Source organism: Panthera tigris, chromosome B1, assembly GCF_018350195.1.
Source record: "Panthera tigris isolate Pti1 chromosome B1, P.tigris_Pti1_mat1.1, whole genome shotgun sequence".
Classification (NCBI taxonomy): Eukaryota; Metazoa; Chordata; class Mammalia; order Carnivora; family Felidae; genus Panthera; species Panthera tigris.
The window spans coordinates 7,772,146-8,060,503 of record NC_056663.1 but is presented as its reverse complement, the minus strand read 5'-3'; the positions used below and the strand labels follow the sequence as shown (position 1 = coordinate 8,060,503).

The window sequence follows — 288,358 nt, the reverse complement described above, 5'->3', positions numbered from 1 at the left end:
CCATCACTTCATTTCCAGCTCAGACCCGCCTAGAAAATAGACGTCCAAAAAACTCAAATGAGAGGCACCTGGGTGGCTCAGTCGGTTAAGCGACCAACTGCAGCTCAGGTCATGATCTCACAGTTGGTGAGTTTGAGCCCCACAAGGGGCTCTGTGCCGACAGCTCAGAGCCTGGAGCCTGCTTCAGATTCTGTGTCTCCCTCTCTCTCTGCCCCTTCCCTGCTCACGCACGCTTGCTGGCTCTCTCTCTCTCTCTGCCCCTCCCCTACTCGCAGTCACTCTCTCTCTCTCAAAAATAAACATTTAAAAAAATTAAAAAATATGTATCAAATGAAATACAACGTATTAATAGAATACACTACATTTAGGAGACATAGGCACCAAGTTTAATCGATATTCTTCTTTCTGTGATACATGATGGAAGTTGCTTTCTTGATTAAACTAGAACATGCCTTTATATTTCCTTCTCAAATGAATGCAGGAAATATGAAAAATAAAATCATAGTGAAGTGAACATATAAAAACTCCTATTCTATGGTTTCCAGATGAGTGAGATTTATTTCATTACATTTTATTTTCAATCAAGTAAGGGTTATATGTTCTAATTTCTCCAAATCTTCATTAAGAGTTTCTCAATGTATAAAGGCTAGTTAAACATACTATTAATGATTGGGTGACGTCTTACCCACCATATTCAGTGAGTTTTAGGAATATTCCCCAAACAAAACATACAGCAATTCATAGTCCAACATGTACAGTTTTTACCAAATCACTTTTGGGTGCAATTTAAAGGCCTGATTTCCATACATATTCCTGCCATGAGGCTGTTTTTCCTGATCCCCCAGCATGAAAAATAAGAAGTGCTACTTTATTCACTTCCTAAACTCAAATGACATGTCGTGGATTATCTCTCCGTCCAGTGTCAGCACCTGATGTCTCTACTGATTTTAGTAGCTGAGCTGTTTGAGTTTTCTCAACATATGCTTTAGAGAGAATTTATCTGTTTATCAATGAGGACAGTAAGAAACAGAAGGAAGCATAAATTCTAGTAAGAACGATAATTTTATGTTTGACCCCACAGGGAATAGCATTTTTCCTTCTTATCCATATCATCAGAAGACATATATCTACCTTTACATTTAAATTATTTAAAACATTTGGAATTTACTAAATTAAGTAAAGCTTCCTAACTGTTGCTATAAATGTGACAATATCATAAACATAAATAAGTAAATAAAATATGAATGAACGAATGAATGAATGAACGAATGAATGAATGCAAGCCATTAGTTCTCACCGATTGCCTACCTGCATGAATGCATTTTGGTCACATTTTGCAGCCCTCAGGAATTCACTGTAAAGCAGCCTTACCAAAACATGACAGATGCCTGGTTAATACACTTGAAAGTGGACTCCAAAATGTTAGAAATACAATAGGCAAGAAGAATGCCATGCATGACCTCAAAGCCAAAGATGATCGCGATGTGGGCCAGAAGTAGTAAAAATTGCATCTACACTGCCTGATCCAGCGTATGGTTACTGGCAATCATCCCAGGTTAAAATTCTTTACCATGACCAGAGTCAAAACATCAAGTAAATCGAAACCTGAAGCATTTGTTAATAAAGAAGAAAGAAATATGGTTTCACCAAACGTGGCAACAGCACTGATGAATGATTTACACTCAAGCATCTTGCCATCCGAATTATCACGCTGTGTACCAATCACAGGGAGGGGGAAAGAGCACTAACTACTCAGGGGTCATCCTTGCAAGGTGCTCACTTTTTTTTTTTTTTTAACGTTTATTCATTTTTGAGAGACAGAGTGTGAGTGGGGGAGGGGCAGAGACAGAGAGGGACATAGAATCCAAAGCAGGCTCCAGTCTCTGAGCTGTCAGCACAGCGCCCAATGCGGGGCTCGAACCCACAGACTGTGAGACCGTGACCCGAGCCGAAGTCAGACACCCAACCAACTGAGCCACCAGGGGCCCCAACAAGGTGCTCACTTTTGAATGACAAGTCTGCTACACAGCTTCGCTGACACAAAGTTTTAAAACTCTCTATTGAAAGTATAGTTATTCTTAAATGCCCTCTAAAAATAGTCATTAATTAATAACACTGCCACATATCTTATCTACTTAAAGGTTATATGAAATACCATACAGCTGGTATGCTTTGTATATCATCAGAATTCTCTGGTCTTCCATTTAATATGCTTGGGCAGAATCACCTAGTTAAACATATGTTCACAAGGTAGCACAAACCACAGAATTATCCACAAACCAGGAGGATAATGTTCTTAAAGCATTCAGAAGGGGGTAATGACCAAGAGTAAAGTTCTGGAACCAGATTTGCTGGTTTCAACTGGCTCTGATCTTTCTTGGCTGTGCTATCTTTAAGAGAGTTATGTGTTTGGCTTTTTCAACTGAAAAACAGCACTAATCTAATAAGGCTATTGAGAAAAAATACCACAGCAATGAAATTAACAAATGTTTAATTGAAAGCCTATTAAAATTGTTTAAACAGAAAAATCATGAATATGCCATTAAATTTTTAAAAATTGGGGACTTAGATTATTTTTACTTATAAGAAGTCCTATATATAGGGTAATTTCCAATAAATAACCATGATTTTTTAAAAATATCTTTAAAAAAATTTTAAGATTTTATTTTTTATTTTTATTTTTTTTAACATTTATTCATTTTTTGAGAGACAGAGATAGAGCGTGAGTGGGGGAAAGGCAGAGAGAGAGGGAGACACAGAATCCGAAGCAGGCTCCAGGCTCTGAGCTGTCAGCACAGAGCCCAACAACACGGGGCTCAAACTCACAAACCATGAGATCATGACCCGAGCCGAGGTTGGACACTTAACCGACTGAGCCACCCAGGCACCCCAATATTTATTTATTTTTGACAGAGAGAAAGAGTGCGAGCAGGGGAGGGGCAGAGAGAGAGAAGGACACAAAATCCAAAGCAGGCTCTGGGCTCTGAGCTGATAGCTGTCTCCTATGGAGACACAGGACTCCAACCACGAATGGTGAGATCATGACCTGAGCCGAAGTCAGACACTTAACTGACTGAGCCACCCAGGCACCCCTACAAAAATCTTAATTGGTTATGTGTTAAATAAAATTTTGTCACCAAATAATCTCATAAGCAAATTTAAAAACTATTCCCAAAGCAAAAAATACTGTTTTTAATGCAGGATGTGGGAGTATTTTAACATGGCTGAATATCATGAGGATTATAGGCCCTAAAATCAAGCATGCCTAGAGTTTATGAAAGTTTAAAAGGCTCAGGAAATTTGTTAGAAAATCATGCAGGAATCCAGGCGAGAATATTTGGTCCAGAGAGATGGACAATGTACGTAATTCTTCATCCAGTTACTTCATTGTTCACCCCCAGTATACACGGATAGCGGTATCTGAATTGTTACGCACCCCCCCCCCCACCATGGGAACCAACTTTATCAACTATGCCTTTATGTGCAGCTGAGTTTGCCTAAATATAGTCTTACAGACTCTATTCAATTCCAGAGTTACTTAGGTCGGCACCCTTCTCCCCGTCCCTTCGGTGAAACTACTTAATACATTTGTAATATAGTTAAATTATCTCAAGACATTCTGTATTTTATTCTGAGATCCTCCAACTTCCAAAATGATTTTGTAAAATTTGCATACACTAAGGCTCCCTTTCTGTGCTGTTAAGTTCTGAGTTTTGCCAAATGCACAGTGTCCTATACATACCACAATTAAAGTATCCTACAGAATAGTTACCATTCTAAAAACAAACCGAAACCAAACCTTAGGCTCCATTTACCGAAACCCTCACACTGTGACCCTGTGGCAACCACGGACTTTTTTTTTCCTATCTCTATAGTTCTTCCTTTCACAAAACATATAATGAGAATTATTCAACATGTGTAGCCTTTTCAGACTGGCTTTTTTCACGGAGCAATACGCATTTAAGGTTTACTCATGTCGCCATGGCTTAATAGCTCATTTCTTTTTATTGTTGAATAATATTCATTGCATGGGCGTACCACAATTTGCTTATCCACTCACTTGAGGTATATCTTGGCCTCCAGGTTTTGCAGGAAGATTTTTGTGAGAACTGACGTTTTCAAATCAGCTGGACAAATACTTAGAGGAGTATGACTGCTGGATCTTAAGGTAAGACCGTTTACTTTGTATAAAACTGCCAAACTGTCTTTCTTCTAGGGTGTCTGTACCACTCTGCATTCCTCCCAGCAATGGATAATGCTGCTGCTTCAAACCTCGCCTGTAATTGTTAGGGTCAGTGTCCTGGATTGCGGCCATGCTAAAGAAGCATGTGGTGGCATCTTGTTGTTATGTTCTTTTGTAATTCTCCAATGAAAAGCAATTTTTAGCATCTTTTCACATGCCTAATTTCCATTCGTCTGTTTTCTTTGGTGAGATGTCTTTGCAGACCATTCGCTCGTTTTTTGATCAGGTTGTTTGTGTTCTTATTGTTCACTGTTACGAGTTCTTTGTATAGTTTGGATGCAAGCCCTTTAGCAGATCTGTGTTTTGCAAATATTTTCTCCCAATCTCTGGCTTGTCTTCTCATTCTCTTAACAATCTCTCTCACAGAGAAAAAGTTTTTTATTTTAATGAAGTCCAACATAGTAATTGTTTTTCTTTCATGGATCAAGCTTTGGGCATTGTATCTAAAAACCATTGCAAGAGCAAGATGCAAGGTCAGGTAAACTTTCTCCTATGGTCTTCTTATATAAGCTTTAAAGTCTCGCTTTTTAAATTTAGGTCTCTGATATATTTTCAGTTAATTTTGGGGAAATGTTGAGGTCTGTGTCTTGGCTCACTTTTTTTTGTTGGATGTGCAACTTTTCGTTGTAAAATCTGTCCTTCCTCCATTAAGCTACCTTAGCCCCTTGGTCAAAGATCACTTCATTGTGTTTCACTGCTCTGTACTTTTACCAATACTACCCTGTCTTGCTTACTATTGCTTTGTAGTAATTCTTGAAATTACTGTTCTGTTTTCTTCACTATTGTGTCGGTTAGTCTAGGTCTTTTCACTTCCCACATAAACTTTAGAGTAAATTCGACAATACCCGCCAAAGAGTTTGCTGGGATTGGGATTGGGATTGCACCGAATCTCTTCATCAGTTTCACAAGAACTGACATTTTAACAATCTGATTCTGCCAATCCATACACTCTGGATATGTTTCCATTCATTTAGATGTTTTTTTCATTTTTTTCATCAGAGTTTTGTAGTTTTCCATGTATACATATTGTACATACTTTGCTAGATTTACATCTAAGTATTTCATTTTGGGGGGTGCTATTGTAAAGTATATTGTTTTAATTTCAAATTCCAAAATTGTTCACTGCTGGCATATAGGAAAGCAAATTACTTCTGTACGTTAACCTTGTATCCTGTGAACCTACTGCACTTATTTCTTAGTTTGAGGAGATTTTTTAGTCAATTCCTTGGGATTTTCTATATACACAATTGTGCCCTCTGCAGATGAAAACACTTTATTTCTTCCTTTCCAGGCTGTATACATTTTATCTCCTTGTATTTTTGTAGTAGCCAGGATTATCAGTATTATGCTGAATAGAAGTACTGAGAAAGGACATAGTTGCTTTATTCTTAGTATTAGGGGAAAGCATCCAATTTCTCATCATTAAGTGCAGATTTTTTTTTTGGTAGATGTTCTTTATCAAGCTGGTGAAGTTCTTCTCTATTACTAGTTTGCTGAAAAATTTTATAAGGAATGGTGCTGGATTTTTTTCAAATGCTTTTTCTGCTTCAATTGTTATGACCGTATGATTTTTCTTTACCTATTGATGGGATAGATTACATGATTGATTTTGAATTTTGAGCCAGCTTTGCATGCTGGGAATAAATCCCACTTGTGGTATATGCATTGCTGATTTGCTTTGCTAATGTTTTGTTCATTTTACATCTATGTTCATAAGAAATAATTGTCTTTAGTTTCCCTTTCTTGTAATGTCTTTATCTCATTTCGGTATTTAGGAAATGCGAGCTTCAAAGTTGCTCAGGTCAATCACTTTCCAGTATTCCAATTAGACATGTATTATGTTTGTAATTGTCTCAGAGTTCTGTTCCATTTTTTTCTCCCCATCACCAATTTCACCCATGCCTCCATCACCTCCCCGTGGGAACCATCAGTTTGTTCTCTATGCTTAAGAGCCAGTTACTTGGTTTTCCTCTCTCTCTCTCTCTCTCTTTTTCCCTTTGATCATTGTTTTTACTTCTTAAGTTCCACATATGAGTGAAATCTTACGGTATTTGTCTTTCTCTGGCTGACTTTTTTCACTTAGCATAATACTCTCTCACTCCATCCACATTGCAAATGGCAAGATTTCATTCTTTTTTTTTCTTGGCTGAGTGATATTCCACTGTATAAAGTGGATATACCACTTCTTTATCCATTCATCAGTCAATGGACATTTGGGCTGTTTCCATAATTTGGCGATTGTAATAATGCTACTATGAATATCAGCATGCATGTATCCCTTTGAGTTAGTATTTTTCTATTCTTTGGGTAAATACCTAGTAGTACAATTGCTGGATCACAGGGCAGTTCTATTAATAGCTTTTTGAGGAACCTCCATACTGTTTTCCAGTGGCTGTACTAGTCTGCACTCCCACCAAGAGTACCCCTTTCTCCACGTCCTCACCAACATCTGGTTTTTTGTGTTGTTAATTTTAGCTATTTTGACAGATGTGAGGTGATATCTCACCTGATGATGAGTGATGTTGAATATCTTTTCATATGTCTGTTGGCCATCTATATGTCTTTTTTGGAAAAATGTCTATTCATGTCTTCTGCCCATTTTTAATCAGGTTATTGATTTTTTTGAGTGTTGAGTTTTAGAAGTTCTTTATATATTTTGGATACTAACCCTTTATCAGATATGTCATTAGCAAATACATTCTCCCATTCCATAGGCTGCCTTTTAGTTTTGTTGGTTGTTTCCTTTGCTGTGCAGAAGCTTTTTATTTTGAGGAGGTGCCAATAGGCTTTGTTTTGTTTTGTTTTGTTTTTTGCTTTTGTCTTCCTTGCTAAAGAGACAGATCTAGTAAGAAGTCGCTGCACCAATGTCAAAGAGGTTACCGCTTGTGTTCTCCAAGATTTGAATGTTTTCAAGTCTCACATTTAAGCCTTTCATCCATTTTGAGTTTATTTTTGTGTATGGTGTAAGAAAGTGGTCTGGTTTCTTTCTTTTGCATGTTGTTGTCCAGTTTTCTGAACACCATTTGTTGAAGAGATTGTCTTGTTCCCACTGGACGTTCTTTCCTGCTTTGTCAAAGATTAATTGGCAATATTGTTGTGGGTTCATTTCTGGGCTTTCTATTCTGTTCCATTGAACTCTGTGTCTCTTTTTGTGCCATTACTGTACTGCTTCCATCACTACTAATATAAGTAATATAAGTTGAAGTCTGGAATTGTGATGTCTCCAGCTTTGCTTTGCTTTACACAGTTGCTTTGGCTATTCGGGGTCTTTTGTGGTTCTATACAAAGGGAAAGATATTCCACACTCATAGATCAAAAAAACAAATTTTGTTAAAACATCTATACTACTTGAAGCAATCTACACATTTAAGGCAATCCCTATCAAAATATCAATAGCATCTTTTACAGAGCTAGAACAGTCCTAAAATTTCTATTAATTTATCTTCTATCACTCTCACAGATTCTTTCCTCACCTGTGTCTAGTCCACTAATGAACCTATGAAAGATATTCTTCAAGTCAGCCACAGTGTTTTTATTTCTAGCATTTCCTTTCGATTCCTTCTTAGAGTTTCCATCTCTTCTTACATTACCTAGCTGTTCTTGCATGTTGTGTATCTTTTTCCATTAAATCTTTTATTTATTGACTGTAGTTATGTAAAAAAAAACTTGCCTGATAATGCGAACACCCGTGTTCTAGCGGCATCTGGATCCAATGATTACTTTGTGTCTTTGGACTGTGGTTTTTCTCTTGCCTTTTATCATGCCTTATAACATTTTATTGAAGCCCTGACTACATAGAGAAAGAGCCTATCAATTCTCAGAGTTTTATGACTTGAACAAGCTGAGAACTACATGATAGAGAATAATTCCCTTCATTTTTGTGTGTAAAAATACAACTCATGGGGTGCCTGGGCAGCTCAGTTGGTTAAGGGTGAGGCTCTTGATTTTGGCCCAGGTCGTGATCTTGCGATTTGTGGGATCAAGCCCCATGTCAGGCTCTGCGCTGAAGTGTGGAGCCAGCTTGAGATTCTGTCTCTCTGACCCTTCCCCACTTGCATGTGTTTGCATGTGCCCTCTCTCAAAATAAATAAACCTTTTAAAAAATGATTCAATAATAAAAATTTTAAAAAATACAAGGTTCCCAAGGTAGGAGTAATAAGAAAACAAAGTATTATTTGAGTATCTTGAGTAATTAATGTAAATTCTTAATTAAAAGGCATTATCTCCCACATATGTTCAGTTTGTGAAAAGTTACCTTGCTGTAATAATTCATTAAATACTTTTGACAATACAATTTGCAATTTATGAATTCATTCTAACACCAGGCAAAATAATATGTTTTTTTTAAGATACGGTAATTGAAGAGCAGACTTGTCTAGAAGCAGGACTAATTAACACAAGCTTCAGACAAGGCAAAGAAGACACTCGTGATTTTCCTTTAGCTTTTCTAAAACATAAAGACTTAGCTCTATCCACTTATATAACAGAGGAAGCTAATAATTCCAAATCTGACACGGGACACATGTCTCACACTGTATGTTACATGAATAGTATTTGCAATAAAACAGCCATACAAAAGATTACTTTTTAATTTTGTACCACTGTGCAAATCACTGCACTTATTTTCAAGGCTGATTAGATGGCATCGGGGAGAGCAGGTGAAAAGGAGCCTACATGTGAGCATTCAATTAATGTAACTTTTATTAAAAGAACATTATGGTGGCAGAATCAAACCCCCAACTGTTCTCTGTCCTCTCGAGCAGATAAAAAGGAAAAGAAGCCCTACTGTTTAGAGGGAGAAGATCCTGTGGATAGTCCATCACTATTTTGCTTTTGCTCAGTATTTTACATTACCAGCAGACTTCCTAACAGTAGTCTCTGAGAGATGAAAGCAGACTCTCACTGGGAATTCCACACAAATGGATTAATTTGTGTCGCCATTTTTGGCATGTCGCCATGGATACGGCCATCCGATGGCCTCGGTGCAGCTGTGGGTTGATTGACGGTCCATTCACAGCACAAAGCTTTACAAAACCAGTAACATGAAAGAACACTCATTAGTGGACAAAGACCTTACTTACACGTTTGGGTGATGCTTCAAAGACTGAATGTTACCTCTCAGTAAATCTGACCTTCCTATCAACATCACCAATGAAAGTTAAAACTACACCACGAAAGAATATATTCAAATATATTTATTTGATGCCTAGCTTTATTTCGCTTTGCCTCAACTCTGGCTAAATGACAATGGAATTGAAAACAAACCTAAAAGCGTCTGTGTTACAAATCTTATACTTTCTAAAAATTAAAAAAAAAAAAAAATCAAAGAACCGAAAGCCATTTCGCATTATAAACCTAGAAACTGGAATATACTTAGAGCAATAAAAGGTAATAATTCCCATCATTTACTATAAAGTGGAAAATCTGCCTTCTGCATGGATAGCATATTGGGAAATGCTGACATTTTACACTGTCACAAACACAAGAGTTCAAAGATGCTGTTTCTTTCTCTGTAATTAAACTTACCTCATGAGACTCCAAAGCTGCGTTGGGAGGGAAGTACCCCACTCTTATGTACTCAAGGTAATTCTGTCAACTCAGGTTGATCACTCCAGGTATCTACTCTCTCAATTCAGGAAGCTTCCCTCCCCACATGACCAATTCTCTTTTCCCAGGGTGTGATCTGGGATCCCTAGGTGGCTTATCCATTGCCCCATCATCAAAGGGAAGGAGACTCTCTTATGCTCACCATGCCCTCACTGGCCTTCCAGACCCGTCCCCCCGGCCTTGAGCACTGGCCCTGTCTTGCTGCCTCCTCACTGATGTTGACATCCCTACCTGGCATCCAGTCGTTAGGTCCATGTTTCAGCATGCCCCTCAGCCCCTGTGCCAACCCTCTGTCTGTCTGCTCAGCCACTTTGTATACTTGTTGGGGTGCTCAGAAATGTGTACCTGCTTTCTGCATGGTGCCTCATCAGATGGGTAAACTACACGCAAAGTTGATTTTGACACTTTGATGTTCTTTAGCTATGAGTCTCCCTTTATTCCTATCAAAGGGCCAGAAATAACAACTCTTTCAGGACTTTTAGCACTCAAGATCCCTGCTGTTTTCCTTGGAATCCGAATCAAAAGACATCGTTTGGCATGTTACCCATGTATAATGTAAACTAATCCATCAACATGACAGCATAAATGAAAATGAGATCCTACTGTCCTCCCCACTGCTGACAATTTCAGTAGGATTTACTATTCTGTCCTCTTTTTTTTGTTAGTGTTAAATTAGGCAGAAACACCAAATCAAAATCAACATTTTGGAATTTCTCACTTAGAAATATTTCATGTGAATTAAAATTTTAGCACCTGAGTGAGAACACTGATCAACTGAGAAATGTAGGGATATTTGCCCACATTTGTGCAGGTGCACCCTAAATTGAAGTATTCTTTGTTAAAACAGTCTGATGAATCTATCCTAAAGCAGCAAAATTAGGTAAAACTAATGTGAATCACACATGGGACTATGTCATGTAGGTAAAATGTGGATCTGGATGAGATATAAAAGATTTATGTTCTATGTCTTTTTTTCTATGTTGCTATTTATAAGCTATCCAAGTTCATTACTCTGGGGTATACAAGGACACCAGAGAGGAAGGGGGAAGCAGCTGGGGAGTAGAATCCAAGCGATGAAAAGGAAGTAAAATTAATGAGGGGAAAAAAAAAACTCCGAGGTGAAAGAAACCTCATAGCAAAATAAAGAGTATCAGGTACATTTCCAAAAGTGAGTAGGTAGTGGGCAACACAGAGAAATGTAGTTTAATTGTCTGGTTTGCACCTGTTGAAAAAGCTGGTTTCTACCTCCTTTCAGATAATAATGATAATATCAGGTCTATTCCTTTCTCCTATATTTGTGTTTGAAATTCAATGGTAGTTAACTTTGAGATGATACTTTGATCAGGAAAGAAGAAAAGAGCCTTTGTATTCAGTTTTCTGTGAAGCCTCAATCCTAAACCTTTGAAAGTGAACAGTGGCCAGAGAGAGGGCAAAAGTCCCGGGCCTTAAAAATATTAAATAACAATGAATAAAGACAAAATGAACGACAGCCATTTGGGAAAGATTATTTCATTTATGAGAATCATTGTTATAGACGGCGAGGTAGTAGACACAGGGTTTTTCTTGGGCCTGATTTTTTAAATACATGCAGTTAGGGAACAGAAGTGAATGGGGAAATTGGTCTTAAAAGAGAATTAAGCCGAATCTTTAATTTTAATAAACCCAGAGTCTGGGAATCTCTGTGTGTCCTTTAAAAAGTCTTAGTTCACTTTTCTACATCTTAAAGCTCTTGGGTCCTAAACACATTTCAAGCAAAATAAAAATTGAAAAATATAAATCCCCGGGGAGAAAGTTACAAATTAAGTATAGAAATACAGTGATCTATATTAATTTTACTCCTGGAAATTTCTGATTGTTTTCACCTGTAGTAAAGGAGCATTTTAGTTATTTTAAGCTTTTAAATCTATTTGTCCAAATGAACATTATGAAAATTCTTTAAGACCTTGCATGTCATTTATCAAAACAGAACAGATTGATATCTGGCTGAAATATCAATACTGACTCCCTAATGTCATTAATTTATTCACAACGAACATGACCACATTATTGACTGAGTTTGTAATTTTAAAGATAATTGTAAGAAAAATTTTAGAACTGGTTGATGGCAATCCCTTCAGCAGTCAGGAGACAATAAAATATAAAATATAAATATAAATTGAATAATACAATTCCATGGTGACCTATATTCATGAACATTTTTTAAGTTAAAAACAAGGATTTTAAAATGCTTTGCCAATATGGAAGGCTTATGGGGGAAGAAGGCCACTTACAACCTGAGAAAGAGCAAAGGTGAAAAAGAGAAATGTCACTTGCCGTCACAGCCGAGGGCAGGGATGGGAACTGACGATCTCAATTGTCGTCAGAGTGCCTCACCTCCATTAAAATATCAGAGCAACAAACTTCTCAGAAACGCCCAATTTATATTTCAGAGTACAATAATACACATATGATACAATTGAGGGGGAAATTTGACATGGAGTTTTTAAACGTAATCGTCCGTAAGTAATTACAGTTTATGTCTCTGTAGAATTCTACTCTCTGCCCTACAGTTTTCTCTTAATTGAGTACTTGGCCTTTTAACTTTGAACTTCACAGTTTATTTCTTTTTCTCTGCCAGTCACATTTTACTTCCTATTGATTTTTTTTTTTTAAAGCAGCAACTATATTTAGTCCAGATAGAGTAACAGGGACTAACTTTTCTTGAGTAGTTACCACAGACCACACACTCTGCACCAAGCTTCACATACTTGATCTCACTTGAACCTGTACCTGGAGTGTTAGTATCCCTTTACAAATAAGCAAGCTGAGACCCAGAGAGGTTAAGCAATTTGCCCAAAATCTCGAAGTTGATAAATGGCTGAGCCAAGACATGAATCCATTTTGGTTGTACTTAGCACTTTCAGACAAAACTCTTCAATGTTCTAAGAGCCTTGTTGCATGCTCTATTTTACTAATATGAGTCTACGACTTTACTGATAAACAGGTTTTCATACATTGAATTTAGGCTAAACTAAATGTGACTGATTTAGGCTAAAATAAATCTGAAAGTTATTTTTTAATCAATTGAGGTCAAAAGGCAGCAAGGGAGAATTTTCTCAAGAGGCTTTCAAGTATCTGGGAGCTAAAATGTAGAGAAATGTAAGCATACAGCACTCAGGCTCAGAGTGAACCCAACAGCAACAAAGGGAACACACCTGTGCTGACAGCGCGTCCTTCCCTTGGAGCCAGGTGGCGGGGAAGAGGGTGTCATGATCTTACCCTTGCCCTTTTTCAGTTTTCTATTCCTGCTCAAGTCTGGACCACACTCACATCTTGCCTTCTCTATTCTCTTTCACGACACTGACCCAAAGCAGGAACACAATTTTTTCTCTCTACTTCCCCAAGCATTACCCGAGCCCACTGTGTGGGACAGCATTTAACACACAAGACGATCAGAGAGGGTCGGCGGGGTATAGCTGATGTCCTAAAAGCGAGAATGATGGCATCCTCTGATGCAGATCAGCTGCATTTCCAAGCTCTTTTCCATTCCTTACTATCCAGCAGAACTACGAGGGCCCCAATGAGTTTTCTATGCTGAAATCAGCCAGTGAGCTTCCTTTCTGCCTCCAACCTTCTCAGATCACACGTACCTCCCACTTCAAGCTGCTACAGGGCATCATTGTGCTCAGGGCAACCTGCAGAGGGGATTCCAGAACACTTTGCCTGAAGAAAACAGAAACAAGGAGCATAATTTAAATGTCAGCCACATTTTACCAGAATGTGGTCAGATGTGATTTAATCATAATAACAAGAGAGAAGAATGCATTTCAGGAATGGAAAGATAATTCAATATAATAATCACATTTTCTTTTTAAAAATATCAACAGAATTAAAAACCCTCCAGAATAGACTGGAGATTAGTGGTCAACAACAAAATTATATATAAATAAGTAATTCAATGCTGCTTTTTAAAAAAACTGTTTAAAAAATAATAGGAAATAATACCAATAAAAGTAGCAACAAGAGATATGAAATACTTAAGCAACAGTGTGCAGAACTTCAGTAAAGAAAATTAATTTTATAGAGGGACTAAAAAAATGCACCAAGTAAATTAAAAGACCATGCTTATGCATGGAAAGATTCAGAGGTATGAAGATGTTCATTTCCTCACCGTGACTCTAGAATTGGAATGCTCTATCAATCAAATAGCAAACAAAGGGTATTTATTTTTTCTGGTGGTTTTTCTTTTTTATTTACAATGAACATAATTTGATAATTCATATGGAAGACATAAGTGAACATATATTTATGTGAACTCCTCTGCAAGATATTAGAAATAAACAGAATGACAGAATGAACTAATGAACAGAAAAGATAGTTTCGACTCTTATGGAGTTTTTATTTATAGTGTGAGAGATAGAAAGTTAAAAAATACACAGATAGGGGCACCTGGGGGGCTCAGCCAGCTAAGTGTCTCACTTCAGCTCAAGTGCTGATCTCACAGCTCACGGGTTCTAGCCCCATGACAGACTGTGCTGACAGCTCAGAACCTGGAGCCTGCTTCACATTCTGTGTCTCTGTCTCTCTCTGCCCCTCTTCCCTCTCAAAAATAAACATTAAAAAAAAATTTTTTAAAGACACAGATGAAAAAAATTACAGAATGTGATGTATAAACAGGACACTAAAATAATGGATCAGACCTAATTGGACAATAAAAAGCTCCCTGGGAAGTAAACTTTAAGCTGTAACAAAGAACATCTAAAGACAGATATGTACATCTAGAAAGACTGAAAATATAGACCGTAATGTTAAGAGGGGTGAGAGATATTAGTCATGTTTTCTTCTTTACATGTGTTTAAAATTTCTGTGATAAACTTAAAAAGTTCAAAGAAAAAATGATTCATTTTTAAAATAACTTGAAACCAAAGACCATAGCAACTGTTGTGAGTTTTTCTAGAAAACCCTTTATAGAAGCCATTGGCTTAACATCTATTTATTACTCCAGTTTCTTTTATTTTAAAAAATGTATTTAACCACTGAATGGATATAGATACAGATGAATGAAAGCCATTTTCCCAGAATCAGTGTTCACAAACATACTCCGAGTACTTTGAGTACTGAAATACCTACAGTCTTCATTTCAGCAATTTATATAATCATGTTCTATTTTTATTTTTTTTTTAATTTTTTTTAACGTTTATTTATTTTTGAGACAGAGAGAGACAGAGCATGAACGGGGGAGGGGCAGATAGAGAGGGAAACACAGAATAGGAAGCAGGCTCCAGGCTCAAGCCATCAGCCCAGAGCCCCACACGGGGCTCGAACTCATGGACCACGAGATCGTGACCTGAGCTGAAGTCGGACGCTTAACTGACTGAGCCACCCAGGCGCCCCTAATCATGTTCTATTTTTATATAAAATTGGTGAAAATACAGAACATTGATATTTACCTGATTTTTTAAATATTATTTTAAATTTCATGGTTTTTTTTTTTTTTAAGTTTATTTGAGAGAGACAGAGTAAGCGCACGCAGGGGAGAGACACAAAGAGAGCTAAAAGAGAATCCCAAGCAGGCTTGGACTGTCAGCACAGAGCCTGACGTGGGGGCTTACGTCACAGACCATGAGATCATGACCTGAGCCCAACACTCAACTGAGCTGACTCAACTGAGTCAGACACTCAACCAACTGAGCCACCCAGGCACCCTTCATGATGTTATTTTTTTTAAAAATCCATGGGCCAGTTAGACACTAGAAGAAGTTCTATTAGTCTCTTTTAATTTATTACTTAATTTCATTTCTACTGATGTTTTTTTCAAATTATTTATTTTAGAGAGAAAGAGAGAGCACGTGTGTGCACATGTGGAGGAGGGGCAGAGAGAGAGGGAGAGAGAGAATCCCAAGCAGGCTCTGTGCTATCAGCACAGACTCTGGTGTGGGGCTCAATCTCACGAACCGTGAGATCATGACCTGAGTTGAAGTCAAGAATCAGATGCTTAACCGTTAGCTGAGCCACGCAGGTGCCCCAATGTTTTTCATTTTTATAGGTGTTCTGAATTCATTTTTTTTAATTTAAGGAAAGTATGGCAAGAAGAACACCCTTTCACAAGTTAGAATAAACTGGAATTATTGTTGATTTCTAGTATCTTCTATATCTAATATCTAGCCAATGTGAGCCCACTTACCTATTTTTTTCCTTCAAAATATGGAAAGTTTAAAATACTGCCATGTAAGATATAAAGATAATTTTAATAAGCATTTTGATACCTACATAAACTGCTCTGGTTTAAAGCTTTTCATTGGGTAATACTGAAATCAGTATAACTATCAACAGATTTTTTTTTTATAATTTACAATAATTTTTTTTATAATTTCTCAATCTGAAATATACATCTTTTTGCCTTCCAAATGGTGCCTTCCAAATGACTATTTTTAAAGACGGTGAATTATTTAGATTTCACGTTATACTAATATCTCTTCAGTCATAATCTCCCATTAAATAACTGGTGAGCCTTCCAAATAAATTCAATGAGTTAAATCTTAGACACGATAAATAAATTTCAGCATTAGAAATGCATGAACCCATCTAAGGTCTGCTTCAGGGGACTGTTCTAGAGCAGTAATTGGCAAGTGGTATGAAGCAATCAGTTAGATGATCCCAAGGGCAAGTAGGAGGGAAAGCATTGTGGTCCTGGCTCAAGGACACCCCAGATGCTCAATCCATCATGAGCAGAGTCCACTTTTTACACGACACTTGTATACTTCATCAGGCGAAGTGCTAATCAACATCCAATAGCTTTTATTTCAACCTTTAATGCTTATACAGGGTAAGTCACTGGTAGCTCTTCCAAATAGTTTCTAGGACAGGGAAGAGAAGCCAGAATAAGCAATGCAAGCTTGTTGCCCAACCAATGACCTTTATCTTGAGCTAGAGTTACTTTGTGATGTAGATGTTGGAGATGGTTCATTTCGTATGTGACTTCAATCCAAACCAGCTCCCTAAAATGAGGTGAAAATGAACTTGAGATTCCAAAGAACCAAAGGAGGAGCAAGATATAATGTGTGCTACTGCTAAATGCTGTTCAGTAGAGCTATGGCAGGATTTTAGTTTTCTCCTTTGGCATACGTAGGGGCTCACCTTCTAAGAGCAAAGTAGAAAAACAACAAAAGACCATGTGGCATTTATATCCAAATTCAAATATCTTCCATTCACACTTGCAATTAAGACTCTCAACAAGGATCATCTCAACAAGGATCATCAATCCCAAGAGATGAGAGAGTTCTATCATGAGAGACTTAACTGCCAGTGGTTATCCTTTAAGATCTGGAACAAAAATTGTCTTTCAAAATCCTCGTGCCAAATGAGACAAAGGGAAGCAGCTGGCAAAATGAGGTAAAGAGCACAGAAGAGCTTGCCAGAGATGTGCTGTTAAATTTATTGATACTTCAGTTTGAATCTACGATCTACAAACTTGCCCAGTTATCTTAGCTGTTTTCCAAGTCAACAGAACCTCAGATGGTCTTAACTTAGAGCTTGTACCTCCTCTGTCTCAAACTTTCTGGAAAACATCTGGAAAACATCAACATCAAGCCCTCAACCACAAAGCTTCATACAGGGTGTGAACATGACAATCACTTCATAGGTATGTGTTCACTAAATCTGGGTCCCCTGTGACCCCATTTATTTTGTTTGCTTCTTTAAAGATTTGATGGGGAAAAATGGATGAAAATAAGAAAAAATATCCCTAGAGTATTATTTATTTTATTCACCAAAATAGATAACGGAGAAAAGAAGAAAAATTGTAAATGTATCTCAATCTCATTTTTTAGGAAAGGAAAGGTCTATCATACTTGATCTGTGAAGGAAGCATTAGATTTAAAGAAGCAATATTCTAGGAGAATTCACAATTCTCCTTCCCATCATGCCTCATAGCAAACTATCTACAAAGCATACTGAAGGAAAAGAGAGGCTTTATAAATAGGGTGCCTAAGATTTCATCTGCCTGAGAGAAGGCTTACATATAAGAGGTAGGTGCTTTTAAAAAGGAGCGAGTCAATGTACACATTTGGGTCGGGAGGACAGACAAGATGTGGACAAGAGGGTAACCTGGTACTGAGAACTCAAGGCAAACATACAACGGATGAGAAACTCCTTAGTACTACAGAAGGAAGTATTATCAGTGTTTTGAAGCATTTGAGGAACCAATACATTCTCTTAAAAACAACTGAGAAATCAAAGTAGACTAAATGTCAGTCTAATCTGGCACTTTCTAAATGGCAGTTGCTCTGATATCCACCTCTGTCTCCAAGAAGTACGTATTAATTATAAATCCACCTATGGGGTGTGGATTTACTTCGCATAATGTTACCATGACATATGAATCTGTATCCCCGTTTTTTAGTTTATTTTGTTTTAAAGCTTATTCAGAGAGAGAGAGAGAGAGAGAGAGAGAGAGAGAGAGAGAGAGAGAGAGAGAGAGAGAGAGAGAGAGAGAGAGAATCCCAAGCAGGCTCCACACCCTCAGTACAGAGCCCAGTGCAGGATCCACCCCACAAGAGCCACAAGATCGTGACCTGAGCCAAAATCAAGAGCCGGTCACTTAACCGACTGAGCCACCCAGGAGCCCTTCCCCGTTTTGAACGTGGGGAGACCAACATTCAGTGTCAATATCCTGCCAAAAGCCACATGGCTGCCAAAGCCCAGGCTGACAACAATGGCCGTCATGGCCAATTATCAAGTGTGGCTCCTGAAGAAGGGAAGAACAAGAGGAGGTCGCAGCAGGAGGAGTGACAGAAGAATGTGGATTATTACGTGAGGGACCTTGGGTTCATCTCAAGGTACACCAAACTACTTTCCTTCTTAGGAAAACAGTGTGCTCGCTGGCTTCTGCGTTCTTTCTCAGGATTGCGTGCTCTGCCTGGAAAATACCTCCTCTACCTTTCCACTTTCTCTCTTCACCTGATAACTCATGCTCAGCCCCTCCTTATTTATTTTTTTATTTTTTCATCCCTTCCTTTAGAAGGCCTGGACTGGCGCTCTGGGGAGTGTGGTACTCCCATGAGCTCCTGCACCACTGTCCCCATGCTTGTCCTGGTCACACACTCACCAACCACGACTTGGTGTCTGTTCGTACGTTTATGTACCTCTCTTGGCCATGAGCTTCTTAAGAGCAAGAACCGTCTTTTTCACCCCGTTGGCCACAGAGCCTCATTCAGTGCCTGGGACATAGGACGAGTTTTTACACACAGAGTTGTAGAAAAAGACAGTGATAAGATAAATAGGATAAAGATAAATGGGAAGAAGTAGACTCAAATGATACGATATTGTCAAATGATACGAAATGGTACGATGATGCTATCGAGGGCAGGCCAGGTTTAGAAAGAAGGGTAAGGATGCATTCCTCCACGGTTCCGAGACTACAGGATTGGCTTTGCCTTCTGAGGGAGAAAGGGAGAGCACGAAGGACCCGGCAGCAGCTCAGGAGAGCCTTGCTCAGCAGAGTCTTTGGTGACACAGGTGAAGCGGGAGTTCTGGAAGCCTATGCCTTACTCTGAAGAGACTTCCCATTATACTCAGAATGAAATTGGAGTTTCTTACCATCCTCCCATGGCCCGACATGATCTGCCCCTGCCTGTTTCTCCAGCCACATCACCTGTTTTCCATCCTCTCACTCCCTTTGCTCCAAACGCTGTGATCTTCTGGCTATTTCCAGAACATGCCAAGCGTATTCCCGCCTCAGGTCCTACAGGGTTGGCTGGCTCCATTTTTACATTCAAGTCACCCCCTCCCACAGAAGGGCATCTACAAGGACACTGTGAAACGTCTCCTCCCACTCCCTAGTACTGGCATGCTTTTTCCGTGCAGACTCATCTCGAAAGTTCTATTATTTGTTGGCTGGTTTGACGATGTACTTGAATGTTAAGCTCCAGGAGAGCAAGTGCTGACTTTTTCACTTTTGGGTCCCCGATGCCTGGTGCACAGCACGTGCTCAATAAATATCTGTGAATAAATGAGTCATCCACGATCCTGCCCTTCGGTATTACAGCATTATCAGTAAGAACGGATAAATATGAAAATAATAGCTAATAATAGTTAACACATGTTAGGCTACTATATCCTGGGTGCTGTTTTAAGTGTCCTATGTGTATTAATACATTGAGTCTCCAGAAAAGTCTGTCATTGTCCCAATTTTGCACATGGAAACCTAAGGCCCTGAGGGTTTACAGTGTTTAGCATACAGTATAATGTACCTACCAGGTAATGTTGAGATACATAAACTGATAGCATCTGGTTTTCTAACTGATCACGTGACTTAAGACGCAGTTCTTAAAATTCACTGCTTCCACATCTTCGATGCTACCACCTTGGAGGAAACTCTCACTCTGTCTTCGGGATCTAGTGCCTATCTCGCCACCACCGTGAAGGGGTCCCCTGCAGCACCGGATGGGCCACTGTGTCTGCTCCCAACAGAGGCCTCCACATACGTACCTGTGTTAGAGCTCAAGAACATTTACACTGACCCTGCGTGTTTACCTGGCTGTCCCTCTGCTCAGACAGAATTCTCAGAGGGCAGGGATGCTGTCTTTTGGCCCTGCTATCATCCACGCCTGTGACAGCACCCAACACAGAGCAGATTCTCAGACAGTGTTTACTGAATCAATGCCACCAGCGTTCATCAACTGAAAAATTGTTTCAGTGCTTGTTCCTTCAAACGGACTCTCTAAGTGTTCACTAGTTAAATATGTTTTTTAAACAATCTCCAAATGATTGAGTTTTGATAAAGTGGTGACTGTTTGGCTTTTTGTTAGGGAAAAATCAGGTTAATTCAGTCACATATTTCAATTTTAGTCACGGCAGAGACAGGCAGCTTGCAAAACAGATATGCACCTTAGGAATGTACATGAATTTGACTTTTCCTTAGCCGTGCTATTCAAAGCATAACCATGGGTTTGAGAGTCCCTTTATATATAAGTAGTAGCTCATTTGGGTACTTTTCAGCTCACTCCTGTAATACACGATTAGCTCGGTCTACATAAGAAACCCTCTAGCAGTTTCACATTGGGATTTGGTTAAGCAGATAATCTAAAACAGTGGATGTTTTCCTAAGGCTTATCTGAACCATCCAAAGCACTGGAGTTGACTATGCTGGGCTAGAAATCTTAGAAGGAGAGGTGTTCTCATAATATTTTTCAACACAATTTGTTTCTGGCTTTGGCCAAAAACAACGTAAGAGAGATCTGTCGACACATTAAGGTCCAAAGTTAGATTTAAAAAGAGAGAGAGAGAGAAAGACTTGGAGGCGAGGGGGAAAAAAAAAAAAAAAAAAAAAAAAAAAACCTTTGAAATTAAAAAGAGTTCCATCCTGGCTTGCAGTTTAAACAGCAACAATAAAACCACAACACAAGTGGTAAATGCACTGGACGTTCATTCTTTATTTTAACAGATGATGGTGTGGCTTTCTTTCAGCTAGGACCGGGGTCCATTCAGTCTTCCCCTGCCTCTGGCGAAGTCATCTCAACTGAAGGACTGGGAGACGATGAAAAGGTACCCAGTGCAAGGAGGGCAGCTTATAATAAGAAAGTCAATAACAGGAAATAGGAGGTGTTCACACAAGCATTAAAAGGTGCCTTAAGTGTGAACTTGGCGGGGGGGGAGGAGTGAAAACAAAGCAATGGCTGAGGCCAAAAAGCAGACTCTTTGGCCCTGTGGAGGAAAACTCTGCCCGCATATTTGAAATAGGCTCATTTTTCAATGTCAGGCCACTGTAATGGAACCCATGTTCTAGGAGCAACCGAGGAAACATTAGGCACCAGCTGGGCTTGAACGTAGACTCCAGTTTGCACACCTACAGATAATTTCACATTTCCAAAAGCATTGCCGGTTCTTTTATTAATATAGGAGCTATTCTGCTTTCAGCATTCGGCGCAGCGAAACACAATTTAATTACCTAAATTTGATGTATTCGATACTTGCTTGGAGTGGACTAGATTTCCAGGAAGCTCGCGAGACCCAGCTCCGGCTGCATCACGTAGGTACGCGGTTCCGTGCAAACTGGAACATAAATAAAACCAGAGTGCACAGAACCTGTATGACAAGAGGAAAACAACAAACCCGTCTAGAGTCAGCCACGGAAGAGAGGCTCAACCTTAATGAGGCTACCGTGTTATCCCACAGATGCTATAGTGTAAAAATAACCAAATGGAGCAAATCTTTGGCGCTTCCCTTTATTTTCCGAACCAAATTGGTATCGCCCGCCACAACGATCCACCTCCTTCATTGGGCTAGTCCTGTGTTTCGGGCAGTTCCCTACATGACAGCCTGTCTTCAAAGAACGAATTTCTATCACCCCAGGAAACATTCAAAAGACTCTAGGAATGATTTTTTTCAATAGAGCTCAGAATCACCTGACTGGAGCAAACGCGTAATATCTCAAGGCGGAGAGGGAGAGAGGGCGAAGTCGCTTCAGAATGTTTCCAGGGGCGGTGTCTGTACTTGAATTTTTCGTAATCCCCCATATTCACACCATAACTGTAAGGCTGTGCTTGCCCCGAGCTCTCAATAAACCCTTCCTTTTCCACAGTTTGTAAAATATTCCAAAGGAAACCAAATACAGTTACAAAGGTGCATGTGGACACCCAAGTGGCCCATTCGTGATATGTGAAGCTCATTACTGGTAGTGGAACTGGTGGGGAATTTGAAACCCATTTACAAATGTTCAGAATTATCTTAGGAGGAGCGAGAACCTTATTTGGGCTGAAGCTGTCTGAAACGAATAGGAAAAGAGAGGCTCAACGGCTATTTGTGCATCAACACATTCCAGTCCTGGCCCGGTTGGGTGCAGATGTCTCTCTCTCTTCTCACTGAGGGGGACCAGGGGAGTTAACGGAAAACAGTGCAGTAATGTTCTACCACCTGCCTGCCTTTCTTCACCAGGAGCAGCAGAGAAGGTTAAAAAACCTGTTTATGGTTGAAAGATTTCTTTCTAGTCACACCACACTGCACATAAAGCTGTGACTCCCACAGAAAGCTTGCTGCTGTTTTCCTTCCTGTGTTCTTTTGAACCCTAAGAGAGTTGGCAACAAGGGTGAAGGACACAGAACTATTACCTCGAAGACAGCAAGGAGCTCCAGGGGGACGATGCTGCATGGAGCTCCTTTCAGAATGCAGACAATAATAACTGGGGTCTGGGGTTGCCCGAGAGCCCAGACCGCCACCCATCATGCCAAAGCCATGGCAGTGGACACGTTTCTGTAGGGAATTTAATCTGGGCCACACGTAGGAACAGGTCAAGTCCGGTTATGCCGGCAGTCTGTCTGTCCACAGCCACACGGGATATGAGGCATCCGCTGCTCCCTCATTCCAACAGCAGTTTGGGGATTCCCAGAATAAAGAACTATGTCATTATAATCTTGTGGTGTAGACAGAGGTGTAGGATGCCATGACTAATCCAGAGCCATCTGTGGACTTTCTCTCCTCTGCGTCGGAAGCACCTCTGGGAAGCCCCTGTCTGATGGGCACAACGGACAGCAACTGTTCCCTTCTCTGACTTTCTGGATCCCTGATGCTCCCCTGACAAACACTGGTAAACAAAATCAAGCAAGGACTCGGCACGCAGGAGCTGTGAGAGGGAGAATGAAAGAAAATGAGGTGAAGACGAGATGTTACACAAATAATATCCTGATAACTACTTTCATGACAATTGCAATAAGGGCCATGAACAAGTTTGTGAGGCCGGCAAAGCAGAGCTCCCATACTCTCCATCACCCACTCAGCACCCATCATTCGGCACGTGACTGATTTCTAGAGGTCATATATTTCTGTGCCTTTGAGAGCTCTCCCTAATCTTTCTGGGTAGACTGTAAGCTCACGATAGGCAGGGACTTGGCCCACGAGACTACTTATCTAGCAGACAGCCTTGTCGTAGCCATTCAAAAACACATGATGGTTTATTCTGAATGACCTGAATCACGTTCATGAACACACTTCTGTAAGAAAGAAGACAGGGAGATCATTTATAGCCAAGGTCACTGTAGCTGCTGCGTACCTTGAGTGACGCTGCTGAGGAAGGACAAGTGTTTTAGAGGCACAAATCTCTACACCCCCCTAGGCCACTAGGTGAAAAGTGTGGCAAAAGAAAATGGAAAGAATTAATTTCCAAATTCTCCAAATCCTCCACCTTCTATACTTCTAAACGAAGGGACCTGCCGCTGAGAGCCCAGAGTTCAGCAGATATCATTCGGGAGCCTTCAGGGATGCCAGGGTAACAGTGGAACCAAGCAGAGGGTGGAAAGTTGCTTTTTTTCCCACGAAATGAGGAGAGAAGAATGAGGCTGGGGTAAAGGAATGCTGGGGATGTAGAGAAAGGAGACACGGCACACCCAACTCTTTGTGCTAAACGTCTCATACAAGTGATACTGTAAAAGAAAAGCAAGGAAAACAGGATGTGCCTAACATCCAGGGAGTTTTCATAAGACAGAAACACCCAGCTGGCAAGATGGGCTTTTACACTCACTGCTTCAATGGAAGCAGGAACTGAATCAGAGGTAAATCCCTCCTCTCACCCTCCATCCACCCACATCACTACTTCTACTGGGTCTTCCCATCTTTGTCCGCAGCCTCTGCCCATCCTGTTCTCTCAACCCAAACTGACTGCTGTGAGGACCATTCAATCAGGATCCTACTTCCTGCTGATTTATCTGAGGAACTGTTTATTGTAAAGGTGGCAGTGACTAATGTGCCCCTGAGATAACCTATTCTCATTCTAATACGAGCAGGAAAGATCCTACCGCCCAGGAATAACCATAATGTGAAAGTCCTTGGAAAGGTGAAATCTGACCATGAAGGGCTCCCCACACTTTTCACACCCCATCACACAGCCAACACCTGCTTCAACTATAATGCGCAGCTCTGACTACCTCATTCACCAAAACTCCGCACTGACTTTCTCAGGTTCTTGCCAAGCATGTTGGCAAAGCCCCAAATAGTGCCCTAAATCCCCGAGCCACCTTTCAGCTGCTAGAAATAATGCTTCTCTTCTCCTACAGTATAAAGAAGATTCTGTTCAGGAATCACTGTCGGTGAGTATTCAAACTTCATGCAGATCAGTCACGTTTATTCTGCACTTTGCTCTCGGATCAAAAAACCTGACAACAACCACAAGAATTTTCCATAATTCTGGCTACAAAGCTCTCCAGAAATACAGTATCTATTAAGTTGGCTTTTGGAGTGTAATATCAGAAACAGCAAGTCTTTTTAAAACCACAGAGAGAATAAAGTTGCAGAGTTTGGGATTGTCGGGGCAGAGCTCCAGACTCCCCACCGGGTTCAGCCCTGTAGTAACATTTGTTCCCCTTTCCAACTTGGCTCGTAACTACTAAGACCTTTTCTGCACACAGAATGTTTATCGTTTTTCTCCCCCACTGTTATTCATGATTGAACCAGCTCTACAAGGCAGGTGTGGGAAATGAAATATTACTGAAATATAAGGTGATGATAACCATTAGATTCTAGGCTAAATTTTCTAGCCAGGACTTAAATCATTTAAACTTCATATAATTTCAGAGACTACCTTTTTTTCTTAAGATAAAAAGAAAAACACCCGGTGTGTTACTTGGTGTTATTTGTGTGTTATTTTGTGTTATTCAAACAGAAGGAACCAGAGGAAATTACCTTTGGTGGGAAGGATAAGTAGTTATACATTTTATCTGTCAAATCCAACTATTCCTTGTAAATCCTGAATGGCCACTGCTTTTTTCTCCCCCTCCTCTTCTGGTATTGTCTCTTTTGGGTATGTCCAGATGAGCAATTAGAATATATTTCAGTTCTAGCCTAACTTCCCCAGATATCAAGGAGGTGGTAGTGTCTCCTTAACATAACACCATTGCTTATTAATTAAAATGGCAACAAACGTTTCAGAGTTCCCTTGATGATTGTGCAAAATAAAGGCGGATCTTGGGCCATCAACGCCCTCTCTAGTGAGGTAAAAACGAACTTCAGCACCAAGAAGGAAAACTGAGATGAAGAAAGGCAAAGATCTCATTAAGGCAAAAACGTGATCCATTTGCTTATTTCCCCTAGAAAGCAAATAAATGCCAGTTAGGAGAAGATGATTGATCCTGTACACCAAGAACTTGACCATGACAGTCCTGGTACATTTGTGATGACAGCTGTAAGTACTCATTAATGTGTACCCTCTGTTTCTGGAACCACAGATTATTAGAAAGATAAGGGAGATTCTCAGTGATTCGCAAACTGTGTTCTAGCAAAACTAGGATTCAGAGGAGAATGTTCTGGACCACTTCGAGGCTCAGGGGATAGTCCAAGAAGGCAGGTCACCCCTCTTCCACATCATCTCTCCTCTGACCTGCTGTATGTGTCATGCCGTGGCCCCTTGAACAATGCCCGGCACTTAGTCGGTACTCAATAAATATTTGTTGACCAACAGAATAAACAAATATTTGTGAAACGGAGATCCCACTTAGGACTGAAGACTCATAGGACCACGGCTAAAAAAAGAAAGCGAGAAAGAGGAGAAAAAGAAAACATGTGAAACACCGTGCTGAAGTTCAGGGCCCTGAGGGGTGAATATCTTGCCCGCGGTGTATAAGTCACTGTCCACACGCAGTCCCAGCCTCCAGACCTTCAGCTCCTGATGGCACACTGGGCTGTCCGCCTCTTCAGAGACCTAGAGCCCATGTCATGAGCATGCTTCGTCACCTTTGTTCTGCTAAAGAAGCTCCAGACAGGCCTCTATCTACATCTTCCAAACCTTGACTCAAGTAGTTAGTAACAGAATTACAGTCAGTAATGCATGAAGTTAGTAGGCAAAGAAATTATCGAAATATACTGGTTGATGACCATAATCCATAAATCTCTCGGCTTAAGTGAAACAAGAGGCTCTACAAAACCAAAATCGTGGTTCAGCTGCCTTTCTCACACTTCAGCTTCTTTTATCTCCTCGTTCTCTAGTTGTGGGAGCAACGGGCTAACCCTCTTTCTTGGAACAGAGCTTATTCGGGAGATTTCCATTCTGACTCAGAGAGGAAATACCAGGAGGATCATGAGGGAGTTGGCTCTTGAGAGACTTCTACCCAGGTTACATACCGCAGGGAAGGAAATGTGTTGGATAATACTCAGAAGACAAATAATACTAAATTATGGGTGTTTACCAACATAGATCCCGTTCAAAATAATCTGTTAACATTTGACTTTTAGTTAAAAAACTCTTTGCTATAAATTCTGTAATCTTCATCCTTCTGTACCATTTTCCTTCAAATATATCCTTGTCTTAATTAGGAATTAGTTCATATTAAATGATCTGACAGTGATTACCATTATACAAATGCAACATTAGTCATTAATTTAACTAAGTTGCTAAGGGCCCTAATCAGTAATTCATAAACATGCCTTTTTGTTACATCTCAAGCTATCACAATACCAGCATGATTATTAGCAAACAATTAACGTGGATGACTCTTGGAGAATCTTAAGTAAAAAAAAGAAAAAGTTGTCATGACTTTCTTAAAACTGGATATGAAGCATGGTTTTTGGATGCCAGAAGCTTTAAACGCACTCATATTTCCTCACAACCGAATGTAATTTTTTTAAAAAGTTTCATCATGCAAGAAATACTAGTGATGAACAGTAGTTCCTAGATTTCTAAATATTATAAACAAAATAAATTGGCCTACTTTGCCACTTAAATCACGTAAAATAACAGTAAATACAAAAGGAAGTAAGCTTTTGGTATTTTAGAGCGCGGGAACACAAGTTACGACCTAGGTAAACTGCAGGTAGTGTTGTCACCAAATTACTCTTGTTTGTGGATTGTGTATCTTGGCTAGACAACTTCTGAGAAGAGGAAACTCCACTTTACCTCTGGATCCAATTTTCCAGCATAATGTGCTAGTACAAACTACACCAATGTTGACCTCACCCAGTGCCAAGAAGTTCAAATTATGCTATTAAGGTTACAACAGAAACATTTGAAATTGCTTGGGAGAGGATTAACTAGTTTGTCTCTCTCTTTTCTTTTTCCTCAACAGAAATGAGAACGACCTTCTGCTATTTTCTGGGTTTTTATTAGGTATCAATGAAAATGCAACAACATAAGATAGAACTTCACACATAATCGTTGCTGTTAGCTAACATAACACGACCAACCCAGGAGCTAGGCAACAGCTCCTATGCCAAGTCCTCAAGCAATCCTGACACAGAGCGGACTGTGTGAAAATCAGAACACTTACTTCAATGAAAACTCATAGACTTTACCTCTCCAGTCCCCACCCCCCACCCACCTGGCTTGGTTTTCACAGGATTATGTGTATTAAAGGAATTCTAAAACCCATCTGCAATCAGAAGTGTCTAATATTGGCTAATCATTCATCAAACAGGCCTCCCGCCCAATGTCATGGATATAATAGTGCATGAGGCAGAGTCCCACCCTCGGGTAGTCTTACCATGTGGGGACAGTGTGAGCCACAGAGGGGAGCGTGTAAACTTAACAGTAAATGAGCAATTCCAAGAAAAGAAACATGTCACCCAACTTCGGTTCTAAGAAAAGGGACAGGTAAGTGGGAGCAAGGAGTGGGGCATTCCATGGGAAAGTGACAGGGTAAGAGAAAGCCTCAGGTTAAAATGGAGCACAGGATTAAAAATAATTTGATATGGCTCTAGATAGACGTGTGTTTGTGTGTGTGTGTGTGTGTGTGTGTGTGTGTGTGTGTGTTGGGGAGGGCATGATGGAATCACTAGAGTCGAAACGAGGGAGCCACACCACTAAGAGCCTTGGATGAACTTTGTTTTCAAGACAATGAGTTCATTGAAAGAATTTAGGTAGGAAAGAAAGATAGGCACGTCTGCATTTGGAAAGATAATTCTAGAGGCAGGTAATGGGTGATTTGTCTTGCCTGAGAGGCCAATTAGGAAACTGCTAGGAGAGAGAGAATAGTTCAACTAAAGGAAGGTAGTGATAGAGGAGGAAGTGAAGAATGGGCCAACTGAAGGTCAAGATGCATGTCCTTGACAGAGTTTCAGGTTGTCTGCACATCAGGCTAATAGAGAAGGACAATTCAAGGATAGAACTTCATTGTACTTCCTGGGCTTCCATGAATGTCAGAGAAAGAGCAAATCTGTGTGGCAGGAAGTTGATCAAGTCATCAAAAAATCAGTAGAAAGTGAGACTTATTAGAAGGTCAATGACACCTTTAGAAAATATTGATAGAATTTAGAGAAATCACCAACTCCTTATTACTATTAGAAAAGAACATATTAGTAGTGGATTATTATAATAGTTATAACTGGGGCTCCTGGGTGGTTCAGTCGGTTAAGCAGCCGACCTCGGCTCAGGTCATGATCTCACAGTTTGTGAGTTCTAGCCCCACGTCAGGCTCTGTGATGACAGCTCGGAGCCTGGAGCTTGCTTCAGATTCTGTGTCTCATTCTCGCTCTGCCCCTCCCCTGCTTGTGCTCTGTCTCTCTGTCTCTCAAAAAATAAATAAATAAATGTAAAAAAAAAATTAATAGTTATAACCAATATCATAAAAACAAAGTTTTTTTGATAATGTTATTTCCCTCCCCCTCACTTTTTCCTTATCTTTAGTAGTCTCAATACTAATCACTGGCCATATTGATCTTTCCACCACTCCATCAGACCTTTGGAGCCTCAAATCTCCAAGATAATTACCTTTTCAGATACGAAAAAAAATCATACATTTTGCCATCTAAAGTACTCTGAAAGGATTAAATTTATGTAAGTATGAATAATCAGATCAACAAGTATCTTATATCTTTATATCCTGTGGTACACTCTTATCTTGGTAGTTAACACTGGACTCCTGGCCACAGAGGGTCTATTAAATGAGGTTTGAGAAAGAAACCAGGTCCTGTGAATGTCAGTCACTACCAGCATCATGTATAAGCACAGGTTCTGGAGAAAATGAGATGTGAGAAGCAATCCCTGAATAATCAAAGTCCACCACCTTTCTCTGCATCAGCAATATACTAACGTATCAAAAAATAAACAATGCAAGTTAGATGCTTTTTTGAGTACCTACAAGTTACACAGTGGTACGTAACACGTCATAGAATTAGAGCTTTTTCTTTCACCGGGGAGTCTTTTCTACCTGCCACCTACAGCAAGGAATTTTAAAATATATATAAAGAAGGCAATCCGCTTAAGTGGTATACATATACAGAATGTTTGGTATGTAACAAAGATGCCTCCGGGGAGTAAGATAAGGAAGACGTGTGACCCCCATACCCATGAGAAATTCAGTTCAGTGGATAATAACAGATGCCCGACGACAGTTTGTGGGCTCGTGTGAAAGTAGTCCAGAGGTAGGCACGCCAGATCGGGCACAGTGCTCAGCAAAATCATCCATGGCCCTGGCTCCTTCCGTACCCCCTTTTCCATCCCCAAAGTCCCAGGTTATCTGTGGGAGCCAAAGCCATAACGTGGGAGTTCCAAGCAGGAATAAGGAAAAGCACAAGTGAGGGGTGCCTGGGTGGCTCGGTCAGTTAAGTGTTCAATTCTTGATCTCAGCTCAACTCATGATCTCACTGTGAGTTTGAGCCCGCATCGGGCTCTGCGCTGAGGGGGTGGAGCCTGCTTGGGATTCTCTCTCTCCTTCTCTCTGCCCCTCCCCTGCCTGTGCTCTCTCTTTCAGAGTAAATAAATATTTTAAAAACTTTCACAAAAAGAAAAAGCACAAGTGAGAAATACAGCACTCCGTGCCACTGAGTCCTTTTCTTGCAAGTGGTTATGGACTGTAAGGGAGACCCATGCAACTACTCCTGCTGACGTCTCAACCAGCCACTCCTACCGGCAACACCCATGGAGGCTCACAGGTGGGGAAGAACAGTTTTTAAATGCTAAACAAAAAGGAGTGTCCGTGCAGAGTTCCAAAATTCACAAAAAAACATCACCTTTCAGAGTGGAGGCAGAGTGGAGGCAGACTCTCAGATGACAGAAGCTCAGACACCAGCTCCAGCAGAACTGCTCTAGGAGACATCCTTCAGACGGAAGGGAAATGATACCCGTGGGAACCGGGAACTTCAGAAATGAAAAGCAAAGGCCACGGAGGTGGTAAATATCTCCGTCAATGTCATAGACTCTTTTTAAGTTCTTTAAAATATGGATGATGGTTGAAAGCAAAAATCACGTGTGCTTTCTACATGTGTAGATGTAACACACTGCACACAGCAACGTGAAGGGGTGCGGACAGAGAAGCCCACGGGGTAAGATTTCTACTGCTAAAATTCTAAGTGGATGATGCAAAGTAGAGTGTGCATAATCCCTACAACAACCTCTGAAAACTATGCAGGTTACAAAACTCAGTAGATAAAGTCAAATACTAACCAGTATTCGGACGCATTGATGTTCTGTATTGTCTTCTGAATTATTTGGTGAAATTCTTTCTTCCCTAGTGACTGGTCAAACTTGGGTCTTCAAGTGAAGGAAGAAAGCCTAAACTCTACTTAAACATGCTTAAGGTGACTTACGCACACAGCAAAAAAGTCAGCAAGAGGTGCAAAGGGTCATTCCTTGTAGCTAAGGTTTATAAGCTCAGGTACAGAGAATGGGACCTAGGTTTCTGCCTATTTTCAGATATGCCTACAGAAACTAGGACTCATACGTTGGTTGGTTTGATGTCTCATGGCCTAGCTCTAAAACTCTATGTATTTTTGAGACTCTTACATACTAAGCCTATTACTGACAGAATAATCTTAAAGCTCCAGAGAATCATCCAACTAACTTTTCCATCCTCTGCAATGCCTTCACCAAGCCCTACCTGCTTCCAATGGCTGGAACCATCACCTTCAACCTTTAAATCCCGAGTGACTAAAATTTCAAATCCTCAGTGACTCTTTTCTGCCTTTACCCCAATATCATGGCCCCGTGTTGGTGGCATTCATTCTTATTTCTAATTCTAAGTATTGTGTTTACCTTTCTTTCTTTTTTAATTTTAAACTGATTCCAGTACCAGAATACCAGACCCATAACAACAGAAACCCAGTCTGTCTGGTCCCCCCTTATATCCCTGACACCTAGCGCGCAGTGTAGCATTTAGCAACATACACGTTTGTTGAGAAACATTAATCTCATTGGATTTTGACATTAAAACAAACATTTGGTATTCCTTCACATGGAGTCATGATCATTCTATGCTTCCAACTTCTTATAAATTAATTTGATATCCTCATTATTAAGTCAGTTCTATCTTCAACAAAACCACAAACTTGTAATTCCTATGGTTTTTATTCCTTTTTTTTTTTTTTTTTAACTCCAGGATCCACTATGTTGTGAACCGTATTTTGTCTCTGCCTGTAAGTTTGACACAGCATCTGACAGGTAATAGGTATGCTGTACATATTTACTAAAAAGAAGAAAAGAAAGCTAGGAAGATTGTTAGTTATACTCCATTGATTAGGACATATTATTAAAGAAACAGTATTTTTTATTTCAATGGTTTATTGATTACTAAAAAGTTTTCATTAAAAATAACATTTAATAATGACCAAGTAAGCTTTTCACTGTAGTGGTTTTTTTTTAACTGCCAACACATATTTGGAGGTAAAAAAAAAAAAAAGTAAAAAAAGTGTGCACTCAGGGGTTATTAAAAAAAATACTGACATGACCTACAATCAAATAAAAGGATACATCTTAGAAAATCATGTTCTGCTTTCCCTTATTTTATTCTGAAATAAGTATCTAAATGCCTTCCACATATTTCCATGGTGATTTTTAACTGTTTTTACAGTGTTTATCCTCAATCCTTTATCACTTTTTGTGACTAAGCTATTTAAAATCACTTTAGATGTGGCAAGTTAATCTGGCTATCACAGACAAAAGCCCACCATGTCTCGTGTATCTTGAAAGTGAGATGTCAAGTAAGAATATCAGCCCTAAGTATTGTCAAGCCTAGAAAATTGGTGCCTCACTGTCTGTACCTTATGTCAACTCAGGCTGAACATAATGACCTTGATACATGGAGTGAGACGGAGATCCAGGGAAGAAGAAGGAGTTCCTGAGAAACAGAGCCATGTCCTTAATCAAAGCCCTTACAATACTGAAATACAGTAAGAGTCATGAAACCACACAGATATGTCCCTGGCATACCACATGACAGTAAGCCACCTTGGTGATGTTTTAAATTAGGGACTTCAAAGAAATCTACATTTACAATCACAGCCAGTTTACCAAGCATCACACTTTTAAATTGAAAGTTGCTAAGACTCCTTGTATTTTAGTGAAATCATGTGGGTTAAGAGCTTCATAAATTGTAAACGAAAGTATATTTTATAGTTATTTTTAATACTCTCCTTTGAGTTTTAAAGATAAATTTGTATGTACATCTTTATATCTCTGCAGCAGAAATACAGTTTATAGTATACTATAATCCCAAGTGGCATTCTAGAAGGTAATTAGTTGAAGACATGATCTATTTTAACCGTAATGAATAACAGTTCATTACATTTTTTCCTTTAGAAAAAATACATAAATCAACTATGACATTAATGATTGGCTACTTTTACCTGAGAATATATTTCAGTGGCAACTATATTCATATCAATCTAGCTTATTTTAGCTTAAGTTAAAACTAATTAAATTAATTTAGTTGGTGTGAATTAGGCTATGATCAGTTTGTGCTGGTGAAGTGCTGTCTCATGGGTGGAGAAGACTTTCTCTTCCTAAATAATGGTTTGGGTTCAATGTCAACACATCGGAGTGAGTCACAGCATGCTAACCCATGAGAGATATGTCACATAATGTTAGACCATCATTTTACAGACAGCAAACACAAACCTGGAAATTAAACTCTTTCCCCAAAGCCACATCCACTGAAAATAAACTGCCAGAGCTCCATAGGGGGAAACCCGGAGATCGAGATCTTTCTGAGGGCCATCGGAGATTTCATCTAACGCCTCCTGCTAGGGCAGAGCATGCCAACTTTGGCTGGGAGTGACGACCGCATGGGGATTCTGGTCATCATGCAGATTCGAATTCAGTAGGTCCTCGAGGGGGCCAGTTCTTAAATGATGGAGGTGCCCCTGATCTGTGGAACACACTTTTTAAGGGCCAGGCCCAGGGTAAAAGACAAGGTAATTCTCTATCCTCTTTCCCGAATTTTCTGGATTCCCCCAGCTCCCGTACTTCTGAGCAGCAGGTCAGTAAAGGCACAACTTCTACAGCCTGAACACAGAAAACCTTTGAAAAGGAGGAATTGCATTGACTTTAAAGGGGTCGCCAAAAGAAGACTGGACATTTCCAATATTTGTCTTCTCTAAGAAGAGAATGTTTCTATTCTTCGATCTGCCAAGATTAAAAATTTACTCAGGCATGGAAGATGCTATGAGGACACATAGCTACAACTGAACAAATCCTTTCCCGTAGCTGTTTCCAAGTAGGAATGAACACCAGAAATATTTAATTCACACAATTCCATTGGATGGCCTTTTCAGAGTTGCTACTGTAAATACAAAAGTAATACCCATTAGGCTAATTCTTTAAAATGTGTCCCGAAAATCCATTGTTAAACCCTCCTCAAGCCTGTACATGCAGGTGTTGTGTTCCTAGAATCAAAGTGCTTATATAGTGAAGCTACTAAGGTAAATAATTTAATTTTAGATTAATGAAATGTGTGTATTTTCTCAAACAAGATACAAATCTGACGTTATCATGGCAGTAATATGGAAATACTTTAAGTAGTTATAGCAAAAATACCTTGTAACCCATGTAAAAGAAATTTTAACTGTACACATAATTTCACGAAAATTTGTTGCCCCTTTACCTTATCAAGTCTACATGTTCAACAGCAGGAAAGTCACATAAATGTCTCTGAATGTTGGCCTTTTCAATTTACATGAACAGTATTCAAAATTCAGAAGATGGCAGAAGTCCTCACAGATTCAGCATTTGGTGTCTATGAAAGCAGACACGTTTGGCAATCACTCCTATGAGCCTTAATGTCTGAGCAACCATGAGAAGGTGTTCCTTTTTCACTTAAGTCATTAAGAATCTATTACACTAGGGCATTTTAGAAATGGGAAATTAGGAATCATTTTCTTTGCAAGTGGCAATAAAAGGAAAATAGTTGATTGCTGTTGATTAAAGAATCCATAATAAAAAAATGTTTTCCCCTTCTTTCAAAAAGTGGTATCTATCTCAAAGAGATACTGCAGGCAGCACGGGTAAAGGTCACTTGCTAGGCTTTTTTTTTTTTTAATGTTTATTTATTTTTGAGAGAGAGAGAGAGAGAGAGAGAGCGAGTACAAGAGGAGAAGGGACAGAGAGAGAGAGAAGGAGACACAAAATCCAAAGCAGGCTCCAGACTCCGAGCTGTCAGCACGGAGCCCGATGCAGGGCTCGAACTCACAAACAGTGAGATCATGACCTGAGTCAAAGTTGGACAGTTAACTGACTGAGCCACCAGGCGTCCCTATTCTTTCATTTTTTTTTAATGTTTATTTATTTTTGAGAGAGACAGAGGGCACAAGTGGGGAAGAGGCAGAGACAGAGAGGGAGACACAGAGTCCAAAGCATTGCTAGACTTTTACTTGAGACATGAATCCGATACAGTTACAGCCACCAGCTTTAAAAGTCACACACAACTGGGCACCTGGGTGGCTCAGTCGGTTAAGGGTCTGACTTTGGCTCAGGTCATGGTCTCTCAATTCGTGAGTTCAAGCCCCACATCAGGCTCTGCAGAGCCTGGAGCCTGCTTTGGATTCTGTGTCTCCCTCTCTCTCTCTACGCCTCCCCACACTGTGCTCTATCTCTCTCCCTCTCAAAAATAAACATTTAAAAAAAAATTTTTTAAGTCACATGCAATCCCCTAAACATACACTGATTGCATTAACTTCAACCTAACATCAAACTTGGTAAGTACAAATTGAAAAGAAAGGTATACATTTCTACCAAAAAAATAGCATACAAAAGCTAGACAAAATATCTATCAGAAAGTCTCTATTTCTGATACCAGAAAGGCCCAAAAAACTTTGAAGGAGACTAAAAACACCACAGTGCCCACTTTAAGATATTCTTTTGAGGTAGAACAATTTATGGAGGGACGCCTGGATGGCTCCGTCAGTTAGGTGGCCAACTCTTGGTTTTGGCTCAGGTCACGAGCTCGTGGTTCCTGAGTTCGAGCCCCACATTGACCTCCACGCTGACAGTGTGGAGCCTGCTTGGGATTCTCTCTCTCTCCCTGTCTCTTTGCCCCTCCTTCTTTCATTCTCTCTCTCTCTCTCTTTCTCTCTCTCAAGAAATAAACTTATGGGGGGGGGTAGGGGAGAGGGGAAAGTAGGTGATGGGCATTGAGGAGGACAGCTGTAGGGATGAGCACTGGGTGTTGTATGGAAACCAATTTGACAATAAGTTATATTTAATATAAAAAGAGGGAAAAAATAAACTTAAAAAAAACAATTTATGGAGAGAAAATATAAAATAAATATATGGTCTCAATTATCAATGACCGCATAACAAACTACCACAAATTAAGTGGCCTATAGCAACAGCTGTTTTATCTAATCCTCAGAATTATGTGAGTCGGGAATTTGGGTGGACTCAGATGGCAGGGTTTTTTCCCCCAGGTTTACTGAAATATAATTGACATACAGCACTGTGTAGATTTCAGGTGTGCAGTGTACTTCCTTGGGTGATATATAGCATGAAATAATCACCGCGGTAAGTTTACTTAACATTCACCTTCTCATAAAGATACAAAAAAAAAAAAAAAAAAAGATTCCTTGTAATGAGATTCAGGATTTGCCCTCTCCTCTTCTTACGTACCCTGCACACTGTGACCTGTGACCATCATGCTGTGTGTTACACCCCCAGGGCCTACTTACTTTATAGCCCGTGGTTTGTGCCTTTTGGCCACCTTCCTCCTAGACCCCCTTCCCTAACCCACCACATCTAGTAACCACAAATCTGATCTTTTTTACATGAATTGGGGGGGGGGGGGGGAGTTTGTGTGTAGATTTTTCTTCCTTTTGTTTTCTGACATTCCACAAACAGGTGAGGTGTTTCTCTGTCTGACTTCTTTCACTTTGCATAATGTCCTCAAGGTCCATCCAAGTTGTTGAAAATGGCAGGATTTCCTCCTTTTTATGGCTGAATAATATCCCATTGTGTTGTTGTACCACATTTTCTTTATGCATTCATCCATCAGTGGACGTTTAGTCTGTTTCTAGGCCTTGGCTACTGTAAATAATGCTGCCCTGAACGTGCGGGTGTAGACAGCTCTCTGACAGTGTTTTCCCTGGCTTCAGATCTAATCCCAGAAGCAGAATTACTGGATAATACGGTCGTTCTTTTTTTAACTTTTTTGAGGAACCTCCATACTGCTTTCCATAGCAGCTGAAACAATTTACATTCCCACCAACAGAGCATGGAGGTTCCTTTTGTCCACAGCCTCACCAACACTGGTCACCTGTTATCTTCTTGAGAATAGCCATCCTCACAGGTGTGAGGCAGTATATCATTTTGGTTTTGACCTGCATTTCCCTGGTGACCGATGATGTCCAGCATCTTTTCATGTACCTGCTGACTGTTCACATACCTTCTTCAGCTGGCAGGTTCTCTCCTGATCTCAGCCGAGGAGCTCCTGGAGATCTAGCTGCTCACGGGGTCGGAAACGGCCTACCCTACGTATGCGGCGGTGGATGGAGTCTGTGAGCTGGGCCTGTCACTCCACATGGTGTCTCCTCCCTGAGAAAACCATTTGAGGCTTCTTCATACGGCTCTTCTCAGGATTTAAAGAAGTCAGAAGCAGCAGTCAGAGTTCTGCACCCTCAGCTTGAAAGTGACATGATACTTCTGCCTCACTTTTCAGATGAGAGCAAGGCGCAGGGCGAGTGCAGAGCCAAAGGGCAGGAAAACAGGTTCCACCTCTTGACAGAAGGAGGGACAATGTCCTATTGCAAAGGGGCTTGCACCCAGGGATGGGGGCAACGACCACGTTCATCTTTTCAAGCATCTAGTAGTTACATGTTCAAGCAAATACGTCAGAAGAAAGCGTGACACCGGGTCGGACTACAAAGATGGCAAGAAGTCCCTAAAGCAGCCCCAGAAGTAGGCCAAGGAGGTAGATGAGGAAGGTGAGGCATTCCAGCAGAAACAGAAAGAGGAGAAGAAGAAACTGGAGGAATTCAGAGCGAAGCCTCAGGGGAAGGGCCCCTGGCTCTGGGGCGGAATTGAGAAATCTGGCAACTGCTAGCGGGAATGCAAACTGGGACAGCCACTCTGGAAAACAGTATGGAGATTCCTCAAAACACTAAAATAGAACTACCCTATGACCCAGCAACTGCACTACTAGGCATTTATCCAAGGGATACAGGTGTGCTGTTTTGAAGGGACACATGCACCCCCATGTTTATAGCAGCACTATCAACAATAGCCAAAGTATGGAAAGACCCCCAAATGTCCATCGATGGATGAATAAAGAAGATGTGGTATATATATACAATGGAGTATTACTCGGCAATCAAAAAGAATGAAATCTTGCCATTTGCAACTAGGTGGATGGAACTGGAGGGTATTATGCTAAGTGAAATTAGTCAGAGAAAGACAAATATCATAGGACTTCACTCATATGAGGAATTTAAGATACAAAACAGATGAACATAAGAGAAGGTAAGCACAAGTAATATAAAAACTGGGAGGGGGACAAAACATAAGAGACTTTTAAATACAGAGAACAAACAGAGGGTTACAGGAGGGGTTGTGGGAGGGGGGATGGGCTAAATGGGTAAGAGACATTAAGGAATCTACTCCTGAGATCACTGTTGCACCATATGCTAACTTGGATGTAAATTAAAAAATTAAATTAAATTAAGGTGCCTGGGTGGCTCAGTCGTTTAAGCATCGACTTTGGCTCAGGTCATGATCTTATGGTTTGTGGGTCTGAGCCCCACCTTGGGCTTTGTGCTGACAGCTTAGAGCCTGGAGCCTGCTTCGGATTCTGTGTCTCCCTCTCTCTCTGCTTCTCCCCTGCTCACGCTCTGTCTCTCTCTCTCTCAAAAATAAATAAATATTAATTTTTTTTTAAATATAAATTAAATTAAAAAAAGAAATCTGGTAAAAGGTAAGATGTTCCTTGTGCCTGGGGCAATGGTGACCCATAGTTTTTTTTTTTAATGATTCTTTTTTTTTTTTTAATGTTTATTTTTGAAAGACAGAGACAGAGCACAAGCAGGGGAGAGGCAGAGGGAGAGGGAGACACAGAATCTGAAGCAGGCTCCAGGCTTTGAGCTGTCAGCACAGAGCCCAAGGCGGGGCTGGAACCCACAAGCCATGAGATCATTACCTGAGCCAAAGTCTGATGCTTAACCGACTGAGCCACCCAGGCTCCCGGACCCATATTTCAATTCCTGTTTAAATATCTGGATTCCTGCCACCACACCTGTTGCCACCTAGAGCTAGAATGCAGTGCTGTCTTGGATCCTGTTGTACACTTAAGAATAAACTTTTGTAAAAGATAAATACATTTTAAGAGGATAAGAAAAAAAAGAAAGCATGATGCTATGATTTATTATAAGAAATATATATTTGGTCTTACAGATACAGAATTCCTGACACTCTTGGAATGTCTTCAGAGGAGCTTGATAAAGGTGTCTTTTGTTGTGCTAATGAGCTGATGGGGTGGGGGGAGTGCTTTAGGACGGGGGCTGGTTACCAGGGGAACCATCCCAGTGATCAGAAGGCTCGCACTTTCAGCCCTACCCCGGACCTCTGGAAAGGCAGAGGCACTAGAGGTGGAGTTTAATCAGCAAGGAACATTTAATTACTCATGCCTAGGTAAGGAAGCCTCCAGAAAAAGGATGAGGCCCCAAGAGCTTGCCATTACTGAACACGTGGAGATTCAGGGAGAGGAGCCCACTCAAAGAGCAGGGAGCTCCTGACCCCTTCCCACTTAATTCGCCCCATGCATCTCCTCTGGGTGTTCCTGAGTTCTATCCTTTTGTCATAAGCCAGTGACCTAGTACATAAGATGTTTTTCAAGTTCTGCGAGCCACTCAAGTTAACTATTCCCCAAGGAATGGGGAATCTCCCAAGTACAACCAGATGGTCAGAAGTACAGGTAACAACCTGGACTTGGGATTGGCATAGGAAGTCGGGGTAGGAGGCAGACAGAGTTGCCGGACAGAGCCCCTAACCTGTGGCATCTGACATTATCTCTGGGTGGATAGTGTTAAAATTGAGTCAAATGGTAGGACCCCCAGCTAGTGCTGTGGAGAATTCCTTCGTGATGTGGGAAACCACACACACACACACACACACACACACACACACACACGCACGCACTCACTTACTCATGACCCTTGCTGTAACTGGGTCCAGAACCATAATTTACAAAGTATCAATGTTCACCTGTTATGGTATGTCCATGTGTACATATCTCTTATAAACGATATTGTGAGGTATATGGATTGTATGACACAGTAGGAGTAAAAAACATACCTGATAGGAGACTAGCAAAGCAATACAGGACCACTCCAAATTTCTAATTCAGACCATAGTTTTTTGTGTGTGTTAGAGAACCCAAGTGAGAATGGAATTCTATTGTACAATGTATTAGAGCATCATGTATTTCATTGTATTAAGGCAATAAATATCCTGCTACAAAATTATATTATTATATAGTAACACACACACACACACACAGCCTTTGAAAGACTTAAAGAAAAAAGATGCTATTGAATGATTACAGGCTAACCCCTCTTGCCACCATATACCCTCTCCCTTTCCAAACTCAAAGACTATTAATTTTGGGGTGTTTTTTCTCACATATTAAAAGTAGATGTGGAGTGACGGCCACGTAAGAAGAGGAGCAAATCCTTCCTTCAAAAAAGGAACAATACAGCTAGGCAAAACTAACCCAATTAAATATTCATATACTCTGGAAACTGACCAGAGGCATACAATAACCAGAAGCATTTTTGCTTGAAAAATTCCTGAACGTTAGGTCAAAACAGTAAAACTCCATGGCATCAACAACAACAAAACAGAACTTAGACCCATATCTCACGCCATCCGCAAAAATTACCTCTAAATAAACTATAGACTTTAATGTAAGGGTCAAAACTAGAAAAATTTAGGAATAAAACACAGAACACAATCTCCACAATCTTTACTAAAGGAAAGACTTTTTAAACATGTACCAAAAGCACGAAACATTTTTTTTAACTTGTTAAATTGAACTGTATCAAAACTCTTAAAAGATGCTCAAAATAGAGTCCATACGTATGTCACTATTAGGACAGGAAAGGCTCCCGAGTAGGAAAAATATTTGCAAATTATATATCTGATTAAGAGCTAGTTTGAAAAATATATAAAAATACATCTCAATGATAAGAAGAGAAAAACAAACTATTAAAAATGGGCAAAAGGGGGCGCCTGGGTGACTCAGTCGTTAAGCATCCGACTTTGGTTCAGATTATGATCTCACAATCCCTGAGTCTGAGCCCCCTGTTGGGCTCTGTGCTGACAGATTGGAGCCTGGGGCTGCTTCGGATTCCATGTCTCCCTTTCTCTCTGCCCCTCCCCCACCCGCACTGTCTCTGTCTCTCTCTCTCCCTCTCTCTCTCTCAAAATAAAACACTAATAAATTTTTTTTTAAATAGGGGCAAAAGATTTAAATAGGCATTTTAGCAAACAACACATACAAATGGCCAATAAGCACATGAAAAAAACTCAGCAACATTAGTCTTTGGGGAAATGCAAATTAACACCATGAGACATCACTACGCACTCCCTAGAATGGAAACAAAGACAATAACAAGCATTGGCAACGATGCGGAGAATTTGGAACCCTCACACACCGCCAGAGGGGATGTAAAATGCTGCAGCCACCTTGAAGTAACTTGGAAGTTGCTCAAAATGGTAACCCTACGTCCCATCACTCAGAAATTCCACTCCTATCTAGGAAAAGTGCTGACATATGTCCATTCCGTGCATGCGAACGCTGACTGCAGCACTGTACGTAATAGTGAAAACACCTGGAAACTTCCCAAATGTACAAGCAACGAGGGCACAGATGAGCAAATGTGGTCTGCCCGTGTAATGGAAACCGTGCAATGATGGAAAGGAACACACTAGCGGGACATGGTACAAAACGGAAGAACCCCGAAAACCCTGTGCTAAGTGAGAGAATCCAGACACATCGTATGACTGAAGCCTACATAAGATATGATTCCATTTATATGAAGGGTCTGGAAAAGGCAAATTTATAGAGAGAGAGAGGCAAAGCAGCACCAGCCTGGGGCTGGGTGTGGGCCTGAGGAGTCAGAGGTGAGGTTTCTAACAGGAGACTGGAGACTTGACCTGGTGATGGAAGCATAACGGTAACCCCTCTACGTGGGTTCGTTTACGGTAAATCAACTGCATGTCAATAAAGCTCTTTAAGAACTATTTTCAACGGAGGGTACAGTATTCATCTCGAGCACTCCCTCGGTTTTAGGATCTCTCTCTTCTCAGACACACACACGAGCACGCACGTATGTCTCAGACACATACCAGACCACGCACGTATGTCTGGTAAAGCCCAGACATTGAGGGCTTTACCCAGCCTCCCTCTCAGATTTTTTTACATCTCTTCTCATTCACATTATTCTCTACAGAGTTCACACGTAGCAGATTCTTTCCTAACTTCTTTCATTATGCCATTGCCTTTGAAGCAAGATCCTTCTCTTTTCGAGCACCTAAGACTTTCTTCGTGATGTTCTTCTCAAAGAAACCAGCTTTAAATAATCCACTTGACATCAAGCTTTTAAGAACAAAGAAGAATGTTCTGTATGACATTAACTTTATAGAACTGAATTCGTTGTTTCATGTTCCACAGCCTCTTCATGGATATATGTGACATGTTTCAATTAAAGTGACAACAATTCCTTGCGTGCACCTTGGCAGTATGCAAGGGAAGTCTAATTTAAAAGCAGAAGCTAAAGTAATAATTAAATACCGTCTGAGGGACGCGTGGCAGCCTGGCCTGCACGGACTCAATCGTTTCAAAACGACTCTTTATTTTTTTAAGTTGATCAAACTTTTTCGTTAAAAGAGTGTCATTTGTGATCTTAATATGGTACTCGTCCAGAAATTATGTGCCCCCGGTTCACAAGCGGCAGCAAGTTGGTCCTATTCATACAGTAGAGTCTCATAAAGATAGTGACCCAGGGGCGCCTGGGTGGCTCAGTCGGTTGAGCGTCTGACTTCGGCTCAGGTCATGATCTCGCAGTCCGTGAGTTCGAGCCCCGCGTCGGGCTCTGGGCTGATGGCTCAGAGCCTGGAGCCTGCTTCCGATTCTGTGTCTCCCTCTCTCTCTGCCCCTCCCCCATTCATGCTCTGTCTCTCTCTGCCTCAAAAATAAATAAATGTTAAAAAAAAAAAAAAGATAGCGATCCACCTGCTTTTAGCAAACGTGGGCAAATGGGAACTCAAAGTCCTAATTTTTAAAGGAAACATCAGCAGTGGAGGAAATTTTAAAGTATCATTAATGTGTTCCTACAGAGAAAAAATACCGAATAGGAACTACGTGTTTAGGCGTATATCTTCACAAGTTTGTCAGTCAGACAAAGGCAATCACAGTTCTCTGTACTCTATACCTTTCTCAAAAAATTGTAATAGCACTTAAAGTATTGGCGAATTAAGCAATGAGAAATCACACAGTTTCTCACTCTGTCTAGTAAGTATCACCTAACTTCCAAACCAAAAACTTCCCAAGACAGTTACTGATTCTGGGTACACCGTTCTTCCCATTTTATCGTAAAAGGCGCCACGAACTGACGCATGGAAAACTAGTTCTCATCACAGAAACTCACGCAGGGTCAAGGAAACCTTTGTAGACACAACCATCTTCCTCTGCACTTCCGAACAGATGCTTGAACAGGTTTCCACACTTGCCAAAAAGGTCAGATACGTCTCAGGAAATAAACTGGAAATGTTCCATCGTTGCGGTTTATCAAAGCATAATACACCAAGCTGATGGGATCACGGCATATTTTCCAGTGTGTGTAAAATACACTGTTGTTTCATAATCATCGTTTCCATAGCTAGCAACAGAGCACAAAGTATGAACTATGAACCTAGGTCTTAAGGCAAAAGCAGTTAGTTTATCATTAAGAAGACTGTATTCTCTTTGCAATGAATAAGCAGCTGAGTACTGCTGAAAACTTTTCAAACGATCTCAACTTGGGATGTAACATTTGTACACTCCTGGATTCCGGGCGGGTTGGGTCTGTATTTTCTTGGGTAGGAAGTCATTCTCCTCAAGCTACCGTGTTTCACTGCTGTTATGTGCACCATATGCCAGAGGAGCATTTTCAGGTAGTTTTATAATGCATGTAATATAGGTATTCTAATGATATGTCAATTTCCTCATCACTTGCAGATAAATAGGTTACTTAATTTTGAGATTCACAAGTCTAAAAGTCTATGTAACCAGAATTTCTACTTCCTTTTCTTTTTGTTTATGTAGAGTATATAAATATTCTCATTACCTTTCCTTCACTTGCTTAAAGATTTTCTCAGTGTTTTATCTTGTTGCCCACTGATATTTTCTATTTCAAATTAAAAGTAGGTAGTTGTTCGTCACTGCTAAAAAACAAAATTAATAGCAAAGTCACACGGTACTCCTTTGCAACTTGTTTGTTAATTGCAGAGGTGAGAGGTCATTAGGCTGGAAGAAAATATGAAGTACAAGAATGTCTCCGGTCTGCCTCCCATCACAGCACCCTGAATCTTAACTGCACCCGCCAACGGAGTGAGCAAGACTAAGCAGTATGTCTACAACTTTGTGGGGAAAACATGACCACATTTTTGTACCACTCTGACTGACAAAGGCATTCCCACTTTCCCTTTTAGTGTTGTCGGGAGTTTCTATTCCTAAAAATGAAGCTAGTAGGCAGGCATTACACAGAGAACCATCCCCTGGTCCATGGGGAGCCATGGAATGGTGGGACGTGAAGCGAAGCTGACAGATGATAAGGAAAGCGAGACTGATAAGCAGATGAACAGACAGGCAGGGTGTTTTGAGGGTTTGCTAGTGCTTGCGAATAGCAGTCCCACTGTACATATTTAACTTGGGCTGAAAGTAAATGAATCATAAACAGAGGTCATGAGAAATCAGCTTCTTGGTTTATAGTCATGCTTTAAGAATAACAAATCAAAAACAGTGGCAGTGACGTGGCTTTCGAGTATCATAAAATTCCCTCACAGAAGGGGAAATGAAATAAAAAAAAAAAACAGATCTCAAAGGGACAGCATCCTCAATAAAACTAGTAACAAGATGCCACCAAAGCCTCCAAAGGTTGAGTGGCTAGGATGGACCCCAGGCCTGTGTGTGACATATGTCCTATCATATGTGATATATTTATGATAAATACATATGATCATATACTGGGATCAGGAGCTACATGGAAGGAGAAAAAGGAAGAGCATTTCTGTTGATCCCATGAACCACATTTCAGAAACTGCTTTAAGATATTCATCTCTAAAAGAGGAAAACCACAATCTGAATAGAAACATCCACGAGCATTTGTCTGCCGACAAGTTTGAGGACAAAGGGTGAAGACAGTAGAAATTTGCACGGACTCTCACACTTACAGGCTGCAGCCCCGAAGATTCCAGGCAGTCTGCATTCTTAATAACTAGAAACTCACAAGCAAATCATCCTTTTATTAGTTCAGAGTCCACTCTGAGGAAATATTGCTAAAAACAGAGCCCAGATTGACGAGGCAGGAACACTGGTGATACAGAAGAGAGAGAAGGTCCACACACTCCTGAGGAGAGATCCTGAGGAACCAGATCTCAGAAAGCTTTTTTCTTTTGAATGTTTATCTTTGAAAGAGAGACAGACAGAGAGATAGAGAGACGGAGAGACGAGCACAAGCAGGGGAAGGGCAGAGAGAGTGGGGGGACACAGAATCCGAAGCAGGCTCCAGGCTCTGAGCTGTCAGCATAGAGCCTAACATGGGCTTGAACTCTCAAACTATGAGATCATGACCTGAGCCAAAGTCCAATGCTTTACCAACTGAGCCACCCAGGGGCCCCTCAGAAAGCTTTCTTTAGAGCTAACTGCAAAGGCAGCTATTACTTTTCATACCTCACAGCACAAACGATGAGGGAACTCCCAGTCATCGAGGGTAAAATGCCCCATGCTCAACTCACAGCCATCACCTTAAAACCTTTTTTCAAAAATATAGGAAAACCATCTCAATGAAACATGAACAACAGAAAGGGATGTCAATGATCACTATACTCAAAAAGCGAACCAACAGAGAAACCGTATAACTGTGTCTCAAAATTAACTAAAAAGGCATTAAGAAAATGACCGAAGTTATGACTGAGCTGTATAAGTCCTAAAAAGAAAATCCTAAGAATGACACAACTGGACAAGAAGAAGTTAAGGTACAACAGGGAGATCAGGAAAGGAAACAATTCGGAAATAAAAACTAATAAATAGAGTATTAGAAACACACAAAGACAGACTGCAGAGAATATCATAAGAAAAACAGAGGTTAAAAAGAAGGCAATTGTTCTAAAAATCAAAAGTATAAAATACAGAAAGAGGTTTGTGGGAAAAAAGGTAAATATGGAAGATGCCACAGAAGATACATCATCTGCAAGAAAGGAAATTAGAGAACAAAAAGGTTCAGAACACAAGAAAAGGACACTGGGGGGACCTCGGTGGCTCAGTTGGTTAGGCATCCGACTCGATTTTGGCTCAGGTCATGGTCTCATGGTTGGTGAGATTGAGCCCCATGTCAGGTTCTGTGCTGACAGTGTGGAGCCTGCTTGGGATACTGTCTCCCTGTGTCTCTTTCCCTCCCCTGATGGCTCTCTCTCTGTGTCTCTCTCAAAATAAATAAACATTAAAAAAAAAAAAAAAACCAGAAAGGGACATTGCACTGGGGAGATCAACTAAGGACAGCCAACAGCCAAACATACCCACATCAATCAGTTGGGCCTTAGGAAAAGAAAAATTCAGGGGTCCCTGGGAGGCTCTGTTGGTTAAGTATCCGACTTCGGCTCAAGTCATGATCTCACAGCTCGTGAGTTCGAGCCCCATGTTGGGCTCTGTGCTGACAGCTCAGAGCCTGGAGTCTGCTTTGGATTCTGTGTCTCCCTCTCTCTCTGTTCCTCCCCCATGCGTTCTCTCTCTCTCTCTCTCTCTCTCTCTCTCTCTCTCTCTCAAAAATAAATAAACATTAAAGAAAAGAAAAGAAAAACTCTGTAGACATTCCAAACAAAAAGAATATATAATTTGTAAAAGAAAGAAAAATAAAATAGCCTCAGACTGTTTCACGTCAACATTTTGTGCCAAAAGACAATTTTTAAATTCTGAAGGTGGGGTGGGGAGGAAACCATGAGCCTAGGATTTTATACACAGCTAAGTGAACTTCAAATGTAAATGCCAAATAAAAATAGTTATAAACATTCAAGAACTAAGGGGGTATTGTTCTATATGGTCTCCCTGAGAAATCTGTAGAAAAGGAGACTCAGGCAATAAGTAATTATCAAGATTCCTCGTAAAAATAGATAGCCCTGAACATATATAACTGTAGAACACAGTTAATAAGGGCAAAACATTATAAAATTGTACATGCTTTAACCATGTGCATACAAAACTAACAAAAATGAAATTATGGGATTATACATGGAGAGTAGGATACACTTCACAACTGCCTCCTGAGAATTATGTGAATGTCTAAAAATCACGTATAAATCAGACGTTGCAAGAGAAAAAAAATGATGAGATGTCACAAATTTCAATACTGATCATTATAAAGGACAATAAATAGTCACCGGAAGGTGATTCATGAGGTCAGGACTGCAATCAGGAGCTTCTCTGTTCAAGTATTTGGTTTGGTCGGGTGTGACTGCACTGTGACATAGTGCCTCCCTTTTAGGAGACAGTTACTTTTAACGCTTTGTTATTTTAACTTCTGCTGTCTCTTTTGAACATAAATACGGAATGTCCCTCATCTGTACCAAGAAGATCCCATCAATGGCACTGATACCCGATTCTCCAATCAAAATGAAATGTGATTTGGGAAGCTCCTGGAAGAGATTATGGAGTTAGTTATCTTATTCAGCCATGCTGACTTAAAAAAAAAAAAAAAAAAAAAAAGAAGAGTTAGAAAGAAAAAGCATATTTGCATTACTTTTTTTTCCCAATACAAATCCTGAAAGATTTTTTTTAAATTTTTTTTAAACATTTACTCATTTTTGAGAGTGAGACAGAGCATGAGTGGGGGAGGGGCAGGGAGAGAGGGAGACACAGAATCGAAAGCAGGCTCCAGGCTCCGAGCTGTCAGCACAGGGCCCGACGTGGGGCTTGAACTCACAGACTGCGAGATCATGACCTGAGCTGAAGTCAGACGCTCAACCAACTGAGCCACCCAGGTGCCCCAAGATTTTCTTACTTTGGACAATCCTCCTTCCTGGTTCCACCTTCAATTAAATGGTGACAATTTCTACATGATGGACAACTGTTAAAATGCCGCCCCTGAAAAAGTTGACATACTCCAGGACAATGAGCAAGTCATTTTTATCAGTACTTAAATATTTCATTCAGTACCCAAGAGCCTCACAGGATCATTTCAGGACCATATGCAAACTTGAAACGCAGAGTTTGCTTTGAATATTACTTATCTACAGAAAAGAACTATCAATAAACTCTAAGGATACCTAAAGCAACAAATACTTATCAACTGTGATAACTGGACACCCAGTCCTGTTCACGTCACAGGCATTATGAACAGACCATATGCCGCATTCACAGTCTTTCCCCGGAAACTTACTCCACAGCAAAAAAGCACAGGATCTCTTGCACAGAATTTCTAAAACTCCCCAAGGGGCTATCGACAGAAAGGTTCATTAAATTTAGTCATCAACTTGCCTGTCGTTTACTCATGAGACTACTTAAATCTCTTCTTTTTCAGGCTCACTGAAAAATGGCTAATGACTATTCATGTGGTCCCAGAGAAAAATTTCATCTGGGAGAAAGAGAAGGCAGCCTCTACTTGTCATAACTGAACAACACAACCTTCACCGGTAGGTGAAAAACACCAACAGGGCTTCAAACCTTCAAGAATCAGCTCTTGAAATCGAAAATGCAGGAAGAGCTAAGTTTTACATTTGTATTTTTGAGCTTAGATTTCAAGCAACTTCGGGGCCCCTGGGTGGCTCAGTTGGTTTAGCGTCCGACTTCCACTCAGGTCATGATCTCTCGGTCCATGAGTTCGAGCTCCGCGTCGGGCTCTGCACTGACAGCTCAGAGCCTGGAGCCTGCTTCAGATTCTGTGTTTCCCTCTCTCTCTGCCCCTCCCCTGCTCACACTCTGTCTCTTTCTCAAAAATAAATAAAGATTTAAAAAAATTTTTTTAATTTCAAGTTTTTTGGAAAACACTTCTGCCTAGTTAAAAAAATTATTTCTAAGAAAAAAATCTTAAGGTCTTCCAGGGCCAGTCCTTAACAGCGTGTTTATGGTCCTCACACTAAAATACTTTAACTACATCCTCTTCAGGCTGCCAATAATCACAGAACATTCAAATTGCTAGAAAGTCCTTATAAACACGTACATATGCTGGAAAAGATCTCTGGTCTTACTTCTATCCAAATCGATTTCTATCCAAATACCTAATCAAGTAAATTATTTGCCATCTAGTACGTAATTCCTCTTCAAATTTGATTTAATCTGGGTTTTCTTTCACACAAAACCCAAGTAAAATTGTTCTTTTATACAAGGCAGTCTTTATCAAGCTCTTTTTATTGCTAAACCAGGGAACTAACTGCAAAATGAAGCAAGGTTTAAACATGTATTTCTTTGTTTACTCTTAGACATTGTGGTGGATCCCTCTGATAAATAATACTAGGAAAAAAAGAGACTTCGGTCTGAAAAATATTAATCAAAATTAATTAGCTGTCTAATATTAGGTTCAAAACAAACATTAAATAACATAAGACAATGTGAGAGCCATTTCAGGAAAAACAAACAAGCAAACTATCTATAATCTGGAGCCCTGGTAATGAAGTCTGAGTAAAATAAGTCTTAGTAAGTTTTAACATTTTTTGTTCTTTTTACCAACTTATCTAACAGCATTATGGCCACAATGGTGGCCTTATGAACTGAGAATAGCTGATATATCGTACCATAAATGGAAATATAACCAGATAAACAGATTATTTGTACTTACACGTACACACATATATACATACATACCAAATGTACATTTTTAAATTTCTAGAGCTGATTTGGGGTCTCAAGCATTGCTGTCCTTTTGTTTGGACCTACAAATATGTCTGCTGTGGCTCTCTTCAAGCACCAACAGCACGGTGGGTTCACAGGTGTAGGGACTGGCTGCTTTGGGCACACCTAGTAATTTTACATTTTTAAATCTCAAAACTATGAAAGATCTCAAAGATTAATTGTTTACCAGTTCTCTACAAATGCCAGTTACATTCAATTCTAACAATAGGCCACGAGAGAGCAAATGTAGTGTCTGTTAAGCAAGTTGGAAGTAATCAATTTATAGCAAACAAACATGGTCTTCAAACAAAACCAAATAATGTAGTTACCATCACTATACTATTAATAATTTCAATGAGCCAAATCAATTACACTGCTATTCAATGGAGCTCTGGGCAAAAATACCATTTGCATAAAAATGTATTTGTACAAAGGAAAGAATTTTTAAATTAATTTTAAGGTATCACACTTAATTTTTTAAAACATCAGATTGATTCATTTCTTAAAATTATAGCGAAAAGAAATATTTTTTGGCAATGTCAGTTTAGTATCTGATGTCTCCCCTTTCCATGCCTTTGAACTTAAAAACATGTTGGGGTTTTTTTGTTTGTTTGTTGCTTTGTTTCGTTTGCAGGTTAGGCTAGATATATTGAAGCTAAAAATGAGAGTATGGCTGATTTGTGTTGAGTGTGTACATATACACAGACAAAAAGAAAGCAAATGGGAAAGAAATAAAAGAAATATTATACATGAACTCTTAGGTTAAGGATTTGGTTTTAGTTTTCATTCTGATGAAACAGTTTTATCTGTGGAGACTTTGGTCTGAAATAGATTTAATTATTACCAATCTTTTCAAAAGATGGGTGTAAGACTTATGAACATGTGTCATGCTCTCATTTTTTAATGTTTATTTATTTATTTTGAGAGAGAGAGAGAGAGAGAAGGCAGAAGATGGGCAGCAGAGTGGGGGGGTGGAGAGGGGGAGAGAGAGAGAGAATGAGTCCCAAGCAGGCTCTGCCCACTGCCAGTGCAGAGCCCCACGCAGGGCTCGATCTCATGAATTGTGAGATCACAACCTGAGCCGATATCAAGAATCAGATGCTGGGGCGCCTGGGTGGCTCAGTCGGTTAAGCGTCCAACTTCGGCTCAGGTCATGATCTCACAGTTCGTGAGTTCGAGCCCCGCGTCGGGCCCTGTGCTGACAGCTCGGAGCCTGGAGCCTGTTTCGGATTCTGTGTCTCCCTCTCTCTCTGCCCCTCCCCTGCTCATGCTCTGTCTCTGTCTCAAAAATAAATGAACATTAAAAAAAATTAAAAAAAAAAAAAAAAGAATCAGATGCTTAACTGACAGAGCCACCCAGGTGCCTCATCCTCTAGTTAACGGGGGAGTGATGGTGAGTGATCAACAGATACCAAGCGAAGACCGAATGGTGTACTGCAGAGGTTAGCAACCTTTCTCTGCCTAAGGACACATAGTAAATATTTTCTTTCGTGGGCCGTCTGGTCTCTGCCACAACCGCTCAGCTCTGTCACCCAAAAGCAGTGACAGATGAGACATAACCAATGAGCATAGCTGTGTTCCCATAAATTTTGCTTATGGGCACCAAAACTTGAATTCCAAACAATTCTCACATATGATGAAATATTATCCTTTCAATTTCTTTTCTGTAATTTAAAAATGTAACAACTGTTCTTAGCTAACAGCCTATCCAGAAGCAAGCTGCTGGCCTGGGGCAGTGCAAAGAACATTATGTAAACTGAACACCTGAGTCTGAGCTCTCCACTCTGCTACTGAGTGAGATTACCTCTCTGGGCCTTAGCGTCCTTATCTACAAAATGAGAGAGTTGAGGGGCACCGGGTGGCTCAGTCAGGTAAGCATCTGACTTGAGCTCAGGTCAAGATCTCGCGGTTCATCAGCTCAAGCCCCATTTCAGGATCTGTGCTAATAGCTCGGAGCCTGGAGCCTGCTTTGAATTCTGTCTCCCATTCTCTCTCTGTCCCTCCCCCACCCACCCTCTGTCTCTCTCTCAAAAATAAATAAAAACATTAAAAAAAATTTTTTTAAATGAGAGAGATGAAAAGTCCTTTTTCAGTTTTAACATTCTAGTGAAATCATCACCCCATAGTTGATATTTGGTAGCAATGATTGGTAAGATTTGTAATGGTATTTTATAGTTAACAAAGTGTATTTGTGTCCTACCCGATCCCATCCTCAAAATTTCCTGCGATGTACAGTTTTACCAACTTTTCAGAAAAGGAGATGGGTTGCTAAAGAAATGTCCCTAAAGTGGCGCCTGGGTGGCTCAGTCGGTTCAGCGTCCGACTTCGGCTCAGGTCATGATCTCACAGTTCATGAGTTCGAGCCCCGCATCGGACTCTGTGCTAACAGCCCACAGCCTGGAGCCTGCTTCGGATTCTGTGTCTCCCTCTCTCTCTGCTCCTCCCCCGCCCATGCTCTGTCTCTCTCTCTCCTTCAAAAATAAATAAAACCATTAAAAAAAATTTTTTTTTAAACGTCCCTAAAGTCATACAACAGCTGGCAATAACAAACTCCTGTCTTAAACCCAGGCCATATCAAATTCTCATCACATTCTGATACTCTGAGAAAATCATCCTTAAAAGCAACTCTTCAAGTTATTTAACACTCACGTTTTCAAAATTTTTTATCACCTTGGGAAACCAAATGAAAATCTTTCGATCGAAATTACTATACTTCTCTTACCTTTCCCAAGACACAGAATAGGATTCTGAGAAGAAGCTAATGAGGTCTAAAGAAAGAAAGGGGAAATTAGCTGGAATAGTAATAGAACATCTGTGTCTCATCAACATAGCTTGTAAAATTAAGACACTGGTAGCCGACACCCACATTTCAAGGTGTAAGTATTACATTTAATTTTATATCCCCATAAATACAATGCTTATTTTCAATTCACCTACCAACATAATGGTTATATTCTTTATGTAAAGGTGGTATCATCACTAAACAGAAACATCAAATCTCTAAAAATTTTGTACTGGGTTGGATGAAGAAAATCTTTATTTTAGACCTTTCCTCCATGCTTGACTCTTGACTTTCAAAAAGCTACAAATACTCTGTGGGCCTGAGTTTAGCCACCAGATCCTGAGAATAAAAGACTGTATGAAGAAAGGGTTTATAACTACTTGGGGTGAGAATGTAGAGTAAACTGAAAGAAAATAAGCTTGTAATATCTTAACTTTCTGATCTAAACTATGGATAATTTAAGTTTTTGTGAATTATGTACATTCATTCAGAAATTATTTTGAATGACTTGCTTATCAAGTATCATTCTAGGTCTTTGGGATAAAACACAACTTTTTCCCTTGTGAAGCTTATTTTTTGTTCGTGGAGACAGAGAAACAAATAAATGAAACATGATATTCCAGGTGGCAGTAAGGGCTATGGAGAAAAACAAAATAGGTTAAGGAGGAAAGAGCCAATGAAGATGGGGCTGGCCAGACAGGCCAGGCAGAGAGAACAGCACATATAAAGGCCCTGAGGCACCACATGCTTATCAGATCAAGGCACACCCAAAAGGCCTACGTGGCTGGAGTCAACAGTGCAAAGGGGCAAGTGAGAGGAAATGAAGTCAGACAGGGTTCACTCTGCTTGATGGAGATCCTTGAAATCTTTCTTGCAGAATAATATCATCATCTGACTTGGGTTTTGAAAGGATCATTCTGGTAGTATGTGAAGCATACCCTATAAAGAGGCAAGGCCTGTTATAGGGGTAACAAGAAATGACTGCAAAGGTCCAAGTGAAAATTTATGGTGAACTGAGAAAAAGTCACAGCAGAAGTTATACGTGGTGGCTAGGTTGTCCTGGTCATATGTCAAAGGGAGAACTCTCATAATTTACCGAGAGTTTGGTTGTGGGAACTGAGGGGAGTCAAGAATAACTGAGTATTTTGGCCTGAGAAACTCAAAGATAAATATGACTTTCAAACACAATGGGAGAGTGTGAGTTTATCAGACTGGGGGTAGGGAGATGTGTACAAATCAAGAATTCGATTTTGGGGGCGCCTGGGTGGCTCAGTCTTTAAGCATCTGACTTTGGCTCAGGTCATGATCTCACAGTTCGCCCCTGCGTTGGGCTCGAGCCCCACATTGGGCTCTGTGCTGACAGCTCAGAGTCTGGAGCCTGCTTCAGATTCTGTGTCTCCCTCTCTCTCTGCCCCTCCCCCATTCGTTCTCTCTCTTTCTCTCTCAAAAATAAATAAACATTAAAAAAAATTTTTTTAAAGAATTCGAGTTTGGACACACTACATTGGGGAAGCCTATTACACATCCAGATGGAAATGTCAAATAGGCAGTTGGATATGAGAGATCCAAGTTCAGGAGAAGTCCTCGAAAAATGAGTCCACCTAGGAAGAGAAAAGATAGACACGTTAAATCCTGTGGGATGCACAAATATTGAGAAGACAAGAGCAAGAGAGACTGAAGAGAAGCAGCCAATGAGGCAGGAGGAAGAGAGAAAACTGTTCTGGAAGCCAGGTGAAGGACATATTTTAGGAAGGACATGTATCATATCCAACACCACTTAAAGGCTGCATACAATGAAAATTAAAAAACTGACCACCAGGTTGGCAGCACAAAAGTCTCTGGCAACCTCAATACAAGCTGTTTTAATCCAGTACAGAGACAAGAACCTGATTGGAGTTGGTTCAAGAGAGAAGAGTACAGGAAGCGGAGACCCTAAGTATAGGTAACGTTTTGGAGGAGATTTTCTGCAAAGAACAGAGAATTAGGGTGGCAGGTTAAGAGTCTGGGGCATCAAGGGCAGGGGCAGGTTCTTTCAAGGCGGGAGCTATTCTAACATGGTTGCATGGGAAAAACAGTTAATGCAAGAGTGAAGGGGAGATATTTCAAGAGAGTGATGCTAGAGCAGGTAACGGGACGGGGTACAGTGTACAGGAAGGTCTGCCTTAGGAGGACAGAGTACAGTCAGGGTGATAAGAAGGAAGAGAATATAGTAGATGGTAGACACAGAGGAACGGTGGTGGATACAGTCATGGGAGAGCTTTTCTGACGGCTTCAGTTTCCTTAGGAAAATACATAGCAAGATCATCAATTGAGAATAACTGAGGAGGAGGTTTGGGAGTTTGGGGGAAAGCTGTGGAACAATGGCCCAACACAACAGGAGAACAAAGGAACTGGGGAAATGTAGTATGTTTCCTGGCAACACTTAAGAGTCCACTGGGGACCTGTGGTCATTAATACATTTTTTAAGGTGTTGTGATAGTGTGCTTTCCTCCAGGCTCAGTCAAATTCTCAAGTACAAGGGCAGAGCATTCAGAGTAAGATTTAAGGAAGAGCGAGGGTTTCCTGGGATAGCACTATGCACGGGTCAAGGTCAACGCGTTGGAGTTCCCGGGGAGGTCACTGAGTTGCTGGAGTCTTACACATTTAGGGACAATGAATGGGAAAGATAAGAAGTAGTGTTCAGAGGATGAGATCCTTGAAGTTAAGATCATGGAGGGGACAGAGATGTTGGTAATAACAAATTCTAGAGCTTAACCATGGAGGTGGGTGATGGAGGATGGAGAAACAGCTGGCTGGAGAGCAAGGCAATGAGGGTGAGAGGCCATCGCTCTCCAGTTACCCAAACGGCGGCCCTGAGGCTGGCAGACGGGAGAGGACACCAAGAGCAAGGGGAGCCCGTGCGACCCTTTGGCTGTCCTGCCGATTGTGCAAGGACCCACAGAAAATGTTGTATGGGAAACAGGCATAACTCTGTGGGGTTCCTCTTCTGTCATGTCAGTGGCACATTCCCACACATGGAATCCTGTGGACACCTCCTGGCAGCTATGAGAGAGGGAGTAAATCTACAGTAAAGTCAGAAAAATACACTGTATCTAGTTATACGACAATTTTGTCTGAAGTTGGTCCAAAAGATTATCTCCTCTGACTCACTGGGAGGCCTTTGTCAGGGAAGAACCACAGTGAATTCATCATCGTCACCAAGGACATGCAGTAATATCAGGACAGGGTCAGCTTTCTCTTTTGCCTGATCAGTTACCTCCCTTGTCCTTCTTAGAAAGAAAAGAAAAGAAAAGAAAAGAAAAGAAAAGAAAAGAAAAGAAAAGAAAAGAAAAGAAAAGAAAAGAAAAGAAAAGAAAAGAAAAGAAAAGGGGAGGGGAGGGGAGGGGAGGGGAGGGGAGGGGAGGGGAGGGGAGGGGAGGGGAGGGGAGGGGAGGGGAGGGGAGGGGAGGGGAGGGGAGGGGAGGGGAGGGGAGGGGAGGGGGGGAGGGGAGGGGAGGGGAGGGGAGGGGAGGGGAGGGGAGGGGAGGAGAGGAGAGGAGAGGAGAGGAGAGGAGAGGAGAGGAGAGGAAAGGAAAGGAAAGGAAAGGAAAGGAAAGGAAAGGAAAGGAAAGGAAAGGAAAGGAAAGGAAAGGAAAGGAAAGGAAAGGAAAGGAAAGGAAAGGAAAGGAAAGGAAAGGAAAGGAAAGGAAAGGAAAGGAAAGGAAAGGAAAGGAAAGGAAAGGAAGTGGATCTGGGTCTTTTTTTCAGTTCTATCGACCTTCATTTCCAAAACCCTAAACAGAGAGAAGGTGAAATGTGGATGAAAAGTGGTATATGGACTGCTTAGCAAAAACCATGATCTATGCATTAAGGAATAGAGGTTTAAAAAAAAGTTCCTCCTGTGCCAACTAGCTCACAGGATAGAGAACCTAGTTGCAGTTAAAACTGAGATCTTATCTAATGTCTTCCACACCCCTCCATCTTTACTTAACATCACACCATGAATTATTTTGTCAAGACAAAATAACTTGCAAGAATATAATTTTTAATATAGTATGCCATAATTAGGACACACTGCAATGGCACAGCCAATTATCCTACTGCTGAGTGTTAAAGTTATAATTTCATAGTCATAAATGACACTAACGAGAGAAATACTTTTATACAAGTCTGTGTCTGCATTTCTCATAATTTGCTTTAAATAAATTCTGGAAGTGAAGTATATAAAGCATTTTAATGAGCATTCTCATCTCTGACCCTCTCTGTTTCCCTCTCTCTCTCCTTCTGTCTCTCTCTCCATCTTTCTGTCTCTGTCTCTATAGAGAGAGGATGGATGGATATTCAAATTGCTCTCCAGTAAGATCAGAGCTGTAGCGAAATCTCACCAGTAATATATAAGAATATCTTCTCACTATTCTGATACTCCCTCATAGAAACTAAATATTAAATTTAAAAACTGTCTCATTGTTTTAAGAGTACAGAATATTTTTTAAAAATGTGTTGGCTGAGAAGATAGAGGTTGTCAATAATTATGTACCCATTAGAAAGTGGTAAGCTTACGGGAGAAAGAAAATTGTTAGAGCACATGTGGGTAGAGCTAAATGAAGGGAGAAGCAGACAATGAAGCCGAAACGGAATTAATATATAGCAGTGATGGGAAACTTCATCCATTCGGCAACTTGACAATGACTTATTAGCTCAAAGCCGAACACCTATCAAGGTCTGACCTTGATGACATTCTTCATTGATCTGAAGTCAGAAGCAGCATGGAGGAGACTGTCATATCAGAATTAATTCTAATCAACAGGGAGAAATACATTAGCAATGGAAAAATTGCCATGAGACAAAAATAGGTAAGTCATTTCAGAGGAATGGAGAAAGCTTCCTTTGTGTAATTCTATGAAGCAGACCTCACACACAAAGGAGAGGATTTGATTCTTTGGTTGTTTCTTAAGAAAGATGGATTAATAGAGTTTGAAAGCTCTAAAAATGTAATTATCTAGGCATAACTAATTATTCCAATGAGGTACAAAACTGATGGGTAAATGAAAAAATACAGGAGTTCCGCACGCTGTTCTCAGTAAATTAAGGTCATAATAGATGCGTACAACATCAGGAAGATTGAGCACATTGCCAAGGACAAAGCCATCGTACAAGCCATGTAAGATTCTGGCTTGGACAAATCAAGAAGGTAAAATCCCCAAGCTAGCTATGGGCTTATACTACGCGGTGTTAAGAAAAAAACAAGCACAAAAGGGATAAACCCTACTTGAGATTTGTGTTTTGAATGATAATGGATAATGGAAAGAAATAAAACACCTCTTGGATTTTTATTTTATTTGGTTGCTCTCTCACCTTTATAACGACCTTCAAAATGCAGAGAACAAAATATTACTAAGAAATAATCAATAATTTATTCCAGCAATGCCTGCTAAAACCATTAGGTTGCGGGATGTTGGGGAACAGGATATTTGCAAAGTGTTAAGGGCCCTCCACAGATTACTTACATAACCTTTACACTGGAGACAGGCAGAGCTCACACTTTAACAAAAGGGCCAATCTTTGAATTCTGGGACATCCTGATACTACATACCTAGTTTTATGCTTCAATATATGCCAAAAATGCCTAATCTAAATATGAAGAAGGTTTTAGAGATAATTCCCAGTTAACAGAAAATGTTAGAGTTAGAAGACCCAATTGTAAAGTTTAGGATATTTTACAAAAAATAAAAATAAAAAATAAAAAATAACCTGATATCCCTCAAAATCAATGTTATAAAGGAATTTAAAGGTGGGGGGTAAATGATCTCGACCAAAAGAAATAAAAATAAAATACACACACTTGATTGGACACGGGTTCAATTTTGACCACGACAAGGAACTAGAAAAAGAAAAGGAAACTACACCCAAAGTTAGCAGAAGGAAGGAAATAATAAAGATTAGAGCAGAAGTAAATAAATAAAATAGAGACTAGAAAACAATAGAAAAATCAATGAACCTAAAAGGGGCTGAAGGATGGAGGGTGTGTGGAGATGCTGGCCAAAGAGTACAAAGTTCCTATTATGTGGGATGGGAAAGTTCTGGAAACATTTTAAATTTTCTGAAAGAGTAGATCTTAAGTGTTGTTAGGACAAAAAAAAAAAAAGGTAATTATGTGAAATGATGTAGATGTGAATTAGCTTCATCATGGTCACCATTTCACAATTTAGATATCAAAACATCATGCTGAACATCTTAAATACACAGTTTTTAACTTGTCAATTTCATTTCAAAAAAGCTGTAAAAGAGGTTAGGAAAAAAGTAACTGAAATCTAAAACAGGTTAAGATGATACTATTCAATTTAGATGCTATAAATTATCAAGTCTTCTCATTCAAATGAATTAGACCCTAATACGTTCAAGGAACAACTAGTGTACTTTGTGCAATCAAGGAAAATGGCAAGGAAAAATAAAATATATAGTTTCAATTAGCCAAAAGTGAAGGGTGAAGTAGAAGTTCACGTCTGCAAATTATGCATCAGTAAGCTTGACACTCATCTTGGTCACTTCACAAAACCAGTGGTAAAGGGTAAAATACAACTACTCTAAAAAGGAAATCATGATTATCAGGACTTAAGGTTTCACTACACAGAGAGGAGTCAAATCAATCATTTCTGATTTAGCAGATTAAAAGACTTGATCAAATGATCAAGGGGGTTTTGTAGACATATTATATCTGGATTTAAGTAAGACAGTTTATAAATTTATCACTTTGAAAAATGTTTAATTTGTTTAATGTTAACATTCAGCAATCCAACAGAAGAGGAGAAGCCAGCAAAGGAATCTAAGGAGTACTGCATGAACTAAAAGAAAAACTGAAGAAAATGGTGCCATGGGATCCCAAAGAAGAGAAGGATTTCAAGCAGGAAAGAGAGAACAGTTGTGCCAAATGCTTCTCAGAAGGCTGGCAAGATGAAAATCAAGTTAAATCTAGTTTAAGATTGTAGTCACTGGTGACTTTAATACAAACCATTTCATCAAGTGGTAAGGATAACTGGCCAAGGGAGTTGGGTCAAAGTGATTCTAAAAAGAAAGATGGAAAAGTAGAGACAACAAACATAACCCTTTCAAAGCATTTACCTAAAAACACAAAGAGTTGGAGAAGGATTTTTGGAGGGGTACCGGTTTTTTTTTGCAAGACTGACCTTGAAGAATGTTTGAATGTTAACAGAAATTATTGTGAGAGACAGTGAAATCAATGCTGTAACTTAAAAAGGGAATGAATTGAGCAGCAGGTTCCATACATACCAAGAGGAATGCAGATCATGAATGGAGCAGTCAATATAAGTATCAAATGTATGAGAAAGAAGGCAGCGTATGAGGGAAGAGATACATGTATGTTGGTGGATTTGGTAATTTATTTTTTAGATAACCTTGAAGTTAGGTCATTAGTTTAAAATTTGGAAAGAGGCAGAAGTAACTGAATATAAACGGAAAGAGCTGTGAAACAATCATCTGAAAGGATGAGCAAAAGGTAAATTTTAAAAATCTCAAAAACACCCAAAAGTGGGGTTTGGAGCCAAGACATGTTGTAAACAGTGGAAAGACTATCTAAAATATGGCCAACTTCTCATCAGAAGCAATGGTGGACAGAAGACAGTGGTACAACATCACTACCATGTTGAAAACTCAAAACCACCAGCCCCCAAGTCTGGATCAAGCAATAATACCTTCAAATCCAGGGTGAAAAATAAAGCATTTAGAGATAAGCAAAAGTTGAGCACATTTGTTACCAGCCAAACTACACTACAAAATACACTAAAAGTTGTTTTTCAGGCAGAGGGAAGCTGGTACCAGAAGGAAGACTGGAACTAGATGCTGGAGAAAGGAATGAAAACCACAAGAAATGGTAAATCAGTAAGTAAATATCGATTTTTTCCCTTCTCAATCTCTCTAAAAGACAAGTCTGTTTACAACACAAGGCAGCATCTGGAGGGCAAGAAGACAGAGGACGATAAAGATTGATGACATTAACTTCAAAGAATCCTTAGTATGAAAGAGGAAGGACAAAGATGACCAGGAATCGGCAAGAAGGTGAAAGAAAAGTAGCTCCCTCTATTCGTTTTTCCAACAGAAAGCTTTTATTGGTAGGGGCTGTCACTTTCACAATTACGATAAAAACATTACTATATCATGAAGCACCAAGCAAACATAATAGAATCCCCAGTGTAGAACTGTTACAGATTACTCATCATACACAGTTCAATAAAACTAGGAACCTATGTAATATTTAAATAACAGACTCCAACTAAAGATTTTTAAATGATACAGGATCAGGAAAAATGGACATGAAAATAAAACACTTTTAAATTAAATATTACATAGCATACTATGGAAATTTTTTCTTCCTCAGATTCGGAAAGAATTCCACTTAAATACCAACCATAGAGCCATTTTGAGGGCCTTTTCCCCCTAAGTTTTCCAATTTCTTTCATAGCTGTTTATCATTTGACTCACATTTTTTGTCTTGATTCAATGTTTATAATTTATATTTTTGCTCTAAAATTATCTGTTGAATCCAGATTCTCATGTGTATTATATCCAACTTTATGTCACCTTATTTTAAAATTTGTTAGTTCATTTATTTTTGTTCTTTTTAATTTACTATTGAAAACACTTAAGCTGATGGATTTACTTCTTAACAGGCCTATGATAATAATTCATCCAGTTTCCTATATAATACTGAAATCTCTATCTACTGCAAAGATGGATTGATAGGAGGTTGGGAAACAAACAAAAAAAAAGGTTTTCAGGAGTTATTTCTATAAGTGAGACTATGGTCTCCTTTACCCCCAATTCACTTGAATGAAAGATCTACTTGGTCAAAAATATAATCTCATTTACAGCTATACTGCCAGTAGGAGTCTGATAAATATTTGTTGGTAAGTGAATGAAACACAAGAATAAGATAAGATGTATTCACGGAGGTACCAAAACAAATGAGAACCTTGAACTGATTCTTGAAAAAATTCGCCATCTGTTTGGTGGGAGAGGAAATGAATGGGAAAGGGCAAAGAAGTAAAGAGAGCAATATTCCAGGGCAGAGGAAATCAGAAGGTCCAAAGGGAAGAGACAGCTCGGTGCTCTCCCCTGCAGGTACACGTGTACAGCTGATGTGCAGATGGGAAGACAGAGCTCATGGAAGACGAGTCTTCACCAGCAGGCAAGTCCTCATCCTGAGGGGCATTTAGGACACTAATGATTTTGGGTTTTAGGCAGTAAGCAATAAAAATCTAATAAAGGGTTCAAAGGAGCTGTGCGGCATGAGATTCATCCCAATATATGCTCTCTTAGAGGTGTAGTATCCGTGGTGACACAAAGCTCAGACTCTGAAGTGAAACCAACCTATGTGCCAATTCCAGCCCTCGCAACTTATCCTGAGTAAGTCACTTAACTCACAGTAACTAGATTCCTCATCTAAATAATGCGGATAACAACTCTTGAGACGAACAGTGAATTCAAAGAGCTTAGCACAATGCCAGGCATATATACACTGTATGTTTACAGTTTTCATTGGTATGAGATCTCATGTCAACAAAAGCTAAAGTGCACTGGGTTTGTCCAGCAAGATTTCCCCCACCTGAATTTATTCGCAGGTTGATTCTATACACAGACCCTTCCCAATGGTGACAATTGTCCTTCCTCCTTCAGTTCATGTCTCAACTCTTCTTTTTCTCTTACTCCTGGATCTTGAGCCACTCCCCAAACAAGGTTAAGAACTATGCTCTCATCAAAAGCCAATTCAGTTCCTCCTTGAACCCCCTCTACCTGACCCACCTCTACCTTTTAGCCATTTCCACTCTGTTTTCCTTAACTCTATTATACTGACCACAAAGGAAAATCCTTTCATTCTTAAGCTTTTGTTTACTGAAGGACAAACCTTTCTCCAGCTGATTTTTGGGAAACTTCACTTTCCCCTGTAGACTCTCCTTTTGTTTTCAAACTCTCTCAGAAGTCGCAAATTTACCCACATCCTCCAAAGCCTCAGCACTTTTCCTTATACTGTCTGCCATTTTCAGACTCTTGTTTCAGCACACTGAATCAATAACCCTCCTTTGGAGCGAAAGTAGGTTTCTTGGGGGCTAGGACTCCTGGTTTATGGTCTTCCCTTCCTAGGATCCCTCTTGGTGATTTCTGCACCTGTGGGAATGAATCACGCAAACCCTGGTGTGGTACTTCCCAGACATCTTCTATATCAGTTCTCATCACATCTGTGGCCCTCACACATCACGTGGTAAGCCAGGGTCGTCCTTGTCAGAACCTCCACCTACAATGGCATATTCTGGTATTACACCCTGTAAGAATAATCCCAGACGCTAATTCCTGCTCCCACTAAATATACTCTTTAAAAAATTTTTTTAATGCTTATTTATTATTGAGAGATGGAGAGACACAGAGCATGAGCAGGGGAGGGATAAGAGAGAGGGGGAGACACAGAATCCGAAGCAGGCTCCAGGCTCTAAGCTGTCAGCACAGAGCCCAACCCGGGGCTTGAACTCTCAAACCCTGAGATCATGACCTGAGCCACAATCGGTTGCTTAACCAACTGAGCCACCCAGGTGCCCCAGCACTAAATCTACTCTTGAGCTTCCACTCTTGGATGCTTTCCTATCCTCTCAAGAGCTCAATCTCTAGTCTTCCTTCTTTCTTTAGCCTGGAAACCACAGCCCATTATTTCAAATCTACACACAAATAACTTGTGAATGAGCCATCATCTTTTGACCTGACCAAATCACCATTTCATATTATTCATCTGAATGAAATATCTTTCTTCTTCATTTGGCAAGCACCACCTTGAGTTGGTTACAACTCAAGGAAAGTATGATTTGAGTATAAGTATAGGATTTTTAAAGTTTAGTTCTCACTAAATTTTGACAAGGATGTATAAGATGTCAGGAGAAAAGGTTAAAGTAAATTGTGTGTTGCCTTTTTACTTGTCTTTCTATTTAACTTTTTTGAGAACTTTTTAGGGGCAATGTAGTATATTTGACTGTAAATATAGTCTGGCATTCTCCATTCTTTCACTGAAGAGTTGATCAGAAAAATCAGAGAACTAAAAATCAGAGGGATTTTTAAGGCATGATAAGAAATTTAACCCCACGGTTGGGTAAATTAATCTGGAATATTAAATAAAACAACTCCAGGGGCACCTGGGTGGCTCAGCCGGTTAAGTGTCTGACTTCAGCTCAAATCATGATCTCACCATCTGTGAGTTTGAGCCCCGCATCGGGCTCTATGCTGATGGCTCAGAGCCCGGAGCCTGCTTCAGATTCTGTGTCTCCCTCTCTCTCTGCCCCTCCCCCTCTCGCACTCTGTCTGTCTCTCTCTCTCAAAAATAAAATAAAAACATTTAAAATTTTTTTCTAAATAAAAAAATAAAAATAAAACAACTCTAAGTGAATTCTATCTTAAACCAAAGTGTTAGCTTTTATCAGTGTTTACTGAAGATGTCCTTAGGTGAAATAGAACAATTAAATCTTAATCTTGGCATATTTGTAGAGTATATCTTATATTATTCATATAAATTTATGGCATCATATTTGGGGAGGGGAGGACAGTGGGTACCCATCACACTAGATATTAAAATAAAGGACTGCATTTATTTGGGGGTACTGTAAATCAGATCAGTCACACACAGTATTAGGTCACATGAGCAAACCTAATTTAAAGATTACAGAAAACTAATAAGGCTCTTTTTGGTAGATGCACAAAAACGCTGAAACAAATCCTGCTAAAAGGATTTGATAAATTAATTAAAGCCGATTTGAGGATTACAAAATTTCAAGGCCACTGAATTTCACAAAGACCTTAAAACAAAATATAATCTAACCTTTAAAGCCTTAGCAATAACAGTTTTCAGCATGGTTTTGATTAAACCATCCCTTTCCCTTCTTCCATTAAATAATCAAAATTAAGAAGTGACTCACTATAAGTCATGCAATGCCTTTTACGGATGCTTAATGTAATCTGCACTGGATCTTTGGATTTTACATAACGTTACCACATCCAGAGGTGACGATACAGCTAGCTTAATTTGGCTCCGTGGAAATAACACAGAATTAGTTCTCTAGTCATGACTACTCAATTTGCCTTCAGAAGGGCACGTAGGCAACAGAGATGGATACAGAGAAGGATACAGGAGATGAGCATCTTTCATGGTGACCAAGTGGACATCTCAGCCATGTTAACTGACCTCTCTGTGTCTCCATCTCCTCATATCTAAAACCGTTTCCAGATGACAAATTGTTTTGTGGATATAATGAGCTAATATATTATAAAGATCCTACTGGCATATAGAAAGTGCTCTATAAAGGTTAGCTGAAAGAAATGACCTTGGCACAAGGAAAACTACATCAGGTCACAAACCTGAGATTTTAACCTCATTGTTAGGCACAATTGCTCTGCAGTAAAACAGTTGTATGTTCACACTGATTTTGTCATTTACAGGCTGGGTGACCTTGAACATGACATCTAATCCTTCTGGGCCTCTTTTTCTTGTGGAACTTGGAACATAACAAATTCTTGATCCATAATAGTAACAGTAGTAATAACAGCATTAACCCAAAGTCTCAGAAAGAAGCCATCAACATGACCAACTGCATTTAATTTATCAGCCACTGGAAATTTCTAAGCTTTAAAGACGTTAAGTCTGCCCTGGGTTCTAATTAAGTCCCATACCCATAAGACTTAGTCAACTGTCTGAAAACAAGACCCTGCAAAAGTGGTCTTGCTGAAAGAGTAAGAGAATATGATTACTAAGGGGAATATTAAGAAGTTATCTCGAGGCACCTGGGTGACTCAGTCAGTGACTGAGTCAGGTCGGACTTCGGCTCAGGTCAAGATCTCACTGCTCGTGGGTTCGAGCCCTACATCGGGCTCTATGCTGACAGCTCAGAGACTGAAGTCGGCTTCGGATTCTGTGTCTCCCTCTCTCTCTGCCCCTCCCCCATTCGTGCTTGTTCTCTCTCTCGCTCTCTCTCTCAAAAATAAATAAATATTAAAAAATTTAAAAAAAAAAAAAAGAAGTTATCTCATATAACGACCAGATCGGGGATACAGCTAGAGCACTGACAGGAAGAAAGACACAAGTCTGTCTAGCGGAGAGAAAACCGTAAAGTCTAATACAGCACAGTTGTTAGGATGGTTGCAATAGGGCTCCCGTTGTCTCCACTCGGAACGTGAAGTACAAAGATATGCTACCGCTGTGTCTTCACACTAATCAGTCAATGAAATCAATTCTGCCAAAGAATAATGACCTTCATAAGGAAGTTCAATCCAAGTTTTTAACAGGGCAAGTCAGCCAAAATTGCTAAAACAATGTTTCCACTCCACTACTGCTGTAGTCACACGTGTAAATGCATAGTGTACGTGCATATTGCGGCTACTAACTTTAATGTTTAAAGCACATGACTTTGGACTTACACTTTTTAAGTTTATTTATTTATTTCTGAGAGAGAGAGGGAGACACAGAGAATTGGAGGGAGCAGAGAGAGAGAGAGAGAGAGAGAGAGAAAGAATCCCCAAGCAGGCACACTGTCAACGTGGAGCCCGATGCAAAGCTCAAACCCACAACCACAAACCGTGAGATCATGACCGGAGCTGAAGGCAAGAAGAGCCGGCCACTTAACTGACTGAGCCACCCACGTGCCCCAATCTGGACTTTCAATTAGATGCATTTCAGTGAGAAATCCAACATGTAGAAATTTTTTAAAAATCATTCTTCGATATACCAAGATTTCTATACTACAGTATTCTAAAAATCAAAACGCGGACTTTAAAAATAGTAGCACTCTGCTGAGTCTGCCAAAATGTTCATGTTGTGATACATACCCTTAGGGAAACAGTTGGAACAGCCTTACGCCATTACACTAATCTACTGAATCCACTCATAATTGTTAGATAAACAACTTAGCTTTACATTAGATATGGGAGATGGGGCGAGTAATAGATACTTTGAAAGACACGGAAATTATTTTTCAGGATTATTACAACAAGAAAGGGTCTGAGCTAAAGAGAAAATACAGTACGCAGGACCCATTTGAATTATAAAAATCGTGTAATTACATGAAATGGTTATTTAACGTACAGCGTTTTATATTTATATCCCTTTTCCCCTCCATGATACTTAGCACACTAACTGATGTTTACGGTACCCCTCAGAAATATTTGAGGAGGATGTGATATCAAGAAGTGCATTCTTGTGTGCTCAGACCAAGTCCCATAGAAGAATTATATGGAATCTATTTTAATGTATTTCAATACAGAAAAAGATAAAAATCCAAACAGTCATAAACATGGAAGTTCATCCTCAGGATACCATCTGAATTTGGAGGCTTCAATAAAAGAAGCCATGCATGGAGAAGGTCATCCCCAGGCAGCAAAAACGTGGCACACGTTGTTTACAGCCACTGGACCAGTGGAGATCCAGCCTCCATATTGGCTGAAAATCACTTTGTTTTCCTGCCAGTGGAAGCTCGGCTTCCAGACAGAAGCCGCTACTTTCAACTCATGTATTACAATCGACTAAGTATAGTCAATAACAAGAATTCTAATATGACATACTCAGTTCTTACTATGCTTCAGGAAATGCACTTTTCCTTAGAAGGAAGACTCAGGTCATGACTTAAAAGCAGAGGCAATAGAGTTAAACCACGCGGGGGCCAGCCTGGCTCCATCATCTACTAGCCGTGCGACCTCTCCGTGCTTCGGTTTCTTCCTCTGTACACCGCACCTGATCACAGTACCTACCTCGTAAGTTTGTTGTGACGCAGTGCTCAGTTACGTAGGAAGCTGAATGCATAGTAAGGACTATCTGCAGAGCCTGGAGGTGATCAAGGGGCATCAGTTTGTTGCATGGGAAAGGTATGGATGGAGCTTAGAAATGTATCTGGGCTGAAGTATCCACACCTGTGCGTGTGAGGCCTCTCGTGGTGGGGGACAGAGCCGAACACGAGAAAAGAAGTCACAAGCCAGAGGCCGGCTCCAACACCTGCCGTCCCCTTTCCAGCCCAGAACCTGGAGTGGTCCAAGAAGTTTAAACTCAGACCTGCACGGCCAAGTCATAATGAAGGTGACTTGGTTAAGATGGGAGAATAGAACATGTTTGATGTAACAGACCGTTAGCTTGGTTTATAGTTTCTAGATGTTTAGCCAAACATTATGTGGGCCTACCTGTACGCTTCTACTCCAGACCCTGCTAATGTTAGGGGAGGCTAAATAATACAGATATAAAAAAAATAGTAATAAATAACAAATAATAGAGCCACAGCTGAAACTAGAATCATTTCTCTCTTCCTCTCAAAAGAACTAAGGAGCTCAGTACCACAGAGAGAATGCAGTGACACAGTAATAGGAAAACGGCAGGGGAGACCCGCATCCTTCTTGATGGTGGGTTCAACCCAGGCAGACAGGCAGTCTCGCTCCTAAGTCTCTGTGATCACTGTGAGATGATGAACCTGAGAAAGATAATTTTTCAAAACTCTGCTCTCTGGTACGACAGCTACCATATTTACTAGAAAATAGATGTCTCCAATGCTAGGCTTTTTCCTAATGAGACCCATATGCAGAAAGGAGAGAAGGTTGGCCACAGAAAAAAAAGCTCTACTTGTCAAGGCACAGGCCCCCACGCAGAAAGCCTGTTTTCACTTTGCAGCCCAGTGAGATGTTGACTTTATCATCAGTAGAAATGCTTGTGAGCCAGGCTGCGATCTCAGAGATCCGGGGTGGAGGACGCCGGCACACAGAGGGTGTAGCTTCGTCTCCACACCAACAAGGAAATCGCCAGCGTAGACGTGGGCTGCATTGTTTTCCAGCCTGGCAGCTTCTCTTATCAGAAGCCGGCAAGCTAAAAAGCAACGTGGGAGGTCTCCGAAGGCTACCTCTGTTCAGCAAAGCAAATGCCATATCAGTTTGGTTTGTGTTATAGGGATGGGCAGTGTGAATTATAATGAAGCTGAGGGCACTCTTGCTCCTTAGGAAAAGGAAAAGGAACTGGACCTGTGGGGCCTTTGTAGGAAAGGAAACTGCCAGTGAATCCAATCGGCACAGAAATCAATTTCTCACGGCCATAATTCAAGGAAACGGGGCAGTATGTAATGACGTGAACGCTCATTTTGCTTTTTAAGATTTGAACTTTCTTCTTGGCTACCATACTATGTTTCAAAACAGCTGGGATGTTTTCCTCTCTCATCTCCATCTACGAGCACTTTTGCTAACATGGGAATCTGTGAAACCCAGACTCACAGCATGACTCATTACTATTGTCCCCTTGACTTTTCTCACCAACTCATCCTGCATCATTTCCCTTCTCTCAAGAAGCAAAATCAGTAAGGAGAAAAATCAATGTTTTAAAACATACGCTGATCATACAATGAGAAATATACCAAGATACATTCGCTAATTTTGCTTTGACTTCCCACTAGCCCATATTTGGAAATTCATACACAAAGCATGTTCAAGTACAGAACTGTATTATTCATGTAATAAAGCAATTAGTAAATTTCCATTGCTTCCCCCCCACACCGATACAGCTAGAAAAAGAAGTCTATGGATTTTGTTTTCTGATTTATATTTCCACCAAATGTGTGTCCTTGAGCCTTTTTATATATCTGCTATGAAGATAACGGTTTAATGCATTTTAAGGACCAATGGCAATGTTATTAAACATTATTAAGTATTTTTAAAAATATGTTCAGAATTTGAAGAGATGGGAAACTCCATGTAACTGTTTTATTTGACTGGACAAAGTATGACAGCTCTGACTTTGGTCGGATCAGCAGACGAAGAGCAATGCTTAGGTTAACCCTTTAAATACAGATACCAATGTTTTCATGGCACCTTTTCAGAGAAATTCAGGGGCAAAGATGTAGCACTTCATGTCATGTGATGGAAAAGAGGGGAAAACAGCATCATACTCTGGTCATCAGATCAAAATCTCTATGAGAAAGAGGACACCATGACAGGATGTGGAGACACAGAGGGGATACTACAGAGGTAGGACTGAGGACTCTCTTCTAAACCAAACTCAATGCAGCAATGCAGAATAGTATGGAATCTAACCCATGGAATGGACTTAAGAAATCAGTGATGAGACCTTCTCATGTGACAAATGAGCAAACCGAGGACCAAAGGTTTCAGTACCTTCAGCAAAATGGCACGGAGTGGAGGAAGCCTCCAGACTTTGGATTTCAAGGGCAAGAGCCCGTGCCTCCCTGTCCCACTGTCAACAGTGTTAATAACATACCATTAAGTATCCATTTTTTAGGTAACAAAATCTTAGAATGAATAACTTTATCAGCGATGCTTTTTCTTAGGGCAGAGAATTTATAAACACAAATCAGCATGACATCCCATCCATTTATTGCCACTTCTGGGTTTCCAGGACAGAGGCAGCGTCTCGCACAAGAAAAATGCCTGGACCGAGCAAGAAAGACCTCTGTACTGTCAATTAACCAGTCTTTCAGTCATGACAAAATTATTTGAACATTTTTTTTTTTCATTTTAAGTTTCTTTGAGACAGAACACAAGCAGGGAAGGGGCAGAGAGAGAGGAAGAGAGAAGGTCCCAAGCAGGCTCTGCACCATCAGCATGGAGCCCGAGGTGGGGCTCGAACTCACAAACCTGGAGACCGTGAACTGAATTGAAATCAAGAATCCCACACTTAAAGACTGAGCCACCCAGGCACCCATATTTGGACTTTCTGAGGTTCAGTTTTATCATGTATATAATCATGATAAAGATCACATGACCTGCAGACCTTTGTGAAAATTAAATTCGGTGACCAAAATGGAAATACCAAGCCCTGTGCCTGCCACCTAGGAGGCGCCCACATGTAACACAGAAGATGAGGACATCACACCTGACATTTAAGTGGGGATATAATGAACTTTAAAAAAATAAACACCTAGAGGAAAATCCCAAACTGTTAAACAAACACCGGCATTTTAGTAGTGTGGTGATAAAAACGAAGAAAAGAGAGACTGAAGACTTTTTGGACCACGACAACAAAAAGAATGAGTGTGGGGCAAGGCACTGAGTCCGTGGAGAAGACGTCCTCAGCTGGAGATAGAGTATGTCGGCTGAACTTGGCGGGCAAAGCTGTCCCAGGCGTGAGAGAAAGACCAGAGCTCAGAGGGGCAGACGTGGACAAGAGGAGACCGTCGCAGGCCCAGGAGGAACGAGGAGGACAGTAGTGGCAACCTGTGGATCTGCCACAAGAATCTGCAGCCCGGTAAAGGCCTTGAGTGCCAACCTGAGTGGTCTGCACTAGATCGCAGAGCGGAGGAATAACGGAACAAAACCAGCCAGTTAGACACAAGCCGCCTGGCCATCAAGGGTGTGATGGATTATGTTAAGAAAACAATCTTCGGGCGGGTGGAGAGCAGGGACAAAGGCAGTTCAATAATCCCAGAAGGAGCGGATGTCAGCCTAAACTAGGATGATGGTGAAGAAGTCCAGCTTCTGGCCAAAAACCTACATGGGATCTTTCGAGCCTGACCATAAGCAGTTGTAAATAAAGGCTCTACCGGGCTGGCCTCAGGGGGAGAAGCCACCTTCCCTGCCCCAGGCTGGGGGGTGTGGCCAGTCTCGAAAGGGAGGTGCCTTCAAGGACTCAGCCCCCTGGCCAGACTTGCTTTGATGCATATCTGCAGTGTGAGCCCAGGGCCCTCCCTACAGAGGCCTCTTTGTGCAAGGCTTGCCACTGAGGCCTTCCCCTGGCACCTCTGGGGGCAAGGGGTGTGCCTGGAGATACATCGTTCAACGCTGACTCAGTAGCCAGAATTTTCCCCCGGGTACCCCTGCCCTCCCCATGCACCCTCCCATCCCCCCTCTCCTGGGTCCACAAAGTGGCAGGTGTCTTTGTTCGGGAGTTAGGACACAACCCTCCCTCCTGTCTGGGAGGGTACATCTGGTCCTCACCCAGCGCTGTTCCGTGGGGGGGAATTTTCCCAGTGCTTCTCCTACCTCAGAAAGTGATTAAAAGCTCGCCTGGTACTTTCATTTGGCTTGTTGTCTTAATTGACTACTCCAACACCTGGCAGCTCAGCTCTTGACAGGTGGCAAAGGGAATTAAAAAAAAAAAAATGTTCAACCTACAAGAGACCCTAGTTCTAATTGCCATTCTTGTTTTTAAGCAAATCTCCTACATTCTCAGTCACCACAAATGTAAACTATGTTTACAAAACATTAGAGAAGGCTTATTAGAATATGAAAATTAGCTTTAAATTCTTGCAGCAATGATGAGAGCAGTATTTCAAATGAAATATAAATTGCTAATGTATATGCAACGAACTAAAAACCAGTACTTCCGGTGGGGACTAATCTGAACAAAACTTTCACCTCACTAGCATCCGTGATGCAAATTAAGAAGTCCAGAGATCTCTAACCTACCGCATTTCAGAAACGTTACTGAAAAATAATAAACTATGTGGACCTAACGTCTCATACAACTAGGACGATGATGAAGTAGCTGACATCTATTTAAGATCAGAGATGGGGGTAGAGGGTGAGAAGTGGGTTTATTTCCCTGCACTGTGCCCATCGCTGGCATTGAATATTCAAGTGCATGCAGAAATCAGGGCGCAGAGATACCGGGCGCCTGTTGTGGCTTTTTGTGAAAATACTGCCGCAGAGCGATTGCCAGAGAAGCTCACCTTCAGTGTTTCTGCAAGGCTAGCAGCTCGTCTGCACATCTCGCCCCCCCCTCCCCACTGCCCCCGTCCCAAGCACGCCCCTCCCCTCCCCCAACCCCGCACTTTCATCCCGGCCTGGTCCCTCATCACCCTGTCCTCTGCCTGGCCTCGCTCCCCCTCCGGGATGGGCTGCTCGCTTCCCCTCGTGCCTGAGTCCCATGGCTGAGGACGAGATCACTCCTACAGCGACCAGGTGTGAATGAAGGAGGGACAAGGCTCGTGTTCTCTTCCACTTTGTGAATTCCGATTCATGCATTAACAAGTGACATTTAGGATGGAGACTCTGAGGAACAGGTCTTTTTGGTCATGTCGGATGTAAGCTTTTTACAATATAACCGTGTATTTTCCCACTCAAACTATTGAACTGTACCACTTTTCAGAACGTGATCAAATCGTTGCTTCGTATCACACTTTGTTGTTTTCCTAATGTGATTACTCGGGCACCTTTTCTGTCACTGACTGTTTCCTGCTGAATACTTATTTAATATAAAGACCTTAAAACTGGCTTTTTGAATTTTAAAGCTATACTCAAAGCCATACTAAAAGCTATACTCAAATTATACTCAAAGCCAAAGAATCCGGAAGAAGTAAAACGAAGGAAAACTGGGTGAGCTTTGTTTTTCTGGTTGCAAAGGGCCCGTAGCCAGTGAGGATGTAGGTGAAGGGCAGAAGCAGGTTACACTGATCCCCTGGGAAGCTCACTGTACCTCCATCAGGAAGGGTCAACATTTATGAGCAGAGACAGAATAGAGCATTCACAAATCACTAATCCCTATGAAAAGGACAAAGCGGGATTTAAAGCCCAAAGTTTGAGAAACATCTAAGGACACGTCAACTTTTGCATGCAATGTATTTTCTTTTACAGAAGCCATCTTTCACTTAGAAATGGGAGAAAACCTCCCTCATGTAAATTAAGCTTGTTTTACTCTGATTTTGTAAAATCTGCCCTAATCCAACAAGCCCTATGCCGGCACCAAGGGCTGGATATAACGAATGCTTGCTGCTGTTGTAGGGATGATTTCAAAGCACATTGTTAGACACACATCTGCACAAACATACACTGCCAACTGCATGACTTTTTTATTCTAAGCTACAGAATCACACAGTAACCTCGCACTGACATCCAGGAGTGAACTGCCTTTCTCATGCACGTACAAATTATTTTGCCACAAATTTAAATTCCCTGCCTGCCTTCTGTGTTTTCTCATTTATTGCCCAGCTATACATTTTGGAAACTGTGATGGAGATTTTTTTTTTTAATTAAGTGAGAAAATAAAAATTCATCCTTGCTTGAGTACAAAATGCCTCAAGTTCCTTGTAGGCTAATGGGGAGGATTATTATTGTTACAGTTCAACAAACTCGTCACTTTGACACAACTAGAGGTGATTTCTCCTCAGCTGGTCCTAGGCAGGCGAGAGGAAGCCCAGCCCAGCTACAGACAATGACTGACACCTGCTGGATAAGAAGAGCCATGAAAAGCAAAAAGTTCAAGCACGCAAATGCTGACAGTCAACCATTCTAGAATCCATCCATGTCTACGATCTGTAACACAACCAGGCTGGTATAAATCCTCAGGAATAAAAGGGTAACGCGGTGTCAGGGGAGGGAGACAACGCGTGCTTCTGTGGTGTTGCATTAGGGCAGGTCCAATCGAAGGAGACCCAGAGCAGTTAAAAAACCTCTGTAAATACTGTGTTTCTGTTGCCTGCAACTTTCTATATCTTAGTGTTGATTTCTTTAAGCTAATGGGTTCCCATCAGCTCGGTTCTGCCTGGTCTTTGCGAGCAATCAAATGATCTTTGCAAATCTAGGACCAAGAAATTAATCAGAATCAATCACTACAGGGCTCAAAGTACAACGTGGTCCCCAGCTGGAGAAATCCCTGTCACCAGACTTTGTTCGTCCATTGCTTCAACTGGGCTTTCAAGCTTATTTTCCATCTTAAAAACGATTTCTTAATGAAGTGAGGGGATGGCTACTGAAAGCCTACCGTGTCGTTTCATTTAGGCTGCACTACACTCCCAAGAAGTAGCCATTTTTCATTTCTTTTATAGATAAGCCAAGCCAAAGATGTGCGGGAACTTGTCCAAGATGACACAGGTTGTAGGAGGAGTAATTAATGCTTTGGTTCTACCTTACCGCAAGATCGGAACTTTTCACTGTGCAGACTGGTTCGAGGGACATGATATTTTCGTATCTTCTGGTGCCGGTACCATTTCATGCCACCTTTTAACTGTGCAACTTTTATTAACGATAATAAGGATTGTCCATAAACACTAATGGGAGACCCTGATTCTTTATTCACAATCTGGTTCTGCATTTGGACACTGTCTATGAGCAAGTACTTTGTAAAGACCCGCAGACCATTAAGACTGTATTTAACAAGGAAATGAGAGCCTATCTTGGGTACGCCTGGGTGGCTCAGTCGGTTAAGTGTCCACCATCGGCTCAGGGCATGATCTCATGGTTCACGAGTTCGAGACCCACATTGGGTTCTGTGCTGATGGCTCAGAGCCTGAAGCCTGCTTTGGATTCTGTCTCTCTCTCTCCCTCTCTCTCTCTCTCTCTCTTAAAAATAAATTTAAAAAAATTTTTTTTAACGTTTATTTATTTTTGAGACAGAGAGAGACAGCATGAACAGGGGAGGGGCAGAGAGAGAGGGAGACACAGAATCTGAAATGGGCTCTAGGCTCTGAGCTGTCAGCACAGAGCCCGACGCGGGGTTCGAACTCACGGACCGTGAGATCATGACCTGAGCCGAAGTCAGACGCTTAACCGACCAAGCCACCCAGGCGCCCCAAAAATAAATTTTAAAAGAGACACAGAGACAGCCCTCCTTTCCTTCCTCTCCCAAGTACACATTTAACATGTACTCTGGATCTCCAGTTTCTTTGCTTGTACAATGACTGAGATGGATTAGGTAATCTCCTAAGATTTCTTCTGAATGTATATTCACAGCAAAGAAAAACAAGCTGAGCTGTCAGGTTCCTTATTATGCTGGAATAACACACTCAGAGAATCAATAGATACTACACTCCCCATTCAGTAATTGAAAGGAGTACTGTTTATTTTGCAGAATTTTTGTTTTTGTTTTAATGTCTTATGACAGTTGAAGTGAAACTACTCAGAGGTAGTCTATTTTTACATACAAACATAGCCACTCAGGATGTTTTCTCGCCTGGCATAAAATTTGGAAAATGGAGCCCCTAGTCTTTCAGTGGTTTGGAAATGCTTATTCCACCTGTACAGGAAAATAGCTATGATCAAAACTTAACAACACATGTAAAGATGACCCAAGAATTATGTTTTACAATAAAGAGATAATTTCTGTAAGTTACAATAAAAATATCAAATATAATACAAACATCATATCAGCTCTTAAGAAGTCAACTGTGTTTTCAAATTTCCAGGGGCTAAAAATTTTTATCATTTTACCTCCAAAATGGGAAACAGTGGTCTGGACATCGTTTTAAATATTAACGTAGAAGGGAAGAGTAACACAATATAAATGTGTTCTATAATTACTCAAATTCTTGCATTAAATATACAAGGGGTTGAATCTTGAACTCAGATAGTACCATCTAATGGAAATCAACCAAAAATGCTAGCTTTCTTTTGCTATTCCTCCCAGTGGCTAGCTAACTAATGCAGTGGTCAAGGATCGGAGGGGATCTCCATGCCATAGGTAACAAAAATGTTGGCAACGAAAATGTTACTTGCTTAAGAATAACTTAAACTGACTTATGAAATATGCTGAACAGAAAGTTCTAAAAACATAAAAATCTGTGAGCTTATCCTTAACAGTCTCTCATACAAGATGTTGATAAATGTTCTCACAAGAGGTGAAATATTATGTGTGTGAAGTGTGTGCACACAAGTATAAATATGTTTATACACACACACACATATATATGTATGTATATTTCACCCATTCATTGGCAATCATCCTTTAGAGTTGCTTTTATTCTCTATTTCTGCCACTGTACATTTACCCAGAGCAGTCTTGCGCAAACCCCTGTGCTTAGCTCAACCTTCCGTGCACTGACAGCCAACCGAGCCCAGGGTTACAACCACCTTTCTCTTTCTTGCTGCTGATGTTGCTTCCTGAATCATCCAGGACACCCGGTTCACGCTGCATTCACTTCCCTATGGTTCCATTTGTGCTACCGTATTAAAAAGAGGCCCCCTCTGATGCAATGTGGCTCTCTAATTCCCTTCGAAGCTAACTCTGGGCATTGGTAAGACCGTGTTTGGTGAAGATGAAAAATTGGCTTCTTGAGAAAGTGGCACCAGAAAGAACAGCCCCTACAGGAGCGAGCAGACTCGCTCCGTATCCCCGACAGCAGCCATGGTCAAGATTAAAGAGAATATAGGTCTATGGGAGTTTCAGACCTGAAAGTTGGCTGATAACTTCATACTGTTCTGCATATATAGGTTACAAATAATTCTCCGACTCTGATTACAGAACTGAGAGCCTCCTCTACCTCTCAGACTCTCTTGGATTATGAGTAAAAAATAAACTGGGCGTCTGGGTGGCTCAGTCAGTGAAGCGTCAGACTTTGGCTCAGGTCATGATCACACAGTTCATGAGTTCGAGTCCTGCACAGGGTAAGCTCAAGCCTCCCTTCGGGTGAGCCCCATCTCTCTCTGCCCCTCATAAGATTCTCTCTCTCTCTCTCAAGCCTCCCTTTGGGTGAGCCCCACTTCTCTCTCTGTCTCTCCTAAGATTCTCTCTCTCTCTCTCTCTCTCTCTCTCTCTCTCTGCTCCTCACTCACTTGTGCTCTCTCTCTCTCTCTCTCAAAAAAATTTTTTTAATAAATGTATATTGTTATTAAGCAACTGAAATTTGGGGGTAATTTGTATTTTGGCATAATCCAGACAACCCTGATAGAAACAAATAGTTAAATATAAAATAAATAAAGCAACTCCTAAATCTACTTCACTGGGGAAACAAGCATACCTTAACATGATGCAAGCAAGGGAGCGAGGTATTACCCAGTCTCTGTGCATCAGGCAAGCCCAACCTTTCCTGAGGAAGCTGTGTATGCTGAATATGCCTGCGACTTTCGGACACAGTGACTGAACAAGGGCCCCAGAGTCCATGGATATTTAACCTCTCTGACCTCTCATTCCTGCCTTGCTTCATCATGTACCTGCAACATATTTCTGCTTGATAATAAAGATAAATATTCTCAGTCAAGAGAGTAACTTCCTCCCAACATGTGGATCCCAAAAGGGCCAGGTTCCTGTTTCAATGTTCAGTTCAATAGAACCATCTTTGTTTCTTTGGGGGGTGGCGGGGGCTGGTGGATACTTATCTCTGGAGTGTAGGGCCTTTAGAGCAGAGCAGTGATGAGAAGGACAAGAAGCACCCCAGGATCATAAGTGTAAACAGGAAAGATGGCCCCTTCTGCATTCCTAGACTCTGATGATGGCCACGAAACACAGCACCACCTGCTGGTTCTGAGTATGTATTGCACCCTATCAAAAAGTACCACCAGCTTGCAAATGTTGCAGGTCAGGTGACTCTATAAATTAATCTTCATAAAGCCATTCCACCATTATAAATGACCAGCTATTCTGGATATGCTTATTTTATTGCACAAAAATCAGCCTTACTTCTTTTGCCCTAAAACAACTTCCTCATTCAGAAAGTGTGTCATAAATGATACTAATACTGCGAATTAGGTATTCAGAAAATTCACAGCTGGTGTCAAAAAACACCAATCTGTATTCAAAATAAGTTTCCATTCCAGCAACGGCAAATCCCTGCTTTCTTCACCTTAGAAGGGGTCCAATATAACCAAGTGACCCCTAGGCGACAGGACTGCCCCCCATTTTCCTTGGCATAACATGATATTACGGGTCGACCATCCGTTGGTCAGTGGCACTGGGACTCTGAGTAGTAAGCAGGGGTAGTAACCACTTCTCGTGTGGCAAGCACGAGGGATCTTTGTGGTTGAACCCATGAAAACCCGCCATCTTTGCTAACATGGCCACTTTGTCCTGAACCCATTGAACAAGAACCAGAGGAGAGAAAAACAGAACCTAACATCTGTAAGACACTTGGTCATTAAGACCTATGTCTTCAGTGAGAGCCCTTCAGTGAGCATTTACTTGAGTCACTAACGTTTTACGTTCTTGGCACATTCTTGGACGTCCTTCCACACACTGTTCCCTAATCTTACCTGCCACCTATTTTCCAATTTTACTCCTTCCAGGAGCTGATCAAGCATCCAAGCCATGAGCAAGTCCCCAAGAATTGGTGCACATCCATACCTCTTGCACCCTCTCCATCCAGAGGAAGTACATCATGAGAGTCACTGAGATTTCCTCCTCCATCATCCCAAGGCCATCTCTGGGTACCCTAACGCTAAAAGCCTATCACTCCTAACTGATGCCAGAATGTCGTGTAGGACCATCTAGAAGCCAAATTCAAAAAATTGTTCCCTCTGGTAACTCAGTATAGGTCACAGGTGTGGACTGAAAAAGGGATGGATGGCAGGGAGCTTATTGGTTCATCCAGAGCTTGTATGAGCCCATATAATCCCTTCGGTTTAATGTTGGAGAACTGGAATGGCTTAAGGCTTCACGGATCAGAAAAAACGTATTTTATGAGGTGCCCCTCAAGTCTTACAGTTACCTGGTATTTCAAAGCCTGATAGTAAGCCAGGAATTATTCTGAAAAGAGTATTTGCTTTCTGAAGAGAGCAGAGTTTTGCTCCAAAACCCCAAGGGCATTCACCCTAATTCACCTACCAGAGCCAACCACAGGCTCCACACGGCCCCCCGACCAGATGCAGACTCTCACGGCCCCACTGGATCCACCAGGACGTGTGGCGGAATTGCTTGCATAGCAAACTGGGCAAACAGAAGGATCTTCTTTTATTCTGGGCCACATTCAGAGCCATCAGCCCTGGAATTACTGGTTTATTGAGTATTTGGATTGGAGCGGCACCTAACTACGGTATACGTTGTCTCGTAAACCAAAGATGCCCAAGAAGAGAGGGTGCTTTCCCAGCGGCAGTGGATACAAGGGGCTACTATGTGCCTTTCACTTTAGAAGTGATATACTGGGGCACCTGGGTGGCTCACTTCGTTAAGTGACTGAGTTGATCTTGGCTCAGGTCATGATCTCATGGTTCGTGGGATCGAGCCCCGCGTCAGGCTCTGTGTCGACAGTGCAAAGCTTGCTTGGGATTCTCTCTCTCTCCCTCTCTCTCTCTCTCTCTCTCTCTCTCTCAAAATTAAAAACAGAAACAAATGAAAAAACTTTAAAAATGACACATTATCATGACCCAGATTTCTGAACCCATGGACACTTCACCATAGTGGCAGTTCCCAGAAATTTGTGGGGGAAAAGCTCCCACCCTCTGATATGCATGTATACGAATAAGCTGGTTCACAAAATCTTATCAACATAATGTCACCAAAGTTCTAAATGGGTATTATCCATCCTGTAAGACGGTGATGTAAGGAGGCTCCCTGCTGACTAAATCATAGCAGGAAAAAACAGAAAACACCGATGCCCGGAAGCAAGACAGTAAAACTTACTTTAATGTAAAAGCAAACTTCTGGCTTATTGGGCACAAGAGAAAGAGAAAAATGCGCTTACCAGGTCAACAGCTCCATAAAAGTTGCCAAGGACTGTTTTCACTCCAGCAAAGAGATTCCTGCAAACTTGATTTGCCATCGGGTTGAACCACATACCCTAGGAGGCTCTCCTGCCACAGTACAACTAGATCCTACATAAAGTAAATAAATGCACTGTTTGCACTCACTGTTCATGAGTTCGAGCCCCGTGCCGGGCTCTGCGCTGACAGCTCAGAGCCCGGAGCTTGCTTTGGATTCTGGGTCTCCCTCTCTCTGCAGCTCCCCTGTTCACTTCCTCCCTCCCTCCCTACTCTCAAAAATAAGTAAACATTAAAAAAAATTTAAGATTTGGAAAATAAACATTTAAACAAGAAATCTTCTTAAAAATTAAACAAATAGGGGCGCCTGGGTGGCTCAGTCAGTTAAGCGTCCAACTTCGGCTCAGGTCATGATCTCACTGTCCATGGGTTCGAGCCCCACGTCGGGCTCTGTGCTGACAGCTCAAAGCATGGAGCCTGTTTCAGATTCTGTGTCTCCCTCTCTCTGACCCTCCCCCGTTCTGTCTCTCTCTGTCTCAAAATTAAATAAATGTTAAAAAAAAATTTTTTTTAATAAAAATAAAAAAAAATTAAACAAATAAATACATGAATAGATAATGATGGACAGCGGCAGCATGTAGGTCACAAGTAGGTGAACAGCTAGTGTTCGTAGATCGCATACACCTGCCACTCTCCTAGATGCTGGGACTACAGCAGTAGACAAACACCCCCACCTCTCCTGGAGCTTACGTTTTTTAGACCTTATATTCCTAACTATTCATTTATGAATCCTAAGAATTTGTTACATATGCATGGTACTATTTCAAGGTTTACATAATTCTTTTAAAAATCAGTGAATTAGGGGCACCTGGGTGGCTCAGTCGGTTGAGCGTCCGACTTCAGCTCCGGTCACGATCTCGCGGTCCGTGAGTTCGAGTCCCGCGTCGGGCTCTGGGCTGAAGGCTCAGAGCCTGGAGCCTGCTTCCGATTCTGTGTCTCCCTCTCTCTCTGCCCCTCCCCTGTTCATGCTCTGTCTCTCTCTGTCTCAAAAATAAATAAACGTTAAAAAAATCAGTGAATTAAAAAATTAGGATCACCTGGGTGGTTCAGTCGGTTAAGCATCTGACTCTTGATTTTGGCTCAGGTCATGATCCCGTGGTTTGTGAGACTGAGCCCTGAATCACTGGGCTCCACACGAAAGAGCAGAGCCTACTTGGGATTCTCTCTCTCTCCCTCTCTCTCTCTCTCTGTGTTCCTCCCGTGCTCACATGCACACACTCTCTCAAAATAAACTTTAAAAAAAAAATCAATGAATTAAAAATTAAATAAAAATTAAATACAGGAAAAAGGCTCAATCCAAAATAACACAAGAGAAAAAATAAGCAAAGAAATAGATTGTCCTTATGGTACAAAGAGAACAAGTCCAAATACGCTGACATTCATATAATGACCAATGAAAATTGGATTTTAAAACCCATCTTAATCTATTTAGCGCCTGGGTGGCTCAGTTGGTTAAGCGTCTGACTTTGGCTCAGGTCATGATCTCACAGTTTGTGGGTTCGAGCCCCACACCGGGCTCTGTGCTGACAGCTCAGAGCCTGACGCCTGCTTTGGATTCTGTGTCTCATTCTCTACCCTCCCCCAGTTGTGCTCTGTCTCTCTCTGTCTCTCAAAAATAAATAAATGTAAAAATAAAAAATGTTTTGAAGAGATCTCTCTAAAATATCAGGACCCCAAAAGGATGAAAGTAAAATGCTTGCATGCTATTTACTGTAGGGCCACACCATCTACTGTTCTAAGTTTGTTGTTCAGACTGCCCAGAAAATACCGTATTTTGCATACTGTTAGTGGGTCTGTTTTTACTCGGATTTTCAGTGACCTCTTAAAACTTCCTTGTCTTAAAGAAGAATAAACAAAAGAAAATAAACAAAACTTCCTTGTCTTGTTTCAGTGAGAGGGGATTTAGTGGCAAGGTGCACACACATGCGATAAAAACAGATTTATTTCTGTTAGCCCCTCTGAAAGATGGATAATTCTTTTCTTTGACACTGGTTTTTGAGTCTGGGCTCAGTTCATGAGATTAGATACTGCTTTCCCTTACCTCAACACTCTCAAAGGCTTTATCAATTTCCATGTGAGGGAAAACTAAATGCATTGACAAGCGCCCTTTCTACAGGTAATTTTTCTTTACAAACTTGAGCCTTGCGCAACTGTGAACCTGACACAGCGATCCCGTACAGCGCGCTTGCTTTCCCCAACGACACCACCAGAGGGCACCAAAGCTCCAGCAATCAGCAGACCACCAGCCTTTGCGAACAAGACCATCGCCAAGGATTTGATTTTTCCACAGCCTTGCACCTGAACACAGCTGCGCAAGGTGAAGAATTTCCACTTCATGAGGGTCATATGAAATGCCAGGGCATCAAGGCGCAGAGACGGCACCGAGCCCAGGGCCCTGAAGGCTCTTTGCGAAATGATTTGGCCGTACAACATTTTCCTGCAGAGAAGTTAAATTTTAAAACCAAGAAACTCGGAAAAGCGCCTTGGTGAAGATGACTTCCCTCGCTAGTGGTTTTACAGGTTCAAATGAATAAAAACCGTTTCACTTACGTAGAAAATTCTCCGCCTGTGCCGCCTCACTTAAAGAATTCACTGAAGCCGCGAGACAGGGATACGTTGTTTCTTTCTCCCATTAAACTTCGTAGAGCTTGTTGGGCCTGGGTTCCTCCCACTGCCAGTTGTGGAAGATGTTACCAGGAGGCAAACCCGGCCCCAGGGACCGTACAGGGGACCTCGTTGTGCTGGCACCCGGCCCAGTGGACTCAGTCCTCCCCAGTACATGCACACCCGGGGGGGGGGGGGGGGAAGGGTACTTTATACATTACGCACAGTAAGAGACTAAGGACAATAGCTAATGATCACACAGGACAACGAGAACCATCCTGTAAAAGCTATGGGACCGTGACCTCTCTCTCGCACGCTCCAAAGATCTTACTGCGCTCACTCCTGCTGCGGGATAAAACACGCCGGCAAGAAGGGAGGGAGTGACGTCAGCGTTTGACGTAAGACTGACGTCCTGACGCTCGGCGGGAAGGCGGAGCCTCTGCCTCAAGACCAAGGTCCTCTCTCTCCTCCTCCCGCTGCGAAGGGGAGGCTTCCAATTTCCTAATTAGTAAGGGTGAGCACCCCGGGGGGCGCTTTCACAACCTGTTAACAGTGTTGCTGCGGGTATAGGTCATTATCGATCGGAAAGGTCATCGAGGATTTTGAGTAGATACATGGCAGGTGGAGAGAAACACCATGAGGCCCTGACTTAAATAAAAATATTCAGAACCTGATGGAAAGTATGTTAATACTGGTTTCATTGAATTTGTTATTGCTGTGATATAACCCAGGGTGAAGAGCTGGTGGTTTGTGAACTGTCAATCTTTAAGTTACAAACTATAAGTCTGGGGCGCCTGGGTGGCTCAGTCGGTGAAGCGTCCGACTTCGGCTCAGGTCACGATCTCGCGGTTCGTGGGTTCGAGCCCCGCGTCGGGCTCTGTGCTGACAGCTCGGAGCCTGGAGCCTGCTTCGGATTCTGTGTCTCCCTCTCTCTCTGCCCCTCCTCTGCTAACAGTCTGTCTCTCTCTCTCTCTCTCTCTCTCTCAAAAATAAGTAGACGTTAAAGAAATTTTTTTAAGTTACAAACCGTGTGGCATAGAAGTGTTTCATGCTCATAGTCTCCTGATGAGGTTTGCAACGCGTTGCCTTGACGATGACCACTTCCTGGATACCGACCTACAGTGTTGCCAGAGGATTCTGCGGTTCTCGTAGCGGTCCTGGTAGCAAGGACGCTGTTAAAATTTTCTGAGCCCTGTGCTCCCAGAAGGAGGCAGTGGTTGAGACATTTCACTACCTTGGAAGTTCCGGGAAGCAACTCACTTCCAGGGATCACCTCCCCACACACTCCGAGAACCCAAGGCTGCCTCTTGATTGCCTTGTTTACCTCTATAAAATGCCAAGTCTTCTTCCTCTTTGAAACATCCTCTTGCAGAAACGAATGTTCTCCCAATCGCAATGGCCGGGAGAACCTCATCTCCTTCATTGTCTGGCACATTTTATCTTGCACACCTCCTTCCAGCCAAAGGTTTATTTCTTGATTTTTTTTTTTTTTAACCTGGTCCTTCTTATTTTGCATGGTTAAAATGAGGGTAAATGTTTCCATACTTTTCATGACCACTAATAAGCTAATCTGACTGAAGAAACTGGTCTTTTTCCATCTTTACTAGAAAAACACCGAAGCAAGACTCATCGTTTTGCATCAAGTGAAATAACGACATAACTTGTTCTGTAATTATATGTACGAGAGAGAGAAAAAAAACTACGTCTTTGCTGAGAGACTGTAAAGTCTGTGAACTGTTCGATTCTGTCCGCTCAACTCCCCCACATGCCCATTTCAGAGAAATACTAAAATCCTGCTATACGCTCCGAATGCTAGAAGGTTCTTTTCCACACATAGTTATTTCTCACAGCAAGTCTGAAAGAAGGTTTGATCATTCCCATGTTTCTGAGGAAACAGCTCAGCCTTCGTGGAAGATGATTCAAGCTCTCCTGTAGATGCCAGGGTGTGAATATTGGCTCCACCAAAGACCCTCATGGCCTCGGGGAGGCTGCTCGCCTATCTCTCAGTTTCCTTGTCCTTAAACTGGGAACGATAATCCCTCATGGGGTTGTTGTGAGCTCATTTAACAAGAAGTATATGCGAAGCACACATACTAATGCCAGGCACCTACAGCTCGCTCAATACCAAGCATTCTGCGTGGGCAAGTTGCTCTGCTACAAAACTAATTATGACTTGCCCCAGTTCGCAGAGCTAGAAAGTGACAGAACCCGAATCCAAACCCAGATACTTCTGACTTCAAAGCTGGGAACTCTTTGTTACACGGCCCTCTGCCAAAGCTGACAGAATGCTTGGGAAGAGTCTGAAGTAATAAAAGAAACACTCAAAGATCTGACTACATTAAGAATTTGTATTTACCAAGAGACACCATGCAAGGAGTGAGAGGGGAAGCCAGAGTGAAATACATGTGAGTAACAAAAGACTGGGATGGAGAATATCTAAAGAACTCTTTCAAGTCAATGAAGACAGACAAGAAGAGGGGTGAGGTTGGAACACGCACTGTACAAAACGCATCCAAGTGAGCAATAAATACCTGAGAAGAAAGTCAAAATGATTACACTTTCACCATCAGGAAAATGGAAATCAAAACCAAAGTGAGACACCACTGGACATCCATCAGCCCGGCAAGCACCAACATCTGCAAGACCAAATGTAGGCGAAGGGTAAGCAAAGGGGTCTCACGCTCGAAAAAACCATCTGGGGAAAGCCGGGGAAGAGGTAGGAGAGACGAGGATGTGAATCCCCCAAGACTGAGAACATCCCAGTCTTAGGCATATATGTTAGAGCAGTGGTCTTCAATCGGAAGGAACATGAGACTCTGCACAGGACAGACTGCTCCACGCAAATCATCAGCTTTGCACTTTTCTAACCTGACCCGGCTGACAACGGGCCTGACCTTGAGGTCCTCCTTGACCAGCTTCCCTTCGCAGAGGAAACATGGACTTGACCCAGAATCTTACTGTAGTGCATTGCTGCCAGGTGGAAAACCCTGGGGGAAAGAGAGAATTTGACAACTCTTTTAATAAAAGCACCGTCAATCATGACGCCCCCATCTGAGCCGATTTCACTGAGTTATAATTATTTAGTAATGATTTATCAAATTTTCTAATATATCTATATTTTGACTGTGTACTGTTGGTAGATGGAAAAGCTTTTAAACACTTAGGGGGCACCTGGGTGGCTCAGTTGGTTAAGCGTCCAACTTAGGCTCAGGTCACGATCTTGTGGTTCGTGCGTTCGAGCCCCACGTTGGGTTCTGTGCTGACAGCTCAGAGCCTGGAGCCTGCTTCGGATACTGCCTCCCTCACTCTCTGCGCCTTCCCCACTCAGGCTCTCTGTCTCTCAAGGGTGAATAAATGTTATCAGTGAATAAATCAATAAACAAACACACACTTAGAACAATGGGGTTACAGAAAATTTTATGTACATATTTTGACTACGAAGAAGCGTGGTACAGTTACCAAAGAGTTTTGAAAATATTGCTATCTGTACCGATACCCGTTATGATAAATTTTATTGGGGAAAAGGAATGTAAGTATGATTTTAAGCAGAAGAAAAAATAATTAAACATTTTACCATTAAGGAAGAACTTGGTCATTAGAAATAAAATAAATGTGACTATCAATCATATTTCTATTCCATTTGATACATTTAGCTACATGTCTTACAGTAATACACCAGTTTGTACTTTAAAATTTTATTATTTACACGATGCCAAAAATTACAACCTTTATACTATTTTCACAAGACGAAAAATTTTAGATGTTTAATAATATTAGCAATTCTTTTTCACCCCATAAATCTTTGATGTGCAACCAAAAATGTCTGAAGATCTCTTTCCTAGAGAAACACAAACCCACCAGGCTACCTGTGTGAGAATACTCACAACTGTCCATCAATAGAACAGGTGAAGAAATTATGCAGACTATGGATTGCTATGCATTACTATATTACAATTATTATTACACAATGAAAATTCAGCATAAACTATAGCTTCCCACAAAAACATTAATGAATCTCTCAAATTTACTGAGCCAAAGCAGCAAGACAAAAAAAAAAAAAAAAAAATTCCTATGATAACATTCACTTATGTTCATAACCAAGCAAAACTAAATTATATCGCTTAGGGATGTGTGATAAATTATGTCATTACTCCCAAGAATTCCCTCCCCCTTCCTCTTAAGAGGATTACGAAGTGCTTCTTGAGACTTGCATTACTTCCTGATCGATTTTACATTTCCACCCTTTTGACTTTAGGTCGAAGGCTTTGCCATGTGACATGCCTGAGCTGATTAAATGAGCAGACACGAGGCTTGTCACATTCAATCAGAGGCTCCAGGAGGTACTGAGAAGTTCATGCAACGCGAGCCTGCTTGGCAAACCGAAAGATCAAGGTGGTCAATGGTGGCTGTGTGTGTAGATGTGTTATATGCTGCAGTGCTTTCAGTGAAGCAACGTTTGCTTAGGCTCCTTGTATGGAAGCCACGGAGGCCCAGTAGCTTTGATGGGCTCCCAAGTGTTCAAAGTTACCCGCACTTAATAGTCTGACTCCCAGGAATCTCTTCCAAGTCCTAAAGGCATGGAGAACACTAGATCAAAGTTGGGCAAGAGCTGTGAACAGCATTCACTAAGAGATCTTCTGTGTATTCGAGCAGCATTGAGTGATGCAAACAGCAGCAACCAGGGAAGAAGGAAATCAGTAAAAACTGGGTACCCCTTCACCGAAACTTAAAAAATAAAAATCACTCTAAGGAGGGAGTACTGGGTAGAAAGATTACATTTGTCAGGGAATTCTAATGCCCGATAAGTGTTTTCAAACCTAACTCTTAAAACCTAATATGCTCACTTTCAGAAAACTCTGAATGCCTACACAATTTAAACAAAAAAATACAGAAAACGCTAAAACGTTATGTGACGCTTCTGGGCCAAGCTAATTAAGCAGCAAGATTTCTGCAGTTTCCCCCACCCCAGCCAGCCAGGTGGAAGGGCTGTGGGCCTCCCTCCCTCCCCCCACCCCGGGATGGCTGTCATGAGATGGGACACACCTGGGCCCTTCAATCACACCTGGAAAACTGCCTGACCACCTCACCTCCTTCCCACTTTAGCTTCCTTAAGGCAGGAAATGAACTACTCAAATTTTGAGGTTTCTCTGTGACAGCAGTTAGTGGGACCTGAATTAACGCAGAGTATTTGAGCTCTCGAATGCTGAGATGAGAGCAGCGAGCAGGTAGCCATCAGTCTCTCCCAACATCATAGCGTTGGTAACATTACTTAGAGGTGAACGTGATTCCCAGAGGATTTCAGGCCCTCCTGGTCTCGGCAGACAGGGTAATACAACAGCGGGGGTCTTAGCAGCAGGGGCTGCAGCAACCGGACAGGCCCCCAACTTCTCAAACAAACGTGGGGGGGGGGGCTCTGCTAACGGGATGCAGTGCCCTCTACGCCCAAATGCCCTTGTTTTCGGATTCGCATCTCAGAACCCTCCTCCTCTCCACTCCTCCCACTCCCACCCTTCAGATTTGTACTCCCCTCCTCTCCCAGGCAGGTTACAGCCCTTCCGAGCCCGCAAGGGAGCGGGGCAAGGGGCGCAGAAGTGGTGGCCGATAGAAGAAAAGAGCAGAGGCTTTGTCTCACGGATCCCCCGCCAATCAGCACGCTTACTTTTCTCCTCCCAGATGCCTGCTGCCAGCTACACTCAACAGATGCGCCAGCGGGATGTGCGGGAAGCGCCCGCGTTCCAGAAAGGAGATGCCTCGTCGCTACTCTCACGGGGGAGGGGAAGGCCCAGCTGGGAAGCTACTTTCAGCTCCAGGTCTCTTCAGGTAGAACAGGGCACACCTGCCAAAGCTATGCACTCTTCTCTCTGCAGGAAGAACTCAGGAATCAGGCGACGGTTTTCTGAGCCCCGGATTCTTGCTTTAACCTACGACCTGGCGAGTACAACACAGATCTAAGCACTGAAGTTCTGATGCGGGGTGGCCCAGGTTTGAAGAAAACAAAGCCAAAAGCTGGCCTGACCTCTCGTATCCTCCCAAATAACATACGCTTAGGCTTTAAAACACAAGTCCCCACTGAAGTCAGCTGATTTTCTATCCTTGAGGGAGCTGCTTTGGCTGAGTTCCCTGGGAAATGTTGTTTTCTTCGAAACTCCTATCTCTTCTGAGGTAGATAAAGGATAGATAAAAAGTGCAATTTTCCGGAAATGCGTAGGTTCAGTGCAGCCCCGTGAGCCAGACGTGTTGAGGGCTGGGGGCCAAACCGGTGCAGGCTCGGCAAACCAGACCTTGACACGGAGGCACCCGCATTTCCCACCAATTTCTTCAGGAGCTAAGCACGCATCTTGCAGATTTTGAGTCGGGTCTAGGTTGTGGTTTTCTCCTACGAGAGTAAAGCACTTTCCAGATCACTCTCCTCCTTCACTCACTACCCCTTGGCTCGCTCACGATCAAAAGTGAGGGCTGGGAGAACACGGCTCACGGAAGCAGGAGGAGCAGCATCCCGGCCTCCACTCAGCAGCCTAACGGGGCTGCAAGGAAACAAGACTCACCCCACGCCACCGGGAGCTCAAGAACGGAAGCCGGCGGCACTCACCAGGCAGGGAGAGTGTGGGCAACAAAGCAGCCCCCGCGGTTTGGCCACAAAGACAAGGGACTTCATTCATCATCCGTATTTATTAGGCGCCTGTTTCGTGCAAGGCACTGTGCTAGGCGCGGGGAAAGATACAAAGACAAATCCGACAGGACTGCCCTCAAAGAGCTTACAGTCTAGGAAAGGAGCATACAGTGTCTGGAGAAGATATTTTAGATGTAAATAACCTCCCCCCACCACCCACCCCACAAAAAGAAAAAAAAAAAGAAAGAACTTAAGTTTACTCGACTTGGCTTCATTTTCTTCTAGTTCAGCAGCTTGACATAAAAAGCATGTATGTGAAAGTCTTTTCAAATGCACACTTTTACTCGTAAACAAAATTCATCTTCATTAGAAAAAAAGGCTGTTTATTGCAATTACGAAAATCCTCAAACAAATCTTCAGTATTTTCATGAAATTTTTTCTTACGAATCTGTTATTTGTAAAGTAAACAATTTCCTAAATCGCTTCAAAACGTGCAACTTTTGAAAGAGACCTCTTTAAATCCACTGGCAGTCACACAGAACATACACAGGCTCTCTACTAAAAGCAAAGTGTCTGAAACAAATAGGTGTTGTTTTACTACCAAAGTTCACAGCTTACGGTTTTTCTCCCTACACTCATCTCACGTCAATTCACAATATTATAAAATAGCACCTCCAGTAACCTATACCTCAAAGACCCGAAGCTTTCAATCACGAAGCTTTAGATAGAATATTGGGGGAAAAATGTCTGATACAACCTTAAAGACCCATCTTCATGCTATTACTAAGCCGGCCAGACCCACCAAAGAACTGTAAAACAATTCCAAAATAGGAAATTTACAATCACCCACTTTCCCATTACACCCTTAGGAATCTCTGAAGTGTCAGTTTTCTGTTATTTTCCTTTAAGCGTCAAGAAACCAAATGTAATCAACTGGGGAAATAAAAAAGCACTGACAGAGCTTCTCTAGGCTAACCTGCTACAGAAAAGGACGATGTGTGCGAACTGCAAATTACTTGGTTTCTAACCAGAATTCTTTTAGGTACGTTTCTTGCAATCGTTCTCCTTTCCCAAGATCCTCTCTGGGCTCAGACATTTCTAACACTTAGGTTTCTGTTCAATCTGAAGCCTTGGACTTTGTAAGACTTCTTGAAAACACAGACACTAAGGTAGATGATATGCTGATCAAACTGAACACAAGGCCATCTGTTTTCATGAAGAATCACGGTCAACCAACAAAGCCGTGCGACCCAAAAATGAGTTCCTGAGACAGAGGTTTCTTATTCCCACGTTGGAGCATTCTTGTCCTGAGCAGTTGCCCAAAGTTCAGTAGAAACCAAAACCTAACCATTGTGCTACTGGGATCTTTCTGCTCCTCTTCCTCACCAAAGTCCCAAGAAGCGGGCGAACTGGTCAAATAAACTTCAACTCAAGTAAACTTCAACATTTGTCTCCGGCAACCTAGCACATGCGCCATCACAGAGGTGTAGGGAACCACCACACGGGCGCCTGCACCTGGTTGGGCCCGCCTTCACGAACGCACCCTGGGTTCAGCCGAGACCCCTACGGATACTACGCTTCCACGTGTAACATCTGTACAAACTATAGAAAGTTAAATTTTCTGGGTACAAAATCTAACAGAAACAAAGTCAAATCAGGAGGAACAGTTGTTAGTCTTCTGGTCACCTTCTTGTCGTCACATTACTAAAGGGCTTTTCTGTTCAGTCTCTGCTGAACAGATACCACGCATTTCAGACTCCTGTGGTTATAAAAGAACCACTGTTTAAGTTAAGGACTCTCCAACTCCGTCCTACAGATAAAGAAACCGAGACCCTGAACAGCTGAATGAAGAAGCTGGGGGCCACACCCACTCTGGTACTGGTGATCGGACACCTGCAACCTTTGACACAAACCACGGGATCACACACAGTGACCGCTAAAACCAATGTAAGGAAATGGGGAGGTGTTTCATAGGAGGTAAATGGAACAACTGTTAGCTTAAACCTATTCTTAGAAAACATTAGCCCTTTTTGGTTACTGCTGAGAGTGTAACTACAGTGTCTGGTCTTGCTTTTAAGGGTAATTGATTTGTACTTGCTTCCTTGAGGACATTTATTTGTTCACAGTAAGAAAAAATCATGTTAAATATGATCATATATTCAACTGTGTATTATTCTGCATTTAAATTATTTCTATATACATTTGGATTCTTCTACTTTTCACAAAGTAAAATTAATTTATGCAGAGAATGAAACGAGAGATCCTCTCTGTAGAAGTTGTTGGCAGCCTGAAAATTAGTCACTTCCATACAGGATGGGAAACCGCTTTAAGGAGAGGCCGAAAGAGGGTCCAGGGTCACAGAAAACATAATGAAAATTGTAAGTGAATTCTGATTAGCCGGTAATCAGAGCTACAGGAGAAAGGACAGGCTTAGAGATAATCTGAGGGAACTTTTAACTCCCTTCCTTGCTAGGTAACCGCAAAGCAATTCAATAAACTTCCGGGTGTCAGTTTCTTCATCTGCAAAGACCTAACATTCGAACTACTTACCTCATTAGATTATCGAGGAGAACACATAGTAAAACATATGAGAGTGCTTCTAAGTGGAAAAGCACACCAACAAATACTGATTATTACCGCAATAATTATTAAAATGTGGACCTACAAAAAATTTTAAATAATTACCACTCAGTGGCACGAGGCATGCTCACGAAAACAAACTTAACTCAGAAGGTAAACCATGCAAACGTTCTCAACTTTCAATGGCAATGCTAAAAGTTCACACAAAGATATAATACAAAGGAACAATTTTAGAGAAAGCACTGAGACACACATATTTGGTTGACTTAAGAGACTTTAAAGTGAGTTAGAATGATTTCCAGCTTATAAAGAGGTATTTAGTCTTTAAGTGGAGAAGGTTGCTCGTCACCTGTAAGAAAACCAAGCATCATGGGGCATTCCTAAGACAAATGGAACAAAATCCCGTCCCTCTTGGCTGTTTTATAAACCAGGTGTCTCACAAATAACCATCTTAGTGCTTCCAGTAATGAGACACACCCTCAAAGAGAATGTCCGCTTCTGAATCACATCCGATGTGAACCTGCATGAATGCAAGGCATAAAATAGCATTCTCGTAAGTCCACAGGCACCTAAAAGTTTTAACAACTCTTCATGCTCACTTTCTATTCCATAAAGAATCATGGACATACAGGGAATATCTCCAAGATAAATTTGTTACAAATCTTTATTATGTAGTTGTCTTATTTTTATAATACTCCACTCTGGTGGCCTTCTTTTGTGTGTGTTTTGTTTGTAAAATTGAGTCTAAATAGCACATTAACCTTTCAAATATGCCTTTTGATGTTAGTCTTATGCCCCCCCCCAAAAAAAGTAACAACCGAAAAACAAATGAAGATACAAGGGAAGAGAAAAATGAGATATGATTCATTAAGTATAAAAATATGTTGCTTCAAATTCAGAATAATTTAATAACTCTTCGTTATTTCATATGTATCTGGAAATGGGACAGATACATGACCTGATCCTGTCACGAGAGGTAGAATTCCAGCATTTGGTACAACGTTCCAAGACAGGGTTAAAGTGACATTCCTGTTTCCCCTATAAAAAGATATAATAATAAACGGATGTCAGCAGAAACATTTTTAGTTCAAACAAAACATTTTAATTCAAGCACTGAGGCTCAAATACTATAGAACTAGCTATTTGCAACTGGAACCCTCATCTATCAACAGAAGTTTTCTCGTCTTCTGAAATCCCAGGGACCCGCATTCTATTTGCAGGCATCCCATGATGACCTACCTAAATTCACTCAGTTACAGTTATTAGAACCACCAGCCAAAAAGCTTAAATGAGTAAAACACAGAGAATATAAAGAGATTTGAGCTAGATGTCAGCAGGCAATGATTTGCAATCTAATTCTATCCTTGTCTAGATTGTGAACACATCACAATTTCTCACGGCTGGCAATTTTTCGTCTGCAAAACCAGAGCTTTGGTTAAAACAGCTCTCCCCTAAAATCCTTTCCAATGTTTACTCGCAGAGCTTAAGAGCTAAAAATGACCCCAAAAGACCAGCCATTCTAATTCCTTCACTGGGTGTGAAAGGAAACTGAGGTTCAGGGAAGTTCAGAGAAGCACAGCAAGAGCCCTCAGTGTCACCTCCTGGATGGATGCACTATTTCTCCATTAAGGGTCCCCGAGAACTTCCCTCCCCATGTTCCATAAGGAGCCCCCTGCCAACCACAGTCCTACCGCAAGTGGGACAGCCCAGGCCCCCTGTGCACTTGGGGACTAGAAGCATCTGAGGGCTTTCTGAGCGTGACCGGGGTTCACGTACTGCAAGAAACTGTGTGCTTTTCCTAAATCCCAGTTACTATGACAGGATTTCTACCCAATCCTCTGGTTTGGTCCGTATACTTTTCTTCTTTCTCAACTGTCCTCTTTGTACCCTCTAATCTTTTTCTTTAAAATAAAAAATACTCTACATCGTTCTCTCCCCCGCACAATTACAAGTAAAGAAGGACAAAGAATTGCTCACTTGAGGCCATTTCCATCGTCAAAGAAAAAATATTTTGTTTTCATATCTTTCAACAGCAGCTTTGGATTATCACCTCGCAGAACAATCTTGTCCCAAAGGACTACTTGGTTGAGAGCCTACATTAAAATGAAAATGAATTAGACAGCTCATCAGAAATTCACCTCTGTCACTTCAAATTCAAAGCAGTGCTAAGCAAATAGTTTAATTTATATTAATGATACAACTTTTGAGGGAATTGCTAAAATCTTAAAGCACACAAAATAATAACAAGAGGACACACATAAGAAGTTGAGCTTTGCTGGGACAAAAGATGATCTCCCAGGAAATCACTGCTTTTGCTAAGGCAACTGTCATTTAGGGCCCCCACAGCTTATTCCGAGGGTGTAGACCTACTCGCTCTCCAGAGAGAGGCCCTTGGAGACACAGAAGGGATTAGAATCCCTGGAAGGAAAGCATTCTCGTAAATCACCTCTCCTGCCCAGCTCAGTGTGGACTCTGCATAGTGTCAGGGAAACTGAGGCAACTATTCCTGGTCCGTCACACTGTTAACAGGGGTCACTGCAGCCAGATTAGATCATGAATATTTACGTATCTCCAAGGTCTTTAAATTATCGAAGAATCACTAAAGAAATGAAGCCTTCTAAATATTTTTCCCTTAAATTAACCATAGGCACATCATTGTTTCATTTATGGCAACATTCTAGAAGCCAATTCTTTGAAACCGCTATTTTGACATATCAAAAGCAAGTTCTGTTTGGAAAATGAGGGGCATAAAATGAAGACAAAACACATTTGTGATCACTACTAAATCCCAAGACATCTGTTCTTATAAAGCTATTATGCATTATTAGCCTGGGAGGCCAACTGCCAGCATGTGGGGACTGTGCTCACTAAAAAGGAATGTGGAAATAATTTCTAAGAGGTTTCAAATCTTCACCATAAAACCGCGAAGATTAAACAGAAACATCGAGACTGAAGAACATACAAAGATATGCCGAAGTGAAATGACATCTTATATACATTTATTCATTCACCAAAGCAATGATGTGTCAAAGTTCCAAGTTGTATTAACTTACTAGTCACACTGGGGTAAACCAGAATTATGAATATGATTTAGGTACACCTGTCGCCAAGGTGACACATAAATTTGGATAATTTGTTGAGACCTGTAGAATAGTATGTGTGTATACAGTCATTACTCTTACCTTCAGAATAAGTTTTTCTAAATGACCCTTCTAACATTTTGTTGATTCTCAAGGACAAGGACCAAAACTCATCCAACCCAATAATCCGAGTGCCTAACAAATTTTGTGGTATAAAAGGTATGTTCAAAATAAATGTAAAATGAATTGAAATACGAAAAATTGCAGTTAACTAATCAAACCAATCAACAGATAAAGTTGATTAATTTTTCATCCCTTGAAAGAAAATATAGTTCAAATAACATACAGAAGTAGACTCATCTCTAAATATGAATTACCTCCAGACTGTATGGTAACAAACACGAGAGTGACTTAGGTGAAATAACAAAGAAGCACATTTTAATTCCATGGATTTTACTTTTGTATTTTAATTCATTTATCACAATCATTCACTTGACACTTTCAGGGGATTTCTGTTTTAGTGACATTCCATACAAATATCTCAACCCTTACTCTTATCTGCAAAAAAAGCTCTAAATCAAAATGGACCAGTAAGTTTCAATCTACAAATTAACAATTTTAGCAGTGTTTTAACCTAGTAGTTTAGTAGCTTTTCATTACAAAACTTCTGATAAACTCTAGTTTATGATTAGAAAGATTACTTTTAAGTAAATAATTGGTGAATCCCATACAACTCCAAAGCAAAGGAAAATATTTCCCAACAGACCAATGTTAACTGGAGATATACGGCTTGGTAAGACTATCAAAATAGTTCACATGAGAAGAAAAATAGAAATATTTAGATGGATTTTAAACTGATCTGACATGATTCAAATATTTGTCACCTTTACAGTTTTTAATTACATACATGGGTAATGAGAGCCGTAAATACAGCTCAGAGTTTGTTGATTCACATACCTTTCTCCAGTCAAAGCTGTGGAAAGAAAACTGGCCTGACGAGTGTGACACCCGAGCAGCAATGCCTCACCCCCATTTCCTCGTACACCCAGCATTCAGCAACATCCTTCCTGACCTTATCATTGGAAATGGTCTCCAAAGATTTTCGATCACAAATTATTTTGAGCACAAACCCCAAAAGATGCATTTCTATTTACAAATGATGTGCACAGTACACATTACTACTTTCGGATGATATCATCACTGACAGTCAAGGCAAATTTGCATTTCAAATAGTATTCCTGACCAATGTTGAATTTTCTCAGCCAACTTTTTTATTAGATCTCAGCTCTCTCTTTTTTTAATCCACTGTGGCTAAGCAGCTCCCAAGAGAAAGAAACCCACCAGCTCTGCCCCTTTCCTGTTGCTTACATGTGGTTGAACCATTCACATTTTCAACCTGTGATTCCTTTGCAGGAATCTTTTCGACCATTTTTTCCATTTTGTGAGGATTCGTTTATTTAAAAATAGATAACATCAGAGGAACCTTGGCGGCTCAGTGGGTTAAGCAGCCAACTCTTGATCTTGGCTCAGGTCATGATCTCACGGTTCGTGGGCTCAAGCCCCATCCATATCGGGCTCTGTACTGACAGCATGGAGCTTGCTTGGGAGTCTCTCAGTCTCTCTCTCTTTCTCCCTCCCTCCTTCTTTTTGCTCCTCCCCTGCACGCTCTCTCTCAAAATAAAAGTAAACTTAAAAGAAATAGGTAATATCACCCACTTAATTGGATTATACTGCACCTTACAAAATGCTGAAAATGAATGAATGAAGAAATGCAGGCAGTGTGGTCAACCTCCTGCCCGCTGAATTCATCTTCCTCCAGGGACGCTGCATGTTGTAGGAGACACGTAATCACCTGACTTAGGGACTGAGTGTGAATATTACCGTCAGCCCGTATTGCAAGTATTAGTAAAGCTTCTTTCCCTTTTATTTTAAACAGAGAAACATACAGATCAACTTCTTTCCAGTATGGCGCGTGAGGAGCTTGGAAGCGGCCACTCCATCCGAACAGCCAGTAAAAAGCTAATGAACTGAAAAACTGGCAACTCTTCCTAGATCCGTAAGAGAGGAAAAAATGGCTCTGAACGGTTTTCCTTATGGACTGCCCCGTCCGCACCCCAATCAGGGGACCACAATACTAGAGAGCTACAGAAGCAGAAAAAAGACAGAGGCTACCAAAGGAGATGTTTTCTTAGTAGAATCACCTCTCCGCAGGCCTGTGATTTTTACCAAACTCCTCAGGTCAGATACTCTAAATATATACAATTTATATTCTTGGAGCACCTGGGTGGCTCAGTCGGCTGGGCGTCCCACTCTTGATTTCAGCTCAGGTCATGATGTCCCTTTTCGCGGGATTCTAGGGATTCTCTCTCTCCTCTCTGTCCCTCTCCTGTGTGCTCACGAGCACACACACTCTCTCTCTCTCAAAATAAATAAACATTTAAAATAAATTAATAAATAAATAAAATCAGGTTTTAATGATCTATTAACTAATGAGGTTTTAAAGACCTATTAAAACTTAGATATGTGTATATATATACTTACATTATTTTTTGTTGAATATTCTGCTGATAAATAAAGAAACAATTGCTTAACATTCCAATCAAATATGTTCTCTAGATGTAAATAAATTAAGGAATATATAAATCATGAGGCAGCATACCACTTTTAAACCACTCTTGTTCATAATTATCCACAATACTAATACTAAAATAGAAAAAAAGGAGAGGTGGGCCAGAAACATAGTGAGACACTAATTTAGTAAAAATACATGATATGTATATATATATATATATCGTAAAATCTAGCTCATTTCAAAGAAAAATATATCAGCAAGATTATTAGCATTATCACCCCACACCTCTAGGCATTACTAGCTGAGATTCTTTGGTTAACAATAACAGAGCAATACAAAATTTAGCTTTCTGTGACATCGACTAAGCCTAAAAGAAAGAGGATTTAATCCTTCAAGCACTTTCGATTCCATGGATGTTCTAAAGGATAACCAGCCCTCGCCATTTAAATTTACTGATAAGCAAACATGAACTAGCTCATGTTAATTACACGAAGTATAATAAATTGTCCACGTTGCTTTTGGACACATGCCAGCAGAGATCAAAATGTCTCAATCCATGAAGTGCTTTGGTAAGAATATGCAGTTGAATACCAATTTGATTTCATCAGCCTATCAGAGTGAAGAAAAAAAAATTCATGAGGATTCAACACAAGAGCTGTGTCACTGGGAAATGAACGGAGTTAATGTTTGCATTTTTATTAAGTATTATATGTAAATGGTGAAGTCTTTTCATTATGTGCATTTTCATACCGACAGCAACACATCTATTTCATTCCACGTTTAGACATGTGTATCCGCTAAGAATCACACTACTGCAGGAGAATGGAGAAGTCTAGGATAGCGCTTTAGAAGAAAGGGCACAATTTCAAGTGTAGCAGCAGCATTAAGAAAATCTGACTTAACTACAAATGAGACTGAATATGTACAGTTCTTGAGAGATCAGGAAATTTCACTGTAATTCTCCAGGTACACAAGCTACTACTTTCACAAGAGATCCAAGCTCCTTACTAGTTTTAAAATGACGTGAAGACTCAAAAGCAGACATACCAAGTTTACCATGGGACTGTTGTCACGGTGCACTCTATTTCCTGAAAAAGTGTCTAGAGAGCTAATTCTTAGTCTCTTTCTAAACTCAACATTTTATTTCTAAAAAGTCCAGTTAAAGTAATTCCATGGCAGTAAAGAGCCGTATCAGGTAAACTCTCCGGGAATGTTATCTGCTTCGACAGACAGGTGCTTTACCCAAGTTCAGACAGTGCCATCACCAGAGCCAATTTTAATACCCAGGTCTTAAAGAGCCAGGTGACTGCACTGGAAGGGGCAGGGAACAACGCTACCGAGACCCTAGAAGACTGGATTGGCCAAAATGAACAGTTTCCAAAGGTAGAAACTCAAGATAAAGAGAAAATATTAAATCATCCTCATTTTAAATTAACTCCTTTAAATATTAAGATTTTTCTGACTCCTATGATAAAAGTACTTATAAAAAAACGATAATGGCAAAATGCTCATACAGTTTACCAATGACCATTCTGATAATGATCTTCTAAACCTTAAGAGATGCCAATTCACTTTTTTAACCTAGGTTTCTCTCTGCTACTGTACAATATGGATATTGTACTTGGGACTGTACGTAAAATATTCCATCTACGTATATCTGCTATCGTAAAATATGGATCCATACTTGGGATTGTACGTGAAAGATTCCATCTACATAAGCTGAGCACTGGTAACATCTTTCTTTCTGTAATCCAAACAACCTGGTTTTTTCTTTCTGAAATACAGATTCAAACTCTCTTACAGCTTTCAATCTAGTTAATGTTTCTATGAACAATTTAAAGTAGGTTCATAAAATGATAACTGAAGAATCCAAAAATAATTTTTTTCAAAGTGTGAATGAAAAGGTATGAAAACTCTTACTAATAGAAACATAGAAACTCAAGGGTGCAGATGTTTATCTTGAGAAACTTAACAGAAGAAGACCATGGGGGAAGGGAAGGGGGGAAAAAAGAGTTACAGAGAGGGAGGGAGGCAAACCATTAGATAGACTCTTAAATACAGAGAACAAACTGAAGGTTGGTGGGGGGTGACGGAGAGGGGAAAATGGGTGATGGGCATTGAGGAGGGCACTTGTTGGGATGAGCACTGGGTGTTGTATGGGAGCCAGTTTGACAATAAATTATATTTTTAAAAAAAACTAAAGTATGGCTGATTCAGGAGATAGTCAAAAATCACTAAGCAACATGTGTATCATTATACAACTATAAAGAAAGCAATAAAACATTTTCTTAAAGGATATCAGCCGTTATATCAAATGTAATGAATCCCAGATCACTTCTTTCTCTAGGTCCAGTGAAGTCTTCTACATTTTTTCTAAAAATAAAGACAAAAGTATTACCATCCTTCAAATATAACAGCACACACAATTCGCATTAATTCCATAAAGCTGGACGCACAGGTGCAACAGCAACCCCAGAGAGAAACAAGTAAAAATCAGAAAAACCTGTAAGTGTGAAAACAGGATAAAAATGTTAATCTAATACAAAATGCGGTCTTTCGCCATATTCATATACCTTAACAAAGAATCCCTAGCGGGGTGTAAAAACTGCTCAAAATGTAAACACTTGCTGTAAAGCACTTCGATAGCATGGGTAGAAGGTTCCAGATGACTACAGGTGGTGTGGAAGAAGCTAAGATAAAGTGATAACCACTGTTGTTTATTGAGTGCTTATTATGTGTCTGGGCCAGGTGAAGAATATATTTTCTTTACGATCTCAATCCTCGCGCAACAAGCCTACAAGTTGGGTATTATTTCCATTCTAGACAAAAGGAAATTAAGGTCCAGGACGGTACGAAACTTGCTCAAGATTAACACCAGCTAACAGTTCCTGTGTCTATTTGAATCTAAAACACAGTATCTAATAAACTGCAATAGAGAAAAAAAAGGGGGTGGTGGCGGAGGGTGGAGTCGGCGATTAGAGGACTGGCTTGCCTGCGACTCTGACAAAGAAATCAAGGAAACTGACGTTGAAGAACGAGAGTGAACTTGATGCAAGATGGAACAGAGAAGAGGTGAGAACCGGGGGGGGGGGGGGGGGGGGGGGGGGGGGGAAGCAACGTATCCAAGAAAAAAGTGCCAGAGAACCAACATTATGAAGGAAAAAAACCCAAAAGCATTCACGAAACGACAACGTCGTTCTGGAATCCCATTTTTGGCATTTTCGCCGATTTATTCACGCGGCGGACTTAGACCATCTCCACCGCGCCGCATCGGAGAGCTGGGACGGCGACCGCGCTCGGCGCGTCCCGACCCCTCCTGCCAACTTCAAAGCGGCAGCAGGCGTGCGCCGCCGGCTGAGGCAGGAAGGACAAAAGCGGCGGGGGGCCGGCCCCGCGCGCTCACCAGCGGCGGGGCGGACCGCACCGGAGCCCGGGCGAGCGGGCGGCGCACCGGGCGGGCTGCGCGCGGCCGGCGGCGCCGCCGCTCTGCTGGTGTGTTGCGCCCTCATTGGCCAGGCGCGGGCGGGGGGAAGTGAGGAACAGGAAGGAAGCGGAGGCACTGGCCTGAGTAACACTCAAAATTAAAATTTAAGAGCAAGCCCGGGAATTTGCGGCGGAGGGGTGGGAGCTCGAGGGGAAGCCGGGAAGCCCGCGACGTCCACCCGGGCGTCCGCCCTCGGCGGCGACGGCCGCTCGGCAGCGGGGAGGGTGGGGGCGGCCCCGGACGCCCTGCCCCGCGGCACCCCCCCCCCCGCCCCCGGCGCGGCGGCCCGGCCTCGACGCCCACCCCGGCCCGGTCCAGGCGCCCCGCCCCGCCGGCCGGGCCTCGGCCGCACTCACAGCATGATCCGCGAGACGTGCAGCCGCACCGGGACGCTCCGGTCTTTGAAGGCGGTGGTGATGAAGCAGCCGAAGGTGAGCGCCGCCATCACGCTCAGGGAGAAGGCGAACAGCGAGTTCGCCCGCGACAGCACCGTGTTCATCGCGACCGTCTGCCCCGAGCCCCGTTCCACACGCACACGGGGGACCCCGTTCCGGCCGCGGACCGGCTCCCTGCGATCCGCGCCGCCTGCGCCCGCGCGCGTTCCGGGAGCGCGCGCCGCCGCGGCCCCGCCTCCTTTCCGGTCCTCCGACGCGCGCGCGCGCGCCCGCCTCCCGGGACACACCCACCCTCGCGGCCTATCGCCTCCACCAATCAGCGACGAGCAAGCGTTTCGCCACGGAAGACCCGCCCCCTGTCCTGGCTTCCTCTCCTTTGGCCGCTAGGCTCGCCCAGCCTTCTTTCCCGGTCCTTCGGTGTGGTGGTCCGAGTGCTGGTATTTCATTAATTTGCGCTTGAAACCAGCAGCAGAACAAGTTCGTTTGGAGTGTGTTCTGAGGCTGCGCGTTGGAAGCAGCACTTTACAAAACTCTTACCCTTTGTCAAATCGGGTCAAAGTTACAACAGTTTTTGGGAGGGTATGGGACAGAAAGAGTGGCCGCCCGGTTCCCCAAAGCAGTGTGCCTTTACTTTACTTTCCACGTCAAACCTCAGTCCAGTTCCCAGTAATGCTTTGCCTTACAACTGCAGCTAAAGCTATTTCTGACGGCTAAGAGCTGCTGCTACCAATTTTAAATATTTGCATTTTGACGTGACATTTCCCATAACTAAAAGAATAACCTCACGGGGTTCTTAAGATCAAAGGAGATAATTACTGTGGGATTGCCATACAGCACAATGTATAAATATTTTATTTTGCTTTTTAATTTATTTTTGAGAGAGGAGAGAGAGAGACAGACAGAGCACGAGCGGGGGAGGGGCAGAGGAGATAGATACAGAATCTGAAGGAGTCTCCAGGCTCCTAGCTGTCAGCACAGAGCCAGATGTGGGGCCCGAACCCACGAACTGCGGGATCATGACCTGAGCCGAAGTCTGACGCTCAACCGACTGAGCCACCCAGGCGCCCCTTAATGTGTAAATATTTTAAATTAGCAAGCCATCGATATGTCACGGCCCTGAGTCTTGGCTCCGCACTCCGGATCTTCATTCCCAGGCCCTCCTGTCTCACACTTGCTTTTTGAATCTGGCCATTCAGTCCACCGTGTTTGGTCTGCCTGTGTGCACTGGACTATATCCCTGCATGACACGTTAGCTCATTTGTTGACAGCAGCCTGCTCCTCTTGACATATCAGACTAGTTTCTTGAGTATCCTTGAGGGGCTATCAGAAATTATACCAGCGGCGCCTGGGGAGCTCAGACCTTTCAGCGTCTGACTCTTGATTTCAGCTCAGATCATGATCTCATGGTTGGTGAGTTCGAGTCCCTCGTGGGGTTCAGTACTGACAGTCTGAGCCTGTTTGAGATTCTCTCTCCCTTCCTCTCTCTCAGCCCCTCCCATGCACCCTCACATGCACTCTCTCTCTCTCCCCCTCAAAATAAATAAATAAACTTAAAAAAAAAAAAAAGAAATTATACCACAGAACATTGGTTTCTGAGGATCCATACCCCACCCTCCCAAGGAAAATGAAGATCCAAAAGCCCTTCCATGTTCCCTGGCCAATCAAAGACATCCAAATTTGCTGGGTGTCATTGAATAGTCTATGCAATTAATATCCAACTTCTCTGCTCATGTCCCAGAGACACTACACTTTCGGGAAAGTGAGAGGCTGCTAGTGAAGCCTGTGGCATTTTCTTAGTTGAAGAACCTCATCAACTTTTCTCTCTTTCTGGCCCCCTCTGGCTTCACTCAGAAATGCACTGTTGAAACTATGTCTCTTACATGCCAGTGCGTACATCTGGTCACTGGAAAACCCACACACATCCCAGGGGAGCTAGTCCCAGCTGAGCAGTCCACCTCAAGGTCGGCTTTGGGGAATTACCCTGTTATAATATATTCAGACCCTTGAAACTCTAGAGTACGAGCTGAAAATTCAGACCATGCAAGGTGAGGTTCTTTAACTCATTTGAGTCACCTTTATCACAGACAGGTTTCCAGATAACCATTGGCAAACAAAGCCAGCCACATCTGGAATGGAAATAAAAGGGGGGAATGGTTATGGGAAGGGTCAATACAACAGGTCTGAGCCATCTCTCGTTAGAAGTACCGCCTGCGGGCTTGGCCCTGGGCTGGCATCGAGAAAATTGGCTGGCAAATAATTCTCCGCACTGATGTAAAACTTCCCCTAAATTATAAGTGACTCACTGCACCTAAACTGTTGAAACAATGTGGCTGATGCCAAACACCTGCTTTATTTGGGGGACTCTGGAATTTTGGAACATGCCAGGCAGAGGGTGCCTAGATGACCATCCCCACGTGAAAACCCTGGGCACTGAGTCGAATGCTTCCCTAGTTGACAACATTTCACCTGTGCTGTCCCAACCCATTATTGGAGGAGTTAAGCACATCCTCTGTGACTCCTCTGGAGAGGACTTCTCCCCATGCACGTTTTCCCTTTTTTGTCTCTACTGTGTGATCCTTTTACTGCAATATGGTCTTTGGCTGTGAGTATGACTATGTAAGTCCTGTGAGTCCTTATGGCAAATCAGCAAACCTGACGGGGTCGTGGACACCCCCAACACAAAGACTATCTCCTGCTTCATAAATTTCCATATGAAGAATGTTCTTAAGGATTTCTACCAAAATCCAAGAAAACCTAGCCCCATTCTATTCTGTAAGGGAAAGAGTCATAATTTTTTTTTTTTTTTTTATCCTAAGCCTTTCTAACGTGCTCCATCCTTAGTTCCGGGCGCTAAACTGCCTACGTGTTTTGACGGATTGCACCTTGCATTTATTCGGCCTGCCCTTTGGATTCCTTGCCTTCTCCCTTCTGTCCCCTCTGTCCCCAATGCTGGTGGCAGGCCCTGTTCTGTTTACTCATGTGGACACATTTCTCTGAGCTCTTGACCTTGAGTTACCCGCTTAATGTTGATTTTCGCAACCCTCTGCTTTTACACGTGTCCACAGCACCGGATGGGAAGATGTTTTCACTACTTGTTCTTAATCATTGAGCCATTCAGTGTCTTCATCAGCTCATCTGGCCTCCCTGGAAGGGGAACCAATCAGGCAAAAGTCATGATCTCAGTCAAGTATATTCTTTGTGTGGATCTGTTACTTTCGTGCTCCTTATTTATGTATGTAAGCTGAAAAGAATTTTAAATCAATATATAGCAGAGGTTAGAAAACTCTGAGTAATACCTAAAATTACCTTTTTTTCCCTCAGACTTTTAACTACGGAGAATACCTGATAAATTAAACATCCATAAGCAACAATATTATTCCATCTTAGTAACTTACAAAAAAGGAGTAAGAAAATATCTGAATTCTTCATATCCTTACTTTGAAAGGTCTATTCTGAAAGAAAAAAAATTTCAAGAGAATGTACTAGATTTTAGCTCCTGAATGCTGGAATATGTTTAAATTTTTTGCACTCTTACACTTCTGTGAATCTTTCGAGTGGAAGGAAGTAAGAGGTACCATTCAAGCGATGTGAATATACTACTAAAACTGAAATTCTTGAAGCACAAATTCTGCTTCTGTGGCTTAATCATGTGTCACATTGCAGGAGTCAGTCATAAGTGACTGGTATTCGAGAGCAGATGGGGAAGCAAAAGACTTATGACCCAGCCTCAGATCTGTTAACAAATGCTGAGAAAATCATCTTGCCATTTACCTTGATTTTACCGCAGAGGCAGGCAAAACCCAGTGCCCCAAGGGTGTTCCCAGGACAGTGGTGATGCAGAAAACACCAGCATAGGAGATGTGAGTTACACATAAACTCTTAGGGGGTCTTTCTGCATTTAAGTTGCTAATTTGTTTAAGATATGCTTCACTCTAAGTTACCATAATTAACAGTCGGTAATTTTTGTGACAATTTTCCTGGGAAAGATCCCAAGTGATTCCTGACACAAAGATCCTTAGAAGGAAGCAGTGAATAGATCGTGTCTTCCTTCTCTCGAACAAGATAAAGAGCCAAAACTTTAGCCAGTCTACAAGCTGTGTTTCTTCACTTTCTGTCTTCCTTGAGCTTTTTGATACAGATGTGGATACAGAGCCCTCTCTGTACTTGACCTTGCATTTCCCCTTCCTCCTTTCAGCTTAAGGTGAACTTACAATTCTTCTAGAATTATAAGCCTAAAATCAATGTTTTTAAAGTAAGAATTATTATGTGTGTAACATCTTATAACAGTTATTTAACAGTTTGGGGAGAGTTGCTGGAATAAAACATAGATGACAGATATTGGGGGATCTATCTTGACCATTTACCTTAATTCTTTCAGAAATAATTCTTGGTAAATCTTTTCTCTAAAGTTGGGTTTTCTGGCCACGTAATCTTGACATATTACATGTACTCATTAGGCGTGATTCTGATTGTAAGAGAAGAACCCCCTGTTGGGGAACTTATAATAGAGGTAGAACTCAGGCCCTGGGCAGGTAAGTGGTAATTGAACAAGGTGTGTCCGTGCAGGCTATAGAATGTTCGTAGGTATTCAGGGTAAGACTCCCAGGTACGAAATTGGATAGTCAGGCTGAACTCAGAGGTAGAGACCATGGCAGACTGTCAATCCTGTCTAGGATGGGGACGAGAGTGGAAAGGGGATATTGTAATTTGAGGCTACATCTGGCTGAGAAGCCACTAAGGGGGGGGGGGGTGCTAAGGAGCGAAGCTGCCATAGCTGGGTCCCAGATCCCATATGCCCCACTCCAGGGCACAGGGGTATTCATACACTGATAATCTTTCTTACCGCCGTCAGGATTGTCTAAACACCTGCAGAGTTGACCCTGTAGGTTATAGGGAGGTGGGTGGGAGGGGCACGTGTCCCACCCTCAAGGAGCTCGGAAACAGAAAACCAGAGGGAGAAGATGTGGTGAGACAGAGGGCTGACATTAAATGCCTGTTTTTATTTTCTGTTTTAAAACAAAATATCCACGATTCTGTGAGGCAAATGAATCACATCTCAAAAATTTTATAGAAGGATAATTACAAATCTAAAAAATAATCCTACAGGTAAAAAGTGAGTTGTTTTGGGGGCGCCTGGGTGGCTCAGAAGATTAAGTGTCTGACTTCGGCTCAGGTCATGATCTCACAGTTCGTGGGTTCGAGCCCTACGTCAGGCTCTGTGCTGACAGCTGGGAGCCTGGAACCTGCTTAGGATTCTGTCTCCCTCTCTCTCTGCCCCTCCCCCCCTCTCAAAAGTAAGTAAACATTAAAAAGATTTTTTTTTAAATGAGTAGTGTTAGGTGCCTGGGTGATTCAGTCGGATAAGTGTTCGACTACTGCTCAGGTCATGATCTCTCGGTTTATGAGTTCGAGCCCCATGTTAGGCTCTGTGCTGACAGGCTGGAGCCTGCTCAGATTCTGTCTCCCTCTCTCTCTGCCCCTCCCCTGCGCGCGCACTCTCTCTCTCTCTCTCAAAAATAAATAAACATTTAAAAAAATTTTTTTTAAAGAATTGTTTTTAACTCAGCTATTCTGTGGACTTTATCAAATGTTTGAAACTTCAATTCATTTGCATCTGTAATAGTTGAGTTACTCATAATCATATGGTGAGTACTATCTTAATGCAAATGTTAATTCTGAAAATTTTCAAACTCAAATAATTTCCTATTATTGAACGATTCCAACTACTCATTCTGTAGAACATAGAGCAGCCGGTAGCACAAATCTTTTCCATGGATTAAACACATGTTCCTGCTTGCATTGTATAACTACCCGTCGTAACACCTGAATCACGTAGGCACTCAGTAAAAGATAGCTACTCGCATCGGCCCTGCTAAAAGTCAATTTTCATCGAAACGTCGATTTTGAAAGTAAAGACTACTTGCTTTCAGTTGTCGTGGTTACACTTTTTCCCCGAGCTTCGGTGTAATAATCACATTTAACTAGAACAGAGCCTTGAGTTACATATTGTTTAAAAATTAATGCCACGGGTTATATGAAGAAACAAACAGTGAGTGTACGAGACAGAAAGATGTTAGACCTACATTTCCGAGTGGAATGTAAGTGACTTCAGAGATCACCTGTAAATATAAACATATCAAGTTCATTGTTTAATGTATTTGCTATTACCAGAAGTAAAAGAATGACACAAGGTTTGGGGAGGAGGGGAAGAGTAAGCAATAGAAAACTCGGCCAGAAACACGCCCTCAGGGGCAAAGCCCTGGGTCTAAGAGCTACATGTGAATAGCCCTGCCACCTGCAGATAAGACATCCTGCCCTCCGCTGCCTGGGAAGGCATCGCTTCAAGGTTGCAATGTGACAGCATCGAGGTGGTTAGAAGCCCTCTGGTCCCATTTATGCACTGGAGGCTCAATATTCAAATCCGAGGTCACTGCCAACCCTACAAAACAAATGTTGGCTGTAGCTGAAAAACTGGTTTGTGGCAAAAAACCTAAGAATACAGGAAAGGCTGATTCCCCCACGCTGTCCTTCTGCATCACTTCACGTGGCTCTAGCTCTCTCTACCTTTAGAAACTCTCTCTGAATGAGTCTTATTAGTGTCACTTTATGGCACATCTATTTACAAGCCTATTGTGTGCCGAGCATTGTGCTCACCCACTTCATCTCATTTCCTAGAGCAAAACAATTCCAGTCCCATAGCTCCTGGCTTACCGCCCCGTGGAGGAGAGTGACTTTAAACAACAAATAAATGATTGGAAATTCGGGTAAGTGCCGTGAAGGCAAAGAAGAGGTTGAGGAGAGAGATTGTAAAAGAGGCTGGCTGTTTAGGAAGGCCTCTAGGGAATTCTTTCAAGCTGCCTTAACTACAAGAAAGGGACCGCGAACCAGAGTGGTTTCACAGTAAGGACATCTCTCCTCGGACCCATCTAACTCCTTCGAACCCACAAAGAGTTAGAGCTTCATGCTGGGGGATTCGGTGCCCAACCGTGTCCTCAGGAGCTTGGTTCTTCTTTCTGCTCTGCTGCCCAAAGTGTCTGTTTCCTTCTAAACCCGGGTCTTCTTAGGATCATGTCTCAGACAACATAGAAATCTATCTTTCTCTCATTTAGCGATGGTTGCAACTTGAGGATTAGTTGCATTTCCTTCACATGAGAGGGAAAGAAAAATAAGCTTAGAGACTAACTTCTTCCCTTCAGGCTGAGCCACCTTGGTAGAAAGACCGCTAGTTTTCCAGCAACATCCATCATGCTCAGGTTTCGGCAGGGCACTGGGCCACCGGGAATAAAGATTACATTTCTCATGTTCCCTTGTGACTGTGTGTGGCCTTGTGACTAGGGTTTAGCAATGGCAGGTAAATGGGGGTAATTTGTGTAATTTCTGAGATCTACTCTTCCAGGGAGGGAGTACGCCTTTCCTGGTCCCGTCTTCCTTCCTGTGGCTTCAGTGTGAATATGATGGCTGAGCATCTCCAGGCACATGTTGAAAATGACCAGGCAGGGTGCATCCTGAGTGCTTGACACCCGTGGCAGTAGCGGCCGTGACCGTCCCCCCACCCCCTCACTGTTTAGCTTGCTCAAACCACCTCTGAGCATGTTTTGTGCTACCTGCGTGCAGCGCCCAGGGAATGCACTGTCCCTAAGTCACTGGCCAGAGAGAGCAACGCCATGTGCCGATGGGCTCATTCAGTCAGTGCTCTTCCCCGGACTAAGGATGTGGTCGAGAGTTCCCGAGCGCAGGGGTCGCATGAGGTGGGGACAGGATGAAATCAAACAGTGGTTAGGAAGGAGGAAGCGGGGAAGATTGCTGACCAACTGACCAACAGTGACCACTACCGATTAGTGACCCAGGCCAAGAGAGAAGGGCTGGATCACGCGGTGTGAAAGTAGGTGTGGGGTCTCCGAACAAGAATCAGCTTGGATGTGGATGTGTTCACAGAACTGAAAGAAAGTCAGTATGATACATGAACGGGAGAAATGACGTAAGACAAGGCAGGACCCTATTGCAAAGCTGTATCCATGTTTGCCCAGGACTGTCCTGGCTTAACCTGTCGTACTAGAAAAATTGAAATAGTATTTCCTTTCACCTTCCAAAATGTCCTGGTTTGGGTAATAAATCCCAAGAGTATGCTGTAGATACAGCTCATGTGAAAGAACTTGGACTGTATTCTAAATACAGTGGGAGGTGGTCTTTATCCTTGTTCTGTCTTAGTAGAGACATCAGGCTTTCACAGCTGTCCCAAACTTCATCTTCTGGCTCCTCCCCAGGTCAAGCTAGAAAATTTTTCCCGAATTGGCTCCCAAGGTCATCTAGCCTCAGAGAACAGATAAAAGCCCCTCCCTGCCTCTTCTGAGCCACGTGACATTTCCTACAAGATTGCTTCTCTCAGCCTAGATTTCTTTTGTTTTTAATAAATTTTTAAAGTTTATTTATTTATTTTTGAAAGAGAGAGAGAGAGAGCGTGAACAGGGGAGGGGCAGAGAGAGAGGGAGAGAGAGAATCCCAAGAAGGCACCACACTCGGCACAGAGCCCCATTTGGACCCCCGTCTCACGACCCTGGGATCGTGACCTGAGCCGAAACCAAGAGCCAGATGCCCAACCGACTGAGCCACCCATGCGCCCCATCTTAGCCTAGATTTCTAATCCAGCAATACGACTATTACATAAGGAATCTCACTGTGTTGTTGGAAAACCTGTTTCTAGGTTTGAAATATTTTTGCTTATCAGAATGGAACTACCATACAGTCTAGCAATTCCAGCTCTAGGTATGTATCCCAAGAAAACAAAAACACCAGAATGTGCACTCCTATGTTTATTGCAGCATTATTTACAGTAGCCAAGATCTGGAAGCAACCTAAGTGCATTCAGTAAATGAAGGCATAAAGAAGGTGTGGTATGTATATACAATGGAATATTACTCCGCCATAAAAAAGAGTGAGATCTTGCCATTTGTGACAATGAGGATGGACTGGAGGGTAGTATGCTAAGTTACATGAGTCAGACCGAAAAAGATAAATACTGTAAGATTTCACTTATATGTGGAATCTAAACAACATAATGAGGGGCGCCTGGGTGTCTCAGTCAGTTAAGCGTCTGACTTCCGCTCAGGTCACGATCTCGTGGTTTGTGAGTTCGAGCCCCACATCAGGCTCTGTGCTGACAGCTCAGAGCCTGGACCCTGCTTTAGATTCTGTGTGTCCTTCTCTCTCTGCCCCTCCCTCAGTTGCGCTCTCTCTCTCTCTCTCTCTCTCTCTCTCTCTCTCAAAAATAAACATTAAAAAATTAAAAATAAATAACATAATGATAAGCAAACAAAACAGAAAACAGATTCATAGATACAGGAAACTGTTGATTACCAGAGTGGGGAGGGGTTGGGGGGCGTGCAAAAGAGGTGAAAGGGATTGAGAAGCATAAACTTGCTTTTCTGAAATGAGTAAGTCAGGGGGATGTAATGGATAGCACAGGGAATATAGTCAATAATGTTCTAATAACGTGTGGCGACAGATGGTAACTAGATTTGTCGTGGGGATCATTTCATAACATAGAAAAACATCTAATCACTATGATGTACACCTGAAACTAGTAGGATCTTGAATGTCAACTATACTTTAACTTAAAAATAATGATAAATAAGTATTCCTGCCTCTGGCACTTCCTACCTTGAGACTGATCTTGTAGCCATCCAGTCTGCTGAAAATTCTTCTGTCTACTTTTTGACCTTGGACAGGTTATTATACATTCCCTGAGTCTCTTTTCTGTATCTGTTTCTACATTTACTTGTAAAATGGAGCTGTTACCCGATAGGGGCTGTATGAGTCCTATAGGGCTGCCATGACAAAACTGGATTTTCTTATGGCAACTGGGTCTCTCAAACAACCAACTGGGTGGCTCAAACAACACACGTTTATTTTCTCACAGTGCTGACGTCTTTACGCCCAAGATCAATGTGTAGTCAAGGTTAGTTTCTGGGAAGGCCTCTCTTCCTGGCATGTAGATAGCTGCCTTTTTTTTTTTTTTTTTTAATTTCTTTTTTGAGAGTGAGAGAGCACAAGCAGGGGAGGGGCAGACAGACAGGGAGAGAGAGAATCTCAAGCAGGCTCCATGCCCAATGTGGAGCCCAACACAGGGCTTGGTCTTGCAAACCGTGAGATTATGACCTGAGCTGAAATCAAGAGTCAGGCACTCAACCAACAGAGTCATACAGGTGCCCCGAAGGCTGCCTTTTTGCTGTGTCCTCCCACGGCCTTTCCCTGTGTGCCGAGAGAGTGAGAGAGATCATGTCTCTTCCCCTCCTTGTAAGGACACTGTTCTTACCAGATTAAGGCCTCCCCCTTGTGACCTCTATTAATCTTTATTACCTCCTCACAGGCCATATCTCTCCAAATACAGTCTATTGGGGGTTAGGGCTTTGACATATGAATTTTGAGAGAGACATAATTCAGTTCATAACAGGGTTATTATGAGTAACAAATGAGATACTCCATGAAATGAGATACTTGGAATAAGCTTTATATTCTATATTTTGATATATTTTAGGATATAGAGAACTATAGAGATCTCTATGTATCCTAAATTTAAATTACAGTGCTCAATAAATGTTATCGACTACCATTATGGTTATTATTTGGGTTTTTTTCCCCCCAGGACTAAACTTTTTCATTTCATCCCTGCCCATCTCCTCAACTCAATCTTTGTGTCAAGGTTGTGTCCAAGCTCTTAGCCATTAGGATAATCATGTACCAAACGGACTTTGATGAGTCATTCTTCATCCAAATCAATGATTCGGACATGTAAAATTTGGCATTGCAGGTTATGCAGTCTGGGGGAGAACAAAAACTTAGAATACGAATACGAGGTAGTTGCTTTATTGCAACCAAGGTAGAGTACAGCAATATATACAAAATTAACTGGGAAGGAAATGGTGTCTTTGACACAAGTCATACTGAGTTTTACTTGAAATAATAATCCAATACAAGCAGCAATAACACTCAGGATTATTGGCATGATCTGTAGATTCAGAAAAGGAAAAGCCCTAACTTTGTATCTGTGACTTTGGAAGAGCTGACACAATTATGATATATGCAATTTTGCTATTTTATTATAAACTCTATTCATCTTATTCATCATCTCCGGGTTTTAAATAGTAACTTCTCGCAAAGTAGTTAAATACTATTTTAATTCCCATTAAATATATTGCAGATTCATTCCAAATGCTAGAGCAGATAATCTTGTGCCTCCAATGTAAAGTATAAGAGCCAAGATATTCTAGAGCTATGGTTCCCAAATGTTGCTTCATGAATTGGCTATATAAAAGAATCATCCAAGATATGTGTTTAAATATAGTTCTCTGGGCCCCACTGAATCAAATCTCTGAGGATGATATCCCGCAGACCTCTCCCTCAAACCAGGCCTGTTGGAGGGTCCTAGCTTTGTTAACAGCTAAAGCTCATGACCCAATGTGAGGAGTTAGGTGATACCCTACCTAGCATATTGAGTTGTAACTCCTGATTTTCTTGCGTTTTCTAAGTGTTTCATGGAAAATAATTTGAATCCTATCCATAATTGCTGTTTATACTCTTTTTTTAAATATTTATTTTTGAGAGAGAGAGAGAGAGAGAGCGAGAGAGAGAGAGAGAGAGAGAGAGAGAGAGAGAGAGCACGAGTGGGGGAGGGGCAGAGAGAGGGGGAGACACAGAATCTGAAGCAGGCTCCAGGCTCCGAGCAGTCGGCACAGAGCCCGACGTGGGGCTCAAACACATGAACCAAGAGACCATCGCCTAAGCCAAAGACGGACACTTAACCGACTGAGCCACCCAGGCACCCCAATAGTTATACCCCTTAATGAAAGCCAACCCAGTGCCAGAAACACTAAAATTGCTGGAGTTTATACCTACAGCTGGACACACGCACTAAACTTCTCTACAAATTAGGTAGGCACTTACTCAGCGTTGCGGCTCACTGAAAAATAGCCATGATCAAAGCATGTTCAGCAATGTAAAACTATCGAATCTCCACATGGAATATTTATTTGGGATCCAAAGTACTCTGGAATGAGTAAGAGGTAGTGGGGATAGATGCTTATTCTCTAATTTGTTGCACGCTATTATCGGGCTTCTAAGAGAGTTTTTGGCTGCTTCAAATGTTTACCATTTTATGAGTCATTTTCCTGCTCACTTTCATAATGCATTTTCAGATGTGAACTAACCACTACTATTTTCAGTAGAGCTATATTTAGTATAGATCTCAAAATGAGAAATACCTCTTAGTGCCTGTCATAGTTGCCTAAGTAAAATCAAAATATTTAATGATATCAAATGATGGAAGGCAACTTTTTAGATAATGTGGTATAAGAATAGCTAAATTGTCATTTTTATTTGTAGCCTACATTCAGCCTACGTAATGCCTTTGTTCAGTCAATGTGTTATGAGAATTAAATAAGATAATGTGCCTTTAAATTATTTGGAAACTATTATATATGTGTACATAGTTATAACATATAATATATTAATATATAAAATATATAATATCTATATATTCAAATGCAATACATATCTATCTATCTAAATGTAAGCTAACAGAATTATTATTCCTTAAACATAATTGTATATTATTAGAGTGGTCAAAACAAAATAATTTTTCAGTTAAACCAACCATATTAAGAGTAGGAGTCTGTTTTGTCGGCCATGAAACACTAGTTTGATGGTTGCATTGTGTGTTTTTAATATCTGACTATTATGCCGGGGAGATTTTGTCTCTGTAGAAGACTTGCTTTAATGTGTTATTGCTACCTAAAACAATAATGTTTGGTAACAAAGATAGCAGGCAAATTCCCCATTACAATCGAAAGGACTCACATAGAGCCTTCTACCAGAAACTATAGTAGATGGCGTCCCAAAAGCTGCTTTGGAAGATACTAGAATGAGTGACGCCAGTCAGTTTGCATCTGCAAATTCATATGCACAGAGAACTCTAAGAGCAAAGAAAACAGAAATCTCTAATAACAGAGATATGCCAAGCTTTCCTACTAAGGGTGGTGCCCCAACGTCCCATGAAAAATACCTCACTGTTCCTGAATTGACTAGGAATAAATTATTTGAAGACCAGTGGAATTACAAAAGAAGCATTTCACTAAACTATCAGTCATATTTAGAGCTGACACCCTATAAATCTCTTGAGCAGAGACGCTCTCCAGTGAGCTTGAATGATCAATTATACTTTTATTGAGTGAAAGTAACTTTTTAATATATGACTTTGCCAAAAGGCAATTTATCAGCTGGTCCATTACTGAAGATAGGAATGAAGATTCTCAAATAATCATTATTCATAAGGAACATTCTATCACAAGCATCTGCAATTCTTTGGTTCTTTTTTTTTTTATTAGTTTAGTGGTCAGTATTTATTATGCAGTGAAAAATTGAATACGTTGATGATGGAATCGATACAGCTTAATCTTGAATGAAGATTTTGTAGTGTTAATTATGGTGGTTATCTGTCATTGATGTCTACCTAAATTTTTGTCAATGCTCTCTCCAAATGGTGATAGTTGTCCACATTGTGCATTCTGCCTCCCCAGTGCAAAACCTAAGAAACTACATTTCCCGGCACTCCTTGTTGCCAGAGTACTGACATGTGACTTAGATTTCATTAATCAGAAACGTTTTAATGAAGCTCTGATTTGATTGGCTACATAAGAAAACAGGGAACTGACATCCATACTTTCAGGCATGAGTGTCCCTGAGTTTGAGGGTGAGTGAAGCCACTTCTGGAATCACAGCATAGACAGCGTAATTTGGGTCGTCACTGATGGCCGCAGTACCTTCTAGATCACAGTAGAAACAGCATAGGTCTGAGGTTAGGTAAGGTAGCTGCCCCCTTGACAGTTCTTCCTGTGCTATTTAATTTTTACCTTCTTTTATTCTATTCACTCACAAATGCTTACCTCATATAATTCCTATTTAAAGACGTCATTTTGTGGCATCGGGTTTATCAATACCAGTCTTTTTTGCTGGAATGTCAAGCCGTTATTGACTTCTGAGCCTATCCTGGTATATTATAATGAACATGAACCATGTTTTCTTACTTTTTGGTAATTCAGTTTACAGTATTTAAGCTCAGCTTAGTTTCAAAGTGCCAGATGGCAACTAATTGCCAATAATTTATTAAGCAAATTTCATGTAATATACAGAACTAGAATATGGAAATCATAAACAGAACTAGAATGTGGAGATCATAATCTGGGGCCATGTTTTTAAATGTATACTGATTACATATTTCTATGGGGATAATTTTCTAAAATGATGCCCAAATATCTTGCAAGATGCTCAGCACTGGAGTTTTTTCTCAGTACCTTTTTTGTTTGTTTTACACAGTTATATCCAAGCTTCGGGAGGCAGTGTTGAATTCTGGTACCCTGAATTTTCTGGTCCTGCACGTCCAAAATTTTGCTTTGCTATCGCTTTGGTGTTACTTTTGGATGCCTTGTTTTCTTTCCTGACCCAGTTAATCACCAAGTTCTCTCAGTTCTACCCCTAAAAGCCTATGGCGTTCATGGACTTTTCTCAATTTTTCCTTCCACTGCCCTCGCCACGGCCAACCCCATCTCCACCGGACTGCCCTCTGATTCCCCGCCTGCCCTGACTCTATACACACCGGCTGAAATTACCCTCCCTTGCTTTTATTAAAGCCCTTCGATCGCTTTTGTGAGCGTCGGTCATGGGAAACCGCACTAAGACGGACTCGGGAGGTTTCGGCAGGGGGAGCTCTCAGGCCCCATCGCCCTAAGTCCACTGCAGACCCAAGCGGAAGAGATGAACTTCACCTCCCACGGACGTGACCTTGCACGCGGAGGCGACTCCACTCCCTCAGAGGGATCCCCGCAGGACCACAGCTCCGCCGACGAGAAGCCACGGCACCTCGATCCCCCCGTAGTTTCCTGCCACGGACTTGGCGAGGCACCTAACAGCCTTCCCGGTGTACCCCCTTTCTCCCTAAAAAGGCGCGCCTCTCCTTCGTTCCCGCGACTTGCTAGGGTTTGGCTCCAGCGGGTCTGTCCGGGAATGCGATTCTCTTTTATTCCCGAATAAACCCATCTTCTGCTGGTGAGATAAGGGGCGGTTTTACTTTTCAGGTTAGCACTTTTCATCCAGTTCAGAATAAGCTCCGACGCCCTAAGATGTGGCACTTGGGGCTCCTCGAGCAGGAGTCTGGGAGCAGAGGGGTGTAGGAGGGAGCTCCAGGGCAAGTGTCTGTCGGGAGGACTGACAGCTGCAGGTGGTGAGCAGGCCGCGGGGTCGCGGGGAGATCCCCACGGGCAATCGATGGTACGTGGCCGCGCCCACTGTCCGCGGCGCGGAACCAGTGGCCCTCCCACCAACTTGGTGCCAACTCGTGCCGGACTTCCCCTCGGGCTGCAGGCACAGGTCCCAGAAGCCACAATATTCGTTGCCACAGGACCCCGTCCCTTCCCGCCTGTGCCTGGAAGACTCCACGTGGCCGGCTCTCTCCCTGTCCGGGTCTCCGCATCTATCACGCTCTCCAGCAGCTGTCCCCTCCCTTCCCTAATTATGGCTCACCGTTATCACCGTTATTTATTTTTTGGTCGCATTTATGTCCCACATTGCACTCATCGCAGTGTGTGTCTTTTAAATTGTTATTATTCCGCTTCTCCCCAGGAGTATAAGCTCCGTGACAAAAGGGACACCTGTTTTGCTCACACGTGTCTTGCTAATATGTCACATAGTGCTGGCACATAGCAGGCACTTAATACGTTTTTATTGAATGAATGAGTATAAGTCTCCAGCGCGTTTTTGCACTAGGGAAGCTTCCTGATCGCCTAGCGCAGACTGATCAAACTGGCTGGCCGTGTCTCAGTCAGAGGCTAAAAGCTGCGGTAACAATTTTAAAACGTCAGTGACTTAAAACTGCAAAGGATTGTCTCCTGCTCGCGCTGTTGGTCCCTGCCGGGGAGATGGGAGGTCCGTTTCGTATCGTCTTCGTTCGAGTTCACAGGCTACACGAGGCTTATTTCTTTGCTTCTGTATTCACCCAGGCAAGAAAGAGGGAACGTGCTGAATGATGCACGGGCACCACAGGCTTCTTGCTAGAAGGGACACACATGTACTCACATATCACTGATCACTGATCAAAGCAAGTCACACGTTCGTGTTCAGCCCAAAGACGATGGCAAAGGTCAGCTTTGGTCTTACAGGGTAAGAAGACGATGTCAAAAGAAAATGTCTATTCAATCTGCTTGCAGCAATAAACTCAAGTTTTGCCCTTTGTGATGAAATTCTATTTTTATCTCTGGGAGGTCACATTACATATGACACCTCTGGGAACATTACAGAAAATTATTAATGAGATGCCATCATGTGGCAAAAGTGAGCCTGCTTGACATAACCCATCACTGATGCTAAAATCTATGGAAAAAAATAAGGAACTTGAGAAAACCCATTGATATCTGAGAATCACTCCAACAGGAAAAAAGAAAATCTGCTTTGTGAAATACATTTGCAGGGGCGCCTGGGTGGTTCAGTCGGTTAAACATCTGACTCTTGGTTTCGGCTCAAGTCATGATCTCGCAGTTTCGTGAGTTCAAACCCCACGTCAGGCTCTGTGCTGGCAGCACGGAGCCTGCTTGGGATTCTCTCTCTCCCTCTTTCTCTGCCCTTCCCCCACTTGCACTGTCTCTGTCCCTCTCAAAAATAAGTAAACTGAAATACATTTGCCAAATTACTCCAAGAATGCCTAATTTTGTCTCAAAGCTGGATTGTAACAAACAATGATTTTTAGCATTTGGATTGCCAGAAAATGTAGTTTCTGGCATTATTTCTTTTATGCCTCAATTGAGTTTAAGGAGTTTGTGGCAAGATTCTTTTCCAAGTTATCATCCATCGACTCTGTGTGTGTGTGTGTGTGTGTGTGTGTGTGTGTGTGTTTGCATGTCTACTGACAGGGATATGACATGCATTTCAGGGATGCTGTAGTGATGATTAACACTAATAATACATCAAAGCAACTTTAAAGTAATTATTAAAATTACAAGAATTATTACAGTACTGTCTTACTAGAAATGCACAATATTGTTGCCATTAATTATAACAATAAGTATATTAATGATGGAGCTATCCCTATTAATGAGTTGTTCAAGGGCAAGACAGAAACATGAAAGAAACAGATTAAAAACAGAGTTTGATAGGTAGGTGTGCAGTTACCGGAAAGCGTACTTGGCTGAAGGAAATTTAAATGATAATTACAAGGTCACCTCACACAATTATCCAAGGCCTATAACATAAATCTGATTATCACACTTCGCCAGACATTTATTGATGAAACAAATCAACACTCCACTAAAACTAAATGCATCTTGGCCCAGCGAGACATTAACTGATAAAGTCAGCATCATGAGATACAGCTGAAGAAGTAAAAAGCCTCAAGACTTTATATATAAGACAGTTTCTAAAATGGAGTGTTGCGGGGTAATTAATTAATGCTCAGTACAATTAAACTATTGAGTAAAGTTGCTCCCTGTTTGGCAGAGGGACTTGATTATGGTAATTCTTTGCTGTCAATCTATGAGGATGTATTTTTAGATCTACATGCAGATGTGGAAGAGAAAAATGGGTCAGCAACTGACGATGGTCTTTATGACTCATAACCAGTCAATAAATATCTTTTTTTTTGGTTTTACTAATCATAGCAGTTTTAAGAATTCAAAGGCTACTCTTTATCTTCTCGACTTTCTTTAAATAACGCTCATTTTTATGTTTATCCTTAGGAAACTATAAATCAAAATTGGGGCATCATTTCCATTGAGTAGTTTGAGCCTATTGAGTGTGTTTTGTTGTAAGAGAGAGGAACGTAGGTTCCATGAGGGCAAAGACCATCTTATTCAGCACTGTATTCTCAGTGATTATTGGGGGAAAAAAATGCCTCAAGTATTTTTAACTAACTTTGTCAGAGGACTTAGGCATAAATATTTTAATAAGTATTATTGGCTTATTGAGACACATAAGGCTTTTGCTTCATAGTTTCATTCTGTTTGGAGAATGCCCTGAAAAAGTAAAAAGAAAATATTGGGCATAATTTCTCTGCTATCCTGCCAATCCTTTAAGAACTCCTAAATGTTCTTAACATTTCACATTGAATCTTTGGAAGGGAATACTTCTCCTGATGCCTTTTTTCCTAGGTGCAGGGACTCAAGGGATCTCTCTCTCCAAAGCTTTATTGACTTCCCCTCTTTACCATCCCCGCATTGAGTGACAAACCCGATTGTCAGGTGTGGGGAGAAGAATCCGGACATGCTCGTCTCCATTCGATGTTCTTCTACCTCTTAGGAACCAGCCTTCTACCAGAAGGAGGCAGTCTCTGCTATTCTCCCGGGAGCAAGCTCTTCCCTGCCTCGGGAGCAGTCTGCTTCGGTCCAGAACTGCCACCAACTAGGTGGATACATTTTCCGAGTTCTGATTGATAGTAGAGACAAGACTCAAATGGATAGTATTCTGCAACCTAAGCTTTACTGGTAATAAAGGTGATATTTTGACCTCGTCTTTGCTATCATTTGTCGTCTTCCTGTGGGAGGGATAAAGGTGTTAATTATCGAACCCCCTCAGGACTTTATCATTGGTTACATTCGCCAGAATCACGGAGAAGTAAGTGAAAAGGAATAAAACCTAACATGGAGTCATCAGAGTCTGGGCTTGGGGTTTGGACTTGAAAATGTTTTCATTTCTTCTAAAATCTAAAGAAAATAGAGACAATCCACCTTGTCTTTATACCAACGCAGTCGTAAAATCTAATTTTTGGTATTTTAAAATATTTTTTTCTTATTTCGTAGAAGGGGGTCCCAGAAGGCAAAGTGCCCAGGGCACACAAAAGGCATAATCCAGCCCAGCTTGACGGACCAGAGAAGATTTTATTAAGCTGGGCAGACGTCTCCAGTGGTGCCGTCAGCTTTTCCTGCTCTGACCGAAGTCAAGCTGGCTGTGGAGAGGTTACCCCGATTGGCACATGCAGCGTATGGCCTCTCTATTCTGTCCACGGATCGGTGCCCGCCCCTAATAGGGGCAGACTTGCGAGCGTGCCAGGCTCTAAGCCAACAGCCCTCGCACAGCGTCTTTCTGAAGCAACGGCACAGGGCCATCGGCAAAGGTGCCATCTCAGGGTAGAGGTTGCTACAGCTCGCCCTGGAGGTACATTTGCAGGTACATTTGTGGAGCGTGGGGCCTCGGGGGGTTGCTAAGGGGCCAAGAGCTGGAATGAGGGTTCATGATAGAGAAATACATCTCACTGTGTACCGCCCTTTGATTTTATTATTTTTTCTCTTTTTAATGCTCATTTATCGTGAGAGGGAGAGAGAGAACTTGAGAGCATGTGCACAACTGGGGAAGGGGCAGAGACAGAGAGAAAGAATCTCAAGCAGGCTCCGCACTATCAGTACTGAACCCCACGTGGGGCTGTATCTCACCAACCATGAGAGCATGACCTGAGCCAAAATCAAGTCAGACACTTAATCGACTGAGCCACCCAGGTGCCCCTGCGTATAAACCTCTTAGATCTTAGAAGGCAGAATATATCTATTGCATTTTGAATGCAGGGTAGCTGACTGCTTTGCTCCCACAAAACACTAGTAAGCTTCTAGAATTAAAATTGGGATGCCCCTGATTCTTTTTTTTCTTTTTCAGGTTTTTATTTAAATTCCATTAGTTAACATACAATGTAATATTAGTTTCAGGTGAATTTAGTGATTCAACACGTCCATACATCACCTGGTACTCATCACAAGTGCCTCCTTAGTCCCCATCACCTATTTCACCCATCCCCCTTCCCCCCTCCCCTCCCCTCCCCTCTGGTAACCATCAGTTTGTTCTTTCTAGGTAAGAGTTTGTGTCTCAGTTTCCTTTCTGTTCCCCCCATGTTCGTTTATTTTAGTTCTTAAATTCCACATATGAGTGAAATCATATGGTATTTGTCTTTCTCTGACTGACTTATTTTGCTTTGCATCGTACTCTCTAGCTCCATGTGGAGTGACAAAATTTCATTCTTTTTGATGGCTAAGTAATATTCCTCTGTGTGTGTGTGTGTGTGTGTGTGTGTGTGTGTGTATACATACATACATACATACATACCATACCTCCTTTATCCATTCATCAGTCAGTGGACACTTGGCTTGTTTCCATAATTTGGCAATTGTTGATAATGCTGCCATAAATATCGGGGTGCATGTATCCCTTCAAATTAGTATTTTTGTACATTTGGGTAAATACCTAGTAGTGCCATTGCTGGATTCTTGGCTAGTTCATTTTTAACTTTTTGAGGACCCTCCACCCTGTTTTCCAGAGTGGCTGCCCCAGTCTGTATTCTCACCAACAGTGTAAGAGGGCTCCCCTTTTTCCAGGGATGCCCCAAATTCTCCACTTCGGTGCAAGCTGGACTGTGAAACAGTAACCTTGAATTCGTGTGGCTTGTCCACAGGATCAAGTATAAAAATACTCAAAGAATCAATGGATAAACTTCAAAATAATGTGGTAGAAATCAAAGTGGGGGAAAGAGTATCGGGAGAAATTTATATACACCTCCCTAAGCCTCTCCGGGAACAGGCATTAAAAATCCCAAAAGCAGCTTTCGGTTTGGGGATTTATTGATTTTCCAGTCAGAACAAAATGTAGAGAACTTGATTACTACTTTCTTTGAGATACAAGATTCTTAAACTGTGGCAATCCTGCAAGAAAAGACAGTGACAGCAGCCTTTGAGGCGAAAGACTGAAAATACCTGCTTACGATGGAGTGTGGAGGCCCTATTAGCATAGAGAGCTCACACACAGCACTTTAAGGGCCAGAGATGTGACACTGTGAAGGGAAATGCACATTAGTGTTCTACGAGATGGGAAGAAAAGCACCCCAAATAAGACGCGATGACTGGAGCTGTCTCCACTGCAAATTTCAAATCTTACAGAAAAACTTCAGTGTCACAGGTACCCCTCTCCGAGAGAGGAGATAGTATGCATGGGTGGGCTTTTCCCTGCAGATACAGTAAGTTCCTAGGTTCATGGCACCCAAATTGAGCTGCTACTGAGAAACCTCTTTAAGTTCACAGCTGTGGGTGCCGTACAATTGGTATTTTTTGATAGTCAATCTGGTGAAGATAAAACCCAGATTTTTTTTTTTTTCATCTACTCTCCTACGCTCAAATATGATTTTCTGCCATGGCTTTTTGGCAATACTGATACTGGATTCTAGAAACGTAATTTTTCCCCGGGATAATTGCCAGGAGCAGGGAATTGGTTTGTTTTCTGCATTTGTTGGGCATGGGGCTAGAACTGTTGATAATCTTATCCACGCCCTATCTCTTTGAACTTGTTGATCCGTGAAGAATATCAGAGACTTGGCATTGAGCTAATGGGACTTTTGATGCCCTGAAAGTATTCCAAGGGAGGACCCGGGTCAGGGCTGTCGCACGAGTTCCAGCTGTACCCCATTCCCGACAACTGCTCCGACTGGGCTGAGCAGAATGAGAAATTAGTAAAATCATGTTCAGATCTTAATTTATCTTGAGATCTTTCTTTCTCTTCTTTCTTTCTCTTTCTTTCTTTCCTTCTCTTTCTTTCCTTCCTTCCTTCCTTCCTTCCTTTCTTCCTTCCTTCTTTCCTTCCTTCCTTCCTTCCTTCCTTCCTTCCTTTTTTACTTTGAACTGGAAAGTCACAAGAGCTAATGATTTTAATTTTGGACTCCAACTCCTTTACATGGACATGCTAATGGGTCCAGTCCCTTTTTAAAACCTGTAAAGTCCAACAACGTATTGAAAACTGAGCCGAACAAATGTGCATCTTAACAAATTATTATGAAGTGGTAACCCAGATTCAAGAAACAGGACATTGCCCTTCCCATGTACGTTTTTTTGTCAAGCCCCCTGCCCCAAAGCTAACTACTAACCTGGTAAACGCCGCCTGGCCATTCTTCATTACACGCTCACGACCTAAGTGTGTATCCCTAAAAACAATGGTCAATTTTGCCTGTTTGTGAACTTCCCATAAACGAAATTATACAGCGCGTTTTTGGGGGTAGAGGGAATCACTACCTCGACGTGACGTTCGTGGGAGTAATACAGGCACAGACTGCAGTTTATTTTCATAATGTACTAAAGGCCCGGTTCACTGATGATTTGACTGAGCGGAAGCCAGATGGTGTCCATCGGGTGGCTGTAGCTGTTCAGCCTCAGTGTGCCCATCGCAGTCGCCAAAATGGATGTGGTCTCTCCACTCAGTGGGTCAATTCAATCCCACTCTTGTTCCGGCCAACCCTCCCCTGGATGAGCCTCATTAGCTCCTTTATGGATTCTTGGGCCATGGCCAATGGCCTAGCCATGTGTTCTGCCACTTACAGGCCGGCATCCTGGCAAATTTGACGCTCCTCTTTGAGGCCGCAGATAAATGAACCATCTGGGTCACGGATGTAGATGCCTGTCATACAGGCTCATTCCGGTGAGCCCCACTCAGGCTGCCCGTCTCCAAACACTGCTGCCCGGATCCATCATCGCACCCAACGCGGCAACACGTGGACCATAACACAGTGGGTGAGAGTGAAATACTCTTGTCTTTCTGCAGAGGCTGACCCTCCATCGGACTTGTGACTCCTGTCCGAAGTTCACTCATTTGTCCCCCAGGTGGGGAGGCTGCACGGCCTGGGGCGTGCCCCACCCCCTCCTGCCAGACTGACCACATTAGGGCTTTGACCCCCTCCTGGAGCCATCAGGGGTGCTCCACCACTGGTCACATTTTTTTTTTTTCTGTCGATGTTATTTTCTGTTTGTCTGGTCCAATCGGCTAACCACTGTGGCTCTTGAAGCTCCTCCGAGCCACGTGTTGGGCTTTCTGGGCCATTTTCAGTCAGTGTCTCAATGGTGTGCTTTTTATCACAAAAGCTATGCCACAATAGATGCGCAAAGTATTTGATGAAGCTTCCATGCCCTCCCTCCCCCATCTACCCACATCTGATCCTGTTGGAACAGCTTCCTCAGAAATAAACTAATAAAGGGGCACCTGGGTGGCTTTGGTCTTAATATCGGCTCAGGTGGTGAGTTCGAGCCCCATGTCGGGCTCCATGGGGACAGCACAGAGCTGTCCCTCTCTGCCACTCCCCCGCTCCTTCTCTCTCTCTCTCCCTCTGTCTCTCAAAAGAAATAAATAAACATCTAAAAAAGAAATAAATAAACTAAAAAAATTCTGACTTTACCTGTCACACTTCTTCCTGATCCACACACCCGGGTGAGGCAGACTGGTCACACGGCATGTGGCTGTCTCCAGAAAAGGGCCATCCTCTCCCAGCTGCTTCCTGGCTAATAATCAGAATGAAAGGAGTTGGTGGTTACACAGACACATTTCCCCCGATCATTCCTAGGCATAACGCACCTTCCCCTCCACTAACGATCAGCCTGGTGAGTACTCTGAGAGGAGAAGACAGGATTCAGTAGGCAGAGAGGGAAAGATTAGGGCTTGAGGTCCCTGGGTGGGGAAAAACACCTATTTTGAAACAATGCTGGGAGTGTCTGACCACAGCAGGTCCCCTCCGGCATAAGGTTCCTCTTAAGACTGTAACAGACCCCACCTACTCCCCCCGCTCAGGTTCCCCTCTGGAATTTGACAAAAGACCTAAGTACGGCCATAGACCACCCCTCATACAATGGAAACGAGCCTATCAGAATGGGCAACCCAGCACCCAGAGCTATCAAGCCAATAAGGGTAGGACTTGAGCAGGAACAAGGGGGAAGGGAAGCGGGAGGCCCGACCAGAACCTTATAGAACAGGGACCCTTGCCTTAGCCCTCGGGCATGCACCGCATTCACTTTCGAATGCCCCCTCTCTGTAAAGAGAGCGTTCCCACTATTCTTCCTTTCTGATCTTATACTCTAATAAACTTCTGCCTGCTGCTCATTTTGTGCCCACCTCTTCATCCTTTGAAGCAGCGAGACAACGAATCCTGGCTATGGCGGTAAAAAATCCTGCCACAGTACTTCCTTCTGGTGGCAGCCCACCCGGAGTGGGCCCATGGATATTCAAACTTAATTCCAGTTGAGCCACCCGGGTGCACTTCATTTTGTGGAGCGACAGGACCCTAGATCACGAGGACGGGGATGACTGGTTGTGGACAGTGCTTGCCACGTCCCCACTACAAGGCCCACGTAGGCTGCACTTTGAGATGGAACAGGTTACTCTGTGCTTTGCAAAAACTCCCTCATCCCTATTGCATCTGATGCTTCTGGACAGAAGGTCTGAGGGTAAGCAGAGGATAATTGAAAAAAAAAAAGGTGTGAAGTTTCGGCCATTAGAATGGAGTCAGACCATCGTAAGGCAGGGGAGGGGGAACACCTTACACCCTGGGAAGTGCAGGAAGAGAGGGAAGTTGGTAATCTTTGCCCCAGAGCCTTCCTCACGAATAAAAATGGCCTGTTTCAACTTTCCCAAACTGCCGAAGGCACTTTCAGCTTCATGGATGGCTGGTCTGGTGCCTCCAGCCGCGTGTTTCTAAGCACAGTGTGATCACAGTGTGATCACCATCCCCTTAACCGTAAGTCTGCTGGAAACAGTAGGGGATGGCTTCGACTCCTGTACCTCCCTGTCAATACCTCTGATGTCTTTTGTATTCCCACGCCCCGTGGCCATCACTCAGTTTCCCATGGGGTGGGTGATTGCTGGCGGTTGTGGTCCGGACAAACTGGACAGGTTTCATTGATCATTCTCAGACAGTCTCCTCAAAAGTAAGGACCAGACTCAATTATCAAACTAAACTGGGAACCCTAAGACTTAGCAGCCATTGGGAGGCCATGTTCAAGGCGCTGGCTACCTGAGTTCCCCTCCCCTCAAGTAGTGTAGGGATCACTCGGGGGCTGCCCAACAATTAGAAACAATGATTTCTTTCCAAGGGCACCATGGGAATCCTCGGGGTGGTACAATTAGTGTAGAAGCCACGCATTCACCTGGCTCCCTCCTCAAGTCAGAATGGGTCACACTTAAGGAATGAATTGGAAAACACCACCAGTAGATCACATAGCCCTCAAATTGTAAGCAGAATGGGTTAGGGGTCCCCAGAGAAAGCAAGATGAGATGTAGCTTTCTTCATTTAGGAAAAGGCATTTCAGGCCCTGGCCATCTTGTGATCTAAGTCTGACTGGCACTACATGCCCACGCCATGTATCTCACAGAACTTCCTGGGACTTGCATGGAAATTGTGGAGGAATAGATTTCAGTAGTTAATGAGTTTAAGGGAACGAAAGAACATAAGAACAAACAGCCACTATCAGGCCAGGAGATAACCTAATCATACCAGGGGCAATAAATCAGTGGTAAAACTCCGACTGCTGTTTTAAAAGCAAAGATTGACCTTACACACATTCTTGAGTTTTCTTTGAGGGATTTAAATCCCTTTGAGCACTCAAACACCAGACCAGTTGGAGCCAGAGAACTGATATTGACCCTTGCTGACCCTCACGAGTCCCATCAGCTAAGACCTGGACTCTGTCACCATAGGTGATTTTTGCCCTAATTCCATGCTGAAGTCCCCATTATGCAAGCCCCTTCATGAATATGCATGCACTGTTAGCTTAAAATTTCCCCAGTTTCATTGTTTAAGGAAACACTGCTTTGGGAAATATTCCCAGTGTTCTCCTTTACTTATTACAAGTAAAACCCTTCTTTTTCCAACTCTTGGCTTGGTTGTGTCTTTTGCTTTGACAGCTACCAAGAGGCAAACCCAGTTTCGGGTAACAAGATGACTGCAGAGATCTCTCCAAAATGGGGCTACCCTTGATTACCTGGAGATGCTCCCACAAAAATGAGAGACTCCTTATTTATGCATAGTCTGAAGGTAATTTTCCCTACAACTGCTTTGAAAAAAGATGGTTCAAAATTTGTCTCTAACTTTAGCTAAAGCGATCAACAAAACTACCTCCACACAAGAAGTCAGGCATTCATGGCTTACAGGAGTTTTTCAGCTGCTTGGGTCCGGGACTCTAGAGGGAATGGTTGACATCGGTACTGCAATATTTTCCGCATCCCGCTGCTTGGGGTCTTGTAAATAGTAGCCTTATTCACATGTTGTGTGAGAGAAATTGGATGGATTTGGTCCCAGCCTTTGTCAAGGTTTCCGTTGAGTCTTCAGGTCAGTCATAGTGGCCGAAAGAGTGACGTACTCTTGGGAGAACCAGCCAGAAGCCAAGATGGTATAGAAATGAAGGGTGAAGATGTTGGCATACAATTTTCCATGGGTCTCTTGAGTCTGTGTTCTTCTTCCAAGCGGAGGTACTTGCTGCTTTTTCTCTAGACTCTCCTTTAAAGGACGTTTGTATAGTAAATAGCCTTGGGAAATAGAGATCAATGTCTTTTTTTGGAGCAGAGGGCAAGTTTGTGCATAGCATGATATAATGATAATAGTCTCTCTTCAGGGCGAAGTTTAGTCCGGCTTACTGCCCATCACAAAAGATTTGGACTGCTAAAGCCTGGAGTCCCTCAGCTGTGACACAAATCCACTACACGTGCAGCACATACCTGGGCCCCTCTGTGTTGTCCCTGAGGGCCTTGGAGGCAAGAGGAATTGATGCAAATACTCTATTCTTGTCCCCTGACCTGAAATACAGTCTTTGACCCAGGAGGCTCATGTGGCGATGTCAGCAGCCAAGAAACTACGGCGGGCTTATTTATTACATGGCGAGTCGAATAATATCTCAGATCCTTCATAGTTCTGGATGAGGAGGATTTTTTGTTTTTTTCAATTAGCCTGCTTGGGAGTCATCGAGCTTCTGGAACTTGTGGATGGATATCTTTTATTAGTTTTGGGATATTCTCAGCTGTTATCTTTCCAAATTTCGCTTCTGATCATTCTCTCTTTCCTAACACCTTGATTAAATATATGTTAGATTTTCTAATTCCATTCCTCTTGTGTTTTCTTTTGCCCCTTTCATCCTGGATGGTTTGTACTGACTTGTCTTCAGATGTGCTAACTTTCTCTTGGTTATATCTAATCTGCTGGAACACCACCTAGTGAGTTTTTAATTTCAGGTACTGTGTTTTTTAGTTCCAAGACATCTATTTTTTTATATTTTCTTTTTAAATCTGTGATGTCCTTTTTAAAGATCCCAGTTTCTTGCTGAGATGTTGAAGTTTAACTTCTATCTCTATCAGCTTAATATAATACCTGACACATACTACGTTTCTGGAAATTTCACTCTTCGAATACCTATGGGTCTGTTGTTTGTGCTGGTTTCCGTTCATATTAATACATCTTTTCGTGCTCCCTTATTTTTGAGTGAGTGCTAGATACTCACTCATTTTGAGTGAGTGCTAGATGAAGGAAAATCTTATCTTGGCTTCACGGACCTCAGCGTTAGGCATGTTCACGTTTGTTTATCTTTGCGAAATACCTACAGAGCCCCCTACTGCCTTTGGAGACATTACCGTCTAAGGCCAGGTGGGGGAGCTCGCCAAAGCACACTACGTGGAAAGGTCACCAGGCCAAGCTGAGGCAATTTCCAAGGAAAACGAAGTCAAAATGTCAGGAAAAGCTGAGGCCTGAGAATGGTCAAGACAAGGAGGGAATAGAAAACGCTGAATTAATGCTGAGGTTGGTGGTCCAATGAAGGCTTCTCTTGACTTTTTGATGATTTCACATTCTGGGCATCTGACAAAGAAAAGAACAAAACAAGTTGCATAATTTCGAGAAAATCTATTGTTAAAAACTGGATAGCTAATCGGTTCCAAGTCCAGACTGAGTCAGCTAATGTTTCACGCGTGAGAGCAAGGACCTCATCTGCCCTGTTCAGCACTGTGTTCCAGTGCCCAACAGAGGCCGGTGCCCAGTGCACGCCCAGGCGGCAGGGGTTGAACAAAAGAGGCTTTTCTTGCCTTGCAAAACCGAGGAGGCGGCTGTGGATACTTAGCAATGGGAAATTGGAATTCAGTTCTTGACAGAGGGCGAGCTTGTTTATTATCTTAGAAAAGTCAGTGAAATCAGAGGCTCACTAGGTAAGACACCACCTTTCAAAGGAAATCAAAATCCTCATACACCTTGACCGGTCTGGGACGGATCTAGTGTCCTGTGTTACAGGTAAGAGGACAGGCTCGGGGGTCAAGGAACTTGCCCGAACGTGGCGGCTTGCGACTAGAACCGCCGGGCCTTCCCAGACCTCGCCCTGGCACTTTGCACCCACCGCCTTGCCCGGTTTATCCCCGGACGTACATAACGCCAGCTGTTAGACACTCATCACATGACATGGCTTTCAGTTGGCCAGACAGCTTCCACTGTTTTCAAACCCCCACTTGGTCAACTTTAGTTAGTTCGTGGGGCAGGTCCAGGGTCCTAGTAACATATAACAAAATACGTTTTGCCTTTACTATTCTTACTATCATTGCCATCACGTCACATCTTCCGGTAAGATTTTACATTTCTGGTACGTTCATTTCTTCACGCAGGAACCATGGATTCCAATAGGAGATCAGCTTTATTTCTAAGACTCAAAGTACCTGCTCTCTTCCCTGTGTATCCAAAACTTTTTTTTTCTCCAACTTCCTCAGTGTAATATTAATTGTCTTGAGACGTGTTATTTTGTAACTTGAATGTCTACGTTACGCCTTGAAAACTCAAACCAAAAAATAAAATCCCACAGAAAGCCAGAAATGTCATCAGTATGTCAAAACTTCGTCACGAGCCTGGGAAAATATATAAATTATTGCGAAATATTTGTGATGAACAAATTTTTTCGGAAGTTATAGCTATCCTTCATACCTTGAAACAAAAATGTATCCTTTATTTTGTATCTAACATTGGTTATGAATACCAGTTGTAGAAAAGGGCACACTGTCTAACATGGGGGGAATCTGTTAGATTTATTTTGTATAAGGAGACGTCTATTGTTGATAGACAGGATAGTACTACTGGAAGTTGGACATTCAGTTTAAAAAGCACACAGCAAAATTTTAGTGCCTATTAACAGCGGCCACTTCGTCTCCGCTCATCATCTCACGGTTCGTGAGTTCAAGCCCCACATTGGGCTCATTGCTGTCAGCGCAGAGCCCGCTTTCCATCTTCTGTCTCCCTCTCTCTCTGCCCCTCCCCCGCTCATGCGCCTTCCCTCTCTCTCTCTCTCTCTCTCTCTCTCTCACTTTCTCTCTCAAAAACAAAGAGGTAAATAAATGAATAAAAGAAATCATAATAATGTAGTTAATATTTGCTGAGCTCTTCTCATGCAGCATTTAAACCACACATCAAATGAGAGAGATGCTTTTATAATGGGGCTCATAACCGCAGGCAAAAAACAGATTTGAAAAGAGAGCAGATAAGGCAGTACCTATGCGGTCAAAGAAGCTGTAATCTTAGGATCCTAATGGCGTCATCCACAGACTCCAATTTTATTAGCCAAATTGGCCACAGCCCAGAGAAATCGATACACTTTACCTCTTTGAAGAAATGATACTTATTAATTCCCAAAAGCGTATATATAGAAATGCTTGAGGCAACACTGGTACCTCATCGTACTTCTAATGTATCCCATGCTTTGGCTCTTCAAAACGAGGCCACGGTGAAAGGCTTCTTTTTAAGTGGTCTTGAAATAGATGGTTTGTCCAAACGAGACGGGTAGAACAAAATCTTAGTACCAAAGACGTGGGTGAGGCCCATGAGCTTTAACTCGGTGAAATACGCAAGTATTTAGCCAAAGACTATTTATAACCCAAACATGGCACAAATGTGTGCTGTTAATCACAAGATGGGATAGATGGGGGGGGGGGGGGACAGTGAGCCAATGGGACGACATGAACGTTTCAGCTCTAACCTGTGAACAGTGACGCGAGAAGAACCGTAGCAAAAACAAAACAAAACAAAACACGGTTGGAATCCCAACACTTCACTCCAAGAGGTGTAATCTTGTGCCAATTACTTAGGCTCTTCAAGTTTCTGTGTCTTCATTTGTTGCACAAAAGGAATAATGATACCAACGCCTCATCATTCTTTGTGATGCCTCCAGAACATAGAAGTGTATCAGGACTTTTTCTGTAAAAGCGAGGGAAACCTCAATTCAAATTGGTTTAATTAACAACAACCAATTTATTTCATATTACCGTCATATTCAGCAGCTTCCGGTGCAGCTGGATCCAGGTACATATTCAAATGAAGGTGCCAGGATACCACCTCTCCAAATCTGGAGAATGCTCTCCTTTGAACTGGTTTATTTCCTAGATAGGCCACTTCCTTCCCAACAAGGTGCTATCCCCTAACATCTTTAGGTTTAGATCTTACTCTCTTGACTTACCCTGCAGAGTTTGGCTATCTCTCCCCAAGCCCCTGCAGAAGTCCCAGAAATACCCTTCACTGGCTTATTTCAGTCAAGTGTTCTTTTCTGGAACCAGGATATTAAGGCATCAATAAGGGTACAGTACTTTAACGATAGACTCTACTTTTTAAGCCCTCACTATGTAGAGCTACCAGCTTCCGGCCAAGTTTTGCAGGGCCACGGACACACATGCACGACTAGAATCTGTTTGACCTAAGGCAGCCTCTAATCCGAGGTGACCACAATATGTGACCTTTACCATGACTCAATTTTTAGGATAGAGACTGTTCCAATTTTCCCCAACAAACCTGGGTAAAATCTAAGTCAATGATAACTTGATGAATGATATTTGGGGTTTTTTTTTTTGTGGATTATCTTAATGCTAACAAAAATTACTCTTCTGTTCCATTACCCTGGAAGTATGGGTCAGGGCCAAAACCAAGAATGTATTCCTAAGTAGTACAATCAGACAGAATATAATAGGTCTCAACTAAACTGTTCCCAACTAAAAGTATAAATAATAATTAGTACACTAATTATAATCTCTATGACAGTTTACCCTTCATTGATATTTCTTTGCAAAGTGTCTATTTCCCTGAGTACAGCTTTTGGGTAACTGAAGATCAGCTAACTAAACAGAACCTACTGAAGCGAGATAAAGCTAAAAGCAGGTATCAGTTCTCCTTAAGGATTTCAACTTGAAGCGCCTGGATGACTCAGACGGTCGAGCATCTGCCTCTCGATTTCCCCTCAGGTCATGATCCCAAGGGTCGTGGGATCGAGCCCCACGTTGGGTTCTGTGCTGAGCTTGGAGGCTGCTTAAAATTCTCCCTCTCCCTCTCTCTCTCTGTGTCCCTCTGCCCCTCCCTCTCTATGCCTCTCTCTCCCCCCCTCTGCTCCTCTCTCTCTCCCTCTCTCTCTCAAAAAAAAAAAAAAAAAAGATTTCAACTTAAAGTGTAAACATTTCTGGTTTTATTTCAAATTCCCATGTATTCTAAACATGTAAAACTCCAGTGTATTCTAAACATCGAAGAGATTCATTTGTCCTTACTTTTTCTCATGAGATTTCACAAAAATGAAAAAATGAAGGTTATATTTTCAATGGTATTTTAAGCACACCAGGGAGCTTTTATCTCACCAATATCAATTTGCATACTTTGATCCTTTTATCAGCCACCATTGACTGTCACATCTATGGACAAAAGACTTTTCTCAGTTTGCATGTAATGTGTACAGATGCTCCTCAGAAACCCTCTCCTGGGGCTGGGAAGGTGCCTTGCTGTTGGACTGACTATTAGCAAACTCGCTGTTTGAATTTATCCCTGTAGTTCTGTTTTTTGGAATATTAAGAATAAAAAATGTCAATCAGAGCCTTCAGATTTCTACCAGAAAATAAGGGATCCGATTTTTTTTTTACATTAATGATCATTTCAATGGGCTGACTGTATTTCTTCTACATAAAAATATTTATGCTGAAGTTTATCAACTGGAAAGCACTAGGAAGAGGCTTTTTGTGTGTGCGTCCCAATGACATTTTCAATCTAATAACTTGGATCATACTGCAGCTAAGTCAAAAGAGGTTAGTTCCAGAATCTCTGGAAATGAGATCGTTCTATGAGAATTTAAAGGGTAATGTGGTCACATTTGAAAGTCATTATCATATTCAGCATCCAAATGACATGAAATTGAGTCTCTGAAACACACCAAAAAAATATCAATTCACGTAGTTCCCTGAGATGCTAAGGGTTGGAGCAGGAGACATGACAGGAGAGAGGGAGGGGGGGTCCCAGGGGCGGGCCACAGAGATGACTCTCCTTAGACACCTACATGGGGGAGGGGCAGAGAGCCAGGGCCTAGGGTGACAAGAGGGGGAAGCCAAGGAGCCTGCTTTGCTTTGGAAGTTGCTTTAAGGATTACTCCTTAACATGAGGTCCCCATTCCCAGCCCATTACCCTTGTTGAAACACTGAGTTCAAAGTCTCCAGGGAACTTCTTGGCCAGACCTAAGATCCTTTTTTAAGCCTCATTCTTTTCGTTCTTAGTCATTTGACCCTGTTTTGAACACTCAGTATTTCTTTTTTTAAGTTTATTTACTTAGAGAGAAAGAGAGAGAGCGAGCACAGGGGAGGGGCCGAGAGTGACAGAGACAGAGAATCCCAAGCAGGCTCTGCGCTCACAGCGGGGCTCAAACCCAGGAACCGTGAGATCATGACCTAAGCTTAAACCATGAGTTAGACACTTAACCGACTGAGCCACGCAGGGGCCCCGAACACTCGATGTTTCTAATGTACTCACTCTCCACTACCCTACTCCTTGGCCTCTCTCTCTGCTACTTCTCTGTTATTTTTATTGGTTCCTGTAACCAATTCTTCACCTTGAATAATCCCCCCAATATTAGCCCAGTCATGACACATTCTCCCTTTCCTTTATTCACGTTTGTTGAGCTCACACAAGATTCTGTCTCATATAATCATCAGAACATGTATCCCCTGCCCTACTAGCTCAGGTACTAATTTAAGCACCTGATTAAATACAATCACAGACTGATCTCTTCACTGTGTGTGTGAATCCGTGTGACTTTGTCTCAGTCTCTGTGTGCGTAAATCGCATTGGCTCATTTCAGATTGGAAACGCCTAAAAACAGAAAATATGAGTGGTAACTTGAGCACATAGTTTAGGGTCAGATCTATGTTCAAACAGCGCTGTTACTCATAATGAATGTGTACAGGTCACCAAAGCTCTCTGAACCCAAGTTTCTTTATCTTAAAAAACATTTTTTTTTTTTTTTTAAATTTTAGAGAGGTGGGGTGGGACAGAGAGGGAGGGAGACAGAATCTTAAGCAGATTCTGAGCTCAGCAAGGAGCCTGATGTGGTGCTCAAACTCACAACTGTGAGATCATGACCTGAACTAAAATCAAGAGTCAGGCTCTTAATCAACTTAGCCACCCAGGAGCCCTCCAATTTTCTTCATCTTTAAAATGTAAATAACAATAATAATGAGTGTGAGAGAGAATAAAATAGTAAACAAGAAGATTTATATAAAACATGTAGCATATACTGGATTTTCAATAAATCACTTCCGCCTGCATTTTTTTTTAATTTTTTTTTTAATGTTTATTTATTTTTGAGACAGAGAGAGACAGAGCATGAACGAGGGAGGGTCAGAGAGAGAGGGAGACACAGAATCTGAAGCAGGCTCCAGGCTCTGAGCTGTCAGCACAGAGCCCGACGCGGGGCTCCAACTCACAGACTGTGAGATCATGACCTGAGCCGAAGTCGGCCACCTAACCGACTGAGCCACCCAGGCGCTCCCCGACTGCATTTTTATTATCTCTTGTATCATCCATTCTAGAAACACAACTGTTGAGCTCAATTTTGGTTTGATTGATTGATTGACTGAAACTAACAAGATGAAGACAGTCGGGATGTACTGGGCTAATCAACCAAATATCATCTCAATACCACATCATCTCAACATGGTCAATAGCAAAAGTATTTAGACACACAATACGTTTCATGTGTCTTCCAAATATTAATAAAGTTATTCATGGTGTTATATAAAACGGTCTATAATGTGAAAGACACAACATTAGTTTCTATTTGATGAGTTCACTTACTGTGAGTTATTTTTATTTAGCCTTAATTTTTATTTGGTGGTTACTTAGGGATGGTAAACTTTTCCAAAGGAGAGTATATTCCAATGCAAAAATAGAGGTAGAGATCAAGAAACTCATTAAAATAAAACCTGGCATCTTGACAACAAATGCTACATAGTGGTCAGTAATATTTTTCTCCTACTAAAACCATAGGAATCTAAATTCAGTGCCCCAGTGAGGGCAGCCTTATTTAAATAAACGTATTCCTCAACCCAAAAGAATCCAGGCCCCTGATTAGCTGATGTGGAGATAATTATTTATAATAGCACTTACTGGTAAAGAGGAAGGAGTGAAACCTTAGATGCACAGTTGGATGTGGCTTAGGCGGGTTTTACTTCTGATTCTAAAGCACCGCAGTGGAAGTCAGTGCAGTGACTCAGAGCATTGTGATGGCCCAGCTGTCCGTGGGCGCGTCTCTCCCGGTGCGGTCATGCATGAGTCCCCATGCCAGAGGGAAGACTAACTGGAAGGTGATCGTCATGTAATGACTTAACTGACACTGTCTTACTACCAGTGAGAGAGAGGAACGTTTGGTTCCTTTCTCTTCCATACCTCGAAGTGTATTTTTATTGATTCCCAAAGTGCACGTGAAAGGGCACACGGGGTCCAAGGAACGGCCACCCACACGGTCTAGTTCTCTGCCTGTGAAAACAATACCAGCTCATGGAGAGCTCAGTCGTTTCTTTCTAATGTGTTGACCTAATTTATTTTTCTGGGAGCCACTCGGTCACTGGGGAAAGAAGCCTGCTTCATTGGGCACCTTTATTTTACAGCAATGTCTCCTCTGTCTTAGGAATGTTTCATGGTAGTAACTCCAATCAGATAAGATAACCAGCATAAAAAGCATAGACGAAGGCAGATAAGCATGGAACACTTACCAATATGTGCAGGTATCCGTGCGCTCCTTTATCGTATGGATCCACTTCTATTCAGTCTGTATGTTAATACGTGTTATTCTGGAGCTTCTCAGGTTTGGGACGCATACAACACTGAACAATGACCAAACCTGGTCATAAAAATGTATGAATAGGGGCGCCCGTATGGCTCATGCAGGTAAGCATCTGACTCTTGATTTCGGCTCGGGTCACGATCTCACCGTTCATGAGTCGGAGCCCCCAGATGGAGTCCCCAGATGGACTACTGCTGACAGCTCAGAGCGTGCTTAGGATTCTCTCTCCCTCTCTGCCCCTTCCCAGTTGTGCTTGCTCACTCTCTCTCTTTGTCTCTCAGAATAAATAAATAAATTTTTTTAAGTATGAATAAACTCCCTGTGTAATGTGTCATTTTTTATTTTGGTGTTTTCTTTTTGACTTAGGTGCCAAAAGGTTGCCACTCTACATTATTCTTCTTAATAATTTATGCTATTTGTCTTTCAAAAATATAGCTTGCCTAAGAATGCCCTTAGAGCTACTTGCAATTCATTCACAAATTAACTCAAGTTAGGGTTAAAGATTACAGGCCTAAAAAAAGAAAAAAAAAAAAAGAAAAATGACAGGCCTATGTGGTTTTGCTTGTTTTCGGACTATATAAAACGCTTATGTTTATCTGATAGGTCTCTTCATATGCCACCTCCTCCAAGAAGTCTCTTTTGACTCTTCCCTAGGAGGATCAGGCCCTTCCTCTTTGGGCTCCCGTGATGTGATATTTATCCCATACCCCTGTGCTCCTCTAGAGTACTGATCCTTATGGCCCCATCATTACATTCTTTGTCTCCCCAGCGTTCAGCAAAATATCTGACAGCTAAGTAGGTGCTTAAAAAGTGTTCTCAAGACGAATGAACAGTCTAAAATTATGACTCGATGGCCTTCCAATCTGTCCATTTATAAGAAAAAAATTCTTTTCTGATAAAGTGAAAGCGACATGGCTAGCTAATTGATGAGGAGTCCTTGAGATCACGCAGCCACGGCCTGGAATTCACGGACTCAATTTCACCTTCCTATGGTGAAAATCGTCTACGTTAACAGCGGGAACCGCACGCGCGAAGTCTTCGGAGCGTTCGTGACCGTTCGACGCCGAAAAAGGACATCATCTGCAAGCGGGTTTCAGCGCCTGGGTTTTGAAATCGGGAGCAGGGCGGCTGGGGGTCGTTCCACGCGGAGGACGGAAAGTCGGGAGCCGGGCGAGCGGGCGGAGCACGTGGTGCGTGCCCTGGCTTCCACCGAGCAGCGTCAGGCCAATCGCAGTGTGCGGAGAACTTTTACGGACGGTATAAATATTTTGAGCTCGGGGCATCGTGACCAGCTGACGCTTTCCTTCCTCAGGACCAGCTGTTCGGGAGCATCCGGAGGAGAGCCGGGCACGGTTGAGACTCGCAGCGCCGCGGACGGCCCCGCAGGGTTCAGGTGCGGCGATGTCGCTGTTGGAGGAGAGCCGGCCGTTTGCGCAGCAGCTCTCCAATGTCTACTTCACCATACTGTCGCTCTTCTGCTTCAAGCTCTTTGTGAAGATCAGCCTCGCCATCCTCAGCCACTTCTACATCGTCAAAGGCAACCGCAAGGAGGCGGCCAGGATAGCAGCTGAGTTTTATGGAGTCACCCAAGGCCAAGGTATGTTTACGATAACGCTCTGCCGTCTGCAGCGGAGGCTAGTTATGCTCCAGCCGCGGCCCGAGGAAACCTCGCGTGTTTGCTTTACGGGCCGCTTCAAAGCCCACTGTGTCGTTAACGTCCCCCCCGCGCCCCCCAGACCCCTTACGAAAACATTCCTTAACCTCACGGCTCCAGGAAAAAGAAAATCATTTTGCCGTGCAAAGGCCTGGGTTCATAAAATCGGGGCATCCCGGCCAGAGAGATTAGTGGAAACCTACCATGGAGGATATATTTCTCTGTTAAAAAAAAAAGAAAAAAGAAAAAAACCCCAACTCCTGAAAACCTTAAACATTGCATTGGCCGCGCTGTAATTCTAGAGGCTTCCATTACCGATCGTACTTCACTCGTCCTTTAACACGTCCCCGGATTTTTATGATTTTTAAATCAACTCTTTAGTCGATTGTGAAAAAGAGAAAGGTGAAGGTTGTATTTGTTTTTCACAGCGTTTATTTGGCCAAGATTAGAAAATAAAACACGGCCTGTGGAATACTAGGATTTACGGCGTGTGTTTTTCTGGAAGGAGCTGTCATTGCTTTGCCCCAGTGTGTAGAAACTTGATTATAAGGGGATAGGAACATGAATTAACAAATTTTTTTGTGTGTAGCCAAGGACATCTACCCATGTTTCGCAGGAAGAAACTGAAGTATGAGACCAAACGAGAAAGTCATTTTAACCACAGACTTTAAAGGTTGTAAAACCATTTCTATTCTATTGGACTGATATCCTATACAGTAAAACAGTTGTTATGGTGAGCTTCGGGGTGACATTTTAATTTCCTTACAGCCTTTTGATTAATTTCTGGTTTGAACATCATCAGGCAAGTATGCACACTTTAGACCCCAGATATCTCTGAAGTAGCTTAAATTTTCAGAATCCAAATGTACCATCAAGGAACGAGAAAACTTAGTTTTTTAAAAAAGAGCACTTAGAATGCAAAGTCTGCCTTCTTAAAATCTGCTTTTCTACCTTTTCCATTTGTGGAATACTTCATTTTAGAATCTAGGTTACTCTGTAGGTACGTGGAAAGCTGAATAAAGGTAGAAAATCTTTTTTGGCATGTGAGATGGATACGAAGTCTTTTTTTCCCCTGGAAAGAGTGTTCTTATGCAAAGTGAGAAATTTATGTACTCAGTTCAAAGTGTGGAAAATCTAAACGGCAGTATGAAACTCACACAAGAAGATGGGCTCCAGAGGGAACAGGCAGCACGTAATTCCTTGCCCAGCAGCCCAGCTTTGGACCGGCTGTAACTATTTAAATGTGGCGCACGCTGTGTTGGTAAACGGAATATTTTGTTTAGAAAGCAGCAAACATAGGAAACTAGATTTGAAAACACAAACCGCATTTCTAGATATGAGATTAAATCGATCATACACGATCGTAAGGTGATACAAGTTCTTCTCATGGCAGCCTGCAGCCCATTACTTGCTAGTCAAATCTTGTCTACCTCTTACGAGAATTGCTGAACATAAAAACGTGAAATATTGGCTAAACATCCACACTTTTTGTGTAGATGTGTAGAGAAAGCTATGGTAGCTCCTTTTTGTCCATAGTCATAAATAAGTGGAGACAACTGTCTCCTCTTTAACCTCATCTCAGTGTGCTTATGCCAGAAGGTCACAGGAATATAGGACAAGCCTTCCATGTTCCCGTCTAGTTTTATGAGCCTGTGTGAAGATCTGTTAGAACTCTAGGATCATGTCCCTAAAAAAGAAAGAAAGAGGGGCGCCTGGGTGGCTCAGTCAGTGAAGCGTCCAACTCTTGATTTCGGCTCAGGTCACAATCTCACGGTCTGTGAGTTCTGACAGCACAGAGCCTGCTTGGCATTCTCTCTGTCCTTCTTCCTTCTCTCTCTCCCTCTCTCAAAAATGAATAAACTTTTTTTTTAAAAAAAGAAAGAAATCAACACTCATTAATGGAAAATCTTTTCCTGGGAATATTAATTGGAAACATAAGGTTTCGAAAAATTGTGCTTTGTGTTGTTTTAATATTATGCCGATTTAACAAAATTCTTCTTTCTCATATCTTGTATTAATCTATAAATAGAATATATCATTATAATTTTTATTCAGTGCAAGCATAATTCGTCTCCCAATTTTATTGTAATATTAGGAGGATAGGCAGGTACCTAGTGAACTTTTTTTTTTTTTTTAACAAACTCTTGATCTCCTACCTCCAAGAGTTAATTTTTCTTTGCCTAGGAAATTATTTATTTCTCCATCTTAACATAGCTCTTCCTTTTATTTCCTACAATCAGACTATTTTTATTTTGTTTGTATTTTTATAATTAACTAATCAAGCTTAATTATCTTCATTTCATCTAGCAATTTCCTCCTGCCTAGGAAAGATTATCACCTTCATTCCACTTTGAATTAGGCTTCTCATTCCTACTTTCAAGACTTAGCCAGATTGTTCCCCAACATTTCTGACGGAGAGTTGCCAAATTCCATGAAACACGAGATGATGTATGTATTTTCATGTCTTTCACAACCACAGAGGACTCTGTTGACAACATTCTGGATGTCCTCCCCACGAGCCATAGTACTTTGGTATGAAGTAAAAAACTTGTGTCTTACTAGATGCTGTTGCAAATCAGCTCATTGTATTTGAGCAATGCAGGGTAGAGTTTTTTCTTCAAGTACTTTCCAGTCAGGCTTGGGACCAGGGTATGATTACACAACAAGAATGCTGAAGGCTAAATGGCAGATGAAATAGCTTAAGATTCTTTCCTTCTTGATCTCTTTGCCATGCCAATGAAATTTACCAATCTGCCTCTTCATCTTTTGTACTGAAGACTTTTATCAACTCCGCCATCGCATTGAAGGGACCTATTTATTGTACTTTTCTATATAGCCACCCCCCCATCATTGTAGCTGTTAAATGTCCTGGTTGCAATTCCTAAAATACGAGACGACTAGTCTATTTTTAAAGCTAGCCCTATACTTTGAGACTAACAGTGAGGCTAACAGGAGTTGAAAGATGTTTTCAGCTATGGTATGAAACAATACAGACAGCCAATGAGGGTGTGGGGGAGCACAGTGATTTTACGAAATCACTCCAAGGGCCTAGAAGAAGCCATGAACTACTAATGAATGCCCCAAGGACACGTCAAGAGACGGCATCTCTCTTCTGTTAAGGGTAATTCTATCTATTCTATTTCACTTTCTATCTTAGGCTCTGAAGAAAGTTCAAAGGTTTTACCTACTAGCGGATAGGGCCAGTTCTAAGCACGTGTTTTTGAACACCTTTGGTAGGAAGGCACTGAGAAAGCAAGATATAAAAAAGGCAAAATGTGGGGCGCCTGGGTGGCTCAGTCAATTAAGCATCCAACTCTTACTTTTGGCTCAGGTCGTGATCTCACAGTTCGTGGGATCAAGCCCTGTGTGAGGCTCTGTGCTGACAGCATGGAGCCTTCTTGGGATTCTCTCTCCCTCTCTGCCCCTACCCCTACTTGTGTGCACACATTCTCTCTCTCTCTCTCTGTCTCTCAAAATAAGTAAACTTAAAAAAAATGCAAGATGTATTTTCTCCACCTGCTGGTAGTTTATTCTAATTGAGGAGGCTGATGTTGAGTTGACCCCAGGAACAAGCGGAAACATGGATTAGGGGTGCTCATAGAATATTAAGAAACAGTAGATTTAACTAGAGCCAAGGTTCATATAGTAGGAAAGTGATAATAAATTGGGCACAGATATGAAAGAATTTTTTAAAAATTTTTAAAAAATTTATTTATTTGAGAGAGAGAGGATGGGGGGGGGGTCAAGGGGCAGAGAGAAGGGGAGAGAGAGAGAGAGAGAAAGAGAGAGAGAGAGAGACTCCCAAGCAGGCTCCGCACCATCAGCACAGAGCCTGATGTGGGGTTCAGACTTGCAAACCATGAGATCATGACCTGAGCAGAAATCAAGAGTCAGACTCTTAACTGACTGAGCCACCCAGGTGCCCCACAGATACAAAAGAATGTGAATGGCAGGTTAAGCAGTTCAAACTTAACTTTGAAGGCACTAGGACTCACTGGGAGTTTCTGCTATGAGTGAAAGGGGGAAGTGGGAAAACACATGTATAGAACCTTAACCTGAAGTACGTGTGCATGTAGTAGCGATCTTTGGAGTTGGACAATGAGACAGGCTTGAGGGACGTAAGCCAGTTAGGCTCCTGCCTTGGGGAGATGTGGGGCTAGACTTGCCCGGTGGTGGTGGCGTGAACAGAAAAGAAGAATGATGATACAAATAAATAAAAACAAGAAAAAAGAAACGAATCCGATGACACCTTTAAATGGCACTGGCAGAGAGGGCAGAGGTTCCTTTAGGGTAACTGTTTGTCTCCCAGAGTTAGACATGGACGCATCTAAAGGAAACGTCTGTCATTCAGCAGAGGGACGGATGAGCCACGGAGGTGAGCCTGCAGTTCCCAGCCAAAGCCACTGCAGGGGTGGGGGGGTGGACCCCTCACTGCTAGGTGAGTCTTCGGGGTCACTGCTCCCTCCTGTGAGACATCAGGGTAAATCAGGAAGTGGTGGAACTGGAATCTGAATCCTGGCCTTCCATTTGAGTTACGTAAGACTTCTGTTGCATTTTTTCATCACCAAGTGACCTTGCGATTGTGATCTGGCTCTTCCGGGAGGTGTGTCTACAGAAAGAGAATGGGCTGGCTTGCCCCCACGGGTGTTGTGCTCTGACACTCTGCTTCTTGTTGTAAATTAACATATTTGGATCTTGACAGCAGTCTTTAGCGTTTTGTGCTCTTTGAGTTCTAAGCCCGCCTCTGGCGTGTGCATTTCCTCCGGCTTTGCTGATAGATCGGGCTGCTGAGGGTGCAAAGCCACGGACCGGATTTTGCACTGTGGAAAAATTCACCAAAGTAATGTCTCCCTGTGAGGCTGCTTGGAACACAGTCTCATGACACATGCAGACTCTTCAGGGACTGCTTTGTGTTCTTACGATTTCGTGAATTTGGTTTTAGGGTGACCATTAAGCATGCAACCCTTTTTTTTTTTTTTTTGACGTATCTATTGTTGAAAATAGGCTCCAGTGTCCATGTGCCACCAAAGGCCAAATGGCAAAAGTGCCAGGAATCTTGGAGAACAACGTCAGCTGGGTAGGAAAAGCAGCTAGAATTTTATGCAATGTAATGTCATGTTTTCCTCCATCAAAAAGTCCATCCTAGGTTTAAAAACAGCTTTAGGAATTTAACTATACGTCAGATGCCAACAACTCCAGCAGCAGTAATCTTCATCTTACCTGTACTCAAGGAGCAACTTATTCTGTGTAGCTTTCGGTGCTGCCGTGTGGATCGTGTGTGGGGTTAGTTATGTTAGGAACTTCCTCAGAATCTCAGCAGTGAAAAATTTCAAGAGGCAAATCTGTAGGATGACTTCTTTCATGGTGTGCATTATATAAAGGTGTAAAAATACCGTGAAGATGTGACAGTTTTGGGCACATTTTCTATACTTAGATGGAGCTCCAGGTAAGAATAACTTGAATCAATAGAACTGTTATCTGTGACAAAAGACACGACATTATAATCAAAAGTGCTACAAAAAAATTTGAAGCAATTTTCATTTTGCCCAAGCTCTACTATTTTTTGGAAATGTCAGAGCACTTTTCTGGGAAGAGACCATTATAATACTGTGAATTAAAAACGGAATCTGAGAACAAAGTTCCAGGTTCACAAAGACTGTCGTGTTTTTAATGTTAGTATCTTTGCTCTTCCTCTGTATTTGGAGAAATGAATGGAATTTTGGAATTAAAGAACTTGGCCTACTCATAACTTCGCGAGGGGTTGGTTTTCCTAGGAATATTCTTCTCGTACCGTTTGTTTCCCTCTCCCTTCCTTAGGTCATTCGATTACTTGCTCCTTTATTACTTACCATGTTTACTGGGCTAGGCATTAAGGACAAACTGTACGAACACACCACGGTCCCTTTCCTAAAGGTGTGTATAGTCTACTGGGAGACAGATTGATAACCGAGTAGTTTAAAAACGTGGGATGTGCTATTTTACAAGGCTAAAGAAGATCTTGGGGAGCAAAGAGGCAAGAGTGTAGGGATAAGAATAGTTCTGCCTGGGACATGTCAGTTACATAAAGTTATACTAACAACACACATTTTCTCTCCCATAATCGTGCATGTATCCTTATTTTTAATGCTCAAAACCATCCAAATTCCCCAATTTCACTCCCCCATTCACTGTTTCATCTTTCAGTCTATTATTATTATTATTATTATTATTATTATTATTATTATTTCTGACTCACATATCTCTTGCCTAAATTTTTACCTAAAAGCCCAAAGTTTTATTGTTAAAAGAACGTGTTTTTGGGGCGCCTGGGTGGCTTGGTCGGTTAAGCGTCCGACTTCGGCTCAGGTGATGATTTCACGGTCCTTGAGTTCGAGCCCCGAGTCGGGCTCTGTGCTGACAGCTGAGAGCCTGGAGCCTGTTTCAGATTCTGTGTCTCCCTCTCTCTCTGCCCCTCCCCTGTTCATGCTCTCTCTCTGTCTCAAAAATAAATAAACGTTAAAAAAAAAATTTAAAAAAAATAAAAAAAGAATGTGTTTTTAGGCAAGAATAAGTATGTTTATTATTTATCCACTAAGGCTTTTGAAAAATAACAGGTATTTTAGTAAAAAATTTCAAAATGAATTTTGCATATATTGATAGGAGGCATTGTTGTAACCAGTTCTATAGTTTTTATATAATAAGGACAGTTGAAGAATAAAAAGTAGGTCTGGACCTTCTGTATTTGAATTTACTCTGTCTTTTAGAAGATGGTAAGTAAATGAAATAAGTTGTTTCTTGTTAATTGGCATAACTGATAACAGTTGTGAATTTAAATCAGTTCAGTAAGTACTTGGACGCCTATTTCTGGCCCAATGTCCTTGCTACATGCACATAGATGAATACATGTGTCTGTATATTACGTACGTGCACCTACAGAGAGATTTATATATTTACCACATGTGCGGCATGACTTCCCTTATGAGCAAAAGGAGACTCGGTGATGTGGGGCCAAACGGCACATACGTAACAGTCAAACAGCAAGTAAGTAGAAGTCCATACGGTGCTAAGATAAAAACAGTTCAGTTCCGTAATGAGTGTTTTCTAAGGAAGTCCCCTGAGAGTATCAGGCCCTTCATCAAGAAGGTGGGGCTTGAGCGTCAATTTCAGAGGCAGACCGTATCTCGTTATGCACGAGTGGCGATGACACCAAGCTGGAGATAAGCGCAAAGAGGACGTTTAGAATGTGGAACTAAGCTGGCCTGGTTCATCTGGGGCAAAGTTGATGGATAAATGTTAGATAAGGATTCATAGAGGGGCGGTTGGTGCCAGTGTGAACAGTAAAGGCACGTCTTCTCAAATCAGACAGCCACAAGTAAATAGTTCTAGTAAGAGCTTTCTGCTGCCTTGACTAGATTCAGGCTACACAAAAAAGAGCCGTTCCCCAAGGATGGAAATAATTACCACCGGAAGTATTTTACAGAATCCTTGGTGTAATGAGTTAATATGTCCCTATGTGTACTTCACAAACTCCATCTCAGAGAAGACAAGATACCTCCTCCTCGTGGAATCAGCAGGACACGTCTTCGGAGTGGCTCTCTGGCGATTCTGTGGATTCCGGCAACAATTTAGCACATTAAGCTCATTTTCCAACCTAGGGAGAAGACAGGAAGGTTTGTCCCCAGTGATAGATGAACCATGGCATTGAGAGCAGGTGGGGTATTTGGAAAGCCTCTTCATTTGAAACCACCCTCACAAAGTTGTTTTTTTTTTTTTTAAAGAAGAGTTTGCTTATGGAGTCCGTACAACTTTTGGCATTTCTTCTCTACCAGCTGCGTGAAGAACAAATCACTCATTCTTTCCAGCCTTTTCTCAGCAATGCTACAAAGGAGACCGTTGGCTTTTAAGACTGCAGATGCCCACCGGATAGCAGATCAGGGAAGGAGAGTCTCATAAATTATTAAATTGCCAATGCTTCTAGGTGGCCTGTGATTAAACCAGTCCACTCTGTGAAATTTAGGTTTGGGGACAACATCTATTAGAATGATTTTTTTTCTGAATCTTCTAATTCTCCATCAGTTACTGTGGGACAGATTTAAAAAAAAAAAAAAAAAAATCTGCCCTCTAAGTAGATTTAGGAGTTTTCTAGAAGAGCCTGTGGGATGGAGAGGCTGTGTCAGCGTGCAGGGACAGGGTTCCCCGGGGGGGCCCCTTCTTCTAAACGGGACAGCCCTACTTTTATGAAGTTTCAGAAGGTGGACTTTCAGAGGAATTTTTCTTTAAAGAAAGGATAAAATGGTGTTTACAAATAAACGGTGTCCGCTTGTTTAAAATAGGATGTAGGTCACATTCATCTTCAGGGAACCTAACCCCCTCATAAAATGAGTCACAACTGAGCAACCTTTCAGCATTCTTTCCTAAGGATCAGAACAACGGTAAACATTTTGGGCGCGTCAGGAATGTGGGCAAGCATGGGAAGTGGCAGGCAGCCATCCCGTCTCCGTGAGGGCAGCTAAAATTTCCATGCCACCATTACCTACTGAGCAAAATAGAAACATTCAGAAACACAGCCACTCTTTCCAGAAGGCTGAGAGTCTTAAACTATGGGCAGAGGACAAACAAACTGAAACGTGATACCAAAGTGCCATTCATGCTCTTAAATAGAAACGCTGGCTTAGTCTCAGTCATCAAGTGTGCAGCTTGGTTTAAATGAAGACGGACGGTGAGAGCCATGGAAGTTAATAAGGCCCGCGGAGCCTCTGCGCCCTCATACTGCCACGTAATTCCTTGTCAGTTGGTAGAGTCGACTGCTACCAAAGCGTGGGAGGAAGCTATTCTAAAGAGTTCCCAACACACCACAGCGGCAGTCAATAAGGAGCACGTAAGTTGTGAGTCTGGGGGGGACGGAACCCCTTCGTAACAACCAAACACATCTCTGATGATCTACTGAGGAGACTGATGAGCTCCGTCTGTTTTCCACACCACCTCATTCACTAGAGTAATGATGATTCCTATCATCCATCAAGGGCAAGTAATACAGAACGTTCAGCACAGTGTGGAGCACCAAATGAATTTCTGAATTTGGAAGCTTTGGGTCTGACTTCCCTCTCTATCCGGAATGGGGAATTAGGAAAAGGAAAAAGTGCTAGTTCCTTCAGAGTTCAAACCCACAGGATCACACAGCTGTTGAGTCTGGGAAGGAATGAATATTTCTTCATAGTGACTGTCCAAGAAGAAAAAGGACGCTAAACAAAAATGTGAGCTTTGTTCTCTCCATTCCGCCATTATGATGAAATTGCTCATCTGGTAAAATCTAGTCTAGAAGCCAAGTTTTATGGCTCCTTACAGTCATTCAAAGAAAGCAACAAACTAAGAGTGATTTAGGTTGGAGAGACTATCTCCTGTATAGAGAATATTAAGTCCTGAAACAATACTTGCATACCTAATTGGAGTGATGGTCTAGGAATGTGGAGGAAAGGGGAATCTGTCTAAATGTGCTCGATGTTTAGGGCCTGTTGGAAGTAATAATATTTTTTAAAGGAATTTTGATTTATGAAAATTAGATGCAGTATTAGAGATTTTTATAATCATTTAAAGATCTGTTTTAAATAGCATACACAAATGACCACAAACCTGGTTCTACAGCATTGTAACAAAATATTTTGATTATTAAAAAAAAATAAGAGTTCTGAAGGACAAGGGATTTAACTAGAAGGAAAAGAAAAGAAGTTTGTAATTAACCTGAGGCTCAAGAGGCAAACATGATTCTTGCCAAATACTTGGATACTGAATTATAACAAGACTGCAGAGAAATACTGCTGTTATTTTGGAGAAGACAATTATACTTCTTTACTAAGCGAAAAGTCACTTGGTCTTTGAAATAATGGCCAGTGGCACATAAGAAAAACAATGCCTTGGATATTGAAGAAACTCAGCAAAGACTAATGGAATAAAGAAAATACCTTAAATCAGGGGGAAATGGAGTTTCAAATCCCATTACAGATAACAGTGGTTTAGCCATACATAAATTATTCTGTCATGGTTCTAGCACCTTCCAGGTGTGAGATCTTAGGAAAGTTGTTTAAACTTCAGTGTCTTCATTAGTAAAACAGACAGAATGATATTTATTTCAGAGGGTTATTGTACATTTTCTATGAGATATACTTTAATTACTTAAACCATTCGTCACAGTGTTGTGGACTATAGTTACTCTGTAACAGTGAGCTCTTTGTAGGCTACTTTACAGTTCTTCAAAAACGGTACAAAACTGCCCACAGTTTAGTAGCTCAGAGAGGCATCAATAAAAAAAAGATAGTGAAATTATAAATTTTTTTAATGTTTATTTGTTTTTGAGAGAGACAGAGACAGTGTGAACAGGGGAGGGGCAGAGAGAGAGAGAGAGACACAGAATCCGAAGCAGGCTCCAGGCTCCGAGCTGTCGGCACAGAGCCTGACGCTGGCCTGAACTCACGGACTGTGGGTTATGACCTGAGCCGAAGTCAGATGCTTAATAACTGAGTCACCCGGGTGCCCCATGGTGAAATTATAATAAATGGTGTTTGCTGAACAGTTGCTGTAAGCACACAGTAATGCTTGGGCATTCTGCCCACCGTCGCATTAGCTCTTCAGGTAGATGGTCTCAGAAACTTAAGTGGTTGGCTTTATTCACGTGTTTATTTAAGAATAACCAACGGAAGGGCGCCTGGGTGGCTCTGTCTGTTAAGCATCCGGGTCTTGATTTCGGCTCTGGTCATGATCTCACAGTTCATGAGTTTGAGCCCTGTATGGGACTCACTGCTGTCAGCACAGAACCCGCTTTGGATCCTCTGGCCCCAGCCTCTTTCTGCCCCTCCTCCACTCACTCGCTCACTCTCTCTCTCTCAAAAATGAATAAATATGAAAAAAATGAATTACTTGCAGACATTTCGTCTGCCATCTTACTCTGTCAAAGGAACTCTTGTTGACAGAAATCCTTCAGACGGGAATGTTCCTGGGCCAACCTGCTCACGGCTCTGCTGTAGGAAAACCTCACCTTTCCCGCATAGGCATTGCTGTAAAAGCACAATGGCATATCACAAATTTCTCTTTGTTTTTCTGGAGTGAGGGCCATGGAAGGAGCTGAAGCTGCTTCACCTCCAAAGTATCACAGCACCAGCTACTAACTTTCTCTGCCAAACTTTCTTGCCCTTTTATTTTCTTTCCTCTTAATCCCTGGCAGCTGAAAAGGGAAGACAAAAAACAGTAATGACAACACTAGCCGTGAAGGGCTGAGTCAGTTCGTGGAGGGATTCAGCTTTTTTCCTTTATTTTCTGTTTCTCTCTGCCAGCCGGCCTCTCCAGGAAGCAAGCAAAACATAGGTTTTCACTGGACATATCTTATAAAAAGCGTTTGTTTTTCTTTCTCATGAGAAGGGAGAAAAATAACCCTTTTATAAAAAAAAACGAAGCAGATTACATCTGGAAATAAGGACGCAGGATTATTTCATAGACTCACTGAAAAAGCTCAGAGCCTATCAGTATTTTAAATTGTCTGGGGTCCTGTGCACAGGTTTGCAAAATATCCCTCCACGAGCTTCCTGGAACACTTGCTTCTTTATGAGGTTAGTGCAGAGGTTATCTGAAGGTGGCTATGCCTCTGTTGAGAAAATAATAAATCACAAATAATGATTTTGTCTTGCCTCTTAAGTAAGAGACCATTAAACTGTATACGTTATAACCTGGGAACAAAGTAGCGATATAAGCCGTAGGGATATGAAGGCTGTTAGTTGCAAGGTCTGAGGGACCAGTTGCTGTCCTGCAATATACATGGCCTGGCATGGACCTACAGTATACATGGCCCGGTGTGGACCTCAACCTCAAATCAGAAATGAGGCCTTGCTACTGAAATTTGGCAGGAATATGATAATGGACAAAGAACTTTCTCAAAATGGAATGTCTAACAGCGATTTCCCTAACTGGAGAGCAGCGTTTTTGAGTAACAAAGCAGTGTTTGACGACCCCGACATTTTCATGAGGTGTCTTGAGTCTAGCCTGGTTTGCCATAGGCTGTTTAAGGAATAATGACACCGCTACGAAACTGGCCTTCTGTTTCATGAGACGATAGACATCAGTTCCATGTTATAATACAGAATTGTAATATTCTAACACACATGCTATTTTTCCTAATAGCCATATCCTAGGTGCTTTTGAAGCTTTAAAACTTGGTAAAATACCGATCAATATGTATGTGTGTATATGTATATATATATATACATATACACACACACACACACACACACATATATATATATACACATATATATACCAATCAATATATATATATATACTTATGTGTGTGTGTGTGTGTGTGTGTGTGTGTATATATATATATATATATATTTATATATTTATATATGTATATATAAAGAGAGAGGGAGAGAGGGGCACAGTTGTACTTTATAAGTTGGGTACAAAACAGCTCTTAGTAAATCACTGGATTTTGTCTTACCATGTAAACTTGTCACTTAAAGGAGTTCCTTTGGAAAGAAACTATTTATTTTGTAAGCATAGATGTTTCATATACCACATTTTCTTAAATTGAGATGCTTTCCTAGTAGATATTATGTGGTTAATGTTGGAGAAGGAGGAGAAGATGAGAAATGGAAAAAAAGTGAATCTCTTGTTTCTCAAATTCCCTGTAATTGGACCTAATAGGGGTGGTTAGCACGTCTCTTGACCTTTTCTATTCCCAGCTTTGACTCTGCGTGACCTGTCTTACACTTTCTGATGATAATATGGTCTATTTTTCTTGTAATTCACTAAGTCTTTCCATACATTCTATCCCTTGTCATCCTCATAACTGTCCTCTACAAAGTCGATGGCGTTAATGCTTCTTTTGCAAAGAAGGAAACAGTTGAAAATGTAGAAGAACTCACTCAAGGTTCCTGATCTAGTTAGAGGAAAGTGAAAACACGAGCCCTGGCATTTTGATGTTGCTTCTGACATCACTCATCCTGACCATTTTGTGGGATTTTGTTTCTTTGGCTTATAGTATGAAGCAAGTAGTGTCCTTGTTCCGGAACTATCTCTGCTTCTGGTTTCAGCCTCTCTCTCAGGGTCTTTGAGATAATCCCGGTCAGACACAGAATCCCTTAGTGCCCTGTGCTGCTCCCCACCACGCCCCCGCCCTCACCGTCCACGGGATATCCTAAACAGATTCAACATTGACTTTGCCACCAGGTTGGTTCGTTACCAGCCTGTAAGCCTCTTGGAGACACAGATTCGTGTCATCCTCGGAGCCCAGAGAAGTGCCTAGCATGTGGCAGGGACTCAAATAATCAAGGAAGGAAGGAACAAATGAAGGAGGAAAAAAGGAAGGTAGAAAGCAGGAGGATTCACAATCACTCAAGTCCGTGGATTTTATTACCACTTTCCACACAGGCTTTTGCGTATTCTTGTCAGGCCTCTCCCGGTGGTGTGGACCCATAGGGACACTACGTATATGTTCACGGAGAGGCTCTGGGAGTTAATTCTCAAGGAAAAATGAGGACAGAAAATCAATACTGTCCAGAATCGAAATCTATAACAATGCCCTCCACTCCTTGTCCTTCTGAATCAGACTTACTGTCCCTTTTCCCTGGTTCCTTTTTACCTCCTGGATTGCCACTAACTGTCCTCCTTGAACAAAACAAACCCTTTCCCTTGTCTCTTTTTCACTGACTCGTACAGCGTACCTGTCTTCAGGTATCTTATTCATCATCGCCTACGAACCCAGACCGCTTCCCTTCTGGTGAGGGATGCTATCTGTTTACTCTTTGATTTCCCACCTTCAGGGAATGCATTTTTTTTCTTAAAATTTTTAACTTTCTGAGCCAAACTTCAAATATTACTAAATGTTCATCCTTCGTTCATTTTAAACCGGGTGCTCCTTAGGGCACCACGAAGCGTGTGTCACAAACAGAAAACACCCGAAACGCCATACGTCAGAACGATAACTGAGAGGAGATGACTCTCTTGTCTTCTCTGAAGGAGGTCAGAAAATTGTCAAGTGTCAGAAGGTATCACGAGAAGGGGTTTGGCTGATGTAAAACTCAGATCAGTACATGCTGGGAACAATACCTCTGGATGTTAGCTCTTCACCCTTCAGGCCTGGGCCCCAAATTCTGCCGTGTCTGTTTTAGTTTACCAAAGTGGTAGGAATGATACACATAAAACATTTTTTTTTTTTTAATCTTGCTTTTGCCCATCACGCAACTGGCTTCTTTGTACCGGGCCGGCTGAAGGATTGCAGGGGGCAGGGGGATTGGTTTCTGTCGGTGTCAGGATAAGGAAGCACAAGGGCAGAACGGAGCAGTGGCCCTTACAGCCAGGGGTAGACACAGATTGGACAGACACACAAGGACAGAGCGGCCCCTGGGACACCGGAGCTGGCCCGCCCGGGCGTACGTGAGGCTGCCCGCTCACACCGAGCTCGAGTTGAGGCCAGCACACCTGGGACTCCTGACTTTCTGTGCTTCCTGCTCGAAGCCCTGCTCCTCCAAGTGCGTTCAACATGGCAGACACAGACGTCAGCGCGCCTCTCCCTTCAATGTCAACGTAAAACCCGCAGCTGCTGCCGACGCCTGACCCTTCCGTGAACGCACGGTTCGCGGGGGTAAAACCATTTGTGGCTAGAACTATGGGGAGGAGAAGGATTATGTGTAAAATTGTTCCTACGTTAAGTCCTTGTCCGTGGCGCGTATCAGATTTTCTCCCCAGCAGCTGTCGGGCTCAGACTAGAGAACACGGGTTGCCCATTTCATTCCTTGTATGGGTTTGTGGACCTGTGTAAATTTCAGGCTGTCAGTCGGCAGGGACAGAACGTTGTAACCAAGTGGGGAAAGAGAAGGAAGGACGAGGAAAGTGTCGTTTTCTGAGACTCTGAGAGCAAACACCAACTCCGGTCTCCGTCCGACGGCACAGGCTATCTGGAGCCCTTGCGATCATGAGCTCATTTAGCCCTTACAGAAACCTTACGGCATAGGGGCCAGAGGTCGTTAGATCTGTTTTTGCCTTCCTGGTTTTATGCTCACCGGTTTCGTGTGTCTGCCCACAATGTCGAGGGCAGATGGAAAGAACACTGGTGGGGAGCGGACAATCCTGGCTGGTTCCGGTCTTGCTTCGCTGGTAATGTGCTGGATGACCTTGAGGACAGCACCTACCCTCTCTGAACTTCGGTTTCTGTACCTGCAAAATCAAGAAGTTAGACAAAATCAGTGGGTTTTGAAGGCTTTTTTTTTTTTTTTAAGCCACTGACATTTTCTCTGATGCTCCAGAAGCTCAATTTAGCCAATAGAGTGGTCGCTGTGCTGTCTGAAGGCAGAGCCCCAGGCTTTGCCCGCACGCTCCACGGTGGGTCTGCTGGCCTCACGGGGCTCCTTTGAAACCATCCGTCAATCACTGAAGTCCGTGGGATCTGAGTCCTCTCTTCGCTCTGAAACACTATGATTCTTTCATGTTATTTTGCCTGTTGGTGAATCATTTTTGACCAGAGGAGTTTTCAGCACAGAGAACCCGAGTTACCTTTTGTGAATCTATCATACGCGTGACGTCACCTGCCCTATTCCAGAACATGGAGAATGTACTCAAATGAACTGCTCAGAACTATCATGAGTCACCACAGAACACATAATGACAATTATTTTAGAACAGTCCCTGTGGTCTTACAGACAGACATGCTTTCAGTGAGTCACTTCAGGGGTCCCCCAAAGTCCCCTGAAACATATGGTTAGTGACTTTCCTCTGCAGCCACGCTGGGGTAGTGCTCTGTCCCGTGGTCCCCTCCCTCTCCCTGGCTGGCATGCACACTTGCGGTTCGAAGAGAAAGCCCATGGGTCATCTCGGGGACTCTTTCCCGGAGAGGCAAACGGGTAACGTTTCTGCACAAACGGGAGAAGAGCCTTACTGGTCTCATGCACGGAGCAGACGCTCAGCAGATTCAGGCAGGCGGGTGAGCTGGGGGCCCCCTGGGTCCTGCTGCTCGGAGTGATGGGAGCCAAGTGCGACCCTTTCTCTTATTGGACCGTTAGGTTTGCTGCTAGCCCCCTCCTCTACTTAAAATCCTTTTGGCTGGCCTCCTTTTGTTGATTAGTATTTTTGTAATCATAAACTACATCAGGAAAAAAAAGAAACAGAACACAATTATAGACATTTATAAATGACTATAAAGCAGATGGGCACCTGAGTGGTCCAGTCAATTGAGCATTGAACTCTTGATTTCTGCTCAGGTCATGCATGATCTCTGAGTTGTGGGATCGAGCCCCGCATCAGGCTCCACACTGAGCATGGAACATGCTAAGATTCTCTCTTTCTCTCGCTCTCACAAAAATTTTTTTAATAATAAAAAAGTAAAAGATTGTATAGTAGACACCTGTTTAACCACCATCTACATCAAGAAATAGAACATCCTAGAACCTCAGAAGGCATCCAGGTGTCCCCTTTCCATCCCGAACATCCTGTTTTATTCTGACAGGGGGTGGGTGGACAGAGGGTGACTACTTTTCCGGTGATCATCTTCTTGTCTTTCTTTAAGGGCTTCATTGCCCTGAATATACCTCAAGTAGAGACAGTTTGGTTGAGCCTGCTTTTAAATTGTATATAAATTGAACCATTCTCTAAATATATGTTCCTGGTTTACTTTCTTCACCGAACAGCATGAGAGAAACATTTATCTGTGTGTATCTGGAGTTCATTCATTTTCAGCGCTGTAAATTCCAAATTTGGCTTAACTAGGAATCATACGGAGATAAACATTGAGTACACGCAAGTTTGTGCAGCGCTAGGAGGAGAATCGCCAGGTCATACAGCATGTATAACTTTGGCTTTTTAGTTGGTGTTACACTGTTTTCCAACGTGATTTTATCTACAGTGAAACCCGCAGTGTATGAGAATTCACAGTCCCTCCCATTACTGCTAATATGTGGTATTGTCCATATTCTTAATTTTTGCCAATCTAGTGGGCACGCAGATTATGTGGTTTAATACAACCGTGTGGCTTAATTTTCATTTCCCTAATAATGCCATTTTCATATGCTTATTGGCCATCTGTACTTCCACTATTGTGATGTGTGTACCAAATATTTTGCCATCTATTCTGTTAGGTCTTCTGCCCTGTTTTTCTTGGATTTTAGAAGTTATTTATATATTCTAACAATTAAATCAAAAATGAAAAAAACTTAAAGATACTACTTACAAATATCTTTTGTGGCTCAGCTTCCCACTTTTTATGGTTTTTCTTTTGGCGAATAGACGCTCTTTATTTAAAAATACTCAAATTTAGGGGTGCCTGGGTGGCTCAGTCGGCTGAGCGTCCAACTTTGGCTCAGGTCATAATCTCGCGGTCTGTAGGTTCAAACCCTGCGTCGGGCTCCGTGCTGACAGCTCAGAGCCTGGAGCCTGCTTTAGTCTCCCTCTCTCTCTCTGCCCCTCCCCTGCTCATGTTCTGTCTCTCTCTTTCAAAAATAAACATAAAACATTAAAAAAAAATTTAAAATAGTCAAATTTATAAATATTTGCCATTTCGGTTAACACTTTTTATGTAATTTACTTTAAAAATTCCTGCCATACTTCAAGATAATGAAAATATTTTTTTCTTTTAAATTTATTTATTTATTTTTGAGAGAGTGCCCTCACCCATATGCACACAGGCATGGGGGAGGGACAGAGAGAGAGAGGGGAAGAGAGAATCCAAGTAGGCTCCGAACTGTCAGTGCAGAGCCTGACGTGGGCATCCATATGGGGCTCGATCCCATGAACCATGAGATCATGACCCGAGCCGAAATCAAGAGCCCGACACTTAACCGAGCCATCCAGGCGCCCCCGAAAGTATTTTTCTGTATTTTCTTCTTAAAGCTTTCCTTTCAAATTATCCATTTGCAAATGACCTTTTGAGTGGTAAGCCCCTTTTTCCAAGTGGATAGCCAATTATATTCCTCCCAGTTAGTAGGAAGTCAGTCACACATTCTGTCAACCATGGTCACTGCCGCAGCCCTTCTGTGTAAGTAGAGTGTCTGTTCATACAAAGGTCTATTTATGGGCTCTCTTCCTGGGTACATCTCTCCAGACCTAAACCATACTACGTTGGTTTCTACCGCTTTCAAATATCTTGATACCTGGTTGGACAAGCCTTCCTCTCCCCCTGCCATTTTGTTCTGTCTTCTCAGTGGCTTTGGCCATCCTCAGTAATTTGTAATTCCAAATTTTAGAAGCAACTTCTGTGGTTCACAAAACACCTGTCGGGTTTTTTGTTGTGATTCATTTAACCTGTCAATCATTTATTACAAGGATATTCATATCTTTGCAGTATTTGCCCTTCCAATGACTAAACATGATATATTTCCCCATTCATTCAGGTTTTCTTTAATGTCTCTCAGTAAGGTTTTATTATTATCCCCTGAGGAGGTCTTACATATTTTTGTTGAATTCATTCCTGGGTATTAAATTGTTCTATGGTACTGTGAAAAGTGTCTTGTTAAATTGTTTCATTTTCCATCTCTATACTGTAGGCGTAGAGAAATACAATTAATTTTGATATATTAATTTTATACTCAGCGAACTTGCCAAACTTTCATTAATTCTAATAGGAGCCTGTAGGTGCTGTGGGGGTTTTTTAGGTAGAAAATCATATTATTTGTGACTAATGCCGGTTGTGTTTCTTCCTTTCTAATTGTTACGCCATTCTTTCTTTTTCCTCAGTTATTCTGTGGATTAAAACCTTCAGTACAGTGTTTGACGGAGGGGTGATAATTAGTGTCTGTTTTTAAATTTTTCCATTCAGAGGGAAAGTTTTCAACATTTTGCCATTAAGTATAATGTTTCCTGAAGGTTTTTGTTTCTTTGGTTTTGTAGACAACCTTTACCATTTTTAAGGAAGTACCTTATTATTTTTGTGACGTTAGCTGAGTGTTGTTCTGTCTTTATTAACCCAGCAGTTTCTAACTGTGCATACATCTGGGCATCCTGTTTACTTAAGGAGCACTTACTTCTGCAAATGCATTTTTCTTTTTTAGCATTCCTCATATCATCAATGATGGAGTTCACATTTTCGCCTAATTATCAGTACACAGGGCCCAGACTCCCCTCGTAAGTGACACACTGGCATATTCTGTGGTTGTGTCTGAGGCAGTCATACTGGTTAAACTATCTGATCTTTCAAAGAGTCCATCCCTTACTTCCTGGACCCATGGAATGCACCTGCCTGCCAGATGGTCTGGAAAATTATTCTTTTTTAAGATGAGTTTTTTTCAACTTTTAAAAATCTTGTCTCAGAAAAACCCGATTTAGCAGTATCATTCTTCCTTTCTCCTATTACATCCTGGCCCATCAACTGTCTTCAAAGTGCCCATAAAAGGTTTAAATAACCATTATTAATTTTTTTTCCTTTTTCAAGTTTTCATTTAAATCCAAGTTAGTTAACACACCGTGTAATGTTAGTTTCGGGTATAGAATTGAGTGATTCATCACTCACATCCAACACTCAGTGCTCGTCACAAGTGCCCTCCTTATTAAATCTATGCCAAGGTCAACTTTGGGATCTTTCTGTGTTTTATTATGTTTGCATAGTTTTCTGTAATATGCTTTATTGCTTCCAGGTAATGAACTGTGGAGTAATTAAGGTGATCTGGAAACTCCTGACAAGCCAGGTTCAGAGGATAAACTATAAGGAGGGTGGTGGCTGAAGCGAGGCATGGGTCATTTTCACTGAAGTGACTGTTCAGTTTGGCTGTTTTCACTGGGTAGCAAGAGAAGGTTGAGGTGTATTAAAGAGCTAGCCAGTTTTCGGGAAAGACTTTTTCTCTGCACTGGATATGAGGTCTTGTTTCTAAAGAGAGGTTCTAGGTATAAGTCATATATAGTAATGTAGAGTGATAATTGGCAGGTAATGATTAGCAATGTATGTATTTTGTGCTACAGATGTCAGTAGCTATGGACGTACATGTGGTTTACAGCTGGTACCCCAGGGAACAAGGGAATTTGTGCTTTGGGGTGTGAGACATGTGTCCCTCCAAACTTGTACTTGAAATATGTCACTTCTGCAGACAAGATAAGGTCTATAATTTTATTCCAGCTTTCTTTAGTGTTGGAGTTGGAATAAAATAATAGGCCCAGAGTTAAAAAAAATACAGTATATAACTTTCAGAGGAGAGTAGGGGAAAATGGAATTATAAAATTAATCAAACCAAAATAACTAAAGAAAGAGAACAAAGAAACATAGAAAAGGTGGGGAAAAGACAAAGTACAGAACTAACATGGGAAAAATAAATCTAACTATAAGTAACTAAATAGATCAGTAATTTAAATAATAATTTTAAATAAATAAGTTGAGTTCTCTTGTTTAAAGATAACCATTTTCAGATTTGTTAGGTAATAGCCAGCAATATATATTTTTTAATGACTCGTCTAAAAAATAAGGATTCAGAAAAGTTGAATAGACCCAAGAGAAATATTACCTGCAAGTGTATCACCATATTAATATGGGATAAGACTCACAGGCAGGGGCACCTGGGTGGCTCAGTCGGTTAAGCGTCTGACTCTTAATTGTGGCTCAGGTCATGATCTCACGGGATCTTCATGGGATTGAGCCCCACATCAGGCTCCACACAGATAGGCTGGGATTCTCTCTGTCTCTCTACCCCTCCCCTACTTGCATGCTCTCTGTATCTTCCCTCCCCCACTCTTTCTCTCCCTCTCTCTGTCTCTCTCAAAAATAAATAAACTTGGGGCGCCTGGGTGGCTCAGTCAGTTAAGCGTCCGACTTCAGCTCAGGTCACGATCTCGCGGTCCGTGAGTTTGAGCCCCGCGTCGGGCTCTGGGCTGATGGCCCAGAGCCTGGAGCCTGCTTCCGGTTCTGTGTCTCCCTCTCTCTCTGCCCCTCCCCCGTTCATGCTCTGTCTCTCTCTGTCTCAAAAATAAATAAACGTTAAAAAAAATTTAAAAAAAAAATAAACTTAAACAAACAAAAAAAAACTTCCTCCAAAACACATCCAAGAGCAGAGGATATAACCTGGGGTGTCTACCAAGCATTATAGGTAGAAATATTTCTAATAGGTGAACCATGACAGCAGAGAAAGCCAAGGACAAGTCCCCAGCTCCTTTCATGGAGTTAGTAACCATTACATCTAGTGGCTTTGTACCACGTCAGCTTAGTTATGCCAAAACTGCTTCCCAGGATTCCCTTTCTAGTGTTGGTCTGGGTTGGGATTGGGCAGAGGAGAACTTTGTAGAACATCGGATGGCAGAGTAGAGGAGCTGCCGCTTTTACAGTCCACGTTTGTGCCATCCCGCTTGTACATGTCACTGGTCATCTGGCAATGTCAGATCTACAGCTAGTTCAGCTCCCTCCAGGCTGTCCACTTGGGTTCCAGAGTCCCGGGCCAGCTGTGTGTGCGTTCTGGGGTGAAAGGCACCAGTTCTCCTCCCGGCACCAACATCCCTGAGGAGACAGGGATGTCTACCCCAGAGACAGACAAACTCTGTTCCAGGTTTTCCTCAAGGCTTCAAGTACACCTTTGCTCTCCCTAACTTCACATTCGGCTCTTGTTACCACGGTCAGCCAGACAGCCTATGGTAACTTGAAGCCCAGCACACCTGCAAAGACAGCAGCCTCACAGAGATTCTTAACCTGCAACTACAGAGGCAGGTTAACTAACTGCTACAAAAAATTCCTCATTCTAGAACATTCCGAGTGATCAGAGTTTAACGGATATGTTACTCAAACTTGAAAAAGTCAGTAAAGGAAAGGCAAATTAGAGGAAGTCAATCTTACTCATGAACATAGCTGCAAACATCTTAAATAAAATATCAGCAAACCGAATCTAGCGTGAAGCATCAGCTTTCTAAGAAATTTTTATGATAAGGGTGCCTGTTTTAAATAACATCCTGGCCCATAGATTGAGTGGAAAGATAACACCCTGTTACGAGATACAACCTTGCTTTGGCAGAAGTACACAATCAAACCTGCAAAAATCACCCTGGGATTATTCTGAAGCAAACCCAGACATATCACTTAATCAGTAGAGATTGGACGACGCCAGAATGGATGTAGAGAGAACAGTTAGTATCTGTTACAGTACAGGAATATCCAGTAGCGTGGTCTAAGCCTTTGACCCAAGGGTGATGGTATTGGAGATGAACGAATATGGACATAATCAAAGGAAACTGGGGAAGAAATTTGGCATGGTGAAGCAATGGATCAGCTTATGCATTTGAATGCCCTGGGCTAATGGCAATTAACTTTATCAAGGGATTTTCAGTGTAGACACTAAAGTGCATTATTGCACATCTAGGAATTGTCATTCATTTCTTTGTCCGTTAAACGGGCACTTACCTAAGGAAAAAAGGAAGTAAAATTCAACTGAACAAAGCTGTACTCAGGGACTGTCCAAATCATCCAGCTTCATCACCCCTGGTAAAACCTTCCAGAACCTAAGGACTGTTGATAAGGATATTTGAGAGACTTCTATGTTTCCAGAATAATGCTGCTTGCAATTACAGTAAAACCTTGGTTTGCGGGCATAATTCGTTTCAGAAACATGCTTGTAATTCAAAGCACTCTTATATCAAAGCGAATTCCAAGGACCGTTGGCTCAGCTGTGATCATGTGACATTGGGCGTCACGTACTACTTGTATTGCAAGACATTGCTTGTTTATCAAGTTAAAATTTATTAGAAATGTGTGCTGATCTTGTGGAACACGTGCAGAGCAAGTTACTTGCAATCCAAGGTTTTACTGTACTTCAAAATTTGTAGCTTCTTTCCTTCTCTTTTAAAAAATTTCTCATTTCTAATATTTTAAGTATTTTCTCATTTTTTTGTAATTTTTATGGGAAAATGGCTGATCTGTTATATATCAACCAGCATTTCTTTCTTTGTGACCAGTAGACTCACCTCTGACACAGGACAGACATTTTTTGAGTCCGCAGCTGTTCTAGTCTGCATTTTTTGTTGCTTAATTTTTATTAGCTGATTTTCTTTGGTTGGTTGTTTTATTTTGTTTTGCTTACAAAGTAGCAAAGTTATATCCAGTAGACCAAGAACTGTTTTATATACACCATAGACACTGAGCAACTAGTCAACCATGAATATTTGTGGTGTTTACCAGTAAGTGAATGCTGGAGCATTGTGTGTTTTTAATTTGCTTTTGAACTTTACTACTAAATGGAAAGGCAAGATTTGATGAAAAAGGCGTGAATGACGCATTTATATTTACAGTTCTACATTGGCCAGGATGATACCGTAAAAACTAACATTATTTGAGGGCTAACTGTATACCAGGCATGGTTCTGATTTATATATTAATTCATTTAATTCTTACAGAAATCCTGTGAGGTAGGACTGTTATCCCATTTTCCAGATGAGGAAATTGAGGCACAAAGAAATGAGGTAACTTTCTCAAGGTAACACATTTATCGTTTGCCCCCTCTGGAGTATGGACCCAGATTTGGTCATTTGAGGGCAGTATTGAGGCCCCTAACTACTACTCTGTGTTGGAATGAATACCTCTATTAGAAAGTGGATCTCCTGAGATCTGTTAAGCCAAGTGTAGATATGTTGCTGATGTATGTGGAGTTGGGAAACAATAGTTACATCAGTGGGAGTTTTAAATATTTTAGTTCTGTTTATTATGGCTGAAAAACAAAATTAGAAGTGTATATACCTTCTTGCACAAATATGTTCAACAGAAGTCTGGAGAAATGTTGAATCCTGTTTTCAAAGACAGAATTGGTATCTTTGGCTAGATTCTCTGTATTTTTTTCCTTTCTCAATGGCATCTTCTACTGTAATGTCGTTTCTTCTTTATTGGGAATCACTATTTACCACTTATTATTTATTTAACTTCAGTGAAAATTGTATGCAAATCAGATATTTTGTGGACACTTCTTGCAGTTAAGGGGCATCACTGCAACCTAGAGATGGGAACTTCCAAGATTGTCATGACTCTAAGAGTCCCTGATTCCTGGACATACAGAGGCTTCTTAGACAGTGAGTGAGGCTCATGTAATTCTGAAATGCTATGTAGAATTTAAGGTTCAAGCAGTTGGCGACTGTCTTTTCATCTTTGTGTACCCAGGATACAGCATCTAGTAGACACCTAGGAGATACTGAGCGAATGAATGAATGAACGAATGATATTTTATCAACTTACTCCTTCATTATGCAACTAGAAATTAATATACTTCAGTAGTTTGAGTTTATGCTAGCCTTTCATGGTTTAAAATCTTAGGGATTTTTAATTTAAATTGTATTTTACTTTTTTCTCTCCACATATAGGGATTACTTGTGCCTTTAAGAAAATCATGTACATCTTTTGGTACAGTGAAAAATATCCCAAATCCAGGGACATCGTTTATTTTATAATGTTGAAAATGATATTTTAACTATTTTGAGAAGATTTTAACTCTCACTACTAATAAATATTTGAGTATGGTAGAAATCACCCGTAAGTGACAGCTAACAGAGAATTACTCTTCACTGTTAAGTTTCCTGGACGTTGGGGACGGGTACGTTTTCCTCAATAGAAGCTCCTTCCATTTTGTTTCAGGATCTACAATAAAATGTTTTGTGCAAGGGTATAATTTAACCGGATTTTATATTTACGCTTACACTTAAAAAAAAATCATACCAAAACAAGTTGGTAATATTGAAAACACCTCCTTACGTAATATTGATTCTCAAAGTCTTGCACACCCAGGCTGATAAAGTATCCACTGTGGTTAGGCACTGTGTCATACGTGTGGCTGTGTCATCGTCCTAACCGTATATTCTCTAATTGCGATTTTTCAGACCCCTGGGGCCTTACCTAACCACTCAGTTGCAGCTAAGAGAGGAGCTGTCCTGGACCACAAGGTGTCACTCTAGGTCTCCCAGCAACCTTTAGAGGCGCAGCGACTGACCCTTGGACAAAGGTTAACTGTTAGATAACAATCACTCTGCTTTTCCGCAAGACACTCCTGTCAGGTTTGCCCTCAGACCTCAACTGCCCTCACTCCCCATCACTAGGCCAACAGAGTTAGGTACTCATGTTTCAGTAAAATAGAAGAGAAAACAAAATGGAGCGACAAGAGTGGGGCTCAGAGACGTTTCTGAGACACATGTACGTGTGGCCTGGCAAAGACACCCATGGCAAAACAGCCTCCCAGAACTGAACAATGCCCTGTTCCTGATGAGACTTTGCAAGGGTGGAAATTTGGCAGTAACAGGTACAAGGGAATCTAACATACCTGTGTGATGATTTAAGAGGAAGATATTTTCTTGTACTTCACAAGCCATTGGTACTTTAGAGAAGACAAACATTTTCTTTTCAGGGATGGGAACCTTGACGTTTTTAAAAAGACGTTTAGAAAGCAGAGCGATCACAGACTTTGTCCTAAGAGAAAGGAGGTAAACACGATCAATTTAGGTATTCTTCTAGAAGGCAATTTGTGAACGGAGTTGTTCTTCGAAAAATAAAGATTGCCAACATGTATTTGATGATATATCAGAATGACTGCGTTTTGTATGATTATGATACTGTAGTTCTGATCACCAAGAGTCTTCATCTTTTAGAGGTGTGGACTGAAGTATTTATGGATCAAATGGTATAATGAGGTTTGCTTCAGAGTGATGCTAGGAGTGGGGTAGGATGGGTGACAGAAGGAACAAGACTAATTGCGAGTTGCTAACTGTTGAATCGGGTGGTGGAGAGCGTCCGGGTTTAAAACATTCCATAGTCGTAAGTGGGGGAAACTGCCACCTGGATCCGAGCGGGCGTCTGTTCATCCTGACCTGTTTCCCAAGATTCAGGTGGTAGCCCAGCACTGCCTTTTGGAACCAGGGAGGTCCTACAGTTTGTGATTGGTTGTGCGAGCCAAAAAAAGTTTCCATTTGTGTCCCAAATATAATTTTAAAACTGTCAGAAGTTGATCCCACTATCTCGTTTTTCAGAATTTCTTGAAAAAGTTTATTCACTCCCAACGGTGTCTTGGATGATTGTATATAGTTCTAGCATAATCCCTCTTAGATTTCAACTTCTCATTTTGAAATTTCTAAGGTACTCAGATTGCTCTCCGGTAGAAGTGCCTTTAGCTTTTTGATGATTTCCAGTGCTCTTTGAAATTTTTCCAATCTTCACAGCACTTTTTCACTGAGGATTGGCAACCAGCCCAAACATAGGTCCCCGACTTTTCAGACACATCAGCGTTGGTTAAAATGGGAATAGAGTGGCCCTGTTTCGTTTCCTTTATCCTTCCTAAAAGATGTAGAATTTTACGTTAGCCTTTGTGGGGAGTAGTAGTATGTCATCTCTAATCCCTAGTGAACTCACATGCTTTTTCTGAGGCATAGTAATGCAGAATCTGTTATCTTACTTGGAATGTAATTTTTATTATTTCCAGCAGCGTTGTATCGAATACTAGTTTACTTTAAGACTTCTGCCCAATGATATCCTTCAGCCTATCCAGTCCACTTTTACATTGACACAAGGAAAGATGCTAGATTCTTCTACATATCCAGATATTTCACAGTGCGCTCATGTTTATATAATGACAGACATCCAGCATTCAAGTGATTTGGTCCGAAACACATTCACTTCACTGTGCATTTTTTAAATGAAATCATACAGTTGAGCTACTCCATAGATTTAGTATTTTGTTCCTTATTTTTTCCACTAAATTAATTGTCACATTTTCCTTCCATTTCCTGCAGTCATTTCTTAAAATTACTTTCGCTTTGGATGCGCTGAAAATTTGTGAAAGAAGTGATTATTATTCCCTTAGTCCATTTGATTATATGTGTGAATTATTATATGTATTCTGCAAGCCAGCACACATCTGAGTTAACTACGTGTGTAGTTATGATGCGATCCCATGGCTTGTTTTCTCTCCACGGCACTGGAAATTTATTACCCCCCACGGACTACAGAAAGCCTTCTTGAAGTACTGATGCATTCTTGTGAATGCCATTATTCAAATCACTCTTTAACTTTTTTTGTTTGCTTTGAACGCCCACTGTTCAAGAGGTACAGTGCTAGGTCTATGAAATAACAGAGGTATGCACTCTGATCACACAACCCAGAGGGGACAGCCATGGAAATGATGACGATATCTGGCGTCCAAAATTTTTTAAGAACAAAAATTATCCCAATTCTCACAATAAAGCCTCCTATGTTTATCTTGCAACAATAAAAGTACAAAGCCAAAAAGTCAAAAGCGTAAAACTGAATTTTTTTTTAAACAAAAAATTAGTATTTATTCTTACCGTACGGCTTGTATAGATCAGCACACTCCCCTGTGGCCACCACCTGGGGACAAAGAACCTACAGTTAGTGACAACTGGACATGGAGAGGGAACGGACTGAATAAGCCCCTTCATCGACCACCCTTCAGCCTTCTCAAACCCCTAGGAATGTGCCCCCCATACAGACTGCCTCAGCTGAGTTGGCCCTGAGCTCATTTTCCTGGGAAGGTGTGGCCTCCTTTGTGGTAACGTAATATGCGTCCAGCTCATATACCCTTGCCCTTTGTATGTCAGTCATAGAATCCCAATCAAAGAATGGGATCAAAGAATGTTAGAGCCAGAAGACGGTCATCTTATCCAAGTTCTTCATTTTACAGAAGAGGTATCATTAAGCTGCTTGCCTCAGATCACATAGTTCGTAGGATTAAAGCTTAATTCAAGATAAGGAAAAGATATTGGTGTTTATTAGCGATGACTTGGAGGTAAATACTGGCAAGGTAACCTGGCAGCAACTATTAACGGGGTAGCGCATGGGAAATAATTTTACGCATGAAATGTTTTTGTTCTTACCCAGCTTGTTATCTAAAGGCAATACCCCAATAATTTTTTTTCCGTATATGCCAACAGAAGGTGGAGTCTAAAAAATAGTGATAAAAAAGTAAAGGTGGTAACAGACTCTATGACCGTTTTTCATCAAGACAGATCTCAATATATTAATACTGTGTAACATGACCGCCAGCTCAGTTAATCCCTGGAGACCAACCATGGTTCAGTCGCTGCTCTTGACTCAGTCATGGACAGCGTACCCTGTTCTAACTTACATGCCAGCAAAAAATACGAGGCACAGTGCGGTTTTTCCTCTCTACTCTGCTCTGCCTTTTAGGGTGAAAGATCTGTTGTACTTAAATTGACCGCTGACGCCTTTTGGCCTAGAAACGACCTCCAAAAAAATCACAATAGTGAGCTGTGCCTATATAAATAATAACAGGACTGTGATTTTGTAGGGAAGCCAGTTCTAAAGTTAGATTCTTACGAAACGAACATGAGCTACGTACCAGCTGACCCTAATGCACAAACACTGTTTACTCCCGAGGATGAAGAAGAAAGGCTAACCACTCACTGATCACAACAGAGCTTTCTGGCTCTACCGTTCTGTCTGTAGCTGTTTTCAAGGGGCAATTTTACGGGGGATTGACTTGTCAGTAATTCAAATAGGCTTTCATATTTTAAACGTAGAATTCATTTCTGTTCTGCTTCCCAGTAGGAAATGCAGTTTTACACATTTTTCCTTTCTGTATCGTGCAAATAGTTAAATACTTCCGGCCGCTGCTGAGTCTCCACTTTAAAAATAGAAAATGCTACGGCGTTTCTGGCCCATCCCCCACCTGCTCCTTACTAACCCCGCTCCAAGTGTTTCTGAATAGAGCTCAGTATCCAGGCCATTCTCCAGTTAGCACACAGGAATCTTTGTGAAAGTCTCAAGGGAAGGAAAAAGTAGTTAGGAATCCAGTCGCTGGTATTTCTTCTGGCTAGAGCAATTGCACTTATGATACCTGGTTGTCGCAGACAGAAACGTCTACGACACGATGCCCGCAGATATTGCTGTCGAAACGGACTGCGTACAGCAGATCCTCACGAAAAGAAGGCTAGCGAGTGTAGAAGAACGTTCTACTAAACGAAAAGCTAGCTGGGCTATTCTGACCAGTCAAGGTTAGTATAGCGGCCATTGCAAATCCGTTGGTATCCTGCAGTAAACGATGTTGACCTGTTTTTCGCAAATACTAACTTTAAGCTGTGGGTGCTTTCCAGAACGCGGGTTCTGAAATGTAAATGTATGGCATGGCGAAGGACCGCACTGTTTTCACTTTTTAGTGTATGGACAATGCATCTGTGGACCCATTTCTATGACTGTAGATTAACCACAACGGTAAACTCTTAGCCTCTGGGTTGTTTACCTCTCTGTTTCAGCAGGTGCTTCCAAGTTGGTATGGAAACAAAGAAAGATGCTGTTAAGCAGGAAAAGACTGTTCACAAGCCATCAAAGATGAACATTTTGAATCACTTAAATTGGACCAGAACGTAGGAGGGTGATGGAGGCAAGAAAATGAACAGAATGGGTTCCTTAGAATACGCTGACACAAAGTTATTAATTTTAGGAATAAAAAAATGTGAAACGTATAAAGGAGAATGAGCACAGTACCAGAGGGGAGCTTTGTGAGGAAATTAGTTTTAAAAAGAATACTCTAAATGTAAATTTTAGTGGAACACCAGTATGGTCAATAATAGACCTAACTGTTGGGAATGCAGACTCGAAGGTGACCCTTGTTCCAGGAAACCTCTATTTCCAAAAACGCTGCAAGACTTGCATTTACTGTGTAATAGATGAAATCTGAGAATACTACTGATAAAGTATTACAAATTTTAAAAATCTAAAAGAATACTTTTAAAGAGGATGAAATACTATCACTTCTTTAAAAGACTGAGAAAACTCCCTAATGCTTCCTCCCCAGCACACATTGCCTTTCAGTTACTTTTTAACTGTACAATTATCAATAAAAATTAAGGACAGATTAGCATGAATAGAAAGTAGTTGACTACAAAGAAGACAGTAGTCAGCAAGTGTTTATTGAGCAATTACTGTGTGCTAGGCATTGTGTTAGAGGTTGGAAAGTAGTAATAAGTAGTCTCATCATTTGCACGGTCCTTAGATCCAGGAGGAATTTAGGCAATTATTGTAGAATAAAGAGCATTTTGTTCCTTCTTCAGTGAAGACTAAATTACCTAAATATGCACTTGGGCACAGGTACGAGCAGCATACAAGAGTTCGGCAAGGTGGCTAAAAACAAACAAAAAATATTAATTCAACTGGATGAGTCTCACACATTTTCACTTAAGACAGACTCCAGAGAAAGTTGAAAATAAGCTGTAAAATTATATTTTAAAATCTAATTTCGTGTAGAGAAAATAGAGTTTTACACAATTTTCCTTGACATAGTTTAAATATATTAAAAATAAAAAGGAAATGTCCTATGCTTCAATAAAAAAAAAAAAAGTCTTGGCAAACTTTCATTAGATTTAGCTTCAAATGTTTCCAGCACTGTTAATGAGAATGTAAACAGGCTCATTTTGCTGAAGGTAATTTGATGACATATATCAGAATCTTAAGAATTTACTCTAAGCAGATTAGACACATCTACAAAAATAAGAAATAGTATTAATTCCTCAAAACTAAAGGCCACCTAAACATTCAGTAGGAGAGTAACTAAATAAATAATGGTATACCTATACAATGACATATGCATTATAGCCATTTAAAATGTTGTAGAATTATATCTATAAATGAAAACAAAGGTTAAAAATTATCTGAGTAGTATGGTTGCATCTTGATTAAAAAGTGTGTATTTAGAAAAAAATTAGGAAGTATATACAACAAAAGGTTTGGTTATATTTGGAAAGCAGCATTGTGATTTTTGGTTTTTGATTACAATGTATTTTGATTTTGATTGACAATGTATTTATTGTCTTATGTAATGTCCCACTTTTATAATTGAATAAGAGAGTACAGCTATTGTTGCTACTATTTCAAATATACATATTATTATGTGAGAAAGTAGACAACAGTTCCACGGTTCTTTTTCATTTTTAGAAGGTAACACTTCTTAGTGTGTTTAATTAGTTTGTTTTGTAGTATTTATTATGGATCCATTATGGATTAACAGCCTACTAAGTATACTGTATGCTCTGTGGTTGAAGAGAAAATATTATATGATAAAGTTTCACTGAACATTCAAAAGGACTGAGTTTGCTTCCTGGATTTATCAGGTACTGATTTTAACTTGAAGCAAAGCATTTAATCACTGTCTCAGTCTTCTTGGGCTGTCGTAACAAAATACCACAGACTGGGGGCTTAAACAACAGAAATTAAGTTTCTCATGGTTCTGGAGGCTTAGAGTCTAAGCTCAAAGTGCCCACATAATCAGGTCTTGGTGAGAACTGTCTTCCTAGCTTATAGTTGGCCACCTTCTCACCATATGCTCATATGGACTTTTCTTGGTGCATGATTGTGGAGATAAAGATCTCTCTCTTTTTATAAGTCCACCAACCCTATCAGATTAGGGCCCCATCTTCATGACCTTGCCTCCCCTTAATTACTTCCTAAAAGCTCTATCTCCAAATATAGTCAGCCACATTGGGTGTTAGGGCTTCAGCGTAGGAATTTGGTGGCAGACAAAATAATCCTTAGTCCACTTGTGCTGCTATAAAAAAAAAATACCAGAGACTAAGTAGCTTATAACAGAATTTATTTCTCACAGCTCTGGAGTCTGGAAGTCCAAGATCAAGGTGCCCGCACAGTCATGTTACATGAGGACCCCCTTCCTGGTTCATCGCTGGCACCTTCTCACTGTGTCCTCCTGTGGTAGAAGGGCTCGGATGTCTCTGGAGCCATTTTTATAAGGGTACTAGTCCCCAATTCATGAGGGTTCCACCCTTATGGCTTAAATATTTCTCAAAGGCCCCACCTCCAAATACCATCACATTGGGCATCAGGATTTCAACATAGAACTTTATCATTTTAATAATGTCCCCTCCCATCCTTTTCTTCGGCTTTGTGCCGAGGTGGGAGCTGAACGCCAGTGCACTAGGGAGGTGCACTTGGCCTCCAGTCCCCAGGCTTCCTGCTGATGAGCCTGCTGGGCGAGCCATTAATCCCTTGAAACAAGTTCAGCAAATCTTAAAGCTTAAGATGTAAAGCATGCAACTTTGTCCTGAAGGTGGGGACACAAGGGCGAGGGCCCCTCTCTTCCTATGCCTGTCACCTCTCAGGGGCGTGGCCAAGGCCTGGACACTGGCATCTGGTGCCTCAGGACCAGCATTAAACACCATCTCTATGGCTCTCGGCCTCTCCTTCCCTCCATTCCTTTGCCTCTCCCCTCTCACACCTCCCTCCTGCCTCTCTATCCTCCTTTCTCTTGGCTATCTTCTCCTCCCTCTACCCACCCTCTACCCTCTTCCCCCGCCCAGTGTCTAACTCTCTACGTAAGGGAAGCTACCACTTCTGCTTTTTGGACTTCTTAAGCCCCAAGGATCAGAGCAGGCAGACCAGTGAAGCAGACAGACAGCCACAAAAGAAGGAAAATTGAGCTGGGGGAGATGGTCCAAAAAAAGAAAAAATCGGGGGAACACGTACAAGAGTCCAGTTTAACATAAGCATGGGGCATGTGAAGGCAAGTAACAGAAGATAAAAACAGAAGGTCTGATCCACATGGCAGATAATCTTTTATTCTAGGATGGGCATGTGAGTGGCGAGCCATTCAAGGTTTTGAGCCTGAGAGCAACACGGTCCTAAAGGTGTTTTCGGGCTCACAACAGCCACTCGCTGTTGTGTAGCCCGACCATGTGTGCCCAGCATGGGGTGTGACTGCCATGGAAACGGGGGCCTTTTCTAATTTTCCTCAAGGCACCTTGTGGGCTGGCTGGAACTCTAGGTGCTTCTGGAAGTTTAATTCAATGACAGTATTACGGATGGTGGGAGAGAGATGGGCATCAGGAAGACCATCCAAACTGAATTCAAAAGGAAGTGGACCATACTCAATTCATCTTTGTGTATCTCTGGCATCTAGAAGGGTGAAAATTGCTTAGAAGAGCACCATAAACGTTTAATAAATGAACAAGTAGTGGGTGAATGTGAAGGGCAAGATTACTGCTTAAGGAAATACTCTTAGGACTCATTGATGGGGGGGTGGGGAGTGGCTTGGGGCAATGGAAGAACCAATGAATTTAGGAGTCAGGGCCCCCAAGCTCTAGAGCATCATGTGATTTTGAACATTTATTCATCAACGAACATTATTAATGGGCTGAGTATCGGGGGCATGGCAATGAATAAAATACACCAAGTCCTGCTTTCCAAGATCTTATATACTAGCGGCAATTATAAGAAGAAAAAGAAAGCAGGGTAGAGAGACAGAATGAAGAACAGGACAGGGAGGACTTCTTAGAAGATGGCCAAGGAAGGGCTCTCTGAGAAGGTGACGTGCCAGGGCAGAGGAGAGGTCACAAAAAAAGCCATGTGCGTATTTCACAAAGAGGCACGGCAGGCAGAGTGAACAGAAGTCCATGAGGTGTGTTTGAGGAAGAACAGTGAGGCCAGTGTGGCCGATGGAAGGGGTCGGAGGTAGAACCTGAGATCAGAGAGGAGCCTGGGGACACTGGTGGCTCACGACGACGACGACTTGTTACTTTGGGCAAGAAAGGAAGCCACTGGATTCTCCGTGACTTAAAAAGAATCATTTTGGCTCCTGTGGTTACAACAGACCATTGGAAGGTCACAAGGAGAAGCACACAGACCAGTCGGCAGGCTTTTGCGGCACGTCGGGTGAGGGAAATCGTGGCCGGTAGTGCAGCAGCAGCAGTGAGGGTTATAACAGCCAAGGTCTGGATTACGCTGGAAGGCGAGAGGCGGGAGACTCACTGGTATCTGCCTGTGGGATGTCAGGAATAGAAACGAAGGATCACACGGAAGCTTCCGGCCTCACGGCACCTGGATGAGTGGCACCGTCAGGAAGTGACAGGAGATCTAGGAGGAGTCTGGCGCGAGTCCAGTTCTCCACGTGAAGTGGAAGTGCCCACCTAAATACCCAAGTGGAGAAGTTGGAAGAGGCAGCTGGAAATTTAAGTCTGGAATTTAGAGGCGAGAGCTGGTCTGGAGATGCAAATTTGGGCTCATCAACACGCGAATAATATTCATACTGACGGGACTAGAAGAGATTCCCCTAAGAGCGAGTGTAGGCAGATGCTCGGAGTCCGCTGGGGTTGAAGAAAACTCACAAAAAAAGAAGTACTAAGCCAATAATAACTAACTCCCTCCTTGCAGAGGAGCATATGAAACAGTGACCATGTATGAAGTTTCCTTGAAAATGGTTGTGCTTACATTTAAGACCGTATTATTAGGGCCAGGTGATGGGGGGACGGTATTGTTTAAAACCATACAGAAGCAAAAAGAAATAACTGGTTTTGAGAGAAAGGTGACAAGTTTAGTTTTAGAAATGTATCGAGATGATTGACCTAGGTGAACATCCAGGAGTAAATTTCAGAATTGGCGCAAAAATTTTTGGGAAGCCCAGGGAAGAGACTTAGGAGATAATTGTCCCTAAATTTTGACCATTCTCTATCTATTTATAGCTCCCTACAGATATCTAAGTAAGAGGAGCTAAAGCTTCATAACCTTAAGTTAAGTTGTTCTACCCTCCTGTTTAGAACAGGTCGCAAAAAGCTCATGGGGCAGATATTTGGAAATAATTGTTGAAAACGGAATTTGGATCGTTTTTGACAGATTTCAAATGTGTTTGGTACTATGCTAAGTAGTTCACATTCACTCCAACCCTGTGATGTATAGAGATTTATCCTTCCCATTATGGTTGAGAAAACTGACGTTCAAGAGGTTAATTACTACCAAGTTCACAAGTAGGATCTGGGCCAGAATTTGAACTCAGATCTATCTGAAGATGCCCAGCGTGCTCTGCCCACAGCCCCAGTGACCAGTGACCAGTAATTGGAACGACTAGATAGTCTCTTCCAAGAGCATCACTGTTACCTGAGCAAGGCCTTACAGTCTCTTTCTCTCTTGATTTTGGATATTCATGGATATCATAGTGAAATCTCTGCCTTCACTTTGTTAGAAATTCAGTCTTTTTTTTTTTTTTTTTTTTTTTAATGTTACTTATTTTTTGAGAGAGAGAGACAGAGCATGAGGGGCAGTGGAGGGGCGGAGAGAGAGGCAGACACAGAATCTGAAGCAGTCCCCAGGCTCTGAGCTGTCAGCACAGAGTCCGACGCGGGGCTCGAACCCACAAACCACAAGATCATGACCTGAGCTGAAGTCGGATGCTTAACAGACTGAGCCACCCAGGCGCCCCAAGTCTTTTTTTTTTTTTTTTTTTTTTTTAATTTGAGCTCAACCCCAGCACTTTTTTCACTTACCTGTTGTCTTTTTCTGTTCGGGACCAGAAACTGTCTTCTTAGGAGATAATGACGGGATCCTAGACTGTGAACAAGAAACCAATTAGAGTAAGTTGCATACCCATGCAATTCACCACTTAGACCTAAAGTTTCCAAGGCACAGCTGTGGCTGGTGGTTTTCAGACCTGGACGAGATTTTTCTGAGGAAACTTTCAGAGAGGCAACAGTGATGGAAAAAGAGGACAGTCTCAAGCTTGGGAGGGACTGGTTTTAACAGCGTAATGCTTCCCTCCTTGTCAGGCATGTTCTCATGGGTTTATGTAGCTCTATTTATGTGGTTAAACAGAAAAGTACACCATCAAGGTCAGTAAATGCCTGGTGATTTTTTAATTATTTTGTAAACCCGTGAGGAGGGATGGGCCAGATGTTGAGCCTGAAGCTTATCTTCATTTTGGGATCTTCTTTAAACAAAATAATACAAAATTACAGAGTCTTAGAAAGTGTCTGTGCAATGGAGGGGTCCTGAACTTAAGTTTGCACTGGCTTCATGGTAAATCCACTGCCATTTTGAAGAAGATAGTTGATTTAATGCTTTATAGCAAAGGGAGTTGTAAAATGCATTAACATTTGGTACCGATTCATATAGGAAGATGTCATTGCTTCCCATCCGTCCTTATAATTTCCTGTTTGAAATAAGTGTCCTGACTTTCCGATTTTGAGACCAACTGAGCAAAGTGGGAGTGACCCAAACACAGAGAGCCCTCTGCACCATTGCCAGTGCGAGGTTAGCTCTGGAATGAGGCTACATCCTACTTCCGCACGTGGGACTAAGGAGAGCCAGGCACAGACTCTTTAAGAAGCAGATTGGTGTCATCATCGCTATGGGTAGAGCTCTCATTGTAATGCTTGGAGTTTATTGCAAGGCACATACTGTAAAGAAAAAATTAGGTAGGATAAGCAATTTCTCAAAGAGGAATGATCGGTAAGAAAAGGCAGTTTTGAAAAATAAATCCGATTTTAAAAGCTGTTTCGTTTTGGGTGGTGAAAGGTCATGTTACAAGGAGCTTAGAGGTCCTTAAGATGGCCGAACAGAGCTAGCAAACGACAAGCGAGTTTGTTTTTTTTTTTTATGTTGATAAAAGAAAGATATGAGTCGGATTTACCTCAACAGTGGCTGGCTTGAAGTGCCATGGGGAGATGGCGATTTAGGTACGGTATACACTCTTACCAAACCGTATTTATCTAAGAAAGAGAATGTTTTTGCTCTAGCCATGCGATGTTTACAGAACAGGGTAGGCTCTCTCCCTGTAAATTATATACCAGATGTCTGGGGACTGGTGTTGTTTCTAAATATAGTCAAGTTACTAATGTGTGGCACAGCGCGGCCTTCACAGAAGGCACCCGATCAGCCTGGCGAAACTTACAGGTGTTTTGTAAAACTAATTTTCACACTGATTCATCCTAAAGAGTTAAAGTGGACACTTAAAAAATCTTAGCTACCCAGTTAAAGTCTGACAAGATTGTAAAGTTCCTGAACTGTTGTATATGAAGCTATGTGTAATTTTGCTTGGTTTTGAGAGAAAGTGTGTCAATCGTTCTAATATAAATATAGCATGTCCATGTTGAAAGGGAAGATATTTTATACGCAACACAGCTGAATGGAAATTTGCAGTTGCCGAATTTCAGATTGTGAAGGCAGGAAATACGGAGGGGTGGAGGCTTAGGTCAAAACAGGAACCGGAATCTGATCTAGTACCTGTGATTCTCACACGTTATGGATTAATTTCAGAGATTCTTCTCCAGCATTACCGGGAATGAAGTGGGGTCGCTTGGGAGTTAAGCAAGCAGAGTTCACACAAACAAGGTGCCTCGAGTCCCATGCACGTGCTATAGGTCACTCCTTCGTTAGATGGACATACCTACACTTCAAAAAACGTAGCACGAGCTGTTGTTTGTTGGCTTAAATACATTTATAAATCCTTCAGTTGCTTTAGTTTATTAAACTGATAGCACTAAAAATTATTTTAATGCTGTTGTTTATGGTTCGAGTTTCTCTAGTTTTGGAAAACAATTATTTTTCCCTAAAATTCCTACAAGAAGCCCCCCTATTTACCAGTTTGCTTAGCAAAGACCACCAGGTTATTATTTATAGAGCAGGCTCTGTACTTGCTCATTCCCAGTCCCCCCCTCAACCCTGTCTGACTGTTGCTGGTGCTTGTCCCATTTTTGGTGGAAACTGAATCTTGGAAAAGTTAGATGACTTCATGGAAGCCACTGTCCTCAACTGGGATGCGAATCGTGGCCTGCCTGGCCCCTCCGTCTCTTTCCTCCTGAGCTTCTGTGCTCTAGCTTTATCTGTGTCTCATTTAATTCTCCTGCTCCCCGCCCCTCCCCCAACCTTCCACCCACTCCCCCATCCCCAGCCCAGTTCTTGTAGGAATAATGGCAGACAGCAGGGGGCCCATGCTTGATCTCTGCCTGATGGGCCAAGAGATTCCTCATCCAGCATATTTCCAGTGGTTTTGTAACTGACCTCCCACCACGCTGCCCTGTAGATTGTGTTTCACTCCCTTGTCATGCCTTTGGAGGTCATGTAAATAGAAACAGTACCAAAGACACATAGGGAAAACCTGGCTCAGCTTTTTTTCTCCCCACCATAATAGACCTAAGTCTTGGTGAAAAAGAAATTGAAGGTGCCACAGAAAGCTGTGTGACAGTCTGGGGAACAAGTGGTGGTTGGGGTATGGGGCGGTACCTTCAAATACTTCGATTTCTTTATTTTGGTCCTTCTGTTGCCTGTTTTCTAAATGATCCTTTTCCTTTCTTCCCCCCACCGCCTTCTTTTATGAACACCAACCAGCAATGCTGAAATTGTTCAGAAGTATAATAGAACGATTTTGATGGGAAAACACATAAGTTTGCAAAAGGGGGATATCAAATTGCCGTCAGCTACAAATATTGTTCGCTTTGCTGCCCCTTAAAGCGGCAGCTCTAAGGGGCTCTACATAAATATACTAGATATGCCTCTTCATAAATATACTAGATAGAAATGAGCCCGAAATGAACCCAAAAGGCTATTTCTCTAAACTTTTCCCAATCTCAACATCTGGTTAATTGCCATTTAGCTAGTGACAATGAAAGAATAGGCAGCAATAATGAATCGGCATCATGTAATTCAGCATGTATCTTTTAGAGGTAAATTAAGGTAATGAATTTATTGAGCCAATATACAGGGGAGAAAACATGATCATTACAATCATTATAAATACTATAAATGATTATTTAAATTTATATATTTAAGCAAAGATTACTTAAAACTTTAATTTACTACTGCTCTTCTGAACAAGCTGAACTTAGTGATTTCACATATGTGATCTCTTTGAAAAGTTGTTATAATTTCCTTATTTAAATCTTCACAATGAAATTGATATGTGTTCTTAAGTTCTTCAGAGTTTCACTCAGCAGTCAAGTTTACTTTAATGATAAAACAAACGTGTATGATTTTTATTTTTATTTTTTAAAGTTTATTTATTTTGAGCAGGGGAGGGGCAGAGAGCGAGGGAGAGAGGGAATCCCAAGCAGGCTCCTGACTGCCAGCACAGAGCCCGATACAGGGCTCGATCTAATGAACCGTGAGATCATGACATGAGCTGAAATCAAGAGTCGGATGCTTAACGGACTGAGCCACCCAGCTGCTCTGATGTGTATGATTTTTAAAGCATCAGGTTTCACCTCAGAAGCTGAAACTCAAAACATAGCTGTTCCCCCAAATAATATTATTTATGATGGCGACTTTGCACTTTGCTTAGCAAGAACATAACGTTCTAACTTCTTAGAAATGATTGCTTTGTCACCAAATATTATCCTATCGACAAATATTTATTGCTGTGCATTTCAATCCTACTTTTAATATATAATAGGAGTGTTGCACACGGGAAAGAAAGATGCCCAAAAGCTACTAACAGTCAATCTTCTTTCAGTTGACAGCTCAAAGAATTGGATGTCTGGCTTGCTAATCTTCTGAATAAGCAGGAGATAATGCTGGGTGGAAAGGGAGAACAGAGCAGTGTCATAACTAACTCCAGTTAGATTATGTAGCTCTCTTTAAATGATGTTTCTTTTGGCTCTCATTTCTCACCTTTAAAATATAACTAATAGGGGTGCGTGGGCGGCTCATTCAGTTAAGCGTCTGACTCTTGGCTTCAGCTCAGGTCAAGATCTCGGCGTTCATGAGATCGAGCCTTGTGTAGGGCTCTGCACTGTCAGCGCAGAGCCTGCTTGGGATTCTCGCTGTCCGTCTCTCTCTGCCCCTTCCCCACTTGCACTCTCTCTCTCTCAAAAATAAATAACTTAAAGGAAAAATTTAAAAACTAGAACTAATAGTTGTCTATGCCTCGGCGAGTGTGAGGACGAAGGGGGATCATGCACGCGGTGCTGGCACAGGTGTCCCACGTCCCACCGCATGTCCCACGTGGCGCAGGCTGGGCATCGGCCACCATTACCGTTACTGGTACATCAGGGGTAACAGGAAGAGAAGCTGTGCCCCCTCGCCCTCGGGATTTGTGTCTTCCACAACATCCCATAATATCACTGGATATAAAAAAGACTGATGATGGGCAGTTGCCTTCTGCCCTCTCTACCACGTTCACTCAGTCATTTCATGAATCCTGTGATATGTGGCCCACATTTTATTCAGTGAAATCGTTTGGACCTCCCTTATGGTGTTCTGGCAGAGTTCTTCTGTGAGACCATAATTGAGGAAGCCTGGGTCCATGTGAGACTTCTTTAAAGGTATGAAATCATAGGAGCAATGACGTGTTTCTAAAGTACTACACCTTACCGCGTTTCACCTAATTTCCTGACCTATTCAGAAAGCTTCAGACATGCTTTTCATAAAATGTCTGTTTCTAACAGCTAAGTGACTTTATTTAAATTGTACTAGGACTGATCAGCAGGGTTTTTAAACATTATTTTTGTTTACTGCATCCTGTGGATCCTCAAAAGGAGGAAGAGGGAGTAGACAAGAAGACAGATACTAGCGAACATAATCCCATTACATCAGGAAGGCTCTCCCTCTAGCTAGCAGTGCTTCAGCTTATCAGCCAACGAGACCCCTTAAAGGAATGTTTTTCTGATTGGCACGGTCTGCATGTTTAATCACTGAAAAACCTCCACAGGTGATCTCTGGTATAGATTAAATAGAATCAACCATGCTGATCCTGTTTAAATTACAAGAAAATCACCGGGCACCAAGCCGGTATCATATAAAACCACCTGGGTGGACCACAAGGGTGGGAGAGATAGGGGTGGTTGGATGCCAGATGGCTCTGGGGGAGAGAAGGACATGTGGATTTCCACACGGGAGGGCACTGATTTTCTAATGGGAGGGGCGCATAGGCACGTAAGAAGGGGGAACTTGGGGGACAAGGTGGGTCAGTGCCTTTTTCTTCAGGATGTAGGGTCTTCAGAAGGGGTTGCCGACCACTGGTATGTGGAGAATCAGTGACCCCCGAGGGAGTCATTCAAGGACCCCCTTGGCATTATCGGTACCATTTCAAACATCAATGATAGTCTGCTCCTCCCAAGCCGCGACACCCCTTTCGAGGGCCCATTGGGCTTGTTCGAGGGCGCAGGACGTAGGGGTCAGCTACTCATTCTCCTTGGCAACCTGGCATAGCCCCTTTACACCTCAGGGCAAACTGTAAGGAGAGGACAGTCTGGGGGTGCAGAGAGAGGGGGGCATGGCAGGGCGGGCGTAGAAAGCAGAGAGGTGGGGTGCTCCTGCTGCTAGCCTTCCTAAAAGTGCCCAAAAAAGATTTTTGGGGGCGGGGCACCCGGGTGGCTCAGTCCGTTAAGCGTCCGGCTTTGGTTCAGGTCACAATCTCACGGTTGGTGAGTTCAAGCCCCACATCGTGCTCTGTGCTTACAGCTCAGAGCCTGGAGTCTGCTTTGGATTCTGTGTCTCTCTCTCCCTCTCTCTCCCCCTCTCCTCCTCCTGTTTGCACTCTGTTTCTTGCTCTCAAAAATACACAAACATTAAAAAAAAAAAAGGTTTTTGGAGTTCTGAGAAACCATGAAACAGGTACTTTTGGGGCATATCTAAGGGAACTTAATCCTCCCCTTCTTTGGAAGACAGTTCAAAGGGTACAGCAGTTCTGGGATAGGAAAGTTCCAGAACATGCTTTATAGCCCTTGGCATTCTGAAACTGCCAGGCTGTATCTTTTAGACAAGAATCAGACTTCCTGGTATATGGTCAGGTGTCTCAGTCACCTTGTTGAACAGAGACTCTGAAGAGTGTGTATTTCACAGGAACCGAGTGTGTCCGTCAGGGTTCACTTCTACTCACAGATCTCATCTTCTTTTCCAACAGGTTCCTGGGCAGACCGGTCACCACTACATGAAGCAGCAAGTCAAGGTCGTCTTCTTGCTCTGCGAACACTGCTATCCCAGGTGACGTATTAGCTATGGCTGGAAATACATCCCTGTCCCATGACCGTAGAACATTAACTTTCAAAAGTAATCAAAGAAAAAAGAATAAAGCTGCTTAATAAATGCTACCAGTCTTTTTTTTTTGTTTTAACCCCTATATCAGTCAGCTCTCTACTTTGCATTTAGCTTTGAGATTTCTTTATAAATATTTTGGTATAATCCTATGTCTTAATATACCGAGTTTCTCGTACAGTATACTTGCTCACTGAAACATATTTCAGCAAGAAGTCACTGGACGTATGTATTATTCATTTAGCACTTCAACTATGCTTTACTCTATACAACGTGTGCAGCTAATTGCAGAGAAAGTTTGGTCACAAAATATCCAAAAAGGGATAATCAGAGCAGATGCCCAAACAAGCTTTTTTACATTAATCTGTCCTCTGTGATGGCGAATTACCCATGAACGCTATAGAGCGATCACTTCTCTCCCTGCCCACTCCTCAGACTCACCAGAGGAAAAATGAAAAGAATAGATTCCTTACAGAAACACAGAGCCCTCTGGCTTAGCCTGTGCGTTGTTAAAATTGAATGACGTGATTCAGAAGCACACCCAGATCTGGAAGTCATTGTCCTGGTGCTTCCTGGTATCCGGGAGAAAGGGATGCTCTCGGGTGGCTGTGTGGGAAGGAAAGGCAGTGATGCCCGGGTTCCAGGGCATGGCCCTGGGACTCGGGGCACCTGCATGCCAGGCGGGTTCTTAAAGTGAATCACAACCTTCCTGACCTTCCTTTTTTCATCTATAAAGGGAACATGTAGGACAAGCTGCTCCTGTAGGGCTGTCCTGTGATAACAGAGTGACCATTTTGTTTGCTCATCACTTGATAGGGGGAAAAAAAAACCCACCCTCAGAAAAGTCAGTAATTTTCTGAACATAACCCACTCGGTCCCCCCAACCACCTACAGAAACCATCACGCAGTTCTTTGAGAGGAGAGCAGTCTCAGGATATTTTTCGACATGTATCTCATACACCCACACGCCAGCCAGGAAGAGTCAGAGGCTGCCCCCAGAGCCCGATGGGAAACAGAATCCAGACCTTTGCAGATGCTTGGCCACCTGGTCACCCCGGTGGGTGGCAGTTAGGAATTAGCTCCTTCAAGTCTGACTGCTGGCTAGACAATTCGAAATCTGTGAAAAGATAACTTAAGGGATCTAAAAAGTTGCCACCTGCTAGTGACAAAGATTGGGGGTGAATCTTTTCTTGCCTTCATTTTAAGATTCATCCTGGTATTACAGGCCATGGCAGTGCGTCACGTTATGGGGGTTTGGCCACGAAAATCTTCCTCTTACAGTGTTTAGTATGATGGTCAATAGACAGTGAGTTACCAAAAACAGCAGGAAAGCACAGAATCTCATGTCCTAATATTTAATTAGTTTAGTCTGACATCATTAGTTTCACTGGAATAAAGTGTTTTATTGGTTTTGATTTGATTTTTAAAGTGTGTACTTGGTTTTGATTGGATAGTAAAATAAGATGGAACTCTTGCCATATGTGGGGCCCTGTAACAATAATTGCTTTACATACATCATGCTGTTTAATCCTCACGATGACCCTAAAACTTAGAGGTTAAGGTGCTCACCCAAATTAAAATAATTACTGCATTCTGGAACAAGGCTTCAAGCCCAAGTGTAACTGACTTGATGATCAGAGCTCTCAACCACAAGAATAGAACCTAGTCACTCCTATCCAGTGACAAAAGTTCACAACATGGCTCACTACAGTTTATTTTCCCCCCAGTCTGGGCTAACCTGTAATTTCACAGCCCCAAATCAAAACAAGTGACCCGGCCTATCAACAGTCTCCACTTCTACAAAGTAAAAAAGAAAACATTAACAGTAATCAAACCAATTCATAAAGACCACAGAAAGTTAAGGAGGCGGAATTTTATGAAAACATTCAGAATCTACTAAACAAAACAATTTAGCCGCTACAGGGTTTAGATACGGTGGTGGTGGTACAGTATTGACGAGTTTTGACAACGGACTGCCTCTATGGCGTCTGAACTGGCCTCGCCTGCTGAACTTAAACCTGCCTCCCTGAGTCTTTGGTCTTTCGTATCACTCACTAATGACCTTCATAAAGATGATTTCGTATACTTTCTTGCTCACCTTTCGAAATTATTCATGTCGTATTTAGGGTTACAATGTAAATGCAGTTACCATAGACCACATCACCCCGCTGCACGAAGCCTGCCTTGGAGACCATGTGGCGTGTGCAAGAACTCTGCTGGAGGCTGGAGCTCATGTAGGTACCGGTTAAAACCATTAATCACTTCACGTCTACGGACTAAGATAATCGCACAAAGTTCTCATGTTGCGTTTCTTTCCTTAGTAGTTTTCAAAAATTGCAGAAGAATAAGAAATCACTTTGCTTCAGTGTTCTCAGTGCACTCCAAGAAGGATTTCTAGTCATTGCAAAAATGGGTAGCATGCTGACCTGAGCCGAAGTCGGACACTTAACTGACTGAGCCACCCAGGCACCCCAGGATGTTTTTCGTTAGATAAATTCTCAGAAACACAATTTCCCATTTCTCTGATTTACCACCAGCAAGGTGACCTCACCACAACGTTTGTCACCATCACATTTCTGGACTTTTTTCCTAGTTGAAAGGCACCTGACCGTTGAATTCGTTTTTGTTTGACTCTTGAGTATGTATTGATTTTCATGACTTTTACTAGCTGCATGGCCACTCTTGTGACTGACTCATCTACCACATCATATTTCTGTTTAACTCTTGACTTTTAAAAGCTTTGCTTAATTGGTGCAGCCACTCTGGAAAACAGTGTGGAGGTTCCTCGAAAAATTAAAAATAGACCTACCCTATGACCCAGCAATAGCACTGCTAGGAATTTACCCAAGGGATACAGGAGTGCTGATGCAGAGGGGCACTTGTACCCCAATGTTTATAGCAGCATTCTCAACAATAGCCAAATTACGGAAAGAGCCTAAATGTCCATCAACTGATGAATGGATAAAGAAATTGTGGCTTATATACACAATGGAGCACTACGTGGCAATGGGAAAGAATGAAATATGGCCCTTTGTAGCAACGTGGATGGAACTGGAGAGTGTGATGCTAAGTGAAATAAGCCATACAGAGAAAGACAGATACCATATGGTTTCGCTCTTACGTGGATCCTGAGAAACTTAACAGAAACCCATGGGGGAGGGGAAGGAAAAAAAAAAGAGGTTAGAGTGGGAGAGAGCCAAAGCATAAGAGACTGTTAAAAACTGAGAACAAACTGAGGGTTGATGGGGGGTGGGAGGGAGGGCAGGGTGGGTGATGGGTATTGAGGAGGGCACCTTTTGGGATGAGCACTGGGTGTTGTATGGAAACCAATCTGACAATAAATTCCATATATAGAAAAAAAATACATAAAAAAAATAAAAGCTTTGCTTGTTGATGCATATGAGCTAAATATCCTCTGTCATATTTACTGCACACATTATCCCAGTGATTTCTGTTGGGTCGTAGAACTGTTTGAAATGCCTAGCGTTTAATCTCGTACGGCTCTGTGACTCTCGTTGCTGAACTCTGGCTTGGTTTAGGTAAACGCAGTCACGATAGATGGTGTGACTCCATTATTCAATGCGTGCTCACAAGGCAGTGCCAGCTGTACAGAACTTCTTCTGGAATACGGTGCCAAACCCCAGCTGGAGTCCTGTCTTCCTTCTCCCACACATGAGGCCGCCAGCAAAGGTGACTTAGTTATGGGATTAGGTGACAAGGGGAGGAAGTCCCTTTAGCAACGTGGAGTGCTGCATCTTGCTTTCAATGAGTAACTGCAGGGAACAGCATGAGGTGAGGTGCAAGGAGGTGGGCAGTGTCGAGAGTAAGCTCCTCTCTACTTTTATTGGCAGGCCATCACGAATGCCTAGAGATACTGATATCCTGGGGCATAGATGTTGACCAAGACATTCCTCATCTGGGAACTCCTCTGTACGTAGCTTGTATGTCACAGCAGTTCCACTGCATCCGGAAGCTTCTTTATGCTGGTAATTTTCTTTAAAACCTCTCTCGTTCTGTCCGTACATGTAAGCAATGATTCAGATCCATATTTATGTCTCTGAATAAACTGTGTAAAGATATCTCCCTGCTAAAAATGTTCTTATTCTAAGCATTGTTGCATGTAAGTACATAACCCATAAAAAAAGGAATTGCATTCTTGATAACTCCGCTTTATCTCACAAGTCCTAAAGTCCCCCTTGTAAAGATCATACAGTGTAAAACCTCAAGGTTGATATAGTGTTGCCAAATATGTATTTCTTCATGAATAAATCCATCACAAGGAATTTGAGGGGTAGTAACTGCTTAGCTACCTTGTCTTCTACCAATCATAAGAGCTCACGTGCTTGCCCCGACTTTGTCCTGTCCCATTTACCCACAAAGACTTAACGGCTTTTTGTTCTAACTTGAAACAAACCTATTCCTCAGCGTTCAGTGTTAGCCTCCTGAAAACTTGTCCTAATCTTTTGAGACCATAATGCTGTCTCCCCCTATAGGAACAGGAGCTTTTTTTTTTTTTTTTTAATTTTTTTTCTTAATATTTGTTTTTGAGACAGAGACAGAGCATGAACAGGGGAGGGTCAGAGAGAGGGAGACACAGAATCTGAAGCAGGCTCCAGGCTCAGCTGTCAGCACAGAGCCCGACGCAGGGCTCAAACTCACGGACTGTGAGATCATGATCCGAGCCGAAGTCGGATGCTTAACTAACTGAGCCACCCAGGCACCCCAGGAACAGGAGCTTTTAAGGATGTGGATCATGTCTTTTTCCCCATCATCTCCTTTCCCTACCACAGCACCTCCCACGTGGTAGGTGCTGAAAATACACATAAAATGAGTAAAAGGATTTCCATGCTTTTTACTGTTTCTGCCATCATTTGGTCTCTGATACGCTCATGATATCTTAGCTAAATTATAAGCTTCTTGCAGGGAGTTTCTACTTCGTTAGTTCACTCCCGTCATATCTGTTAAGTCTCAAATATGACTTCTGCTAATAACCGTTGACACACTATTATTTTCTGGCTGTGAACGCCCACGAATTTATAGAACTAGAAGAGTTTCTTCTTTGTTGCCTTTTTTCTTCTCTTTTCTTTTACTTTGCTAGGAACATTATTATTTCCACCAGACATTTTATATTGGGTAAGAAAGAGAATGCTGTTGGTAATTGTGGACTGATTGTTATTATCAGGCTCTGTCCTCCCATAAAACTAACATAACCAATAGAGTTTATGCTTTCTCCATGGAGATTTTGTTATGGACTGTCATTCTTTCACTAAACATTGTGTATTTGGTGAAAGAATATGAAAACAATTACATTTATTGAAATGTGAAAGTAGCAGGAAGGCCTAAAGGGACCCTTAAAATGTACTGCTTCTCGTAAACATCGTTAGTTTTATTGATGGTATCAGAAAGCAGAGTTGAAAAGGACTTACACATTTTTACCGATAGATATTTCTTGGTGTCATAACCACTTAGGTACTGGGAAATGAGATTGCTCTTTCCAGTATTACACAGTATTGATTCACTGCACATGTATTGAATGATCACCATGTGCCATGACTCGTACTCAGATAAAATAAGCAATAAATAATTTAATAGGTAAGGTGGTTTTTTTTTTTAATGTAAGATTTTTAAAAAATTTACTTTGCACATGGAAATACAATGTGCCTTTCTACTTAAGAGGCTCAATGCCTTTATATATTTATCGACTTACATTGTATGAGAGAGAAGTGACAGGAAAGTCCGTGCACATTTTCCCCAAACAGCTCACACGTCTAGATTCAGGAGTTTTCCAGGAAACACGAAGAGCTCTATTGCCTTAAAATAAATGAAAAGAATATGAGCAATAAACTCTTGAATGATCCTAAGCAATCTCAATCATGATGAAAACAGGTATGAGTGGGCCTCATCATGCTCTATTTGTAATACCAGTTAATATGATTACTTTGGGGGCTTTAAAGCCTTTAAAAATATTTTGTATTATGGGCTCTTTCAAGCATAGAGAAAAATATTAGAGAACAAACGTGCACTCTCCATCTATGTGTGTCAAGTTTTAATGTGTACATTTGAAGTGTGTGTGTGTAAGGGGGGGGCGGGAAATAACTCATTACAGACAGAGGTGAGGTCCATTTGGCATCACCCTTTTCTGCGTGCATCGAGGTAAGTGACTGGTCTAACGGTTTTTGTTTAGATTTCTCATCATTCCTTATTTACACGTAGGTGCCGATGTACAAAAAGGCAAATACTGGGACACCCCACTGCATGCAGCTGCCCAGCAGTCCAGTACGGAAGTTGTAAACTTACTGCTGGAATTTGGAGCCGATATCAATGCCAAAAATACAGAGCTTCTCCGACCTGTAGATGTAGCGACTTCCAGCAGTTTGGTGGAAAGATTGTTGCTTCAACATGAAGGTAGGAATACTTGTGGGCACTTCAAAACACAGGGCGCCTGGGTGGCCCAGTATGTGGGTCCTCTGACTCTGGATTTCAGCTCAGGCCATGATCCCAGGGTCTTGGGATAGAGCCCTGCATCGGGCTCTGTGCTGAGGGTGCAGCCTGGTTAACATTCTCTTTTTCCCTCTGCCCCCACCCCCAGCTTGTGCTCTCTCTCTAAAAATAAAAGAAAAAACCACAAAAAAGAAAAAAAAAAAAAACCCACAAAAATACATTTGCCTGAAATCAATGCAAAGTTAAAGACTTTTTGTTGACATGTAAAATGATAGTGGCATAACATTTAAAATATTTTTTTGAAGATGATTTTTTAACTTAGGTTCTATCTGTAAAGAAGATAGCACAATGATCTCAATTTTCTTTTTTTTATCTTACCTAAAGTCTGTATATGTTTGGTTAAGTTAAATGTATTCAGTTTGTTTGACGATATGCAATATGTAGTTCTGTTTAATATCTGCTGATAAATATTTAGAAACATGCCCCCTTTTCTAAGGGCACATGGCTTCTATAATGTTATAGAAACAGAATCAGGAAATACTTTCATACCTAAGACTTTTGTTATTCAAAAAAATTTTTAATGTTTATTTTTTGAGAGAAAGAGAGAGAATGTAAGCAGGGGGGAGGCAGAGAGAGAGAGAGAGAGAGAGAGAGACAGACAGACAGACAGACAGACAGACACAGAATCCGAAGCAGGCTCCAGGCTCTGAGCTGTGAGCACAGGGCCCGACACGGGGCTCAAACCCGTGAGCTGTGAGATCATGTCCTGAGCCACAGTCAGATGCTTAACTAACTGACTGAGCCACCCAGGTTCCCCAAGACTTTTGGTATTTTAAAACAGAATTTCTTAAGCGTGGCTCAGACACTATAATAAAATTTGTTTTGGCTTAACTAGTAGACCTAATTTGAGAAAAAGATACAACTTAAAACTTTCCCCCTTTAGTGCCTAACATTATTGGGTCTTTTGATTTACATGTTCTTCGAAAAGCAGAATTTATTTCTGAGGCTTTACATGCGATAACAATTTCATAAGCCTCAGGATTATAATGTTTTAAAGAACCCATATGGAATATACCACCATTACAATAAGAGCTTATAAATAAAAGCCACTGAAATGCTTACGTAAATGTCTCTAGCACAGCGGTCGCACCACCCTACTTTACCTCAAAGCACTGAAGCTTATGGTTTGTTTTGTGCATCTTACAACATATAAAAATCCATTTGGATTTTAATTAACAAATGCCTTCCTGTCTTTTGCAGCTACTCCAAGCAGCCTTTGCCAACTTTGCCGACTCTGTATCAGAAACTACATAGGGAGGCCGAGACTGCACCTCATCCCCCAGCTCCAGCTGCCAACGTTGTTGCAGAATTTCTTACAGTACCGATAAGGCAGGGAAGTAATGCTAAATACTTGCGAAATCAAAACATTTCTGTCTCATCCGCATAGTGAATATTTCATAGTAAAATATGCTGAACACAGTATATAAGAGATTGTGAGGCCCTGGGGAAGAAGTGAAATGTCAATTTAAATTTTAAGTGTACTACTGTTTTACGCATTTTTACTGTTTTTTGTTTTTTTTTTTGGACTATAGCATATTTAAAATATCTATATATCATTAGCTATTCCCATGTACCCTTTTTGGTGTAGAAAAAAAGAGAAATTTTCATTTCAATGTTTCTTTTTATGAAAAAAAAATGTGAACTCTTACTGAAACTACGTACTTTAAAAGGCCTCCATTCTGCCAATAATGCATTAACTTTTAAATTTTAGCTGCTGTAATTGGTGATCTCTGTGTATTTTTTACATTAATGCAAAATACGCGTATGGTTTAGAAAAGAACAACTACTACCCTTTTTGAAATAAAGATGGCTGTCGTTGACGAAACCCGCCGCGTCAAACGTGCCCTTGTCATTATAATCATCAGTTCATCAAGAAAAGATAAACTGCCCCCTCCCTGCACAGATCTCACTAGTCACTTTGCCACCTTAAATGTCCCCATTCCAGAAACGGGTTGGACTAAGGTTATGGCTCCTTCCATCTCTTCCTGGGATGGTCGGAACCTTACACCTTTGCTAAGACTATTTTAAGACTTCCTCCTTCTCCAGGGTAGCCTCATAAGGCCTCTCTACAGTGCTTTTGTACGAAGCACTCCAGCCTTCTTCCATCCAGAAACTGTCACTAGCTGGTGGTACCTGCAGACGGAAGACCATGAACTTCACACCCAGTTGCGAAAGAGGCCCTTCCTGGGCCATGCTTCAGGGATCAGGGCAGTCCAAGGCTGTGGAAAACAGAAGATAAAATCTCCTTCGATTGTGGGGTGTGCAAAGAAAAGGAAAAGGCTGCGCCACTTAGCAAACTTAGACACCTTACAAAATTTACCCCATACGTACACCCTACTAGTGCTGTTTCCAATCCTTCTTATGCAAAGCAAAGGTTGAGGCTTAGACCGTGTTAGCAAGGGGGTATAGCGTTACAAAGTAGTGTCTTCGGCAAGGTTAATACTGTGTTTATTTTCTTCTGCCTTAAACATACTTTAGCGCGGTATAAAACATAATAAACTGTGTCTTCTTTGTAATTTAGACTAAGTTTGAGTCTATTGTGGACTGAGAAATAAGATAGGATACTTACTATAGTGTAACATAGAAAATGTTTTGATGAGTTTTATAAATTTATCAAAGTTTGATAAAGTATTTTGACCACTATTTTAACAAGCCCAGGGGCCTATTTTTTCCTTTCTTCTCGGTTCTTGGCTGAATTTTGGATACCTACGGGAAATAAACTATTCTTGAATGTAACCCCAAAGTCACTAAGATCGCATCATTAAGTCGTGTTTAGATTTTCAAAAATAGAAATAAGGCTGTAGCATGTGTTGTTAAAAAAATGTTTTCTGTGTACCTAGAGACTTTTAAATGAGGCTATTCTACTAAATAGCTCAGCCTAACAAATTTATAATGTCCTCATGAATAATGTGCATTTAATTGTTTAATTATAGAGTAACCTCATTACATATAATTGGGTATTCAGACTGCTTTTTTAGTAAAACAGGTGTTGACTAGTATTTTCCCTGAGCTAGACATATGTAGGCTTAGGGTGTAAGGTAATATAATTCGTCCCTTTTCACTGGGCTTGTGCCAATAAGTACACATCAATATTAAAATTAAAACGGATACTTTAAAATTTTAGTATGCTGATACCTTTTATCTTTGCTTGGGTATGATTGTCTTATCAAAGAAGTGTTCTAATTTAACTGTATCATATGTTTGTTAATATGTTAAAGTGTGACTATTATCACTGGAATAAAACACTTTTTTTTTCTGTTCTAATTAGTATTTGGTTTTATAACTGAAGGTAATGGAGAATAAGATTCAGTTGCCCTAATTTTTTTCAACATTAGTTTCAGATCACTGTATTATGGGCATTAGGAGAGTAGTGCAGACTGAAACAGATACTTTGAAGGCTTTCTAATCCAAATCTTACTGTGTGCGCACACACACACACACACACACACGCACACACACACAAAGATCTAAGGACAAAATCCCACAAAGGCAAAGACCAAGCGACACCAAACTATTTGACATGAGATTAAAGTACCATGAAATTTTTTTTTTGTTTTGTTTTAAAAAAAAATTTTTTTTAACGTTTATTTATTTTTGAGACAGAGAGAGACAGAGCATGAACAGGGGAGGATCAGAGAGAGGGAGACACAGAATCTGAAACAGGCTCCAGGCTCTGAGCTGTCAGCACAGAGCCCGATGCGGGGCTCGAACTCACGGACCGTGAGATCATGACCTGAGCCGAAGTCGGTGGCTTAACCGACTGAGCCACCCAGGCGCCCCTAAAGTACCATGAAATTAATTACTGTAGTAAGGCACTGCTGAAACATTTATTTTGTAGGAAAAGGTATTTAATTTCTCCTCTTGTTTTAGCCACAAAGTATATTTGATGTTTCCGAAGAAGTGAACAGAGACGCTATGTGAAACATGGCCCCTTTGGAAAAGAAGGTCTAAATGTACTGTGTTCATTGCTCTGTGATGGTCTTGAACCCAAGTGACTGTGGCTATCTGTTTACAAAGTAACTTTATAAATTATTCTCTCTCCCGGATTAGTCTCACTTGTTTACTCTAATTTTTCAACTTTCTTATTCTAATTATCATTTATAATTAGTTTATTTCAAGGCCTGCCTTCTCGCTTAAAAACCTAAACAATCATTGTCATATTTTTCAGTGTTGGTGGCAGGAAATTTATTCAGAAAATTCAGGTGTAGGGCACCTGGGTGGCTCAGTTGGTTAAGTGTCAGACTCCTGATTTTGGTTCAGGTCATGATCTCAACGGTTCATGGGATTGAGCCCCACATCTGGCTCTGTGCTGACAGTGCAGAGTCTGCTTAGCATTCTCCCTCTCTCTCTCTCTCTCTCTCTCTCCCTCCCACTCATGCATGCTCCCTCTTTTCAAAATAAATAAATAAATATTTTTTAAAAAAGGAAAAAAGGGGAGCCTGGGTGGCTCAGTCAGTTGAGCAACTGACTTCGGCTCAGGTCATGATCTCACGGTTTTTGAGTTCGAGCCCTGCGTCGGGCTCTGTGCCGACAGCTCAGAGCCTGGAACCTGCTTCTGATTCTGTGTCTCCCTGTCTCCCTGCCCCTCCCCCACTCATGCTGTGTCTCTGAAATAAACATTAAAAAAAACTTTTTTTAATAAAAAAAAAAAAAAGGAAAAAAAATTGAGTGAGTTATTACCCCTCCATCTGCTCTAGGACCTTAAACAATTCACTTAAGCTCTCGAGGTCTCAGTTTTCTCCTTTTTTAAATGATAGGTATCTTCCCATTATGAGTAGTATGCTCAAATTCAAGGAGTCTTTTAATAAGTAACTTTTGAAATTCAGATACTTTTTTTTTTAATGCTTATTTATTTTTGAGAGAGAGAGCGAGGGATACACAAGCTGAAGCAGGCTCCAGGCTCTGAGCTGTCAGTACAGAGCGTGATGCGGGCTCAAACTCAGGCACTGTGAGATCATGACCTGAGCCAAAGTCAGATGCTTAACCAACTGAGCCATGTAGGCACCCCTCAGATACATTTTTCAAAACATTTTTGGTGTCTAAGAGGCTTACCTTATAGATACTAATTTTACAAAGCACATATTCAGGCGTATAAAAGCCAACTTTATTCTTCTTGTAGAACTTCACGTTTATCGCGAGCTTCCCTTTCATCCAGTGAAATCTGGCCACTTTGGGGTAAACTCATTCAATTCAGTGCTTTCTCAGTCTCTCAGGTACACTATTCAGATGAGGCCTGTTAATGCCAGTCTTTTTTCTTCCCTCCCCATTCTTTCTGGGGTAGCATCTGAATTCCAAAAGATTCTGTGAAACCCACTTTTCGGTGGGAGTGTTCACTGGCCAGGGTGTGCCCCCGGAAGACTCCTGTGTCAGAGGAACGAGTGTTTGCGTCAGGAGACAGATCACAAAGGGCCTTTTACAGGGAAGCTCCCAGTGGGAAAGTCAGAAAGCACACTTGATTCTCCCTCAACTACTCTTGCCTCCTTGCCTCTGCCCCTGCTGTTCCTCTGCCTGGAACGCTCTGCCCGCTACCTTGTCATTGCTGTATTCGGGCACACGCTGGCTACAAAATTACTCCTCCCCTTTGAGTTGCAAGTAATCTCCCTGTTTGAGAATGGTTTGCTCCTTGTTGAGCAAAACATCCTTGTGAAGTAAAGCTCTCTGAATTTTCTCTCCGCAGGCGATCCATCAAAAACCACCGGCTTTGATGGCTATCTGGCTGGTACGAAATCGGTGGATCTTACAGGGTGACTGTGGATTAATGCAGACTTCATCAGGCAGTAACTCCAATTATAGCCATCCCCCCCCCCCCCATTTGACATCTCTTTACTGGAATAAATCACCACAGTCCTAGCAACTGTGATGCCATTACCCATCTGGAAAGTACCTTTCCCCTCTGTCACAATCTGCAAGAACCACCAAAAGCAGTTTGCTTTTATTTATCAGGACCCATAGTGCACGCTCACGATCTTGCCGTAGGGTCAAATCCGTTTTCGTGCTTTCTGCCGGAAGACGAGCCAAGGTTTCTAAGTGTCTTCACATTCCACAGAACATCACGTGTGCACTCTACAGATGATGCCATGCTGACTGGACCTGGATCTTGATGCCTTAGTAAGAAGCAGGTCAACTAGTGGAAAAGGGAAACCTCACTCCACCTATAAAGCAACGGATCCCTCAGCATCCAGTCGGGAAGACGGAAGTAACTACACAATTTAAACAAGAACTTAATCTAAGGAAGTGGTGAAACAGATGCCGGCGAACTGAAAAACTAAAATGGGGCCATCAAAGTAACAGAAATAGACGATTCAGGAAGCAATTGCTCGTGCTAGAGAACACAGTTAAGAAGTGCGGGCTGTAAGAGCCGAGAACTCGAAGGGAAACTTCTATGGACTGACTTTTTGCAGGGTGAGAGTACACAGCTGGAGCCAAGGCTTCGGAAGCTCAGAGTAAAATCCGGGACTCTTTAAGGAGGGCCGCTTCTCAGGGCTTGGTAAACGTCTGAACCGTTAAGATGAAATCTGCTCCAGGAGAGCCAAAGAAAGTTGGAGATCCAACCACCTGCCCCTGCCAGGTTATGCTTTGTTGCTGCGGCAACACCCCTGCAAATTCATGTGGAAACAGCAAGCGCCTTTTCCCCTCCCTTTCCCTCCTGGCCTCCCTCTAGCTCCCCCTATTGGCAAAGTTTAATAAAGCTTTCAGCAAAGGAGAAATCACATTGTGGTGATAAGACGGGCTAAATATAGAACGTGTTTGAAACAGAGATGTATCTGCTTATCAACTGGCACAGTTATTACGGGAAGGCTTTAACCCTTAGCAAAACTTTGCTCAATTAAGCCCCAATCTGTAGCCTAATCAAGCTCCTTAGCTGTTACCACCTAAATCTTGGGTTAGCACTCATGCTAAAACCTGAACACTTTCTCTAACCCTAATGAGTTCGTTATTTCCCAAAACTCATAAAAAACTCACATATCGGGACGCCTGGGTGGCTCAGTCGGTTAAGGGTCGGACTCTTGATTTTGGCTCAGGTCATGATCTCATGGTTTGTGGGTTTGAGCCCTGTGTTTGAGCCAGTGTGGAGCCTGCTTGGGATTCTCTCTTTCCCTCCCTCTCTCTGCCCTCCCCTGTGCTTTCTCTCTCAAAATAAATAAATAAACTTAACTTAAAAATCCTTACATATCACAGATTATATCATCTGTACTTTTGTTCACAGTAGTCATTCCGTGTGGAATTGTCCCCATCCCCCCATCCCACAGATTTACATGATCGTCTTAGAAACAACTTATTCTTACTGAGATCTTACTATGTACTGCACACCCTTCTAGGCTCTTTGCACATTTAACTTTATTTAATCATTAACACAACCCTGAGGGGTATAACTTATTTATTTCCACCTTTTAAACATTTTACAACTTGCCCAAAGTCACATAACTAATAAGTAGAGCTAGTCCTCCAATGCCTGTCATAAACAATTTTAAATATCGCCTCATAAAATCCAAATCAAATGTCACCTTCTCTAAAAAGACTCCTAGAGTCCCTCAATCCAAATTACATGCTTCCTCCCCGATATATTTTTACCATGCGGGAGCTTTTCAGTGTACATGATCTTTTCACTGGTATTTATATCTGTGTACCTTCTATAAATAATCTAGTGCCCAGCTGCCTAATAGAACCCCCTGCGATGACAGCATTGTATCTGTGCTGTCCAACATGGGCAGCCAGCAGCCACACGTGGATATTGAACAGATGAAACGCAGCAAGTGTCACTCATGTTATTCTATTTTATTTAAATTTATATATAAATAGCCACAGGTGGCTAGGGGCCACCATATTGGATTGTGAAGATGGAGTGAGTAACACAGTACAGAACAGTTACTCATTCGTGAAAAACTTCACTGGGCAAAAAGAAAACACTTCCATAGCTTCGTTCTTCTCTTTCAAACCATATACAGACTCACACTGACTTACTTTATTATTAATTTTCTAATGTTTATTTATTTATTTATTAATGCTTTTTATTTGTGTTTGAAGGAGAGAGAGAGACAGAGCATGGGCGGGGGAGGAGCAGAGAGAGAGGGAGATAAAGAATCCGAACCAGGCTCCAGGCTCTGAGCTGTCAGCACAGAGCCTGATGCAGGGCTGAAACTCACTAACTGTGAGATCATGACCTGAGCTGAAGTCGGATGCTTAACTGGCTGAGCCACCTAGGTGCCCCTAATGTTTATTTATTTTTAAGAGAGACAGAGAGAGCAGGGAGAGGCAGAGAGAAGGAGACACAGAATCCAAAGAGGCTCCAGGCTCGGAGCTGTGAGCACAGAGCCCAACTTGGGACTCGTACCCACCAACCTCGAGTTCATGACCTGAGCCAAAGTCCCAGGCTTAACTGAGCCACCCAGGCGTCCCATGGTTTGCTTTATTAATAAATCTCTATATGAATAAACATGCCACAAAACATTATATAGCTTCACTATCAAACTCTATCCCATATTTTATCTTGCATAATATGCATCTACATGCCACACTGGTGTTTTTTTGCAAAACTTTTTGAAGGATTTTAACAAATCTGTTGCGTAGTTTATAACTGTCGATGCTACACTTTTTTTCCCTCTGCATTGTTCACTGATAAATCCCAAGTAACTAGGTCAGTGCCTGGCACATACTAGGGACTCAAATAATTGTTGAATGAATGAATCATCTATACCAGGGCATCCTTGTGAAATGGGAAAACTTACAAATTTTTATAAACAATGTAATAACTAAGGAAATAGGTTAAGTCTGTAGATATTAGACATTTATTCATTTTAATTTCGAAAATTTTTTCTTTGGCGTTTTGGAGCAAATACTCTACCATTTCTGATTTCTAAACAAAAACTGACCTTGTCTTCTGGAAGCTTCTCCCATCCTCAAAATGCTTGACCGACAATAGGCCTTTGGCTGGGCTGAATCCACAATATCTAAAAAGTAAATTTGGAAGGACAAAGGGTTGAGAGAAGACAGGCTAAGTACAACCAAGATTGGGGCCAGGAATCGCCCCAGACCAGAGCGTCAGCTCTGCAAACTGGGGAGCGCGCGAGGCCCAGTGCCCGCCCCCGCCGAAGCCCCGCCCACCAACGGGCCCCGCCCAGCCGCGCTGAGACCCCGCCCCCCCGAGGCCCCGCCCCGCCGCGGATGCTGCCATAGAAACCCAGAAAGCGACATGGCTGCCGCCGGCCTCGGAGGAAGGCTTTTGACACTGCCGGCGGCAGCCCTACCCAAGTCACCGTCACTTTCGCTACAGGCAGCAGCTCCCATCCGAGGGAAGCCTAAGAAATATCTGGTCTATCCGCATCCACCGAAGAGCTCCCGCCTGTCCCCGTCGGTTCTGCGCTGGCTCCAGGGCCTGGATCTCACCTTCTTTCCTAGGAACGTCAACAGGTGCAGGAGCAAGCCGCCTAGACGGGGCCTGAGCACCCCGGGGACCCGCCGACCACTCGGCTGCCCCGCCTGCCCCGCCGCGGCATTGGGCGCAGACGGCCTACTCCCCTGGTTTAGGTTTCAGACCCCGACCCCCACCCGCTCAGCGCTCGGCGCGCGCGCGCACACACACACCCCTTCTTTTAGGGAGCGGGCCTGGAAAATACATGACGAAGCACTCACTTATGCATTTACCCATTCAATCATCACATTTTCGATTTAAGCTAATATAGAATGCCTTGGTGACTACAAAAAAATACTGATAGTCAAGGCTCTTTCTTTAGAGACACTGGACATTAACAATCGTGGGGATCAGTTTATCCTCTGGATGGCATCTAGTTTTTCCAATCAGGGACTGGAAAAAAGTTGCTGCTGAACTGCAGCCACCCTGAACGTAACGGGCGGTTAATATCTGCTCTGGGAATGCGAACTAATTTCCATAAATATGAAGGCGATGACTTTTTTGCAAAGACTCTGGTTTACTAATTTCAATATTCCTTAATAGAGACATGCCTGAAATTTTCAATGTGCATCGGAATCACCTAGGGATCTTGTTAAAATGAAGATTCAATACAAATTAATAGTTTGGGTTCATAAAAAGAACACGAAAGCCTTTAGTGTGTATCTAATCTTATTAAAATTCTATTCCATAGCAGGTCTTCCTTAGAGCAATGATCCAACAAAACTAATTTTATAAGTTATTTGCTGTCAGTGTGGAATATTAAATTGGTGTTAATTGATTATAAAACAAACTGTAAAAGTAACATTTTATTTCATTTCTTTAATATTATGGCTCAGGGATTTTTCAAATGGCTTCCTGATTGCAGAGATATTCACTATATATTACCCCAGGGACCTTAAATTGTCATCCTTTGAAAATGGAACTTCTTTGAAAGTCAAGTTGGATAACTGGGCACAGTTGGAGAAGGTAAATTAGCAGTCATCGACTTTAAGAAGTTTGTGTTTTAAATGGTGTACTCCTGATGTCGTGGATATCTACACACACGTGCGTGTGGCTGTGCCATGAAGCTGGCAGCTTGTTTCCGTGTATTAAAATGAAGGTTATTAAAGTTTGTCAGGAGTCACTTATGAAACTCATTTCAAATTGGAGTAGGATAGAATGGTTGCTTTTCTTGCTGAACGCTATTTAATAGTTAACACGTTAAAATTAAAAACTATTAGTTGAGAGACAAAAAAAAGGGGGTTAAGGTGAATACAAAGTAATTGAAGATTTTTACATAACTTCTTATAATGAAAATACCTTCTTTCTACTATTAAAGTTCCTGGCAAGAAAAAGACTTAAATTACCTAAAGAGCTAATCCATGGAACAATTCATTGCAAAGCTGGAGTACCTGAAATACTAATACAAGAGGTTTATACTTTGCTAACGCATCGAGAGTAAGTCATTTGGAATCTTCTAGCGATACAACTTAAAATGAAAATTTGGTAACATAAATCTCATTACTAAAATATGGCTTGTCAACAATATTTTTTTCGTTCCAGAATTAAAAGTATCCAGGGTGACCTCGTGAATTTCACAGACTACAGTTACCAGATGCGTCTGCCCCTGGTTCCTAGCTCCACAGCTTCCAAGTCGATTAAAGATAACATTAGGTCATCAGAGATAAAAAGCAATCCCAACACGCTCAGCAATGAACTTAAAGTAGAGTTCCTCTTCCTTTTACAAATGTTGCAAAGAAAATTAAGGAGAAAATTGAATCCAAGTAAGTTTTCCTTGGAAATAGTCAACTGAATTCTTCCCAACGTAGTGAGGCTATGCTTGAGTACAGATGAAAGAAAAGTTGACCACTGTCTGTCCCAACTCTGCTTTTTCTATCCCTGGTTTAAAGGGAAAGCATCTCTTATGCTTAGCAGTGGAATGATTTATCATCACTGGAGTGGTTTACGGCATATTTTTTTAAATGAAAGCATAGGTTAACTTAGTATATTAACACTTCTCTTTTTAGAAAAGAGTGACTATGTTCACATAAAATTCTGTGGGAAGTAAGTTCAAATATCAAGCTACTAAGGAAGATGAGAATATTTCAGACTTCATCAGGATGTAAGTACTATAGGAAAAGCCTGGATTACCATGATTTGCTCTAGATGATTTCCAGACCATGGTCATGGTTGTCCTGTAGTAGCCTCGGTATGTAGACTGGGTACGTAAGGTAAGGCAGATGGAGGCAACCCACGGCAATCTTCCAGAGAGATCACTGAAATAAGTCTCAAAGCATCCAAAGCGTTTGCCATCAGAGTTCCAACAGATGACAAACAAAATAAGTGAACTTTCTTTCATTGTTGTTGCTTTACTAACACTTAACTTAGGACACCATTGGTCTCAGAATTCTATAGTCCTTGATTCCAGACATTTAGTGACTTCATCATGACCGTGGCACTAAAACCATTCAAGAAAGAGGCAGCTGTAGGTCAGTAGGATTTCTCCCTCATTTGAACCCCCATTTTCTGAAGAAAAGAGCCATTTTCTCTCTCTCTAGAAGGAAAGGAGAGCAGTAACTGTAACTTGCCCTCACAATGTGAGTTGGATATTTTGGTTTTCATCCTGTTGCTCTGTTCATCTTCCACTGCCTATCATTTTTTGTTTCTCTTCCTTATTTGCTCTTACTCATGAATTTGTGAGTAGAAAAGAACTGAGGTCATTGATCCTGTTGTGGAATTATATAGTCAAATTCTTTTGTAGGTTTTTAAACACTGTAATTCTGCTGTGATTCATTCATGCATATAATGTAGATGTACAACTTTAAAAAGACAATGAATAAATATTTGTGTATCACTACATAATCTACGATGTGGAACATTACCCATAGCTTTATATTCTCCTGGTGTCCTGCTCTTACCGCCTTCTTCATACTTGCCTCTGAGAGTAACCATTGTCCTGCAGCCTTTGTCATTGCCTTGGTTTAAAAAAGTTTATGCGCACGACTTACGTTCTTAACTTCATTCATATGTATTTCTTAATTGAGAAGATTTTATCAAACTCCGTACTAGGTAGAATGTCTCCCATGTTGTTCATGCCCCAATCCCTGGAACCTGTGAATACGTTGTATTACATGGCAAAAGAGGCTTTGCAGAAGTCACAGACCTCGAAATAGGGAGTTTATGCTGGATTATTCAGGCGGATCCAGTCTAATCACATGAGCCCTTAAAAGCTGAGATAGTTCTCCAAGTGGAGTCAGAGGAGTGCAGCAGAAGCAGGAACGATTTGAAGTGTGGGAGGGCCTCAACCTGCCACTGCCACAGAGGCCACCTGGAGGGCACAAGAAGGTGAGGGCATGGCCTCAAACAGCTCTCAGGGACAGCCAGCAACAACACAGATTTTGGACCTAGAATTGCAAGGAGCCAAATTCTGCCAAAAACATGAATGAGCATGGGAGAGGATTCATCCCCAGAGCTTCCAGAAGGAATGTGGCCCTGCTAACATCTCAATTTCAGCCTGGTGAGCCTCTAAAAAGAAGCCCATAGACTTCTGTACTGTGAGAGTAAAGATGGCTATTGTTCATAAGCCACCAACTTTATGGCAATTTGTTATGGCAGAAATGAAAAACAAACTTCATAATTAATACTGTTGGCATCATGAGGTTATAAAAATATTCTCCTATCCTTACCTTGACTAAGGTTTAGCCTTTCCATTTTTTAAAACTTTAATTCCAGTTAACACAATGTTCTATTAGTTTCAGGTGTACGATTTAGTGATTGCTTCCATACAACGCCCAGTGCTCATCCCAAGTGCATCCTTAATCCCCATCACCCATTTCCCCATCCTCCACCCACCTCCCTTCCGGTGACCATCTGTTTGTAGTGAGGAGTCTCTTAGTTGTTTTGTCTTTTCTTCCCCTTTGCTCATTTTTTTTTTTTAAATTCCACATATGAGTGAAATCATATAGTATTTATTCGCCTTTCTCTGGGTGACTTATTTTGCTTAGCATTGTACTATCGAGCTCCATCCATGTTGCAAACGGTAGGATTTCGTTCTTTCTTATGGCTGAATGATAACTCATTGTATGTATGTATATATACATATATACATATACATATATATGTATATATACACGTTATGTTTATATACATATAAACATACACACCATATCGTCTTTGTCCATTCATCCATAGATGGATTCTTTGGCTGCTTCCATCATTTGGCTATTGTAAATCATGCTGCTATAAACATCGGGGTGATGTATCCCTTTGAATTAGTATTTTTGTAGCCCTTGGGTAAATATCTAGTAGTGCAATTACTGGATTGTAGGGCAGTTCTACTTTTCACCTTTTGAGGAACCTCCATATCATTTTCCAGAGTGACTGCACCAGTTTGCATTTCCACCAACGGTGCAAAAGGGTTCCTTTTTCTCCACATCCTCACCACCACTTGCTGTTTCTTGTGTTTTTTATTTTAGCCATTCTGACTAAAGGTGTGAGGTGGTATCTCATTGTAGTTTTGATTTGCATTTCCCGGGTGACGAGTGGTATTGAGCATCTTTTCATGTGTCCGTTGGCCATCTGGATGTCTTCTTTGAAGAAACATCTGTTCATGTCTCTGCTCATTTTTTAATTGGATTGTTTTTTGGGTGTTGAGTTGTAGCAGTTCTTTATATATTTTGAATACTAACCCTTTACTGGATATGTCATTTGCAAATATCCTCTCTCATTCAGCAGGCTGCCTTTTAGTTTTGTGGACTGTTTCCTTTGCTGTGCAGAAGCTTTTAATTTTGATGTAGTCCAGAGTTTTTGTTTTTATTTCCCTTGCCTCAGGAGATATACCTAGAAAAATGTTGCTATGTTAGCCTTTCACTTAAAATAATTTTTCAACTTTACTGAGGTATAAGTGACAAATAGAAATTATATATATTTAAGGTGTAACACTTGGTGTTTCGATATACATATACATTGTTCAATGATCACTGCAATCAAACATATCCATGTTCAGAGTGCCTGGGTGGCTCAATCAGTTGAGCGTTTGACTTTGGCTCAGGCCGTGATCTCACGGTTCCTGAGTTCAAGCTCTGAATTGGGCTTGCTGCTGTCAGCGCAGAGCCCGCTTTGGATCCTCTGTCCCCTCTCTCTGCCCCTCCCCTGCTCAGGCTCTCTCGCTCTCAAAAATAAACATTAAAATAAAATATCCATCTCCTCACAAGGTTGCCATTTTCTTTCTTCCCTTTTCTTTTTTCCTTGCTTGCTTGCTCTGTGTAGTGAGTACACTTAAGGTCTACCCTCTTAGCAAATTTCAGGTACACAATACACTATTAGATGCAGTCCATGCCATACATTAGACCTGCAGAACTTACCCATCCTGCATAACTGAGACTTTGCACCTCTGATCTGCATCTCCTCACGTGCCCCGCCACCCCATCCCTAGAAATTACCATTTCACTCTCTGCTTCAAACAGCCTGTTTTACATTCCCCATAGAAGTGGAAATGCAGTATTTGTTTTTCCATGTCTGGCTTATTTCTCTTAGCATAACGTCCTCTAGTTTTATCTGTGTTGTTGCAAATGATAAATTTTCCTTTTCATTTATTATTTATTCATTTTGAGAAAGAGACTGTGCCAGTGGGCAGGGGCAGAGAGAGGGGGAGAGAGAGAATCCCAAACAGGCTCCTCACTAACCATGAACCATGAGATCACAACCTGAGCCCAAACCAAGAGTTGGAAGCTTAACAGACTGAGCCATCCAGGCACCCCCCTAAATTTCCTTCTTTTTAAAGGCGGATTAATATTCCATTTTGAGTGTGTGCATGTGTGTATGTATACATGTATGACTGTACATATACAGTCATCCATTTTTGGACATTTAGGTTGTTTCTGTATCTTTGGCTAATGTGAATATTGCTGCAGTGAACATGGGGATGCAGATATTTCTCTGAGATACTGATTCTGTTTCCTTGGGACATATACCTAGAAGTGGGATTGCTGAATCATACGGTAGTTAATTTGGGAGAGAATCTCCATATTGCTTCCATGATGGCTGTACCAATTTACATTCCAGCAACAGTGTAGAAGGGTTCTCTTTTCTCTCACATCCTCATGAACACTTTTTATCTTTTGTCTTTCTTGATAACAGCCATTTTGACAGATGTATGATGATATATTATTGTGGTTTTGGTTGCATGTCCCTGATTATTGGTCATCATTAGTGATGTCGGGCACCTTTCATACACCTGTTTGCCATTTGTATTTATTTTGAGAAACATCTACTTAGGTCCTTTGCCCCATTTTTAATTGGGTTATTTGCTTTGTTCAGTATTGAGTTGTATGAATTCCTTATACGTTTTGGATATTACTTCCTTATAAAGTATTGAACACTGATGAAGGAAAGAAGACACAGATAAATGGAAAGACATCCCATGTTCATGGATTAGAAGAATTAATATTGTTAAAATGTCCATACTACCAAATTGATCCATAGAGTCAACGCAAGCTCGCAAAACTGAATGGCAGTCTTTACAGAAATAGAAAAAACAATCCTGACTTCACATGGAATCACAAAAGAACCTGAAAACCCAAAGCAATTCTCTGAAAGAACAAAGCTGGAAGCATCACACTTCCTGATTTCAAACTGCATTAAAACAGTAAGGTACTGGCATAAAAAACAGACATGTAAACCAATGAGACAGAACAGTGAGCCCAGAAATAAATCCATGCATTTAGTCACCTGATCTTGAATAAGGATGCCAAGAACACACAATAGGGAAAGGACAATCTATCTCCTCAATAATCATGCTGAGAAAATTGGATATCCACTTGAAGAATCTCACACCCCAAATCAAACCCAAATGGATTAAAAAACTTAAACATGAGACCTGAGACCATATAACTGCCAGAAGAAAACACAGGGAAAAAGCTTCTCGGTATTGGTAATGAATTTTTGGAAATGACATCCAAAACACAGGCAACAGAAGCAAAAATAAATACATGGGGTTGTATCAAACTAAAGTGCTTCCTGCATAGCAAAGGAAACAAGAGTGAAAAGGGAACTATAAAATGGGGGAAAAATGTTTGCAAAGCATGTATCTGATAAGGAGTTAGTCTCTTTTAAGATCTTAATTTGAAAAAAAAAAAAGATCTTAATTTGTCTGCAACTGAAATGGAGAACCAATGGTCTCAGAACCATTTTTTGAATAGTCTGTTCTTTCCCCACTGATTTGTAGTATCCTTATTTCTCAAACTTTCCAAGTTTCTGTGTATATCTGGGCCTGTTTCCTATATATCTATATCTATATAGATAGATAGCTGATTTTGTCTAAATGTGCGCAACTTTATCACCCGTACGATCTTAGTTACTATGGCTTTATAGCAAGTGTTGGCACTTGGTAAACAAGTCCTGCCATTTTTCCCTCTATGAAGTATCCTATTGCATGGACCTATTTATTTCATTCACCGTGACTTTTACTGTTAGGAATTCAGTAGTACTGCCTACTGCTATATTTGCATTCACATCTATCATGGTATTTTGTGCTCTTTATTTATTCTTTTTCCGTTTCTTGTTATTGTTTCACCTATCTTTTCTTCTTTTGGATTGATTGGATTGAATTTTTTGTAAAGACTGTCTCCCCCCACCCCCCAAACTGACTTGGAAAATTTTAAATTTCTACTCTTTGTAGTGCCATTCTAGAAATTTTACCATGCAGACTTATCCTCGTCTAAAATTAATGTCTTTACTCTTTCTCCAACTATAAGGACCCTAAAACACTGACGGCTCCTTGTCAGCCCCTTACCGCACTTCAGCATTTTAGTTTTGTCAAGTTACCTTATTTCTAACACCATAAATCAGATACGATTATTTTTCATACAGAATGTTTGCTTACAGTCTATCTCACCATCACTGTCACTCACTGGTTCTCACTGGGATTTCTAGAGCCAAACACAAGTATTCTATTTAATCTTCTAATTCAAAGTCCATCTTTGCACAAAGTTAACCTGTATCTCTCTTGTCCTCCCGTGAGCACACTTTCTCTTTAGCCATGGATCACCTCAACCCTTCAGATTCTGCAACAGTATTCTGTTATCACCCATCTTGATCTTTGAGGCTGCTGATTTGAAGCTCAAAGTCATGAACTGTGATAATTATAGTTCTGAGGATGCTGCTGACCAGAGCTGTATTTAGCATGAACAGGGTCTGGCTGATAAGTAGAAATAACCTTAGACTCTTCTTCAAGCTGCAGAGGAGCAGTAAGTGATCTTTAGAAGCACAGGGAAGTTGATATCCAAGTGTGATAGATAGAATTATAGAATTAGTTAATGAGAAATAGGGGAAACGAAGAAATAATTTTAAGTCACTATTTTTAAAGCATAAATAGGTTTGCAAAACAGATACTGCATGTTGTTCATATGAAATATAAACAATATTTAAGAAATCATTTAACCTGTGATGACAGAAGTCAATACAGTATTTTCTTTTTAGGATACTGTGTAGGAGAGACAAGCAGGGGATTTGGGGGTTACTTACTAGTAATGTATGATCTCTTGACCTGGGTGATGGCTACCCCAAGTGTATTCATTCCAAAAATTCATCAAGCTGTAAACACATAATTTGTTTACTTTTCTGTATACATATTATTACTGAATAAAAACTTATCAAAAAAACTAAGAACATAGTCTTTAAAATAACAGGTTTTTTTTGAAATAACTTTTTTAAAGCCACTATCTTGTGCATCAAAGATGTGAAAAATGTGGGGAGAAGGTTAATAATCTTCATATTCACACCACTCTTAAGAATATGATAAAACAGATGTCTAAAGAATTTGCCTAATTTTTAAATTACAGTGTCTTATTCTGGCCCTGGCCGTAGTGATTTTCTAACAGTTTTTGTGTTCCTATTTCATAGAATGGTTTGAGGTCAAACCAACAGTGGGAGAACTTACTCTTGACCACCTTCCGACCCATGGCTCTGGGTGCAAACATAACCCCATGATTTCAAGGGAAAGAGTTGCTCCTGTTTTACGTGAGTTTTGTTACTGTGGTTTTATTCTTAACTTTTTACCTGGGAACTGAACCTTTTGCTGCTACTTGGTTCCTTAGAATTTTTTTAAACAGTGAAAATGCTGGTCTAGGCATTCAGTCTAAAACTGTGTATTAGGCTGGTGTCGGCATGCTCTGGGTAGGTAGAGGGGCCACACAGTCTGCTGAGTACCGGTCACATTGGGGAGGTTTCCAAGCCAGATTCCCCCCACCCCACCCCAACTAAAGGACCCACTTCAGCTCTGATTTATCTTTAAAGAGGTGGGTCTGAAACAGGTGAAGGCCAGTGCAGAGCTCAAAGCTCAATTCTCTACCAGCAGGTAAGGAATCAGCCCTAAGGCAGATACTGATACTTGCATACTTGTATTACAACAAGCCCCTAGTTTAAATCCTGGGAGTTCAGAAAGTGTTCACAGCATAGCAATCTAGAGCCCATAAGCCAAAATCAGTCTCCCACCCTGTTTTTGTAGAGCCTGCAAGTTAAGAATGGCTTTCACATTTTTAAATGGTTCAAACAGTGCATCAGAAGAAAAATGGTATTTTCTGATGCACGAACATTGTATGAAGTTCAAATTTCTATGTTCATAAAGTTGTACTGGAACACAGCCAGGACCATTCCGCATGCCATGTCTATGGGCTGCTTTTACGCGACAAAAGCAGGGCCGAGTCGCTGCCCACAAAGTAGGTTTAGATTTAGTGAATAAAAACAGATATAACCAATAAAACCAATAATTACGGGGACATGTTGAGGACATACTTTCATTGAAAATTATTCATTGCTCATCTGAAATTCAAACTTAACTGAGTGTCCATATTTTGTTTTTACTGTCAGGGCTCTGATGGAAAATATTAGGGGACCTGTCCTACAAGGCAGGATTCCTAAAATGTTAAGGGTTTCATGGGGGGTGGGGGACACAGGCCTTTGTTTATATAGGGTCTGGAAAAGCAAAGTTAACAGATTCCTCCTTTTAACCTTGTGACTTCTCAGAGCCTTTAATATGCTAATACTCATTGTAAACAGTGAAGAGGAGAGGTACCCAGGGAAGTGTTTTCCAAACTCTATTTGAGCACACATCACTCTTAATTTGGCTTTGTTTTGCTAATGGCCTGGTAGAACTACCATTTCTAAGAGCACACTTTGTAATATCTAGACATTAGAACAGTCCATTAAAAGGTCTAACTCATATGCTTGAGGCATGGTACTCAGCATGACTCAACTCGACAGAAGTGAATAATAACGTTTCTATGGGAAAAAAAAATAAGTATCCATAGTTTCACCTTCAGATTCTGGGAACACATCCTCTCCTTCAACCTGCCTCAACCTTCTTCCAACAGGGATGCCTGCAGGGCAGGGAGAGCTCCAGCAGGTAGAAGCTGTGACTCCAGGGCAGAGGCTGGGGGGCGGGGGTGCTCTGCTGGTTCCCTTGCTTGCCTCTTTCCCCTTATGACTACTTGGACCTGCCTGGGGGTGGGAAAGCACAGGACCATTTGCTTCGGGACCTGCAATGAGAAGGCGGGAAGAGGAATGAGATGTTGCAAGGCCTCCTTCCTGCATAAGAAACCGATGCAAAGTGTCCATATATATGTGTGTGTGTGTACACACACACACACACACACACACGATGGCTACTGATACTTGAATAGCTGAAGAACATTCCTTTATCTTTCCAGAAACATTTCAAGGTCACAAATGAGTTTTGAGAAAAATAATGCTCTCATTTCGGATCACAACTCCAAGGACAGCGGAGTCCTGCTTTCACGACTGTAATGATGTAGTAACTGCTGCACGTGACTTCTCCCCCATTTTATTCTCTCCATGCTCTTCTACGAGTCCCCCTCACTTCAGTGGGCTTTCTCCATCCTTTCCAAAGTGGGTGATGGGCTAAGCGAGACATCACCAGGACAGATCAGGATGGGAAGAAACATGCTTTTCTCTCTCTACTTCTCTCAATCCTATTCCAGAAACTTGGGTCCTCTTAGTCTGGGCACAATGGAAATTAATGAATGGTGTGCAGCTGACTTTGGTAATTACATGGATGAGAGCTGTTTTGCTAGATTTTATTTTTTCCAAATTAATTCAAGGGATTCCATCTCAGTTGTTTCTACTGACAGAGTGTGTAGGTCAGGTCAGCTAACATAATGGGCGCGAGTGGAAGGAGGGGAGCAGAGCGAGGCCACAGGTAACACGGGATCCTATCTTACCATCTAAGATTGCGCGGCATGTGACGGCACCAAATCCACAGGCTGTTCACCTCGAAAGCTTCTAATTCTCAAATAGGGTGGCAAAAATTAATTGTAAGATAGGTTGCCTTTGTTTTTTTCGTTAATACTGAAGTCCCTGCATATGTTTACCTAAACCTAGCATCCAGTGAACTCGTGGGCCAAGGGAGAATACGTTTCTTAGCTGCCACTGGTCCCTCACATGAGAACTGAGCGACCTGGAAGGTCAGCCAGTTTGGACGCTTCATTGCAATCAGAGTTCCAGAAACTAAACTGCGAATTATGAGTATTTGCCAAATCTCAGCACTGTTAGAATCGAGGCCTCAGCTGCTTTCTGAAACAACATCTAAAAATAGTTGAGTCATATTCAGTATCAGATACACCGAACTAAGCCCCGGGTATTTTAGGCACTGCTAATGGCTTTTGGAAGTGGGGGGCATTCCGATTTTTTATTTACGGCCACTACACTGCGTGCTTTAAATATTCTACTTACCAGGCATGTAGATGAACCTGTGTTCAGACTGTTGCTGATCCTTGTGCAAGTTCCGTATGTTAGAAACACTGATCATCGCGCAAATGTTTAATAACCACAAACTGATTTTAATGTTGTTTATTTAAATATGCCAGGAAATACAGGTACTGTTGGCAATCCACTTAGAAGAATTCATGTCAAACAAGCCGGAAAATATTCTTTTGAATCTGCTATGAACCCGATCACAAACACGAAAAAGTAACCTTGAAAAGCACGTGTCCAATGGCTTTGAAGATGTAATGCAGCATCTCCTGCCATCCTAGAGGGTCTAATCACCTGGTTGTGGGTATATAAGTAAATTAAAGCGATGTCTTATCCATAATTGGGCTCAAAAAGTGTTGTTGTTTTTTTTTCAATTCAACAACCACGTATTAAAACACCTGTGCCGGGTACTGTTGAAAATGCAAAATCAACAGAGAAGGAGCAAACATTATTTTAAAAGGTACAGTTAAACATAATTCACCATGACAGGTAAAAGTTTTCTCTCATCAATTCTGTAGCAATGGTGGATCTGCTTTGTTATGTTTTCCTCATCAGAAATGAAAAGAGCTACCACTTTGCCTGATATATATTTACACATCACATGCACTCACAAACAATGCATCCCGAACGGTGATTATCACACGTTGGCCCGGAAAGAATACTGCCCACTCCCATAAATAGCTAGACTTAAAACATTTTTAAAAAACAGGCATCGTTCTTCTTGTTGATAGGGAGCTGTGGGAGAGGAAAAATTGTGCCTCACTTGGAATTTGGTTCAGGTGTTTAGCAAACCATTTAGCTCAACTGAAAAATTTCTACTGGTTGCTGCCACTCCCCAGAATTTTAGTGGAGGGAAACCAGAGTTGGCCGATATCTTGAAAGATGGATTATCTTTCATGCATTCTTATAATTTTACATTCACATTTGGAAAATTTTCTTCAACTGTAATTAGTCATGTTGTTACGCTCTCTCATTAACAGTCTCATCCGACTTCCAAGATGAGCATTACTAATGCTGGATCCTGAGACACACACGCCAATCTCCAGCTAAACTCTGTTCGTTGTTTTGCATTGCTGAAGGCTTGGCTTTATTAGAATTTCTATCTCCAAAGACTTCTGTGTTTAATTTCACATTTTGGGCAGGTAATATTTAGTGAAAGAAATTAAAGAGGGCCCACATGAAATAGGATGGCTTCTTGGGAGTGAGTGTACAATCTAGTTTTATCTGAGGTAAAGGGTATATAGTTTAAATGCATACCTTAAGCAGCTACACATTACCCATCTGTTACCTTGCATTCTTTTAAAAACAATTTTTTTTACGTTCATTTATTTTTGAGAGAGACAGAGAGAGAGTGCGAGCAGGAGAAGGGCAGAGAGAGGGGGAGACAGAATCCGAAGCAGGCTCCAGGTTCTGAGCTGTTAATACAGAGCCCGACGCGGGGCTTGAAGCCACAGACTGTGAGATCATGACCCGAGCCGAAGTCGGACACTCAACCGACTGAGCCACCCAGGCACCCCTGTTACCTTGCACTCTACTGGCACAAATCTAAAGTAGAAAATTATGAGACTAATTTTTAACCCATAAAATATAGTTCCTTAGGAAGGGGCTGTAGAAGCAAGTCTTTGGAACCTCAGCTGGGGAAAAGATCCAGAGAAAAGGATTTAAATTTGGGTAGAGAGTCATACAAAGTGTTTCTTTATTCTTCTCCTGACTGTATGTTCAATCTCCTGAAAAAGCTGATCACTCACCACTGCCTATGGTAAGTTCTCATGACTCCCGTGGGGCCTCTGGAGAGCAGTGGAAAATACGAAATACACTGTATGCTTCATAGTGAGCAAATAAATGGAGGTAGCAGGTATGGTCAAAGTAGGTAACTTCAAGAGCTTCAGGAAGATGAGTTGTATTAAGAGAGGCCAACACTACAGGTGTATCTTTTTTTTTTTTTTTTAAATTTTTTTTTTTCAACGCTTTTTATTTTAGTTTTGGGACAGAGAGAGACAGAGCATGAACGGGGGAGGGGCAGAGAGAGAGGGAGACACAGAATCGGAAACAGGCTCCAGGCTCCGAGCCATCAGCCCAGAGCCTGACGCGGGGCTCGAACTCACAGACCGCGAGATCGTGACCTGGCTGAAGTCGGACGCTTAACCGACTGCGCCACCCAGGCGCCCCAACACTACAGGTGTATCTTAAGAAGGCTGTTTACTTCACAAAGGATCTTTGGCAGAAGGAAGCAAGGAGCTTTTCTAGGAGCAACAGCAGCTCCTCCGGGAGCAGAACCTTTTCAATCAACTGGCACAACACTCATCAGGGACCGGATGCCTCTGTGATACGCTGTTTGCATTATTAGTAAGCTTTTCCCCTTTTATGCTAATTTTGGGGTTTACTACAGTCAGTATTTCTTACAAGTGGAGAATCATCTTCCTGAAAAGCCTAAAGAAGTGATTTTTCTAGGTTTCCAAGTAAAGTAATAACACAGATGAACAGCTCAGCCCTTCACACCTCTGATGATTCTGGCCCAGCATTTATGGAGAGACCGTGTTCTCTCAACGGCGTATGTGGGGACAAGACTGATGCTCATTTTAGCGGTTAACTCTGTCATATCTGGTTTTAACTGCAGTGTTTCCTGAAATTTAGGGGACCTGAAATACGTACATACAGACATACAAATCTCGATAACTACATGCCATATCATAGCACTGTCATATGGCTAACTAAATTTACCAGAAGAGTACTTTTTTCAATTATTTAGGAATAAATGTTTCAAAGATATAGTGCAATAAGCACTTATTAAGAATTGACCATAAAGATATCTTCTGTATTACTGCTACACTAAATATAAACCCAAAATTTTATAAACAATTAGGGAGGCTTTTACTATATTCAGAATGCCTTTTGACTTAAGACCAAAAAAGTGTCAATTTTCCTATTTTAAGGACAACAAAATACAAGTCATTGCTTTAATGCAACCATGTTCCTGAACACCTCTGGATGATTTCATGGAAAAATCTATGTGTGTGTGTGTATACATATACATATATACATATATGTATACACAGACATATATGTATATACACATATATGTCAATTTTGATTGACATAAAAATCATATTTCCCAAGACAGAACTCATTTTGATGTTGCAATTTTGTTAACCACCTGGTACTTTCTATAGACAAAATATTTTTCCAATGCTTTCAAAACCATTATCTAAGGGGACTTCTTTCCCAAAAGCATATGTAACCTTGCAAAATAATTTGTCCATGTTATCAATAATATAGACATCTTCTTATAGTAAAATAAGCTAATATTAGTTGTTTGGGTTTTCATGCATAGGAAATGTAACAATGGAAAACCTTTTATAAATTTAAAAAATTGCTTTGTTTTTCATATTAAGGCACAATAGATGCAGACTGGCATGGTCAAATGACATAATTCTATGAAGAATTAATAGTTACAATTAATACTAAGGTACAGAACATTATAGAAGTCAAAGAGTAATAGAATTCTATTTGAATCAATTCAATTTAGATTTTAGACACAAATTTGGTTCCTCCTCTATTATGTTCATGTGCTAAAGAGTTATATTTTTTCAGTTTGTACATAAAATACCATTTTCCTGCATTCATTTAAAATACAGAAGAAGGAAATAATTGTTTATCTGTGTATAACTTAAACTCAATGGTATCTTTTCTTTCAAAGTAGTTAAAGCACAGAAGATAGGCTTCTTAATCTATTTTAAAACAAAGAGAATTATAGTAGGATTTCAACTGCCATTTTTAAATGAATTTTACTACATATATGCTAATGAAAAATTCTCCCACTTAAAAAAATTTGCGTTACACATATAACCAAGGATTTGGTTATAAATACTTCTCACTATCAATGAGTCACATATATTCCCTTCTACAGTGTTAATTAAATCTTTTTAATAAAATAGAATTTAGTCCTTCTAATGTCTTTTTGAGGAGTTAGAAGTGGTTAATGCAATAGAGAGTACATAATATATATCTTGTTTTCTGTTTTAGAAGTGAGTTTAAGAAAATTTTTTAAATACTTTCAATGCAACAGGTTTAAATATAATAAAAAACCACAATTATTCTATTTATATAAGCTCACTCTTTAGACAAAAACATCTATATTATGAATCCTATGAAACAGCTCGAGTACCAAAGTATTATTGTTCCTAGTCATACATTAATTTCATAGACCTCAAAATCAGAATTCTAATACAATTTAAATACTGGTAGTCATGCCTCAGACTTTTTTAAAAAATAGTTTTATTATTTTTTTTGTTTTGTTTTTAATATTTTGAGAGAGAAAGAGTGAGCAGGGGAAAGGAGGGGTAGGGAAGAGGCGGGGGGATTATTATGCAGGTTCCACGTCCAGCGCTGAGTTGGACACGGAACCGAACATAGAGTCTGAAGTGGGGCCCGATCTCACAACCGTGAGATCATGACCTGAGCCAAAATCAAGAGTTGGACGCCTAACCGACGGAGCCACCCAGGTGCCCCGACAGTTTTACTCTTTCAATAAATATTTTAAAAACTTGAATTTATATTATACCCCAAATTTTAACTAATATCCTATTTACTCATAGAAATTTGAAACTAAATTTATCAAATAAATGTTATAGAAAGTTAATATAAATCAATTAGAGATTACTGTAAATATTAAATGCATAATCAAAACTAATATCCATACATATCAAATATCTTTTAAAATAGTCAATTATCATCAAATGTAAATTCTCAGACCAATTTAACTGCATTTGTGTTTTTCATGCGTCAATTTTTGTTATGCCTACATAACCTAGTCCTTTATACTTGCACATTTAATTTCAGTTAAAAAATTTGGTAATGCCTTCTTTTTTTAAAAAATAAAACTCGTTAAGTATTTTGACTGTGTATCCATTTATTGACACGCAGTAAGCTCGTAACTGGAAACTTTTTATTAAATATGAACTAAAACTAGTGGTTTACTATATATTTTACAGAGGACAATATAGGTGTTTGTTAACTCGAAGATCAGTCATACATACCTTAGTTACATGTTGATATTCCAATATTCCTTAAGTACTTACTACATGTCAAGCACTATTCTATCTGTTGTGTTATTTTATATGTTTCAAAGTTTCAAAAATATAGTCTTTTGGTACCTTTTATGCTTTCTGAAACTTTAATATGCTCTTTTATATTTTTCGGTCTTTTATAACTTAAATATTATCTTTCTCCCAAATATGGCTACTCTATTTTATAAAGAATACACCTATTTTTCCTTCAAATTACATAAATATTTTATTTTTTGAAGTTGATGAATTAAGTCAACTGTTACTCCCACCTCCCCTTCTCCCCTCAACCTTTGGTTGTGCACAACAAAAGTTAAGGTAATATTAACCCACAAAAGGTCTTTTTTAAAAAACAGTTAAACATGGAGAAAAACCTGTCAAAATGGGTTGAGTCGTATTCCAGTCCCTAAAGGTGAGAATGGGTTCACCTTTGCCCACATCAAAGCGTCATTCAATGAGATAGTAGATTTCCCGTCTTCAAGGAAAAATACAGGGCCCTGCACACAGAATTGAGGAGAGAGACGATGAGATTATAAATGTGTAACGTGATTTTCAACTTCCAGAAACAGAATCACTCTGATAAAAAACTACTGGCAATATTTAGGCATTGCTAATGGGAATTTTTAAAATATGAGAAAATCCGATTTTTTTGAACTGCTACAAATACCCCTAAATTTTAAAATATCTTAATATGCCCTGATGTCTTTCACAAGAGAATTTAGTTTTATAACTTAAGTTCTTTGAATACAGTAGTGCTACCAATAACGACAGGTAGTGCTAATCTATTAATATAAAGTAAACATTTTATAAAGGCATATACGCCTAGCATAGACTTAAATATACTTTATTTTAATCAGATGGCCTGCATCAACACAGCTGGGGAAATTATTCAAACCAGAAGCTTGAACCTGCTCTCTAGAAGACAAAGAACATGTTGCTGTAGATGTGTCTACATGATTTAAAATCATGTCAATCATACGATTTACTAGCATATTTATAATTTAGCTATGTCAGTTACTTTGCATGTCAAGGATAGTTCTGAAGCACCAAATGCAAAGAAATCTTTCAATCTGTTTCTCCTAGCTCTCAGAAGGAAAAGCATGATTTAAAAAAACACAAATTGGAATAAAAACTTATCTCCTTAATTATCTTCTAAAGTTATCAGATTTTTTATCACAATTTCAAATGGTACAGCTTGTTGTTAGTAAATTATTCAAGACACTGGAAAATCCATCACATGAAATAGAGAGCTTCCTACTCTCAAGTACCTACCTACTCTCAAGTACCTCTCAAGTACCTACCTACAGGCACTTGAAATTTCATAGTTCTAACCAGAATATTACTTTTCTGTTGAAACAGAAGTATCCTGGGAGAGGAGCACCCCATCTCCATTAGTCATCTGCACTTCAGTGTGTGTAAGATAATTAGTAGGTCTTTTCCTAATGCAGGTTTGGGTGCGGAGAGGTTAGGCAGCCTGTGTGTTGGGCCACGTGGCTACTGCAGATGGAGAAAAAGGTCTTGAAGGTATCACGACAAATGGCACAGGGAGGGCCGCGACTGGCGCTGAAGATAAACTCTAAATATTGCATGATCTTTTTTGCTCTTAATTATAAGTTACTGAATGTACTGCTTTGATTCTTGACCTCTGAATGGAAGTGGATAAAAACTATGCACGTCAGTGTCCTGTTTTTTCAGAATATATTAGTTAAATATTACTTACATAAACTTAGTTTATAGTGTCAAGTCAAGCTATGGTTAGGGTTTACATTAGCAGCAAGCTATTTAATTTAAATGGTTATTCCAAAAAAGCAGCTGTCCCCATTGACCTGGCATATCAGTATGAGAAATGTAATTAGTCACATTCCATTAGAACTCTAAGAATCCACTGAGTAAAACGTGAACACTTCTGGGAGGTGGTGTTCTTTCAGTCCAGACTGTAGTTTCAATCCGCATTCTGTATGGATTCAGCTTTGTTGACTTCACGTGGACACCTACACCTGGCCCTGACTCTGAGATGATGAAGGCCTCTCCATTGTCTGGAGAAAACAGCATCCCTGGGTCACACTGGGAGGCTCTGGAATGATTCACCATCATTACTTTTGACTGTATGTTAGGGACCTTCCTCAGGAATTAGTCATCCCTTGTGACGGATCCCAGTAATTTGTAACTGTTGAAAAATTCAGGAAGTCACTCTAAGAACATATACAGTATATCGATAACACACACCTGCCAGTTTTTAATGTCTTTGTGTTTATAAAACACAAATGGAGAATATAAAGTTAATTTTAATCTATTTAGCTATAATTTATAACTATGTTGATTGTAGCTTTGTCTCCCTTATTTAATTTCCCAAAGGATATGATCTATATGTATTTGTAAACATTTATTACTAAGTATACCTATTACATGAATTGCTTTCATGATAATACAAGGAGCATCTCTCTGAATTTATTTTAAGGAGCAAACGACCATTCATACTAACTATATAGCATTAAGGGCAGTGTTTTCTCAGGGGTCACCAGTCTTATTTATAGGTACTGACTTTTATTCAGATTATGCTTATTCTAAGACCATATTGTTTTGAGTAACTGAACAAATGAAAATAATGGAAATGAACAATTTATGCCTTACATTAGGCTGTACCTGGATTTTTAATCCCGTAAGACAAGAGATGTGAATATCTGAATGACTGGGCAGATTTGATCCAGTCACATAATCTGGCCCAACAATTCCTTTGAGTGGTTCTTCTTGTAGTCTCTTTAGTAAAGTTGCATAAACCATTCTTTGTGAATCAGAAGGGGGTGTATATGGAGATTCTTCTGGTGATCTATATTTTCAACAGATATTACATTTTCATTTTCATACAACCACAGAATTATTAAGGTTTAAGTTAGAAACAGTCCCTGATGATTATTTAGTCCCCATTAGAGATGACGGCAAATTAACTTTAGGCTTAATTTATAGTAAAACGAAGTACTTTAAAAAGGCAGAAAACAATAGGATTGTAAATGATGACCGAATATATGCTGACCAAACCAAGATTCATTTTTCAGCAAAGATTAATAGTGAGCCAATCCACATTTTCAATAAATTTGTGTATAATATTAACACCTCCGTATCCCAATTTTTACACTGTCTTCACTCACCGGCTCGGGGACCGTGTGCAAGCTCTCCACGCATCCAATTCCTCAGAGAGGTGCTCAATTTTTAAAGGCACTGATACCACCCGACGTTTTAACAGCTGACTGAAACGTGGAACAGAAATTAACAACTGACATCCAAGACTAAGATATGAAAGAAAGCAAATGAACTTTAAATAACTGCAATTTTAGATTTAACAACTACTGTTCAAAAACACGTGTATACATGAATGCGTGTGTGTGTGTGTGTGCGCGCGCGCTTACTTGTATATCTGGCCTTCAAGTTCCCTGGAAAGTTAAAGACGTTCGATACTGTTGGTTGGATGACAGTCTGAGCGAGCGGATGAAAAAGGGGCTAGCGAGGGAGGGGGTGGGGGGGTGAGGGAAACAGGTGACGGCGATTCAGGATGTACTTGCTGTGATGAGCACCGGGTCATGTATGGAAGTGCTGAATCACTGTATTGTACTGAAAACTGATATTCCATTGTATGTTAACCAACTGGAATTTAAATAGAACTTTAAAAAAACTTAAAAAAATAAAATGTAAAACTAATAAATAAGGAAATAAACAAACGAACAAATGAACGACCAAACAAACTGTGGAGACTGGACAGACCAGCCAAGAATGCTGAATAACAGCCACACACAGCAGGGGTGGGGGGTGGTGCACGTCTGAATTACAAATGAGTATCAAGAGTAAGAAAACAAGTGGGAGAATGGCTAGAGCAGAATGTCAACCAGCAGAAAGGAATGGAAATGCTCAATTCTTGAGAGACATAGACTGGTGAGAAAAAGCAGGAAAACAGCCACAGTAGTGATCCATCACATCCGCAGAAGGAAAACTGGAAACAGGCCTAAGTGGTATTAATTAGGAGGCTTTAGATAAAGAATTATTAGTCCTAGTTTCTATACTAAGTCACAGACTCCGTGTGCTTTTCAAGGGACTAGTTACGGGACATTGAAAAGCCAAAGCTGTTTGGGAGACAGAAAGAAACAGAACGTAAGACCTTACAGATGAACTTAAGGGTACAGGTAAGCCACTCTGTAATGTACATTTTACGGTTACTCCCTCTAATTGTCCTCATTCTGCGGGGACCTAATAAGATCTGGTGAGGAAAAAGGCACACATCTCCCCCTACACACGCCTACCACCGTAGTAATACCATCTCAAATCAGTAAGTTACCATTTTCTTCAACCCCAAATTACTGAACTTGAGATCATTTTTTGAGAGAGCGCAAGAAGGGGAGAGCAGAGGAAGAGGGAGACACAGAATCTCAAGCAGGCTTCACACCCAGTGTTGAGCCCCACGGTGGTGCTCAGTCTCACGATGGAGAAATCATGACCTGAGCCAAAATCAAGAGTCGGTCGGATGCTTAACCGAGTCACCCAGGCGCTCCCCCAAAATTACGGAACTTGAAATTTGTATTGACAACGTGGCTAGCTCCAAAATGAATTCCCTCAACACTGTGCCTTCTGTGTCTACAATTTGGCACTTGACACATGTCTTTCCCCCAGTAGTGTTTGATGATCTACTATATGCAAAGCAGTGTTAAAGAGTGAGGAGAAAACAAGACACTGAGAAACTACCAGCGGGAAAGCTTCCACACGTATGGGGTCCCAAGTAATTCCGTCTGACCAAAGTGGAGAACAAAGAGAAGGCTAAGGTGGACGGCTTGGTCAGAACCCTATTTCTGTAGACCTTTAACGTCAGACTAAAAATCTGGGAGTTCTGTGATGGACACTGGGGAGCCCCGGAGGGTGCTGAGGAAGGGCAGTGCTTCAGGAAGGCAGAAGCCACAGTGGGGTCAGGCAGGCAGCAAGAGGAGGACAGCAATCCAGACAGCAGGTGACCAGATGCAGGGCTACGGTGGGAGGGAGTTACTGCAGACCCTTACTGCGGTCAGAGAAAACACCCGTGACCCTCACCATTAAATTCTGGGAGACAGAAATAGAACGCCAGAGTCAAAAGAAGGGAGAAGCAGCAGTTTGAGAAGGAAGAGGATGTTCATTTTGAGCACACAGAGTTGAAGCCAGGGTTCAGTGAGCCACAGAGCGATGTCACAATAACTGGCAAGGTAGAGCTACAGAAAGGGCCAGGTTTCTGAAGGACAGAGTACAGAGAGGGGAGCGGAGGGAAGGGGAGGGGAGGAAGACGACTGAGAGGGAGCTGGGAAGCAGAGGAAGGAACAAGCCTGGGGACTCAGCCTGAGGGCAAGGCGGCAGTGTGAGCACCGGAAATAGACACCATAATCAGGGAGGTTCTTTCCAAGTAGGGCCTTAAGTTTCTCCTTCTCAACTGTTTCTCTCAGACACATTCTCCCAGGTCTCTTCTGCCTTACAAAAGCCTCCTTTCATTTCTGATATTATTTCAAGGGACCGTTTTCTCTCTCTTTACTTTCATTAGCCAAGCCATATTTATTAAATGAATATATTTCATTAAAGAGATTTTAATTCCATGTGGTACATACACCCTATTGCTCCCAGATTTTCAAATTATTAAAAGCTGCTTTCACATTTGGGCCTGCTGCCTGCACAGAAGTAGGTTTTTCCTTGAGTTTCTCCTTGAGTGCCTAGCAGTGTCCCCTCTGCCCCCGGCCCTGTCTGCTCTAGGTGGGGGCCCTACATCTAAGCAGGACCTTCTCTGCGACCAGAAGGAAGAGGAGGGAAGAGAAAGCTTTGTTTGTCTCAATCTCTGCCCGCGTGAAGGCACTCAGAACAACTGCTTAGTCTCACACTCAGCACTGTTAGGGGTTAGCTACTCTACCGCTCAGCAAACTGGCCAACTTGGAAATGCTGTGTGGGGAAGGCACTGTAGGGCTTTCTTTTTGATTGTAACAAGTTTTAAGCACAACGGCCAACATTCAGCAAGCTGTTAGAAGATACAGGAGTCTGGCAGGAAGGGTACACCCAACTAGAAAATAGTGACTTACCCACTATTCACAAATCCTCTTTACTCTGCTTTTTCCTACTATAGAGATCGGAAAGGTAAAATACCCAGTTTTTGCTCTGTTTTTTTTTTTTTTTTTTAATTTTTAAATGTATTTTTAAAAGTTTATTTTATTATTATTTTTTTAATGTTTATTTTTGAGAGAGAGAGACAGAGGCAGAGAGCAAGAACAGGAGGGGCAGGGAGAGAGGAAGACACAGAATCGGAAGCAGGCTCCAGGCTCTGAGCTACCAGCACAGAGCCTGATGCAGGGCTCGAACTCACGGACTGAGAGAGCATGACCTGAGACAAAGTCAGCCACTTAACTAAGCCACCCAGGTGCCCCTTAAGTTTATTTTTATTTATTTTGAGAGAGAGAGAGAGAGAGAGAGAGAGAGAGAGAGAAAGCAAGCAGGGGAGGGACACAGACAGAGGGAGAGAGAGAATCCCAAGCAGGCTCCACACTGTCAGCGTCACAGCCTGACACAGGGCTCGAACCCACAAACTGTGAGATCATGACCTGAGGTGAGATCAAGAGTCTGCTTAACTGACTAAGCCATCCAGGTGCACCTTCCTCTTCTTTTAAAATTTGGGTTCCATAGATCCGGCCGGTAGGATGCCAGCCTAAGGGGGCCTCTCCTTCCTGAGATACATGGCCTCATCCTTTGGGGTCCCCATCCTGTCACCTTTCTCTCCTTCCCACTTAGACTGCAGACATAATACACGTGACCCTGTCACCAGGTAGTTCAACCAAGTGGAGGGAAACCAGGGAGGTCAGTGTCAAAAGAAGGGAAGAATTCAGGTCCTCAATGGACTCTGGCTGCAGCTCTAATGGCCCTGGAATGTGGAGACCCCAAGTGTCTCGACAGAAGACCAATAAACCCCACACGTTTAAGCTAGAATTCAGATTTTGATTATTTATAGCCTAATTTACTTCTAATTCATATAGTTTGATTGCTGCTTTATTATAAAGTACATATTGGATGAATAAACGGAGACATGCAGTATATATTTGGTGCCTTCTGGACACACTTAGAGACTAAAACCTTAGGGAAAGGAATGTCTCTCATTTCATACCAGAAGAGAAATCATTTTTACCTTGTGTACTCATAAAGTGCTGGAACAATGCTTTGGTACTGTCTTCTGATGGCCAATAATGCACCAATATAACCACATAAGATGAGCAATTCATTTCGAGCTCTAAAAGAGAATATAGTTTTTAAAATTCTGTAACTTGAGGTATAGAACATTACTCACATATATAGTTACCGTACTTATATCTCTGTATTTTGATGGGTGACATTTATAGCAAAATATGTTTAGAAAATTTTCTCAACTTGAAGATGTTTTATTCATGAGTTGAGTCCCTTTCAGACATTTATGCTACAGCACAAGTAATGTTTTAACTTTTGGCTCCTTGTTTTCCTCTACCCCTTGGCCGTTTCTTCATGCAAATTTCTAAGGAACTCATTAGGCCTGATTTAGGAATTCCTGGCACATTATAGACTCTAAGCAAGGACAGGGCACACCCTCTCGATTTCCCGCTGGGAAACGTCTAAGGTTCCCAGGCTGTGGCAACGTCTTTCCCGCACTGCCATTAAAACAGTAATAGCCCAAAGCCTCCATTGCAGACTATACACCATCTCCGGGGACTTTCATTCTGTGGACGAGTGTCCTTCCATGATACCTGAATGCAGGGCTGGTAACTAGATGTCACTCCCTAGCACCTTCACTTTTCCCCCAATAGTATGCTCTGTGCACAGTGGCTGTTTAATAGACATGACCACCAGCTTCTTGAGGACTCCGGGTCTAAGACCACCCCAACGCTCTGAATTAGCCCTATTTGAACCAGGTGTGCATGTGTGTGTGTATCCATGTGTGTCCGTGTGTCTTGTCTTTGTGTCCGTGTGTGTGTGTGTCCATGTGCATGTATGTTCATGAGTCCATGTGTGTCCATGTGTGTGTGTCCATGTGTGTGTCTGTGTTTGTGTGTGTTTGTGTCCGTGTGTGGGTCCAAGTGTGTCCATGTGTGTGTGTCTGTGTATGTGTCCGTGTACACATAAATAAATATACACACTCTAGGTATTAATAAATAGGACCATTAGAATTTATTTTTCCCGTTTCCAATTGACCTCTGTATTTTTCTTAAGAATAGCAAATATAAATGTAATTTTTCTCCAAGGGCACTTCCCTATCCAAGATGATCTTATTTCTTGATATGAACACCAAAAACAACATAACCATTTTCAAGCATTACATAGGTTCCCTTAGTATTTTGGAGTAAAAGCACTTACTTAGTACACGTATGCAAGACTAATTTTTCAGTACGGATATAACTCAATAGGTCAAGAACGGGGTAAACGGTATCCAATGTCCAATCTGAGCTACTGATGCATTCTGGCAAAACAAAACCAAATAAAAGATGATCTAAATAATCATACTAATCATGTTCATCCAATTTTTAACTTACATAATTAATTCTCTTCTGGCCATCTCATCTGGACAAGTATTGCACATCTACCCTCTCTCAAGTCCCCATAGCACACAATCCGCCATCTCTTCCTTTTTTAAATTTAGGATGGCTGGTGTCTGACTTTAAGGCTGCTTGTCAATACTAATGAAAGGCTCAAATCAGTGAGTAGATTTGAGTTGATACCACCCACGGAAAACTTACCTTTGATGAAGTCAATACCAATAGGAAGGGCTTTTTCAGGCTCTTGACTTAACAAGAAATACTTGACAGTTTCAAATATATTACCATCCGCAAGGGCAGCCTCTGCTAACTGCATACATTCTTCTACTGTGGGTAGCTTGCACTGAAAAGTAATCGGTTTAATGACGTTACTAAAACTTAGAGGGATACACGCAGCAGTGTAAGTACTAAATATCTCCAATATGCCTACTATGCTCTTCCTATTAAAGTTGCTCAAAACAGATGCCAGTGAAATAATTTTTATTAAAAGCACACATTTATGAAAATATCCTTAGGATCTAATAACAGCAAATAAGGTATTACCTGAGTGCATCAGTAGTTTTTCATCACACAAATAGTGAAAAAGGTAGAAGTAAATTATCCTGTGATATTGGAATTAGTATCCACACATGTAACTTAGAAAAACACATGCTGAGATTTATCACTTCAGAATATACTGACCACTGTCAGAAACTACATTAAATACAGAAAACATAAAAAATACACTCTGACATCTCACACACACTGTGGAGTTTAATTTTGCTTGGCCTTTGAGACAGAGCAACTTAATTTCAAGTAGAAAGGCAAAACACGTTACAAGCTCTCAAAGTTTTGAGTTCTGACATTCTGAAATGCCACAAAATGCAGATTTTGAGCCCAGGAAATTTCATTACTGAAATATGAAAAGCACTACTCCCCAGTTTTTCAAATGATTTTTTTTTCCTGTTGAAACTCAGTCTGCTCCTCCCTTAGGTACGTTCTCCTGCTTCCAGGGTGCAGGCGGGGGGTTTCCTGCATTGTCCCCTTTCCAGCACCTATAAATAGTTACTGCTTCTTCTCACTGGGGTTGGCAACCACTGATGTGGTGCTTCCACAAAGGTATTTTGTGTTAGGACTCCAGAGGGCGCGGTTCGCACACAGCAAGGTTGCCCATCTCCTCACCTCTGAGGTTTATCACTTTCTTCCCTTATCACTTATGTCCCCTTAAGTTACTAGGTTGGTTTATTCAGTAGTTTCGTATTTTCTGTTTAAAGGGGGTTTGGAGATGGGGGACAGATGATGGGGATTAGGGAGTGCACCTGCTGTAATGAGTACCGAAGTGTTGAGTCACTATATTGCACACCTGAAACTGATATTACATTGTATGCTAACTACCTGGAATTTAAATTCAACTTAAAAATCAAATAAAAATTATGTAAATTGAACATTTTGGATTCCACAATCTCTCTCTTAAAAAATTACAATGAACTAAATTAAAGGAGCTCTCGTATATATAAAATTTCATATTGTTTCCCCAACTTCATTAACTAAATGCCAGTTATTTACTGAGCAGCTATGGGCACTAGGTATTACAACTGGCTAAAGTTCTTCACTTTGACATATGCTCCAAGAGTAAAGGGAATAAAAAAAGTGGTTTCTATTGAAATTTTATTCTCAAATAAAATATAATAAGAGTAAGATGATCATTGCTGTAATTCCCATCCTATCTTAAAATTCTAAGTCATATAAATTAAGATAATATTTAAAAATATAATTTGTAGCATTACTTGTGAAACTGTCCCAGGTAGTAGTAACACGTTTACACCTAACTGACTAGTCTTTGTAAACAGTTATCAGTGAAGTCTGAGCAGAAAGTCTAATTATATCCTTTTAGATTGTGTGACAAAAAGGCGATGTGAATGCCATCCTGCCTGTGTCATCACGAGCGTGTAAACACAGGCAAGTATTTCTCCTCTCTAAGCCCCACCATTAGTGCTTGCTGCTATCACCTCATACAGGGCGTAGGGTGTCTATTTAAAGCACCATGCAGCAAATGTAAGGTTCATACTTCCTTCCCTCTGCATTTTCATTTCAACACAGGAATAGCTTTTACTTGTCATGTTTGTACAAGTGAAGCACAACTCACTTAGAAAATATTTCACAGAACACAAAGTGTGTAAAGAACTCAGGCCACCCATAATCTCACAACCCACTGGTCACTGTGCATGATTACCATCTCATAAGTATTGTCACTCATCTCACACACACACAGTCACTCACACACATACACACTTGCTCAAACACTCACATATACACTCACTCATGCACACACATGCTCACTCTATCTGTGTTATCATAATACTTAGTAAGTATCCACTGTTGGATGAAAAGGGCCACTAAACACTGCATGGGGCGCCTGAGTGGCTCAGTGAGTTAAGCGTCCGACTTCGGCTCAGGTCATGATCTCACGGTTCGTGAGTTCGAGCCCCGAGTCGGGCTCTGTGCCGACAGCTCAGAGCCTGGAGCCTGTTTCAGATCCTGTGTCTCTCTCTGTCTGCCCCTCCGCTGCTTGCACTCTGTCTCTCGCATTGTCTCAAAAATAAACATTAAAAAAGTAATTTTTAAACACTGCAGACAAATCAAGGGTCATGAAGTGGGGTCATTTAAGTGAAACAAAACACTGCTATTTTCATATTAAAGACAAAAAAATGTTTTACTGTAAGTTATATTTTTCTTAAAAGAACTGTATAGATCTCCTTAAATATGTAATAATTAACATAAATATGTGCAGTTATTTTCAAAATGAAAATCATATGGCATGTATTTCATATTCTGCTTTTTTACAGAACTGTTTTATAGCCTTGTACCAATGTCAATAAAAAGAGAACTTCATGATCTTTTTAATGGGTGAAAAGCATTGAAATACAGAAATGTACTGCAATTTATATACACAATCTCCCTGTTGTTGAACATTTTGGTTATTTTTATACATAATCTTGGTTCATAAACTCCTATATTCTACAAAGGAGTATTTTTTTAAAAGCACTTTAAAGCAATGCATGTGAATTTCATCATAATTAACTCTTTTAAAGGTCCTAAACTGCCTATTTGTAAAAGTTGGCAAAAATGCACCTTAAGGTGCAGAGGGGCAGAGTGGGACGGATGTGGAGTCAGACGTGCTAAAGCTCAAGTCTACACTCTGCCTCTAACTAACTAGAGGCAGTTGCTTAAGCTCCCCGAGCTCACTTTTGCTGTAAAATAGGAACAATGAGCCTTGCTTTTCGGGGTTTCCATGTGAAGTCAGTAAAATACAAACATATGTGAAAATTCAGAACCGTCTCAAGCACACAGAAGCTCAACCAATGTCACTTACTGTTATCACTTCTGTTGTATCTATAAAAGGGTTCGCGAGGGATATGTTTCTCTGCCTGAATCTTTATTTGCCCTAACCTAAAATTAGTTAAATCCTAGCACTGCATTCCAAATTAGAATATGTAATACCCTTAGAATACCTTCTCATGAAGATCATTTATCTCTTCGGTACACCCTGGGTAGAAAGCACATAGTTTAACTAACTGTAGTTCATTGTCAGGAGTCATCAGGAGAAGATCAGCTGCCAAATTCCTATGCACATAACAAAGGGGGAAACTGATTCAACAAGGAAAAAATCTAAAAGTAACATTTAGAACTATTTCAAAGGAAGAAAACTCTGATGCTTCCTTTGGTTTTCTACTAACATAAAAAATACTAATTTTCTACTTAATTATGAAAGACCTCCAAACGTGGATGACAGATAAACCAAAGGGCATGAAGGAAAAATGTATTAGGAAATTTCTATAATTTTATAAAAATCTTAAATCTGTATATATTTGCAATTAATTTGGCTATTACAGAATTATTCTCTAAGCAAACTAAGCTGTATTAGATATGTTCTGTGGAGTGAATTATGAAGCAAGCTTTGTGAAGGCTACTTTTCATCAGCTTTTGTTATGGCCACAACCACAGCTGGATTAAGCCACTCTTTAAAACCAGTAGAGTACTGACTGGGGCGCCTGGTGGCTCAGTTGGATGCATCCGACTTTGGCTCAGGTCATAAATCTCATGGTTTGTGAGGTTGAGCCCCATGTCAGGCTCAGAGCCTGGAGTCTGCTTCAGATTCTGTGTCTCCCTCTCTCTCTGCTCCTCCCCCACTCGTGCTCTGTCTCTCTCAAAAATGAATAAACGTTAAAAAAAAAAAACAAACAATAGAATACTTAGATATTTTAAGTTTCGAATTTCAGGTGTTTTGCATCTCTCTTAAACTTTACGTGGAAATCAAAGATAGAAATGCAGTTTTCTGATTTACTTTTTTAAAGATTCAGTGAAAGGAATAAATCACTTAAAAATAAGGTATTTTAGGGACGCTTGGGTGGCTCAGTTGGTTGAGCGACTGACTCTTGATTTCGGCTCAAGTCATGATTCCAGGGTCATGGGATAGAGCTGCATGTCAAGCCCCAAGGTGGGGTCCCATGGTTGGCGTGGAGCCTGCTTAAGATTCTCTCTCTCTCCCTCTGCTCCTCCCGAGCTCATGCCCACTCTCGCTCATGGTCTCTCTCTAAAATAAAAATAATTTTAAAAATAAAAAATGAAAAAGAAGGTATATTAAAGTGTGATGTGTCATATTTAAAGGCTTTACGTTAAAAATGTTCTGTATAATATCCTCTTTAAAAATCATTAGGTGAAGAGTTTTTCATTGCATACTGTTGCACAACTGAGAAAACACTAATTTTTAATGATTCAAGATGTTATTATCCACTTTTCAAGAAACTGATATAAAACACATTCAGCATAACTTGAGAATAGGCAGTATTTCAAATGTGAGTTTCTGAAAGGGTGGACTTCAGAGAGTAAAATCTTCCTTCACCTTCTTTGGGAAGCCTTCAGTAAAATGTACATTGATCTGTACATTGATCATTTGATCAATGTACATTTGTGAATAAATTATTTTTAAAACAATAAGAGGTGTGTAATCAAGAATATAGTGAGCATGAACAGGAAGAGAGACAATTTATGTGTATCAAATACTCTATCATCATTGAACAGGTAAGTCTTTGAGTGTTTTTCCAAGTCTCAAATTAGGGTAATTCATCTGCTCTAAGAAGTTTCAATGCTTATGTTTCCTGATACCGACATTTAATAGCAGTATTCGATAATGTCCATGAGAATACAGAAATTAACATTTGTTTTTACAGTACATAAACTAGATGTGTAAATTCTATTCAAACTTCTATGAACTACAGACAAAAGTCTGACCTTCTTGCTGTAGAATTATATCCTGATACACTGAAGTTTGCAGCAATGCTAATTTTCTTCTCCTTTTAGTGTAACTTACCATTTACTGACACTTCCATTTACCAATCGGGGAAAATGTATATACATGTAACAATACAGACCTACTAAATAATCTAAACTCTCAAATTTCATTGTCAGAACAGGCATTTTCACTTGTTTAGCTGAGTTATTAACTACTATTTTGTATTGTAGAAAGTCACAATTCATTTATGACACAAATTTTAATATAAAACCGTGAGTGATTTTGTACCTACACTACAAGAAGTGTTGTCACTTTGTAGTTAGGTTCTATATGTTATAAATTCTATAAATGAATTGTCATTCTGTAAAACAATGAAGCAAGAACAGGTAATGATCATTTACCATAGAGTTAATATTCTAAAACTGAAATAAAATATGAATATTTTTATTAAGTGTTTTTATAAAACTAGACAGTACCTGTATCCAACAGATGGAAAGCTAGAAAGAAAATTATTTTAAATATGAATACCATGTCTATGCAGTGAGAACCAAGAAAAAGGAGACTTTTACCAGCAAACGTAAAACAGGGAAGGGCACTTGTCTTACAAAATTGTGAACATTCCTTCCAAATTATGCAACTATGTTTTTATTTAAACTTTTGGAGGCTTATTCATAGGGCTTACGGATGTCCCCTGGAAATAAACCTGATAAGCATTACAGATTTCAAAATTTGAACTTTATCCAAGTTTCTGGTGCATGTATCTATGGATATATAAAGGAAACTTCTTAGGGGCATTACGAGGAAATAGAAGTTTGTCTTAAATTAAAAGCAACTAAGACATGTAGTCAGTTGAAAGATTTTTTAAACCTCACCTAAATTTAATTTCTATTTGTTTTGCTACTTTTTACCTTTACCAAAAAAAAAAACCCAAAAAACAAAAAACAACTTAATCACATTTTATTTAGATTACACGATGACCTCTAGCAGGGAGTCCGTCACCTTTGTGAATAAATAATCTACGTTAAACTCATGCTGTGGGATAAGGTCTAAGGCAAGTCACAGTATGCAACTGACCGTTACCGTTCCTGACAGACATAAACCTGGGTACTAAGGATAGTGGGCATTAAACACACGTAAGTCCTAAGTCTAAGGTCAATGGTGGGGTGCTGCCACATTTGGGTTGGGAGAAGGACCTCTTGTGGCTGTAAGATACGGGAATAAATGATAAAAACTCTGAGATTCCCGATTCCCTATGAAGCCCCCAGATCCAGAAAGAAAGGGAAAACGGGAAGTGTTGCTGTCTTTCTGAGCTAGCCACAGACGAAGGGGGCGACACGGCTTGATAGCTGAAAAGACCGGAGACCTGTGTTGCTCCCCACGTTCACATATTGAAACTTAATCCCCAGTGCAACGGTATTTGGAAGTGGGGCCCCTGGGAGGCGATTAGGCCCTGAGGGCTGAGCCCTGAACGGTACTGGTGCCTTGTAAAAGAGGCCACAGAGAGCTAGCTCGACCCTTCCGCACACGAACAAAGGGAGAGGATGGCTGATTAGGACCCAGGAAGCCGGCTCTCATCAGACACCAAATCTGCCAGTGCCTTGATCTCAGACTTCTCAGCCTCCAGAACTGTGAGAAATACATTTCTGTCATTTGTAAGCCACCCAGTCTGTGACACTTGGTCACAGCAGCCTGAACCGACAAAGACAGTAGCTAAGTATAAACTTTGGAGCCAGTTTATAGAACGTTGAATCTTGGCTCCACCACTTATGGAGGCCAGAGGCAAAGCAGTATCTATCGTGAGTGAATCATTACATGTACAGTGCTTAGCACAGAGCTTGGCACACAGTGCAGAAGGGTTAGTTAGCTGTCATTATTCTTAATGTTATTACTGTCTGTGGAATTTGACAGTAGAGTCTGTACAGCTCCATTTTACGAGTGGTGTGTGTGTGTGTGCATGCACGCACACACGTGAACTGGGCGTGCGGTGCGAAGAGGTGAAAGGCCTGATTAACAAGTTTATTTAGAAACTCCTCAAGGTTTTAAGTGCTTTAGGGAAGGAGAAGATGAATGTCTGAAATCATCTTTATTCAACAAACAGGTCTTGAGTGTCAGCCTCGTATCTTGGCTAAAGATGCTCCATAATGAAGGACTATCTGCCCGAAGATCAGGGCTCTGCAGACGGGGTGAGAACTGCTTGGACCTGGACTTCCAGGTCACCCCAGGGACTTTCCAGGGTCTATTTCTTACAGGACTGCCCACGTCTGGGGAAATGGCCCGTTCCAAGTCTCCAGCTAAACTATGTTATTATGCTCCATTAGAAAGGTCACCTTATTTTGCAAACCTTAAACTAAGACACAAGGTCTGACAAGAATGAGTGTAGATATGCAGAATCTGAAATGTGGAAATGTGTGGTCCTGATTATCTTCAGCAGTGCACATTTATTCACGATGTTCTGTGCACTCGAAATAATATCGAGTTACGAGGGGTCTGCTTCAGAATGGGCCATGGGAGATTTCACTCCAAACCAGGGCAGTTCCTACGATTACTTCATCATCATAGCCCTGTTTCCTCCCACAATCTTTCTCTTTCAATCAAAAAGGAGATGCTAGGCGCTTGGGTAGCTCAGTCAGTTGAGTCTGACTCTTGGTTTCGGCTCAGGTCATGATCTCATGGTTCATGAGTCTGAGCCCCACTTTGGGCTCTGTGTTGACAGCTTGTAACCTGCTTGGGATTCTTGCTCCTTCTCTCTCTCTCTCTGCCCCTCCCTGATCACATGCCCTCTCTCTCTCAAAAATAAATAAATATTAAGAAATTAAGTTAAAAAATTTGAAAAGGAGATGCTGTATTCTCTCAAAACACATCAAATGCAACTTAAAATATTTTAAAAATGTATTCCATTCCTATAAAATTATTCTTCGAATTTAGAAATTCTTACCATGGTGGAATCATCATGCATTTTCTCGCCAGCAGTTCCAGGGCATAGTGGGTTGTGGGTGCAGCAGGCTCTCCGAGCACTGTGCCCACACTGACGGCCAACTCCAGTTCATTTCCACGAATCAGGTATGCCATAGCAAGCTTACCCAATAAGAAAATAATTCCTTCAGTTTCATAGATGCTGGATTGGATCATCTTTCCCCGCCAAGCTCATAAAGTAGATAAAGCAGTATTAACCTATAATCAATTATTCTTAAAAATACTGAATGTAATATTCCTATAAAGTACTTATGTAAGTATAAATGCAATTTCCAGATGGAAAAGCTTACCTGATAAAGGGACATACAGGGAATTTTTATAAGGTCAGAATTTAAGTTGAGAACCCTTGATAATAGTTTTTTAATGAATTAATAACAGTTTGTCTGCTATATCCTCATGTCCTTCCATGTCTCTATCACAAAACAATGTCAATTCTTAGAAGATTCATCAACAGTGTGCAATGATTATCAATGATCCCTTAAATCTACTGTATCTAAGGATACATGCAAAACAGAATCCATCTTTACTATACATTTTTCTTACTAGAGGGTTAAATAGAAAATACCTTAAAAACATCACTTTTGAAGATTATACTAACGTATACTTAAAAATAAGCGCTTCCAAAAGTCAAGTATTCTGAATCCCTGAGATTTTCCCCTTCACCACACTACTTCTTCTCATATCAGATGAAATACTTAAAGTCAGGTTGTTATAAATATGTACTTCGTGATAGAAATGAATTGGAAATAAGATTTCATAGTCTGTAGAGTTTATGTGTGCTTCTGAGGCACGGTAGCTCAGGCTTGGTAGGCACGCAAAATCAGATCTTGCACAGGAGTTGCCGTATTTTTTCCACTCAAACACCATGACGCACCTTAAGAGCTTTCCATTTACATAAACCAATGTGAAATGTACCTCAGTATTATCTACGGCTAGCTGGCAACATGCGGCTAACACTGCGCGACCATCCTGAAAATACCATTCCGCTAGTTCTTCACTGACTTTGTGCAGGAGTCTAGAAAAGAGAAAGAGTATGTAGTCTATATAAACAGAAGGATTCCGTCATAAAATGAACTAACGCCCTTTTAGAACAAGCTTATTAAGGGGTCACATAGGATTTAATTTGGTATCTTTGATTCAGGTATAAAGTCTGATCTTTGGGAAAGAAAAATCAGGAAAGCTGTTTTTCTTAGCAAACAAATTAGTATGTATGGCATGCCCCCACCCCAAATGTCAGAATAGAAGTCTCATTTTCAAAATTTGCCATCCTACATTGAATAATTGACAACTCAGCTATAGGGACAGTTAACTGCAGAAGAATTACAGGCTGAACTGAAACTTTTCAAAATTTAGATGGTGACCACAATATGGGTGGGGTATGTTAGATCTTTAAAATGTCGAGTTTAGATATGGCAGAGAATAGCAGCAAAGAATCAGGAAGGAGTACGCTGGTCCTAACACATTATTTGCTTAACATTTTACGACCCTTTTTTACTGGAAAAGCATCCTAAAAGTTTAAATATCCAATTTTTTAAAGCAATAATAGGAGCCAATAATGAGGCATGGGAAAGTAGATTATTAGATTTTAAAAAGGGCAAAAGGCTGAAGAATTCTACCTTCCATTTCTTTTAAAAAATGTGTATTTGGATTTCTTCTTTAAAAGGAGTCTAAATTGTATTCCCAACAACTAATTCTGGTGTCTTGGGATGATGTCATCTACAATGACTTTACAGTAAAACATTAATAAACAGCCCTCCTTATTTTTACTGCCTCTCCTCCCTAAACAAGGTTGATGTTTTTAACTATTTCGGTGCTTTATCTGCAATCTCTCTACTGAAATACATGCTGCCTCTCTGAAAGCCACACAAAAGGCATGCAGGCTGCACGTGCATGCCTGACACTGCCCTGTTCACCCAGAGGCCCTGGGATGGAGCAGGACTGAGGCGAGAATCAAAGTGAGACAGCCCAGCCCCTGTGCATGGAAAAGGGTGAAGCTCATGGGTCTTAAAACCCCCTGAGGGGAAGCCAACCCTGAAAATACTGATCCCACACAAAGGATAAAGCGCTCACTCATGACAGTCTTCCTTGTAGATATCATCAGGATAGGAAGATCCTTTAGGTGTGGAAACATGTACGGTCTGCATGTTTCCCTCACAAGCAGCCTGGAATTTAATAAAATCTTTAATTAATTTTTAGCTAATTGTTGACAGCTGCCCAATTTCTAAATATTATTTTGATCAAAGTGCAGTTGACCCTCTAACAATATGGGTTTGAACTGCACGGGTCCACTTATATGCAGATATTTTCCAATAAATACAGGACTGTAAATGTATTTCCTCTTCCTCATGATTTCCTTAATAACATTTTCTTTTTGCTAGCTCACTTTAAGGTCAGAACATGATATATAACACATGTAACGTGCAAAATATGTCTTAATCGACTGCTCATGTTATTGGTAAATATGTGTTAATCGACTGCTCATGTTATTGGTAAAGTTTCTGGTCAACAGTAGACTATTAGTACTTAAGTTTTGGGGGAGTCAAAAGTTATAGGAGGATCTCTGGGTGGGGGTTCAGTGTCCCTAACCCTGTGCTGTTCAAGGATCAACTGCTTATTTAAATCATGTTTAAAATTTATACAATCTGGAGGTACCCTCAGAATTCGAAAAAGAATGTGGACTCCATTTGTATCAACACGAAGCTTCAAGTGCATGGTTACTAGAAATAGTTGTTCACCCACATATGACATTCAGCAGCATACAACAGTCCAGGGATGCCTGAATGTCTAAAATGCGTGCAGTGTGACCAGGGCATAGAAAGTGTGACCGTACTGCAGACAGAGAAGGTTGGGAGGTGGGCAGGAGCCAGGCCATCTGACTGTCGATCACGGGAAGGCAGGTGTGATCAGTCAGCACAGTCTTCCTTCCGCAGGCCCTCCCACCAGGGTAGATGGCCTGTGTGATCATGTACTGGTACCTGTGCAACAAGCAGAGCTTCTGTAAGCTGACCTCTTGACATAAAAAAATTCGCTAATTTTTTCACATCTCCAATGGCGATGCAGTATGGAATGACATCATCCTTATCTTCCTGGATTAACTGATCAGCTCTCCTAATAAAACAAGAACAACTTTCTTTATAATATACCAATTTCAAGGTTCTCAGTTGGACTCAGATTTTCTGAAATATCTAAAGCAGCCAAATATCCAAAATATGTGGTAGATTTCCTAAAACCCTTCTGCATATCACTTTTCTAAAAGCTTCAGATTTTATAATCAAATCAGATATGGAAGACAAAAGTTTTCTGCAATAAATAAAATAGATAACCTATTTTCTCTTAAAACACTACATGTTTTCATATTTTAAAAGCACTGAACATATTAGGTGAAAGGGCGGGCCTACGCCGGCTGACTCCATCTTGTTCTGTGTTCTCCACCTTGAGTGACTATGTCCCCGACATGACCCCTTTTCCGGGAAAATCACAGAAACCTCAGACCTCGCCTGCTCCCCTTGAGTAACCTCCCGCTCACCCGTTCAAACTTCCTGATCAAAACACGCCCAGCGACCTGCGTAACAGGACTCCGACCCTTCCCCAGCCAATCGGCCGAGGCCACGACCCTTCCCCAGCCAATCGGCTGAGGCCACAGCCATTACCTCACCAACTGCCCCTAGACCCCTATAAAACCTTTGTGCTTTTGAAACTCGCTCTCTCTCCCTGGTATCTCACCGCTGCGTCGGTGCAGGTAGGGGACTGAGCTCGAGCTAGCTTGAATAAAGGTTCTTTTGCTTTTGCATCAGACTCGGCTCCCTAGTGGTCTTTGGGGATCACGAATTCTGGGCATAACATTAGGCCTTAAAAATGAATACAGCTTATCTATTAAAGTGAGCAATATATTTTCTGAAAATAAGTTGTAAACTAGATGTGTGATGGCATATCTACTTTCAATTGGATTAATAAATACGTGCGCGTCCACTGCATTAAAGACAGAATTTTAAACGTTTTAGGGAGCACAACAATGAATGCAAACCCTTTAAATGCAAGTAACTTAAAATCATTAAAAAAGAGAAGAGTATAAATACTGACAATAAAATATAGAATACTATGAGCACCCCAAGCAAGGTAGTTTACAAAAACAAAAAGTTCCTGATACATGAGGGGAAAACAGGATCCTGATCTTGGAGATTACCAAGAATCTACTTGTGTCTGCCTCTGTCTCTCTGTATCCTGTCTGTGTTTCTCTTTTCCTAAATAAGTCCCAAGTAGTTTCCCAGTGACCAACCAAATTAATTTAACTCTTAATATTTAGCCTCAGGTTTGTTGAAAACTAATCTGTGGGCACCTGGATGGCGCAGTTGGTTAAGTTTCTGACCTGATTTTGGCTCAGGTCATGATCTTGCAGTTTCGTGAGTTCCAGCCCTGCATCGGGCGCTAGGCTGACAGTGCAGAGCCTGCCTGGGATTCTCTCTCTCTCTCTCTGCCTCTCCCTGACTCATGCTCTCTGTCTCAAAATAAATGAATTTAAAAAAAAAAAAAGAACACTAATCTGGCATATTTAATATATGCTGGCATTTGCATTAAACTACATTTCAATCGCCAATCTCTGGGTTGGTGTAGCACAGTTTTTGTTTGCCCAGCTCACTGTTAACAATCTCCAATCTACAGGGTCACTGGAATTCTCAACACCTGTGTTTTCAACCATTGTGACACTGATTTCTTTGTTAGAGGAGTAATAATATCCCCTTCTAAGGAACTAGGACCGAGAAATGGCCAATCTCTCTGAATGGTTGCATCTATACAACATAAATTTAGGAGCCGTGAGGAGACCATTTTCTGGCCACCATGTGAATTAAGGAGTAGAGAAAAGCAGGTGTTGGTTTCCAAAGATATCTGAAACAGTTTTTGCTGAGGTTGAAACACAATTGTTTCGTGAAAGAAACATTGTCTGCTAACATGGCTTTATTAAAGATTTCGGTGGGGGCGGGGGGAGATAACATTCACAAGTGTGCAGTGAGGGTACAGGAACTTGGAATTCTTTGGGATTTTTAGAACTTAAGACAGGGAGCCCACAGCCAGCCCGCTGATGCACTTATTGCTGGGAAAATAGGTGCCAGGGAACGGTCTGCTTTCCAACGGCAAATGTGTTCATTAGTCCTTCTGCATTTCATGCATAGCCTCAGGCAGATTTTTATTTATACATGTGAGTTGCAGTTGAATTTGCTTCTAAATCATGTCTCGTGGAAGAAAAATCAAACTTTTTCATTTTTAAGGCCAGAATCAAGGGAATTAGTCATGAAATAGTAGTCTACAGGCCTAGCACAGTGCTAGACACATAGTGAGCACTAAAAAAATAAATATTCCCTGAACGACTAGAATAGGGAACAGTCTTACGCTGTGAGTTGAAATGTGTCTGCCCAAAACACGTTTACTGAAGGACAAACCACGGTCTCTACAAATGTAACCTTATTTGGAAAGAGGGTCTTTGCTAATGTAATCAGTAAAGAGGGAGTTCAACTGGTTGAGGGTAGACCCTCAATCTGCTATGACTGGTGTCCTCCAAGAAAGAAGGGAATGTGCACACAGACACACAGGGGCTAAGGCACCGTGAGAAGAAAGCAGGGGTTCGAGTGGTGCACCCATGACTCAGTGAAGGCCGACGACTGCCAGTAACCACCAGAAGCTGGGGAAAACACGTGGAACAGATTCTTTCTCAAAGACCTCAGTAGGAACCAGTCCTCCCGGCAAGTGGATATTGGCCTTCTAGCCTCTGGGCTGTGAGAATAAATTTCTGTGGGTCTGAAGCCAACCAGTTTATAATACTTTGTTACAGGGGCCATAGGAAACCAACACGTCTCAGAAAGAGGCTTCACCAGTGCCTCCCTCGTATTCACGGACAGGAGACGGCAAGGATTGGTGGCCAAAGAGAACTGAGATTATTTACAGAAGAAGTACTCTGTGAACTTTAGGAAACCTTCAGAAAATCTTACCACCTATATTTCAGTAGCAATATATTATCCAATAAGTATGTTTACTCATCTGTCAATCCCTCCATTGACATGGAGAATCTCCCTTCCACTGTCTTTCTCAGATGCCAGGTCAAACAGAAGAACACCAAGTGACTTGTAACCAATTCATTTAATTTACGGCATTAGCAGACATAAAACTCAGCTGTTTTTAAAGACAACCTAAGACTAGAAAATTTCAAAAGCTACTATTTATATATTGCTTCCATTTTAACATATTTTAAAACATCTATTTGGACACAGACTCTGTGCTTACCTCTGCATTAACTTCTTCCAGTATTTCATAGACACCCCCGGTGCGACTGACAAGGCCTTGTCCCACTAGAACAGAAAACAAGAAAGGCAAAGTGTATTTTGACTGTACTTTTTTTTTTTTTTTTTTTTTTAACGAACTCACATTTTTAATACGAGTTTTTCGTGTGTTTTTAGGGTGTTTAGATTTCCAGGAATATTTCTGAATTCTATCCCATTCCACAGAGTATAAATATTACATTTTAAAATAAAGTAAAATATGTAAATTGTATTATTCAGCAACGAAAATCCCAAACCTAGACAGGGGGCAGTGGGAGGGGAGAGGAATAGTACTACCTAAGTGTGTAGTTTAAAAAACATAGTAACTCCCCTTCTGACACAACACCAGAGTAATCTGTTCTATGGTAATCTGTGTCCTATGTTCAAAATAATACACACTGAAATTCTTCTGTTTAAAAAATATGACATTTATTTCTATTTTTATTCTTTGTTTTTTCACAAATTTTATTTATTGTCATATCTTTCTTTATAGTTGATAAACTGATCTTCGTATTTTATTTTAATTTTTTTTAACGTTTATTCATTTTTGAGAGATGGAGACAGAGCACGAGTGGGTGAGGGGCAGAGAGAGAGGGAGACACAGACTCCGAAGCAGGCTCCAGGCTCTGAGCTGGCAGCACAGAGCCCGTCACGGGGCTCTAGGTCACGAAGCTTGAGATTGTGACCTGAGCTGAAGTCGGACACTTAACCAACTGAGCCACCCAGGCATCCCTGATCTTCATATTCTAAAAATTAGACTGTTAGTAAAGATCATTGTTCAATCAAGGCAAGTGAGACAATTATATGGAAAACATAGACTTCACTGAACTCATGTCTACAAGGGAAGTGAGGGCGAAGAATTCTAAATATCACAACATGGATCTAAACTTCATTTTAATTAAGGTTCTCCCAAACAGTAGAATTCTACTACAATTACGGCTAGAAGATTCGTAATTAGCCTGAAAATAATAGGTTAAATTTTAAATAGGTAAATGTTTTTTGTTTTTATTTAAATTCCAGTTAGTTAACATAGAGTATAAAGTTAGTTTTGGGTGTACAAAATGGCAACTTTTTAATACTACATTATTTGTAGTCGTGTTTCCTTTTTATTTAAGTTTATTTTTATTTATTTTGAGAGAGAGCAAGCGGGGATGGACAGAGAGAGGAAGAAAGAGACAAAATACCAAGCAGGCTCCACACTATCAGTGCAGAGCCAGAATGGGGGCTCAAAACTCATGAACCATGAGATCACGACCTAAGTCAAGAGTCAGACGCTTAACTGACTGAGTCACCCAGGAACCCCTGTCGTCATGTTACCTTTTTAGAAAAATGTAACCTAAATTATGCTTTTAGGGAAAATTTGTCTTTATTATAGTAGAGGCAAATGCAAGAAACAAGTTAAAATGTAGATTGAATGAACTTTGAAATCATCAAGCCTTTTCTATAAAAACATGTCCTGTAAGTGGAGACATTAACTGTTTTCCTAATCTCACAGAATTAATCTCAAAGAATCAGAAACTACAGAAGAAGGATATCGTGAAGCGCTCCAAAGACGTCTGTATTTCTTAAGGATTGGAAGGACAGTGTTTTGGATCGTTAAGAACACTGATGACCTTGCACAACAAAATTCTCAAGCTCCACAAGTGGACACTGTGAAAGTATCTTTAAATGTGAATTCAATATAGCTTTAAAAAATATATACCCAAATATAAAACTCAGGAAGATGAAGAATTAGTATTCTACCAAAATTTATTTATTCTTTTTCTTCTTGAATTTGATCCATACTCTAACAGTGTCTTGCTAGAAAGGTAACCTTTAAGCCAAACCTCTATTTCTTTAGAAGTAAAATTTTTATACTGCTCCTGAACACTTTATAGTTTGCAATGTGTTTTCAGTAACATTTTAAAATGACATTTTGTTTTAGGTCAAGCAGTAATTATTTGTTTCTAGTGTATAGGGGAATAAAAAGGTGAGTTAAATTTAATTTTGATATATTTTAATGTAACTTTATTGTTCACTTTTACTTTATATTATTTAATAGTACACTTAATAGTATTTTGTAATTATAAAATAACTAACTTAGAGCTTTTCATCAACTATGAAATGAATCCCTGCCATTTTTTTTGGAGGGGGGAGGGTTGGGAGAATTTTTGTTGAACAATGTAGACATTCAGAAAAACAAAAAGCTCCATAAATTTTCACAAACTAAAAACAATCAAGTAACCACATCCAGATCAAGAAACAGAAACCCCTTCTCCTTCTTGTCTTAGTTTGTTTGCCACCCACTTTCCAAAAATAACCACTACCCTAACTTTAATAGGATAGATTTATCTCAACCTTTTTCTTGAAAACTCTGTTTTGCTGAATCAGTCCTCTAACTCAGGATGTGCCCTAGGACCTAATTCACCAGAAAATCCTCAGTGACAACCCTTCTTGTGGCCAGTGTGGGGTTTAGTCACAACAAATCGTATTAGCGAGGGGAAACCAATGTGAGCAAATTAGCCAACATGGGTATTTTTTAGATATCAAAGGGAATCAAAGATCCTACCCCAGGGCAGTGGTTCTCAGGCTTCAGGCATGTGAATAACCTGGAGGGCTTATAAAAGCACATGTCATTGGGCTACATCCCTGGAGTTGCTGATTGTGTAGGTGTGGGCTGGGAAATGCACGTCTAACCCGTTCCCGAGTTAATGCTGATGCTGCTGGCCTGGGAAATCTCACTCTGGTAAGTACTGTTCTCAGGCACACTACCTGAGATAAGCTTAATATTTAGTCTTCCACCAATACTTACAATACTTTGTTAAACTCATTGATTTTAGCACATTACCTCTCCAAGTTCAACCATAAGTTCACAGTATCTCTGAATTTGTCCTAATCTCAAATGTATTTCTGCAGCCTCCTTCAGTCTTTCCTCTTTAGTGGGCACACCAATACCACCACCAAATTTAGACATCTTGACTGTTGTTAATTCTTGGGCTTCAGACTGGTTAAAAAGAAAACAAAATGTTCTAAATTTTGTTACACAAGAGCTGGTGATAAAAGATGATTATAAAAGCATTACATGGGCACATATTTTAAAAGCAGATAGCAATGGAAATTAGGTATTTTTAAAAATCAATACTTTTTCTCTATAAAACATGATACCTCTTTCACCTTAATATTTTGATGTGTGTGGGGAGTAAAGAGTAGATGTGTCTGGTATGGGGTAGAGAAAGGCTAAATCCCACTGTCCTTAAAACTTAGCAGCTGTTATGGTTAGATACAAGTCCAGGGGCCAAAAAGTAGTGAATGATAGAGTGATATGTAACTGGTGAAAACATATGAAAACTCTCAAAAATTAAAAGTGACAGGCTCACTCTCTAGGCTCTCCTACTGTCAGGTGGTAAGAGTTGTAGTGGGTAGGTGTCGTTTGTGATCAAGGCGCTCCTTTATGAAAATAACTGTTCCGTATGACCTTTCCATCCACATCTCTGGAATGGTTCTCCTCACCGACAGTTGAGTTAACCGCGGATATTTCATTGCAAATAGAAAAGCTATTTCCTCTTTCAGGTTCCAGGAGTGGTCTGTTTGTATGGTATATCACTCCAGGGATAAGGTCACTGATAATTTCGAAATGAAATTCATTAAGAGCTATAATATGGCCAGTTTTGATAAAACGTATCCGAGAATACAGTGTATTCAGCCTCTGAGACTAAAATCAGAGGGGTCCACACGTCATGGTCACCTGGTAATAGGATAAGGGTAACACCACTTCAGGTGGTGCCAAGTGACTTTGAAGAATTACACGAGATTCAACCTATAGAAACCGTGGCTGCCTTAATCTGGTCTCAAATAATTCATATTCTCATGATCGGTTTTTACTATTTATGTTCTTAGTGGTTACTCATTTTACTTTACTAACTCTAATTATGTAAATTTTGAAAAATAATGTTTATATTTCAACAGTGAAAAGGCAAAAATAATTTGGGCTTGAGTACATGATCCTGACATACATACTTACCGTTCTAAATTTAATCAGATGTTTCAAATGCATTATTCCTTTACAGTAGTTCTGAGGGAGCAAGCTATCATCCTGTCCTTTTACCACAGCAACTAAGTTCCATAAGTTGTCACTGCCACCTGGAGGCTAAAAGGTTGATACAGAAAAACCAAAGATACAAGGATGAATTAAAAACCACACGGAACTTTGCATCTTCACAAACACAATGAAGGCATATTTAAATTGAAAGATTAACAAAATTATAACTATGCTTTATCTCATTTATTGTTTCTGGTTTCCATTTGTTTTATTACTCTGTATGAGCTATGTTCAGAGGGACCCACTGAGTTGGGATGATATGAGCAAATACGTGATAACTTGAGGACAATAGTTGTCATGACTCGTTTAGACTACAGGGAAAATGTTCACCTAATTCCTATAATACTCACTGATAAACACTCTGAAAACCATCTTAGCTTCTTTGCTCGAGGATTACCAGTTAGCTTCTCTATTTCGTGTTTAATATCTCTTGATACTTTACCACACAATAGAGGGGGAGTGCCTTGTTCCACAGCATGATCTAAAGAACAGACATAATTCAGTGAGAAAGGATTGCTTAGAAGATAGTATTGAAAAAATAAAATCTAATGCATGCATGTTGGCAATACCAATGTTCCCGATAATTTCTTCCCAAGATCTGTCTGCCAGAATATTTATTGGTAAAGGAGCGATTAAAGGTGTTAATGACCAGAGTCTCACTGTAGAGTCACGGGAACAAGATGCCATGGTGAAGGGGCGGCTGGGATGGCATGTTAACCCTGATGGAAAAAAAGAAACCTACTTTAACTAAAGTAAACACTGAAAAATGCTTTTCATCTGTATGTATCTCATAAAACTTCTACAGAATTGAAGTTATAAAGGAGTGTTTTAAGACAGCATTTCTATTTTGGCTGAAAATGATACAAGAATATAAGAAATTATTTAGCATAGTCTATTAATATGGATACAAAATTGAATAATGATTAGCAAATGGTCCTGGATGAAAATGTTGAAATTACATTTCGGGTGGTTCAGCAGCAAGCATATTATCATGCCAATGGAGTACATGGTAATGGTAATGGTAATGGTAATGGTAATGGTAATGGTAATGGTAGATGGACGGAAGTTCCAACTGCAAGAAGGAACAGTTGGGACCTTCCAGTTAACAACATCCAGAAACAGTATCTCTCCCACATGCTCAGCCCCACTGCTTCAACTAAAAGTCCGCTGATATGACATATATGGACACAAGTGGCTAGAATTCGGTACCTTTCTCTAAGGAACCATTTTTGCATCAAAGTTTGGGTTTACAAATGAAAGTGACATGCAAAAGACAAGAAATCTGGTTTCCATACTCAGCTCAATTATATTTATTGACTTAGTATCACATTAAAATATAAAATATTGTCCTAAATATCCAAGAGTAAAGGCAGAAGAATGGTTTGGTAAGTTCTATCTACTTAATCAATGATTCCCTGTTTCACAACTTCTTTATGAAGGGATGGTAAAGGAAGGGAGAAAAATCCAAGCCATATGTGTGTGCGTGTGTCCGTGTGCACAGAAACACAAATAATTTCTCATGACGTTTTGGATTATCTTGTGTATTCTGACATTTCAATAACAAACAAGTACAATTTCTAGTAAGAAAAACGTTATTTTAAAATGAAGCACTGTAAGCCTTATTCAAAAAATACTGCTTTTCTCAGAAATTATAACCATCAGTAATACAACAAAATTTGAAAGTACATGAAAAACACATTACCATATACATCTGCACCGTGATCATAAACAGTATCCAAACAAGTTCCTTCTCGAGTGTCCCATACTTTTATAGTGTAGTCCCAGCTGCCAGACAGGAGAAGGTAAGGGATCTCAGTATTCCACATTAATCCCCTCACAGGTGCAGTGTGGCCACTAAGAATGTTTATGCAAGCATCCTGAGTATAATCCCAGATTCGAACAGAACTGAAAACAGAATATTATGTATATGATACCATTCAAGTTATAACTTATCTAAAGTACTGACACACTCTTAGTGGAGTACAATTATTTCTCCGTAAACTGGAAAAGCTTTTTAGTTTCAAGTTCTACTACAATTCTTTTCATCATGGAAATGAACAAATAATTAGGCTAGAGCTAGCCTACTTCAACATATTTTTCCTTACTTTAACTGTTCCTTTACTACTGATACTAAATATACTACTCCAGTTTATATACTTAAAACATTTCTTTCTTCAAGAGAAATATCCAGAACAGATAAAGCCAAAAGAAAAATATGACTAATAATACATATAAAATAATCTAACAGCCCTCACATTATTTGTACATCATGAAAATATAGCATGTTTGATGATGGGTATTATTTGAACAAGCAATTCATCTTTATGCTCTTATCAAAGAGTAAATCATTCCTTCATGTTTTGGTCAATAAAATAAGTGGCTTAGTCAGTGTGCAATCAGTCTAAAATCAAGTACAAAATTCAAACATAACTGAATTCATGACATTACTTGAGTCTACCCATTGTACAAAGTAAAGAAGACACAATATATAATTTTATTTAAGGCATATTTATTTTTGCTTTCTATTATAAAGACTTCCTTTTTCTTCCCCTTACCCTAGTACAGGACAATGTGTCCAGGCATATCATAACCTAACTTTGTGCTAATCTCTTATGCTACCATTTAAGTTATTTTTAACTTAATCGATTGAGTTGATATCACTCTTTCATAAATAAGATTATGCTAAAGTGAGTTGTATCAAAATAATTTATTCTAAGAGGCATTCCCTAGAACAGGTATTGCTTTATGACATAATTGAGATTAGGCAAACATTAGGCTAACATAATTATATTTGGTAGCCAAACACAAAAAGAGTTTGATATACCCCACTGCACATAAGCATTATTTACAGGTGCCAACAGCATGCTATCACCTATATGACTACTAACGGGATCAATAACCTGAATTTACAAGACTTTCAAGTTTCATTATCATAAATAAGTAAAATGCTTACTACTACCTTTCTGAGAAATATTTCTTAGACAATGGCTGAAGATTATACTTTTTTCCATGTACCCATAGAATTTAGACACTGAAGTCTATGTTAACAGACTTACCATAAAGTCAACTCCTTCACTTTGACATTATAACCTTACTTTAAGTAACATTTCCAGTGAAAACCCACAGAAACTTCACATTGTTTTTCTTATGAAATTTGGATGGATGCCAAAATTTCAAGATGAAAATAATTATTCAATATTAAACCTGTGGTGACTGTATACAGATTTCTATCTGCCTAAAGTAAGATTTTTTTTTTACCCTAATTTATCTTGTATTAAAATAGGGACCAAGCTGTACTATGCAAATCTATCCTGTTTGAATATAAAACATAGAAAAGATTTCAGGAACTTTTTCACAAACCCCGAAAAAAAAATGTTAAATCACTCTCATTTCTAAACACATTCTGTTTACGCTAAAATACAAGATCATCTTTTCTTTTCCTAATGAAAACAGAGTACAGCTGGTTTCCATATTAAATATTGGGTCATTATTTTAAAAAATTCTTGTGTTTTACAGAGATTTATTTGTTTTGGATCTTTTTTCTCTTTCCGAACTGATCTTTTAAAAATTTTGTTTCTGTTAACTTTGTCTCTAATAAGATAGAAATAAGCATCCATAGTAAACAAAACAAGTTAAGGAAATAGAAATCGTGAATATGATGACAACTTAAGTGTGGCAAAATTTAATTTACTTTTGGCTAAATGCAATTAGGTAAGTGTTAACTGCCTGTGTGTACTTGTTACATATTTTCACCCAAAAGTTGGATCACACGAATATGTACATTTCTAGAAAATTATAAGCTTATGATTTTAAGGACTAAAAAATTAAAATCCAAAACTACATACCCGTCATCAGAGCCACTGCAAAGAATTCCCTCCCGCAGAGGAGACCATCTAACATGGAACACTTTGGCAGTGTGCCCACTAAAGACTTTCAGCGGTTGATCAGAGCTGGTGGCTACGTAATAGACACGAACATTTTTATCTTCACAGCCAGTGGCTATCATGTCTCTGAAATATCATCAGTGGCACATTAAAATATGAAAAAAGTTGATATTATTTGTTACTGATAATTTTAAAATGTATTACAGTTCTAATTTCTGAAACTAGAATTTTTTGCTTCCTTAACGTAGTTAGAAAACTCACAGAAGTAAAACCATTATTTCCAGAAACTGCCATAGTGTGAAGGGTTTCCTTATATTCCCTTTTAATTGGTTGAATTTTTATTTTTAATCTTAGATCAGAGATCATGGAATCTGTATTTCTATAAGGTCTTTTTTTAAATGTCCAGGTTCATAACTTGGTGAATACTTCTCCTACCTTTATATTTCATAGCTATTGGGTCTTAACGAGGGTCCGCAATGGTGAGTAACTGAGATTTGCCTCCTTGCTGGTAAGCAAATTATTAATCATAGAAATTTTTCTGTGGCACGAGTACAAATAGCAATGCTTCCCCTGAAGGATGCTGGGAAAGCTCCCTGCAGACAAGGCTGTCCCAGCCGACGAAAGTTACAGTCCTGGGTTGCCAATTCTCTTTGGTGGCTACTCCAGTAGGAGATGCTTTAACTGTTCCCACTAAGGATCCTCTGGAAACATAATATGTGGATCTGATCTTTTCATGATATTCGTTTGTTATTCTCAAGAGACTGAGAGTAAACTAAGCAACCATTTATACCCTAGTGTCATACTTGGAATACTGTTCCAAATGGAGTTAGGGCACTAACTCCAGCACTAACAGGGTGGAACTGTGGAAATCACTAATGATCATTAATGATCATACCAACAGCCCCCACACTCTAAACGTAAAGAGAGGAAGTTACACATTTGGACCCAACTGTCATCACAACCTTCCTTCAAATTGTTGATTTTTGTCATACGGGTCATAATACTTATATTTACTTAAGCCCACATGCAGAAATACACCAGTTTGCAACTGGCATGCCCATCTCTAAATGTGCATTATCACATCTGCCTAAGTCCCACTGATAAATGGGCCAGGTTCTACACATGGGGAAATACACTTTGCGTAATACAAATATTTACATGTATACATGAGTACGTCTTCGTGGCTATATGTATGTGGATACATAAATATAAAACCTTAAAAATTAAATAATAAACATTCAAGGAATGTACAGACATCCAAATTGTAAATTCAGAGATATATTATGAGTAAACTTTGTAAGTTCAAGGTATTTTTCACTTATCTCCTAAGGTGGTACCTAAAATATGGATACTCTATTAGAACATTTTTTAAAAAGCTTTTAAAAATAAAAATGAAATTTATTAGGTACACTTGGTAGTAAGCATGCAAGTTAAGTATAAAGGACTTTTTTTTTAACCAAGAAAACATATTGCGTTAATATCTAATTTTTATTTCAACTAGTCAAACGCTTACCAACCATATAAAGCAGAGAAATACGAATGTAGAACTAGTCTATCGGTCGGATACAAGGTAATCCTATCCATTTGTATACTGAAGAAATACTTTTTAAATAGTCACTTTGTTCAAGGCACAGTGAGGGTCAGCAGCACAGTGTTTTGCTGAGAATACGCTCCTAAAAATAGAGAACAGTTGCTGATCTCATGGAGCTTACATTTTAGAGGGTGAGACAGCCAATTTCCAACTAAAATTTAATTTTATTATGTTTTTTTAAAGATTATATATGTATATATTTATTACTCACATGGCTAATATTTGTGTGTCAAGTAGTTCCTGGTTGATTTTTTTTCATCACAAGTGTACTCTTTAACCTCCATCTCCTATTTCCCCCATCCCTTCATCCACCTTCCCTCTGATAACCATCAGTTTGTTTTCCATAGTTTAGAGTCTGTTTCTCGGTTTGCCTCTTTTCTTTCCCTTTGCTCGTTTGTTTTCTTAGATTCCACATGAGGGAGATCCTATGGTATCTGTCTTTCCCTGACTTACTTCACCTAGCATAATACCCCGTAGATCCATCCGTATCATTGCAAATGGCAAGATTTAATTCTTTTTTTATGGCTGAACAATATTCCATTCTGTACATGCCACATCTTCGTTCGTTTTAACAGGACTTGTTCTTACAACCCATGAGCACAGAATGTCCTTCCATTTCTCTGTGTCATCTTCAATTTCTGTTAAAGTGTTTTACAGTTTTCAGAGTAGAGGTCTTTCCCCTTTGGTTAAATTTATTCCTAGAAATTTTTTTGGTTTTGGTGCAATTATAAGTTGGATTGTTTTCTTAATGTCACTTTTTTTTCATTTGAGAGAGAGAGAGAGAGAGAGAGAGAGAGAGAGAGAGAGAGAGAGATAATGAGCACGGGAGAGTGGCAGAGGGAGAGAGGGAGAGAATCCCAAGCAGGTTCCACACTAAGCATGAAGCCCAACATGGGGCTCAATCCCATGAACTGTGAGATCATGACCTGAGCCAAAATCAAGAGTCAGATGCTCAACTGACTGAGCCACCCAGGCGGCCCCTTAATTTCACTTTCTGCTGCTTCATTATTAGTGTATAGGAATGCAACAGATTTCGGTATATTGGTTTTTGTATCCTGCAATTTTACTGAATTCTTTTTTCAGTTCTAATAGTTTTTTGGTGGAGCCTTAAGTGTTTTCTTTATACAGTATCATGTCATCTGGAACTAGAGTTTTACTTCTTCCTTACCAATTAGGATGCCTTGTATTTCTTCATGTTGTCTAACTGCTGTGGCTAGGACTTCCAGTACTATGTTGAATGACAGTTGGGAGAGTGGACATTCTTGTCTTCTTCCTGACCTTAGGGGAGAAGCTCTCAGTTTTGACCACGGAGTATGATGTTAGCTGTGGGTTTTTCATATATGGCCTTTATTATGTGGAGATATGTTCCCTCTAGGCCTACTTTGCACAGGGTTATCACGAATGGATGTTGTACTTTGTCAAACGGTTTTTCTGCATCTATTGAAATGATCATATGGTTTTTATCCTTTCTCTTATTGATATGACATATTGATAAATTTGCGAACACTGAACCACCCTTGCATTCCAGGAATAAATCCCACTTGATCGTGGTGTATGATTTTTCTTTTTTCTTTTTTTAGAGAGAGTGAGTACATGAGTGGGGGTGAGGAGTAGGGAGAGAGAGAGAAACTTAAGCAGGCTCCATGCCTAGCACAGAGCCTGACACAGGGCTCGATCATGCAACCCTGAGATCATGACCTAAGCCAAAATCAAGAGTTGCATGCTTAACAGACTGAGTCAGCCAGTTTCCCCTGATTTTCAAAAAATTTTTTAAAGTTTATTTATTTTGAGGGGGAAAGAGAGAAAGAGAGAAAGAGAGAAAGAGAGAGACAGAGAGAGAGAGAGAGCAGGGGATGGACAGAGAGAGAGGGAGAATCCCAAGCAGGCTCTGCACTGACAGCATGTAGCCCGATGCAGCATTTGAACTCACGAACCGTGAGATCATGACCTGAGCTGAGACTGAGTCGGATGCTTAACCAACTGAACCACCCAGGTGCCCCTGAATTTTTTTTAATGTTTATTTTTGAGAGATAGAGAGAGACAATATGTGAGTAGGGGAGGGGGCGGGGGGGGGGGGAGACAAAGGATCCAAAGCAGGCTCTGCACTGACAGCAGAGAGCCCAATGTAGGGCTCAATTCACTAGCCTTGAGATCATGACCTGAGCACTTAACCAACTGAGCCACCCATGTGCTCCCAATTTTTAAAAAAATATTGTTGGATTTGGTTTGCTAATAATATTTTGTTAGATTTTTGCATCTATATTCATGAGAGATATTGACCTGCAGTTCTCTCTCCTGTGGTGTCTTTACCTGATTTTGGTATCAGGGTGATACTGACCTCATAGAATGGATGTGAAAGTTTTCCTTTCTCTTGTATTTTTTTTGGAATAGTTTGAAGAAACAGGTACTAACTCTTTAAATGTTTGATAGAATTTGCCTGTGAAGCCGTCTGGTCCTGGACTTCTGTTTTGGGGTTTTTTGATTATTGATGCAACTTCATTGCTGGTAATTGGTCTGTTCAAATTTCATTTCTTCCTGCTTTAGTTTTGGTAGGTTATATGTTTCTAGGAATTTATCCATTCCTTCTAAGTTGTCCAATTTGTTGGCACATAGGTTTTCATTATATTCTGTTGTAATCGTTTGTATTTCTGCGATGTTGGGTGTTATTTCTCCTCTTTCGTTAATAATTTTATTTGGCATCTCTTTTTTTAATGAGTCTTGAATGAGGTTTACCAATTTTGTTCATCTTTTCAAAGAACCAGTTCCTGTTTTCACTGATCTGTTCTATGGGGTTTTTGTTTTTGTTTTTTTAGTTTCTATATCATTCTTTTAAGATTTTATTTTTAAGTAATCCCTACACCCAGTGTGGGATTCAAACTCACAACCCCGAGATCAAGAGTCACATGCTCCACTGACTAAACCAGCTAGGCAACCCTGTATCACTGATTTCTGCTCTAATATTTATTTAACTTTATTTGTTATAATTAATTTCATTACGTTAAGTGTTCCCAGGATATCACAGGAGAAATTTACCTAATACGGGGGTCAAAGAACACTTTTCTGTAGAAGTGGTTTGGACCTGAGAGCCAGAGCAGGGGTGGACATTACCTACATACAGTACAGATGAGCTGTACTGTATGGGTGTGGGGCTGGAAGCAAATCCTAGATAAAGGGAGACAGCATGAGGGAAAGCTGTGGCATGAAAATGAGCTGTCTCATTTTTACATTATTTCACAATATCTAAAGAAAGTCTGAATTTCTATGTATAATTTATATAGCCTAAGGAGAGGTTTGAAACGCAAGAATCTTGGAAGTGCGGTGACTTGAAGGATCGGTTTTACTAGGGGTTTGACTTAAAAATTGGATCAATTTTTAAATCTGAGCCGACGTTCATATGGTGAATACACTAGGGTCTTAAGCAAGGATGACCGTTCAGAACTCTGCATGCGGGTTCTCCGTTTGAGGAAGTCCTCCAATGCCACAGCACAGGCATGAAGTGGGCAGCGATGGAGAGTCCTGGTGGGAGAAAACCACTGGAGAGATCGCTAAGTGGGTTTAGGGAAAGGGCTACCTACACCTCTGTGGAGAAGCTACATGCAGATTAGACTTGCTCTGCACTTCTTATTAGCTAGCCCTCTGCTTCTTCCTAGAGCATCAGCTGGAACAATCACAAGACCAGGCAAAACGACCATTACCTAAAAAGAGTGAGGAGTACCACCTATGGGAGTAACATTAAATTTCATGGTTACTTAAAAGCTACGAAGTTTTTACTTATCTCGAGAGCAGAATTCTTACTTGTTGTTCTGGCTCCAGTCACAACCGAACACCGCAGCGGGGTGCTTGTATCTGTGCAACACTTTACCGTCAACCGTTCGGATAATACTGAAAGCAAGTGTGACATATTAATAGAAGAAAAAACACCCTAAATACGTTATTCACAAAAACAAAGCCAGAATCGTTTAATTCAAAAGGATAGAGACCTTGTCTGCAAAGCACAGGGAACATTTAAAAGCACTGTGTAATTACCAATTATACGTATGTTTACATCGGACACTATTAATTATGGCGATCCACTTAATTTGGAGGTGATAAATTTTGATTTAGAAACTATTAGTTGAGGAAACACCTAGTTTAATACACGTATTTGAAAACAAGGATCTGACATAAGCATTTGACTTTTAGCTTCAAAATTCAGCAGTTCAAAATCTGTATTTACTGCAACCCATTTATAATGCCGGCTGCATGTACTATTGCACCAAGCCTGAGACACAGAACTTAGAACATTTTTCTGGCAAATTCTAATGCCAGAAAGAAGTTCTAACACCCGACTGTATCATTGCCAAAATACGATGGCTATTGATTCCATTAAAAAAAAAAAAAAAAAAAAGAAGCTGTGTATAAACTAACGTATTACAGGTTTTTCTAAGTCTCTAGAAAAAACCGTCTCAAACATCATTAGGCCAATGAAAACTTTTGGAACTACCTGGGAGTGGTGGTGATCTATGCTTACAAATGTTTAGTGACTGCCTGTGGTATTGATCAAATAAGCGGGGTCCTGACAGTGCATGGGAAAGCTAAATGTGTATCACCGAACCAAAAACCTCAGAGGCACATCTCTTGTATTTGGCTATTTATCGATTAGCAACTAGTTCTTTTCAGGGGGAAAAAGTCACTAATATTGTTATTTCTGAAACTTTTAACTTCCTGGTGAAAAGATCTTTGGTTTCCATAACAACTATCTTTTTCACTGAAAGTTAAAAATGAGGAAGAGAAAATTGGGCTGGGGATTGCAAAACCTAACAGGAGACAATGCTTACTATATTCTCAACAGCCATGTGTGTCTACACCACCTGTCAAAGATGACAATGCTTATAGCTCCACGGTAGCATCATTTGCTAACAGACATTTGTTTAACTCAAAGGCAATTCTTCCCTTCCATACATTTCTTGGAAACCTACTTCTTCCTGGGACTTAACAGAATGAAGAAAGCACATACTTCTGAAACACAGGGTCAAAGATATTAGTCACCTAAAAAAAGGCATCTCCCACATGTATTACTTTATTCCTCCTTGCAAAGGCTTTTCATCCTTTTATAAATAACAGCATCTACAAAAGGTGAACAAGTTTCTAGAGCACTTGTATCTCTTGAGCCACTTGTAAAACTAGAATACCACTCCCTTAAAAATGTGGTGAGGATTATTTAGGCTCTTAGTGAGAAGTCCTTCAAGTTTCTTTGAGGCAATTCACAGTATTTTAGTTATATCTCAGGTGGTAGTTCCATTTAGAAAGGAATTATTGGTTTATGTGTTTTAAACATCACCGCACTCCTATTCCTAATACAGTAAAACAACACAGCATGTGCCTAGATGGGTTTACATGTATTTAGGAGAGTTGCTAGCGCTGTACAAATGGGATCTCACCGACTGTTTTAATGTATGCGCTAACACGATACAATTGGTATTATCAAACGTATCTTTTATAAACAGGATAACTTCATACACAGTACTTACCAGAAACCGTCACCACTGCAGGTGGCTATTCTTTTGGAATCTTTATGACTCCAGGCAACGCAGAATATTCCGTTTTTTCCATGCTTCAAAAAATGCAAAATACCTATCAATAAAAAATAATTCACCCCTTTTTTCTCATATTTATTTACTTCTTGTATTGCTTCTCTATTAGGAAGTTACTCTAGATGACGCTAACAGAGGCATTATTGTCAACAGCAGAAAGCTAGGTATATGCTTTTAAAATGAATAAAGCTATCACACTTAAGAAACAAAACCTCTGTCTTGACATATAAATTGAGTGGCTCTACTCATTTTTTGCAGACACTGGCATAGAGCCAGAATCTGCTTCCTCGGCCATCTGTAGAATAAAGCTCTGCTTAATGCCTTTCCCCGAAGTGCCACTCGACACGAAGACGGTTATCTATCTGCTTCCTAACGCAGGGCTACAACTGCAGTGTATGAAATACTGCAAGAAATTGTTATTAGTGACTGTTCTTCTAAATTTTGAAGTTTTATTTTTATAGAAACAAAGGAGAATGGATTTAAGGTTATTCCTGTAACAAATCACTCTATGTTGACCTGTTCCTCTACATCCTTGGACTGGGGAAGGGGTAGGGACAGAGTCACAGGTAGTATGATAAAGATTTTTAAAACCACAAGGAATATATTATTCATGGGAACGTCATTCATCAACAGGGATATGGGTGAATTAAAGTTGCAATCAATCCATTTCCAACTTTTATTTAACTTTAAGTTCAATTGTGGCTGCTGCTAGGGAGAGACTAAAGTAACTTCTTACCCTGAGTTTTAAGACTCCTTTACTAAAATGGTCTCTAGTTGGCTCTTTTTTCCTCTTTGGGGGTTGAGGTAGGCAGCTGTGTAACGACGGGTACAAAAATGGAGGTGGTCTCTATACTCATGTAGTTGAAGGAGTGGAGGCCTTCCGTCAGCCTTGTTTGTCCCAAGGAAAGTGCACTTATGGCTTGAAGACCGTACCTAACTCGGTTAATTAAAGCTGGCATTGTCCCATATTTATCATCCTAGAGGGAGGCACTTTTTAGATCAGTCTCGACTATGCTACTGAATGCCGGGAGTCTTCCCGTATGGACATGAGAGACGGCCCCGATGCCAGGATGCAGGGCTGCTGGAGGCCGGACGGGCCGCGGTGGCACTGATGGACACATATTTGAGGTCACAGATGCCAAGATGCTATAAGAAGAGATCAACAGGACTGACACCTAAGGATAACATTTTTCAATTAAGGCCAAAAGTTTCTTTCTCGAGTTCTTCTTTTCTTTTTACATGACCACTAAGGGATAGGTGGTGTTCTTGGTGGGAGGGAAGAGGGCAGGTTGGGGGCACAGCTGAAAGGGAAGTATTGTTATGCAGAGAAAGGGAGGGACGTAACTACATGGTCCTTCCTCAAGGCTTCGTCTTTGCTTACAGGTGGTGGGTAACATTTCCCTAATACGCTGCATTTGCCGCATTACTTTAGTGTCCCCTAGAACATCGAAGCTGTTTAACCCTTGTGGGAATATCAGATTTTGTGCAAGTGGTTTGAAAGCCTGAAGTATAAACCATTTTCAAATAAATTATATATTCAATAAACTTCAATAGCAATCATTTGAAATGACTGAAATTTTGAAATGGTGAGAGATGCTTTTCCTATTTCCCTTGATTCATACCTAACACATTCTAACAAGATCATGTGGTTCCCAAATATCAGCGGTACTCTGCAGAATACGGGCTGGCAATTTAACTCCAGGCAGAAGTCAAGCACGATCCGAGACGCTGCAAGCAGGAAGAGGGGAGGTTTTCGTGCTTGCCGTGGAACAACAGAACTTGAGAAGCGGAAGGAAATCCAAGAAACCGTATAATCCAACTTCACCATCTCACAGGCGAAGAACCCAGTTCAAGACATTAAATGACTCTGCCGGTGTCAGAAGCTGGTTAGTAACAGAATTCAGGCCGTAATTTCGAACTTGTTCTGAGTTCGGTCTTTTGACAACCAATTGAGTATCTGCCTAGAAAATTCTGTGGAGGAGGATTCAGAATTCCTTTGAATCTCTAGGGGCGCCTGGTGGCTCAGTCGGTTGAGCGACCGACTTTGGCTCAGGTCATGATCTCACGGTTTTTGAGTTCGAGTCCCGCGTCAGGCTCTGTGCCGACAGCTCAGAGGATGCAGCCTGCTTCTGACTCTGTGTCTCCCTGTCTCTCTGCCCCTCCCCCACTCATGCTCTGTCCCTCTCTCAGAAATAAACATAAAAAAAAAAAAGAATTCCTTTGAATCTCTAATGTAATTTTAGGAGAATTTTTATATCTTAGACCCATCTACATTTTTCAGAGTTCATTTCAACATGTGTATGTTCTCTTGGATTTTTTTCTAAGGGACAGAACATAATGTCACCTGGTGATTATTAAATTAAGAGAGAAAAGCATTTACAAAACATGAGGCAGTATAAGCCATCATACTACTCAGCTAGCAAAAAATAAACCTTACCTCATTAAATCGCTGTACCATTTTGCCCCTTTTCACATCCCAAATAAAAGCACCGTTTCGGGACGTTGCACCAGCAATGCAGTTTAAGTCACCTTAGGAAACAATTGGTTAGACATGATACGAAATGTTTGACACATACGTATTTCTTTTCAAAAAGTAATTTTTGAAAAAGTAAGACTTGTACTTTGTATTAACAGTTCTTTTTAAATGTTTTATAATGGAAATTATGAAGTATATGCCAACAGAGAAGAGTATTATGAATGTAACCATCCCAGAGTTTCAACAATTACCAAACCACCATCAATCTTGTTTTGTCCATAGTCCCTCCTGGGTTGCATGGGAACAAATCTCTGACATTGTATCATTTCATCAGTAAATACCTCAGTATGGATGTCTAAGAGACTCTTTCGTTGACATGAACAAACTATCACAATCACAAATATAAAAACTATCAATAATTGCTCAATATTATCACATTCCCTGTCAGTGCTTACATTTATCTTTATCTTACACCTAGTTAATTTTGGGGGAGGGGTTAGGAAAGCATTTCTGTAGGGAGAATCATAGAAAAAATAAAAAAACTTTTTAAGAAATAAAAAATCTGTGAAAATCAAACTGCTGCTAAGTTAGGAAATGGTCTAGGACTTAAGTATTTTTTGCAAGGCAGACAAAGAGAGACTTTGTCCATTAAAAGAAAGGAAGAGTTGCCATGTGCTACCTAGGAGTAAAACATGGAGTAAAAACATGGAAGAAATGATAAATTATTAGAAACCTGAAAAAATATGTAAGTCCTTACCATGTTTCTAGTATTTTCATTCTGCTCCCCCTTTGGGTTCTCAAATTACTGGGGAGAAGTTTCTACATAAATCTGCACTTTTTTTTTCTTTTCCTGCAGTAGCTACTCTAAAATTATGGCAAGTTACGCAATCCTCTCTACTCTACTTCCTATCGACCTGCATTAGTCTTTTAAATTTTCTCCATACTTAACCAAAGTAGTGATTCATCGGTAATCACATTTCAAAATATCAAAGAAAAAAAAACTTAAGAATTTCCATTTTCCAACATGTTTACTTTCTTGAGGCAAATTCTCAATGTAGAGTGAAATAATGCTTTTCAGTAAGATTAGGTTCTGGGTTACGATTTCAAACAATGGTTTTTACACTTAGAATTTCTAAGTAAGTTTTAGGGTTGAGACTTCTATAACATTCTGTAGGAGGAAGACTATCCAGCTACTGGCTGCCATGTGCTATGTCACTGCATCGGCTGGCCCAGTTCCTGCCTCCCTAGCCAGGGGCCCTGCTAAGCAGAAGCATATGGCACTGACCGAGAACACAGGCTTCAAAGTCAAACTGACAGCTGTTCACACCTTGATTCCACCACCACCCACTACGCACATAACCTTGGGTAAGTTACTCAACCGCGCTGACCTCAGACCCTCTTTAATAAATGTTGGTCATCACAAAAGACAAAATTGAAATGAATGTGAATAAGGCAGCGGGTAAGAGACCTAGTTAGCTCTTTTAATTCGTGAAGTAACTTTTTGTTTTCAATTAGCCTTGTATGCATAATGGCACTAAGTATGTTCTTAAAAGAACAACTACTGTCATTAAGAGTTTGAAGTAAAACCGGCTTCTGGATCTTCTCCTGATTGTTAGAGATAAGGGCTAAATAAAACAGCAGTAGGTTCCTAGCCTTTTTTGTATCACAGACCTCTATGAAAAATCTGATTCCTAAGATAATCTTTGACAGACATTGGCACATACACACATATGCTAAAACTTTTATGCATGAAATCCAAGAGACTCCCAGAATCTCTGAAGATGTCTAAAACCCTCGATAGCCCATAAATTCAAGGCTGATCATCCCTGTGCATGAAAAGATAATCTCAAAAAAAGCTATATCCTGGTTATACGTGGATTTTAAATTCATATGTCACCGTTAGCACAAGTAAGGAAAACATCCTATATACTTTATGAAGTGAAAAATTCATTTAGGTGTGTAAAGTGATTTATTATAGGGCAATAATGTTTTGAAAAAAAATGTCAGAAGTTTCAAGGACATCTCTTCTCTCCTTTATGTACGGGAAGGTATAAAGATAGCATCTTTCTGAGATCAAAACAAAAGACCCTATTCTGGCAATAACAGTTCTTCAATATTACAAAGGTGAACTTTATATAGAATTACATAGTCACAATGGAACTGTGATGTTATATAATCATTCATATTTGCAAATAGCTGTATCAGGGAAAGATATGGATTATAATTTTTTATTATTTTTTTTACTTTCATGTGTTTGGCTCATATGAAAATTTTAAGGAAAACTTTTATCATATAAAATGTGTTGTACCTTTCAAGGAACAGCTATACAAATGCAACTAAAACCAGAAGGGTCAAGATGACCCTTACTGACTGTGGTTTTCGTAAATGATTATGTCACATAGAAGGGCTCCGAAATCAACAGACCTGCAGGGGAAGTCTATTCCAAAACCTCACAAAAACAGAACCAACATACATGCTAGAACTAATTTGCCTCTACAATCCTCTGGAGCAAGATGGCATTGAGAGAAGAACATAACCCAAACGAAAACAGAAGTTAAGAAAGTCATTTAGCTGTATTTTTTTTTTTTCCATTTAATTGTATTCTCTATTTTAATGAGCTGAGTCTTACCTGGAGCCCACGAGAGGGAGTAAACAACGCCTTCGTTCCCCGGGGACGTGTGCACGGCTGTCAACGTGTTTATATCCCAGACTTTTATGGTGCCATCAAATGAAGCTGTCGCCAAAAGGTTGGGGTCGTCGGGTTTGAATTTGCAGTCAAAGATTGTTTCCACATGCCCCTGAGAATGCAGCACAAAGAAGTCAGTACTACTGGGGACAATTCATGTGATTCATGAACAAATGACAATGTCTAATCAGGTGACACATGGACCACGGTTTCAAACATTCATGTTAAAATAGATAATATATACTAACATAGTAATACAAAATGAGAATTGCTGCTGTGGTTGAATGTTCTCTGTGCTGTTATTACTAGACTCTTTTTTTTTTTTTTTTTTAATTTTTTTTCAACGTTTTTTATTTATTTTTGGGACAGAGAGAGACAGAGCATGAACGGGGGAGGGGCAGAGAGAGAGGGAGACACAGAATCGGAAACAGGCTCCAGGCTCCGAGCCATCAGCCCAGAGCCTGACGCGGGGCTCGAACTCACGGACCGCGAGATCGTGACCTGGCTGAAGTCGGACGCTTAACCGACTGCGCCACCCAGGCGCCCCTAGACTCTTTTATACAGATCTAGATTTTATTCAACCACAATACCTCAAAAATCAGCAACAAAATACAAAAAAATTCCCAAGTGTCATTTGTCAACTTCAATTCAAAAACACAAAACATGTCTTTTCTGATTATTATATTCCAGAAATTTATAAAGTGGGCGCCTGGGTGGCTCAGTCAGTTCAGTGTCTGACTTTAGCTCAGGTCATGAGCTCACAGTCATGAGTTCAAGTCCTGTATCGGGCTCTCTGCTGTCAGCACAGAGACTGGAGACTGCTTCAGATCCTCTGTACCCCCTTTCTCTGTCCCTCCCCAGCTTGTGCGCTCTCTCTGTGTCTCAGAAAATAAATAAAAATACTAAAAGAAAAGAAATGTATAAAGTAATTAACTATTAACAGTTACTGTGTCTTTCCGGTAGCATAATAAAAGACGAAGATAAAACTGAAACTATGGGCCCTTAAATGCAACTACTCTTTTTTATACCATGACGTACGCCAAAAGAATGTCATGATTTGGGGAGAATTGAAAAGTATCCAGCATGGCTTTGGTTTTTAATTAGTCTTGTTCCAAATTTTCTAACAACTTTATTCTTTAAAAATTGTAAGGAAAAAAAAATCACCGTCTCTTCAGACTGGCAGGCATTATCAAAATGAAAGGAGCCACTGCAATAACTTATCATCAAGGACTATTTGTTTTTTTTTAGAACTATAAAACGTTTTCTAAAGAAAACATTTTGAAATGAAGACACATACTCGATAGAAACTCTACTGAACTTCGATTGCATGACTACTCCTTTGCTAATAGAAGTTGTTACAAATTTAAATGTAGTTTTGTATTTTTCCCTCTTCCCTTTCATAAATTTTTTTTGTAAGCAAATGGTAATCTGAAGTAGGAGAAGAGTTCACCACACTGGGAAATAATTTACATGGAAAGAAAATTAAATAATCTAGAAAAAATCTACAAATGGAATGTTTAAAAATAAGCTACACATTGTTACAACATTTTTTTTGGTTACCTTTCCATTTTTTTTTGAAGATGAAATTAAACATGTCCTAAAATGATACAGTATTAGTGATTCTTTCCCTCAATTTTTTTTTTTTACCCAGGGCAATTATAGCTCTAGATCCATTTTCTAAGTTTTTCTGCATAAAAACAACCAACACTTAAAATTTTCTTAAGTATCTGGATCAGTCTAATGCAACATGATATACATTATTACATGCCTTCATTCAACTAAACTTAATAAAGTCTGGCTGTGTGGCAGGCACGATTTCACGTCATGGGGATAAAAAACCAGACAAAAACATGAGTCCACAGCGAGTCTGTATTCTATTTTACACGGGGGCTTCATGATCACAAGAACAGAAGTTCACAGAATCAACAGATTTATTGTACTGATTCAATAACAACAATAAATCTTAGGAGAACACTGAACTCAACCTTATTCATTTCACAGATATGAACAATAAAGCTTGGATTTGTCCTTCCTTCTAAAAGAATACCGGTTTCTTATTTTACTTCCAAAATACAGTACAGCAATGTAATTTCCCAATACTACATGAAGGAGCCACAGGGTGTACACAAAAATGGGAACACTACCAACCATGTGCAGTAATCATGATAAAACTAAATACTAATGAAGTGTAATGTTTAAAATTTTAAGAAACGTAATAGTTTTCTTATCATCCTATATAAAATTCTAAATTGTTGCAGCCAACCAAGATAAGGTCCTAACATACGATTCTTTGCAAAAATAATTTTAACAATATTAATATGCAAGTAAAAGTAATTATCATATGCTACCACAAAATAAGTGTTGTTTATAAAGGAAGGAATGACTTACCAAGTCCCTAAGAAAATCCCACTTCTTGGCTCCTAGGTCATAAAGCCCAACCCCACCATCCAAGAAACAGCACACGACATGACCGGGAGGAAGAGAAAATGCTTGATTCTGTGTCAAAGTTGGGGGAGGAACTGCTTCACTCGTTGAGGACGTATAATGATTTTTCGTTGGAGACTGGGTTGAAACTAAAAAAGAAAAGAACAAACAAGTAAGTATTTATACCAACAGCTTCCCATAGTTTATAAAGATGCCCCTTTGTTTCCTTTTATCCAGAATTTATATCAATAAACCGCTAGACGATAACCATATTTTCTGCCAGAGGAGTAATTCAGCAGCACTGTCAAAAACCATACATACATCTATGTAGAGGTGGAGATGATTTTGCAAGGATATGTATAAACGTGCAGGTGGAGAAAAACGGATGAAAATTAGTGAGTGAGGAACGACAATATGTGGTAAATACCTGGTTTCATATCTCCCCATAAATTAAAGCACAGCATGATTATTTTTTAATTAGAATCTTCTCTCAAAATGCTGACTAACGGCTCACTTCCCCTCTACAGACACAAACATGCGTGAAAGTTTTTATTTCAAGGCTAATAACGCTCTTCCGCTAATTTCCAATCCAATGAAAATAATTATTTTTGACGTTATTTATAATTCAAATTTAGCACCCAAATTAAGAATCACAACTGTCTGACGTACATTTACATCGCAATTTTTCTTTCTTCTTCCTTAGGTTTATTTTTACTGTTCATATATTTCCATTTCTCAACTTTCGATTATATTCTTTGTCACATATTTTGTCTTCTTTCAAGAAGTTTTGCCTTAGAATGTGAATATTTTCTTGCAAACACAAATCAAAGTAATGATACTGCTGTAAATGATCAGACCAATCTATATTAGTTAAATAGTGGAATATAAATAAAAATATTTTCCAGTAAATTCTTTTTGATCCAAATAAAGCCTTCCTTACTACATTCAATTTGATAATATTCATTTCTCAGAATCTGAGAATTACAGGAAGCCCAAACTAGCATAAACCATGAATAACAAAAAAGGCATTTGGTTCAACAAAATTCTGCTGACAGTTTGGTTAAAATTAGTATGTTCCATGGCTGGTTTTTCTAATATTTTAATTTGTTGACATTATGGGTGATTGTGACATTAAAAAAAAATTGTTTTTAACGTTTATTTTTGAAGGAGAGAGAGACAGAGTGTGAGAGGGGTGGGCAGAGAGACAGGGAGACGCAGAATCTGAAGCAGGCTCCAGGCTCTGAGCAGTCAGCACAGAGCTGGATGCGGGGCTCGAACCCACAAAGCGAGAGATCATGACCTGAGCCGAAGTCGGATGCTCAAACAACTGAGCCACCCAGGTGCCCACTGTGACATCTTTTATGTACCTATGTATCTATAACTTATCTTTTTGAAGAATTTGGTGACTATGTCTATATTTGAAAGTTTTCATTTTTACATATTTTTTTTATTCCACATTTTGTTACATTAAAAAATTGAGGAGGGGCGAGGAATGAGATAGATATCTAACAACGGGTAGCCTGAAGTGATCTACTAAAAAAATCACAAGATGGCTATGTGCTTCTTTTTATTTTTGGTATTATCTCTAATGGGCAGGGGAGAAACTGTAATAGTTTAGTCATCCCATGGTAGCAACTAAACACAACTAACTTCAAAAAAAATACAGGGTGCATGGATATGCTGGCCTCCAGCACAGGACTTGTCTGGCCCTAATGTTTCTGTCCCCTCCAGTTTCCAGGATCCAGGAGTGTTAGGCCTGCACAGCAAAGCTTAAATGTATGGAAAGCCTGGAAATGTATGAAAGCTCTGCCAACACAGAGACCTTCCCCTACTTGCATCACCCACTAAATTCGACACCAAATTTGCAACCAAAACCACAAGGCTTTGATTAGGTCTTGCTAATTTTTTACTGTATTCTAAAGAGGGGCAGGAGTAAGGAGGCGTCAGGAACTCTTGAATGCTCGATCATTAAATTCCCTTCCCCATGTTCTTCTCCGATCCACACAGAAATGAAAGCACTACGAACCACATGGAGCAATCATGATGGACTTAACAGGAAGTCAATCTCTTTTTCCTCCCTTAATTTGAATTAAGAAAAATTCTAAACCTCCCCCACATGCCAGATGGTTTCCTTTAGAGCTTAAGTGTAGTTTATTATTTCTCTTCATTAAAAAAGCAACAAAAGATAATCGAGAAAAAAAGTAGACAAAAATAAATAATATCCTAAATAGCAGCTATGAGTCCAGTGACGACTGGTATTCACACATGTAACATATGTTCCAGAGCCTAGGTTTCAAGCATTTGGGTTCTTTCTACTTTCTTATAAACCCTACAGATTGTAAAAGAGCCACAGTTAAGACATAAAATGTCCTAGTTCAGACCAATGTTATTTGATCCCATTACTCGCGATATTTGCTATTTTCACAATGATCATTGTTTCATTTTCCCCATGTAGATAATTTGAGATTATCTTAACATTCTCATTTATTAGCATTTTTTCCTCTTTTTAAATTCATTAGCATTTAAAAAATGCAACTTGGCTCTAAATATTTTCAACTTAGTAATATTAGATATTATGTGGCCTTAACGGGTCCTTTAGTACATACATTGTCAAAGGCTATTTTTAAAAATCTGCTTTTCAGGAGCATATAGTAGTTGCTATGTTTATATATCATTATATCAGTCACTTCATTTGATAGCAACAAATCTGACATTTTAAAATAGTACATTTTGATGATATTTTTACTTACATTTTTTTCTTGGAGGAGAATTAAGTACATGTAAGCAGTGAAACCCTGTTTTCTTTAGTTTAAAATTATCTATAGGTGTTGTTCGTGAAACATTCCAAATACGCAAAACACCCACTTGAGAATCTAGTCGGATGAAGAAAACAGCATTGTATTAACGAATATTATTTGAAATATAAAATGCCCAGACATAAAAGAAATAACGAAAACCTCAACTTGTAGATTCTTAGCACCACTTATCAACATTCTTCAAACAATATTGCACAATAACACAGAGAAACAGATGAAATAGTATTCATCCTTTACATTTTTGGCTCGTTTTGCTTTCACTTTTCTGTTCCAAATCCTCTCCTAGGGTGAAAGACTGCCCACCTTGGCAGTATCCCCTACAAAGGTTATCATCAGAGTCTGATCACAAAAAAGGCAGCCCACTGCCCCACTTGCTTCAGGAAAGCCATCTACAGAAACTGTCCACCGCTAACACTAAGTAATATTTTGTCTTTTCAAATGCTGGTAAAATGCTCCCTCGCCCACTTGTCAGCAAACAAGGACTACCTAAGGACCAATTAGAAAGCTCCCTCCCTTCCAAAAAATCCCACCTATTATATACAAGCTACTTTGGAAAATATTCTGGCAGTGCCTCACATGATAATGAAAGCTACCATATGACTCGCCAGCTTCACTCCCACACATACACCCAACAGAACGATAAACACGTCCACACAAAAATCTGTATGCAAACGTTCATCACAGCATTATTTACGATAGCAAAAAAAAAAAAAAAAGTGGAAAGAAGGTAAATGTCTGTCAACTGGTACATGGCTAAACCAAGTGTGGCGTGGCCACACAATGGAGTAGTATCCTTGCACAAAAAGGAATGAAGTACAGACACGCACCGCAACATGGATGAACCTTGAAAACTTTACGGTTAAGTCAAAGAAGCCAGACACACGCACTGAACCATTCCAGTTCTCGGAAATGTCTGGAGTAGGTAAATCCACAGAGAGAGAGAGCAGTTTAGCAGCTGACATGCACTCCTGTGTGCACCTGGGGCTGTGGACAGCGGCTGACGGAGAGTGCCTGCTAATGGTTACAGAGTCTACCGGGGCAACGACAAAATGTTGCGGCAGGAGGTGGTGGCAACGGATGTACAACTTTGCGCCTACAGAAGTCGCTGAAGTCTACACTTCAAAATGCTGTTTTATTGCATGTGAATTTTAACTCCGTAATAATGAAAGCATACTGAAAATGTTCAGTTCTATCATCAATTATATCCTAGGAAGTGAAAGGCCATTTCGATACTTAAGTAAGACTCCATGCACTTCCACGTGTGACCTAAGTGCTTAAGGATGTCAAGAATTTCTTTAAGACGGCGGGCAGCATGCAAACTCTCTTATCCCACATGAAGCAAATGTGGGAGGTAGTCACACAGTAGCTCAAAGTACTCAGCCTTTCAGAGACTTCTCTCTTGGACCCTAAGTAAACAGAAGTAGTTATTTAATCCTTAATTACCATTTTGAATGCCCTCATTTTCCCTTCCCATCACTTCTTAGCTTTACTAATTCTCTCACAATTAGGCAACCACGAAGGGGCTTCTGTTCTAGCCATGGTAATAAATTCCACTTTCATTTCCAACCTACGTTGAAAATGCCTTGGTCTCTCTCGGTACCCGTGGCCCCTGACGACCAAAATCATCGGTGAGGAAACAAGCTCCCAGCCAGGTCAACCGTTTTTCTAGTCAGTACTTTTCCTGTCATCCTTCCATGCCTGAAACTGTATTGTCTGTGTCTTCTGTATGCACGTGAACACAAAAACATGAGCGCACGTGTGTGTACATGTGTGCTCATACAGACTATATTCCAGTTTATCATCAAAAACCTGGAAAACTGGGTCTTAATTTCATTTTTATCATCATGTTAATGACACACAATATAAAGGAAAGTAAACTAGGCATTTATTATAATAAATGATAATAAAGGAAAGTAAACTAGGCATTTACTATAATAAATAATACTGGGATATTAATTCCTTTTACACAAAATTAACCAATAAAAGGGTATCATTTCCCTGACTCCATTAAAGAATAAACATATATTTAAAACTCTGGGGACCAGGGTAAACTTACCTCCAGTGACAAACATCCCGGGAGCACTGGGAACCCAGGCCAAGCACTGGACAGAAGCCGCTGCACTGGGAAAATTAAATGTTGTGATGCAGTAAAGGGATTCCGAATCTAGTAGGCGAATTCCAAAGTGCAAATTAGCCACAAGGAGATAATCGGTAGACAGCGGGTCCCATTCCAGGGCTGTCACTGGATCTTCTTCATCTGTCCCTTCAAGAGAGTCAGGTCTCAGAACATGTTTCTGACTTTTACTACCTATTAAAATATAAAGAAGAAAGATTTTAAACACAAGGCTCAAAAGAAAATTATTGAGGCGCGCCTGGGTGGCTAAGGCAGTTAAGCATCCGACTTCAGCTCAGGTCGTGATCTCGCAGTCCGTAGGTTCGAGCCCTGCGTCAGGCTCTGTGCTGACAGCTCAGAGCCCAGAGCCTGCTTCGGCTTCTCTGTGTCCCTCTCTCTGCCCCTCCCCGGCATGTGCGTGCTCTCTTTCTCCCTCAAAAATAAATAAAAACATTAAAAAAGAAAAGAAAATCAGTAACTGCGATCGTATTAATTTTCTCTCTGCATAGTGCTGAAGTCTGGCATCTGTGTGCAGAAGTCACCATGGACACTTGAGCGCAGGAGGACGTGGAAGCCTCAGCTGCAATCCCTAGAGCCCAAATGCTTCTGTTTGTTCCCAAAACGCCAAAGGAAAAAGACGCAGATAAAGAATACCAATGCTCTTGTCATCAACTACAGTTTGCACTGAGTTACAACAGTGTAGAGGCGGGGAGGTGCTTACCAAGAGGAGCACCTGTAGTGATTAAAAGCACAGACTTGGCAGTGGACTGCCTGGGTGCAAAGCCTGGTTCCACCACGGACAAGCTGCGTTCTCGGACAGGACACCGAGTCTCTGTGTGCTCGGGTTCCTCATTTGTATGATGGAGAACAGAACAATACTTAGCTTGCAGAGTTTTGTTAAAGATTAAGGGAGTTAGCTGCTTAAAGGGCTAAGAACGGGAGGGCCTCTTAGAAGCATCATATCGGTATTTACTGTCCCTCCTCATGCATCAGAGCATCTGTCGTAACCATAACTCACTCCCGACATCAGGTACAAATAAGGCAGCCAGAAAAACAGGGACATAAAACATGTGGAACTGAATGAAGCAAAGAATGATCAAACAATCCTCTTGTGCCTTCCCAACTGAGATACAACTGGCAATAGGGAGAAACATGCTTCTGCTGATACACCACACAGGGCTCCAATTAGCTGGCCTCGGTTCCCAGAAGAACGGCAGTGAAACAACAGAATTCAGAGGCCATGATGTTAACACAAAGAACCCACTCCTCCTGAGTATTATAAACCCTGCAAAGCGTGTTTACTAAACCATAACCCACTGACAGACACCAGAGCCCGTTCTGTAATCTCATCATTACACATTGTTTTTCAACGTACCAGATTATAAAAGGAGAAAAAATAAATTTCCTTGGATATATCTGTAAAGTGAACTGAACACCTTACAGTTTCTGGCCTGGGAATAAATTTGTCAGAATACACTGCTCTTCATAATGCTCATCTTACAAGGGCAGAATTTTATTTAGAATTTTTACACATAAAATCATAGAAGGCACATGTGATGTTTCATCAAAACTTATCAAATTTTTGCAATCATCATCAAGAAAAGTTTGGTTCTTCTTGCTCCAAATAAGCACCTTGCTAAAGTGCTATTTGATATAACAAACAGTAATGAATATTAAAATAGCTATTCACTGTAAGCCAGAGAGAGGAAGAAAAATTGATTCACCTAAGTTGTCCTAGTTATTTCTTAAGTAATTTTTAGGTATTTGCATATGCCAGTTAATATCAATGGCTTATCAAAAATATTCCAGCATGCAAAAAAAAAAAAAAGTAAATGCTAAATATTGAAATTGGGTTGCTTCAAAGCCCCATACAGTCAAAATGATTATGAGTTATAGCCATTGTTTCCTGATCTGTCTAGTACCAACATTTTTATTATTAAAAAATAGAAAGCTAAATCTGTAAAATTTTACAGCCAGGCATTAGAACAAGAGCTGATAATACTTTCATTATTTTATATGTATTTATGTTACTATTATTTATGTTTCATTTTATTATACAAATATCAGACAACTTGTGTTGTTAGATGAGGACAGGAGTGTATGACAAGACTCAGTAAGAAGATGAGGTTGACAATTTCTGTATGAAAAACAAAAACTGGGGCAAAGGAAAACTAGGGTTGAAAAATAAAATAATGAGGATAATGTATAATACACATATCTGTTCAAATTTTCATTTTGAGACCAGCAGCCCAAGCAAAGTGGAAAGAAATCAAGAAAGGTTACATAACTCAGGGTCCATAGGATAAAAATAAAACAAAAAGACAAAAAAAAAATGTGCTCAGGAGAAGCACAACTTTTCCCAGAAATGAGACCAGCAATACATGTCTCCTGTGTGTTTTCAAAAAGGGAACACAGCATTACATAGGGACAATGTCATCAACGTTCCTAAAATAAAACCATGCAAATTTGATTAATGCACATCCTTGGAATAATACCAAAGTCAATTCAATGAAAACATTCCTATTATGAGGTTAAAAAAAAATTCCAATGACCTGGCTTTGTCCAAAACTATTTAAAATAGCTAAAGCAGTTTTCTAATGTTTTTGGCCCTAGATTCCTCTGCTCATATGTGGATCTGTACATGATCCAATACATTATTAAACAGAATAAAGTGGTGCTTTTCAGACTGAAAGGGAGAAGGTGCAAAAGAGAGATAAAGACAGGAAAGCAGAGAGCCTGACGTCTTAGCCTCCAGTAAGAACTGGGGAGGACATTAATTTCATCTTGTTGCACAGACATAGAACCACCTGTTGTGCCAATAAGTCATTAAGAAAGTGACCCCTCCTTAGGAAAGGACAATACCAGTATGAATACCAACAGCCTCAAAGCTTCAAACTCACAGTGCAGAATGTAGTATTAGAACAAAAAGTAGTATGTCCTTCACAACCATTAGCTCATATATGTGCAAGAGGAAAATACATAGCAGGATTATACCTTTTCTGATGTTGTGTACATATTCATTGCTATACATCCTATGGAATAAATGAGGTCAAGTCTGTTCGGGGTGGTTACCCATACAGGGAATTGTGTTCCCCTAAAAGATGTTGAAGTCCCAACCTCCAAGAATCTGTGAATGTGATTTTACTTGGAAATGGGGTATTTGCAGATGATAAATTAAAACGAGGCCATTAGGGCAAACAATAATCCAACATGACTGTGTCCTTATAAAAAAGAGAAATTTGGACACAGAGACCTGCATGCACACAGGGAGAACACCATGTGAACAGCGATGTTATGTTGTCACAAGCTAAGGAACCAGAAACTAAGAGACAGGCTAGAACAAAAAGCTTTCCCTGGTGCCTTCAGGGGGCCTGCTAACACTTTGATTTTGTGTCTCTGGTCTCTAGAATTAAGTCACAATAAATGTGTTGTTCTAAGCCATCCCGTGTGTGGAACTTGGTTAGGGCAGCCCTTGCAAGTCAACACATGGGTGGACCCAGAAAAATCATTTGATGACACGGGTAAAATGCAAAAATTACTTTAATAACTTGAAGATGAGTTATGGGAAAATCTGGGCCCTTCTAGAAGTGACATGGGTTGGACTGCTGAAATATTATACATCCTAGCCTGACTGAAATCCACAAAAGGGAAATAAGGGAAAGGAAGTCTTTATCAACATCCCTATCCTTTCTATGCCAGACTGAGCATACAACATCTCAGTGTTTTAGGTCTTAGATACATAATACAATGTTTCAATGTCTTAGGAGTTAAAACCTCCAAAAATGCCTACTAGCAACAACAGACTAGTAACAATAATAAAGCAAGAAAAGAAAGTCACGGTCAAGGAAAAAGGAGATGGCCACAATGACAAATTATAAAACATGAATAATATCTAGAATGAAATTTGGACCAAAGTAAGCACACCCTCCTCAGTATCCTCATTAGAGCTCAAAAAGATTCTCAAAAAGAAAGTATAACAATCCAGGGTGCCTGGGTGGCTCAGTCAGTTAAGCGTCTGACTTCAGCTCAGGTCATGATCTCACAGTTCGTGGGTTCAAGCCCCGCATCGAGCTCTGTGCTGACAGCTCAGAACCTGGAGCCTGCTTCGGATTTTGTGTCTTCCTCCCTCTCTGCCTCTCCCCTGCTCGTGGTCTCTCTCTCTCTCTCTCTCAAAAATAAACACTTAAAAAAATTTTTTAAGTGAATATCAGATCCTGTTTGAAATATATTTGAGATAAGATGACCCCAATATACCAATGTTTAATGTAACATTTTTTAACTTTAGAAAGATTGTTCCTTTAAGAAATATTTATTTGAATTTTCATGATTTCTTTGGTTCAATTTCAATTTTTTTCTTCCATTAATTTCAGGTAAGTTGAATGTAATCTGTTTTGTGAAAGTAGCGATCCTAACCGTAAAAAGCGCTTTTACCCATCTATCTAATGAATCAGGAGTCACATTTATTAACAGAGGTACCAGATGGCTAAAAGGATGTTTCTCAAATGGTAGCCATCCTTATTTATGAGTGGAGAGCTATTTAGGCAATTTTTAAAATTTTTCATTGCACAACTTATCATTGTTTAAATTAAAAAAATAAACATAATTACTCAGACCCTTTAATTGAGCCAGATTGGTTAACTAGTGGGGGGCTCCACAGAGTTATTATTCCTTTTTATCTCAGGTTCAAAGTCTTTGCTAAGGGGTTGCAGCATCACAATGGTATTGTACAAGCAGGTAGGAAAGTATTTTTGAGTTGTATTAGTAAGTCATCATATATTTCTTTTTTTTGTAATTTTTTTATTTTTTAAAACTTTTTTTTTTTTTAATTTATTTTGAGAGAGAGCAGAGGAGGGGCAGAGAGAGAGGGAGTGAGAACCCAAGCAGGCTCCACCCTGTCAGTGCAGAGCCTGATGCGGGGCTTGAACTCACAGACCATGAGATCATGACCTGAGCTGAAACCAGGAGTCAGACACCCAATCAACTGAGCCACCCAGGCACCCCAAGTCATCATATAGTTCTTCTGTGTGTCCTTATTCATTCAGGCCACTTTCTAGGTAAATGTGCAAAAATGAACAACAGACTTAGAACAATAAAATTGTGGGGCAAGTGACAAGATTTAGGCTAATGCCAAGTCCAAACTGCACAGAGGAGTTATATCTATTACAACAACACTTCATGGTGCTGGATTATATTTGCACAACTATTATTTTACAATTAAAATATTGTTGACTTTGGCTGTATGTCGTGGAGAAAAGAAATTGTAAGTTAAGAAAAATAAACTTCAAGAGATCTTGACTAATTAAATTCTTACCTGGTTGAAAAATTGATAGACTTCCATCAATATGACCAAATACAACTTTCCCCCTTTTTTGGCTATGCCATCTGAATATACAGATATCAGACAAGAAGCTGTGAGCTTCCCTGTGAACAGTCACCCCACTCTCTGGTCCTGAGATGGTCCAAATGAACAGCGGGCCTCTGTGGGAAACAAATGCCACTGTATCACCTGCATTCCAGCACCAGCTAAGAGAGGCAGGCACCCCTAGAATAAACAAAATATAGACACGTAATAGACACATGTGGAGGAAGACCAGACCATGAAATACTATTTACGTTGCACACTGCTGAAACAACTTAAAATATAACAATAGTCTTGTTATTAAAATAATGTTACCTTCTAAGTTGGGAATTGGACTTATAAAGTAACCCCAAAGACTATAGGCCACCTGTGTAGGGTGCTTCCAAAATGGAAAAATACCTAGTTAGGGTTAAAACTACTAATATGATAATACGCTTCATATATTCAGGCATTTTATAGAGTTTTTTTTTTCTTTCAGAAACTATGTAATCAAGCATTAAATTCCTATTGAGTTTTCGTATAGAAGACTTGCTATAGGCATTCTAGGTATAAACGTATGGGATACGATTCCTGCTTTACAGGACCTTAAACACAAGATAAAAATATAAAGTCCTGGGAAGATAAGGATCCATTGTATGAAAAGTTGAATGCTGCTATAAGAGTTTAAAAACAATAAAATTAATGCTATAGGACTGCCTGGGTGGCTCAATGAGTTGAGCGTCCAACTCCTGATTTTAGCTCAGGTCATGATCACAGGATCATGGGACTGAGCCCTGCATGGGGCTCCACGCTAAACATGGAGCTTACTTAAGATTCTCACACTCTCTCCCTCTGTCCCTCTCCCATGCTTGCGCTCTCTCTCTCTAAAATAAAAAACAAATAAATAAAATTTAAAATTAATGCCACAGTCTATGTTTTATCAGGGCTTAGATTCACATCTTAGCACTGCTTCAGATGAACTAAACAAATAACTACCTCTTAAACCTCTGCCTTCTCATCTACAAAATGGATATAAGTAAAAACAGCTGAACACCTATTCCACATGCATGTTAAGAAAGGATATATAATAATGTATGTAAAAGTCCCTTTTAAACTATAAAAGACATACTAAAGTTAATTGTATTCTCTTCACCATTACAGTGATCAAATAAATCATATATAAAGTGTTATGGTAAATTTCTAACTCAAGACAGAAATTATAAACGTGCCAACACAGATACTTTAAGCAACTGCGTCAGAATCAGCAAACTGAATATGCGTATCAGATCATTTGGAATTAGGGCCCAGGAATCTATCTGTAACAAGGTTCTCCAAATGATTTTGATGTGTAGAAAGGTGTGTAAACCACTGGGCTACTGTCCTGAAAAGAAACTGGATCTGAATTATACCTTGAGAGACAGCAGCAGACTTTAATATGTGGGATGAGTGGTATTTCCGAGGAAAAGGAAATGGTATGAATAAAGACACAGTCGGAAGCTGTTCACGGACAGTAAACTCAGTTTGTGTCACAGTCCTTACCACCCCACGGGCAGCAACTGGACGCCTAATGCCTGCCTTGGGGCCTGCCATCAAATGGGAACTCCATAAATGTTTATAGAAGGAATGAAAGAGCACATGAATAAGGCCATTAAAAAGCTGATGTGGTTTAGCATCCATTAACAGAAGGAGAACTTCCCAGTAAGGAGTAAGAGAATGGGTCAAACCACCACAGCACATGTGGAGAAAGCCAGAAAGCTGGGTCTCTGAATTGGGTTTCAGGAAATGCAGCGAGGAAGAGAAGGGACCAGAAACAGTGTCACACAGTTAAGACGGAAAACACTTCTGTAGTGGCTTAGTATGTGTAAGCACTTCGAAGAGCTCTACAGAATATCAACTCATTTAATTCTCTCCCAAATACTCTGAGATGGGCAGGTAGTACTATTACCCACTGTTAACGTGTTTTGGGTTGTTTTTTTTTTCCTGGATGGATATTACCAAGTATGATTTTTTCCAAGTTGATGATAATTTTAACATTTTACATTTAAACAAACTAATACTTGTTTCCTTTTAAGTGTATTTTTTCATTATTGTGGAATACAGAATGATGAAATGAAAATACAGAGGCAACATCAAGTTCAACTGCTGTACGTGCAAGTTCTAATAGAATTTTTTTTTAAGTTGATTTAATGGAAACTTCTACTTTGCGTAAGCTGAATTCTGAAAAAAAGAAACAGAGTCTAATGCATTTCAAACTGAAATATTTACAATGAGAATGACCAAAAATATTCATAATATTTTTTTGTAAATAAATCACAAACTTCCAACCTTCAAATTAAGAAGATATTTAGAAAGAGCAAGAGGAATTTATTGTTAAGGCTCTGAAAATTTTCAAAAGAAGGAAAATGTGTAAGGAAAGGAAAAATATGTAGAAGTGATCAAAACTCTTACCACGACCATTTAATAACTGTACAATGTTAATGAAAAAGTCTTATTTAATTGTATGCTCACTGGCAAAAGAAGCCTGGTGCACACAGTAATGAATAAAAAACTCTTCCATTGTGAATGGAGGTGATGCATATGGTCTTTCATGACAAATCGGCAGATAAACTAGGTGATAACACATCAACTCATATGTACCTGTGCATAACATTTAGAAATGTTATCATGCAGGTATCGCCTGGTATAGATTTTGTGCGACAACCTCAGAAGAACAATGACATCGTATAGCATTTTAGGAGTATTTATTGTGTTATTTAAAATTAATCTCATCTAAAGCTGAATTTAAAGTATTGAGAAAACGCACTGCTGATCAATATAAACAATACTGGAAAAAACCGTAGGAGGTATGATGGGGAGACAAACAGGTATGAACAGGTATAACCAGAAAAACATAAAAAATCTTATTTGGAGGCTATCAATCGCTGTTTATACATCACAAAGCCTGTACCAAAAGTATTTTGGTTTTTCCTCATTGATGTATTGAAAACCTTATGGTAAACTGTTACAATAATGGAAGCTCACTGAATAGCTGACTTAAAAAAAAAAAAACTGCTCAGATATTGGAGCAAAGTACACACTATCTAGTACCGAAGCTCAAGTGAAAATAATTAGCAGGTTATGTGAACTTGGGAATGAGATTTGCATTTTTCTAGTTGAAAAATTAACCCTGTTTGGCAAATATTTTCTTAAGATGAAAGTTATATAACAAAACTCGTTTATTTTACTGGTATTTATTTTCAGCATTCCTAATGACCTAAATTTGAAAAGACAAGGAAAAAGCCACATACTAAATACGCTGAGCATAACCTTTGGCATTATTATTACTCTTGGAAGCAAGATTTAAATATAGCAGCCTATGAATTCTCTAATATTGTTGCTACACACTGAAGACTGTTCTAAAGAAATCGAACTGTCATGTCCAGGCTTTCTATCTCAAAGTGATAACCGGTCATTGTTAGAGAAACAACTGAATATAAAGAACATACCCAGCAGTTCTCAAAACCGTAATTAATAAGTGAACGTCCTTCAGTGTTCAAAAAGAGACTGAATTATTGTAACATCTAACAGAAAAATGGTTACTTCGCGTCATCATTATTATGGGGTAAGATGCTAGCCAGAAAGAGTGTAATAATATTCAATTCACTAAGACCTACTTATGTGAACTAGGACTTTCCACCATGACCCAATTAAAAATAAGGGAAAGAAACCAGCTCATCAGGGCAGTGACTACATGGGTAACACGGTGTTTGTATGTTTCAGATTGGGAAAGAATAATGACCCGGCTAGGATAACTGTCTCGTTAAGAAAATCTTACCAATTACTACTTTTATATTTATTGGGGGGATTTTTGTCATATTTAAATATTAGTGAAATCATTTGGTACTGACTATGGTTTAACTGGTGTACTAAGCAAAAATATTTCATGAGATTTTCCTTCAGTTTTATACACATGTACACACACGAGTCATGATGTGAAATGTATTTCTTAGACTAGCAGTAGAAAGTTTGAAAAACAATACTTTAAAACCTAAGCTAATTTAAATAAAATATTTTTCTTACTGAAGTAAAAATAATTCACTCAATAAATCCCAGTTATAAATATACCTTTTGTATTGTCGAGCTTAGCAATGACTTTTTGTTCTGCAACATTCCAAATGATCACTAAGTTATCGGTACCGCCACTTGCAAACAGATCAGGGTTATGTGGACACCAAGAGAGAGCTGTGATTGTTTTTTTATGTTCAGACATAATTGCGTGAAGTTTGAATTCATTATAACGGTGATCCAACTAAAAAAAATATATAAATAAAACATTTCAGTGCTTCTTTTTAAGTTATACACTTTTCATTAATAATCACATTGTTTTTAAAAAGCTACATACGTGAAAATTAGTACACCTACTACCATGATATGAACACATTTCAAGCCTTGGTCTACTTTCAAACGTGAACAGTATTCAATCAGAAGTAAATCATTTTTTTCAAGTTTTTATTTTAATTCCAGTTAGCTGACATAGTTATATTAGTTTCAGGTGTACGATATAGTGATTCGACGCTTCCATACGCCCCCTGGTGCTCATCATGAAAGTGCATCCTGAATCCCCTCACCCTCCTCTCCTCCATTAGTTTATTCTCTATAATTAAGATTGTTTCTTGATTTGTCTCCCTCTCTCTTATTTTTTCCCTTTGCTTGTTTTGTTTCTTAAATCCCACATACGAGTGGAATCATAGGTCATTTGTCTTTCTCTGAGTTATTTCACCTAGCATTATACTCTCTAGCTCCATCCATGTTGTTGCAAATGGCAAGATTTCATTTTTTTTTTTATGGCTGAGTAACATTCCATTGTATGTATATATATATATATTCTACTTCTTTATCCATTCATCAATCAATGGACACTCAGTCGGCTTCCATATCTTGCCTAATGTAAATAATGTTACTATAAACAAAGGGGTGCATGTATCCCTTGGAATTAGTGTTCTTATGATCTTTGGGTAAATACCCAACAGTGCAATTGCTGGCTGGATCACAGGATAGTCCTATTTTTAACTTTTTGAGGAAGCTCCATACTGTTTTCCACAGTGGCTGCACCAGTTTGCATTCCCACAAACAAGGCACGACTGTTCCTTTTTCTCCATATCCTCACCAACGCTTATTGTTTCTTGAGTTTTTTTTTAGCCATCCTGACAGGTGTAACGTAATATCTCACTGTGGTTTTAATTTGCATCTTCCTGATAAGTTACGATGTCTAGAAAAAAAAATCAGTTTTTAAAAAATAAGAGCACTGACATTAAACATAATTTATAAAAGGTAAAAATAACTGTACACTTAAATATGCATAATAATTCAGAGCTTTATATTTTCTACAGCTATATGTATTTATGAGGGAAAAACACTTGGTTTAGAATATTTTTTTCTGTAACTTTTCAATTAGATGCGAATGAAAAAATTTAGGTTAGAAAAATTAACTAGTGGGACTACACCAAAACAAGCTTTTGCAGAGTGAAGGAAACCACCACAAAATGAAAAGGCAACCTACTGAATGGAAGAAGGTATTTGCAAATGATATATCCAATAAGGAGTTAATACACAAAACATATAAAGAACTTCTACAACTCAACACCAAAAAACCAAATAATCTGATTTAAAATGGGCAGTGGACCTGAATAAACATCTTCCAACATACAGATGTCCAACAGACACAGGAAAAAAAAATGCTGAACGTTACTCATCATCAGGGAAATGCAAATCAAAACCAGAATGAGTTATCACCTTATACCTGTCAGAATGGCTAAAATCAAAGACACAAGAAATAACAAGAGTTGAGAATGTGGAAAAAAAGGACCGCTGGTGGGAATGTAAATTGATACAGCCACCATGAAAACAGTATGGAAGTACCTCAAAAAACTAAAAAAAGAAATACCACATAATGTAGTAATTCCACCACTGGGTATTTACTCAAAGAAAATGAAAACGGCCCTATTTTTATTGTAGCATTATTTACAATAGCCAAGATATGGAAGCAACACAAGCATCTGTCTATAGATGAATGAATGGATAGGGGGCGCCTGGAATGTTCAGTCAGTTAAGCGTTGGGACTCCTGATCTGGGCTCAGGTCGTGATCTCACAGTTTGTGAGATCTGCACGGACAGTGTGGAGCCTGCTTGGGATTCTCTCTCTCCCACTCTCTCTGCGACCCTCTCCTACACACACACGCTCTCTCTCAAAAAAATAAACAAACTTTGAAAAAACAGATGAATGGATAAAGAAGATGTGGAATATTACCCAGTCATAAAAAAGAATGAAATCTTGCCATTTGTAATGACACGGCTGCAGACAGAGGGTATGATGCTAAGTGAAATAAGTCAGAGAAAGACAAGTATCATGTGATTTCACTTATATGTGGAATCTAAAATCAAAACAAACAACAAACAGAAAAACAGGCTCCTAAATACAGAGAGCAAACTGGTGGCTGCCAGAGGGGAGGTGGGTGGGGTCATGGGTGAAATAGATAAAGGGGATTAAGAGGTACAAACTTCCAGTTACAAAAAAGCTCATGGAGATGAAAAGTACAGCAGAGTGAATACAGTAATACTGTAATAACATTGTATGGTGACAGATGTTGACTACACTTACAATCATGATCAGTGAGTAACGTGAAAAACTGTTGCATTGATATGTTGTACACCTGAAACTAATATAACATTGAATGTTAATTATACTTCAATAAAAAAATCAGGTGAAACAAACCACCTGCTCATTATTACGTTAAGATGTCTGAAGTCTGCAGAACAATGTTATCACTGGACCTATTTTATGTTATGGCTTTTTGGATGGGGCATTTCATTGTGTTCTTATATGGAAGTGGACAAAAGAAATAGCCTAATTTTCCTATTTCCTTTGTGAATGAGCCATCAGCCAGTGCCTTTTCCTTTGTTACCTTTTTCAACATGTTTGGGATTACACCATATAGCCATTTGGTTGTACCTGGCTTTTCCTTTTAATACAATAATGAACCTTTCACACTGCTACTGGAGAGTGTTCCAAATCATTATTATATTAATTACTGATTACACCAATCTTTCTTCAACCTTATACTTGCAGTAAAATCCTGACTGCAACATGGCCTTCAATGCCCTACAACATCATGAACCTTGGCTATTTTGCAAGGCTCATTTGGTATCACGTTCTTGCTTGTTCACTCTGACCTTCCTGTTTCTCTATTACAGCAAAATCACATCTGCTTTAACGCCTGTTTGCTGTTCCCTTGGCCTTCAATGCTCTCCCCGTCTGTCTGCTCCTGGTTATTCATTCTTTCCTGTTCAGGTCTCAGTTCAAAACTGCCTCTTCACAGAGGTATTTTCTGACCACACTATCTAAATAAATTTATACACCCCTTCCCATGCCAAAACCTGTCCCCTAGCTGTATCCTTTTTTTAGTTGAGATATAGTTGACATGTAATATTAGTTTCAGGTCTACAACATAGTGATTCAACATTTGTATATACTGCTAAATGATCACTTAAGTCTAGCTGACTATCACCACACATAGTTATAATTTCTTTTTGTGTGATGATAAATGTTAAGATCCACTCTCGGAGCAACTTTCAAATATACAAGAGTGCCATCAACTACATTCAACATGCTGCACAATGCATCCTCATGCCTTATTTAGTTTCTAAAGTTTTGCCTTTTGACCACCCTCACCCACTTCTCCCTCACCGCACTCCCACCTCTGGCAACCACCAATCGATTCCCTGTATCTATGAGTTCAGTTTCATTTTGTTTTTTTTTGTTTCAGACTCCACGTATAAGTGAGATCACACAGTATTTGTCTTTCTCTGACATATTTCACTGAGCATAACGCCCTCAAGTTTCATCCATATGGTAGCAAAGAGGGTTTCCTTCTTTTTATGGCTAACTACACACACATTTTCTTTATTATCCGTCCATTCATCAATGGACACTTTGGTGCCTTCCAAGTCTCAGCTATTGTAAATAATGCTGCCGTGAAAATGGGAGTGCATACATCTTTTCATTTCCTTCACATGAATGCTCAGAAGCAGAATTGCTAGGTCACATGGTAGTTCAGTTTTCAATTTTTTGAGAAACCCCCATAGAGTTTTCCACGGTGGCTGCACCAATTTACATTCCCATCAACAGGGCATGAGGGTTCCCTTTTCTCCACAGCCTCACCAACACTTGTTATTTCTTGTCTTTTTGAAAACAGCCATCCTAACAGGTGTGAGGTCATATCTCAGTGTGGTTTTGATTTGCATTTCCCTGGTGGTGAGGGATACTGAGATTTCTTTTCATGTGTCGGTTGGCAATCTGGAATCCCTCTTTGGAAAAATGTCTATTCAGATCCTCTGCCCATTTTTTAATCAGATCGCTTGCTTAATTTGCTATGGAGTCATACAAGTTCTTTATATGTTTTGGATGTTAACCCCTTATCAGATATATGATCTGCAAATATTTTCTCCCACTCTGTGGGCTGCCTTTGTATGTTGTTGGTTTCCTTTGCTTTGCAGAAGGATTTTAGTTTGGTGTCGTTCCACTTGTTAACTTTTGGTTTTGTTGCCTTTGATTTTGGTGTCAATGACTCTAGCATATTACCTATTTTTACATCTTTTGTAGAACGCATTTTGTCCTGAAACATTTATTTATTCATAAAATGACATATTTCACAGATTTCTCCCTGTCCCCTGTCCTTACTAAGAACATGAATTCAATGAGAAGAATTGACTGGTTTGTTCAGAGCTGCATTCCTAGTGCCTAGTAATACTTGGCCAAAAGAAGTTCAGTTAATATTATTGAAAAAAGGAGGCATTATGCCTTTGTTTATCATTTAAGCAACTTTTAATTTTTGCTATCACAAATAATACTATAGCGAACACCTCTGTATCTAAAATTTTGACTAATGACCTAATTATCTCCAAAGGTTTTGTCTTCTATAATTTCTGTATCTCTTACTACCTGAACTTCAGCTATTCCTGAACAACTTTGGATGAAAATATTATTAGAGATAACCAAATACCAGTAGAGTTTTCATCTGATTAGTATTGTAGTTACAATAATCAATTGTCCTGTTTAAATATTTAAGAATATTTCCTGTACATTTAAGAATGAACAGTTTTGTAAGTTTGATGTTATTCAGTGATTTATGTTACCTGTGGTCAATACTGTGAAAGCGTCTAATGTATCTAATAGAAAGACTGCTCTACAAGCTAGAAATCTTGTAGAGGAGTCTATAAATACAAACACATATGAAGAAGCTACAATGCACATCAATGATCTTTCCTGGATTTAGTACACAATTATCCAAGTAGTATCTTAAGCATGATATAGAATACTTACAGGGATTAATTTATTAATACATTCCTATTCTATTTACAATTAAGAGCCTGTACCATTACAATGAACTAGGCCATAAATTATTTTTAGAGTAGTTAATACAATATATTATTGCATCATAATCCAACGGTTAAAGAAAAAGTTCTTATGGCATTTACAAGTATCATTTAATAGTTCCGAAAAATCTGATAAAACCTCAGCATCATTATAGAGAGTGTAACAGACAATCAGACTTTGACTGTACATTGACCCTGGGTGTGATTTAGTAAATATTCATGTAGCATAATTTTCAAAGCATTTTGATTTAGATAATGACATTTAAAACAATACTGATTAATGGAAGTTGAATGTTAATGCCACCATTTAATATAAATGTAATTTTCTATTATACTTTGCAACAAGGTTTTACACTGAACTCTGTAATCAACTGTCACCTGAGTTTGTCTTAACTTCTAAATCAGAGTAATTTTTAGTTTGTTTCAGTCTTTAATGATACATAAACTTTCTCCATAGGGTTTTTATATTAATAATTTTACCTTAATCTTCCTAAATATTCAAGTCATAAAATGTCATCACAAAACTTAAGACACTTGCAAACATGAAAAAAATTGAGTTCTGCCTTCATCCACTTTCTGACCTTATTTATTCCTTAGAGGAATAGTTTGCCTTGTCTAATACATTCTTCTTCTCTAAAAGGAAATAAGACAAGAAGATAGGGACTTAAGACTAAGGGAGGCATTTTGTAGATCTTTGGGAAGGAGAAGTTGGGAGGACATGGAAAGTGTGAAGGAGGCAGATGGGAGGAAAAGGTGGGGGGGGGGGGTCAGTCAGCAGGCTTCTGCTGTCTTCTGTATGGGAAAGCGAAAAATTGTGAGTTATATGGAAATTGCAGTTTGGTGTGTATTTCTACAACTTTGACTAATGGACTACATAAAATTGATATTGTGGGAAATTGGTTTATAGATTAATGCTGTTGTTTATTAAATTTTCAATAAACCTACAACACTGTTAGTAGTTAAAAGGATTTTTACTCCAGAATAATGCGATCATTTTTTTCACTGTTAACTGAAAATATGTTGGTGTTTCAAAATAACAAAAAAATGTATCACAAGAAAAACATTTAATGAGTCTTTATTAAATACCAGAGAGTGGGGCTCCTGGGTGGTTCAATCGGTTAAGCGTCCAACTTTGGCTCAGGTCATGATCTCACAGTTAGTGAGTTCGAGCCCCGCATCGGGCTCTGTGCTGACAGCTCAGAGCCTGGAGTCTGCTTTGGATTCTGTGTCTCCCTCTCTCTCTCTCTGCCCCTCCCCTGCTCATGCTCTCTCTCAAAAATAAACAATAAAAAATACTTTTAAAAAATACCAGAGAGTATGCATAACTTGAGAGTTCAAAGGTGAGGAAGTCTCATTCTGGTAAAGGGAAGCACTGAGACGGGCAGTCTGTTTTATAAGATCCTTTGCTAATAAGAAAGAGGAAAAAGCAGAATATGGAGAAGAGTTTATACTTCAACTGAGATCTGAAAGACAAGAAAATACTTTCTAAACAGGCAACACAGGCAAATGGAAAGAAATTAGTGTAAGCAAAGGCAAGATATACAAGAGTCTGAGATGTTTTGGAAAATACAATTATCATGGTATGCCTGGAACATAGGGTGAGAGGAGAGAGACAGAATGCTGGTAACACGATGTCATACCATGAAGTTAGGATTTCATAAAAGGGAACAAGGAAGAGCTGAAGATTGAAAATTTCAGATTTGCATTAAAGATGATTAATTACAATGAAGAATAAACTAGAGAGAGTCAAAGTAGAGGCAAAGAGGATATTGAGAGACTACTCGAAAAGTGTAGGTGACAGTATAAAGAAGACAGTAACGGGTTCAAAACACTAGGATGGCCCCTGCTCACCTTCAGTGAAAGAGGTGAGCAGAAGAGGGAGCCAAAGACAGCTAGCTCTCCCAGCTGTGGCTCAGATGAAGGGCGCAGTGCTAACACCAAAATGTGGGCTCCGAGTCTGAGGAGGGAGACTGACTTGGACTGAAGAGGCATAAGGCACCTCTGCCTGGGGAAACTCAGAAGGCCACTAGCTCTGTAGATTGGGAACTGATAAGAGATGTCTGGATGGAGCTAGTTAACGGAAAAAAGGAGTTATAAAGGCTTGTATCCCAAGGATATCTCAAAATATATCTGCACTGTTTTTAATATAATGATCTCTAATGGATGATGCCTATTCTTCACCTGGTAAGATTTTATCATATGAAAGTTACTAAGCAAGGTCTGAAACTAATGAATAAACGAATTCCAATTATTTATATGGGAATATATTTTAAAAGAATTAAATTCTACTTGCTTGCCATTCATAAATGGGGAGCTCTTGGGGCACCTGGATGGCTCAGTCAATTAACCATCTGACTTTGACTCAGGTCATGATCTCACGGTTCGTGAATTCAAGCCCCACGTCAGGCTCTGTGCTGTCAGCTGGGAGCCTGGAGCCTGCTTCGGATTCTGTGCCTCCCTCTCTCTCTGGCCCTCCCCAGCTTGCACTGTATGTCCTTCTCTCAAAAATAAATAAACCTTAAAAAAATTAAAAAATAAATGGGGAGCTTTTAATTCTTGAAGAAATTCTTGCTGATGAAGCTGCATGAATGATTGTGAAATCAATTAAGATTCTTATAATTTAAAACTAGGAGATGAGCATTTTCTAAAAGCTTGACTTGTAAAACCAAAAAGCACTCAGCTTTTCATACCACAGGGATTTAAAAATACGTACTACTTAAATATTAACTTTACCTAATACAATTCGGAAATCAGAAAGAATCCACAGAATCTGACCTGATAAATATAGATGGCCAGGGTAGCACAGTACGCAAACCTGTCTCCGTGGGCAGCACAAACATCTTTGTTCCAAGGCTGACATCCAGCAGCTAGGAGTCCCACTTGCCTTACCTGGGACATGTTTGCCTTGAAAAACAAATTTGGAGAAATATCAGTCATTTCCATTATGCAACCAACTTAATTATTTTCCATCTATCTTCCTCAATCTTCATCTTTTTTAAAGAAATTTCTACGAGAACGATTCATCTCAGTGCATACTTTCAGAGAACAAGAGTTGAAATCCCCCAATGTCTAGAGACACCAAGGCAGGTCATTTCAGTTTGAAAAGCAAGAGATTATAAATGATAAATGACAAATGGCACCTGGCCAAGGAATGGGAACCCTACAGGACCCATGGGGACTACAGTGGAATATAGGTGCATGTTATATCTAAAGGGCTTGAGGGCCCCTGGAGAAAGGTCCTCCTCCCATGTGGCCAGAGTTATGTAACTCTCCAGGGAAATGGAAGAATCTAGATTTTTGTGTAAAACCTAATGATTTCTAAACACTGGCAATACATTCAAGGCAGCAAATTCAAACGTAAAACACCGTGAGCCACTATTGGGGGTACTGTGTGACCTCTGCCACAGAGCATCACTATTATTACAGTGACTCAGCACCTTCACAAAAGCCACTTGAGGCACACAGGGCAGGTAGACAAGCTGCATTACCAATACTGCTCATTGCGAACAGGGGACAGAAGGAAGCTGGAAACTAGCGGTTACAAGTTGTTGATGTGGCAGGACAGAGGCTGGTGGAGTCAACAGCCTGGAGATGCAGAATCAGCCTGGCTGGGACACAGGGACGGAGACCCGACTCCAAGCCAGCGGACGGCATGAGTTGGACTCAAGCATCTAAGCTCAGGTCTCTGCTTCTTCTAAACAGAAACCCTGTGAACTAGGTTTTCCCTACCATCCCTCTCAGCCCAAAGGATTCTGTGAATCTACGCGTAAACTCTCTGGGATTCCGGAGAAGAGCAAACCAAGAGGGAGGCTGCTTCTAAGTCTACAATCATTATGAAAATCCAAATACAGTAAAAACACGAAGACAAAAACAAAACCAAAAACCCTATTCTGAGTATTGCACTATATAGTTACCTAATGAATGGCACTCAAGAATAGATTAATTGGCCCAAAACAACTTTTTAAAGACAGAACCCAGACTATTATTAGATGTCTTTTCTAATATGGTAAAAAATATTGGTCTAAAAATGAGGTTTCTTAGTATAAGACAACCTTCACTAATACCACAAAGTTATACCATGCAAATATCAATTTTCCACTATTGTCAATTTCATATCTGATTAAAGTAAGGAAAAAATACAGCTAGCAATTATAATCTTAAAATATTTTTGAAAAAATAATATCTGGGAAATATAAATTTGGTTCGTGTTGACGAGTCTATCCCAGAGTCAGCATTTCATCACTATTTTGTTTATGTTCTTCAAAAGCTTTACATCATTTCAGCAGTGAAATGTTATTGCTTTAACACCACCCCTGAACTATCACATATATGAAAGATAAACACAGAAAGACATATACGTCTGACCTATGACACAATTCTTGTAGGTACACGTTCAGTCTAGCCCCGGGAACCCTCCACCCCAACCTGCCTCTTCTCTTTCTATCCTGCCACCTAGTGGGTTAAAGCCAGCTACTCTGAAGGAGTGACGCCTGGTACCATCACGGAAAAATAAAACACTGTCTCTTTACTACCTGCTTCCTTTTCAGTACAGGTGGAATGATGTCCTGACCATAACCCTTTAATTCTCCTTTATTTTAGTGCTCAGCAATTAATAAGTTCTAGTCAGTTCTATTATCTCCATTTTTATAAAGTTACTTTCTTCTTTATATCTTTTCTATTTCATATTCCCACTTTCTAGACAAGATCTCTTAATTTCCTCTTTCTTCCTCAAACCTATCTTCATCCCATCAAATCCCCTTATCAGGGTGGAACTAGTGGCTTTTAAAAAAAAAAAAAAGTAAAACATTATCTGAAGTGAAAAATGGCATGATAAACAAACTGGGCCTTCAGTCTTTTGAGTGCTTAACTATAAAAATCTTCGTTCCTCCTCCCCTGGCGCACCTATATTTCCTCAGGCACTAACAGTCAGGACAAATGTTTTAAAATATACTTTACCTAACTAGTAATGTTACTACATTACTTTTCACTGAAAATATGTATTATTTCAACCGCAGGGTGAATTAAGTAGGCTTTTGTATTTTATCTTTGGGATCCAAGATTAATATTAATACTGTTTGTGTGCAAATAAAAATGGTTTCTGATTTATGTTTAAACAAATCTTGAATTTATATCTGGAAAAGAAACATAAGATTTAAACTAGCGGGTAAAATGGAATCATTTAAACATTTTTCACTTTCTGCTCTTTTTTACTTTTTTTTTAAATTAATAAACTGTTTTTAGAGCAGTTTTAGTTTCACAACAAAACAGAAGATTAGAGAGCGTTCCCACTCACTCCCTGACCCCCAATATGTACAAGGTCCCCCACCCATCTATCCCCCATCAGGTCAGTGCATTTGTTACAATGATGAACCTGCACTGACACAACGTCATCACCCAAAGTCCACGGTTTACATTAGGGCTCACTCCTGCTGTTATACACTCTATGCAGTTTGACAAATGCAGAAGGACATGTACCCACCCACCCTTTTAGTATATTGTAGAGAAGAGATTCACTGTCCTAGAACTCCTCTATGTTCTGCCTATTCAGCTCTCCCTCTCTCAATAACTCCTGGCAGGGGCGCCTGGGTGGCGCAGTCGGTTAAGCGTCCGACTTCAGCCAGGTCACCATCTCGCGGTCCGTGAGTTCGAGCCCCGCGTCAGGCTCTGGGCTGATGGCTCGGAGCCTGGAGCCTGTTTCCGATTCTGTGTCTCCCTCTCTCTCTGCCCCTCCCCCGTTCATGCTCTGTCTCTCTCTGTCCCAAAAATAAAATAAAAAACGTTGAAAAAAAAAAATTAAAAAAAAAAAAAAATAACTCCTGGCAAGCACGGATATCTCTGCTCTCTCTGTAGTTTTGCCTTTTCCAGAGTGTCATATTGTTGTAATCATACAGTATGTAATCTTTTCAAATTGGCTTCTGTAACTTAGTAATATGCATTTAAGTTTCTGCCATGTCTTTTCATGGCCTGAAAGCTCATCTCTTTTTAGCAATGAAAAATACTCCCTGTTCTGGATGAACCACTTATTTATCCATCACCTCCTGAAAGACATCTTGGTTGCTTTCAAGTTTTAACAGTTACGAATAAAGCTACTATGGAGGTGCCTGGGTGGCTCAGTCGGTTAAGCGTCTGACTTCAACTCAGGTCATGATCTCACCATTCGTGAGTTCGAGCCCTGCGTCAGGCTCTGCGCTGACAGCTCAGAGCCTGGAGCCTGCTTCGGATTCTGTGTCTCCCTCTCTCTCTGCCCCTCCCCTGCTCATGCTTTCCTTCCCTCCCTCTCTCTGTCTCTCTCTCTCTGTGAAATAAACATTTAAAAAAACTTTTTTAAGCTGCTATAAAGCTGCACATATCCATGTGCAGGTTTCTGTGTAAACTTAAGTTTTCAATTCATTTAGGCAAATAACAAGGGGTGCAAAAGGAGGTGACTGCTACATCCTGGTAAGAGCATGTTTACTTTATGGGGCACCTGGATGACTTCTGATTCTGGCTCAGCTAGTAATCTCACAGTTCCTGAGTTTTAGCCTCGTGTCATGCTCTGTGCCAACAGAAGCCTGCTTGGGCTTCTCTCTCTCCCTCTCTCTCTCTCTGCCCCTTCCTCTCCCTCTCAAAATAAACAAACATCTTTCAAAGAGAGTACATACATCTTGTAAGAAACCATCAACCATGTATGGCACTCCCGCCAGAAGTAAGTGAAAGCAGCTACTGCTCTCCATCCTCAGTGGCCTGAATGTTGTCAGCGGTCCAGACATGCCAGCCTAGTAGGTATGTAGCAGGAATTCACTGTCATTTTAATTTGGAATTCCCTGTGCTGGTCATCTTTCCATACACTTACATGTCATCTACCTTCTGAAGTCAAGTATCTGTGCAAGTCTTTGAATTTGCTAGAATGGCTCAGAGAACTCAGAGAAACATGTTACTTACTAGACTACTGGTTTATTATAAAAGGATGTAACTCAGGGAGAGCCAGATGGAAGAGATGTATATGGCTCGGCACAGAATGAGGGGAAGGGCAAGGAGGTCCCATAGTCTCAGAGTGGGCCACATGTTTATCAAGTTGGGAAGGAAAACCCTTCCTTTGGAGTTTTCATGGAGGCTTCATTACAGAGGCAAGACCGATTAAATCATCGCCCAGGGGCAATCACTCAACCTCCAGGCCCTCTCCCCTCCTGGAGGTCAAGGGAGTAGGACTAAAAGTTCCAAGCCTCTAACCATACGGTTGGCTCAACCAGCGATCAGCCTCCACAGGCTTTTAAAGTCACCTAATTAACATAACAAGACACATTAATGGCTCTCAACGCTTGGGAAATCAGGTCATGTGAATGACCCAAAGTATTTTCTTATAAATCACGATACCGCAAAACATTATTATTGATTCAATTTCTTTAAAATGTAGGCCTACTCAGATTGCATAGTTTTCCTCTGTGAGTTTTGGCAAATTGTGTCTTCAAAGAATTGGTCCATTTCATCCAGGTTATCAAATTTGTGGGTATAGAATCCTTTGTAGTATTCCTTTACCATCCTTTTAATGTCCATAGGCTATGCAGTGGTATTTCATTACTGGTATTAGTAATATGTTCCTCCTTCTCTCTTTTCTTCTTAGTCTAGCTAAAGGCCTATAGATTTGGCTGATCTTTTCAAAGAAGCAGATGTTACTTTTCCTGATTTTCTCTACTAATTTTCTACTTTTAATTTCACTGATTTCTGTTCCAATTTTTATTATTTCTTTTCCTCAGCTTACTTGAATTTAATTTGTTCTTTTTCGAGTTTTCTAAAGTAGAAGTTTAGGTGATTAATTTTAGATCTTCCTTCTTTTCTAATTATGCATTAAATGCTATAAATTTCCCTCTAGGCACTGCTTTGGCTGTTTCCCACAAATTACGTTAAGTCATATTTTCAATTTCATTCAGTCTAAAATACTTTTTAATTTACAAATTCTTCTTTGGGGTGCCTGGGTGGCTCAATCAGTTAAATGTCTGACTCTTGGTTTCGGCTCAGGTCGTGACCTCAAGGTTCGTGAGTTCCAGCCCCACATCGGGCTCTAGGCTGACAGCACACAGTCTGCTTGGGATTCTCTCTCTCCTTCTGCCCCTTACCTGCTTGTGCTCCCTCTCTCAAGATAAATGAACTTAAAAAAAATATTTGATTATGTGTTATTTAGTTATTTAAAAGACCATGGCTTAGTGTCTAAGCATTTGGGGATTTTCAAGTTATGTTTCTGTTACCGATTTCTAGTCTGATTCCACTCATGTCTGAGAGTAGACCTCATATTATCTCCATACTTTTAAGCTGTTGAGATGTGTTTTATGGCCCAAAATACAGTCCATCTAGGTGAATGCTCCATGGGAGCTTGGGAAGAATGTACAATCTGGTTTGGGGTGAAGTGCCTTATAGACGGAAATTATATCCAGTTTACTGAAGATGCTAGAGTCCAACTACATTCTTAATGATTTTCTGCTGCTAGATCTGTTCAGTCTGACAAAGCATTAAAGTCTCCAACTATAATAGTGCACTCATCGATTTTTCTTTGCATTTCTATCGATTTTTTGCCTCATGTATTACAGTACTGTTATTAGGCGCATACACATTAAGGATTATTATGTCTTCTTGGAGGAGTGACCCCCTCTTGGAGAGTGACTATATACTGTCCCTCTTTATCCCTGCTGTGAATTCTGCTCTGTCTGAAATTAACACAGACACACCCACTTCTTTTAATTAGTGCTAACATGGTGTATCTTTCTTCATTCCTTTACTCTTTATATATGTCTTTATATTTAATGCAAGTTACTTATAGATAACATATAGTTGGGTCTCTTTTAATTAGTGGATTAGAGCATTAATGTCCAAAATAATTCTTCATGTACTTGGATCAGTATCTTCCATATTTTTACTGCTTCTTCCTTTTGTGGTTTCAACTGAACACTTTATATGATTCATTTTTTTTCTTAGCGTATCAATTGTGTCTCATTTAAACATTTTTTTGTGTGTGACTGTCCTAGAGTTTCTAATATACAACTCATCCAAGTCTACTTCCAAGGTAGTACTTCTCAGGTAGTATGGGTACCTTCTAATAACAAAATATCCCTAATTCGTCTCTCCATCCCTGTATGATCATTGTGATTCATTTCATTTATACATAAGCAACATAGCATATATATGTGTGTTTGTATAAAAGTATAATCAAATACACTGTTGCTATTTTATTTTGAACACACTGATATTTGTTAACAAGATCAATTAACAGTAAGAAAGATAAAAGTTTTTATTTTACCTTTAATTATACACTCTCCAATATTCTCCCTTTGTTTATACAGATCTGAGCTTTAAACCTTTATCACTAATTTTCTCCAAAGAACTTCTTTTGGGGTGCCTGGGTGGCTCAGTCGGTTGAGGATCTCACTCTTGGTTTCGGCTCAGGTCACGATCTCATGGTTCGTGAGTTCAAGCCCCAGATCGGGCTTCGCGCTGACAGCATGGAGCCTGCCTGGGATTCTCTCTTTCCCTCTCTCTTTGCCCCTCCTCTGCTTGCTCTCTCAAAATAAAGAAACTTCAAAAAAATTAAAAAAAAAAAAAAAAAGAACTTCTTTTAACATTTGTTGCAACAAATTCCCTAATGGCAACAAATTCCCAAATTTTTGCCTGAGAGTCTTTATTTCTCCTTCGTTCATGAAAGAGAACTGCAGTGTTATCAGTACAGATTTCTAGGCTGGTATTTTATTTCTTGAACACTCTTAATATTTCATTCCATTCTCTTCTTGCTGTGTTGGTTTCTGAAAAGTTCAATTTAATTCTTATCCTTGCTTCTTTGGCTTTTTTCAAGATTTTTTTTTCTTTTTTTTCTTTTTCTTTTTTTTTTTTTTTTTGCAGTTTGAATAGGATATATTATTTGTAGGTGTAGTTTTTTGTTTGTTTGGTTGTTTTTGCACTTACCAGGTTTTGTATCTTCTGTGCTTCCTGGATATGGAGTTTGCCGTCTGACATTAATCTGGGGAAATTCTAAGTCACTATTGCTTCTATTGTTGCTTCTGCTCCTTTCTCTTCTTGTTCTGGTATTTCTAGTATGTACATGGTATGCCTTTTGTAGTGGCCCCATGGCTCTTGGTACTCTGTTCTGTTTTTCCCCATTCTTTTTTCTTTTTTCAGATTTGGAAGTCCCTACGGTGATATCCTCAAGCTTAGAAATTCTTTCTTCAGCCATATCCAGTCTGCTAATGAATTCACTATAGGACTTCTTCATTTGTTACAGTGTTCTGACTCTAGCATTTCTTTTTGATTCTTTTAGAATTTCCATCTCTCTGCTTCAATTATCCATCTGTTCTTGTATGTTGTCTATTTTT

General features: G+C 40.6%; 4 protein-coding genes and 2 long non-coding RNA genes across 14 annotated transcripts; 2 read left to right on the top strand and 4 right to left on the bottom strand.

The window, feature by feature from the left end:
* Positions 1-89,517: 89,517 nt before the first annotated feature.
* Positions 89,518-101,809, bottom strand: SPCS3 (signal peptidase complex subunit 3). The gene is made up of 5 exons (XM_042982898.1): positions 101,550-101,809; positions 100,009-100,082; positions 97,679-97,755; positions 94,035-94,150; positions 89,518-93,095 (listed from the first exon to the last, which is right to left on the bottom strand). Exons 1-5 carry the CDS (start codon positions 101,690-101,692, stop codon positions 92,963-92,965), a joined length of 543 nt encoding a protein of 180 aa, XP_042838832.1. The 5' UTR covers positions 101,693-101,809; the 3' UTR covers positions 89,518-92,962.
* A 5,974-nt stretch (positions 101,810-107,783) lies between these two features.
* LOC122237601 lies at positions 107,784-129,144 on the bottom strand. Its single transcript, XR_006216178.1, has 3 exons — positions 127,558-129,144; positions 124,816-124,918; positions 107,784-108,027 (listed from the first exon to the last, which is right to left on the bottom strand). It is a non-coding gene; the product is annotated as an uncharacterized LOC122237601 (long non-coding RNA).
* Positions 129,145-137,635: 8,491 nt separating this feature from the next.
* On the top strand, positions 137,636-193,028 carry ASB5 (ankyrin repeat and SOCS box containing 5). 8 transcript variants are annotated; one of them, XR_006216474.1, is made up of 10 exons: positions 137,636-138,101; positions 179,690-179,769; positions 181,947-182,054; positions 183,360-183,510; positions 183,672-183,806; positions 186,034-186,225; positions 187,522-187,654; positions 190,192-190,274; positions 191,999-192,040; positions 192,368-193,028. XR_006216474.1 is itself a non-coding variant. In XM_042982895.1 (9 exons), exons 1-7 carry the CDS (start codon positions 137,906-137,908, stop codon positions 187,647-187,649), a joined length of 990 nt encoding a protein of 329 aa, XP_042838829.1. In that variant the 5' UTR covers positions 137,637-137,905; the 3' UTR covers positions 187,650-187,654; positions 191,999-192,040; positions 192,368-193,028. The 8 variants fall into 8 exon arrangements, 3 of the variants coding, with proteins under 3 accessions (XP_042838829.1, XP_042838828.1, XP_042838831.1); XR_006216475.1 differs by having other exon boundaries at positions 190,192-190,337; XR_006216471.1 differs by having other exon boundaries at positions 191,999-193,028.
* LOC122237829 lies at positions 179,742-195,372 on the bottom strand. Its single transcript, XR_006216476.1, has 3 exons — positions 195,192-195,372; positions 185,528-185,631; positions 179,742-179,826 (listed from the first exon to the last, which is right to left on the bottom strand). It is a non-coding gene; the product is annotated as an uncharacterized LOC122237829 (long non-coding RNA).
* A 98-nt stretch (positions 195,373-195,470) lies between these two features.
* SPATA4 (spermatogenesis associated 4) lies at positions 195,471-207,818 on the top strand. Its single transcript, XM_042982893.1, has 6 exons — positions 195,471-195,729; positions 196,567-196,696; positions 197,049-197,167; positions 197,273-197,493; positions 204,611-204,727; positions 207,592-207,818. Exons 1-6 carry the CDS (start codon positions 195,512-195,514, stop codon positions 207,696-207,698), a joined length of 912 nt encoding a protein of 303 aa, XP_042838827.1. The 5' UTR covers positions 195,471-195,511; the 3' UTR covers positions 207,699-207,818.
* Positions 207,819-212,442: 4,624 nt separating this feature from the next.
* WDR17 (WD repeat domain 17) lies at positions 212,443-280,922 on the bottom strand. 2 transcript variants are annotated; one of them, XM_042982892.1, is made up of 28 exons: positions 280,800-280,922; positions 272,718-272,901; positions 268,587-268,817; positions 263,219-263,470; positions 261,097-261,219; positions 258,311-258,495; positions 255,866-256,034; positions 253,198-253,289; positions 250,698-250,780; positions 248,983-249,069; positions 243,558-243,722; positions 241,415-241,617; positions 240,282-240,431; positions 240,063-240,193; positions 239,635-239,760; positions 238,462-238,617; positions 235,600-235,664; positions 232,302-232,434; positions 231,397-231,488; positions 230,242-230,341; positions 229,289-229,428; positions 224,573-224,684; positions 221,283-221,424; positions 220,903-221,005; positions 219,707-219,808; positions 215,688-215,786; positions 215,173-215,368; positions 212,443-213,038 (listed from the first exon to the last, which is right to left on the bottom strand). In XM_042982892.1, the coding sequence occupies exons 1-28, from the start codon at positions 280,920-280,922 to the stop codon at positions 212,919-212,921; spliced, it is 3,864 nt and encodes a 1,287-aa protein (XP_042838826.1). In that variant the 3' UTR covers positions 212,443-212,918. The 2 variants fall into 2 exon arrangements, with proteins under 2 accessions (XP_042838826.1, XP_007080388.1); XM_007080326.3 differs by having other exon boundaries at positions 215,185-215,368.
* Between the last annotated feature and the right edge of the window lie 7,436 nt (positions 280,923-288,358).

Bases quoted from the DNA above. Each gene is read 5' to 3' on its own strand.
- SPATA4 (XM_042982893.1), top strand. From the start codon at position 195,512: ATGGCTGCCGCCGGCCTCGGAGGAAGGCTTTTGACACTGCCGGCGGCA. The intron at 197,494-204,610 runs GTAAGTTTTCCT...CCTATTTCATAG, and splicing joins AAGGAGAAAATTGAATCCAA to AATGGTTTGAGGTCAAACCA. The intron at 204,728-207,591 runs GTGAGTTTTGTT...TAAATATGCCAG, and splicing joins AAGAGTTGCTCCTGTTTTAC to GAAATACAGGTACTGTTGGC.
- WDR17 (XM_042982892.1), bottom strand. From the start codon at position 280,922: ATGTCCCAGGTAAGGCAAGTGGGACTCCTAGCTGCTGGATGTCAGCCT. The intron at 258,496-261,096 runs GTAAGTAAAAAT...TTTCTTTTTTAG, and splicing joins TTCTCCTCCAAGAAAAAAAT to TTTCAACCCAGTCTCCAACG. The intron at 224,685-229,288 runs GTAAGAATTTCT...TTATGTGCATAG, and splicing joins TGCATGATGATTCCACCATG to GAATTTGGCAGCTGATCTTC.
- ASB5 (XM_042982895.1), top strand. From the start codon at position 137,906: ATGTCGCTGTTGGAGGAGAGCCGGCCGTTTGCGCAGCAGCTCTCCAAT. The intron at 138,102-179,689 runs GTATGTTTACGA...CTTTTCCAACAG, and splicing joins TGGAGTCACCCAAGGCCAAG to GTTCCTGGGCAGACCGGTCA. The intron at 183,807-186,033 runs GTAATTTTCTTT...ATTTACACGTAG, and splicing joins CCGGAAGCTTCTTTATGCTG to GTGCCGATGTACAAAAAGGC.
- SPCS3 (XM_042982898.1), bottom strand. From the start codon at position 101,692: ATGAACACGGTGCTGTCGCGGGCGAACTCGCTGTTCGCCTTCTCCCTG. The intron at 100,083-101,549 runs GTGAGTGCGGCC...CTTTATTTTTAG, and splicing joins CACGTCTCGCGGATCATGCT to AAAAAATGTAGAAGACTTCA. The intron at 97,756-100,008 runs ATATCCTTTAAG...TAATTTATTTAC, and splicing joins TACATTTGATATAACGGCTG to ATCTAGAGAACATATTTGAT.